The sequence below is a fragment of the Ambystoma mexicanum genome, chromosome 9 (genome assembly GCF_040938575.1).
Source record: "Ambystoma mexicanum isolate Mex_15411 chromosome 9, UKY_AmexF1_1, whole genome shotgun sequence".
Lineage (NCBI taxonomy): Eukaryota > Metazoa > Chordata > Amphibia > Caudata > Ambystomatidae > Ambystoma > Ambystoma mexicanum.
Window position 1 is genome coordinate 1,424,788,094 of NC_090931.1, and position 288,358 is coordinate 1,425,076,451.

The window sequence follows — 288,358 nt, forward strand, 5'->3', positions numbered from 1 at the left end:
TAGTTATCTGGAATTGGTTAGTAAAAAGCATAAAGTTGAGCAAGTGGAGCACTAAGCCATCGCGTGGCAAATGGTATTGGCATAGTTGACCTAAAAACATTTGACTTAAAACATTTGATCGAATAATTTTGACCCTTATTTTTGGTCAAATTGTATTAAAAATAAATATATATATATATATATATATATATATATATATATATATAGATAGATATAGTAATATAGATTAGGTTGAGGGGAAGTGGGTGGGGTCTTTGTGGGGGGTCTTCCCCCACATTTTAGACTGAAAGAAAGGTCAAATAAATTCTATAAAATGTGATTAGGTCAAATGTTTTAGGTCAAATAGACCCAAACCGCGGCAAACAGAAAATCCATAGCAAAAGGTGGCAGTAATTGCCAACTAGCGAAAAGTAGACTGACTTGATCATTCTTCAACTGATCCATTGACTCATCAATAAATGCAAAAGAGGATGTTTAAGGCAATGTCAAACTTTATTGGGAAGAAAAAAGGAAAACATTAAGTAGATAAGCAAAATTATTAAAAAGATAGTCCATAAGACTGTTCTGTTGATTCAGCAGAATAACGGCACACTCAATAAATCCAATGGCCCATAGAGTGGTGGCATCTTCAGTTGATAACCTCCTCCGTCCTGGATGAAATCACCTGACCATTCACAATCTCCTGAATGGTCACCACCTTCTTCCTAATCGTCCTTCGGCTCGGAACTAGAAGACACAAGGGCACTTATTAACACTTGAAGTGGGAAAGAACAGAGCGTCATTATATTTAACAGCTTTTCTTCAGCGTGGGCAACGTTTGCGGTTTCCAAGCCCAAGCGCGATGCAACAAAAGAGCACTGCGCTAATGCCGACACACTGGATGTGTCCAGCGGGGTAGAGACGGCAAGCGCCAACGGAGCAGGCCACAAGAAAGGTAAGTGGACAAGGGACCTCGTGCTTTGTTTTGAAAACCGGGGGTGGTGAACATTTGCATGTTTTTAACGTGATTTTATATGAATTGTTCCCTTGTATTTGCATAGTATAATGATGCTGTATCCTTATCTTATCCAGCACCACACTTGAGTTTCTCAAACAGCCACTTTTCACATTTCTGTTGAAAAAGAAATGGGGATTTCCTATCCAAATTAGTAAATGTTGGCCACACTGTGGTCCTATTTTATTTTAGGTTAAAACTCTAGAATGGAAGTTGCAGGTGAGATTCTAGATGGTTTATAGTCATCCCATCGACAGCCAAAGCATCTAATGCCATACCATCTAAAAATAAAAAGCATTAAAAAAAAAGCATCTAATGCATTTCTTTTTCTTTAATGGGGGGGTAGCCCCCAAATCCCCCTTTTTTTAACCTTGAAAAACCATTTTTATTCAACTAAAGCCTTTACCATCTAAAAAAAAATATATTTTTTAGATGTTATGGCTGTCAATGCAATGACCGGATACCGTTCTAGATCTATCTATATATAGAGCTTTTCTGACAATGAGTCTGACCACCTTTTGAGTCTCTTCTAGTAGGCATAAAAAGCTATTGCCAAGAACACTATATCGAGACAAAGGCGATGTAAAACCTTGGGGTGTCTTTATCGGATCTTATGAATATGAAGGGGAATCCATCTAAATTGGTGAATTTTGAAAAAAAGATCCTTTGCCTGTGCTGACCGGAGAATTCAGACTAAGGTTTACATCCCATATAATCTTTCCATTATTTACCCACTCTGCAAACCTAAGCAGATGACCCGTTCGACGGGAGGGGCAGGAAAACATGTTGGATTTCAGATAAGATTATGTGGACCCAGGAGAAGTAATTCTGTTTAAGAAGAAAGTCTGTCCCCTCACTCTCATCCAATCACTGACTTGTCCAAACCAGCAGAAAGTGATGAAAAATTTTGCAGGGGACAATTAACAGGATTTGTGTGAATAATACTTGAAACTCAGGTTGTTAAGGAGTTTCAGCAGGGGACCAAATGGATGTAAAAAAAAGAGGAAAGATGGGACCCTCAATGAATGCCAAAGTCTGTCAAAACCTTGGGAGTGAAAGGGCCCCTGGGAACTTGTTGCCCCGGCTTCTCAAACGTGAGTAGAACCATTCCAATGAAATTACCTAGACTTCAGCGACTTCCAATACCCATTTAAGAGTTGGTGATTCACATGGAACACTAGAGGGTCAAACCATCTGTTAGCCCCTGAAGGACTGTTGGCAACATTCAGCTTTATGTCCTGGTGGCCCTTCAAGACACGTGGATGATAGAGTTGTGTGAGATTGATGATAGAAGTACTGCTCAGGTACTGGCTACAAAGGTTCTGATAGGAAGACCCAAAGGAGGCCTATCAGTAACTGTTTGGCCCCCACAGTGTATAACCAAATCCATTGAAATAACAAATATGATCCAATTGGTCAAAATATCAAGTGATGTATCGGAGTGTTGGGAGATGGTACTAATTAACATCTATGATCCACCCAATCTAGTGTAAAAAAAAAAAAAAAACAATGGTGCATCCGTAAACCAACTTTTGACTAAATTGGATCATAATATACCAATATGTGTTGTTGGAGATTTCAATGCAAGGATGGGCGCTTTTCCTGAAGGCCTCCCTGCCTCACAACAGTCGGAAATCCACAATGATACTGAATTGAATAGCCAAGGAAAAAGATGTGCTGAAATGTTATACATGTCTTACTTTAAAATGCTTAATAGATACTGTGGAGGAGATGCCCAAAAAGCTTATACTAGGATAGGTGGCAAGTCAGTTTCTACATTAGATTATGTATTTGTTAACTTTGTGGCTATGAGATTAGTGGAAGATATGTCTGTACTCATAAAACAGGAAAGAAGAAATCATGTGCCACTTTGTGTCAGACTTACTAATACACCCAAACATGACCAATATGATACAAATGGAAACATCTACCTAAATGAAGGTCAAAATCTTATTCAGTGGAACAAAACCAACTTAGATAAAGCTAAGCTTGTTGCTGATAGTGAACTAGAATTCAATGGCTCTAAATGGGAATTAAAAGAGAACATCAGATCTGATCCACTGACTGACTTCATAGCATTGTTATCCAAGATTGAGGATATCACAAAAATAAGACGATGCTTTAAGAATCTGAACAAAAGATGGAATGTAAAAAACTATAACGGATAGGTATACGATAAGAGAATTCAGGCTACCAAAAGATGTCTTTGCTGGGATATTGCTGAACTCCTCGCAAATCCCGGGGTAGAAGGTGATGAGACTAATATAGCTAAATAAATTAAACCTCTAAAAATAGCCTACCGGAGATGGCTGGGATCTCTCAAGTTGAGATGTGAGCAGGAAGTTTGGATGCAGCTGGCACACCATGCCAGAAATAATAACAATGGCATATTGTGAGTTTTAATAGGGACTATTAAAAATGATTTAGCTATGAATGATGTACCTGAGCAGGACTGGCCGATCCACATAGGAAACACTCTGGGATGTACATCCCGCATGATATGGATATGTTAGAGATAAATGCAACCTGGATATGTAAATCCTCAGTGGGAGACATTAAGAAGATTATTGAGAAACTTCACTCCTCTCATGCAACAGGTGCCGATTGCACCTGCAATGGGTTGGTCAGAATGTTTCAGATTCTGTGCTAAAGCTCTGTATACTCTATATGTTCAGATTGGTAAATCTGGGGAAGTCCCCCTGTCATGGCAAGAAAGTAATATCCTCCCGGTCTATAAGAAAGGCAGTCGCACAGAGCCTGGCAATTATAGAATGCTAGCGATGCTAGATATCCCAGCAAAGAGATTTGCTAGAGTTTTGCTAGATGAACTAACTCTCTGGATCAATGAGAATAAAATCCTCCCACCCAACCAGTTGGGGTTTAGAGCTCTCTCAAGTACAGTCCATAACTTGACAACTTTATTTTCAGAAATCGAATATGCATGGCACAGATGCCAATTACCGGTATACAGATCATATATAGATTTTAGTGCTGCCTTTGACAGAGTCATGAGGAATCGACTATGGACCAAATTGGCTGCCTGGAAGATTCCTCATGGCTTGTTAACAATGCTTATGCAGTTAAACTGTGAGACATCTGTGAGAATCTACTTAAATGCAGGTGGTCGACTCTACGGACCAATTCAAACCACTAGAGGGGTAAAACAAGGCTGTATAGTGGCAGCGACTCTATTTAATCTCTCTCTAGCAGAAGCTCTACTAGCTTGTGTATCATGCCCGGTGAAGGTAGTATCTATGTGCATTGGTTGGCTTGCATATGCTGATGATCCGTTACTCGTGGACCACACACCTTGTGGCCTGCAACGTATGTTAGATGCTCTGTCAATTCGCAAAGACAAATGGCCTCCACATCAATATAAGTAAAACAAAAACTATGGTATTTTCTGGTAAGCTTAAAAACAATATTAAAGTTTGGCAAATTGATAATCAGCCTGTAAATATTGTACCAAGTTACAAGCACCTGGGTGTAGTGGTTGATAATAAGCTAACATGGGAAGCACATTGGAAAGAAACGCACGTAAAATGTATGAGAACTGCCCATGTCCTAAGTACATTTATTGGTAGACGGGTGTATGCTCTATTTGTATTAAAACAATGTTGCTGCTATATTCATCAGACATAGTGCCATGTATGTTGTATGGTGCCGAGGTGTGGGGTGAAAAGTACCGGAACGCCATGAAATCAATAGAAGGAAAAATACTGAGAATGTTATTTAGAATGCCTAGATCATTACCAATTGAATATATGCCTAGAAACTGGGCATATCGGTGTGGTGGCACGATTAGAAAAAAAAGTATATATGTACTATGTGAAATTGCTTCTATTGAACAATCACACCCCGATGGTTGAGTTTTCTGCAGCAGCCTCTAATATTGAAAATATTGAGCGACTAGGGTTGATGGTGGGAAATCTAGTGATTTACTATAGAAAGTGGGTATAGAGGTAGTTGAAAGAGGGGATGAGTCTACCACCCCGATAAAAAAGAAAAGAATCAGATGCCTCATTGAGTAATATAGTAAAGAGTCTGATATGGTTTAACTTCGAACTAACACCAAGAGTGGCCCTTTCCTATTTTATTGGATGGAACACACACCGGTCCCCTTATACATTAATGCTTACTGAAATAGCAACCTAATATGGCAATATCTGCTATTTAAATGTAATGTATCTAGAGTACTTGAAATTAAGGGAGCAGAAATTGGAATAGATTGGCATAATCGACTGTGCTGTCTATGTTGCGAGATGGAAATAGAATATTTGAAACATATTTTGCAATGTGAAAGCCTGCGGTCTCTAAGAAATAAAGCAATCAAATCTTATAACAACATGTTTCCCGCTGAGAATATAGCCCAATTATGGAATATCCTAATGGAAGGCAATGATATGAACAGTATTTTTTATCTGATCAAATTTTTTTGATAAATGTTTGGACATTTTAGAAGAATTGTATAAACTTGTGTATCTGTTTTTATTGCTCTAGTTTTGTATTTATAGTTTACATGAATTTTAGATAAAGCCTTAGGTTTTAAACTCTAATACCTGTTTTTAACCAAGCTCTAAATTGAAATTTTGAAATATCCTCTGGTTTATATGGTTTATTTTATCATATGATGTAATTAGATTTCTTGCTACAACAGAGCTCGTAGTTGTTTTTAAATGTGTATTTGATGAAGTGTGCTATATGTCAACATGTTTGTATACAAAGTCAATCATGGCTATATGTATATTAATAAACAAATGACAAAATTGACAAGCCGCCAATCGATCATGCATAAGCAAGGGTAGGTAGCATTTGTCACCTAGGATCACAATGTCATTCCAAACTGGCAAGAGTGCTGTCTCAGTCCTATGTCTGGGCTGAAAACTAGTTTTACAAGCAATCCTGAACCCATGTATTCAGTTTGAGTGCTGGCAGGGAGGGAGAGGAATAGGCAGAGATTATGAATTCATTGTGCTGTGGAGGAGACAGATGGGTGGCAAAAACCTCTAATGTGAACAAATGGGTCTTGAACTGCTTTAGAAATCTTGTGTAATTAGACACGTAGGGCATGTCCTGCAAGGCATTCCAGTCAAGTGCTGCTTGTGCAACAAAGGTTCAACCTCTCTTGTTGAGCATATGCACCACCCAGGGGTTGTATTGGAGAGTGGAGTGGGTGAGCCGGGATATAACGGTGGAATTCTTTCGGCAGGAATACAGACACAAGACCTTTTAATGCTCTATAGGTCATGCAGTTCACCTTTAAACTGATCGTCTTCTCAATTGGAAGCCAATGAATAGTTTCAAGTCAGGAGTCTCACCACAACTCCTGCTGGGGCCAGCAAATAATCTGTCAAATTTTGGATATTTCAAAGATGTTTGTCTTGTTTTAGGAGTCCTCAGTAAATCAAATTGCAATAGTCAACCCTGAAAGAAATAAAAGCATTGAACAATGCAATACAAGTGCAAATAAAAAAGGGGAAGAACCATGTTTTTAATGTACAGCAGTTGCATCAACATGATTTGACAACTGCAGTGATTTGTGGATGAAACGTCAAGTTGTTTTCTATTAAGGCCCCAAGATTTTTCATTTTCTGAACCAGCATTGGATAAGGGTTCCAGAGTGGGTGGCCAGAGGGAGCTTGTACAAAGATTCGGGTTCTTTATACACAGAAGGATCTCCGTTCTGGAGGGATTGAGTGCAAGTCTGTTAAGAGGCACCAAACTGCACACTTTGATTGTGGAGATATAAAACCACTACACTACTGTACTCTAGTCGCACTAGGAATGGAGGAGTACCATCATATGCATAGAAGTAATATTGCATGGTTTTGTGTCATCGTAGAAGAGCCAAAGAGCAAGATACTGATTGAAAAGGTGGGGCTACATTACCAATTCTTACATTTGTGGGTTCAGACTCAAATAAGGACTTGCCCACCAGTAGCTCACTTTTGGTCATGTAGGATCTCAGGCACCGATGGGTAAAACCTCAAACAATGTGTTTACTTAATCTATCATGAAGAATAGAATGATCTGTGGTTTTGAAGGCTGATGAGCTTTCCAAGGGATCTAACGCTCCAACCCCCTCATGTTCAAACCTCCTTTGAATATCACTAAACGTGGCCACAAGCACCACTTCTGTGCTGCAACTAGGGCTTTATCCAGTCTCACATGGGTCTGGACAGACACAGGTCTGCAATTAAGTTGTGACAAGTAGTTATGACTTTCTTGTGGAATAGATTCAAGATGATTGGTCTAAATGAACTGTATTATTTTGGTACAATGAAAGATTTTTGAGAAACCTTTTATAATGGCTATTTTCAGGGACTGTAGTGCTATGTTAATATGAAATGAATTGATTATCTTTTGATTATCTTCTTAATATACAGTTTTATGCTAATTTGTTTACTACGATGGGGGCAGGGATTAAGCAGAGATCCTGAAAGATGACTCATGCTCAATAATTTAAGCATGTTATCAGATGGATATCCCTAAAGACATAAATGCAAGTTAATTAGCAAAAATAATGATCAAAAGATAGCAGCTGGTCATCAACTAAAGCGGCCTCCACTGCCTCACTCTCTGATATGATCTTATCTTTGTTTGTGATAAAAATACATTGTGAGATCTGTGAGAGAGGTGGAATTGCACGACATTTTGACTTTCTCAATGGTCTGAGAGCACCTAAAGCAGTTCTCTGGTTGTGTTGGGTCGCTTCTAAGACACTGGGCCTCATTATGAGGCTGGCAGTAAGGGGTTAACGGCACCGGCAAGGATGCCGGTGCCGTTAACCCCTTCCCGCAGCATTACGAGGTTCCTTAACGGTCCCACTAAGGCCGGCTGGTAAAACCAGCCGTCCTTAGCGGGAGCCGCTAAGGGACCAGGGAGCTAATAACGCGCCCGTTATTACCTCCTTCCCCATTCCCATTGAGACCTATGGGGGCTGGAATGGGGATGGGTATTTTGAATGGGGATTTACCGGATCCTCCAAGGTTGGAATGACCCGGTAAGTCCCCATTCAAGGAACCCAGACCCGGACATGAGTTTGGAGGCAGCCATGGCACTAATAGCACCATGGCTGCCTCCAGACTCGTAATGACCCATACTGTCTTCTTCTGAAACTGTGGGCCGGCTTGCATCGGTCGGTATGCAGTAACCTAAGGCCAAGTTTCCAAAGTAACTGACTGTTAGTAATGAACCGGCCAGTTGATTGAAGGCATGTGGAATACCGCAGTATGCACCTAGAAGGTGACTGGGCCCAAACAGCTCGTAATATATGGACAGCAGTGTTTGGATTGCTTCCAAACATTGAATTAGGCACATATTTTGAGAAAGTAATGACTGCTTTTTTATTAATATTGAGACAAACATTTGAACTTTGGACAAAGAACTGCACCATTGTGTAGCAGTTGATGCCAGATTTTCATATAGAACAAATGCCCTGAAGAAGACCTTGTGTATGAGGTCGAAACACGTGTTAGCTGTCCAGAAAAGTGAAGTGCTAAAAACAAAATATTCTTTAAACTGATTGGTCTGTGTATTGGGTCAATGTGACTGTCAAAGCGTGTGGTTTTGAATCTAAAGGTGGTGTGGCGCTGTTGGCCAGTTCATTATTAACGGTCAATTAAATATATTTACTAGAATCTGCTTTTTGTATGTTTAACCTAAAACCATGCAGTCAAGAATTTTAACACTGAACCATTACTTGACGTTTGCTTGTGTTTGTCAGTTTTTATCTGTAGATTAGCCTTTTTAGGTGAATTGTACGACCGCAATAAGGGCTTTGTAAATAAACAAGCCTTGACTTTCCAGGGGTGATGAGTTTATTTCAGATCAGGGAATTCAGATGAAATGGAATGAGGTCAACACTGGAAGAAAGCGGGGAGTGCATTAGGGATGACTGAGTATTTACAACTAGGCAATTGTTTGAATCTGCCATGTTCATTAACTTTTGGTAAAACAAATGACTCACCCATGTTTTTGGCACATTCCCTGATGCCTGTTGGACTATAATAAGGTCAGTAAAAGGGCAGTACAAATAGTGACAAAGAGAGGCAGACTACTGTTGGACTATAATAAGGTCAGTAAAAGGGCAGTACAAATAGTGACAAAGAGAGGCAGACTAAGGAAAAGGGAAAAAAAAGGAAAGGTCTAGGGGCCGGGGATGAGGTAAGAAGAGGGGACACCGAATTTTTATTGAGCAAGTAAAACAAGGCATTTAAAAAAAGGTAGTAAATAAATGTACATTTTCTGATAATTTATCAAATGTATAAGCTAGCATTAGATCTTTCATAGATTCACATGCTTAAATGAGTCCCTGTGGTCAGTCTGGGATTACACATAACATACTATATATCATGGCAATACATTGTAGATACACACAGCACATTACGCCTTTAAACTTACAGCCTTTTCACCTCCTTTTGGTCATTTTCCCGTGAACCAATAGGGAAGTCCAGTGGCAGCGAATCCTATTCAGCTGTCCGAACTTTTCTAATATTGTTCACAGCGATTTGTGCTCGTCTTTGCCACGGACCTGGCCAGGTAATTTCCGTGCTTTCAGCTATACTTTTCTCTCCCTTATACACTCGTTGTGTTTCCTGTACCTCCCCCCACTGTTTTGGTACAGTGGGGGAAGGTACAGGAAGTATCCCAGTGCTTTTAGGCAGCTAAAAATGATTCAAGTGTAACCTCACTCCCTTTAGGAGTTGCATAAATGTTGGAGCAGGTTTTAATTGTTACTTGAGAACAGTTTGCAGCAAGAAAGAGATCCAGTGAAAAATGTTACAATTGTGATTGCCTGGGCCCTATTATGAGAGACCAGGTGGTCCATTATCACAAGTGTGGTGTATCCCTTTAAGAGACTGCATTTTGCAGTCACGTGTGTTCAGCCCAATAAAGACTGGTCCCCCGGTGCATGCGCCAGTTGGAGTGGGGGACCCGGTGAGAGAAGTGTCTGTGTCTTTGTTACTCTCTCCGGGGCCTGAGCTGGACCAGGCCCCACACCAAATTGGTGATGAGGCGTGTGAATCCGCTCGTGCAGGCGCACCGCAATTCCTGTCTGCAGCAGGCTTCCTATTTTTGCTAGACAACATGGAACTCCCCTGCCTCTGCTATACAGCCCGTGTAAGATGCCTGGCATGTGAAGGTACCGTGGCAAAGGGGCGCATCACCCCGCTTCATTCCACGGAGCAGGGACTTAAAGAGATTTGTTTTCTTTCTCTTCTTTCTTTCCTCACAGTGAGGAAGAATCTGGACAAGCACGTGCCCAGGCCCGGTCCTGCCCCTGTGACCCGGTGCAACATGCTCCACGCAGCACCCAGCATTTCCTCCCTGAGGGGAAACCCCTTGTTTGTGCATCTCAGGCAGCAGCTTCCGGTGCAGGCCGATACACCCCCAAATCCAGCGCCACGCGTTCACACCGCCATTGTGTTTTGCGGCTCCTCAGTGGAGTGCTTGTGCACCCTGGTAAATCACCCCCACCCAAGAGGGCAGGGTTGTAGCTCATGAGGTGAGTGCTTGTGCGCCCTGGCCCCATATTTGACTTCTTCACTGGTGCATCCCTCGCCAGGCAGCCGTGGGCCTATCCAGATTGCCTTATTTCTACGAAGGACCACCACAGCAAATAATCATGGGGGAGGAGAATGAGGCACTGCTAGCTGCTAGATTACCGCCCTCTTTGGCGCAAATCACCCCTTTACAAGAGTTTGATGTTTCGGGAGCCCCGTCATCACTGGGTCACAAATGGATTGCATGGGTAAAGAGGTTGGACATGTTTTTCAAGGCCACAGGAGAAGATGACAATGAAATAATTAAGTCTATTATGCTCTACTCGGCCGGCACTGGTGTACACAACACCTTTTAGACTCTACAGCCCTTGGACAATTCTTTATCTGCGGCCAAGGTGGCTCTGTTGGAATACTTTGCGTCCATGGCAAATGTGCACTATGAGGACCCTCATGAGGACTGCTGTGCAGAAAGAGGGGGAATCTTTCAACGCCTTTCACAGCAGGCTACGATGCATGTCAGTGGCATGTGCTTGTCCTGATGTGGAGCATGAGGTGCGCCAACAATCCAAACAGGGCTGCCTTATGGTCAAGAAAGAAGACAAAGGGGGGGATATGTCCCCATGACTCCACTGCGGTTATGACCTGTCCCACCCCAAAGACTGTCCGGCAAAGGGCCACATGTGTGGTCGCTGTGGCATAGTGAACCATTTTGCTCGTGTCTGCAGAGCACCTGCACCATCAACTCATTCAAGAGGCCAGGCGTCCATGAGACCGGTGACACATCGGTTGCAGTGCAAGGTATCCCATGTCGAGCAACCAACGGTGGAGGAGGATGAGCTTGAGGAGCAGGAAGAAGATGAAGATGGTTTCTTCATTTCGAGCATGTCTGTGCTGCAAAGGTCAAAACGGTGTCAGCCCAGGTAAGTAATTTGCATCTGCGACTCCCCGATTCCTGTGTAGATCGACATCGGCACCTCGGTGAGATGCATGGCAGAGGACCACTACCGACAGCTGGATAATGAGCCGCCCCTAAGCAAGAAAAACATCTGAATTTTCACGTTTGGTGGGAAACAATCTCTGCCCCTGGAGGGCACGTTCGTAGCCCCAGTCCGTAATGAAGACACATCCATCCAGGCCTGTTTTTTTGTCACCAAGGTGAGCGAGGTGAGTCTACTGGGGTGTGCCACTGCTGAGGCTTTACACATTGTAAACTCCACATTTGGAGTATACCTTGAGGACATCCAGGCGGTGCTCGCCAGATATGTGAGTATCTTCACCGGAATTGGGAAACTAGTGAGAGACCTGGTGCAGTTGCACATTGACAACACAGTCCAACCTGTCACCTTGAAGCATCGCAGGGTGCCATTTCACCTAAGGAATTGCGTGGAACAAGAGCTCGACAACCTGATCAGACTAGACATTATCGAGAAGGTGGAAGGTCTGACTCTGTGGGTTTCACCGATTGTAATTGCAAAAAAGCCCAAACAACCGAAGGCCATACGCATCTGCATGGACATGCGTCGGGAGTGACACATCACGTCCACCCTGGACAACATCCGGCAGACCTCCGGGGTGCCCATTATTTTTCCTTTCCTAGTTGGACCTCCGTTCTGGATACCACCAACTCGAGCTAGATCCGGAATCACGCTATGTCACTACCTTCAGCACACACGAAGGCCTTTACAGGTACAAGCTCCTGAGCTTTGGGATATCGTTGGTTGCAGAGGTCTTCCAAAACACCATCAGGGGGATACTTGCTGGCCTAAAAGGAGCAATTAACATCAGCGATGACATCGTGGTCTATGTGAAGTCTGAGCAGGAGCATCTGGAGAGACTGGATAGTGTCCTGCAGCGCATCCAACATCTAGGTCTCACCCTGCACCGGAAAAGTGCACATTTAAGCAGAGGAAGATAGAGTTCTTTGGATTTGTGTTCCAGGATGGTGGTATCTCCCCTGATCTGCCGAAAGTAAAGGACATAAGAGAAGCCTGTGCCCCGGTGAACATGTCGGAGGTGCGTAGCTTTCTGGGGTTGGCCATGTACTGTGGCAGGTTTATACAGAACCTAGCCACCTTTACTGAACCACTCCGGAGCCTAACGAAGAAAGAATGTATGTGGAGGTGGACAACATAAAGGGGGCCTTAACAGCAGAGGACACAATGGCGTTTTTCAATCTGGAAAAGAGTTCAGAGATCATAGTTGATGCCAGCCCGTTCGGCTTGGGGGCCGTGCTTCTGCAGCCGGGCAAAAACGGGTTGGACCGTCCAGTGGCTTTCGCCAGCTGGGCACTTTCAGCGACCGAGCAGAGATGCTCACAAATTGAAAGAGAAGCCCTGGCGGTGCTCTGGGGTTGCAGACATTACCATCTATATATTTATGGCAAACCCTTGCAAGTCGTCACGGACCATATGCACCTGATACCGAACATGACCGGCTCTTCCTCCAAGCCACTGGTGAGAATCGAAAAGTGGCTTCTTGCTCTACAGGAGTATGCCCGGGGAAGACCAACACTGCAGACTACTTTTCACGCCACCCTAGCCTGGAGATCGGGAGTACAGAAGAGGTGGAATTGGAGGAGTACCTGAGTAGTCTAGCAGATGCAATGACCCCAAACCTCATGCCAATCGATGAAATTAGAAAGGCTTCAGTCGACGGTGGGTGTTTCATAATTCCCCAGGCCGCTGGGACAAAAGGTGAATGGCAGAGAGTCCTCAAAGCATGAGGCACGGAGCACAGAAGCAAGAAAGGCGCTAGAGCAGATGTGGAGAGTAAGGGGAGAATTCACGTTCTGGAAGATGGCCCTGTGCTAAGGGGCTCAAAGATGGTGGTTCCTGCCAGCCTCGTAGGCAGAACCCTGGAACTGGCACACAAAGGTCACCAGGCTGTTGCGAAGACCAAGGCCCGGCTCTGCATGAAGGTGTAGTTTCTGGGACTAAAAGAGCGGGTAGAAGATTTTGTCTGCAACTGTGTGTGATGCCAGGCGGCGCTGCCACACCGACGAGAGCCCCGGATCAAGTCAATGGAGAGGAGCTGTGTGCCATGGGGCACGATACACATGGACTTTGGATCGTCCTGCAGGGACAACCACTTCTGGTCCTCGTTGATCAGTGGTCAAGATACACTGAGGTCGAGTTTGTTGATTCCACATCCCTGGAGGATGTAATACCGGCATTGGAGAGGGTCTTTGCCATGCATGGACTCCCAATGAAAATATGCTCTGACAATGGGCCTCCATTTCAAGGCAGAGGGTTTGCAAAATATCTGCACGACCACAGTGTCACCCACTGTAAGATCACGCCACTGTGGCCGAGAGCAAACTGGGAGGCTGAGTGACTGATCAGGACATTGAACAAGGTCTTCCGGATAGCCCACAGACAAGGGGAATGCGAGAAGCGTGCCCTATACCAATTCTTGGCCAAGTATTGTGCGACTCCCCACTGCTCCACTGGGGTGGCCCCCACTGAAGCACTATTTCAACAGTGCCCACAAGGCCTTCTCACAGACCACCCACCACAAACACCAGGAGTCATCGATGATGGCGAAATATCTGAAGGAAGGAGAAGAGCAAATGAGAGAGAGAATGACCAGAGGAATCTGCGGAATGACCACCTGAAGATAGTGGATCGGGTGCTGGTGTGAACAAGAAATGTGTGCAAGGGAAATTGTCTCTGCCCCACAAGCCAACTTCCATCAGGGTGATGGACACCAAAGGATCTATGGTGACTGCATCGGATGGCAACACAGCGGTGACCAGGAACTCCTGCTTCTTCAGAAAGATGGGACAGTCCCCAGAATCAAGCCCCAAGCGATGCAGAGGGACCGAGTCCATACAGAGGTGACCGAGCCTCGGCAGCGAAATAGAAGGGATGAGCCAGGAAGGCTCGGCATCCAGCGATAGGGAAGACAGCCGACCGACCAAGGAGGAGGCTTGACCTCGGATGAGGACGAACCTGGAGGAGAGAGGCACTATTCTGTACGAGAGCGCCGAAGGTAGCCGAGCTTCCTACGTGACTTTGAAGTAGACTTTGCCTGATGCCGGAGGGCACTTGCTGGTGCAGTTCATCAGTTGTTATCGTTGACCTTATAAATTTGTGTTTGAGTTTGAATTATTTGTGTAACAAGTGTTGATGTAATGCAATAAATTCCTACGTTGTTTGTTTATTTGAAAAATAATATGAAAAGGGAGGAGTGTGGTGTATCCCTTTTAAGAGACTGCATTCTACAGTCACGTGTGTTCAGCCCAATAAAGGTGGGTCCCTGCGGCACATGTGCCAGTTGGAGCGGGGAACCTGGTGAGAGAACGCTACCATGTCTGTGTCTTTGTTACTTGCTCAGGGGCCTGACCTGGCCCAGTCCCCACACCAAAACAAGGAATGGTCTGGTCTCTTCTAGAAAGCATGTGGCATGGCCCAGCCCACGGGGCAACGTAATCACGAGGCGATCCCACAGGCCCTTCCTCCCACAATCAAGGAAGGCAACGCTATGTCATCACGCAATGAAAGCTGCGTGATGACATCACCCCCCAGAGGTTCAAAGGATGTCGGAAGAGCTGCTCTGGTGCTTGTGCAACGGTTTCACACCCGTTGAACCCCAATGCTCCGTGACAGTCTTCTTAGACATTAACCAGGTGTTTATTTAGGATTCAGAGTTGAGACAAGAACACAATCTGTTCTTTACTACGTTTGAGTCCATTCATTCTGTTCATTCACTTGGGTGTTTGAGACCAGAACAACCCTCTATACGACACTTGCCCTTTGATTCCTCTTCATCTTACGGTGCAAGTGTCTCATCATTAGTTTTTTGGAAACCCAGGTACAACGCTGGGATACTGGATACACAGGTGAGCACGGCTCATTCCGCCCTGTTGCCCTTATATGGGTTAGTATGTACCGTGTATTTACTGTATCCTTATGGTTCACCCTTGCAGCTCGTGTACTCCCATTTGAAGCTACCTTTAAGAGGTGTGTCTAGTAGCACTTCCACTGATGAAAAAGAGGTGCGCTGCAATGTACTCTTTAGTCAGTGAGCCTAATTTCCATTGGTATGGAGCAAATATCTCCATGTTCCTGAGAGATCTACACAGCATACTTGTCAGAGCCAGGTGAGCGTAACACTAGGGACAAAGAGTTATTTCCATAGGCCAGATCGCTCCAACTCTGCCCCAGAAAATCACATGTGGCCAGGCCCTGTTCACTCTTGCCCCATGCCCCAAGAGAACTGACTATGGCAGGTCCTGTCCCCTTCCATAAGGCCTGTTCATCGGACCCGAGTTGTTGAGACTGCTTGTGTATAATAAGCTAGTGAGATCTCGCCCAGAGGTTAGTATGCATGTCTGACATTTTTCCATAAGCGAAGGGATATCTCAACCCGAGGAAGGAGGACCAACAGCTTGGAACCGTATCCTAGTGCGGGAGTAAAGAGATGTCCATGGAACCGTATCCAAGTGCAGGAGTAAAGAGATGTCCATGGAACCGTATCCTAGTGCGGGAGTAAAGAGATGTCCATGGAACCGTATCCTAGGGCAGGTGTAAAGAGATGTCCATGGAACCGTATCCTAGTGCAGGAGTAAAGAGATGTCCATGGAACCGTATCCTAGTGCGTGAGTAAAGAGATGTCCATGGAACCGTATCCTAGTGCGGGAGTAAAGAGATGTCCATGGAACCGTATCCTAGTGCAGGAGTAAAGAGATGTCCATGGAACCGTATCCTAGTGCAGGAGTAAAGAGATGTCCATGGAACCGTATCCTAGTGCGGGAGTAAAGAGATGTCCATGGAACCGTATCCTAGTGCGGGAGTAAAGAGATGTCCATGGAACCGTATCCTAGTGCGGGAGTAAAGAGATGTCCATAAGATCTTTCCTAAAGGTCTAAGCGAACGTATTGTTCACAAGTATCACAGTTCTGTACATTAGCACCCTGCAGTGGAGCGCCAGCTAATCGGGAGGCTCAGAACACGGGCTGTACTGTATGGCACAAGCCTGAGTTCCGAGCTGCCTTGGCAGCCGGTGCCGCCTTCCCTTCCCTGCATCCCCTCCCACTTCACCTCTTGGCATCCGCATAGTTTCCTATGTGGTTGCTGAGAGGGTGTGTTGTCTTTTTTGTTTTTTTATAAAAAATAAACTTACCTTAGACGCGCGGCCCGACGCTGTGCAGTCCTGTTGAACAGGAATCCCATATTCAATGTTGATGATGATGTTCAACATCGGCAACATTGAAAACAAGGTTCCTGTCCAACAGGACTGCATGGAGTCGAACCGCGCTTCTGAGTTAAGTTTCTTTTTTTATTTTAAATTAACAATGTTAGCACCCGTGTAGACAGCTACACAGGTGCTAATGACGATCTGCCCCTTGGTGGCAGGTCCACCCTGTAGGTAATGGCCCACCACCCTCATTAAGGGGCCCTTGCTGTGCTTAGACCCTTAACTTGGGCAGCGGGCCATTACCTACAGGCAGGGCCCACCTCCTCGGGGCATATTGCTTCAGTAGGACCTTACACAAAGGTCTACAATTATCTCTGTCTTTGCGTGACTTTAACAATAGAAACTCTCTTAAGAAAAAACTGACAATATTTAACTACAATTGTGTGATATTTTTTTCAGTGAACTACACAGTTGCTGCCTAATAGATGTATATATGCGTGAATGAGTTATCACACTTCTAATCTGCTGTTAAGGGTTTGTTGACAGAACAGCAAAGGTGGCGTCATCCTATCTTGGGCACCACAGAGCAAAAAACCCTGCACCGGGGGCATTGGGCTGGTGAATAACTTGAGAGTGCATAAGGTTGTACCCATCTACGCTATGATATGGCACGTTTCGAAGGGGATGGGAGCGATAGCCTGCAATAAAAACAACTGAATAAGATGACGAATGCCAACCACCCGCTACATATGGATGGAGTAGCCTTAGCTAGTCAATGAAGCGCACCGACTGGATTGGGAATGCTCTCTGGGCCAGATTGTAAGGGACGCACAAATGCCTGCCTGCCCCGCATACAGACAGGTGTCAAGTAGGTGTCCGAAGACGAACTTGCCTAAGGTTAAGAATGTGGGTGGATGTCATGTGTGAAAGGGACTGTGAATATTGGACAGCCCTTTATCAGGACAGAAGACGCAGAGATGCTCCCGCACCCCATCTGGAGAAAACACGGAAACTAAGTGCCTCAATTCTGGACCGCAATGCCAATTAACCAAACCACTAACAATTTCACCCCTCAAACTCTAACCAAACACAACCTCAAACCTACAACACAACAATCTGCACAAACTTCACTACAACAACAAAACAAATCACACAGAGACTCGCACAACAGCACACCGCGACTACCGACCGTAAAACACCCCGAGCCCAGCCAACGGACCCACCGGGCTGAGGCCGCCAACAGCACATCACTGCTCTCTTGCACTTTTCCAGCTTTTGCCCACTAAATCACCCCCCACCCCTTTTCCCTTTTTCAGAGCCGCCAGAGCGCCAGGGGACCACACCGGTGGTGATGGTACAAATATCCTTTAACATTAACATTTATTATAACGCGCCTGTACACAAGTGTTTCAAGGCGCGACGAGGCACAATGCAGAAGGTTTTTAACTTAATCCTTGCAGCCACTGGGAGCCAGTGCAGAGATTTCAGTGCTGGAGAGATACGATCCCTGAGATTGAGGCCAAGGACAAGTCTCACAGTCCTGTTTTGGAGGAGTTGCAGAGGGCGGAAAGTAGAAGCAGGTAGATTTAGAAAGTGGCTGTTGAAGTAGTCCAGCGTAGAGAGAACCAGAGCTCTGGAGACAGTGAGCTTCTGGGGGAAGGAGAGGAAAGGAAGAATAATTCTGAGAAGGTGCAGTTGGTAGAGTGACTTCTTGGAGATGTCATTGATGTGAGGAGAGAAGGAGAGTGTGAAGTCGAGGATGATCCTGAGGTTTTTAGCCTCACAGGTGGGAGCAGGAAGAGAGACAAGGGAGGTCGGCCAGAGAGGGACAGGAAAGGAGGGAGCAGGTGTGTCAATGAAGAAAATCTCCATCTTACTGGCATTAAGGCAGAGATAGTTCGGCAGCACACCACTCCTGGATAACAGAGAGACAGTCAGAAATGAGAGAAGGAAAAGAGGTGTTGGAAGGGAGCCTGAAAACTAGTTGAGTGTCATCCGCATAGCACTGAAAGTTAGTGCAGAGAGTGGCAACGTGGTGGGCAAGCAATTCCAGGTATTAGTTGAACAGCCAGGGAGAGAGGTTAGACCCCTGGGGAACACCACAGGTAGAGAGAGAGATAGAGGAGATGAAGGACCCTAGTTGGAACTCGGAGGGTCGATCGGAGAGGAAAGGGGTCACCCATGCCGGTGCCTGATCAGTGATACCCAGGTTATCACAGAGACGGTTGAGAAGGATGGCATGGTTGACCATGTCAAAGGCAGAAGAGAGATCAAGTAAGATAAGGACACAGGGGGTATTAGAATTGAGGTTGGAGAGCAGGTCCTCACGGATGTTCAGAAGGGCAGTTTCCATGCTTCTGGCTGCTCTGAAGCCAGACTGGTGGTCATGAGGACAACCCACCGATTCAGTGTGAAGATTAAGCTGGGAGATGGCCAGTTTTTCCAGGCGTTTGCCCAGGAAAGGAGTGATGGTGATCGGGCGATAGATAGGTGGGTAGGAGGGGTCTGCTGAGGGTCTCCTAAGAAGGGGGTGCACGAGAGAGTGCTTCAGGGAGGAAGGGAAGACTCCAGTGGTGGCAGAAGTCAGCCAGAGCAGGGGCAAGGTTGTCAATGTGGTCCTTGATGGTTTTGGAGGAACAGGGGAGAACCTGTTTTGACGAGACTTTCATAGATCGGACTTGTCTAGAAACCTCATCAGGGGAGAACAGGGGGAAGGCAGACAAGGAGGGAGGAGGGGTGGCCACAGGGAGGGCCAGAGGAAGAGTAGAGAGTAGAGGGAAGAGAGGGAGAGGAAGAGAGAGAGAACAGGATGTCTTGCATTTTAGAGATGAAATGAGAAGCCAGGGCGGTGCAGAGGGCCTGGCAGGGGACAGGAGAGGTAGAGACAGCAGCAGGAGTTAGACGGGCAGAAGGGGTCGGTTATCATTATCAGGTTGCACCACACACATCATCTTGCATTATTTAACCTAAATACCAGGGTAACACAGCAAACTAACCCTCATAGAAGACTATTGGAAAAGCATATTTTTGTAAATATTGAGACAGCCTATCCTATACCCCATCAATAATTCATGTTCAGTTTGTCTGTAGCTGCTCCTACTTTATTCCCCTCCCCCTCCCCTTCCTACTCCTCTCCTCCTCAGACTCCAGTTTGGAGACCTGTGGTGGTGCTGCAATTCTCCAGCCTGTGGACACGTTGAACTGGGCGACCACTTCAGTGGCAAATGGCCTAGTATAAAGGACTACTTGCATTACACATGGTCCAAAATGGAAGAAAGTCCCATAAAGCAAACAGAGCCATCACGTCCTTGGAATCTAGGAAGTCTCCTTTCATTTCAGAACAAAAGGGAACTACAGAGGTTGGCATGATTACTATCTATTATACTTTCTCCTTATCCAAGAACCTCTTACTGGCAAGGTGTTTACAGATCGATACAGGGTTGCAGAAACACTTGCTCCCCCCTGAAAAACATGGCACTTAGGATCCGCATTGAAAGAAGACGTGCGTCTGTGTACGCCCTATTGCCGAGGACGTATGCTCGTCCTCTTTGCATAGACATGCATAATAGCCCAGCAGTTAAGGGGCTAAAAGAAGGCTACCAGCAAAACGCTGGCCACACAGAAATGGGAAAGGGATTAAAGGGCGGCCAGCATCTAAAAAAGAAGAAAAGAAATGCCATGCATGCACACAAATGTGCATTCTATTTTATAAATACTGCAAAGGTCTAAGTTAAGAGATGCCCCAGCAAGTGGCTATACAAAAGAAATAAACTATACAGATGTGATTCATTCATTAAACTCGTCGCCGGAGGATAGCTCACGTGCTCGCCTTGGAAGCAAGACGATGCAGAGCAACACAGGTTCGATCCCTGGGTCCGCACTTGGAAACCTCTGGGTATTCAGCACGTTATAAATAACCAATTACGATTACAAAAAACTAGCCAGAGCAAACCTAATAGAAAATGTATTCAAAGGGATTCAAGAGGACGCACACTTTTTCAAAGCAATGTTCTTCGACAAAGTGGTGATTCAGATTTCGAGGGAAGTGGAGATTCGGCCAATAGAGTCTTGGATTGGTATAAAGTGCACTATCAATCACCCAACAGTCCTATTTTTTTTTTTTGGCAGCTATTAAAAGATTGTGCTGGGGATCTAGCGAGTATTGGACCTTTCAACTCTGTTAGTTGAAAGAAAAAGGCTTTCCTCTATGATATCGTGTGTGTTTCAGGTTGCTATATGGTTTATTGGACAACAAAATAGGTACAACGTTGTTGTCTCGTCATTAGCTTTTGATTAAGAAGCTCTAATTATTGTATGGGACATGTGTGATATGGGAAGCTTGAAATGCATTTTCTTGGATAAACACATGAGGTTCAGCATTTTGTTGTCTGTCTGAGACAATCTTTTCGTCCTAATGTGTAAGGCAGAAAAGGTTTGGCATTTGAATGTTTTTAAAATCTTCCTGCTGATGGCGGGTGATACTCAGAGCAGGTGATTTGGTGTCGGAGAAACACCAAGTCTACTCATTCGGGAAATTGCAAGTCTTTTTAAATACAAGACGACACGGAGCAACACAGGTTCGATCCCCGGGTCCGTGCTTAGAAACCTCTGGTATTAAGCGCGTTATAAATAACCAATCATATCATACTCACCAGTGAGCCAAGAAGGCATGAGAAAAATACACTATTGAGTAGTAGCGACACTCACCATCAGTATCTTGTTTAGCCAAAGACATACAATGCATAAGAAGGCAGAAGAGGAGAGTTAGTCGTGGGCATCTGAGGCCAGAAGCGAGATTGTGTTACGATTGGTTATGCTGTAATCACATGGCATGATTGAAACACTTTGATTGGACAAGACATACCATGCAGTGGACCACACTAAGCTACGACCTACACTAATCTACAATAACACATCAATACTTACCCGTTTGTTCCACAGTCTTTGACTCCTCCCTGAAACACAAAACATTGCAAAGCATTTGTGTTTTTTTAACCCTTTGCCTGTATCATGATTCTACAATGTATTTCACTACCTAGGGATTGGAGCGGGACACTTAGAGCTGTGCGTGATGGGTTTCGGGAAGAGTGGGAATTGACTAATGGAATTTCCAAAAGTGGAGGACATTTGGATAGCCACCTTCTCATAAAAGATTTTCCTCTGCTTTTTAGAAGATCGAAGGTTTTCATTGACTTGCCCTCACCCCCCACCCATTTGCTTGCTTCCAGCCAACAAGAGGACCACCTGCTTCTGGCTAACAAAGGGATTTGACTTAACTAATGGGATGGAATGCGGAACGCTGGGCGCTATCGATGCATAAGCAACCTTGGGTCATTCAGAGGGATGGGCTTGTTTACCCCACTGCTGTTCGTCATCAACGAATGCTAGATTTATACAGAGCCCTTGATACAGAATCATGAGTTCACAAATTGGCTGGATCCCAGACTGCCCCCACCAGGCTGGCTGCTGCTACAGCCACAGCTACATGATCAGGGTCCGTGCCCTCGGGGACATCCCAGGATAGATCAGGTGCATCCAAGTGGGTAGGCTACTCTAACTTTGGGTCCAGAAGAACAGAACCATTTTGGGGGCAGAGGGGTGGTTCAAGCAAGTTAAATATTTGCAATCCTGGAAAATCACCAATTTCTCGGGGCCGAGATCTCTAATCTGCAGAGTGCACAGACACAGAAACGTGGATACCAGGTGTTGTATCATTAGTGTATCATTACTGTGGCGCGGTTCGCAGAGCGCTGGCTGCTACCGAATAGTTGGTGGAGCCTGTGGTTATTGTTTAGGCTTTCAGGCAATGATTTGGTGTGAAGCTTGGTAGGCAACGTCTGGAAGTGCTCTGGGAAAGATGAGGGACACACCAAATTGGTATACAGTCTTCATCGAAAAATGTTTCAGTGAAAGATGTTTCATCGAAAAAAATCTTTCATTGAATGTACGTTTGGGTGGGGTAAAGGGTTACATTTGGATAACGGGGGTTTTGGGTGGGAGAACCCCCAAATAAAATAATAAATAAAACATTTTGGAATGTTTGGGGTGTTTTAAAGGGCAGAAAATTGAGGTTTGGTCGACCCTCCAATTACATTTTTTTTTTTAAATCGGTCCATTCGATGTACACATTTTCGATGAAAAGTCATTAATATACATTCAATGAAAAAATGTTCCATGAAACATTTTTCGATTAAACATTTTTCAATGAAAAGACATGTAACCCGGTGAATTGCCTGCCACTGCACTGGAGAAGCTGCCCGCATAACCAATTAAAAAATATAGACCAGATATTCCATTGTATACAATGCAGATAAATAGGTAAGCAACCTAGTTTCCTCGCCAGTCCGTTCCTCTGCTCCCCTGTTCCCGGGATAGGAAGTTTTGCTGCGGTAGAGTTTGTCGAATTCGATTTCATCGAAATTGTGTTAATGAATTTTGCTGCAAATATATGTGGGGGCATTTAGGTGAATACATAATGTAATGGGTTTATGGGGCTGTGGGGGGGTCTCCACCCCATAGATTTGTGGCAAAATCTACCACAAAAAAAATCGATGAAATAGAATTTGATTAAATCTTTTTGACAAAATCATATAGAAACGGTATCTCTTTCTGTTACTAATCACATACCCTACCTTGGGCGATCACATAATTTAAAATGCAAATCTGAAAATTGCTGATCCCTATTCTGTCTGCACTGAACGCAATGTGCAAAGGCACCCAGTAATTAACATGATGCACCCAGGCAAACGCAAACAAACTGCTCAAGACAGCAAAAAAGCACATAACCTGCATAAGAAACATGCAAAAAGCAAGCACACAAACACAAAATGAAGCCAGAAGCAATCTTCAAAAAGTTGAAGAAACATGCCAGGGTTACTGATCGAAAATTGCGGGATGATCATAAGCAACAGGAGATTGATCGCAAGAAATGCCACCTGACCCGATAGGACTTGGTGGAGAGTGATGGTAAAGCGAGGGGAGCAAAGAACCTTTCCCAGCTTCAGGTAAAAGGTTTGCGAGTGTCTCAGAGGTGGGTGCCTGAGCTGGAGTAAGGTGGAGAACAGGCAGGACACCTCCTGGGAAGGGCAAGGTTTTGCCGCTGATGGGTAGATCTTTCCACCTGAGCGGGTTAGACTGGGAAACACCTGTAGGAAATGTAATCTTCTTGGTTACCTGTCGATAGCCCCTTCCAGGAGCTGTCGGTAGTTATTTATCTCATTCTCCAGCTTAGTCTTCAGGTCGAGCAGGGCCTCGTATTCACGCACTTGGCGCTCGATGTCCGCGCGGCATGCTGCCAGCTCATCCTGGAGTCGGTGGAGGATCTGGTTGAGCTGTGCCATGCTGCGGCCGTACCGATCCTCTGTGTCCCGGAGTGTGTTCTCCAGAGAGTCCACCTAGGGTTGATTGGAAATTATAGACCGTATTGGTGCAGTGCATTGTGGTTTTTGCCTGTTTTTCATTGTTCATAATTGGGTAGAAAAGAGCCATTTACAGATGAAATTGATTTGCCTATGGCACCCACTTACTTAGTCAAGCCAGAAAATCTGGATAAGAGCTCAACATTCCTTTAGTCTGCAACCTATAACTTTATCTAACGGGCATCATTTCTGTGCGATAGTATAATTTGGTGTAGACAGAATGGTGCATCTATTGAGGTTTATCGTAAAGGCCTCTGGTTGCGTGCATTGTTGTGTTTTTTGTCAGAGACACCTAAATGGGAAACTAAGATACGCTTGTGTGTAAGAGATCATTTATACAACTCTCAGTGTAGCAGAGTTCTGTGGGAGTGGCATCGAGAAGAGGGGTGAGTGGCACAGCGAGGACAGGTTCTATTGGGTTTGAAGCCATTTCTCTCTTCCCTGCTAACTGGTTGGGTAGTCTACTGGAGATCATGCAAGACCTTTAAACCAATGACTCGGCCAACTCATTACCTGGATGCTTTACCTAACTTTTTAAAATCCTTGGAAGGAAAATAGTTATTGAGTCATCTGTGGTGAACACAGAAGTTGCTTCAAACTTTTATTTGCAGGAATGATCCCATTTCCCCAACTCACTTGAATGCAAAATTGGATGAGTATGTTGCGGGTGGTGGAGGAACTTAGAAGGATTAGGGAAAATGTCCAATGGAATGTTTTGAGTGTGGGCGGAGGGACCAGATTAACATTAAATAAGTTGCAAAGAATCTCTTCTAAAGCAGAGTCATTAACATGTCTTTAGTTTTGGATGCAGGGACCGGGCCTGGATCCGTCACACAAAGAACAACATGTTTGAAAACCGGATCTAGATTTGCTTAGAAGCCAATGGGTGAGTATAAACTTCCTACCTCCGTCACTTCCACCTCTTCTGCCCCCAGGCACTTGTGATCTATGGTCTTGTGGCATCTCTTACCGTCTTCTGGAGTGTCTGGCGCTCCAGCTGCAGGCCCTGCAGCTGCCGGCGCAGTTCGACCACCTCATTCTTGGCTTCTTCCAGGGCCTGGTTGTTCCTGTTCACATCCTTAGACATGCTGTCAAACTGAGTGGGGCAAGAACACGTCATTATCATTTCCCATCACGCTTTGTCAATAGCCCAGACCACATTCGAAGATCATAAATTGGAGCACTTTGCAACATCTGGTAAACAGCACACAGGTGATCTAGAGACATGGCGGTGGAAGGCATCATACCACAGAGAGGGCCTCTGCGCAACGTTTTAAACGCAGCACATCTATAACAAAAGACGGTGATAGAATTGCTACTTTTGATTGGTTGTTGAGCGGGCCAGTATCTGACAGGGAATGTAATTCGCTGACAGGGGGTAAAGGGAAGCCCCAGATGACAGTGGGATGCCTGTATGTGTGATGGAATGGTTATAACAATAAGCTGCCCGCCTGATGGTGAAATGAACTGAGCCACCTCTAGATGAATCAATATGTTGATACGTTTTCAAAATATTCAATCAATGTCATGTCAGCTCGTGCTGTCTTGTTAGAGAATCACAAATATTCAACGATGGTGGGGTGTGCGGGGTTCCGCTGCGCTTAGGGATTCTTGTATTGTATGCAGACTGCTGCTCTGGTAGGTGCCTATAGGTATCTCCACAACCTTTAACCTTTTAACATAGAACAGTGTGGCATAGGAGGTGCCACACTGATCTATAACAGAAATATTTACCCCCTTGTTTGCTGACTCTGACTTCTTCATTTTGAAAGTGTGCCTTGTGAGTGCATGAAAGTCCTGGTTGTTCCCCATGATGGAAGTCTGGCGTCTAGGGGAGTGGGGGATTTCGGCCACTCTCTAATACAGACAATTTTCTTTTAATGTTTTGATTTAGTGTATTTAGTTTATTACAAACTTTTCACTTTTCCTACCAAACTCTCCCTTTAGTTCGTTTGCCCCCACACTCCTCCCCCTTTTCACTTAATAACATTTTTCCTTTATGAACCAATAACTCATATCATTCTCGATTTAAAACTAGACTCCACCGCTCTACCTCCATTTTTTGAGAGCAGCTTCCAGGAATTTCCCCATTGCAAAGTGAACTCTTTGCACCATACACAAGCTTGCACCATTTCTCTGCATCTTAACCTGCTATTTCATAGATTCTTCCATAAGATGAATTGATCTTAGATCTTGCAGCTTCGGGCGAATCAGAGCCAGATGTTTTAGGGTTTCTCTCTGAGAGTCACGGAGATGACATTTGTCCGATCCCTGGTACCTGTCATATCTCGCAAGAGTGGTTTGGTTATGCAGTATATTCAGCCTAAATCTCAACGGCAAATCCCGCTGTTTGTTATTTGGAAATTCTTTCAAACACCCTCGGGTAACATTCAAGTGGCCATAGGTTTTTTTCCAATAGAGTATGTGTAACTGACGTTGCACTTCTCTCTTCTGTTAGTCTCCAATTATCTGCCCATAAGATCTTTTTCACCAACAATGGGTTTTTACATAGAGTTTCAGTGGATGTACCCAAGGTCTGAAGCATTAGTGTACACTCCTTCTTCCACTGATTTAAAGTCCAGTCCTTTACACCTGTTTCACATATCTTGATCAAAGTTGCGGGGGGCAATCTGTCAAAATGACATTCCTAAATAGCGCTAACACATTCCATACAGACACTAGACCATTCCTCATCTACTTCTTCAAGCTCTCGTACTCAATCCCATGGGCTGGCTGACATGGACCCCGGCGTGAGTCCGGGTGGCGGAAGGCGTCGATGTGATGACGCAAGCATAACGGGATCATTATATAATATAAAGAGAAGGGAAAATGCAGCATCAGACAGGAGCCTAAACCATCAACAGAACAGAAATAAACATAGGGCCTACAATAGTATCATTCATTTTTTGTTTACCATTCAAAATCATGCACTTGTGAATTGTGACTCCTGCATACTGCCATGCCGTCAGGACAGCCACTCAAGAAAAGTCTAACTAATGTAGGAAACAAGTTCCATGGGGTGGTGGGGGGGTGCCTTGACAAACCTTCAGACCAAGGTGTCATAGGCGTATGGGCACTCCTCGGTCATGCTGTTGAAGTGACGTGAATTTATTTCATTTAATTAAGGCTACATACACAGTAGCGAGACCTTGGGAGTGCATGGTCTTGTGTTGTGGTGGTTCATAGCCTTTGCCACAGTCAAGCCTGGCCAGCGCTTGGTGGACAACATCACGTGGGCATCTTTCTATTGCACTCATTTGCTTAATTCCCTTGCGAGGAATTTCATGATTCGCAAAAGGGGAATCTAGAATGTCTGGGGTGCTTCAAAGAAACATTTATAAGGAATCTTCCCATTGAGGTCCGATGCCTGGGTCCCATTCGTTCTGAAAATTAACCAGGCCTAGCCCCTGGCAGAGAAGTGTTTCTCTCCCCCATTGACAAATGACTACTTCCAGAACTTAGGTGTGATGCTTTCTAATGTTTCATATCAGAGTGATGAGCCACAGGGGGGTGTGGGAGGGTGTTCACTGGGATGTCACATGTCCGGTGTGCGCTTGGAAGGTTTTTCTGCAAGGATCCCGCGACAGCTAGAATTCAGTTTGCAATACTCGTGTTGAAATACATTTTCCTCCATCAAAAAGCCCTGATCTGTGGCCTAGGAATCAACGATACGCTCCGTCAAGATACCCAGGATCTGCCAGCAGAAGCACGCTTTGAGTACCTCGCGAAAGATGGTTCACTAGAGGTAACTAGTGCTTCAGTGCTGGGGGCCCTGTGTTGGGAAGTTGCCTGCCTTCAGTACTTCAACTAGAAGACAGCTTTTGCCTTTCAAGCAAAGATCAAAGATTTGTTTCTAACCAATATACATCCTGATCCTTTATAGGACAGGCCGCGGTGATGAACAGCTTTCTCTGTAGTGTATGTAATCTCACATCTCAGTCATTATACAGGAGGGGACCACTCCGCATGACTGAGAAAGGACCCTGCTCCACCTTGGGGCCACAGAGCAATGCTTCCGATTCTCTCCATGCCAAGCTTAACATGGAACAAACACTGGCAGGAGACGGAGGTATGTGCAAAGCATCTGAGCAGCACCAAAGAAAGAGGACTGCACGTTTATGCTCAGTCTCCTTCCTCTCCACAACCAGAAGCGCAAGTGTTCCAGAAGAGCAACATCGGCCACATGGGGAGAGCTGCAGTAGGTCTCCATGGAGGAAAGTACTGGACAGGACCCTTAGTTCCCACGCCGAATCAGAATGTACCCGGGACTGGGTTCTCCATTAGTTAAGCAATATAACCCAAGCGAGGCGGGGGGCACGCCGGCCCAGGTAATGCCCCCCCCCTATATTGCACTGGGGTACTAATAGTGGGGCTTTTTATTACGTTGAGAAACTGTGTGTTCGCGGTTTCTCAACCTAAAAAAATAGATGCCTGCCATGGGTCGGGGAGAAGGGAACTCCACGTAGTTCCTTCTACCTTTCCATGGCTGCCAGTCACATGTCGGGGATGCGCCAGGAACACTACTGGCCCCAGCGCCAGCGAGGAACATGCATTGGCAAGTAAGTGGGGCGGGGGTGGTTGGGACTAAACATGTGAGGGTTGGGAGGATGGGGTTGCGGGGGCACAGGGAAGCACTTCCCTGTGACACGGTGGGGAGAGATGGTTGCCTTAAGCTCTGAGGATGCTCTGAGGATGACATGTGGTAAAGCCCTGCTGGGAGGCTTAACCCACACCCCGCCAGTTACTAATCAATATTCCTTAATGCATCGATGCACACCATGTAGGTGATGTAGGACATGGAGATTTTAGTGTATCCAAGGTAGTCTGGGGGTGTCTGAGCAGAATTATTGCCCCTGCTGCCATGAACCATCTTCATTTGCTTTGCCCAGGGAAAGTGCCTAACCTATACACACACACACAGACACAGTTTTCGGAAAGTTTGTGACACCTGTCTGTGAGCAGTGACAGAGCACACAATTACATTGGCGTAATAGTTTTCACAATTCGCAAAAAGGAAGAAATTATCATTTCTATTCAATTACTTTGAGACAAGGCAAAGTTGTCTAAGACCATTGACTGATCTGAAAAAGGAATGTTGGGCAAATTCTTCTCCATAGCCAGAATGATTTGAGTAACTTCATTTCTCTGAAGACGTAGAGGCGAATGAGCATCGAGGACCAGTTTGACTAAATGTAATGTTGAAGGACAGTTAGTCTCGCCGTATCGACCCCTGTTGCATTTCAAATATTTTCTTGATTATCAATCATCACTAGGGTGACCAGACGTCCTAGTTTTGCTGGGACTGTCCTGTTATTTGTCCCTTGGTCCCGGCGTCGCAAGACTTTTTTTAGGTTTTGAAACCCTGTCTCAGAATTTGAGGGATGACTGGCTATTGTCATGGTTTTTGCGGGTAATCCTTGATCAAATCACAAAATCAGGCCGGGCTTGGCTCTTCCTACTTGCATTTTATTCCCTTCCCGTTCTTCCATCCATGGCTTCTCTCCTCCAATGGCTTGCAAAACACACTTGTACTTTGTGTGGATCAGGCTGCTGACATAGAAGTAGGACTACGGGTTCATTGGCGTCCTACTTGTTTTTTAGTCCTTCTTTTGTGTTTACGTCCACTGAAACTGCAGTCCTACTTTTATGTCGGTGGCCCGTCCCGTTTAAATAAATCTGGTCATTCTAATCATCACGCCTTCGCATTTAACATGATAACATTTCAATCGCAATGTTGAGAAGAAGCACTACACTTCCAAGTTTGTTTAGAGAAGGGTATCAACTGTGGAAGGTGTACATAAACGCTGCCTTCTGGACTCATCACAAACCATTTGAGATGTGTATACAGCATATGTACCCCATTTAATGGCATGTCAGGATCTTAATGTGATGAAATGGAGAAAGAGCAGCTCTGCATCACCACCCTTTTCTGGATTTGTGGTACACTGGTTTGGAATTGCTTGCATGCCTCTTCCCACTAAACGGCCCCTATTGTACAGTGCCCTTCTTTAATCACCGCTGCCCTTTACCTTGTCTTTGTAAATTTCCTCCGCCTTAGCTTTGTTCTCCGCTGCCATTTTCTCATATTGTGTACGGATTTCCGCGATCGCTACATTCAGGTCTGGCTTCTTGACAGCATCCACTACGGTCACGTTGCTCTTGCCAATCAAATCCTTCAGAGCATCCACTTCCTGCAGAAAAGGCGGGAAATCAAACACAATAAACACTTCAAACGTGTGCCTTTTACTCAGCCAAGCCAGCGCCTCATACTATGCACCAATAAGCCCTGGACACCCCACCAGTCGTTCAACAAATTGATATGATCACACGTTGATGCACACAATAGCGGGCGTCCTTTTGTAGGTTGAGATTTCCAGAAAGTTCTGCCAATCTGAACACCTGGGTAAGAATCAGTTTCCAGTATAAGTAGCCAGACACAAGCAAGCATGGTTTGGGCAAGCCCTACCGAAACCATACACATTTTAAGGGAGATACCAACCTGTGGTGTACACTCCTGACAGCCAATTGCAACAGTGGTTGGGATCAGCTTGCTTGTGTAGCATCAAAATGTTCAACCAATTTTAGCTAGAGAGGTAGGTGTGAATGGACACTTGTCCTTTCTACATACAAATTGGGAAAGGCTATTTCATTTGCATATCCAGTAAAAAAGCAAATGTGCACCTCTTTATTCCAGGGTCACCCTGCAACACTATTCATTCATATTTTATAATGCACATAATACCAGAGACCAGCCTTTAAGTGCGGGACTGGGATTCGAACCTGTGTTGTTCTGCGTTATGATATGATAAGGCATTAATAATGCGCCTATACACAAGTGTTTCAAGAGGCGACGAGGCAAGGGAGGGGAAACATAGAGAGGACAAAAACAACAATCTTACTAGGCCTAGTGAAATTGAGACCGCGCAAGTGCAGGGGAGAGGGGAGGGGAAAAGTGGTGGGGGGGTGGATTTGCAAGTGCAGTACATGGGATAAAACAAAAGGTAGTGCTGCCAACAGGTGGCAAGTGTGAGCGATAAAAGTGCAGATAACAAGTGTCTAATAAGTGCAGGAAGGGGACTGTAGGGTTATAGATACAGACCACGAGTGCAAGGGATGCCAAGAGGCAGTGCGGGTGTGCAACTGGGCAGGCAGGGGCCTGGGTTCAAAGGGAACCCATGTGATCAGTGCAGTATCAGACAGGAGATCAGCAGGGGAGAGGAAGGGAGAAGGCAGAAGCAAAGCAGAAGGTCTTGAGGTGCTTCCAGAACCGGAGATGGTTCTGCTCAAGCTGTGTTGCTTTTAAGAAGTTGCCCCTGAGCTATCCTACCAGCACTATTTTTTAGCATGGCAGAGGTTTGTGATATCCCTTGGTTTGGCCACCTGACAATGCCACCACCAAGGGCAAGTGCTGTGTTTCCCCATCTTGGTCCCCAAAATACACTACCAAAACAATTGCGCTTTGTGCTACGGAAACGTTGGCCTATATTTTGTACATTTATTTTTATTTATTTTTATTTTGTATCGCTTCAGCTGAACATAGTCAACTTTACAATATATTATTCACACATTTCAACAATATAAACGTAATTGCAGTCAATTTATAAAAATAAGATTAATAAAAGATATGACATTAGTCTTGCATTAAAATGGAAAGAGAAGAAAAAAAAGAAAGTTCATTTCTCTTTCCTTGTTCACACCACAACGAATGTTATTTCTAATTTTGCAATTTCAAAATGTATTAGCAATCATTGCATTATAAATTAACATTCTTCATCCAGCTCTAAAGTTTAGTAAACTTGATAGTTTCATTCAATTTCAACTCATGGAGAAACTCAATTGTAGCGATTCTCAGTTTAGTTAGAAATCCTGAGGGTATAATTTGCCACATAGTATCAGGGGTCAAGTCTTGATATTTTTCTAACAGGGGCTTTAAGTACTTGAGTCTGATCTTTATCAAAGCCTCACATTCCACTAATATATGTTGGAGTGTCTCTCTCTGCGATAGTTGTTTACAGTATCTATAGATGTTAGCTACGTGTTGAATCGCTCCGCGCTTGGCCAATACATCTCTGGTTGCCAAAGATTAAAACAAACTCGCAAAAAATCACCTCTATGCTTTATCGAGGATATCTGATTATATAACTTTCAGGACTGGAATAATTTTCATTGAAGTCTTTGTATAGTTGACATTTTATTTTGTACATTTAATTTCAACAACAATCAATTTACAAGGCCCACAAATGGTCACATCTTTTTTTTGTAAAAGTCCTGCTTCTCATACAATATCAGACAAATAATGGATTCCGCCACTTTTTGCACACACAAAAAACATCAAAATAAACATTTACAATTCCAAACTCAAACAAAATGTCATGTCAAAATTGTTTTTAAAATCTTCAGTCCAAAAATGACAACTAGAAGAGAAATAATTCTAAATAGGTTTGTTGACACTGTAATATGATATATATATATATATATACATACAAAAAAAGGAAAGGGAAACAAACCACACTCCAGGCAACACGTAGATCTCCACAGATAGTAATCAGTGTACTGAAGAAAATACACCTCAGCTCGTATTTAAATAACGTGCTGTTTATTGTTTTAAAAACAGAGACAAAAATTGTCACGCAGTAGGTCAGTGACAAGGGTTCAACAGAGGCAGGACGCCATCCTGCTAGAAAAGACGCATTTTGCGCACCACTCGGCGCTTGTTCACTCGTGAGGCAGCAATTCAGAGTGCAGTAATAAAGGACAAACATAAGTCCTACTGCTATGTCTACTACTGTCAGCTAGATGAGGAACTAGGTGTAAGCAGCTCGGCAGACATTTTAGAACATATAGCCACAGTGGGGTAACAGTTCAAATGAGGTAGCAATGGCAGAAAGGCATACACAAAATAATGATGCCACGAAAATCAATGAAAACAAAACAAAAGAAAGCATAATTGACTAATAAAAACTGCATTTGCTGACTGAAATCCCACATGTTTATGCTCCAATAGCCTCCTGTTTTAGAACACATAGTCCACAAATCTTCACAGCATCGAATTAGTCCCAAGATCAAATAATTGAAGAAGTGAAAAATGCATTAGTCACTTCATGAAGAATGGCAGCACATATGAATACAATGGAGCATATGTTGTAGGTTCATGCCACAATACAGTTTCTGAAAAACAGCCATGTGTTAACACAATTTAAAGCCTGGGGCAGTTAATGTCTTAGCCAACCGCAGATTGCTGTGCATGTATATGGAGCAGCCAATAAAGAGCATAGTGTAAGATGTTGCTGGCAGCATATAAAACAAAGAGCAACATAAATATATAAAAACATCCAGGGGAAAGTTGCTGGCCACTCGAGTGCAATCCAGCAGTATACTACTGTATTTATTGAGCACAGACCTAGCTTCGAGAAGCAACAGAGCACTTTACAGAGGCAACAACAAACCGATATACAGCGAGGGTAGGATACCGAGGGGCACAGAGAGGGGTACTGCTGTACAGGGTGGCGGGGAAGAGAGGGGTGGGCTGCGCCTCGCGAGTCAGGTGGCTCGGCAGGCGACGTGATGGCCTAGGTGTTGAGCTATTGCAAGAAATGCTCACCTAACATGGAAGCACTTACTAATTAAAGAAAGATAGAACGATCTGTTGGGTGAACTTCTGCTGCTGAAATGCAATCCTTCCCTAGATAAATATTATAACACACCAGTAACCACCTGTGTTCACTCTTGGCCTATGACACGTCTCCACCATTTCCCTCCACTCATCCACTGCCCTCAGCCCCAATTTACCTGATTTTGCTGACCCCGCCCCTGAATGTATCCACCCCCCTCTACCTGCCCCATTTATGTCTGTGACCTCTTGCCAGCCCTCTTACTCGTTGTTGCACCAGCTTGCGGGTAAAGCTGTGGAAATAGTAAAGGGACATTTAAACCGCCAATGTCACACTTGCCTTTTTATCCCACAAATGGGGATGGAAAAGCGTTTTCTTTCCTCAAGTATTACACTGCGATTGGCCCTTTAACGTCTTGGTGAAATGTGATCTCAGCAACCCAACTGTGCGGTTGCTGGTAGCCTGTTATACAGGGGCATTGCTAGGGGGGGCTAAGGGGGCTATAGCCCCTGATCTTTTGGTTGTAGCCCCGGACAGAATCTCAGGAGCAACAGCCAAAAGACTAGCTAGCCCCCAGTCCCGACAGTTCCGATATCAGCGTAGCCCCGGATCTTTTCCAGACCTAGCAACTCCCCTGCTGTTATACATTAGTGCAAAGGGACTGGAGAGCGCACCACTGCACTCCTGTCTAGCCCCTCCTGAAAAACCATGGCCACCTTTGCGAATGAGGTCACCTGAGCATTTCTGAAAGCAGAACAAATGGAGTTAGCGCATTTTATGCACTCCCTTCATGTGTGCTTGATGTCATATGCTTTTCAGATATACACCAGTGGCAGGCAACGCTCACCCTACCTCAGGAACAGGTTCAGGAAATTGTAAGGATAAGACCCTCCAGGTGGAACTTACACTTTAAAAAGGGCATCACAGTATTATTAAGATATCTACGTTTTGATTTTCAGAATTAACATCTACCATTGCCATCTGAATGACAAGTAGAAAAAGTAAGCAGAAAACACTCAACAAATGGAAGTTGGCTTTATTCACAGCTGTCTAGGGTGACCAGACATCCCAGTTTTGCCGGGACTGTCCCGGAATTCAGTGTTTTGTCCCCTTTAGTCAAGATTATTTGTCCATTGGAAAATAAAGTGAGCACAGTTCATAACTGGCAGGCAGGAAAGCACAATCTCACACAGAACAAATGCTGCATTTTACGAATTCAGATAGTGGTCGTTTGTGATAAATTAATGATATCTGTTTATTCCACCAGTAACACTTAAACCTCCTTCTCCCCCAACTGCTACTGAAGTGTAGTGCCTTGACAGCCACTTTCAAGATTGAGTCCTATCTGTCCCGGTTTTTAGTTTTGGCTATTAGGTGGTGTTGAACGCACTACCTATAAAGCCGTAACTATTGTGACTAAATTAAGAGATTTAACATGAGAGCTTGAAATAGGGGCTTTGGATGCAGGTTTGTAATGCCTTTCAATACAGGTTGACATATGAGGATGGATATCATGTAGTTTGGCCATGTGTCCCACCCATTCAATGCCCATCACCAAGTGAAATCTATAGGGGTTTCCTCCCATCTCCTCCCACCACACACCTTGTTTTGCACTCTTTGGCTTATTTTCTACTGTGTGGTGAATTTGTCAGCCATTTCTCCTTCCAAAATGGCAGCCGCCATGTTGTTATTAGAAAGTAATTTAACTTGATTGATGCTTTAAAAAACATTTACTGCAGATTTCAAACTATGTTACGCATTGTACTGTATTTTATATTTAAAATAAACAAGGTACTGTACTAAGGTTTTGGTTTAAAATGATTCTGAAAATGCCCATTTACTGATTTGTGGGGGTTGCTCTAGCGTTTTGAAATGTAAGCAGTAGCTGATTGGCTGTCCAGTTTGTTAGTGATGTCACTATTATGTGATTGGCTCTAGAGTATGTGCTTTTTTCCCACACAGCAACCATTTTCTTTCACCGAATACTAGCAGGGCTCTAGGGCTGTAGCTGCTGGTTTATTAGCAGCCTGGGGCTGAGTGGGAGTTTAAAAAGCACTACTCATCACTGTGCTCCTCCTGCAGAGCAGTATGTATTTCATCACAATAACGTTTAAACTCTGACCATTTTTTGTTGTTGGTTTGAAGAACATCCCTCGCTCACGTAGATAGTTAAAAGACCTTTAGGCATTTGTTGAGCGGATTCTTGCTCTGTTTTATTGATAGAAAGTGTTGGTGCAACCCCCCTCCCCCTGCGTACACATTTCACTGTTGTGCCCAACCCGGGTTCCTGTTCTTTGGTGGGAATCACAATGTGGAAAGGAAATACCTTGCCATTCAGAAATGATGTAGGCACTTTCTGGCGGCATAACCTGCAGCAGCGTGTAACAGATTTCGGAAGGAGGGAGTCCAAGTGCGGCTGGAAATATGGCTGTCATGGGGAGCTTCGGCGGCAGAGTCCGAACGTAAAGAGTTATAGTAAGAGTTGATGTGTTCCCTGCTAAACGGAAAACAAACTGGGCCAAGGTCAGTAAATGCATGCCCGCACACCAGGGGCAGACTGGGGCATAAATTGGCTCGGGCACCAATGAAAAAGTAGCCCACAGTTGAAAATCGCAATTCATTCCTTTTGTGAGGTATCACTACATATTTTCCCCACCAAAAATATCGCCATATAGGGTCACCTGGAACGGCCATATGCAATATTTTTGGGGGGATCATTTTGGTTTTTTTTGGGAGCGGGGGTTGCGGAGCAGTCCCCTGCTCCTTTAAAAATAATGCAGGGATGTTCCCCGCAGGTTCCATGCCATAATATGTATGGCAATATTTTTGCGGGGGGGTATTAACACATGGAACCTGTTGTAACAGACTGCGTTTGCTTGTTCCCTATATATACTGGAGTCCAGTTTAGTAACTGCATAAAGAAGGCATATTGCAAGCAGGTTTCTTGCTTGTTCAGTGCCAGGGCTGGTGTTAGGTCTGGAAAAGATCCGGGGCTACACTAATGTCTGGACTGTTGGGACTGGGGGCTAGCTAGCCTTTTGGGTGTAGCCCCTGAGCTTCTATCCGGGACTACAACCAAAAGACCCGGGGCTATAGCCCCCTCAGCCCCCCCCAGCAACACCTTGGGTCAATGCTTAAAGAATAACGTTAATTTTGCCGTGATAGCATAACACTGTGGTCTATGCGTGTACTCTCATACTTGTTTACCATACATTTCAAATGCATCATTTACCCCAAGGCTTTCTGCCGTCAAGAGGTATTCTAATGCTGCCACCCACCTCTTAGTATTGCATTTTAAAAGCAGGGGTCTCAGCCATGCTGTCCTTAAATAGTATTTTTGTACATACTAGTAAAAATACCCTCCATATCGCCAATGCCACCTTTACAACAGCTGTCATCACTTACATTCCTCGATCCTCTTGTTGCGGCACCCAAACGCAATGTGTTTAAACCGTTATTAATTTCCGGCAACTATACTGAGAAAATCTCTCAGATTCAGGGAGGATTTCGGTGGCTGGTCTATACGCTCACGGTTTGTGGCCAGCACATATAGAGCAGGGTGCATTGGTCTCTACACATTTCACACTGTACTTCGCTGACCAGCGAGAGCTACCCTCCGGCAGGTTTACCCTACAGTTATATCAAATGTGGGGCCGGGTGATGTGGGAACCACGCTACTGTCCTAGTTTGGAGTGTGGCAAGATGAGCACAGTGAGAGGTGCATTGGGGTGCCACAGGGAGCAAGTGGGTTCCTGTTCTAGGCAAGTTACATTGCTTTTATGCTATATCTGTGGCCATACTGGAAGTAATTTTCAGCAGTGGCGTCGCTAGGGTGGGGCCCGGGACCCTCCTCTGAAATCATGTACCCCCTCTTGGGTCCCCCCCTACAGTGGCGTACAAGGCAGGGTGGGTAAGCTGCCGCCCTTCTACTCCCCCACCGCAGAGGCTCTTTTGTCAGTGGGACACCTCTCCCGTTTGGCACCTCAGTGAGGGTGCCCAACAGGAAAGGTGCCCCGCTGGCAGGACAATATGTGCTGACAAATTCCTGCTCATTGTCCTGGCAGCAGAACACCTGCCCCTTTCTGAATGGGAGACCCAAGGGGGATTTGTTAGGCTCACATGAATCTACATGATGCTATTGTAACTTTGCATGCAGGATGGGGAGAATAAAACTCAAGGCATACTCTTATTGCTCAACATATTTCCATGACAATATATAGTGTATATTTAGTTTACTATGAAAGGATAGTTTATTGTGTAATGTATTTTGCTTCCAAGGCATTGCTATAAAGTATTATTTAAGCGCGTGAAATGCAAAGCTAAACCTGGGAAGATGTGCTCAGTTGCTCAAATTGTCCACTTCCCGGTTTCACCACTTAACCAAGGTGTGTGATCCTGGACAACCACAGTGTGTCTTATCTGCAGCTCTGTAAGTGATTCATTTTATAGCTTATGTTAATATATCATGCTGTTATTTTAAAAACAGCCTAATGACTATAGAGCTGTTCCATATATAATAATAGTGCAATTTAGGTATTTTGCACCACAAAGGTATTTGTCACTTGGCTTACTTATGGCAACTTATTCTAAAGTCACTGTCACGGTGCCTCCAAGTATCAAAGACTGATTATGCTCCTTGCAATGTCCTGTTCTGTGCAATCATTTCTGTTGGAGCAATCCATATGCAAATTAGGGAGTTTGCATGTATTTTGTCACAGAGCGCCTGGACAGACCTCTAATAGATGGGTTTCCTGCATCTCTAATATGTTTTCTTTTTTTTGTTGTGTTAAAATACCATCTGCCACTAATGTTACCAAAAAGGCAGATTGGGGAAGGGGTGGGTGGTTTGGGGGCACGAATGAGACTGCATGGAATTGCGCCCACTGCATTTGGGGGGGAAAAGTAGCAGGACTCTTTTCGTGGCTTGCCCCCCCCCCCCGAATCTTGCAATACTGGATACCCCCCTACCGGGGCTACTCCCTCTGCAGTGCTGCCTGGCGTCCACCCGCACGGCACACACATGGCCGCAAAACACTGGGTTGCAATGCTGCCACTGGGGCTGGCTACGGGCACAGCAAATGCAATGAAGACCACATCATAAAGGTGCACATAGAACAGCGGCACAGGGGTGAGGGTCGGCAGTCAGGGTCCAGGGCTTGCCATTGCTAGTGCATGCGTGCATGCACAGCCAGGTGAAAAGGCAAGCCCTGCCTGAGGGCGTGAGGGCACAGTGAAAAAAAGACCCCAATTTGAATTTCAACAATCGGGCCGGCCCAGGCCGTCAAATGTTGAAATTCAAATTGGGGTCTTGACGGGTAGCTCGCCCCTGACAAGGGTTTCCCGGCCGAGCACTCAGCTTCGCTGAGGGAAGCAGGGGGCTCAGTGATGTAATCTGCTGTCCTATTTTCGCCAGCCATCATTTGCGCGTTTGCCGATGTTTTGCTTAGCCCGTTTCCTTTCTTCTGGACTGAAAGGGACGCACTGCACTCGAAACATCAGTGTGTCTCCGTCTCTGCAGAAGACACTGCTTTAAAGGATCATATCTTAAGCGGTTGACCGCTGTTATAGCGCGCACACTGACACAAGCTGTGCTCCTCTAGTTCACATGCCTATTCATGGTGCTCTTGTTACATTTGCACTATAAAATGTCAACACAAAGACACTGCTGAGAAAGGAACCCACAGCCCCAATTGCGATCTGCACAGACCTGCCACAAAAGCCCCCGCAGCCAGATGCAAGGGCTTACTTTTGTCTGTGGCCCCCTCTATGCCCCCCCTAAATTTGCTTCCTGGAGACGCCACTGATTTCAGACCATCGTCACACCTGCAATTCGTTCTGTCTTCCTCGTGGCGATCACTGTGGCGTGCGTTGTATGGCGTAATCACGCCAGTGTTGTCAACCTTCAGGCTGCCCTCGCTGAGCTGCTGCAAACTTCATGCTGTCCACATCAGTGCCATGGGGGTTTTCATGCTGTACTCACACCAGTGTTGGGGTCGTCGTGCTATCCTCTCAGCCATGTTGTCGTCTTCTCCATGTTGGAACAGTCATGCAGTCCTCCTCGTCTTTTGGAGTTGTCATGCCCAGGGGTGGACTGGCCCACAGGGGGATCAGGAGATTTCCCGGTAGGCCTCTGCACTCTGGGCCTCTTTTGTGAGGTATTTGAAAATGTTCCCATAGGAAAAGAGTTAGTCTCACTGAAAATATGCAATATGGGGCCACTTTTGGTTCGCAGCCCACCCCTGGTCATGCCACCGTCCCACTCGTTTTCTCGGTCTTTATGCTGCCTATGCTTCCCTGTGACCGGCGCCATGTTGCCCTCGAGGATCGGTGTCATTGTTTTGCTGGTCATCATTCTGCAACTCTGTTTCCCAGTCCCTTATCCTCTCTCCCCCTTTACTGTTCTGGAGAGGTCGCTTCTCCCCCCTCCCACCCATTGAACGGGGGTCACCCCCTCGGTCCGTATTTTGTAATTGGGATGCAAACTCCTTTACTGCAGAACCATTTCTGCCGTGAAGTGACCCGCTGCAGTCCCCAGTCCCAAGGAAACGCATTGCCACGAGCCATACCCGGTTCCTGGACTTGCTTGGCAGACCACGCCCTTCCACATCCCCGCTTGTCAACACCAAGGATTATTAAACAAATTAAACTAGAACACACACTTCCCCATTTCCAAACATTAAACCCACAGAGGCTTCATGGTGCAGACAGACGAGTTCACTACAGCAGACACTAACCTTGGCATGACATGCACCACTTGTGCCAGGTGAGCAGCTGGGAGGGAGAGGGTGGCAACTACCGGGTTTCCTTTCAGCCAGAAGCCCGGGCATCAGGCCATTAGGAAAGGCGAATTCCTACAGAGGAGTAGGGTCCCTTTGCAGGAATGACAGATATCTCTCTCTCTCTCTCTCTCTCTCTCTCTCTCTGTCTCTCTGTCTCTCTCTTCATTAAATAGCAAAGAGTAATCGCAGTGCCTTAAGTGGCACTACAAATCGAGTCGGGGCTCATCGAGGGGGCGTGGCCTAACAACGGGGGTCTTCATGGCCCGTTAGGCCACGCCCCCTTGACGAGCCCTGGCTCAATGGGCTACTGGCACCCCTGCCAGGCAGCCTTTTGTAGAGATTAGCACCCTCTCCCCAATGGGGGAGAGGGTGCTGATCTCTGCATTTATTTTGTATAGGCTTGCCTGGCAGGGGACAGCGCCTCGCCTATTCAGCCTTAATGTTGATGCTGCCCCTCGCCAGCTGGGGAGGGCAGCGTCACCATTAAGGCTGAAAGGGTGAGGCCACTGGAAGCAGAGGCCTTTTTCCTAAAGACTGAAACTCCCGCGAATCTGCGGGAGCTTCAGTATTTAGAAAGCAAGGCCTCTGCTTCCAGCGGCCTCACGTTTTCTCTATAATGGTGGCGCCGGCCCACGTGCATCACTTGATTAAAGGGATGCCTCGCAGGTGCGGCGCCACCATTATAGCTAAAAGGCATTTTTTTCTGAAGCCTGAAGCTCTCGCTCATGAGCGAGAGCTTCAGGCTGTAGAAAAAAAAGCCTTTTCGTGTTGGGGCCGGGGCTGCCAGGGGAGATTAGTGGGCCCCGGCAGGGCCCTGCCGCAAAACGAAATTTCGGAGCCTGCCGGGGCCCAGCCCCCGGCAGGCCCTGGCCCACTTAAAGCCCTGAATAATCGAAAGCAAAAAGAAAATCCGATTCAGGTGCATTTTGGTGAAATGTGGGTGCGCTTCAGGCAATGCACCCTGATCCTTAGGCTGGGCCACTGTATGTTCCAATCACGTTTAAGAGCCACTGAGAATTCCCAGATCAGAGGCTCCACATATAGCCCTCAACACAGGCTGTACCTGTGTGTAACACTGTAGCAAACACACACACACACAGCCCACCCAACACAATTCAAAATACACACCATGCGTGTCCACATATAGCCCTCAACACAGGCTGAAACGTTGTGTAATCCGACTCTTGCACTAACACCATCGCAAACTTCTACTACTGTGCAGTACACACACACACACACACACACACACACACACACCCAACACAATTCAAAGGACCACCATGCGTTTCCACAAACAACCTTCAACACAGGCTGAAACTTTGGGCAATGCGACTCTTGCACAAATACCCTAGAAAACTCCTACTACTGTACAGCACACACCTAACACAATTCAAAAGGCACAGCATGCTTGTCCACATATAACCCTCAACAAAAGCTGAAACTGTGCGTAATGTGGCACCTCAACAAACACCCTAGTACACTTGATCTTCTGTACACCACATGCCTAACACCCTGGTTGTCTACACACATCCCTATCACACCTGCACCTACCTGCAGCACACGTCCTATCTACACACACTCCTTACATGCAGGGACCGCCTCTATACGCAGGACACACCCCCAAACACGTATGCGGATGCAGGTCTGCATAATAGGCCTAGCATAATAATACATTTCTTATATCGCGCCACACACCCCTGCCGCTGAAATGGGCCTCAATGTATCGACCTCAGAGGGATGAAAGGCTGAGTTGACCTTCCACACAGGTATCAGGGGCGAGCGCTTAGCTCACTGCGCTATCTGACCGGTTATCCTTATCCAGTGTAGCGTTAAGAGGAAACCTAGCCAGGAGCAGGCTGGGGTGCCACCCACTTCCCAGCCCAGTTTCCAGAGTGATGCCATATTCCCTCACACGCGCCACTGCAATTGCCACTCCGCCCAGGCGGTTGGACAAAGAAAAAATGTATGATCCCATACCTAAAAGTGATTGCTTCATCTAGAACACGTGTGTAGGCGCATTACAAATGAACCATTACATTCTAAGCAGTGGCAGTGGTTAGGATTGATCCCAAATCTTTCTTCCATCACTTTTTGGTTAAAGATTGGGATGTCACCATTCATGGTCATTGCTACTGCGTGCCCCGCAAAGTAAGGTTTGGGGTTGCTGGCACCAGTCACGACCGCTTTCGAATGGTTTCTGGGGTTCACAGCTGATTCCACTCCTGAGAGAAAGCCTGTGAAGGCAGCCACGAAAGTTGAATATGGGGCACTGCCGACTAGGTGGGCTGCCCTTATGCCCCACAACTGATGCCCTGGATCCTGCTTCCTGGTTCTCTGGCAGCCCCCTGCAGAGTACCTTGATGTGGTTGTTCATTAGGGCTGGGCCTGCCCCCTTAATGCTGCTTCTGAGGATTTGGCCCACCCCAGGTGCTGTCCTCGTTCATGGTGGCACCCTATACCCTCATTGCCATTCTCCAAGGTTCTATAACACATACACTTATACATTTTAAATACATTATTTTTTTCCCACCCCGGGTCTTTATCTATCTTCTTTCCCTCAGGGGGTGAGTAATATAACCCTCCCTAGCGAGCCCCAAATTGGGCCTTGGGTTTCAATAGCCCTCTCCATTCCACCATGTGGCAGATGTGGTACATGGGGCAGGTCAATGCCCTCTGCTGATACGCAGGGGCCTGAAGCCAAACATGAGAGTGAAGAAGCACGTGTCAATGTGTATGAGGATAGTATGAGGATAGTAATCTATTATCCAGGCGGCCAATGATGTTTGTGATGCGGTGTATATTGCTTTGTTATTGGCTGGTGTCGAAAATGTGTAGGGCAGTCCCGCATTTCAGAATCCGCTGCATGGAGGATCACCTCACCTTCCGAAAAGGCACTCAAGACCTTGCTCTTCCCCTTTGCATTTTGACTGACCTAATCCTCCTCTCGGGTGAATGTCACCCCCAGGCAAGTAGGCTGGGGGCCTCGATGAGTCACTCCAAGGAAGTACTGAGCACGCGCAGAAAAGACTCCCATGGACCCGCAGGACAGGACCTGCCCTCCGTCAACGAAACAAGTAATCAGCCTTGACTCACGGGTACATATCCCACTCCATCTCGATGGAAGATGGCCGTATCCCTCTGAAGGCATGGTCGCCCACCTGCACACACCTGCAATCATGCTTTTCTGGAAGAGACATCGCACAACACCTATGCCACTCGAATGCAGCTAAGTCCCATGATAAAAATGCGGTATAGCTGGGCATGTAATCGGTCTCCTTGACTCGCATACTCTCCCGACAGCCTTCTCAGCACCTATCCACAAATCAGCTCTCCCCCTGCCGATCTTCTTACAGGCTAAAATGCCCACTGCTTTCTAAATTCCTCTGACCAATCTCCAAACCTCTGACTTCGGTCCTCCAAGAGCATTCACCTACAGCGCGTTGAGGCCATGCCAATGGGAAAGAAGTGCTATACAAGTGCCATATTACATTACATGTATGGGGGAAGGGTATCCAGCTATATAATCACTGGAAAATAACATCGAGGGTGACTTGATATTTTTTTAAGGCACTATTCAACACTTTGCCCACATATTCTATTTGTTTCTATGATTGCACCAGTCCTAAAATAGGATGGGAAGCGTGTTTAGTGCCTTTAAAAGAAATATTGAGTCACCCTCGAGGTTTATATCAGCAATTATATCACATATAACCGGGGAAGAGGGTAAGTCTGACTATAAATTGATTTATTGCAGGAGTCGAATATGATATGATATAGACCCTCGTATCCCCCTGACCGCCTAGAGCAGGAATAAGTTGGTTTTACCATGTTGGAATGGTCATGCCATCTAACCTCTCTTTACATCCCTACTAGCTACGACGCCCTGTTTGGGAGTAACATGCATGTTTCCACCTGTACGAGTGGGGACCACTGTGGTCTGGGGAGATATTTGAGCAATACATGCAGCCAAGTGTTGTTGAGTTGCAGTCGCCCCTATGTGAATGCACAGCTGCTTTAATCCCATCCCCCACCCCCAACATGAGGGGATTAGAAAGGAGAGACAATGAGATCAGGGCCGCCAACCCATGCTCCCAATTGTTGTTAGGCCTCAGGAGTGGTTGGCAAATGGAAGCATGCAGCGAACACACCGGTTTCCAGGATGTGTCGTCTGACTACATACATACATAATTCAAGGATTACATTATATACTTGAAAACACATTTAACTGAACTATTTGTATATAGCAAGCACATAGTATGTACTTACACTGCTGTGTCATTTACTGTTCCCCTCTGCTGGGCCCTTCCCCAATAGCATGTCAGGCTGAAAAGCAATGACCAGGAAGGTGGCCCAGAGCATTGCACCCCAAGAGACAGGTCTGCCCAGATGTGAATTCCAAGTCAGATGTGCATAGTGACCCAAGGTACACCTCACTGACGATGCCTAATGAGCCCAAGACATGTCTGCAGTTGCTTGTGGTCTTACATGGAAAGGATATGACCGAGCAGTTTGGGCTGGACTTGCATATTGTTGTTCTACTTTAAAGCAATGCTGACTGAAATAGGGTGGGCATAGACAAATGTCAGAGGTTCGGATTAATTCAGAACTTTGCAGCCATCAACCCTCATTTATGCAAATGTCACCCATCTCTCTGAGCAGGGCACATCTTGCTGTACTTTAGTCACCTCCAAAGTCTTCATAATTGGTAGCCCAACGATGAGGGCATGTCTTTCTCTAAATCTGCTTGGGCCTCAATGGTAGCGGATGGTGTTATTAAGCTGGAAACCCGGATGTCCTGAACCAGAGAGGAAAGTAACTCGTAGCTGGCACACACAGGATCTGCCCCAACCACCACAAAAATTGCCACCTTGTCTAGCCTTTTTTTTAAATTCAGGAAGAATTAGTATACAGATTCCGTAGGATGGGGCTGAGGGTGGTTGTGGGGGGAGGGGTGAGGGTTCTCAGGATGTAAAATATGGCCAAACTGGTCTAGCGAGGTTCTTCCAGCTCACACAGAACTCCGCATTCTGTGCATGGCAAACCACGGCTGTGCGATCCCACGCCTGCTAAGCAAACATTGGCCAAGCTTCAATGGTGACTTAATCACCCTGGCATGTGGATTTCTTAGCAAATTCACTTCAGAACACATCCAGTACTTTTCCTGTTTTTGAGAAGAATGGTGGGATCCATTTCATGGATATTGAAGGTCCCTTGCGCAACACGCGAACCGGAGCATGACCAGCCTGAGAGAAAGCCCATCCCACACCATCAAGGATTTATTTTTTATGAATATTTGGTTATATTTAAACTTTTACACTGCATGTACAAATAAAATATAGAGTACATGATTAAAACATTATAATTTGCATTTATATAGCGCGACGAACTCTCAGCCATCTGAGCGCTGCTTATTATTCCCCACGGTGTGTGGTGCACATTTATCGACCCCAGAAGGATGAAAGGCTAATGAATCCCTGCCGGGATTCGAACCTGCGTTGGCAGGCTCTGCACGAATTTGAAAGTGAGCTATCTACTTGCTGTGCTATCTGAGGGCTGAGCCTTAAAAAATACATCATTACAAGAAATGACTGCATCATTAACCAGCTGAGCAATCGCTAAATTTCATTGATATCACTTTCGTGACCAAGAAAGCCGCATTTGTCATGACTCTTGAATGAGCGCCCACAATAGTGGACGAAAACTGATCCAATCTAATATCTTTACCTATAAAGCTGAATGTATGTATGTGTGTGTGTATGTTTGTCTGGCTATACAAATCCACACTGTTGAACCCACGTCTACCAAATTCTGCATGTGTTTCCTCTTTTGTCTGGGGCAAGATCATAGTCTATGTTTGGATGCAAATATCTTATATGCAAAACACATTTTGGATGTGTGTGTGTATGTTTGTCTGGCTATACAACCCCACACCGTTGAATCGACTGCTACCATATTTTTCATGGATTCCTCATTTGTCTAGGGCAAGATGGTAGTCTATGTGTGGATGCAAAAAATTAACCTCGTAGACACCCTGATTTACTGATGCTCACCCGATTCGCGACAGTAGGTACTAGAAGGAGGCAACATTTGGAAAAGTGTCTGAAGCAAAATGTTCGATGTGTTGGTTATTCCTTTGAAATGTATTACTACTGTATACAGTTTGAAAGTGTTTACTAAAGCATTTTTAAAGGGAATTAAAAAATGAAAATGTATCACACCACTCCAAAAATGGGAAATTGCAAGGTTACAGTTTGCTTAAGTTCATTCACGAGAAGAGAGCACAATCAATCAATCTTTCTTGGACAGTTTCTCAAATGTGCTGAAGCCATTGAGTGACTGAAACATGCCGCATAAAAAACAAACATCACTTGGAAAAGTGAAAAATCAATATCAAGAGCTTCTGAAACACAACAACAAACAGCAGCGCGACCTGCCGACCAGAGGACAAGAGCAACTTTCTCCTGGGCAAATGAGATGCCAGAGCAAACTGAAGCAAGACTTGCTGACATGAGGACAAGAACAACATCCTCCAGGGCACATGAGACACCAGAGCAAACTGAAGCAAGACTTGCTGACATGAGGACAAGAGCAACATCCTGCAGGGCACATGAACACCACTCGATCAGGACACGGGCACCGCCGGGTAGCCCAGCCATTAAGCAATAAAATGAAGATAGTCAGACTCATATAAATCACGCAAGCAGTTACATTGAGCCAATAAGTGTCTGCTCGTCTACAAGAAACAACGACATAGGCGGCGACTCCGTTCATCCTTAGGGATCTGCTTTCTTGCTCCAAGCACCATCAATGTGGGCAATAAGTTAAAAGGCAAAATCATAATAAAACGTCTTAAATCCTGATCAAGGAAATACGCCTGCAATCTACCCGGGAGAGGGTAGCGCGGGCAATTTCACAAAAGTGGATTGCAGCATCGAGAAGTGTTTCAGCCGAATCACAAATGGAGTGGATGTGACATCACAGGATCGTTGCCCGATCCCATCAAAGTAGAAGAAGTGACGTCGCATATTTAGATCCTGACGGCTGACGTTTGTTATATTTTTAAACAGTCTTTATTGAAAACTTGAGGCTGCAGCATGTCAATAAATATCGATTGATTGATATGCACCAACAACCTGCTATTACACCTAGCAAGAGCAAACCAGCCGAGAGCGACTACAGGGAATGACATAATGATAATGATAATGATGTGTTATTTATATAGCGCCTTAATCTAAAGCGCTTTACAGAGCACATATTTACATACGATATCACCCAACCAAAATTGGTACTCATTTATCGACCTAGGGTAGTGACTTATGTTGCTAGCTACCCTTCTATGGTGCCCATTGAGACCCGCCCACCTCTATCGCCTTACACGTTTAAGCTCTTCTGATTGGCCTCTTCCGTTGTGGGAGATCTGGTCTGCCTTTTTAAAGTGCCCATGCTTTCCTGCACTGTGCTGTGACCGCCAGTGTGGCGTCGAGTCAAGTTAAGAAAATGTCTCGGTTGAGATTTCTCACTCGCATGTTAAAAAAGAAATGTGCACGGATGCAATCTCGTGAATTAATTTCGCAATGAAACAAAATCACCTATGAATTGATGGCATCTGCCATATGAGAAGAACACCCAACACATTTGGTTGCCCATGAAGTCAGCCAGGGGATTAAGACTTGAGTCCTCAATGATAGAATTATAGAAGATTGACCAATATATCAAAGGAAATTAACGCATGTTTAAGTTGATTTAAATATGCTCTTTCACTTATTCTTTCGATGTTTCACGAAGCGTGAAGAATTATAAATCATCACAAAGATATTCTGCTCCTGATGAAGGGTTGATCGCGAAACGTGTAGAGCTCACATCACTATAATTATTGATTCATTTGTGTCAATTATGTTGCTGATTATAATATAAATTGAATTTTGTATACTGTCATTCACAAGTATTCTGAACAAATAATAACATATTATATTGAGTTCCGTAATGAATTGTTGACTGACTGGACTCAGTTTTGATGGTGTGCCCGGTACAGGAGTGTTCGTCACCTCAGGACATTACTTGGGTTTCTGTTCAAGTAGCAGCTTCTTCTGCCAGAGCTGTGATTTTCTCCCCCACACCCGTAGTCATACTAATAATTTCTATAACACCTTGAAAAGTCACAAAGAAGCTCTATAGAAACAGGTGTATGTATGCCCCGCCCATAGCCACTCCTAACTCTGCCCAATTGCACAAGGCTCCACCCACATGCCTCGCCCACGTACCCCCTTTATCACGACACACTTGTGAAATATAAAGGCATGTGGTCATTCTTATGTTCCCGAAATGCTCTTTGATTTTATGCACCATAACCAGGAACACTTCTATGTGTGCTATTTTTCCCTTTCTGGTAGGAGACCAACAGAACTCCCTTTTAGTCTCCTTCTGCCCCCTGGCTCCCTTTGCTGTCACTCATTGCAGCACTTGGATAGAGTAGACATTACTCACTATTTTGCGTGGCTCTTCCTAAGCACCACTGTCCGATCTAGTGAATCAGCAGAAAGTGGCATGCTTAGTAAGTTTACAGAGTATCGGCACTGAGTAGAGATAGAGCCGAAGTAGTGTTGACACGTGGGCGGCCTTTGGAGCATAAGAAAGAAACACTAAAAGGAGATCCCCTCTTATCATGTGATCATCAAAGTCATAAACTTTTCATGAACTGGAAACACAATGACCCTCATTATTGCTGCCGAAAACAAAAAAAGGAAGATTTTGGCCTGCATTATAGAAGAGCTGCGGCCTGTCTTGTGTGCTAAAGCTTGGTTGTCCATGAAATAACCGAAAATAAAAAACGAAAGGAGAAATGACCGAATTTCTTTGATCAAAAAACAAAAATAACTTTTTGCACTTTTATTTATTACCCCTGACCCCCATTACATTAACTAATACCCTTACCCCACCCGGCACCTATTATTTACTTACAATATACAAAAATCACTACCAAATTCGATCAAAAAAACTCGGTCATTTCTACCTCAGGTTTTTATTTTATTCGGTCATTTCTACGGATACACTAAAGCTCATATCCCCGGATCAGAGACTGAAGAAGCAGTGACAAGAGCGCTACAATAAAACCATCACCCAGTGGGGCTATCTTTTGAAACAGTTGTGCTCTAGAGCTTCAGATAGTGCATTAAGTATTTTTTCATGGTGCAAGTCGACTCAAGATAGACTGCATTTTACAGGATCACACTGCACGACACGCTGCACGCAGCAGATCAGCTACGGCCTGCGCCTAGGATGGGTGATGGTTCTCGGGAGCCTCAGCAGGGCCTGGGAGGGCCAGGCCGGCACACGGGCACACAAACAGGCAGGCCAGCAACTCCAACAAGAGTCTCAGCATGGCGTGTGCCGCTGCAGTTGTCAATCAAACAGAGGGCCTGATGCACAGGAGTCCGTGACTGATGCTGACGAACTTCACTGCGACCGGTCTTATGTAGCTGTATCTCAGCTCGGCCCGTCGCAGGAAACAGAATTTGCACCATTACTGGGCCCCGCCCACGCCTCCACCCGAACGGCTACTAGCAGTCTTTTGTAGCCAATCGGATGGAGACATGGGAAGAAGCCGCAGCAACTCTGGGCCTGCCTGCGGAAAACCCAGAGACTCCACACTCTTCCCCGTAGACCCAGAGAAGAGCGTAAAAACCCAGAGTCTCCCGGCTAAACCTGGAGACTAGCGAAGTCTGAGAACTTCACCGAGGGCTTTAGTTCTGCCCATACCCTGCCTACTGGAGAGCAAAGAGTCTCTATCAGTAATTACCTTCATCTTGCCCACCACCCCTCTGCTAGCAGGCTCCTATTCCGGTGTTTATGGTTCAGCCCTGCCTTTAGGAACCAGCTGCTCCACATGTGGGTGAGGTGCTACAATATCACTTGAGGCTAACAAAATGGTTTCCTGGGTGGAACTGAACCGTATGCTGGTCATCTGGGAGGCGAGGAATGCTTTCAGCAGATATACCCTTCATCTGATCAGTCAATGAGTGGTAGACAAGGTTTCTGGAACTTTAAAAAGGTCAAATAAGAATTGGATATATCTTTATTGTTATCCAATTCTTATTTTACCTTTTAAAAGTTCCAAAAACCTTGTCGACCACTCATTGACTGATAAGATGACATGAGTATGTGCTGAAAGCATTGCTCTCCTCCTCCGATCACAATAAACTCCTTTGGCAGGATATTGTGGCTTTCTGCCCCATTAGGGAGGGGCACATGGCTGGTAACAGCCCACCAGCCTGAGCCATGGTAGGTCCGAGCATAGCGAGAGCATCGGCGAGGGCTGTCGGATATTGCGGACAATATTGGCCCCCCCTTCTGGGGCGTGAAAGCCATTCACACCCCGGGGTTCATCCGTGGTGTGAAATGCTTTCCTTTTTCCCCCAGGAGATTTGTGCTGCTTGCGCAGCCAATCTCCAGACGGGGGGGAAAAAAAAAAAAAAGATGGCTGCTGCCACTGGGAAAAGGGACTAAGTACCTTTTCCATTTCTATGTCAGCAACAACATGAGTCTGAGGTTTAAGGGTCTTTATGAAATGAACAGCAAAGCTATGGGATTAAGTGAACTGAAATCACAAAGTGAGAAATCAAGAAACACAAAGAAATCAAGCTTTCTCCATAGGGTCACAGTCCTCGGGCCACCCCTCACTCCCTTAGATCTGCCACATGGCAGGGAACATGGCCACTCACCGGGCCTCATCATGAGTTGGGCGGTATCCTAATTTGCGTTATCACCCAACCCTCCGGCGGTATTACCGCTGGATCACGTATTGGGCGGTAACTGTAATTCCCCATTCCCCACTGGGTCCATGGGACCCAATGGGGTATTTTTGGTGCAATTAGCACGCGCTAATAGTGTGGCGCTACTTGCACCCGAAAATTGGCATTTTTCTGGCGCATTTACCCCCAGCTTGGAGTGGGGCGTAAATGCTGCCAGACTCATGTTTGGACGGACCCTTAAATGCAGCAGTTATAGTGTTACTGCCACATTTAAGGGCTGCCGCCCAACTCGTAATGAGGCCCACTGTCTTTTGGGATGTAAGTGCCCCAGCCTTTCTTTCTTGGTTCTGGGGATGGTTGCTTGGATTCATATTTTTAAAGTTGTCACTCGCCTCTTGAAGCAAAACCAGCATTGTCATCTGAGCATGGGCCAGGCATAGGATTTTGGGTCCCCTAAATGTGGGCCAGACATTAGACTCTTTAGGATATTAGCAAAGCGATTGTGGTGGGCCCTGGTGTTAAAGGACATAACCTCCTCTATGATAGTCACAGACCCAACCACAGTCCCTCCAGGTGCTTGGCTTTCAATGACCCATCTAGCATACTGCAATTTGTCTTGGACAACTCCTCCTTAACCTTCTCTTCTTCCTGTCAGTTCTTTTTCTCATCTCTTTCCTCTGGTCTATCTCTACTTTTATTCTTATCAACCAATCACCATACTGTGATTTTGGCTTCCAGCACACCTAGTTTACAAGCTCTTAAATGTTCATCTCTCGCCTGTTTGCTCCTTTTATTTCTACTGAGATTTCCCCCCTCCTCCTCGACACTCCTTGTCACAATCATCCACTTTTTCTATTTGGTGTACTTGCCTCCTCGTCCTTTTAGCTCTACTCAGCCCCCTTCACCTTCACTCCTTGCTTTTGCCTTGATGCATTTTCCACCTACACCTTACGCTCCCCTCCTTTGCCTCTGCTCTTTTCTTTCAAAGATGTTCTCTCCACCTCCTTATTGTTCCTCTTCCCCTCCTTTGCTTCTGCTCCTCCGTCTTTCCACCTCGTGGCCACCACCTCCCCACAGACCCCTCTCAACCTCTGCCACCTCCCCGTGGCTCCTCCTAATCTCAATCACCTCTTTTCCTCTTCCTCGCACCTCCACACACTCTCCTGCTCCTCACAGCTCCAACTTCTGACTCTCACACCTCTCCTTGTCATCTGCCACCATTTACACAGATCCACCTGCTGGCCTTGCAATGATGTAATTGACATCAGCTAGCGGCTTGTTGTGACTGAACACTGTGGTTGGAGCCCTCGCTGACGAACTATGAACTCCCCAGTTGTTTCCGGTTGCTGTGCATGTATGCTGCGGGGGTGGGGGGGGGGCTTTCTACGGAGGCTCAACCTCCCTCTTACATGTGAAGGGTCATGGTATGCTTTGTCATAGTACAGTCGTTTCTATGGACCCCAGCGGGCCATACCCAAGGGCACCTGTGCAAGCGAGTGCTGCTGCTGAACATTGTTTCCTTTTAAACCACTTTGCCAACTGTACATTGTTTGTCTTACAGAGAACCACTGTAGCAGTCCCATTGCACTTCAATAACAGTCTTCCATGAACAGGCAGTCTTTGTTACTTGATACATGTAACATTTTCTGCAGGAACTATAGCAACTTTTCTTCCTTCCTATAGCTGAAAGGAGGGGCTATTCCGGGGTTTGATCTAAACCGCCAAAAACATATATGTATAAGGGATGTCTACCAGGGTGACTACAGCCCAGGACCACCCGAACAAAGTCACTGCAAGGGGTTTGTCTATGTCAACCTGTGCCCAATCCTCTGGTGTATTATATATATTGAGGGCTTGTGGGGTTGTACTTAGAAGTCACTCCACATGTATCCCACATTGTCCTCATATATGCAGATATGAGGTTGGAACCACTGTCAGAGATAACCACTTTGCGAAATCCCACTCATGAGACAATCCCAATCAGAACCTTTGCCACAACAGCAGCCTTTATGCTCCACAATGGAAATGCTTCTGGGTCCCGGTTAGTACGGCTCATGACCACTAGGATGTATACGTTTCCTAAGGAATTTTCCGGATCCAATGTACCAAGGGTGCCCATCCTTAGTCTCTGAAATGCCTGCCCAACCACTGAAAATGAAATTAACGGGGACTTTGTTGCAACTGCTGTTTTACCAGATGCTTCAAGCGTGCCCACAAGCTCTTTTACTGTATGTGTTATGTCTGAGTCCTAACCCTGTTTGCGTGTCCTGGTGCGTGGTGATGTCAGTATGGAATGTTACCGTGGAACTCTGAGTGCCTGAGTAGAATGTTGTGTGGTTGGAGTTCTGACCCACCAATTTGATCAAGATGTCGCCTGGGTGGTGGGAGCCAGTGGGCTCTCCACACGATCTTCCTATCGCTCTTGATGATCACCTAATGTTGCCTGATTACCAAGATGTGGTCCTGAAGCAATAAACCTGTGAACTACACTACTGAGCAAGCGTATCCTTATGAAGACTGCATCAAAACAGCAACACCCTCCCGGGGCCTGTAAATACAATGGACCAACGGTATGTCATGATCAAGTCTATTTCCCTTAGCTGAGGAGATCCACCTTCCCATGACTGTACCACAGGCACTAACCAACATCATCGCTGGCCACAGCCCTGTTGGGCGCACAGCTCTTGAGCCTCACAGGAGCAGCCACCTAGGTGGCTGAACACCTTGTCTGGAGCTCTGCAATACAATGTCATACTAATTTAGGACGGGAGACAGCTAGGTCATGACCTTGAGCGCCCTAGTCAGTGCATTCTCTCTTTGTGGTGCCTCGCTGCTCCCAGAGGCCCCCAACTCAAGGGGGAAATGACGGTGAGCGTACACGATAATCCCAAACTACCCCACATTCCTTTTCATTCTTGAGTCCAGGGAACTGCGGGTAAACTGATTAACTGGGAGAGGTGAGGAGCAGGAAAGGTTTGCCTGCTGTGTGGGGGCTGTGTTGTGTGAGGGGCACGCCTGGGATCTCTCTGTGTTTGATCCATGTCTCCAGGATGTTGGGACATTCTCAGAACCTCAGAAAAAAAAGAATTTTGTTAGTGTCACTCACATATTTTCCACCAGGAATTTGTTCTGGGTGTGTCTTGCTGTGCCATATTTCCAATGCTAGAGAGCGTTTCACGGGAGCCACAGACATGCTATATGTAGTGTTCTACAATACACGTAAATCAATACTATTTAAACAATGGCCTCACAGGTGTAGCATATGTTCTGTAAAATGAAAAAGGGCCAGTTTACTGTATAGCGCTTCAAACAGTGGCGTAGCTAGGAGGGACCCGGGGGTTGGGGGGCGTGCTCCCCCTCTGAAATCCTGGGTCCCCCCTTGTGCCGGCGCTACCTAAGGCGAGTAGTGACTGTGTTTTCTGTTTGTGGTGTTATTTGTGACACTCACTAAGGCAAATGTCTGCATACCAGACGGCAAATTCTCTCCTTTTTTCTCAAAGCTAGCAGTGATCTTGGTATGCATTCTGGCACGGGTATGAACATGAGCACGAGCCACTTCTCAGGTGTTCCTGCTCGGCTTCTGCACAGCGACCTCCATAGCGCCCAGAGCAGCTTGCAGCCCCTCCCATCAGAATGTAGAGCAGGAAACTGCTAATGATGGGCCATTCGTCACTGAATGGTTTCGTGCCTGCATTCTGATGGGAGAGGGTGCGGTGAGGTGGGTTGTTGGTGTACACAAAAGCCTCACTGCAGGCAGGAGTGCTTGTGACGTCACACATAACCTTTCATATGCGCTGCCCCCCACTTTTGTCTGTGGCCCCCCCTACTTTCGTCTTTGGCCCCCTCTGGGCCCCTCCTAAATTTGATTCCTGGCGACGCCACTGCGCTTCATACTTGCATTTAGCCAGTTTGTAAACACTTCAAAATTGGGAAGATATGCAAACGGTGGCATAGGGCCAATACGTGATTTTCTTCCAGCACAATATCCATGGGAACCCGAAATTTGAGATAAGGCTCATGTTTCCATGTTGGGAAACATAGCCAACAGTTTGCCAAAGAGAACATCCTGAAAGACACACCACACCATAACCTCACAAGAACACTCCTCCAGAAAAATCACATAGCAGACATCACACACGCACACGCACACATACCGACTGAGCTAGAATTTAGATATGAACCATTCCTTAATGCACCTGCACAGTCGCCTGCATGCGGGAAGGTGGAAAGACTGAAGCCTTCTAAGCGCTCTACCTTTGGAAATCCCACACCTACACAGCACATGGCCCACCGTATACACATATAGGTTGTTGGGTGAGGGCACAATGAAGGCACACCCAACACAAGCAAACAACAATTCGGTAACACAAGACAGCTGTCAGCAAAGGAACAGGCAATGTACACGGAAGATGTGCTCCAAATAATGATGCATAACAACATAACCATCCCAGAGAAATGATCGTCTCCAGTTTTCCAATTGATCAATTCTCATAGTGCCCGAACATCTGTCTACAAAAAAGAACATTGTCCAAGTGGCGGAAATGGCCCCGGTCCTCTCGGACCCGGTTCTTTCAAATGCCAGAGTGATTTCCCACCTATCTCCGCCCTTAACATCTTGCTCACCACACTGGGAAAGCATGAAAAAGGGTGCCATGCTTCCATAGAAGTGGGGTGCCATCTTCTCCCTTTGGCCCTGCAAAGATGGTGAATTAGGGTGGCCAACTGTCCCGCTTTTCGTGGGATTGTTCTGCAATTAGGGACTCTGTCCCGCCGTTTGCAGAGTGGCTGTTGTCCGGACTTTCGTCAGGACACCTGCATCCATCACAGCCACTCTGCGAATTGAAGTGGCCATTTAAACAGCAGGCGCTGCCGCCTGCTACTTTCTTTCCCTGGCGGCTCTGCAGCCCTGGCTCCTTTAGAGCCTGCAGGTCGAGCTGTAATGCTCGACATCTGGCTTTATTCAAATGCTAATGCTTTGTTCCTGGGTCGTGATGGTCATGTTTGCAGTTAAACAACGTGACCATCACCTCCCAAGGACAAACCATTTGCATTTCAATTAAGCCAGGAATTAAGAGCCATTAACAAAATGTACATTAAAAAAGGGGCCGGCCAAATGTGCATGACATGACGTCATCACCGCCTTGTGGGCAAGTGTCCCGCGAAAGACTATCAAAGAGTTGGCCACCCTATGCTGAATGCTTCTAGCTTATGGGCATGTTCGCGTCTCAGCCTGTCTGTAGGGAAGGAGTTGTGCCGTTGCTTTGAAGCGACAATAAATGAAAACTGTTCTTACTTTAATGGAACAAAGAAATAAAAGAGATGTTGGTGTTGCCCAAAACACCTGGATCATTTGATTAAAACACAGCCAGGTTTCTTTGGGTTTCTCATATGCTTTGTTAATGTGAATGATCATTTGTACCGCGCACTCTCACCCTCGGAGCGGTCCCCTGGCGCTCTGGCGGATATGAAAGGTAAAAGTGCTTGGGGTGGGTTAGTTGGGTATAGTGGGACTAGGTATAGCGAGAGTTGACAGTTTCAGTTCGGTTTGCACCGGTCGCTGGGCTTTGGTGCGATTTACGGCTCGGTAGATTCCCATGTGCTGTCGTGCACGTCTATGTGTGGTTTGTTTGTTTTGTCATTGCAGTGTGTAAAGTGCGTCCGGGTTGCTGTGTAGAGAGGTGGTTGTGTTTGTTTTGTGTTTGAGAAGTGTATACAGACCTTGAGGTTGTAGGGTTGGGTTAGTGGGGCTTTCTTGCAAATTCTAGCTTTATTTTCAACTCAGGTCGGTTTTTGTTAAATCAGTTTATAGACTGCTCCGATATGACAAGTGGCCTCTCAGCATTAAAGCATCGACTGAAATCTGAAGAGCAAAATGGCCGAAATGCACACGGATCGCTGATGTGTTGATCTTTTTTGCGACAATGTAGTGGATCATGAATAAGACACTGCAGCAGAGAGAGTATTCCAGAGTCGTGGCAGCTAGAACCGAGAAGGCACAGCCACCAATTCTGGATTTTCCGAAGCAAAGAAAAACCAGCAGGTTTAGGAACGTTTATACCTAAATTACTGCAAGGGGTGTGGCTCTTAAACCGCTCATTAAGGAATGCTGAACCTGAGCAGCAGGTGTTTGTGCAAGAGGCTGAGAAGGGCTCCTCATGGGGTACTAGTTAATACCATTTCTTTGTATGTGGTGGGGGTGGGGAGGCATCAGGATCTGAACAGTGCCCTGAGCAGGGGCCATCTACTCCCTCAGCCCATCCCCCATCTCTACTCCCACTTTTCCAAGTCACTTATGAAGACACGCCTGTGTTTACTCGTTTACTTTTGCTTCAGGATTTTTTGTGCTCTTTGAGTGTGGAGTTGGCCACATAAGGGGGGTTATGTTTCTGCCTCCTTTTATGCCCTCCACCTCCAAAAACCACTTGCTCCTACTTCCACATGACATTTTCATGTTGGCGTAAACCCAATGGATTCCTTTGGGATCTGCCTTATTTTTACATCAGCAGAAAGCAGGTGGATTCCATGGGAATCCATTGTAAATCCTACTTGCCCTGCATATATGGGAGGCAGTGTTTCCTAACTGTGCACTGTGCAGTGCAAAAGGGAGAAGTTAAGGCGGTTTTGCCCTCAGGAAACCTGTTCGCCCTAAACTCATAAGTACGTGGTCCCCTCCAGGCAATTCACACCTGGGAGAGAAATGAGCTCTTCTGTTCATTAACCATCACTTTACGTAGTTTGGCAAAGATACGAGAATTGGATCACTCTATTTCCCTCTGGCAGCCAGATGCATAGTCCCATTCTGTGCACCTGGCAAGCTCTCCATTGGATACTCTGGCAATCCAAGGTTCAACTCGGCAAAGGCTGTTCCACAACCGGCCTGAGATTTACAGAAACAAATGGCAACATTGTTTTCAGGGGCTTCAACTGGAAGAAGCAGTCTTTAGGTACACCATTTATCTGGCAAATAAAGAAACATGTTTTGGCAAAGAAAAAGACATTTGGCTACTGGACAGGGCATGCCCCAATGGGTAGGGGCAGAAGAAGGAAGTCCAGAGAAGGGCAGCCATAGACCAATAGCACGGTCTCGACAAGCTCCAAGGGGTAGAGGCACTGGGGCAGTAGAAGGGAGTGCAGAGAAGGTCAGCCATTGACCAATAGCACGGTCTCGTCATGCTCCACGGGGTTGGGGCAGAAGAAGCGAGTTGAGAGAAGGGCAGCCATAGACCAATAGCTCGACATGCTCCAAGGGGTGGAGGCACTGGGGCAGTAGTAAAAATAGAAGTAGACGTTGAGGCAGAAAGACAGGGCCCATGAGGGCAAGGGCAATGAAATAGCAGGGCCATAGACCAGCGTGGCAAAAGGTAAGCAGGGCTCCAGTGTGGGGGACTCTGGCACACCAATTGGAAAGTGATGTCACAGAAAGTGAACATACCATAAAATGATATATGCAAATTTCATTCAACTTGCCTTTCACAATTGAAGAAAGTGCACTGGACAAATAAGCATTTGCAAACAGAACAGATTTTCCTATTCCATTTCAGGCTACGTATAAAAGGTGCACACCTTTTAAATAAAAAGAAAATCTGTAATAAACATTTACTGCATGGCAGAATGCCAATATGAGACAGTTACTGCTCCTTGATAAGCAGGGGTGGACTGGCCTATAGTGAACTCTGGAGATGTCCTGTTAGGCCTCTGCACCCTGGGCCTCTTTTGTGTGGTCTTTCCAAATGTTACCATAGGAAAAGGGTTGGACATGCTGAAAATGTGAAATATGGGGCCACTTTGAAAATTATTTCCAGGGCCTCTTTTGGTTCCCAGCCCACCCCTGTTGATAAGCGATTCATGTGAGCTTGTGGCCTAGTATCTTTTCTCACAACCACAGTACCTGGGTTCGACTCCCAGCCGACATACTGCCCCACTTCAAGTCGGTACAGAAAATTGTAATTTTCTTTAAAATTCCTTAAACTCACAGAAGGGATGGCATCTGCCCTCTCATAAAAGTGGGCGGACGCGGTCCACCTGCGTGGTCCATCAACTTGTGTCCTGGGTAAAGAGAGAGTCTGGGGGCAGGGGCTGGGACCTGTTCGAGAGTAGTGGAACAGGACTGGATTCCGTGGGAACTGAGAGAGACCGCAGGCTGTCCTGGTGGTGGACCAAGTCGGCCAAAGTGCATGGTCAAGGTGCCCAAAAAGAGAAACACCACCTGGGAAAAAAAAGTGTTTTTAAGGGATAAATGTAATTCCTGAAACTCGAGAATATTACACAAAGGAAATTAAGTTTTTCGAGGATGAAGTTCGAGAATAGATAAAATGAGACCTGGGGAGCATTCTTGGGCGGCAGCAAAGTAACTTTACTGAAAAGGTTGGGGGGGACATGACATCTAAATGAAAGTGGCCCCTGCCAAATTAGTGGGACATAATGGTGTGCCACTGAAGTTGGGGGACAAACACCCTCGTCCCGCCCTAATATTACAGCCATGTGCAACTCTGCAAGTCAGAGAACTCATGTCAGTTCACAGGGTTGGGTGAAACCAGGAAAATAAGGACATTCAGGAGACTAGGGCTAGGACCCAATCGTCTGTTTGAGTTTAATGTGTCTTTCTAGTCCCATTAACACTTCTAAGCAATACCCTTAAATTCTCTTCAAAGTTACATTTCATTTTGCCATGAATAAGTAACCTTACAAGGGGTGTGCTGCAGACACACCCTTTTTATTTGCCAACAGAAAATGCTGGCTTGAAGGCATGTCTGCTCAGCAAATTCCCTAATTTGCCAATCTCCCATGGAGGAGACTGGAGCCATCCACATCCGCAATGCATTCATGTATGTATGTGTGGGCTGTATATTGCATAGACCTAGCTCAAGAGCAATGGAGCGTTGTACGCTAGGGGCATAATAATGGCTACCACAAGAGGGCGGGGGCAGGAGAGGGATGCTTTATCTTACTGCTGTTGCCCTTACATCTTTGTGGTTTTGGCGCAGGTGAGCCAGCTCCTCCTTCAGTGAATCTAGCTCCGCCTCCAGCTTAATGCGCAGGTGGTTAGTGTCATCAATCATCTTGCGCAGTCCCTGGGTGTCCTTCTGCACCCCATCACAGATCGCTTGCTCCGTCTCCAGCCTGTAGGGAGAACATGAATAAGATTAACATAACCCTGACACTGGGTTTTTGCAACCACCCAACAACATGGCTGGTTTCCAAAGTCATCTAGTCTAAGCAACAATACAAGATTTTCAGTACTGATCAGACCAACACTTCACATTGATGCCAGCCGCCACTGCAAAAGAAATGAGGAAACATAGAAGCAGATGGCTCAGGAGGCCGACCAGCCAATCCATTCCTTACCATGGATAATCTTGACAAAATGGCCGCTCATGGTTTCCAGCATGACCTAGTTACTCTATAAAGATAACACCTGTGTATCGCCCAGGACCTTCTGAGTTCCTTTACTGTTTGTGTATGTATTTATGTATTTCTGCTTGGAGAGACTGATCTTTGACTTAATTTGCCCATTCCTGGAAAACTCTTCATCTAATGTTAATTCTGAGTCTGGAATGCTACTTAACTCCTCTTGTGTGGCATTTCGTATTCCCTTTGTGAAGTAGATGTTTCCATCGTTTTCTTGTGTCTGCTGGTATGTGGCCACCAGTCTATCTGCCCTAAGGGAGGACAGGGGCGCTACTGGGAGGATAGCTCAGGGGCAATGCGCTCGCCTTAGAAGCAAGATGACACGGAGCAACACAAGTGCGATCCCATGTTCCGCGCTTAGAAACTCATGGTATTAAGCATGTTATAAATAACCTATCAAATACCCTCTCTGTGACGAATCCCATGGAGGGGGTCTTTACTAGATTCCCCAGAGCTCTCCCACCTCTTAATGGAGGGAGCCCGTGATGTCAGGGGGGCATGACAAGACCTAGGCTGGAGGGATAGGGGTGGCCACGTTTGATAAAACCAAATGAGGTAACCGCTCAGGTTATTTTGGCATCAACACCAGACAAACCACCAGAGTGCTGCTATTCCTCCTCAGGATTGACAAACCAGGGTGCGTGAGATTTGAATTCCCATAACCCCCCCAGTGAAGCTGAGAGTTCAGAGGAATCCTGGGATGAGTGGACGCAGGAAAGTCCAGCAATGTCTGATATTCCTGATCAGGGGCTGCAAGAAGCTGTGGGCGCCTGCAATAGGCTCAGCAATGCAGACGCAGAGCAAGCTCACTGGTGGGGGTTTGGTAAGGCTCGTTGGTCGAATCTGTGGGCTGCCTAAACTCTGCCGCCTGAATTCAAAATGGCGGACGGAGTATTGCGCATCTCGTGCCGCAGGGGAAAGCGGCCACAACACCTGAGGAAACAGTAAGCACTAATGGGGTGGCTGGGGCAGAGGGGGGTGTTTCAACATGCGCTCTAACGACCAATCACGAGACACGCTATAAGAAGGGAAACGGAACCACAAATTGGAATGCGCACTGACAGAATATTTCATTTCAGCCACGCATAATGGGGACAGGGTTCTCCACACAGGTTAAAGGTGGTTGCATTGTGAGATTGACTGGCATAGTCGGGGTGGGAGGAAACAAAAGAGAGATTGCATAAAGAGGAGGGTGAAGCCGGACCCCTGCTGCAGCCAGCGGAGGGAGGTGCAGTGCAGGTGTCATGCCAAGAAGATCAGATTGAGAACCAGTGTGAGAGAAGGGAGAAAGAAGCTATACCAGTGGAGCCATAGCTGTAGGATAGCTAGGACTAGAGTGCAGTCAAGCTGGGGAAGCCGGTGGTGCAGCGCTAACGGACTGGTAGCTAAGTCACACTTATAGATACTGGGGTACAAGCTGAGGCTAGAATGGAAATAACAAGAGAAACCTAGCTGGAAGCTATAGACCAGACCCCGGTGGAAATAGCAGAGTCAGCAGCCCAAATATAAGGAATAGTTTCTGAATGGAGTTCAGACAAGGCCTAATATGCTCTACCCAAAATGATCCTGTTAGGTAATACCCACATGTGTTGCTAAACATACTCACCCTATGGGCAAGGGGGTGTATAGTCGTGTCCAGATTGCTGCATAAGGCTGTCCACTCCTCCATGTTAGAACACAGACTTTGCCGCCGGATATCACCAGCTCAAGGACAAGTGAGGACCATGGCCACAGACTGAAGAATGGCCTAGCCATGGCAAGACTCGAGGCATCAGAAGAAAAGCATTCAGGGCAGGCAACTGCTTGGCACTGTGAATTGGCAGAACACCGTCCCGGGCTGATGCCAGGGAACATTTGTTTTCTTTTGTAAGTGTATGGATAGACTTTACACACTTCGTCCTTGAAGAATATGGTTTAGAATAGAGAGGGACTTTGGACTTCTGGTGTTTTTGGGTTATGTACCTCAGTACAGATTTGATTTATTCCTCACACTTACTTTGCTTAGCAATCTCGCCTCTTAAAATGCTCTACCATGCAGCCGACCCCCAGCCCGTTCTTACAGAAACCAGACAGGGTTTTGCCCAAGGTGTGAAACCTTTGATCCAGCACAAAAGCTCCTAGACCAGAGAAAGGAGGGCTATATGGGTTCCACATACTGCGTTTGGGGCCCATTTATGATACATTATAGATGTCTTTACGCCTCCATTTAACTCGGTAGCCCGGCTCTTCACTGGTTACACTTTGGTCTCGATTCTGACGGAGATCAGGCCACACAAGCCAGCACAATGCTGCAGAGAAGACCTCCAAGTCCAGGCAGGGATTCACTGTTGACGTGTACAATGCAAACACAATCACCCTTTCAGAAATTGATAAGACCCTCATCCAAGTTTGTGACCACCAATGTCTTTTAGTGTAGGGGCGGAGATATGGTGTCTGGGACCTGGGGGAGATTGGAACAACAGAGCTTTCTAGTTTTCGGATGCTGCCAGTCCTGTTTTTGTACATTTTGGGACTTGTAATCTGACTATTCCCACTAAAAAGGTAGAACTACACATCCCAGGATGCAAAGACGCACAAGGCACAAAGAGTATGTGTGTATTGTAAATTCAAGTTTATTTAGAATGGCCACTAGTTTAAAATTCCAATACAAATATTCCCTCTTTTACCACGTTTTAAGTTGTCGAGGTGCACAGGTGGAGAAACCAAATAAGGAGTACAAGAGCACGATGGCCCCTCTCTAGGCCTTCAATGGCGAGGTCTCTGAGTTTAGCGGAAAGTGCATTCTGAGCTCCACAAGAGAATATCTGGTTTATATTATCCACAATCCAAGGTCCCTTCCCGGGGTTTATCAAGAATTTTTAGTCCTCAAAAGCCAAAGGTGTTAACGGGCCCTCACAATTCTTGCTCATCTCCTGGTTCAGTTGCTTCAGGTCTTATGCTTTTCTCCAGAGCTCGTGGGAAAGACCCCTTCACCTGCGTCTCGGCCCCGCCTGTAAGGATAGGCGGCAACAGAAGAGAAGGCAGGATACACCAGGAGAAGCCCCAAAGCTTTCACCAAGGGACTGGTCAGCTGAGCTTTACCTCCAGTTGGACAAGGAGAGTGTGGTATGATGCCACCCGGAGGCCGGCCAGCTAAGCTTTCCTGCAGGTTAGGTTGTGTGGCTCTCTCCTCCTCCTTGTTTTAGAATCCCGGCTTTAGTCCCTGGTCACGTGTCCTTGGCTACCTCCTTAATCAGTCCCAATGATCCCATACCTTGGTGACCCCTCTCATGCCTCTTCTTCTTCCTCTCCACTGTGCCCCATCTTCCACTTCACATGCACCTCCTCTGTGCTCCACCAAGTGTTTGTACCTCCACCTCTCCTTACCTCTCCTCCCTCAGGCTATTAGCTTGCTTGGTTCTCTTCCTCTTTATCTTGCCTCTCCTCCTCCTTCAAACTCTTCAACCCCCTTCCCAAGCTGTCTCTCTCCACCTCACACAAGCTATAGTCCTGTCCTTTCTCCTTGGAGTCACTTCCAACCTTCCTTCCCCTTTCACCTTCCCTCCTCCTTTGGTTACTCCCCTCTTTGCTTCCTTGAGTGCCCTTCATCTGCTTCTGCTCTCCCTTTGCTTCCTTTTTATTCTTTTCCACCTTCTGTATCGCTTTAACCACTTCGCTGTTCACTTCCTCCTTAAGCTTTTCACTCTTCTTGTTCCTTAAAGCCCCCTTTGCCTTTCTACTCCCATTGATCCTCACCACCCATTCTACTTTATCCACTCTCTTTACTCATAACCATCTCCTCCACCTCATTCATCACCACCTCCTTCCTCCCAATCTCTCCGTCCCAGCATCGTTCCTTCCATGTTCACGCTCTCTCCTGCTGTGCTTGCCTCCAGTCTGTTGAAACATGACTTCTCATCACACTCCATGCCACCTCCACCATCCCTAAAAGTGGATAGCTTAGATAGAGGGTTGGGGACTAGCTCCATCCACCAGGTATCTCCTGCTCCTAAGGAAATGTATGTGTCCCATAAGCACTTGTGTTCAAGCATCGACTATCTGTCCCATGTGGATGTGTATCCAATGGACCCCTCCACCCACACTGGCTACAAGGCACGGTGCAAGGCTTCATCAAGGCCAAGTATTATCTTGGAATGCTGGTCTGTGCATGCGTGGATCCATGTCGGCCACACTAGGCTTTGTTTCTCGCAGCTCTGCACTACAGTACCACACTGGCTACTCAACTGGCGAAAACACAGGTGTCATGAATCAACGTTTCAGTCCTTTCTGGACTAAGTGGTCCATAAGACATTGCTACATTCCTTCCAAGGTACACCCAACATGGCCGGCGCTAGTGCATGACTACCTCTCTAGCGTTTCCAGGAGTTCGCCAGTTCCTTGAAAAGAGACACGCCCCTGCGGCGCTTCGCGTCTCAACGCTAACTTCCCAAACTTCGGCAAGTGTGATCGTACTTTTCCTTGTGCTTAGTATCCTTCCTTTCCAGGTTATGTTTAGCCCCCTCCTATACCCTAGCTGTCTTATCAGGGCTCTCCTTTCCTGGGGCCTTGCTACCCTTAGCGCCTATTCCTTACCGCCCTTGTGCTTGGCCTGGTTCCTTCCTGGCTTCCTTCCTCCCGGGATTTGAACGCATACTCACCTCGGTCGGATTTCACCTGCATGCTGGCGACGGAGGATACGAGACCGTGTCTCTATAAGACCCGAGTTGTCCGGAAGAAGGAGAAACCCCAGTCCAAGACGTCAAAAGATAAACAGGTGAGACTTCAGGCAAAGTGTGACCGTTTGAGACGCCAAGGATTGAATATTGATTCTACCATGGAAGCAGCCATTCAAGACCTCATGAGAGGTATGCAAGAACTGACAACTGAAGTACAGAATTTAAAGGCCGAAAATGCAGCATTGAAACAACTCGTACTCTCCAGGGATTCGGCGTTCCAGGAAAGTGCCATAGTTGGGGGTATTGTGGACAAATATGATGGAACCACCAAGACACTGCGCTCCTTCCTCGACTCATGTTTAGTGCACTTTATCTCCGGTTCTGGAAACACCTCAAAACCTTCCTCTTTGCTTCTGCTTTCTCTCCTCCCCTCCCATGCTGATTTCCTGACTGAAATTGCACCAGTTACCTGGCCACCCTTTTCTGATCTCAACGCCCTTAGTAAAAGCAGGGGACCCACTCCTGGACAACTATGAAGGATTTGTAGATGCCTTTAAAACTATGTTTGATCGACCTGAACATGTATACAGTGCCCAAGAGAAATTACTGGAGTTCCAACAAGGTTCTCAGGATATGTTGTCATATGTCACCCGTTTCAAACAATTGGCCAAGGAGGCTGACTGGGCTCCAGAAGCCTGTTTCACACTGTTTCGCCGTGGATTGAACCACAAAATCAAGGACGAACTCTCCCGGGTCGCCCGTCCAAGCTCCTTCCAGGCTTTACTGGATCTGTCCTTGCAAATTGATTTCCGCCTCCAGGAAAGGAAGTCTGAAAAGAAAAAGACACCTTCCTTGCCAGCAAGAGCCCCCTTGGATTATACCAGTCATAAAGAGACAGTGTTTAATCCCCTGCTGGACCCTGAGCCAATGCAACTTGGCTCCTTACGGGGACCTATTTCTTCACAAGAAAGGACTCGTAGAATCGATACTGGACTTTGTATGTATTGTGCATCTGACAAACACCTTGGAAGAAATTGCCCTATAGCTCCTCCCAGGCGTTCGGGAAACTCCAGCTCCCGATCTTGAACAGAGCCCAGCTACGGGAGAAAGATTTGTGCTCCAGGTCTTCTCCAAGCAAACCCAGTCAACCCACAGACAGTCTGGTTGTTCTTCAAGTGTCTCTGTCAATCACCAAAATGAAATGTATTCCGTCCTGGCCCTGGTAGACTGTGGAGCAATGGGCATATTCCTTGACCATGATTGGGCTCTGATACACTATATTCCCTGGAAGGCCAAAGACATCATCCAGGCAGTCGAAGGTATTGATGGAAACCATTATCTTCAGGACCCATAACCCAACAAACCACAGAACTGTTACTAACTATAAACAATCACCAAGAGATGTTACAATTCGACAATATAAAGGCTGCTCATTACCCGATGGTGCTAGGCATACCTTGGCTTCAAAGACACAATCCATATATTAACTGGACTGCAGGTTCCTTGTTCTTAGGATCTGAATAGTGTCTTTCACATTGTCTGTTTCAAGGGACACAACCCTTTTCCTCGGAGTACCAGGAGACTAAGAAGTCACCCATTAGTGTGTCTAACGTCACCCAGATACCTGAGTCTTACCAACAATTCTCGGATGTGTTCTCATCAGATATTGTCCAAGCATTACCTCCCCACCGACCTGAAGACTGCGCTATTGAAACCGACGACTCTGCAGTCATACCATTTGGAAGGATGTTTATACTTTCGGAACCTGAGAAGACAGCCCTACGTGAATACCTGGACACTAATCTTTCCAACTGCACTATTCGCCCATCGAAATCCCCTTCAGGAGCGTCCTTATTCTTTGTACCTAAGAAAGGTACCAAGGAACTTCGACCCTGCCTGGACTACAGGGGGCTCAACCAATGTACACGAAAGGACCGTTACCCATTACCACTCATCTCAGACATCCTGGAAGCAGTCCGCGGAGCAGTGATTTTTACCAAACTTGACCTTCAGGGCGCCTACCATCTGATCCACATAAGAGAAGGTGATGAGTGGAAAACTGCCTTCAGGACACCCTTCAGGCATTTCAAGTACTTAGTAATGCCATTCGGGTTATCTAATGCCCCAGTAGTGTGTCAACGGTTCATGGACAGAGTATTCTCAGATATGCTGTTCTTCTTTGTCATCATTTATCTGGATGACATCCTGATCTATTCCAAGAATCTCGCAATACATCAAGAACATGTGTCTCTGGTCTTACAACGTTTACGAGAGAATAACCTACTCGCCAAACCAGAGAAATGTATTTTTCACGTTCCTACTGTTCGCTATCTGGGGTTTATCCTAGGTCCTCAAGGAATTGAAATGGATCCTGCCAAGGTCGACTCAATCCTCTCGTGGCCCAGGCCCACATCAGTAAAACAAATACAATCCTTCCTGGGACTTGCACATTTTTATCGGAAATTCATTCCTACCTTTTCTGCTATTGTACAGCCCATAGTTGCCTTACTAAAGAAAGATGTTCCTTTCGACTGGACAAAAGACCAAGAATCTGCCTTTCACGAGTTAAAACAAAGATTTACTCAAGGACCCATCCTGGCTCATCCTGACATTAACAAACCCTTTCTGGTGGAAACCGATGCTTCTGATTATGCCATAGGGGCTGTTTTAAAAACAAGAATCGGAAGATAAAAAAGAACACCCCACAGCCTATCTATCTCTTACTCTAAATTCCAGTGAAACACATTACTCTGTGTTGGAGAAGGAATTGCTTGCCATCCAACAGGCTTTTACCGAATGGCGTCATCTGCTTTTGGGTGCCAAATATCTGATTCAAGTTCGGACTGATCATCGGAATTTGCAAGTTCTTCAGTCATTGGAGTGCAGAAACAGTCGTCAGGCTCACTGGGCCTTTTTATTTGCTCAATATCAATTCCAGATAAACTATGTTCCAGGAGTAACTAACATTATTGCTGACGCCCTATCCAGACGGCCTGACTATGAACCTGAGGAAACCTGTGCCCTTCCACAGATTTTTCCCGATTCCGTCTTTATTGCCCAGGCAAATTCCTTATTGGACAATATCCGCTCAGAAACATCTCTTTTGGATCTCTGGAAGGAATACCTTAAGACAAACAAATGGGTACTCTCGGCTAAAGATGGTTACCTTTTTAAGGATAAGAACCTAGTGATACCTACACAAGAACTGAGGTCGAAGATAATAAACCTCTGCCATGATACCTTCCATTCAGGACATCGGGGCATATCAGCAACTCTCACACTCATTCAGAGGAACTTTTGGTGGCCCAGAATGGCCGAACATATACAAAAGTACATCCAAGCTTGCGCAGTCTGCAGTCAGAATAAGTATGACAATAAGAAACCAGCAGGACTTCTATACCAACCTGCCTTACCGGACCGACCTTGGGCGACTATTGCTACTGATTTAATCGTGGAACTACCTCCTTCCAAGGGCTGCACGACCATAATGGTGACCATCGACCTGTTTTCCCTTATGGCCCATTTCACTCCCTTGGAAAAGCTACCTTCAGCACAAGAAATGGCAGGAATTTTCGTAAGTCACATCTTTAGACTTCATGGCCTCCCTTCTAAAATCATTTCTGACCGGGGCCCTCAGTACATCTCCCAGTTCTGGAAATACCTATGCAAAATGTTTGGCATTCAACGCGCCTTGTCTTCAGGGTATCATCCTCAAACCAATGGGATTACAGAACGAGTCAACCAAACACTCGAACCATATCTACGATGTTCCGCCTCCAAGGTACAGGATGATTGGTCTGTCTTGATTCCTGTGGCTGAATTTGCTTACAATAACTTCAACCATGCAGCCATTAAGACCAGCCCATTCTTTTGCTCCCAAGGATTTCATCCATCTGTCTTACCTACTGTTCTGCCTCACTCCACCCCGGTTCCATCGGTCGATTCCTGGATAGAGCATTTGGTCACAGTACACAAGGATGTGAAAGGACATTTGGAAAAGGCCAGGAGGGATGTTAAACGATATGCTGATGCCAGGAGAAGACCAGGTCCAAAATATGCCATCAGTGATAAGGTCTGGCTTTCCTCCAAACTCTTACCTTGACACTTAAGGCCCAACAAGTTGGCTCCACGTTTCTATGGCCCCTTTTTGATAAAAGAAATCATCAACCCTGTAGCCTTCAGACTTCAATTACCCCACTCCTGGAAAAGGATTCACCCTGTTTTTCACACATCCTTACTGAAACCTTATTCACAAAACACTAGGACCTCTCCTCGACCTATCCCCGTGCTCAACAATGAACAAGTTGAATTTGAAGTTTCCAGGATCTGTGACTCCAGGTATAGAAGGGGTCGACTACAATATTTGGTGGAATGGAAAGTATATCCACCCAGTGAACGAACATGGGAACCTATGTCCAATATGAATGCCCCTCGCTTGCTACGATGGTTCCACTTGACCCATCCGGGCAAACCGGGAGGATCGCAGTTTAAGAGGGGGCATGCTGTCATGATTCAACGTTTCAGTCCTTTCTGGATTAAGTGGTCCATAAGACATTGCTGAATTCCTTCCAAGGTACACCCAACATGGCCGGCGCTAGTGCATGACTACCGCTCTAGCGTTTCCAGGAGTTTGCCAGTTCCTTGAAAAGAGACACGCCCCCCCGGCGCTTCGCGTCTCAACGCTAACTTCCCGAACTTCGGCAAGTGTGGTCGTACTTTTCCTTGAGCTTAGTACCCTTCCGTTCCAGGTTCTGTTTAGCCCCCTCCTCTACCCTAGCTGTCTTATCAGGGCTCTCCTTTCCTGGGGCCTTCCTGCCCTTAGCGCCTATTCCTTACCGCCCTTGTGCTTGTCCTGGTTCCTTCCTGGCTTCCTTCCTCCCAGGACTCTGCGAAATATTGCTCTTCCTCCCTGGATTTTTACGCATACTCACCTCGGTCGGATTTCACCTGCACGCTGGCGACAGAGGATACGAGACCATGTCTCTATAAGACTGAGATGTCCGGAAGAAGGAGAAACCCCAGTCCAAGATGTCGAAAGATAAACAGGTGAGATTTCAGGCAAAGTGTGACAAACGGTTTCTGTCCGCGAGGCCACTAACAGATGCAATGTTTTGATGAACATCAGTGTTTTCAAGAATAATACCACCGTCTCCATATACTGCTGAAGTGAACAGGGTTTGGCAGACGATGCTGGGGTTTTTGATGTCTGATCTACTGTTAAATGCACCTATTTTTTTAGAGATGCACCTTCTGCCTTCTTAGCATAATTGACATAAAAACATTTGATCTAAAACATTTGATCGAATTTTTGTTACCTTTTTTCGGTCAAATATAATTATATATATATATATATATATATATATATATATACACACACATGTGGGGGTAGGTAAGGGTATAGATTAGGTTGAGGAGAAGTGAGGAGGTTGCAGGGATCTCCCCCGCATTTTTGAACGAAAAAAGGTAAAATAAATTTGATCAAATGTGATTAGGTCAAATGTTTTAGGTCAAAAAGACTCAAACCTTCTTAAGTGGGGTGGGGGGCAAGTGTGGGCTTGTAAGGGTTTGGAACATTAGCTGGATTCGGTCCATGTATGCTGGGTTTAGCTGCCCAGGTTCTTTGGGAGCTTGAATCATTAGCAAGATTCCTGACGTTATGTGCCTGACAATGAGGTGCGGGTTCCTGAGGATTTTCCTGGTTTGTTGGAATTGGTTAATTTCCTAAATTGATGGGAGCTAAGGTTTTTTGTGGGTTGTGAACCAGATGGAGGTTCAAATTATCCTTGAGTAACCTGCTAAGTTAAGGTAGTCTGTCAACAAGCTCAATTAGTATTGGGTTTTTAGCCTGGAACATGCAATTTCTGTAATTGTACCTGTTTATGGTCAGTTTACCTTTTATTAAGGGGAATTTGTCGGATCCTATTGCCATCCAGTATTAATGGCACTCTCCTATTTGCCATCGAAAATGGTTTTAAAGGCCATTGGCCAGCGATGTAAGTTGCTAGTAAAAATGAGAATGTTTGTGCACCATACTTCATTCCTAGTGCCGAAACAACAGTCGGTGTAAGGAGTTCCACTGTTATAATGGAGGCAATTATTTGGGACGTTTTTCTAACAAATCTGGAGGTGATCATAGATGGGAAAGTTAATCAATTACAGTTCCTAAGAGTGTTGAAGTGATAGGTTGGAAAGTGTGACTTGGAATCAAATATGTTTAAGTGCCTGAGCAAAACACAGGGTCTAGGGCTCAGATTCAATTTGTAGATGCACAGGTATAGGGAGCAAATGCAAAATGTAGATGTGCAAATAAAGTAAAAGGCCTGGGGGGAAGAAGGGAGGGGATCAGAATCAGTATTTACATGCAGAAACAAAACAAAGGGCCTTTGGGGTCAGGATCAATGTTTACACGCAGAAACAAAATGAAGGGCCTTCGGAGTCAGAATCAGTGTTTACATGCAGAAACAAAATGAAGGGCCTTCGGAGTCAGAATCAGTGTTTACATGCAGAAGCAAAATAAAGGGCCTTGGGGATCAGAACCAGTGTTTACATGCAGAAACAAAATGAAGGGCCTTCGGAGTCAGAATCAGTGTTTACATGCAGAAACAAAATGAAGGGCCTTCAGAGTCAGAATCAGTGTTTACATGCAGAAGCAAAATAAAGGGCCTTGGGGATCAGAACCAGTGTTTACATGCAGAAACAAAATGAAGGGCCTTTGGAGTCAGAATCAATGTTTACATGTAAAAACAAAACAAAGAGCCTTGGGGGTCAGAATCAGTATTTACATGCAGAAAAAAAGGGCATTGGGGTCAGAATCAGCGTTTACATGCAAAAACAAAATAAAAAAAGGCCCGGGGAGAAGGGGGTGGGGGGTCGGAATCACTGTTTTCATGCAGAAGCAAACTAAAGGGCATTGGGGTTCAGAATCAGCGTTTACATGCAAAAACTAAATAAAGCGCTTGGGGGTCAGAATCAGCGTTTAAATGCAAAAATAAAATAAAGGGCACGGGGTCAGAATCGGTGTTTACATGCAGAAACAAAATGAAAGGGCCTCAGATACCAGATGCACCGGGGGTTTTGGCGGGAGCTCCGTCCAAACATGGCTTCTCGGATGGACCATGGTCGGGCGCAATGCTGGGGGTTAAACGCATAGATCATTGTCTGGCTGTGCGCCATCTCCACAGGTCGCACACAGGGGTTGCAGGTGCTGGCTGCAGCCTACTGGGCTGAAGGGTGCAATGAGGGGCTTGCTGCTTCACAGAACAATGCTAGTATACACCCTGCTGGCCTGCAATCACATCTATTTGTCCATTCATTGAACAACAACAACATACCATGCTCGCTCAAACGCGCACCCTTCAGTAAGGTAACAATTACACTTACATACTTATGTAAAAGCTATATCTATTTGATTTTCCAAGACTTGTTTACCAAACTGCTCCGGCGCCTCATGCCCCGCCCCTAGCAGTGCCTTTGATGAAGCCCTCCCCCCCCCCCCCGCAGTGACTGTGCACAGTCTCTCTTTCAGATCTCCTTTCATCATCCCTCCCTTCAAAGGAACCTATAACTGGAAACACAACACACACAGTGCCTGCATGGGATGGTTCTGCCTGCTTGGAAAAATATAGAACACCTACTTGACTTTGATGTCATCGGCGGCCAACCGGGCATTGTCAATGTGCAGCAGGAGTTTAGCATTGTCCATGTTGAGGCCTTCTGCCTGGGAGACCAAAGAGAAGAAAAGGACTTAGTAACAAGATAACCGAATTCCAATTAGAACAGATTATAACAACTACTAGTGATGGCTGCTGGACTTTCAACCAGCTGGGCAGAAACTGAATTACCAGGCCAATTACCAGGTCATGTTATCATTGGCCCCAGAAAATTGCTATGCCAGTTTCTCATTGTCCCTAGAAAACATCCTCATCATCCTCATGCAATTTTGCCACAAATCTCAGCCACATGCACCTCTGTCCGTGCTAAACACACATGCGCGCAAGCGCGCGCAGACACACACACCCCCTATTCAAATAGAGGATACGTGTTTGGGGGTCATTCTACTGAAAGTACTCCCAACAGTTTCCAGTACAGCGTAGAGTGTATTTATTTTCCTCTAGTAGAGTAAAAGTCCCTCTTTTAGCACTGGGGTTGTCTGATCTAGCTTCCAGTCAACACCCTGAGGATCTCCTGCTTACTCTAGGATCTCATTCTCCAGCCTGCCAAGACACAGACTGATGTGGCACTCTACTAAAGGGTCTCTATGATGTGCTGATAGAGTGGGTTGATTTGCGTAATGTTATTGCTGGGAAGTTGAGTAGCCCCCTGACTGCAGAAACGATGAAGATAAATACATTCAGTGGCTTTAGATCAGTCTAGTGCCGAAGAGCCCTATGAAATGTGTTTCTATACATGTGCCTTGTACTGCTGCTGGCCAAGCTGCCAGCAGACACTTCCATGCTGTGCACCCGCCATCGATATCCCCTTTCGTGGTGTGCCGTACCCCTTTCACCATCCCCTGGCGCTTAGTGTGCCGGTACTCAAACTGATATCCCCTTAACCGTGTCAAAATCCAGTAGAAGTGTGTGATTGCCAGTACCCAGACTCCGACAGGCCAGTTCTCGGGGTCAATCTTAGCTACTTTAATTGCTTTGTACACTGTGCAGCTGGTAGTTTTTAAAAAAAAAACATCACGGATTTATCTCCTTTGAAAAGCACTACATTCCCAAATGATCCGAAAAATGTGCCCCCGACGTGAAAAGTAATGGATTCGTGAATGTGGGCTACTTTTTGGTGCCAGGGATCATTTCTGGTCCCTGTCCAACCCTGCCAGCGCCCATCATCTCCTTCTAGAGTGCGTATGCCCTTGCAGTGTGTGCCCTGTCCCGTTTCAGGTGACCATGTGTTGACACACATGCAGGCACCCCTTTCGTGGTCTGGTTCTCCGGCACAAGCACAGGGAGGCAAATTAACATTTAAAAGGATTCGCAAGGTATAGCTGGGAAAGTACAGTTGTGCACACGGAGTGCACTAGAAGCGAGAGCAGATAATCCTGTGTAAATGGCACCACACATTTGCAGGCCCAGAGCACTTTCTCTTTGGTGTTGGTATGTGCCCAGTGGCTCGCCTCACTTTGACTGAGTCACAGGGAGGCCAGACAGTCCAAGAGGTAGGATTTCCTGTCTATGCAAACAGGCAGGTGCGATTCAGCATGCACCACAAGGGATGCCCAAATTTCATGCAAATCATGTTTGCGGGGAATGGATAAGGATTTTCCAAAAGCCTGCTAATGTTCCGAGTAAACATAGAATCCAGTCTAAAGCCCCCATGTAAATGCAAAAGTATCCAATGGCCAGTGATAGGCCACTGCGGATCCAAGGGCCAGCGAACGGCTACTGAGGATTCAATGGCCAGCGATAGGCCACTGAGGGCCCAATGGCCAGAAATAGGCGAGCGAGGATCCAGTGGCTGGCGATAGGCCACTGAGGATCCAATGGCCAGGAATAGGCCACCATGGATCCAATGGCCTGTGATAGGCCACCAAGGATCCAACAGCCATAAACAGGCCACAGAGGATCCAATGGCCAGCGATACGCCACCGAGGACACAATGGCCAGCGATACGGCACAGAGGACCCAATGGCCAGCGATACGGCACTGAGGATCCAATGGCCAGCAATAGGCCAAAGAGGATCCAATGGTCAGTGATAGGCGATAGACCACTGAGGAGTAAATGGCCAGCAATAGAGCACCGAGGATCCAATGGCCAGCAATAGGCCACCAAGGATCCAACGGCCAGCGATTGGCCACTGAGGATCCAATGGCCAGCAATAGGCCACCAAGGACCAAATGGCCAGTGATAGGCCACTGAGGATTCAATGGCCAGCAATAGGCCACCAAGGATCCAATGGCCAGCGATTGGCCTCTGAGGATCCAATGACCAGCAATAGGCCAACGAGGATCCAATGGCCAGCAATAGGCGATAGACCGCTGGGGAGTAAATGGCCAGCAATAGACCACAATGGATCCAATGTCCAGTGATAGACCACCAATGTTCCAACGGCCAGCAATAGGCCTCTGAGCAGCGTCACTGTCAGGGCCTGGTAATTTCTGGGACTTTTGGGTAGTAGAGTTTTAGGGGTCCTTACCGGAACTCTTTGGACACTGCAGATTGAATCGCTGCTAGGCCAGTGGTGTAGACAGAGCATGGCATAAGGGCCACCTTCTTTGCCACCAGGCCCACCTTCTTTTCCACCAGGTCCAACCAGCCCCCTGTCTACCAGAGCAGTTCCAGAAATCTGATTAGGGTGCATATTCATTTTATGCAAAACATGTATTTGGGGTTCAGAAAATGTCATGCATGTTATGCTTAAAACTAATAATCACAAGCAGGTGACTTCATCGCAGTGGTTCTGGGCTGTGCCTGTGTCTTGAAAATAGCACAGTTAATTGGGCAAAATCTCAATTTGTCCCACGCCAAGACTGAAATAATCAACCAGTTTTGGCTTTTAGGCCCACATCCTTCCACATTCGGGTCCTTGTAGTCTTCTATGAATGAACTCTATCGGAATATAAAATGACACGCGCTCACATTGTCAGAACCGGAGTTAAGAGGGCTGATTTAGCCTAATGTTTTCAAAACCTTTAGTTAAACAAGGATGTGATACCTACAGAGGCCTCAAGGGTCAGCAGCAGTTCTAACAGCCAGCATTACAAAGATACAGGAATAGTCCCCACCCCCATCAACACAAGGCAAATACAACAATACTATATTTATCCCACAGTATAGTTCGACAAGAGGGACTGTCTGAAGGTTAGGGGCAGAAAGTTCTGCCAATGAACGACAAACGGGAAACAAACATTCAGGCATTTGGTTAGTTGGTTATTTATGCAGGCCTTAACTTTCTCAGCAACTAAAATGTCCCACACCTTAATCCGTCACTGTCCAACCAATGTCCCCTCAAGGCCCTCCGATCCTTGTGTCATAGTGATCCTAGCGGCCAGTAAAGGTTGAGCAACCAGTTGCGCAATGGATCCTGATTTAGGATAAACATCTTCCACCGAGCATCCCAGTAGGACAGCTGGTGGCTCAGCTGGCAAGTCCTATCCAGAAATCGCCTTAAGGCCAGAATTGTTACCCAAAAGGTGTGAATCACTGGGCAAGACCACCACATCTGGAAGTAACTCCCTTGAAGATCGCATACTCGCCAGCAAGCCGATCCAGAGATGGAGTCATTTTGTGTAACGTCAGACGGGGCGAGTACTATCTATAGCACAGTTTGTAAATACATTCTCTGTTAGTAACACTTTTGGAAGAAGTATAATTTCTGGCCCAGATTTCCTCCCAGGTGTTATCTTTGGGATGGCCCACGTCATTTCTCCAACTAGCGACATATGATGATGTAGCCAATAATAAGCCAACACCGAGCAACTTGTAGATGGTTGAGATTCCACCACCATCGATACCTTCAATTAACAAAGCTCCAGACCCACTGGGTTTCTTATTGCTCTATTCTTCACCGATGGGTGGGTAGCCGAGTGCTGAATTTGAGTATCTCTGAAGCCTTCATTCTCACCCAGGGAATATTTAGCTTTACAATAAACAAATGAAAGCGACTGCTGAAGACCCACATTTCCAGAGAGTCCAGGTGAGAACTCCAGATTACCAAACACCGGGTCAAGGAGGAATAAGCCCAGACGCACCCCCATCTTCCTTAGTGCTCTGCGCCAGTAATGAAGTGACACTTGTGTAGAATTCAGAAGAGTGGAAGCGTGAGTGAGTTTTGTCTTGTCTATGAAGGGCATAGATGACAATTTACAATGAGGATTGGCCTGTTCACAGCAATCCATTTGCAGGTGGGGTGGGATCTCCCCAGGTAAGGATATGGGAGAACTGGGAAACTAAATTATGCCTAATGAGATCCAGGGCACCCATGCCTCCCCTTCTGATGTCATTCATCATGACTGCCCCGAGGGTCCTGGGTCTCTTGTCCGCCCAGATAAAGTGCTGGACCTTGCATTGTAGCATCTGTAGTGCGGAAGTGGGAACTGGAGTACTTGGCAGAGATTTCAGGAATCTTGGTAAGAGGTTAATTATTGTGGCAGTAATCCACCCCATCCGTGATATCTCCTGCTTACTCCAGCGTTGAAGGTCGTTGGCCAAGTCTCTGAACAAATAAATTAGCCTGGTACATCGCCTGGGGAAAGACCAGAATTTGCACTCCCAAGTAGTCAATCGAGCTAGTTTCCCAGTTCAATGGGCAGATGTTTCGTGACTCAGCTATGATATTGCAGGATTACTGGTCACCTAGAGTGGGTGATTTCTGGAAATTAACTGAGAATCCCAACACACCCTGAAGCAGCATCAGTTCAGCCATAGCAGCGCCAAGAGAAGATGGAAGTCTGTCGATATAAGCATCACATTGTCAGCATAGAGGGAGATTTTATATGGGACCCCAACGACCACCACCCCATGGATCTCTGGGTTGTCCCTTATCCTTTGAACAAAGGGTTTTATGATGAGCGTGAATATCAGGGGGATAGTGGCAGCCCTGTCTAGTCCCTCGGGTAATACCAATGGGAGCAGTGTAATCCCAATTAACGTTTACTCTAGTAGATGGAGAGCGATAGTTAGCCAGGACTATGAGCTGAACCACTGGCCCAAAGCAATATAGAACCTCACATAGGTAGGAGCAGTGTACTCTGTCAAAGGCCTTTGTGGCATCCAACGCAAGGACCCCTAGACTTGGGGTGTCCCTCTTTGCAATGTCAATTAGGTTCAGCATAGTGGCACCAACAAAGACATACGAAAGAAAAAAACAAAAAGGCAGATTCCCATCAAATCAGAGGTCAGGTCCCACATCAGAAGAATAGAAGGGTCTTCAGTCCAGCTTTGAAAACTCCCAAGGATTGGCACAATCTCAAATCTGGAGGAAGAACATTTTAGATTCTTGGTGCCGTAAAGCGAAAGGAGCCCTGGGCTACCATGTCAAGTTTAGCCCAGGGAGTTTGAAGAAGGCCCACATTGTTGGATCTCTGTGTTCTTTGGACCGGTAGCCAGGAGATGTGGTTAGTTAGATATACTGGGCTTACTCCAAACAAACATTTATGAGTATTACACCATAGTCGAAAAGGTATTGTACTGGCCATAGGAGCCAGTGCAATGCTTTCCTCACTATGGAGACATGGTGACTCATTTTCAGACCCATGATAGCCCTTACTGCATTATTTTGCATGATCTGGAGACGCATCGTGTCGCCTTTGCCTATTCCATGTAACAGGCTGGAGCCATAATCTAATTTAGCTCCAATTATTGCCCTTGCAATTGTTGCTTGATTGTCCTGCAACAAATACGGCCTCAGTTGTACCAACAGCTTCAACTAATAAGATGTAGAAGACACCAGGAAGCTAACATGAGCCTTCATGCTAAGCTCTTAGTCAAGTGCCATGCCCAAGGTCTTCACCTTCTGAAGTGTGGGAATAACACATCCAGCTAAGAGGAATTCACTGAACTCCGGCCCTAGTTTCTTCAGACGTGCCGCTGTGCCCACAATCATGATTTTGGTCTAACCATCATTCAAGGCTAACCCATTCTCCATCATCCAAGTCTGTATTATAGCATACACCCTGTTGATTGTCTCAGAGTCTTCATGGTTTCCTGACAGGGGAATTAGGCAGTGAGTATCATCAGTGTAGTTTGTAAAAAGTATCCACCTGTCACTGAGTAGATTAAAGAGTGGTGCTGTAAAGAGATTAAATAATGGAGGGGACAGACATGAACCCTGTGGGACTCCACAGTCAATTTCAAACTCATCTGCTATGTGGTCATTAATGAAAACTCTAACAGTACGTTGGGACAGAAAGGACTTGATCATATTTGCTGCAGCGGTGGAGAAGTGAGCAACATGTTTGAGTCTGGAAACTAGTATTCTCTGAAGCCACTAGATCGAAGGCTTCAGAGAGATCAATAAGCAGCAAGAGCACTGTCTCGCTTCCTTCTATAATTCCTAGCTTATTCGCCTTAAGATCTAGCAGAGCGGATTCTGTGCTATGGGCCCTCGGAAAACCTGACTGCCTTTTATTCAAGATCTGGAAATTCTCCAAATAAATCTGTACCTGTGCATAGGCAGCACAATCCAGAATTATAAGCAAAAAGGGCACATTTGAGATGGGCCTATAGTTAGTCAGTGTTCTAGGGTCCAAGGAAGGTTTCTTTTATAAAGGCGAGATCCATGTCTATGTCTGTTTAATGCAGCTTGGCACAAATTCAATCCAATCCAATTCAATTCAATCCAAGAAGGACAAATTCACAAATGTAGTTATGAGGGGAATCTTTCACCACTCTTGAGGGACACACATCACCCTTACAGAAAGTGGCCCAGAGTTGTTTTACCAAGGCCAACATTTCGTTTTCCATGACTTGTGCAAACTCAAAGGGGGGGGATTGAATTCACCCTCCTGAGGGGTATCTAAATGGATAGTTTGACCATGTAGATCCCGTTTCGCTTTCATATCATCCTGAATCTTTTTAATTTTCTGAATCAGTGCCTCTTGGATGGAGTCACACCATTCTCTGCCTTTATTGGCCACGAGTACAACTGGGGCTGGGATTTCCAATTCCCTCAAGATTTTAAACAGTTCTTTAGTGTCTGAATTGGCACTTTTTATCCTTTGATCGAAAGCTATTTTCTTGGCAGATGTAATAGCATCTTTATGAGCCTTAGCTTCCGCCAGATATTTGTTTCCATTGATTTCGCACCTCGCCATCTTCCAGCACTTAAACGCCTTGCGCTTCTCTGCTTTATATCATCCGAATACCAGAAGTTGGCTTCCCTTTTCAAAATATGGCATGTCTTTTCTGGTGCTTTAATATCAATGGCTTTCTTGAGCATGTTTTGGTAGCCCATCGCTATTCTGTTTGCAGAATCCAGTTGGGGCAGTGTGTTTAGCGTGTATACAAAAAGTGCAGCTACTATTGTGGCTGAAAGCCGACTTGTGTGTCTCGATGTCACCACCACCCTTTCTGGTTTGGGTTTCCTGGGGTGAGGTGGACAGACAATGTTAAAGTGGATAAGCATATGGTCTCACCAAGGGCATGGCCTTACTTCTACCTTGTCCGTGAGACATTTAAGCGGGCAATCCAATCCAGGATGCTCCCCTTGATAAGTGTTGCAGTCTGTACTTTGTGCTGAAAACCCATATTTGACAGTGTCTTTTCTGTGATAGTAGCCGCCGGATCTGACTCATCATAGAATCATAAAAGTCCTCCAACAGTATTACCCTAGAAGAGGGTTTGATAAACGGGGTGAGTATGTCTCCCAGAACGTCTGGAACTGCAGGCATGGCAATGGGTGGACGATAGTCAAAAACAAAGTCAATGGTCGTATTTGGATCAATTAGAACCTTGTCCCACAGTAGATCACATGGATTTTGTATCTCAAGGAATATTTTGATTTGTGAATCAATGACACCGCCATCTACCCATGGGTCGATCTACATGAATAATGGAGAACCCAACGGGAACCGCGAGAAATAAAGCAAGTCCTGCCGCCTCATGTAACCATGTCTCTGTGATGGCACATACATCGATTTGTTCAGCAGTGATATAGTCTGCAATATTCATTGCGTGCTTTATCAATCAGCGATAGTTTATAAGTGTGCACGCCAGTGGCATTCCCATGATTAAACTCCACAACCCCCCACTATGGTGATCTGGTACCTGTACTTGATGGAGCCTCCCAAGGGAGCAGCTGGCCATGCCACGGGCGGCGTCTAGCGTGTCCTTGCATCCTGGACGCGAACCCATGAAAACCGGCCTTGCAAACGTACCGGCACTAACACGCCACCTCAGAGATTTCAAGGACCGGGTAGTGCTGGGAAATGTAGTTCAGCAAAACTACACGAAGACCTTTACTAGCAAAGTGCGATTGGCACACTAAACTAGGGGAAAGTGTTTGTGGACAAGGGCATGGAATGTGCGTGACAGCCCCCAGGAGACACGGGCTCCAGCCACGGTAAAGGACAAGGCTAGGAAATTACAAAGCACAGTATGCAGTCCTTACTGCTTGGATTACAAATTATATATAATGCACTTCACAGTATAGTCTGGCAAAAAGAATGCACACAGCAAGCGTTATTTTACAAAGGAGCATTCTCACCACACACAGGCATACATGGATGCATGGGGCAGAGTAGGGTCCTTATAAGCCTGGCAAAAATGGCCTTGCAAACTTGCCTGAGGTCACGCACCCCGACGAGTTTTCAAGGAATGGGTAGTGCTGGGAAACGTAGTTCAGCAGAACTACACAAAAAGCTTTACTAGCAAGGTGTGATTGGCACACTAAACTAGGGGAAAGTGATTGTGGACAAGGGCGCGGAATGCGCGTGACATCCCGGAGGAGACACAGGCTCTAGCTAAGGTAAATGGCAAGGCTAGGAAATTAAAAAGCACAGTATGCAGTCCTTACTGCTTGAATTACAAATGATAGATAACGCCCTTCACAATACAGGATGGCAAAACGCATGCACACAGAAAGTGTTATTTGACAAAGGAGCATTCTCACCACACACAGCTATACATACATGATAGGTCTGAATGTCTGACATTCCCGTGGGGACTTTCCGGGCTTTAGCATTATGACAGTAGCTGACTCCTTCCATGGAGGGAGTAACTGTCCCAGGTGCCTGGACTGAGTTGAATAATGTGGTTAGAAGTTTGATCAATTGACGCTGAAATATTTTTTTTAAATAGGACGAGAATCCGTCAGGCGTGGGGCTACTGTTTTTGAGGGAGAAAATCTATTCTATTCTATGGAATGTTTATATTGCGCCAGCACGCCCCAAAGGCCTCAGGGCGCACACAAGACATACGCCGAAAACCATACATAGCATTCGGGGGAGAGAACCCTTGTCAGTTCCTATATCAAAAAGAAGAGTTTTCAAGCCTTTTTAAAATTGTGAGACCGATGGAATGGATCTAAGTGCACACAGTAAGGCATTCCATATACTCGGGGTGCATAAATCAAAATTGGACCCTCCAATCCTCTTTAATGAAAAGCGAGGTTGAGCCAGGAAATTAGCCTTATTTGAACGCAGAGTGCGCCCAATAGGGGCTCTCTTGATCCGAGAACAAAGATAGGGCGGGGCAACACTAGCCAAACATGTATAGACCATACTAGATGCATTCAATTGTATTCTCTGGGAAAACAGAAAGCCAATGCAATTTCCGACAGCTTATAAAAATCTGAGATCGTCGATCCAATCCACAGACTGTGTGGACTGCTCCATTTTGGATCACTTGAAGCCTTTTTAAATTTGCATGAGAAGTGCCAACCAAAAGACTTTTACAATAGTCAAGTTTGTTATTTAGTGTTATTGCTGCAATTAAGGGCCTATTTTTCTTCGACAAATAAGGGTGAATTTCCCATAGCAGGTGCGTCGTAGAAGCACCTGCGTCATGAAGAGCTCAAATGTGCAACATGCTTCTTAAAAGTTAATTGAGGGTCTAAAAAGACCCTGAGCATTTTGACATGGCAAAATCACGAAAGAAACTTCATCTTCAGTAATTGAAGAGTCCAGCGCCTCCTGGTTTTAAGATGAGAGCTTGGGATATTCAAGAGCTGAATTTTAGCTTGAGTTGGGAGAGCGCAGGGGCCCACTGCCATTTCTTTTAGTAAAATATCTCTCAATGATCTTTTGCTTCCCCTGTTCCGTGTAGTGAATTGTGCCATAAGCATCGGCCAGTAGAGCGATAGTATTTCTGGTGTGTATGGATTTCTGTTTTCGGCCAGAAATGTGTCTGCCTTATTGGCCTCGGCATAATAGGCCTACTTGGCATGGATAATTGGTGAGCTGTTCGCCAGGTCAGGTGGGCTTCACGTTTATTTCTGCACGAGGCGCTATTTCCTCCTGGCCTTTAAGGATCCTGATTGTTTATGTATCAATTCATCCCCACGCACATAGCCTATTTTTATTAAACAAGGGTCTGAATGATGTGGATGGGTAGAAAAAGTGGTCAGAGGTGTGTCTGCATTGCTAGCTTTAGAATGTTTACAGCCAGCAGTGATTGTGCCTGCAGATTAATGATGTGTAGCAGAAGAGAAATGTACATATGCATGTATGTATGGGATTTACATAGAGATATACAAAGAAGAGAAAACCATGTCGGGTCAGGAGGAACCAAGGAAGAGGAATCAAGGAAGAGGAATCCTCCCACGGGTACACCTTCACATGCAGGTAGATCTCCAGTGAAGAGGAATCCTCCCACGGGACACATTCACATGCAGGTAGATCTCCAGTGAAGAGGAATCCTCCCACGGGGACACATTCACATGCAGGTAGATCTCCAGTGAAGAGGAATCCTACCACGGAGACACCGTCACATGCATGTAGATCTCCAAGGAAGAGGAATCCTCCCACGGGGACGCCTTCACATGCAGGTAGATCTACATTGAAGAGGAATCCTCCCACGGGACACATTCACATGCAGGTAGATCTCCAGTGAAGAGGAATCCTCCCACGGGACACATTCACATGCAGGTAGATCTCCAGTGAAGAGGAATCCTCCCACGGGGACACATTCACATGCAGGTAGATCTCCATTGAAGAGGAATCCTCCCACGGGACACATTCACATGCAGGTAGATCACCAGTGAAGAGGAATCCTCCCACGGGGACACATTCACATGCAGGTAGATCTCCATTGAAGAGGAATCCTCCCACGGGACACATTCACATGCAGGTAGATCTCCAGTGAAGAGGCATCCTCCCACGGGGACACCTTCACATGCATGTAGATCTCCAAGGAAGAGGAATCCTCCCACGGGGACACCTTCACATGCAGGTAGATCTCCAAGGAAGAGGAATCCTCCGACGGGGACGCCGTCCATTGCAGGTAGATCTCCAGTGAAGAGGAATCCTCCGACGGGGACACCTTCACATGCAGGTAGATCTCCAGTGAAGAGGAATCCTCCCACGGGGACACCTTCACATTTATGTAGATCTCCAGTGAAGAGGAATCCTCCCACGGGGACACATTCACATGCAGGTAGATCTCCATTGAAGAGGAATCCTCCCACGAGGATGCCTTCACATGCAGGTAGATCTCCAGTGAAGAGGAATCCTCCCACGGGGACACATTCACATGCAGGTAGATCTCCAGTGAAGAGGAATCCTCCCACGGGGAAACATTCACATGCAGGTAGATCTCCAATGAAGAGGAATCCTCCCACGGAGACACCTTCACATGCAGGTAGATCTCCATTGAAGAGGAATCCTCCCACGGGACACATTCACATGCAGGTAGATCTCCAGTGAAGAGGCATCCTCCCACTGGGACACCTTCATATGCAGGTAGATCTCCAAGGAAGAGGAATCCTCCCACGGGGACGCCTTCACATGCAGGTAGATCTCCAGTGAAGAGGAATCCTCCCACGGAGACACCGTCACATGCATGTAGATCTCCAAGGAAGAGGAATCCTCCCACGGGGACACCTTCACATGCAGGTAGATCTCCAAGGAAGAGGAATCCTCCCACGGGGACGCCGTCCATTGCAGGTAGATCTCCAGTGAAGAGGAATCCTCTGACGGGGACACCTTCACATGCAGGTAGATCTCCAGTGAAGAGGAATCCTCCCACGGGGACACCTTCACATGCAGGTAGATCTCCAAGGAAGAGGAATCCTCCCACGGGGACACCTTCACATGCAGGTAGATCTCCAAGGAAGAGGAATCCTCCCACTGTGATGCCTTCCATTGCATGTAGATCTCCAGTGAAGAGGAATCCTCCCACGGGGACACCTTCACATTTATGTAGATCTCCAGTGAAGAGGAATCCTCCCACGGGGACACATTCACATGCAGGTAGATCTCCATTGAAGAGGAATCCTCCCACGGGGACGCCTTCACATGCAGGTAGATCTCCAGTGAAGAGGAATCATCCCACGGGGACGCCGTCACATGCAGGTAGATCTCCAGTGAAGAGGAATCCTCCCACGGGGACGCCTTCACATGTAGGTAGATCTCCATTGAAGAGGAATCCTCCCACGGGGACGCCTTCACATGCATGTAGATCTCCAAGGAAGAGGAATCCTCCCACGGGGACGCCTTCACATGCAGGTAGATCTCCAGTGAAGAGGAATCCTCCCACGGGGACGCCTTCACATGCAGGTAGATCTCCAGTGAAGAGGAATCCTCCCACGGGGACGCCTTCACATGCAGGTAGATCTCCAGTGAAGAGGAATCCTCCCACGGGGACGCCTTCACATGCAGGTAGATCTCCAAGGAAGAGGAATCCTCCCACGGGGACGCCTTCCATTGCAGGTAGATCTCCAGTGAAGAGGAATCCTCCCACGGGGACACCTTCACATGCAGGTAGATCTCCAGTGAAGAGGAATCCTCCCACGGGGACACTTTCACATGCATGTAGATCTCCAAGGAAGAGGAATCCTCCCACGGGGACACCTTCACATGCATGTAGATCTCCAAGGAAGAGGAATCCTCCCACGGGGACACCTTCACATGCATGTAGATCTCCAAGGAAGAGGAATCCTCCCACGGGGACACCTTCACATGCAGGTAGATCTCCAGTGAAGAGGAATCCTCCCACGGGAACACATTCACATGCAGGTAGATCTCCATTGAAGAGGAATCCTCCCACGGGACACATTCACATGCAGGTAGATCTCCAGTGAAGAGGAATCATCCCACGGGGACGCCGTCACATGCAGGTAGATCTCCAGTGAAGAGGAATCCTCCCACGGGGACGCCTTCACATGCAGGTAGATCTCCATTCCTTCACATGCAGGTAGATCTCCATTGAAGAGGAATCCTCCCACGGGGACGCCTTCACATGCAGGTAGATCTCCAGTGAAGAGGAATCCTCCCACGGGGACGCCTTCACATGCAGGTAGATCTCCAGTGAAGAGGAATCCTCCCACGGGGACGCCTTCACATGCAGGTAGATCTCCAAGGAAGAGGAATCCTCCCACGGGGACGCCTTCCATTGCAGGTAGATCTCCAGTGAAGAGGAATCCTCCCACGGGGACACCTTCACATGCAGGTAGATCTCCAGTGAAGAGGAATCCTCCCACGGGGACACCTTCACATGCATGTAGATCTCCAAGGAAGAGGAATCCTCCCACGGGGACACCTTCACATGCATGTAGATCTCCAAGGAAGAGGAATCCTCCCACGGGGACACCTTCACATGCATGTAGATCTCCAAGGAAGAGGAATCCTCCCACGGGGACACCTTCACATGCAGGTAGATCTCCAGTGAAGAGGAATCCTCCCACGGGAACACATTCACATGCAGGTAGATCTCCATTGAAGAGGAATCCTCCCACGGGACACATTCACATGCAGGTAGATCTCCAGTGAAGAGGAATCCTCCCATGGAGACACCGTCACATGCATGTAGATCTCCAAGGAAGAGGAATCCTCCCACGGGGACGCCTTCACATGCAGGTAGATCTCCAAGGAAGAGGAATCCTCCCACGGGGACGCCTTCCATTGCAGGTAGATCTCCAGTGAAGAGGAATCCTCCCACGGGGACACCTTCACATGCAGGTAGATCTCCAGTGAAGAGGAATCCTCCCACGGGGACACCTTCACATGCATGTAGATCTCCAAGGAAGAGGAATCCTCCCACGGGGACACCTTCACATGCATGTAGATCTCCAAGGAAGAGGAATCCTCCCACGGGGACACATTCACATGCAGGTAGATCTCCAAGGAAGAGGAATCCTCCCACGGGGACACATTCACATGCATGTAGATCTCCAGTGAAGAGGAATCCTCCAACGGGGACACATTCACATGCAGGTAGATCTCCATTGAAGAGGAATCCTCCCACGGGACACATTCACATGCAGGTAGATCTCCAGTGAAGAGGAATCCTCCCACGGAGACACCGTCACATGCATGTAGATCTCCAGTGAAGAGGAATCCTCCCACGGGGACACATTCACATGCAGGTAGATCTCCATTGAAGAGGAATCCTCCCACGGGACACATTCACATGCAGGTAGATCTCCAGTGAAGAGGAATCCTCCCACGGAGACACCGTCACATGCATGTAGATCTCCAAGGAAGAGGAATCCTCCCACGGGGATGCCTTCACATGCAGGTAGATCTCCAAGGAAGAGGAATCCTCCCACGGGGACGCCTTCCATTGCAGGTAGATCTCCAGTGAAGAGGAATCCTCCCACGGGGACACCTTCACATGCAGGTAGATCTCCAGTGAAGAGGAATCCTCCCACGGGGACACCTTCACATGCAGGTAGATCTCCAAGGAAGAGGAATCCTCCCACGGGGACACCTTCACATGCAGGTAGATCTCCAAGGAAGAGGAATCCTCCCACGGGGACGCCTTCCATTGCAGGTAGATCTCCACTGAAGAGGAATCCTCCCACGGGGACACCGTCACATGCAGGTAGATCTCCAGTGAAGAGGAATCCTCCCACGGGGACACCTTCACATTTATGTAGATCTCCAGTGAAGAGGAATCCTCCCACGGGGACGCCTTCACATGCAGGTAGATCTCCAGTGAAGAGGAATCCTCCCACGGGGACACCTTCACATGCATGTAGATCTCCATTGAAGAGGAATCCTCCCACGGGGACACCTTCACATGCATGTAGATCTCCAAGGAAGAGGAATCCTCCCACGGGGACACATTCACATGCAGGTAGATCTCCAAGGAAGAGGAATCCTCCCACGGGGACACATTCACATGCATGTAGATCTCCATTGAAGAGGACTGCTCCCATGGAACACATTCACATGCATGTAGATCTCCATTGAAGAGGAATCCTCCCACGGGGACGCCTTCACATGCATGTAGATCTCCAATGACGAGGAATCCTCCCACGGGGACGCCTTCACATGCAGGTAGATCTCCAAGGAAGAGGAATCCTCCCACGGGGACACATTCACATGCATGTAGATCTCCATTGAAGAGGACTGCTCCCATGGAACACATTCACATGCATGTAGATCTCCATTGAAAAGGAATCCTCCCACGGGGACGCCTTCACATGTATGTAGATCTCCATTGAAGAGGAATCTTCCCATGGGACACCTTCACATGCATGTAGATCTCGAGTGAAGAGGAATCCTCCCACGGGGACACCTTCACATGCATGTAGATCTCCACTGAAGAGGAATCCTCCCACAGGGAAACCTTCACATGTATGTAGATCTCCAACATGTGGATCTCCATTGAAGAGGAATCCTCCCACAGGGAAACCTTCACATTTATGTAGATCTCCTAGGAAGAGGAATTCTCCCACGGGGACACCTTCACATGCATGTAGATCTCCAAGGAAGAGGAATCCTCCCATGGAGACACCGTCACATGCATGTAGATCTCCAAGGAAGAGGAATCCTCCCACGGGGACACCTTCACATGCATGTAGATCTCCATTGAAGAGACATCCTCCCATGGGAACCCCTTCACATGCATGTAGATCTCCAACATGTGGATCTCCATTGAAGAGGAATCCTCCCACGGGGACACCTTCACATGCATTATAAATACAACTAGTGTATTGAACACACACCCACACACATTTCAGTGCAACAAATGCTTTAAAGGTGTTTCATTTAAACTTAACTCACACGTGACCACTCATTCACATAAGGTTTAATTTGCAGAGTAGTGGACGTTCTAGACTTGGGGTTTGTGCATTAACTTTAGCGCTCCCAAAGTTGGTAAACTCCGGCGTTTTATAAGTGGCAAACACAACTCTTTGAAATAAAGCTACACTGCGTTGCTGTTTTGAGTGTTTGAAAGGCGCGTGTGTTGCTCATTGTGTGTGTTCAGTGACTGTGTTGCTCATTGTATGTGGGTGATGCGTGGGTATTCCTAATATGTATAGGTAGTGTTTTCTTCAGTGTGTGTGTGTGTGTGTGTGCCTTTGTGGAGGGTATGTGGGCTTGTGTGGGTGGCGGAGTGGAGTGTTTCCTAATAGTTATAGGTAGTGTTTTTAGTGATTGTGTGTCAGAGCTGTGGATGTATGTGTGGGTGTGGGGAGGGGTCGCGGAGGATTCTAATATATATAGGTAGTATTTTCAGTTGCTGTGTGTGTTGCTCGTTGTATGTGGAGGTGACAGGGGTATTTCCTAATTTTTATATGTAGTTTTGGGGCCTGTGTGTGTGTGTGTGTGTGTGTCTCTTTGTGAAGGGTATGAGGATCTGTATGTGTGGGGGAAGGGTGGAGGGATGTTTCCTAATAGTTATATGTAGTGTTTTCAGTAACTGTATGCTGGGGCTGTGGGTTTGTGTGAGTGTGTATCTTTGTGGAAGGCATAATGGTTTTCTGTGTGTGTGTGTGTTTGTGTGTGTGTGTCTTTCTGACACGTGTTCTATATTGAACCATGTGGTTAGTCACAGGACTGATCTCTATTGGCTCCTTGGCCTTGCTGCGCGATTACTTGCGTGCTGTCGGGCGGGGGTTATCTTCGGGCGCGCCCAATACGCTTGGGCCGTGGAACGGGTAACGCTGGGCCGCCTGTACACCTTCAGGGGGCGTGGTTACATCCATTCGGCTCCCTTCCATTGCACGGTACGCGGCCCGATATTATCCGTGCCTTTCTGTGCCAATAGTCACGTGCACTAGAGACGTTGTAGACGTCAGTCCTGATACGCCCATGGATGTATTTAACCCCGGACAAATGCCAACACAGGAAGTTCGGTTACCGACTTCCTGGTTTGGTGTCTATGGCCTTTGCCGCTGAGGTAAGTAACTTTGAACGGGTAGCTAGGCGGAATCTCTCACGCTTTTGGCTTTGCTTCATTTCTCATTGTCAAACATCTATATAGATTTACCTATATGTTGGGACCTTGTAGTACTGCCACTTAGGCTATACCAAAGACACACAGATCCTGTTTGGACTGATGTAAGTTCAGTTTTTTCATGAACTTTCAGATTATGCTTCATTACTTGATTCCATACAGCGCAGTGTTGCATTCTATGTATGTGATACTTTGGGACATTACAGATGTCTTACTAGTTCGTTGTACTTTCTATTGCCCCACAGACTTCGCTTATCCTTTAATGACATTTGGAGATTCACCCTTCTGGGGAACCTTTCGACATCCGATTCTGTACATGTAGTTGAGGTCGTTCTACACATTAAGGAATCATCTGTTGATGGTTCTTGATTGACAGATCTGGGCTTGATCAATGGTGAGCATAATGACATCTATGATGTTGGTTCTATCCCTCTTCTTTGGGTGCAGGATCTTCCTTTATTTATTTTTATGGATACCACTGCATCACTCATTTGTTTCTTTCACTTTAATTCTTATTTCTTTCAATTTATCATTTACATATGGGCAGTCCCATACTTGGGCTCCTCTTTTCTATACATATGAATTGTTTTTTCTATGTTTATTTCATTAGAGTTACATTTATCTATTTTTCTATTTCTGGTTTTCTCTTTGGCGGCTTGTATCTTGCTCGAATCTGTTAACCAGAGAAATTCATGACCAATTTGTGGCCTTCTTTCCTCTCATTTTTTACAGATCTAATTCAATTGTGATTTGTTTTGGTGTGGCCGGATCGCTATTTCCTGGACTTTTTTGTCAGGCTTCTGGGCCCACCCCCAAAGGGTCTGAGATCATGGTAATTAGATTTTCTCCCCTACTAGCCACTATACACGTCCCAACCCAGTGTTGAGGACCGGGTCCTTCATCAGGATCCTCAGATCACTTGTTTTTATGGTCATTATGTATGAATGATTGTGTGGCCTATATGAAAGGCTGCTTTGATGTTAGCACTACTATTTTCTCGTTTCTTTTTCTTTATTTCACTGTTTGGAGAATTTACATTTTTAGTGTCTCTTTTTAATCTATAACATTTGTGTAAGTAATTTCAAGACACAGATGAATCTTCATGAATGTTTATACGGGAATGCTACGTCCTGACGAAGATGGACATCATCTGTAATCCAGCTAGATGTGTTTTCCATCGAAACTACCTGGTTTAAGGCGCCATGCTCACGATACTGTTTTACGTAATTGTGGTTTATTTCGCATGTCACCTTAGTAGTTTACGTATAGCATCCCATGTTAGACTTTTTAGAGTATGGGTTTATGAATATCATTTTTGTGAAGACCTTTCAGTTTCTTGTTTATTTCAATGTCTAAACTGCTATATTCGGAACTAACGACTTTTTTTGCTGCCACTATCAGGATTTAATCCATCTTCGAATTCATTTCGAAACCATCCTGACTATATTCGGTTGACTAGGATTTTTTCCACCCGAGGGATTCCCTTCTCTCGAGTGGACTTTATCCTTCGACATTGACTTGGACTTATTTTGGACGATGGTGATTATTACCCAGTTTGTAATTGGGCAGCAAGTTCCCAGCAGCTCTATCGTGATATTAGCATTTTTCTTCACATTTTGCACTTTATTCATGTTGTATAACTGTATGTCCTATATTTATACTTACTCTTATATGAGCTCTGATCTATTTAATACTCATTTTAATGTTTCTAATTAAATAAAGAAAAATAAATACATTTTTCAAAAAAACTTGCTTATGCATTACATGTAGTGATCTGAGGGGTTGATTGAGGGACCGCCCCTAATACTGGTGGGATTGTGTTGTTTATAGTGGACTTGTTTATATCCGCTGGCTTGATTTCTGTGCCTTGTGTCTTTGTGAAGGGCATGCGGGTCTGTATGTGTGGGGGAAGGGTAGAGGGATGTTTCCTAATATTATATGTAGTGTTTTCAGTGACTGTATGCTTGGGCTGTGGGTGTGTGTGTGAGTGTGTATCTTTGTGGAAGGCATAAGGGTTTTGTGTGTGTGTGTGTGTGTGTGTGGGGGTGGGGTTGTGTGTGTGGGTGAGGGGTGTAAATGCATATCATTTCAAAGTGTGTTCTTTGTGCGTGTTCGTATTCAGTGCATATTGTCTGTACCCAGGGACATGCTGAGTTTATTGTGTGCGTATGCACCTTCCAATGATACTGTTTGGGCTCACTTATATTGTGCGTGCGCATTGTGCGTTCTTATAATTCAAGTCTCTTGTATGTGAGTACGCTTATTCCAAGCATATTATTGATTATCATCGCATGTATTGTGTGTGCTGGTGTGCAGTGCATGTATGTTTGGTGGGTTTTGTGGGCTATGTATGCATGTTCACTCAGAGTGTATTGCATATGATTATATAGTTTCCAATTGTATACACCTTATTTTTTGTTCCATAACAAACTCAAGACCCCTGGACCGAATCACCATCTCTGCACCATTGAGCCATTGCTTGAGATAGAAAAGTTACAGGACTCGCTGCCACACTGCTGGAGCAAAACCTACCTGACACTAAAGACACTCCCACACTGCCAGAGCAAAGCCTACCTGACCCTAAAGACACTCCCACACTGCCGCAGCAAAGCCTAGCTGTCCTTAAACAGACTCCCACACTGCCGGAGCAAAGCCTAGCTGTCCTTAAACACACTCCTAGAGCAAAGTCTAGCTGTCCTTAAACACACTCCCACACTGCCGGAGCAACGCCTAGCTGTCCATAAAGACATTCCCACACTGCCGGAGCAAAGCCTAGATGCCCTTGGAAGACAATACCACCCTGCCTGTGCAAAGCCTAACTTTCCTTAAAGACACTACTGCCCTGTCAGAGAAAAGCCTAACTGTCCATAAAGACACCCCCACACTGCCTGAGCAAAGCCTAGCTGTCCATAACAACACTACTGCCCTGCTGAGCAAAGCCTAGCTGCCCTGGAAGACACTACCACCCTGCCTTAGCAAAGCCTAGTTGTCCTTAAACACACTCCCACACTGCTTGAACAAAGCCTAGCTGTCCATAAAGACACTACAACGCTGCCTGAGCAAAGCCCAGCTGTCCTTAAAGACACCCTCACGCTGCCTGAGCAAAGCCTAGCTGTCCATAAAGACACTCCCACAATGCCTGAGCAAAGCCTAGCTGTCCATAAAGACACTAACACACTGCTTGAGCAAAGCCTAGCTGTCATTCAAGACACTACCATGCTGCCTGGGCAAATCCCAGCTGTCCTTAAAGACACACTCACGCTGCCTAAGCAAAGCCTAGCTGTCCTTAAAGACACTCCCACACTGCCTGAGTAAATTCTAACTGTCCTTGAAGACACTACCGACCTGCCTGAGCAAAGAATAGCTGTCTTATCTGAGCAAAACATAGCTGTCCTTTAAGACACTGCCGCACTGCCTGAGCAGAGTCTAGCTGTCCTAAAAGATACTGCCACAATGCCTGAGCAAAGTTTAGCTGTCCGTAAAGACAGCACTGTACGGCCTGATCAAACTCTAGCTGTCCTTAACGACACTACTGCCCTGCCTGAGCAAAGTCTAGCAGTCTTTAAAGATACCACAACACTGCCTGAGCATAGCCTAGCTGTCCTTAAAGACACTACTCCCCTGCCTGAGCAAAGCCTAACTGTCCTTAAAGACACTACTGCCTTGCCGGAGAAAAGCCTAGCTGTCCTTAAACACACTCCCACACTGTCTGAGCAAAGCCGAGCTATCCATAAAGATAATCTCACACTGCTTGAGCAACGCCTAGCTGTCCATAAAGACACCACCCCACTGCCTGAGCAAACCTTAGCTGTCCTTAAAGACACTATCACACTGCCTGAGCAAAGTTTAGCTATCCTTAAAGATACTACCACACTGTCTGAGCAAGGCCTAGCTGTCCTTAAAGATACTGCCACACTGCCTGGGCAAAGCCTAGCTGTCTTTAAAGACACTACTGCCCTTCCTGAGCAAAGTCTAGCTGTCCATTTAGTACTGCACTGCCTGAGCAAAGCCTAGCTGTCTTTAAAGACACTACCGCCCTGCCTGAGCAAAGCTTAGCTGTCCGTAAAGACAGCACTGCAGGGACTGAGCAAATCCTAGCTGTCCATAAAGACAATACCACACTGCCTGAGCAAAGCCTAGCTGCCCTTAAAGACACTACCACACTGCCTGAGCAATGCCTAATTGCCCTTCAGCACACTAACGTCCTGCCTGAGCAAAGTCTAGCTGTCCATTTAGTACCCTACTGCCTGAGCAAAATCTACCTGTCCATAAAGACATTACCGCACTGCTTGAGCAAAGCCTACCTGTCCTTAAAGACACTACTGCCATGCCTGAGAAAGGTCTAGCTGTCTGTATAGACAGCACCACACCTCCTGAGCAAACCCTAGTTGTCCTTAAAGACACTACCATCCTGCCTGAGCACATTGTAGCTGCCCATTTAGTACTGCACTGCCTGAGCAAAGTCTACCTGTCCATAAAGACATCACTGCGCTGCTTGAGCAGAGCCTAGCTGTCCTTAAAGACATCACTGCAGAGCCTAAGCAAACCTTAGCTGTGCTTAAAGACACTACCAAACTGCCTGAGTAAAGTCTAGCTGTCTGCGAAGACAGCACCGCAAAACCTGAGCAAAGCCTAGCTGTCCTTAAAGACACTACCACCCTGCCTGAACAAAGTATAGCTGTCCATTTAATATTGCACTGCCTGGGCAAAGTCTAGCTGTCCTTAAAGATACTACCGCCCTGCCTGGGTAAAGTCTAGCTGTCCGATTAATACCGCTCTGCCTAAGCAGAATCTACCTGTCTGTGAAGACAGCACTGCACGCCCTGAGCAAAGCCTAGTTGTCCTTAAAGACACTACCACCCTGCCTGAACAAAGTCTAGCTATCCATTTAGTACTGCACTGCCTGAGCAAAGTCTAGCTGTCCTTAACGATACTACCACCCAGTCTGACTAAAGTCTAGCTGTCCGTTTAGTACAGCACTGCCTGAGCAAAGTCTAGCTATCCATAAAGACAGCATCCCAATCTTTGAGCAAAGTCTAGCTGTCCATAAAGACAGCATCCCACTCTTTGAGAAAAGCCTAGCTGTCTGTAAAGACACTTCCGCCCTGCCTGAGTAAAGTCTAGCTGTCAGTTTAGTACCGCTCTGCCTGAGCAAAGTCTAGCTGTCTGTAAAGACAGCAATACATGGCCTGACCAAAGCCTAGCTGTCCTTACAGAAACTACCACCCTGCCAGAGTAAAGTCTAGCTGTCTGTTTAGTACCGCCATGCCTGAGCAAAGCCTAGCTGTCTGTTTGAAGACACTGACACAGTGCATGAGCAAAGTACATCTGTTGACACAAAGACATTAATGCGGTAACCAGGTACCAATTATCCAACTAGAGACCTTCAAAACAGAACTCAAACCCAGGCAAAGCACCAAGAGAACCGACCCTGCTCGATCAAGCTACCAAAAAGAACTAGGGCAGAACCTTACCTTGGGCCCTGGAGGCTGGCTCAGTCCACTGTGTGGGGTATGTTAAGCCCCAGATACAAATTAACTGTCTATGGTTAAATTAAGCCCAGAAATGCTTTGATGGCTGCCAGATCACAAGGGCAGCATGTAACTTTGAACTGCCAAACATAATAGGGCTGATTTCAGGAAAGTAAAAATGCATTTTGGCCTGTATGCAAACGACTAGGCCAAAAAAGTCTGATGCCTAATTCCAACTACATGGGCCCGATAACTGAAAGTGCAGCTTTGCTACAACAGAGAGATGCCATGGAAATGTGTGAATTTTGCAACTTGGAGGGAAATTACTAGATTACAGATGAAACTCCCCTGGAGGAGTAAATTCAAAGGCACAAATTAAGGAAACTTTGAAGCAGGCATCACGTAATGGAAATGAATATGCATTTTAAAAGTACTCGTTTTGGTTCATCAGAGCACCTAAAACCTATGTTTAAGCCCGAAGAAGCCTTCCCCCACATCAGATTCAAATATCAAGAACTGCTCACCCCCCCTTACATATACCAGACATCTTGTCAACTCTTTGAAGGCAGGTCTCGAGCCTGGGAAGAGGTTTTATTTGGGTGAATGACAACACTGAATAAACAATGATGCTGCTAATGGACACAAAAATTGACAAAATTAAATTCAGTTTTGTGGTGAAGCCCTGAGCTGATGAAAATTGACATATTGCAGGGGACTGCCACATGAGTCAGGGGGCAGATTTATCCATTCTGCTCAAGGAAGATAAGAGCACAGATGGGCATCAACCCTGGAAGGAAAAATGTTAAGTGGTTTATTACAGGCTTGGGTCAACAAAAGCCAGATGCCAGGCCTACATACAGGTCATGGGACGAGAAATGTGCTGCCTGATTGAACTAACAATATGTATATAATTAATAGGATGCCATAGCTTTATATGGAGAATCATAGTTTGTCCATTAGCTTGAGGTCCGTGACACTTACAAAAATGATTCAAATATTCCTAAAAAGCTTATGAAAAGCCCCATCTGATAATACAACTCCTGCAAAATTTGATTTTAGCAACAACAGTTGACAACTACAATGTGATTGCAGCTCCACAGAATAAATTACACATTAAAAAGCCAGGTTCCTTGTAGCTAATGGAACCAGATACTTTTCTGCAAAATCTCAGAATTATAATTTTTATCATTTTTGTGGGAATCACAAAAATCTGCCATTCTCACCTGCAACTGCGTGCCTATATATGACACAGAGTGCATTATGACCGACATGATAATACCAATTCAGAAATATATAGTGTGTGACCCTTGCCTGTAAATTAAAGTATAATGTTGAAGATTCTTTTACTTCATATCTAAGGGTTCAGAAATGCCATTTGAAATGGGTGAAGCTATAACTCTCAGACATGGAGCCTAGTAAGTAAAGGAACCAATCATTGCAAAGGGATCAGGCCTAGTTCAGGCAGGAGGGCAATGGGGATCCAATACGAATCAGGAGCCGATTAGCTGGTAGATCATAGTTTAGATATTTTGGAGGTGAAACTGGGGTAGACACACAGTGGAAAAGGGGAATGCTGAAGGAGAACCAAAATTGAAAGGGAGACAGAAGAAGGTGGATAAGACAATGAGAAAAGTGCACTGAGATCTGGAGGGAACCAGGAGAGGGGCTGAGGCTGGGGGCCAGCCATAACCAGAAGAGAAGGTCTGGAGTGGCAGTCTAACCAGATCCATATGCTTTCCATGAGATGACCCAGGGGGCCTGATGACTTTCCTGAGCATACACCCAGAGAGATATTCAATGTAAGTACGTAATCTGAACAGTGCAAACCATTGGTGGGGGTCTTGTTGAATTGGTATCTTTCCCCATATAGATATTCATGGGGAGGGCATCCAGGGGTAGATCCCTAGCAATTGTGATTTATTAATCATTTAATGAATTCCCAAATAGCCAAATGACATAGGGTGATCTTGGAGAAATTTGAAAACTCCAATCTCTCTCCCAGTGTGAATAATGATATAGTCCTATAATGTCATTTTGGACCACCTATATCCCTTTTGCCTACCCCAAAACCCCCTGAATGGTTTAACAATCCCTGAACCCTGTAACAAAGCAGAGGGGGTGCTACACCAAAGCTGAATTTCTGGGTTTTTCCTGGGAAGAAAAGGGTCTTCCAGGATAAACAAAGTGAAATAACTGATTTAAAAGCACACTCTCTACTGAGAGTGAGAAAGGACTCCAAATTGAGAGATTCTTCACTGCATAGTGGCAAAGGAAAACGATTCAATATATTGAGAAAAGTATTTTGTTAAAGAATGGTTTTGAAAGTATATTGCTAGAAATGAAGAGTGCACAGGAAGGTCAGAGATGAAGAGCACTCTGCATGTACAATTTATTTTTAACCAATAGGTATTTAAATGAAGCCACTTACCAAATACATTGTCAAATAATATTGCCATGTTATGGGTTGTTGTATTGATTATGAGTTTATGAGGGTAATTTCATGAGTGACTCATCCATCTCAAGGATTCTCTAGACCTGTGTTTCTTTTCCATGTGACCAGGGGGAATTTGAGATCAGAAGTGAAAACGGTGCATGTTATTGTGTCCTGGGTGTTTTGTGAATCTTTATTATCAAAAGCGAATGGTGTTCAACGGGAAAGATGTTGTGCCATGAAGTGAGGTGGCGTGCATTGGATTGTTATTGAGTGATAAGAATTGTGTCTACTAAATAATAAATATATATTCTTTCTGAACACCGGCCTGATTCTTGGCTTGCCTATTGCAAATGAGTGAGGGATAATAGTGGTGTTATATGTATGAAAGTCAGTGTAAGTGAAGGGCCCACAAATATTTAGATATTGGTATGGTGCTTTTGATGGCTTGAGGGTGGGGGGGGGGTTATATTTACAAATTAAATGCTGCCTCATAAACATCTCCTACAGCTTTACCCACTTTAGCCAAAAAACTTCTTAAAGTCTTACATCAATTGCCTATTTTTAATACCTGTCCTGGAGTATAATTTCCAGTTCCCAATCTACCTACAAGTATATAGTCAGCCTGCTTCTCCTACGTTTTCCATGGCTGGTGGGGTGATTGGTGTTAATTGTATGTTCTGTGGTCTTGGGTAAACGTGATCCCTTTGTTTAATCTGCCTGTACATTTATTTTACTATTTACCATATTGTGGTTGCTTGAACACTGCCCTTGCTGACCATAGAGAAGAGTCTACCAAGGTATCCAGTCTTTATAACAAAATGTTTATGTAGACATGCACATGTAACGAAAAGGTCTACGACAAACCATAACGAAAATGTATGTGGGGCTGGGGTAAAGGGTTAAATATTGTTGGAAAATGGTTGGGGTGGGTTTTTAGTGGTGGGAAAAAAGGGTATGGAGGGACCTCCCCCAAAAATGTATAATTGTTATGTTTGTCTTTGCAAACTTTTCGGTATAAGTGCATTCGTTATAAAATATGTCGCTATAAAGACATGTAACCACAACCATCCATTTCTGGCTGCTTACCAGTATGATTGATTCACCTCTAACCGAAGTTGTGATGCAAATTTGGGCATAGTGCATAATACCCTATAACCGCATTCCCCATTCTTCTCTTGGCAGGAATGAGATTTACACCTCTCCGAAGAACACCTAACTGACCTTTGATAACTCTTTGCCTCAGTGCTCACAATCTCCACCCACACCGCCAGTGCTCCTGCTTTCCCCACTCGCACCCATAGCCTCATTCGTCCCTTCACACCCACTGCACGCAAGTATATCTGTAATGCCTCCCTTTAGTTCATTACACCACTACCCTTGACTTTCACTTTTCAAAACCCTAAACATACATACATGTGGTCGAAAAGTACTGTGAGAAGAAATATCATTCAACATGTTGCTACAACAAATGTCTAGACTCTGAAGCAGACATATCATTGAACATGCAGGCTTCAACAAATGTCTGGACTTTGAAGCAGACATACCATTGAACATGTATGCTTCAACATTTGTCTAGACGCAGGCATATCATTGAACATGCAGGCTTCAACAATTGTCTAGACTCTGAAGCTGACATATAATTGAACATGCAGGCTTCAACCATAGTCTAGACACTGAAGCAAACATGAACATGCAGGCTTCAACAAATATCTAGACTTTGAAGCAGACATACCATTGAACATGTATGCTTCAACATTTGTATAGACGCAGGCATATCATTAAATATGCAGGCTTCAACAATTGTCTAGACTCTGAAGCGAACATATCATTGAATATGCAGCCTTCAATAATTGTCTAGATACCGAAGCAGACATATCATTGAGCATGCAGGACTCAACATTTGTCTACACTCAGAAGCAGGAATATCATTGAACATGCAGGCTTCAACAAATGTCTAGACTCGCAAGCAGATATATCGTTGAACATGCAGGCTGCAACAATTGTCTAGACTCTGAAGCAGCCATATTGTTGAACATGCAGGCTTCAACAATTGTCTAGACTCTGAAAAAGCCATATCGTTTAACATTCAGGCTTCGACAATTGTCTAGACTCTGAAGCGGATATATCGTTGAACATGCAGGCTTCAACAATTGTCTAGACTCTGAAGCGGATATATCGTTGAACATGCAGGCTTCAACAATTGTCTAGACTCTGAAGCGGATATATTGTTGAACACGCAGGCTTCAACAATTGTCTAGACTCTGAATCAGCCATATTGTTGAACATGCAGGCTTCAACAATTGTCTAGACTCTGAAGCGGATATATTGTTGAACACGCAGGCTTCAACAATTGTCTAGACTCTGAAGCGGATATATCGTTGAACATGCAGGCTTCAACAATTGTCTAGACTCTGAAGCGGATATATCGTTGAACATGCAGCTTCAACAATTGTCTAGACTCTGAATCAGCCATATTGTTGAACATGCAGGCTTCAACAATTGTCTAGACTTTGAAGCGGATATATCGTTGAACATGCAGGCTTCAACAATTGTCTAGACTCTGAAGCGGATATATCGTTGAACATGCAGGCTTCAACAATTGTCTAGACTCTGAAGCGGATATATTGTTGAACACGCAGGCTTCAACAATTGTCTAGACTCTGAATCAGCCATATTGTTGAACATGCAGGCTTCAACAATTGTCTAGACTCTGAAGCGGATATATTGTTGAACACGCAGGCTTCAACATTTGTCTAGACTCTGAAGGAATTACTACTCTCCACAGGACCTGCCACCAACAATACCACTCTGGAACCAGCCCTCTCCCCTCACCCCCACCACAGCTCTGCCCCAAAGATGCACAATGGTGTTAAACCTTGTGAGAATGTATTTCTCAAGAATGCTCCAGAGTTCTTTAAAGTGTGAAATCTGGCAATGGCTGCTGCATCTGAAATGTAGTGGTATTGCCAGCCTTGCCCAAAACTCCCAGGGCCTGGTGCACAAAGATTTGCCTTAGAGCAAATAAGGGGGTGCCCTTCTGCATCTCTGATTTGCACCCGATGATTCTCAAAGCCTAAAACTGCAGAAATGCCTGGGGCACCTTTGAGAAAGTCTCATGCAAATGGGGTTCACAACGATTGGTCAGATAGCACAACAAGTAGAGTGCTCACTTTGACATCCATACAGAGACTGCTGACGCAGGTTCGAATCCCGGCAGGGCCACCCACAGCCTTTCATCCTTCCGAGGTCGATAAATGAGCACCACACACCACCGTGGAAAATAAAGCGCTCAGATGCCTGAGGTTTCGTAGCGCTATATAAATGCAAAAAGGGTGAGAGGTTCCAAGCAGCTCCAGTTTTCGGCTTTGTGAATCAGGTCTGAGGTAGCAGGAGAACACCTGAAACGCGGATGATTTCCTCAAGTGCAAATATGTGTGAATCAAGCCCACAAACGTCTTCCTTCAGCCACACAATGTAATAGGATCCTTTAAGTCTTACAATCCTCTCTCGGGGAGCAAGGGGTGTAGAGAATATTACACATAAGATTTTGCCAACTCTAAAATGGTTTTACAGCAATGCGTTTTTAATACCGTAAAAAGGTTACTCAAGTTGATATTTAAAACCGTGCATCTCCAGGTCTAAATAGATGGAACATTTCTGCCCGAAGTCTTCGCTGCCTTGAAGGTTGGGCAGCAAAGCAGAGCAGCAGAGCCACCTGCTGGGCAGTTTGAGCATTGCACCGAAAACACTTAAGTTTTTTTTATATAGAGCAAAGGCACACCCTGAGGGCAGCAGCCTCTGAGACACGAGGTGCTGAACGTAGAACAGTGTGGATTGTGGGATTCAATTGGGTCGACCATATCTCCATGTTTTTTTTGTTTTTTTTAGCAGACAGCCGAGCCATTCCCCTCTGGTGCGCTAGTGCAGAGGTCTGCAAGCTTTCGCTCTCCAGATGTTTTGGGCTAACGTTTTCCAGTGTAGGCAATGGAGAGGGATTGTGGCAGGTGTAGTCCCAAACATCCGGCAATTACCAGGTTACAGACCCATGTACTAGTGCATGTTTACGGCGGTATCGCGTTGTTTCCATGAAGTAAATTAATTTGCAGTAATTTACTTTGCGGTAATTACTTTGAATTACCTCAAATTAGTTAGATGTAGTTGTGGGTTAAGGGGTAAAAGAGGGGTGGGGAGAGGTTTGGGCCGGGATGGTAGAGAAGGGGAAGGGGGAATGGAGGGGGGACCTCCCAGTTCCCCAGTAAAAAAAAATATATAATTAAGTAACCATTTGAGGTACTTACCATGAAGTTAATTACCAAAATATAATTGTCATTGAATAAACACATGGTATGTTAAGAGTTTGTTTATACAGCAGATTGCTGGTTACCCCTGCGTCACCGGGCTCCTTCACCCTCAAAAGCTTGTTTGGAGGGGGAGCGTTCAAGGCCTCATCCATCGCCTGAAGCGCCCTTCCATTTTTTTACACTCTGAGTCATTATTTTTAATTTTGTTTATTTACATTTTTAAAGCGCTCACACAGCCTGGGGGCATCGAGGCGCTGTTACAGGAATATGACTTAGTTGCGTATTTATAACACGCTTAATACCCAGAGGTTTCTAAAGCCGGACCCGGGGATCGAACTTGTGCTGCTTTGTGTCGTCTTGCTTCCAAGGTGAGCGCGTTGCCGCTGAGCTATCCTCCCGGGACACCCATTGTTCCGTGCCTTAGCTCCAGACGCACATGTGGGTGAATCCGCCAGGAAGGAGTCTTTTGAAGGGCGGTGAGCCGTGCTGATATTGGGCCAGCTTTGGAAAATGACAAACATTGTCTCCACAGATTCCCTTTTCCACACTGCGCCTGGAGTCATCAGCTGTTCCCAGCGCTCAGAAGGCACGCCAAGCTCAAAAGAGCCTGGCTCCAGCTTGTCTTTTTTTGTTAACTTGGGCACTTGGGCAGGTAAGTTTAGATGGTTTCCGACAGAGCAGTGAGTGCAAGACCAGGGGCAGCTATTGTATATTAAGAGATGGGAAGGGTGGGTGATTCTAAATGAAAGGGATGCACACAGCATCAAGCGTTGTGACACACTGACTAAAATAAGTTGCATTTCCTTGCACTGTGCTTCTTTCTAAAGGCGATATTTTGGTTCTATGAACGTTTGCGACTTTTTTTTACCAATCTACACTTTCGCCTCATTTTTTTCACTGATTCTTTCATTTTTTACAGCAAAAAGCAGGAAGACGGGTGTGCCCCCTCTTACAACCGTCACCCCCATATACACCTTACTCCCAACTTAACATCTGCATTTTGCAGCCAAATAAAGTTGAAAGAATTTGGTAAAAAGTGATTTGGTGAAAGTGAAGGTCGGAAAAGTGGGGTACAGCGATTCTTTTTAGTTTTACATTAATCTGCGTGGTGGTAACTGCAGCCTTCCTTTGGGGGAGCTGGGGGGGGGTGGCGGTAAGTTAGAAACACTCTCGTTATGCTCACCTGTACTTTCAGGCTGTTGTCTCGTGTTTTTATGTTGTTTGTGCCCGTCTCAAGTCATTACTCTAAAACCTGGTGTTATTTTTGCCCTTTGTTTTCTTGGGCCTTTTTCACAAGCCTGTCCCTTGCCTGCCAAGATTCAACCCCCACCCGCCCTCGCCCCTTTGAAGCCCAGAAGATATTTTCCATTTCCAGCGCTGGTGGTGAGGGTACTTTATTGTGAGGTGCTGAGATCACAGGATTCTTTTTGGGGTGTCACTGTTGACGTTGTTTCGTAGATAGGAGGGGGCACGGCTTTGGTGTAGGGTGCAGGGTGCCTTAAACCTGATTCTTTGCTCTATTAGGAACCAAGCACCTGCTTCCGCATCTGCGTGATGGAACCCTGTGATTTTGGCACTAGGATGAGCGTTACAGTTTATTTTGGATTAAGTACAGTTGTTGTGAGGGGTATCATTGCAACCCGAATGTATGCCATTGCAGTAGTGACTTTGCACGACAGAAATACACTTTGCACAGCTCCATGAATCAGTGTGTGTGTCGGCAGTGTAAAGTCACTTTGAACCGTGCAAAAAATTCCATGAATCGGGGCCCGCAGTGTACAGGGAATTATAACATACGGCTGAGTGATAGATAGTGAGCGTTGGGATGCATGGGGAGTTCTTGGGGAGTTCTTGGTAGAATAAAATGTAATTCAAGAGAATGAAGAAGAGCATCCAGTATTGGCAAGCAAACCTCCTGCATGGTGGGCGTGCGATAACATGAAGTCATGCTGTGGATGTGTGATGGCCTTACGCTGGGCTCAAGAGTACCTCGGAGTTCTGTGGCCTTCTAAGCATCTAATCATATTTCATCCCTGTCTGCTAATAGCCGCAGGGGGGTCTGGTAAAGCCGGGCCTGATGACGGAAGTGTCAGAGCAGGAATCGGTTTTGTGCAGAGCGTTGCACTTGCAGGCCACGTACTGGCAGGACATTATTATGTGTTGCAAGAAGCTGGAGACATTAACCCAAAACCGCAAGGTTTGGTGGTGTTTGTAGGTACACTGAGGGCTCGATTCATGGAATTCTTTGCACAGTTGAAAGTGACTTTGCACTGCCGACACAAACCCTGATTCATGGAACTGTGCAAAGTGTATTTTTGCAGGGCAAAGTCAATGCAAAGTTCATTTTGTACTGAAACGATGACTATGCACTGACAAAATGACTTTGCGCTGCAAAAATACACTTTGCACGGTTCCATGAATCAGGGTTTCTGTCTGCATTGCAAAGTCACTTTTCAGCAGTGCAAAGTCACTTGGAATCAGGCAAATATTCCATGAATGGGGCCTTGAATGTACCAATGTTCTGGGGGTGAAATAAAGAGAAGGATTCAAAAGGCACGGGGAAGAAACAGGCAGGCGGTAGTGACTTGAACGCAATGACAGAGCTGGAGACCGAGCGTGGCTTGCTTGCCTTTAGACTAGGCAGAGTTCTAGACAGGTTGGCTAGACCTGGCAACACGTACTTGCTGCCAGGCTTGTTGCAAGTCAGATGATGGTGGCCAAACATGAAAGCCATGCTGCGACGAGCTGCACCATGAGTTTATGAATAAAATAAGAGATATTTGCATAGAAACTGAAAAAGACGAACCTGCCCCAGCAGTGTGAACTCAGAGGTCGCCAACCGACCTCACCCTGCCCACTTTTATGTTTCACCCGGTAACATCCATGATACATTCTTGATACCTTACTGGGAGTCCTGGCGACCTTTGCCCGGCTAATGTGATTAAAACGGTATCAGGCAATAATGTTGCCATGAAAAAAGCCATCAGATTAGCAACTTTTTTTTAAATGCATTAATGATGCACCCTCCAGTCTATCAAACACTTTCCCCAAATATTCTAGGACTGGAGGTAATAATATTTAATGATACCCCTCCTAGAATATTTGGGGAAATAATTTGGTAGCCAGGAAAAAAGTCACCAGAACCTGACGACGTTTTCACGGCGACATTATTACATGGGACCATTAAAACTCACATAGACATTTTGCACCTCTTTTCACCAACATCATAAAGGCCTCCTACTCGGATGGTGTGTTCCTATTTGACTCCAAAATTCCTGGCCTACTCTGCGTCTCAAGAACCCCACATTAGACCCTGTTATTCGCTGCAGTTTCAGGCCAATTTTCAATTGTTCATTTCCCCTAAAAATGATGGCGAAAGTGGCTTCTCCACAATTAAAGGACTACCTTGAGGAAGGACATTTGTTAACAAACTGATTTGCTTTTTTCTTTTTCTCCTGCCTTTTGGAGTCAGCCATTCTAGTCTTCACTTTACACCGGCGGTATTCAAACTTTTTCCTACCGAGTCCCCCTTGAGAAGAAATATTTGTTGTGGGAACACCCCCAAACCTAGGAGTTGGCCCTCCTAAGAGGCCCAAAGGATGTCCAGGGGAGCGCCAGGCTCTTCAAAACATAAACAGATTTCCTACTGCTTATATGTTCTACTAAAAGCAGTCACCTTAATCCTTTTTTTTATAGTAAAAACAGTTATCTTAATCCCTTTTGAAAGAGTCCGGGCCCACCCAGACATCCTCTGTGCCTTCTTGGGGACTGGGGGGTGGCCCCCCAGTTTGAAGACCACTACCTTACACTCTCTTCTGAACTCCCCTTCTACCCCAAGCTGATACTTGCCACCAGCTGGCTACACTTTTCTTTATTTTCTTTATTTATTTCACTGCAATCCTATGTACTGCACTGCCCCCTCCCGTTCCCCCCGCCCTTTTCCCCTTCCCCCATCCTCTGCACTTGCGTGATCTCAATGTCACCTGGCCTAGTAGGATCGTTGTCTCTGTCTTCCCTCTGTTCCCCCTCCCTTGCCTCGTCGCGCCTTGAAACACTTGTCTATAGGCTCGTTATAAATGCCATATCATATCGCTCCTTTTCATATCTTTTGGGCATCCGAGTGGTAATGGCTCTGAGATGCCAGCTTGCCACGTGCCTTGCCACGTGGTTAGCGCATTAGACATCCCTTCATTTCATGTCATTTCACTAAGCAGGGAAAAGACAACACAAACACAGCTGCAGGTAAACACGAAATATAAACACGAGGTCAGAGGTAAAATGCAGCAGGTGCGCGCGCCGCCGGGGCAGCAGGCAGCCAGACTCCACTGTGCATGCAAAGCGCCCGCCTGTGAACACCCCCCCGCCCCCCTGCAGAGCAAACACACCTCCCCAGGGCAGGTGCTATAGATGACTCATGCCCATCCTACAGCTGGGTGAAGGGAGGCTGCCCGCATAGCCCTGTGCTTTCAGGGGGGCCCGAAATATGAGCCGAGAGCCCAGGACGAGAGGGAGCAGAGGGAGGGAACAGACGCACGCGCTCACACTCACACGGTGGAGGTGAACAGCTGACTTTGAGGCACAAAGACATCATATTTCCAGTCCTGAAATTCCCCCGTACAAACCACTGAATAATGTGCTAAATTAAAATGCAAGACGGCTGCACTTCCGAGCAACCCTTGGAGGGCACAGACTTCTAGAAGCCCGATTTGAGGAAATCCGGCCTACCTCTAGCACCTGGGATTATAACGATTGAGTGATGTTGCAATCCGCACAGCTTGTCAAAACTTCATATTAAACCGTTTGCTAAATCCGTTTTCTTTGCAAGCGGTTGTCGTTTCTATGCAAGCTTTTGAAACGAGTTTCTTGCAGAGTCTGTGAGTTCCTTGGTGTGCTGACTCACAACTGGCTCCAGGGCTGGGCTCCTCGCTTCAATGAAGCGCTAGAGCCCGCTCCTGGGGGCTCTATTGTGTGGTAGGTGGCTGCCACCCAAGTTAGTGGCCCCGAGCCAGAGGCGAGGGCTTCTAAGGAGGGTGAAGGTCACCTGGCATATATTAGTGACTGATACTAAGGGCTCTAATGCTATTAGAGCTTGTGGAGGGGGGGGGGGGATAAAGGGTAGCCTGACCAGGGACTTCCTGCGACACAGCTTGTCCTTGTCATCTTGACCAGTGGCCAGTGTACGCACATCTCAAGGGAAGCTTGAAATGCAGCCTTTACGTGTGGTTAGAGCCCCCGTTCCAAGCATTCTGATTGGCCAAAGTGCTGGAAGCTGTGGAAAGAACAGAGGAGAAGCATGGCATGCCGGTTCGTACTATGGTTAAAGCCTGTATTACTCACTTTCTGACTGTGAAAACAGAGAAAAAATAATTCTCTAATAAATATTAGTACCCGATGAGAGGGGTGTGGTGGCCTCCCAGCCAATGAGGAGGCTCGGAACGGGGTGCTTAACACAAGAAAAAAACCTGCTCCCAGCGTCCTCAGTGCGGGAGGCTGCCATCTTCCCTCACCAGGAACAAAGGTAAGTGTGCGCCCCTTCCCTCAGCCCGTTCTGCTCCCCTCCTTACCCCGCTTATTCATGCTGCTCTGCCCCTCGCTGGCGCCAGAAAAAGTATTGTTCCTGACACATCTCTGCTGTGCGATTAGCCGCCATGGAAAGGGAGAAAGGGCTACTATGAAATCCTAAACCACAACTTCCAGAATGCAAAGTTAAAACCAGGACTGGACAAATATCTCCCAAATAGAATGGATAACGCTGGCATGAATGCCCGCTCCCTGGCTATTCTTATCTGCCATCTACGAAACTGTAGCTCAGTTCAGAGCAAGCGTAAAGACGGAGACAACATAGACATGTGAGGAAAGTACGGGTGTGATGAAAACCTTGTCAGTATCAAGTGATCACAACATCGGATATATCCTAATACTAAAAATAATGACATCAAATGTTTTATAGCGCTTCTGGACCGATTCCTTCAACTTTTAAGCGCTGTATCAACATGGGATTGCCCAATGAATGGTATTTTACTATTTATGAAAGCTGTGCAATTGCGTAGAGGTGCGATAGTGACAAAGGTTTAACTGTGATGTAATCCTCTGGTTGTGACGTCAGCATAGACTGACTGGCAGGAGGCAGAGGAAGTGTGAAAAAGTGCCAAGGATCAGTGACCTACACCCGTTCTGAAGGGGTGCATCAGTGCTTATAAGCTCTCAGACAGCGGCACTTTCCAAAAACAAAAGACAGTGGAGCCTGATTCACAGAATGCTTTCCAATGGGGTTGCACCATCATAAAATCAGGCCAATTGACTATCTGGGACATGAGAACTGCCATGATCAGGTGCAGCAGTGACTGGGCTTCAGCCCCCCCCCCCGGACCCCCTGACATTCTGGGCTATAGTGACTCGACCTGGCAGACCTACAGAGCTATGGCCGGACAGTGCAGGACACAGATGCTAAACGGGGCCTGGGCTTCACTGTTATCAGAGGCCCGGCAATTACCAACTTAAAGCATTTCACTGTTAGCACCTGCACTCATATGCATACATTTTTAGGCAATTGAAATCGTGATATGGGGTAAGTACTTGCGTGCCAGGGAAGTGATTGGAAGGGTAGAGAGGGCACAGCAGACAGCTCATTCTCACATCAGTCCTTAAGTGGGTGCATTCAGACGTAGGGGAGAGAGTTAACTGCTTGTAACATTGAAGCTGCACTAGAATAGATGCATTAGCATGCGAAAGGAAGTTAGATGCCCGCCCACAAATAAGCGTACCCCTCCCCCACCGTCTCTGCAGTTAGCGCCTCTCCCGATAAATGATTGGTTACCCCCCCCCCCCTCGACATGTAAGTTTTGTTGCGTCCCTGTGTTAGTATCATATACGCTTAGCATGCAGTGAGTAGATGCCAGACATACCCCCGGGCGCATGGAACGGCTCTTCTCCAGCTGTCTCTCCTCTTGGCGCTGCGCCCCATAGAACACAGTTGAGTCGCGTGATAAATTCTGTCCCATTGCACACATAGCTCCTCCACCTTTCCCTTCTCCTGCCTTCCTAAGCACCTTATCCATCCCTCGCCCTCATCCCAACGATCTACCTGAGGTTGCACCTCCCTCCCACTCCTACATTTTCTGTCATATGCCTCCTTTGCCTCTCTGACAGGAAAAAGGACTTCAGCGCCATGAACTATGGCAGCAGGCGCTATGCAAGATAACATAACATACACTATGATGTACCCCGACCATATACAGTTAAAGGATATGTTATGTCCCCCTCAGAGTTCTGCCCCTCAATAAAGCAGTCAGCTGAGATCCCTCCTGACGTATGTCTAACATACTTTTCATGTACAGTTGTGAGTACATTAATTTGTGTAAAGTAAAAAAATCATGAGGTGCTGTTGGCATAAATCACAGCACGCCCACACACACACCTCCCAATGTTAAGACTTGCACGAACAATATTTGTCAAATGTGGTAAGCGGCATGCAGAGAGATTGGGTATTTTCCCGTTAAAACAGAAAATCCCCTAAATATATCGGGGGGACTAGGCCAGGCAACCGCCCTCCCTAAGCTCGAAGCCTGCAGCAGGGCAGAACCAGCCGCTTATCCCGCCGAGGCAGATACAGTGATCACTGCCACCGGGTGCCCTTTAACTGGCTATACAGACACCTCTCGCGCATGTTAATCTGCACCCGACACTTTCACACACGGTTTCCTATGCAGGGCACACCGTGTATGCAACGCGTGCAACGTGTGAGCGTGTGCGACGGACACTATTCCTTTCTCTGCTGCTGACGCGGACCCCTTTGCGGCAGGGTTTGTGTTTAAGCTTGCCCAGTGATGGCAGTGTGAGCCGAGACACTGTGTAGCTGACGCCGTGTGTGATCTCGGGCAGAAATGAGAGTCTGAGAGGCGGTATAGTGGAGCTGACACCGCGTCCTAATGACTGTGATCCTGGACGCTGCAGCCGACACTGTTCCCCATGCAGTAATTAATTAGTGAACGGGCATACTGTGCGACCGACACTGTGTGTGTCAGTGTGTGAGAGATATATTGGTCGCCTTACATGTGACTTTGTCATCACCCTATCAACTTTTCTTTTTACAAAGCGGCCTGTGCTGTTTCCCTGTCACGGTAAACCGCTGTTATGGTAAATGTATTGGTATTTAATGTAGCGACTTCGGAAAGACGAAGGGCAGAGTCGACTCTGGTGGGATTCGAACAGTCACTGCAGGTTGAATACAGATATTCAGGGTGGGGGAGCGCGCCATTCACTGGGCTATCTTAGCCGAGCCATCTCAGGTCTCTTTCAATGGGTGATATTGACCTCTACAAATGTGACATCGTGTGCGATCTGGTGTCTGCAGCCGACACCGTACGATACCGGTCTCTCTGCCACTGACCATGTGGTGATCTTGGTAACATGACACTGAGTGATCTCGCCCTCTGCCAATCAGAGCCGGCCACCTGGGGAGCCGCATAAGCCTACCATTAGCCCCCCTGCCACGCCAGCTCAGTGGCTGGGTGGAGGAGCGGCAGGCGCCCCAGAGAAGTGAACTGCGCCCCGCTCTGGAGCTCCAGCATGGGAGCGCGGTGCTTTGCATTATAATAGGGCGCTGCTGCAGTGCCAGTGTCACACTGTTTGGTCATCGGGTCGTGCTATCGGTGCAGCTCACACAGTGTGATCTTGCTCTCTGTGGATGTGGCATGGCGTGCATGTGTGTGTCGTGTCTGCAGCTGGCACTGTGTGGGTTTGGTTTCTGTGCCGGTCTCATTGTGTGAAAGTGTGCCTCGGTGGCTGCAGCTGTCATTGTGTGGTGTTTTCGTGCACGAGTCTTGGTGACTGGTCACTGCGGCTGGCACTGTGTGATCTTGGCTACTGCCGGGCTGTCATTGTGCGTCTCTTGCTTCGCTCGCTGGCACAGCGCGATCTTAATTTCTGTGCACGTGTTTGGTGCCTGCAACCGGCTCAGAATGATGCTCGTTTCCGTGCATGTTGTTGCTGTCGGGAGCTGGCATTGTGTGATCTTGGTCTCGGTGCATGTGACATTATGCGTGGCCTTGGTGACTGCAGCTGGTATTTTGTAAGCTTTGCCTCCGCGGACCTATTCTCACCCAGTGTATACAGTGACCCCACGCCCCTCGCAGTGTAACGCTAGCGGAGCAGACCTGCTTACGAAGCTCCACCAGCGGGCTCTCGTAGGGCTCCCAGTCCCGCTCTACAGGCCCGGTCCGGCTGGCGTTGATCTCGGCGATCTCTTCCTCCAGCCGCTTGTTGGCCGCCTCCAGGCCCCGCACCCTCTCCACGTAGCCGGCCAGCCGCTCGTTCAGCCCCTGCATCGCCTCCTGGTGGTTGTTCTGGGAGAGCAGGGAGTCGAACCCGGCTCGGAACCCGGGCAGGGATTCCATCCCGGCGCGGAAGCCGGTCTGGGCGGCATCGAACCCGGAGCGCATGGAGCCCAGCCGGGAGGTGGAGATGCGTAGTTCCCCCGGGGCCCCATACAGGCTGGAGGAACTGGAGCGCGGCCCCCGTCGCATGGACACTTGATACGACATCCCGGGACCGTCTGCACTGCTAGCGAAGCAACGGTGGCAATGCCACCTGCGGCACCGCACCACTATAATAAGAGGGTGAAAAGAGGCAGCACCTGGGAGGGGCCCTGCTTTGCATGTGTGGGACTCACTGGCCAATGACGGACTGACGGCGCTGGAGCCACGCCTCTCTGAGCGCCTCCACCTGTACCTGGCAGCACCCAGAATAACCCAAATCTGCATACGGAGCGCCACCGGCCAACCAGAGTCTAGCGGGGCTGGAACCACGCCCTCTCGTCAATGCACCTGTAAAGGCATGGTAATGGCTCCTTTTTTCTGTAATAAAGCTCCAAGAGCAGATTGCGGTACTGCTTACAGGGGCGATAAACAATTCATTAATATATCTATTTATGTATGTATTCATCCATTTACTAGAACCGCCTTCTACAATCGTCTGATTTCTTTCAAGGCAAACACGTGTATTGCCGACTCAATAGATGCTTTGTGATGAACCCCAAGCGGACGAAAGCTCTGACAGGACGTCAACTCCGTGACCTGCGGGTTACAGCCATTTCCTGCAACCCACTGAGCTGCCATGCTAGAACACGCCCATGTGACCACCCTGCAGCTCACAAGTTTGAAACCCAGCAGGGTAGGCTCCACCTTTCGCCATTCTGGGTATGATAAAATGAGTACCACGGAGGTAGGCGATAAAAACCAGTGAATTAGCTGGCGCCGCCAAGCGTATCTGTGTTAGGCCCGTATCCCGCGGGTGGGGCCAGCATACACTTCGCAATTCTAGGCCAGGCCGGAGGGGACATCAGTCACGGAAGAACACTCTGGGAAAGAGGGCACACGAGGGGTGGCGGCGATGGCCCGCGGGCGATATCTCAATATAGGACACCTTCTGGGATCCAGTTTTCGGGCAGGTGCAGGAGCAGCCATTGTGCTGGAGAACAATCTACGTGTCATGCGTTAGAACCACCCTCCTGTCAAACTGGTTCCACAATGTCCGGACCCGCGGCGCAGCCTCTGCCCCTCTCCCCATCGGGGCAGAGGAGACGGGGCGTTGAAACCGTCAAATGATCCTACCTACCTTACTTCCCTCCTTACCTTCGTCTTTCCTTCCTTCTCCTTCCTCCCCCCTTTCTCCTTTCTTTTTCTCCCTCCCTTTCTCCTTCCTTTTCCTCCCTCCGGCCCTTTCTCCTTCCTTTCTTCCTTCCGTTTCCTCCATCCCTTTCTCCTCCCTTCCATCCCTTTTCTCCCTCTCTCCTTTCTGCTTCCTTGCTTTTCCCCCTGCCTTTTTCCTTCGTTGTCCTCCCTCCCTCCCTCCCTCCCTCCCTCCCTCCCTCCCTCCCTCCCTCCCTCCCTCCCTCCCTCCCTTCCTTCCTTCCTTCCTTCCTTCCTTCCTTCCTTCCTTCCTTCCTTCCTTCCTTCCTTCCTTCCTTCCTTCCTTCCTTCCTTCCTTCCTTCCTTCCTTCCTTCCTTCCTTCCTTCCTTCCTTCCTTCCTTCCTTCCTTCCTTCCTTCCTTCCTTCCTTCCTCCCTCGCTCCCTTCCTCCCCCCCCCCCCGCCCCCATTTGGAAGTTGCTGCAGGGAAGGGGTGTTACTGAACGTACCCCCATGCACACACGCGGACTCCTCCCACGTGTAAATTGACACTCAGGAGTGTAGGGGGTGGAGGTGAGGGGCATCCCAGAAGAGGGACATTTCATATGGAGCCCTACACGGGCGTGGCGTAAGCGGACCTGCCCGGGTGAAGCTGCTGTGCTGCTGTGTGATTGGACAGGTGCTGGCAGTGGGTGTAACCTGACGAGTACCTCTGTGGGCAGGGAGGGGTTAACCGCATGTATCTTATTACCGGATCGCAACCTGCAGCAGTCTTAGATTTGACACCAGCAGGGCAGGTGCCACCTCACCTGGGCAGGTATCATCCGCCCAGAGACGCTGCCAACACACCTCAGGGGCAGCATCCAGCCAGAGACGCTGTCAGCACACCGCAGGGGCAGCATCCAGCCAGAGGCGCTGCCAGCACACCGCAGGGGCAGCATCCAGCCAGAGACGCTGCCAACACACCTCAGGGGCAGCATCCAGCCAGAGACGCTGCCAGCACACCGCAGGGGCAGCATCCAGCCAGAGGCGCTGCCAGCACACCGCAGGGGCAGCATCCACCTAGAGACGCTGCCTGCTCTCGGAGTTTACGCGAGCTCGCCCGTGCAGTTATTAGCCGCCCGCTAGGTGCCGCCACATTCCCTGGCAGGGGCGCCCACCTCCAGCCCGACATGAGCCTGTACAACGGCCGCTATGGGGACGGGCGCAGCTTCAGCAGCGGCTCCCACGGGACCCTGTCCGGCCGCTCCTGGGCGCCCAGTGTGGGATACCAGCCCGGCATGCAGCGCTCCACCAGCGCCCTGAGCCTGGCCAGGAACGGGCCGGTTCTGGCTCGCCCCACCCCGGGCTTCCTGCTCTCCTCCCTGCCCACCCTGGAGATCGACCCGAAGCTGCACCAGATCCGCTCCAACGAGAAGGAGCAGATCAAAGGCCTCAACAACCAGTTCGTCTCCTTCATCAACAAGGTGGGTCCCGACCAGACAGGCGTACGGACCAGTTAGAGGTGGTGGGGCAGACTCCGCATTTCATCCCTGTGGCATTGATGCAATGAATGCGCTTCATAGTGTCTGATAATAACGGAATGGAAAGATGACATCTGCGCTGAGCCGCGGTCATGCTCAGCTGGGGCAGAGTCAGTCACAAGCACTCACTCAGCCGGCCATCACTTTGAGAGCGATACAATGAGTCTCCTTAAGTATAAGGGAGGTTAGCTGAAAGGCCGGTGGCTTTGTAAGGCGTGTAGGGCTGGGATAGAGACAGCCAAGCACCATACTCAGCCTTAATGAGCAATAGGAAACGGGGAGCACTCTTTGAGGGGTGGGGTTCCTCTGAATAGCTTGTAGGGCTGGGATAGAGTCAGCCACATGCCAGGCGACCCGGTAGAGGCATTGGTCCTCCTAACTTTTGGTTTCAATATAGACTGCCTCAGAAACATTTCGGACATATGTACAATATTAATAGCCTGTCTAAGTATTTGCAGGTGTAATCGTGTTTTTTTATTTTCTTAACTCACACCCGCTATTTTCTTTTTTCTGTCCCCTTAGTTGTTTTTGCTCCTAAATTATGTTATTGTCATGTCAATGTTAATGTGGTTTATTCCGCGCAGCGCTGCCTTTTTCATGGCCTCCAGGCTCTCGAGTTACACTCACATTTCACTCCTGATCCAACTCGTCCACATTTTCCGGACCGAGGGCCACGCTGACCGGCGCCCGGCAGCCCTGCGCGCCTGGCAAGGACACCAACAGGCCCGCAAGGCAGCCCAGTGGGTTTGTGCGCCTGTTGTGCTTATCACTGCAGAACATTTGGCGAGGTCGAATTGTCACGCAATTGTCATGCAATTTATTTGGGCAATAATGATACAATAACGTGTGTGTTTTATATAGCGCCTACTGGCGGACTTCTCCCACTCCTAAGCACAATAACAACAGTTGGTAATATTAGCAAATTTAATGGCGGTAATCAATCTGTCTTGAACTTTTGCAGCACGAACTGGCCCCACGTCTGAGAAGGCGAGCTCTTAACTCGTGAGCTATCCATCCATCTGATAGATGCAGCTATGTTGTCCTTACAGTGCTTAGAAGTCCAACTTTGGTATATTTTAGCAGGCACTTTTCATGCCCGGACACGGCCACTAAATGTTAGAGGTTGGATGGGGCTCTAAGAAATACTGTGTTTTCGGGGTCACAAATACCCCTGCTTTTTCAGGCGCAAGATGTACCCAGTCAGTGCGCCCAGAGGCCACGCAAGGGGTGGCGGTGCCGGATAAAACCCCAGAGACACTGCAGAATTCCAAGGGCTTTCAGCGACGGATTGTTTTTTCCCCATGCTCCCACCTTCCTTGAGCGCTTTAAAACACGGGTATAGGCGCTATATAAATAACAACACCATACCATACCAGCATGATCCTCTTTTTTCACTTGTAACCCCGTTGTGGAGGGGCTCGTTGTATGTGGGACTCTGTAGTTTACCGCCCCCAGCCCAATCCCTCCTCCTGATCACACTTCCTTCGTCTCTCTCGGCTTCTGGTGGTTTTGTGCTTTAAGATGTTGTATTTGACCAAATAGCTCAGTGGGTTCACCACCTGAGATTCGCATCACCGGGCAACCGCCAGACCGTAAGTACTCACCGTGGCAGTGCCGACCCAGGCACTGATTCGCCCAAGACTTGGGATCGTAATACGCACTGGTATTTACAGCGCTTCGAACCCGTACGCCCGTGGCAGAGAGTAGGCACTGTATCAATACAGCAGAGATAACTCGGTTGGTAAAATGCCCGTTGCGCGGATGTACGGATAGCCTACACGTCGGTCTGTTATAAGAATACCGGCATGCCCGACCCTGCCTTTTACCCTCCGGACTTTAATGTATACATGAATGTCGTTGGGTTGGGTAATTCCCATACCTGCTTTAAAGCGCCACGATAGGATTCAATTGGCTGTTTGCGCTATATACATCTTTATTTTAGTTGATCAACATACTATATTCTGTTTTCTTAGAATACCCCTAGTTGAAGGTTTGTTCGCTACTACACGTTAATTATTGTTATAACCCAGCGCCATGGTGTGGGCTTCCGGGCGTAAAATACTTACCATGGGCGATAACAACACTTTCTTATGCCGAAGGTAAAAACAACTTGTTCTTCCTGGGCAGGTTATGTAAACAAAAGACTACTGCTTGTGTAAGCATACAAAGAGACACGGCGTTTTGCAGAAAGCTCTGCTCAGTGTGCCAGGCGCCTGCTGCCGAGATCGGTGTATCGGTGCGAGGCCTGTAAGTCCCAGGCTCCGATGCCGCCTGGCCTACCACTGCCTCCCAGCTTTCCGGACTTGATCAAAATGAGTTTTGCAATTGGCTAACAATGACACCTGCTGTTTACAGCGCGTCAAAACGTCAAGCCACCAGGCGCCTGTTATATAACGACTATATACTTGTTTTTAATAGCCGATGATTTACAGCACGTGGCCATTCTATCCGCACTACAGGACTGCTTTAGCGTAGCTCAATAGCTGGCAAGATAGCTCAGTGGGTTGTGCAACACCTGCAGATCTCTGCGTGTAAGTTGCAGGCTGCGGGCTGGGAGCTTGGTAGGACCGGGGCAGTTTATACTTCTGATGCAAATGAATACGAAAGCTTTGGGTAAGTCATACACAGCAGCTGGGCCTGATTTACACACGCGTTTTACAGTGGCGCAATCCCATTGAAAAGCGCTTTGTAAATCAGGTCCAGCTTCGCTTTCTTGCGGTGCTCATTGCAAAATCATAGACACTTCAACAGCGCCATCCAGTGGAACAATCGAGCACTGCAATCCCATGCAACAAATAAACAAAAGAAGGACAGTACGATTACTTCCGGTTCCACGCAGCACAGTCGCAGTTGAGTTGCCCAAAAGGGTTCCGGGAAGCTCCAGCACAGTCGCTGGCGTTCTGTAGCTCCCTGGACTGTTTTTGTTTTTTTTTATTTCTGAAGCTACTCCACACGCAGGACGACACCATTGTGTTTACTAGTGTGTCGGTATTCTCTGGTTACCATGACAAGGTTTAGGTCCTGTTTAAAAGGCACCTTACTGATGATTCGGAGTCACAGTGAGAGGTGAGACGGGTTCAGCCCTGAAGATGGACTCAGTCCGAAATGCATTGGCTAGCTGTATCTGTTTCCCTCGCCTTTTATGCTTAGTTGCATTCAATGATTGAATCATTGTTTTATGAATGTGTTGATATTATTCAGACTTTTCTCAATCGGTTGGAAAAATAACCTGTTATCATTTGATGTATATCACTCTAAAGGGGTCTATTTGACTCAATAGGTGAGCACCCAGCACCTAGTGAGCTTCTCTGGGTATATCATTGCAAATGCCTTTCCCATGACTACACAAAAGCCACATTGTTGACATTGCAATGCTCGTTATTTCCTTAGCGTTAAGTTTCATCTGCCAGCCCAATGTGGGCATTTGAATCATTAAAGCCAGAAATTGACAAAACAGATGCAACAACCCGATATCAAATTGTAAAATGACCTTTAAAAAAGAAATTGTTTTATCCGGAAAGAAGCAACAAGGGCCTCGTTGTCAGCAGGCCAGTGGCTGGAGACTGCGGTCCAGCTTCCAGCTGCGACCCTACGCAACCGCCTTCTAATACACAGATGTTTATAAGCCTATATGGGACAGCACCCATTCGGGCCCCTGTTCTGCACCCCTCTGCGGCACGCACACCCTGCAGGCAGCAGACGCGAAAGACAAATACACAGTTGCAAATACAGGTTGAGGCGGGGAACGGTGTGCGCTTGAAGGCAAACAGGGAGCAAGCATACCCACAACATGGTTCTCAAAGCCATGTTTTCTTGCTTGCGGTCCGACCTCAACATATTTCTGCCAGTATGCATTTTTAGAAGAAAGCTTTAAAAGTAAAGGATGAATAAACTGTGATCTGTGTAAAGAGGGGCCACCATCACGTTTTTATTAAGGATTCTGCACTCTAGTGGTAGTCCTGCTTGGGGTTTATTCAGAGGCCTAGCCAGGATTGTCTAACAAGTGGGGCGTGAAGCTAATGTAGTTGGGCCCAGCGCACTGACATTAACATCTGTAAATACCCACACAGCGCTGCCGAGTGCGACTTTTCAGAGTTTGGAGGCTATGGTATGGTGGTATGGCATTTATTACGCGCCTATACACAAGTGTTTCAAGGCGCGACGAGGCAAGGGAGGGGGAACAAAGGGAGGACAACGATCCTACTAGGCCAGGTGATATTCAGATCGCGCAAGTGCATGGGAAAGGGGAAGGGGGAAGGGACAGTGCAGTACATGGGAATAAAATAACAATAAGTAAAGCAACGGCCAGCAGGTGGCAAGTGCAAAGGCGAGTGCAGACATCAGGTGTCAAGTGCTGGTAGGGGGACTGAAGGGATACAGAACAGTCTCAAAGTGCGGGGGATGCCAGGCAGGAAGTGCAGGAGTGTGTGACAGGTGGGGGAGGGACATGGGCCTGGGATCAGAGGGTGGCCAGGTCACCAGTGCAGATTCCGAATCCGCCAGGAGGTCAGCAGGGGAGAGGAGGAGAAAAGGCAGACACAAAGAGAAAGATTTTGAGGTGCTTCCGGGACCAGAGATGGTTCTCCTCAAGTTTCAGGGAAGCAGGGAGCGGTTCCAGAGGGAGGCCCCGACGGAGGAAAGAGATCTACCACCAACTTGTTGCTTGGAGAAGCGACTGACCCTGAGGGAGTTGGAGGCAGATGAGCGAAGAACTCGTGAAGGAAGGTATTTAGGAAGAGAGAATTGAAGGTATTTTGGGCCAAGGCCCTAGAAGGCCTTTTGGACAGTGCAGTGGGTTTTGAACTTGATCCTCGCAGCCACTGGGAGCCAGTGCAGAGATTTCAGTCCTGGAGGGATACAATCCCAGGACTTGAGGCCAAGGACAAGTCTTACAGTCCTGTTCTGGATGAGTTGCAGAGGGTGGAGAGTAGAAGCAGGCAGATTTAGATACAGGCTGTTGCAGGAGTCCAGCCTAGAGAGAACCAGAACTCTGGAGACAGTGAGCTTCTGGGGCCCTACCCTGTCTACATCTCTGGGTTTATTTTGAGCGCCCGTAGACTCTCCTATATGGGAGACGATAACAGAGATTTTGAATTTCCCACTTTTTCCTAAAGATTTTCCACAATGATCCCATCATTTTATTGCCCATGGATGTCGACATTTAATCGCAGCAATTAGGGCGTTGGTCCATTTTTTCCACCTTAAAGAGGCCTGATGATTACTTTTTGGGTTCTGATATATAGCGCCTAGATGCCTCCAGGTTATGTGTGCTTTATAGATGACAAAATAAATAAATAAATATATTGTGAGTAAGTGGGACGGGCCCTCGGAAACTACCTACTGCATTCAGTGGCGGAACAATGCAGACTCACACCGTAGACTTTGCTTATGACATGATTGTAATGAACATTTAATTTAAAAAATCATTAACAGGCAAAAACAATAAATGTACAACGGCAGAGGACAAAGGCTTGCCTTTCCCATATCAACATACACCCCCCCACCCATTATGAAGCCAACGGCTTAACTTATCCCCTCAGATTTTAGATGGGCCACGACTCCAATGCGTCTAACTAAATATCTTCTTAACTGGTGTGAAAGATGGCTCTCAATGGCCAGAGGAAGACTTTCTAAATGGTCAGAACTCCTGCTTTCAGAGGTGGGAGATTTGAACGGCCCTGGCTGTAGCACTCTGGGCTGAGAGTCACAGCAAGGGGCTGCCTTCTGCCTTCAACCTCCTTAGTTTTGGAGACCCTAAGCCCACCCGAGGCAGTGTCTGGCTCAGCAACTGCATACAGAGATCCTCAGGCGTGCCCCATTTATGCCGTTCAACCCAAACGCTCACTGGCATCTCCTGTGAGGAGGGTCAGGCTCCTGAAATACTTTCCCTTCTAAGGCGTGATCTGAGACACTTTTACGGACCCCAGACCTGAACACCACAAACGTTTGAAACCGACGGCAGCTGAGGTTATAGCATTGAAGAGGCCCATGGAAGTCAATGGCACCATCTTTGAATGACCCTCGCAAGGTGGAATTACTTCGAGGAAAAGCTCAATTCCAGGCCATACGCACACACAGGTTGGTCGCGGTCAGGGGAGAGGGGTTTGCTTGTCAGGGTGCTTTGAAGCACAATTTACCTGTTGTATAAGCGCCTTAAAATATGCAAACTAATTAATTAAATGAAAGTGCGTCTATGAAGTGTCTAGGTGGTGGCAAGTCCAGTGGAAGTGTTGGAGAGACAGTGTCATGCTGGAAGACAATGCTGCAAAGCTGGTACTGCTGGATTTATGCTGGATTACTTGGAATCAGTCTGATCCTCTATCTGACTCTGTGGGTGCTTTATAGTGCTGTGAGGAGTTCATGGCACTGCAGGACACTGGCAAACATTGGAGCTGTCTGGACAAATCCCACCAGTCCTTAGGAATGCAAGAGCACAGACCAGACATCCTTTATTCAGGAAGTGCTGCTACTTAGCACTCTAAATGCACCAGTCTTCTTCTTAGCCCTCAGTGGCTGGGGATCAGGAGTGCCCTGGCAGCCAGACGCCCGTTCATTGTATATCTAGGTTGGCGCACAGCTTCGTCTGTCAAGAACTATTTATAGTGCACAGGAAACAACTCAACTATCACACGAATCTATACAGGTCACCCACCCACTTAAAAAAGCTGGTCCTTTAGGTGTCAGGGAGTAGTGTATACATTGCTTGTAGTGATTGCAATATTTGATTAGATTTTCCTGGACCAGTAGACTAGAGAAACCCTGAAATAGAATAGCTGTTCCATTTCGCACAGTAAACTACAGCATTCTAGGCAGCATCTGGGGCCAGAAACTGAGCTTGACGGTCAAAAACAAAAAAATGCACGCTTTCTTCCCTGCGGTTCTTGCTGACGGAGAGGGTCCAGGTCCATATGTGAATCACACCCGCTTCTGGGGCCTGCCCGGCACACACCATGTGTCAAAATGAATTCCAGATGCTGGAGGCCTAACTCTACTGGGCTCCCATTATTGCATGTCTATATCTCCTCGAAAATGGCATCACCGAAAGCTCAAAAGCGCACCCTGTCCTCTTGACCTTTAACCGGATTGAGGGATTAGGGAATCTTGTGAGTGTGCCTCTAAATGGCACCCCACCCCCACTGCCATGCACTTTCATGTTGTTGTTCTCAGGCTATATCAATACAGTGTACCCAGGATTTAGCCAGGGTTAACGAGTCCTTCCTATACCTGGGGCACAATTACCATGGCAAAATATTAAAGGAAAGACGCGTCCCAAGTCTCTAGACCTAGAGACTACCTCTGTTGCGAATCATAGAGCACAGTCCTGAAATTTTTTTATCGTTCAGCAAACATCAAAATGATACAAAAATACTTTAATGTGCCGAATATACAACATTAAAATCTAATACACGATGACATTCTGTATGTTAAAATCTAATTATGCGTAGCCCAAGAAAATAACTAAATTCAGATATTCTTTGGACTGGACACACAGTTAAATATGAATACACCAATCTGTGTTCAAACATCGGCCAACATGTTTCTGGCCTTCTGATGTAACCAAATACAGGACATTCATCAGGGTCTGAGAAGTAAAGAATGTGTATGCTCCTTAAGAAACAATAGAAGTGCCACAAACTCCTTTAACTAAAAACAAAACAGAGAGACACTGTCTTAGTCCAATTGCTACATGGATCACCCAAACATTTCACCTTAGACTTGGGGCTTACCCCATTTTAGGACATAAATGTGCAGGTACCTGGTAAGCAATCCATGGTACAATTCAGGCAATAATTATTCACCAGAATCTTCACTTTAAATGTGTAAATCTTCAAAAAATACGAACAAATTGACTATTCTGCAACTCAATAATAATACAGTGTGCGTTTCAGTATATTGTTTCATGTGAATTAACCAACAATCTGCATGTTTTTCAGCAAAAACAATGTTAAGCCTATTAAGGGCTGCAGACAAACACCAGGATGTGTGACCTGGTATATGAAAGACGGTCCTCAGAATCTTAGTAATACTGCCAGCAGTATAAATATAAAAGATGAAGAAAGTGGGAGGGGGCAAATGGAGAGGGATAAGAAAAGGGGGGGGGGGCTAGAAAGGCCATTCCTACTAATGCTGTTCGATGAATAAATGAATTAATGGTCCACCTTAAGGCTCCACAGCTCTATACTTGCCAGCTGATAGGCATCAAGAGACACGGTTGTCTCCCAAGGAAGATTCTACAGAACATCAGTGAGCGGCTCCCAAAATGGACGCTCCTTTGAGAGAAAACGTGGCGCGACGTGATGACATCATCGCATAGTAGCGTGATGACGTGATACACAGGGGAACCGGCAAATTCAAACTCAAGTCCATAAAAGGGCACTTGAATGAACGCCATATGCACATTTTAGCGCTGCCTCCATATGAGGCCCGTACTAGGCACCACGTATACTGAGACAGTGAAAACAATTATTGATACCACCTGTTCACCAAAATGGCAGATGGCCGTATTACATCAACAGGTGTGGAACGTGGGTTGGTGTGCAGCAGCAGCAATTGCTGCATGAACTAATATTATTCTGAGGCTGGCCTTTGCTCAGGCATGTAGTGCAAGGAAAGCAGTTAGCTCCAGGGAAGTGTTTGCGCTGGTACCAGCTCACAAGAGAACAGTCTAGTTGATAACATCTGCACTCAGCAAGGGCTTATGGCAGCAGTTCTCCAGCTGAGGAATAAACACTCATTCCGCGCTCCCGGAGTTCAAAATAAGGCTTGGTTCACTTTAGAAATTACCCTGGAATGGAAGAACACCCTCGTTAAAAGCCCCCGCTCAATCCCAGGCCGTCCCAAATGCCATTGCTTTCACATGTCATGGTGTGATAAATTGATTTGTACCGTGCATCACTACCCTTTGCATGTTCTCCAGGCACTCCCGTGGCTCTGTAAAAGAAGAGGACAGGGTGGGTTGGTGTGGGAAGAGGGACAGGATAGAGGTTGTGCTCTTCTGTTGGAGAGGCGTAGCCAGGATTGTCTAATAAGTGGGGCCTGAAGCTAATGTAGTTGGGCCCGCCGCAGTGACATTAACATCTGTAAATGCCCACAGAGCGCTGCTGAGTGGGCATTTACAGATTGTGGGTGGGCCTTGCCCACTCAGGCCCCACCCTGTCTGCGGCTCTGTTCTGTTGAAGGGTGCAGAACCGGGAGAAACTGGCGCCTGTGCACGTCGACTTTCTGAGTATGCTTTCTTGTGTGCACTGGGCTGGTTGTCTATGGAGCAGTAACGTCCAGTGTGGTTGTCTATGGAGCGGTACCGTCCAGTGTCTGGGTCGGTTCTCGTAAGTGGCTGTTTGTTCTTGTGGTGGATGTGTGGCTTGTGCGTTTTTGAGTTTAGTATGGCTAGCCCTTAGGTCCTGTGTGCTAGGTGGGAGGTGTGCGGCAGAGGAGCAGGAGCAGGGGGCTGGATAGTAGGTTTAAAGAAATAACACATTTAATTTGACTGCCTATAAAACTCAATGGCGAGGGAAGAAAAACACCTTGTAGACTTCCTAGCATAAAAAAACACTACTCTCTCAATGTAAACAATAGCTACTATTGAGTCCTGTTTTTAGAATTCGGCACAGTAGTCCCAAAGTAAAAAAGAATAGTAATGAACAAATGATTTCCCTATTCAATAATCACTATTAGACCTGCAGTGGATCCATGTAATAATGTCGCTGTGAAAAGGTCGCCAGGTTCTGGTGACATTTTCCTGGCCACCAAAATTCTTTCCCCAAATATTCTAGGAGTGGTATAATTATATATTATTCAAAGTTTCAAAGTTTATTGGATATATTTATAGCCATAAGGGTTGCATAACACAAGACTTACATATATGACATAAAATTCATTACCTCCAGTCCTGGAATATTTGGGGAAAGTGCTTCATAGCCTGGACGGTGCATCATTAGTGCATTTTATTTTTAAAGTCGCCAACCTGACGACTATTTTCATGGCGACATTTTTACCGGATACCCCTGCAGTTACATAGAAGGTCCAGCAGAGGTCTGCCATGTCAATCCCAAACCTGTTACATTTCTAAATCAGCCTCCAGGCTGCTTAAACTGGGGCCACACACATACTCACACACATCCACTGGTCCCAAGAATCAGGCAGGGTTATTGCAGTTTCCAGAAGGTCTGGGTTGAAATCTCAGGAGCCACTGTACGACACCACCCCAAGCATATTGGGCAATGCCAGCACAGACCTAAAACCAAAGCATTTATTTATTTATTTAGAAAGGGAGAAACAATGCTCTTGTGATCACAAAAGAACGTACAATAGATAAGAAATCATATTTGACGGGATGCAGGGGGCTTCTTACAATAGGGTGAGTTGGAGTGACATTCTGACCAGGTTGTGGAAGGATAGGGGGGAGTAAATGGAGCAATCACCCAGGATAATACATGGGTCGACATACTTAGATTAAGGACATCCAAAATTAGACATTTTTAAGTGCAGGTGGGCGGTACGGCCAGCTGTGTTAGGGATGCGACCACGATGGATGAAGTTCTAAAGAAGAGGCAGTAGAAAGTGAGCGACAGAGCAGGGTAGAAGTGATGGAAAACGTTAGCTAGAAGGCAGATGAGAGGTAGGTTAACAGGCTATTTCGGAGGCGAGGAGGTAGGCTTTTAGTTTGGGTTTCAACAAATCGCTGTGGACTGTTTCCCGGTAGTCCGGGGGGAAGAGAATTCCATGCAAGTGGAGCAAGAAGAGAGAAGGAGCGGAAGCACAGGGAGCATGAGGAGCCACAAGCAGGGTCGGACTGGGACAAGAAATAGGCCAGACACCTAAGAAAAAGGGGCCCACCCCTCGCAACCCTTGACCTCTGATGACATCACTAGAAGTGATGTCATTTGACCCCACCCGATAGTGACAACTCGGGAAGCGATGAAACACAACCTTTCACCCCTTGACAAAACAGCCAGTGGGATCAAATAGCATTGTCCCTAAGTACACTACGAATAATAGGGTTATGATTTCAGTAATGTGATATACATTTCATACAATAATGTATCACTAATATCTGTGCGTATATAACCATATTGTCAAATTACTGTGAATGTAAGCAGACGTTCAAGGCCAAATGATAATATGCTATTGTATAGCACTTACGCTTATTTATAGAACAAATATGCACACGATATCACCCATCCTGTGTTGGCACTCATTTATCAACCTCAGAAGGATGAAAGGGTGAGATGGCCTTGCTGAGATTCAAACCCGCAACCTGCAGATCACACATACCTCACAGCAGTGAGCGCTCAACCCACTGAGCTATCATATCGGCTATAGTAAAATAAGAAATGATTCTGTAGTGGATACCATTAAGCTACTAACTGAGATTTAACAGCAGACCAGTTAATTTCATCTGCAGGTCTGGTGCAAAGTTGGCCGCATGGTACTGCAGCATGTGAATGATGCATGCATCATAGTTTATGATGCACACATCATGCATGTAAATCAATCATCAAAGCATGGTAACATTTGTTCCCTGGTTTTGATGAATTATGCCATTGTGGGTGCTTTTTTTTGTTTCAAATGTTTTTTTTTCTCCAAACTTAAATAAAAAAAAAATGTTCAAACCGGCCCAGACATGGGCAGTAACCGGCCACCAGGGACTACACAAGATTTCGGCCCGGCCACCGGCCGAGTGGCAGATGGGCCAATCCGACCCCGGCCACAAGGGTAGTCAAGGAGGCAGAGCAGAGATTACGACAAGGCTTGTAGAGTTGGATAGAGGAGGATAGGTGCAGTGGTGCTTTACCGGGAAAGATTTGTGAACCAGGAGAAGAAATGTAAATCTGGCCCTGTTTTCCATCATCAGCCATCGAGACTGGTGATGGTACAAGGAAGTAGGTGTGAAGTGAGGGAGTTCAGAGAGCGTCCTGACAAAGATAGTATACTGAGAAACATATTTGATAATACATACAGTGGTCCAAATGAGGGGCTTCAGAACCATGCCCATGGATCACAGGTTCAATTAAGGAGGTTGTTTTAAGGAGCATAAAACCAACTGGAAAATGTTATAGTAAAGCTGAGTTGGTGCTCACAAACACACACACATTGTACAATGGACCCTGCATACACAACGAGGCTGCTTGTCACTAATCAACCGCAACAACATTTCAATGACAGCCTCATACTAGATATTGCAGTGCGCTAAAATAAGGAGTAAAAGTGTGGCGCACCGCTTTTCTGCCTCTTTGCGAAGCGTTGCCCAATTTTGGAGCAGTGACAAGGCAGAGAAGGACACAGAGCTGAGGTGAGGTCTCTGCCGTGCTGACCTTCTCCATTTCCTTAGTGGGTCCCGTTGAACACCCGCATGAGATTTTTATGCACCTGTATAACGAATGTATTCCTGCGGAATCCACCTCGGTTTTGCACCTGGTCAAAACCAGACAGAATCCATGAGAATCTGAAGACCGCCTGCAAAGCTTATTGGCTGGCAGCATTTACTTTTTCATGAGACAGACTTGAATGTGAAAGAGTAAACACGAGTTCACTTCGCTGTTTATTTATTTATTTTATTTCTTTCTAACACGTCAACAGCCTGCAGGCATCAGGACGCACACCGAGAATTCAGACAAAATGGCTAGCATGGGACATGTTCTCTTTACCTCTCCCCTCCTGCTCGTGAAGTCTAGAGGTGCACGCAGGATACCACACAACACATAAGTGCATGTTCCATACAGAATGAGACTGACAGTATAATTTCCAAGAAGCACACGCACAGTGATCAGGGGTTTTCCTCCTGCCACCAGGTTAAAAAGCAGAAAGTGCGTGCAATGGAAATGAATCTGAGTAAACTTGCAGGCGTCGGACAAATTAAGATAACATGGTCTGCTCTCTTAAAAGAATGAACTCGCTAATGTGACATGACTTATAATCCTGCCATCTTGCCACCCAACTTGTACTCTAAGTGCTGTGACCACTGTAGCGAGCTTGACTTTTCAACACTCAGGGCCTCATTATAAGGGTGTCGCTCCCGTGAAGGGACCGGCCCCCTTCTTTACGGGAGCACCGATTACGAGCTTCCCTTTGCAGGACCCAGATCAGATGCCTGGTAAAACCAGGCGTCCTTTCCGTAATAACGGGCCTGATGTAATCTGCCCGTTATTACCTCCCTCCCCATCCCCATTGAGCCCTATGGGGGCTCCAATGGGAATGGGGAATGGTTCCTGCAAGGAGGAATTACTGGGTCCTCCTATGTCGGAAGGACCTGGTTATCCCTCATTGCAGGAACCCGGTAAAGGAGCCCGGTTTGGAGGCAGCCATGAAGCTAATAGCTCGTAGTGTCCAGTGTTTTGCTGTGGTGCTTAACATTGGTGCCGGGCCTGTTTCTAAGCACTTCCACTTCTAGTTTTACAATGGTAGCGGGCGCCCCTCTCTCGCAAGAACAGACTTGATAACCTGTTCAGTGGTTATTAACCACTTGAGAGTTCGCAGCCACTGCTTTTACTCACTGTGCCTTTCACAGATGGGAAATATCCATTTGCATATCAGTCTTTGTCCTGCCCAGGGGCAGTCCAGCACCGAAATGCAATGGCACTTCCACTTCTAGCATACAATGTTACACCCCTCTTCTCTAAATCCAGTTATTTAACTCCCATACTACATCCAGACAGCAATGGGTCTCTTTACGGTGCTATAATCGCAGCAGTGAAAAACAGACTATTTGTATAACGAATATGTTCAGTTAATTTATTCGTTTGTTACGTGCCATAGCCCACAGGCATCAGGGCGCACATAAGCACACAAGACACAGCATCAAAGACAGCATAAGAATTAGGATCCTCTTTGATTCTCAGAAGTGTTTTATAATGGTACAATCCCATTGGAAAAGGCTCTGTGAGTCAAGGCCTCTGTATCTCTACAGTAATCCGGTCCTTTTTGTAACAGGTGGCTGGAGTAATCGTCATAGCGCCCAGAAGCGTGGACCCCTCTGTGAATTCTTAAGCGTTTTCTTGCTGTAGCATTCCGGCCTCTTTGGAGTTTCTTCGCTAGAAATATGGGTATTCTGGGGTTTGCTGCATGGCTTAATTCCGTTCTGGAGGATATAAAAGTATTGGGTAATTGGACTTCATGACATATTGCTTGAGGGGAAAGCTGTGAACATCTTTCACCTGATTATCTAATGACATTTCATGAGGCACGTTGGAGATTGTGAGCCTAACTCATGGGCCTCATTACGACCTTGGCGGTAGCCATGCCGCTATTGGCGGCATGGCTGCCGCCGAAATCGCCTCCGGGTCCGGGTTCCCAGAATGAGGAATTACCGGGCCATTCCGAGTTCGGAGGGCCCGGTAACTCCTCCCTCCAAGGACCCAGACACGGACCTTCCCCATTCCCATTTCAGCCCCCATAGGGCTGAATGGGAATGGGAGAGGGAGCAAACAACGGGCCGATTACGAGTTGGCCCGTTGTTTGCTCCCTCTTCCCCTCGCGCGACCCTGAAAGCACGCCTGGTTTTACCAGGCATGCTTGCCGTGTCCCGTGAGGGCACCTCGTAATGTGGCGGAATGGGTTTAACGGGTCCGCATCCTTTTGCAGCACCCGTTAACCCGTTAACCCATTCCGCCAGGGTCGTAATGAGGCCCATGGAATTTTTAGCGTGGTGCAAAATTATTTTTCACTCGTGCAAAGTGACATTGTACTGCCAACACAAACCCTGATTCACAGTGGTGCAAAGTGTAGTTTTGCAAAGAACTGCAAAAGTACTCTTGTCACCATGAAGTAGGCCCTTTAGAGGGGTGCAAAGAGTACTTTGGCAGTGCAAAGTGAATTTGCAATGCAAAAATACACTTTGCACCACTCTGTGAATCAGGGCGTTTGTTGGCAGTGCAAAGTGATTATGCACCACACTAAAAATTCCATGAATCAGTCCCTTCATTTTCTTAAAATCAGGTTCAACCTTTTACCTACCAATGAAATTATGGGAGTCAGAAATGAAGTTGTGAGATATCTAAGATTGCGCCGCTTCTGCCAGGATCCTTGAAAGGTCTAAACACTAAGGTCTGATTCACAGAACTGTTTTAGAATGGCGCAATCCCATAGGAAAGCGTTCTGCGAATCAGGCCCTCATTATCCTGTGCTTGAATGCTTGTGATTGAAAGATACGAGACAGACACATCTGGGTCGTTTTTTCTCCGTGTTTAGGGTCTTTAGCATAAGTTGTTAGAGGACCCCCAGATCTCTTGGAAGCTTCTTCCAGAATTTTGTTCTAGTACCTACATTAAGAAATGCCTGATTTTATACTTTGTTTATATGTATTTTGGTTATATGAACGTAGGTGATGGAAACATTTTAATATGTTTTCAATCTTTTTTTCCAAATTCACGTTAATAGCGGATTGTATTATATTATAAAGATGTTGGGCCTCATTAATAAGGACATGGCTGCCTCCATACCGGGCTCCAATATCGGGTTCTGTGAATGAGGAATTACCGGGTCATTTCGACCTTGGAGGGCCCGGTAATTTCACACAAAACCATTCCCCATTCCCATTGGAGCCCCCATAGGACTCAATGGGAATGGGGATGGAGCTAATAACGGGGCCGTTAATAACGGGCCCGTTATTAGCTCCTTGGTCCCCTTGCGGGACCCGGAAAGGATGCCTGGTTTTACCAGACGTCTGTTCTGGGTCCCGCTAGGGGACCTCGTAATCAGACATCCCGTAATGGACGGTGCCGGGCCCGCACATGCACCGTTCATTACGGGACCGCCAGGGTCGTAATGAGGCCCGTTGTCTTGTTTATGTGAAATGTTCACGGGTTGATTCCAAGATGGCTGCCGGCGCCCTGTAGATGTACTGACAGTCGCTCCGTAGGCCCCAAGTAGTTTTGGCGCTTTCCACCATCCCGAAAGACGCCTCCTCACTCCTGCAAGTCGCAGTACTCATACATCCAACATCAGGCGGGCCTTTGGGGAGCGGCACGCCCCCAGCAGTGGCAGCGAGATCGGGCTGAAGGAAGCAGGCTCGCCTTAGCGGTCTGGGCCGGCGCGTGCCCCGACTCGAGGACGGAAGGTGGCTCAGCAGCGGGGAACCATCGTCCTGCCATCGGAGGATGGATTAGGGGTCGGAGACCTGCAGGCTCCTGACTCCTCCTCTCCTCCTCCTCCCCAGCCGGATGGGAGAGCAGCCAGGGCCTGGAGCAAACCGGAGCATACTGAAGACATTGGCGAGGCTAGTTGGAGCAGACCCGGCGTGAGGCAGTAGAAAGCCCGGCGTCTGCCCATAATCATCGACCCGGGACCGAGACACTGCTACCTGAGGAGCATGGTAGAGCGGGGTGTGTGTGTGCAGAGGAGAGCGCCTCTGGAGAGGCTCTGTTTGGGGCCTTGGAGTGGACAATCCCACACCCTTAAATACAGGCCTGCTGGGACCGGCAGGGGAAGCGTGAGGCGGCGAAGCGTGGTGATCATGATCAGAGTGCCCCCTGTGGTGGAAGCCGGGGACTGACTGGTGAGGAGGAGGCTCGGGGAGGAGGTAGAACGTCGTGTGGTGCCCCATGCCCCGGGGCACTTCAGTGGCGCCATTCAGTGGAGCAATGAAAGGGAAGACAGTGAGGTCAAGAGCTTTTTGGGCCCTGAGCAGCCTGGGTTGAACCGGGGGAATGCCCCTGGGATACAGATGTACTGTCCCTGCAGAGACACCATCGGGCTGGGGCCTCCACTCAAGTGTCAGCAACTCAGAGTCTAACAGGGGGCCATCGGTGACCTGGAGGAGCACTGGCATCGGGTAAGTGATGGAGGCAGGAGAAACTAACTCACTATGTTATAGTCCGGCTCAAGCCTATTGTGGGAACTGAGACAAGTCCCTGGGGAAGGAGGGACCCCCGGGGCACACAAGGGAAGCGCTCCCTACAGCAACTACCTGGGACCCCCCCAGGGAACAGTCAAAGAAACTGGGGGCTGCAAGCATACCCAGAACTATGACAGCTACCCCCAACAGGTAGGCACGTATGACGGTGCCCAGGCAAAACACAGGGCGAATGTCGAAGGCTAAGGCAAAGGCAGCAAGGCAGGCTCCGGCGGGGTACCCGCTGGGCAAACACCTGTTACGTGCGGTGAGACCCAAGGAGCCCTATCATATAAGGGCTGCCCCATCCAGCTGTATCAGGACTTGGCGGGGTCCACGCTTCTCAAAAGGAGACAGATGGGCCCGGCGGTCAGGGAGCTAGCCCGCAGGGGAATCCGCTGCGAATGGACCTTCCCATTTGGTTTGGATTTTGACTGGGAAGGTGTGTAGAAGCGGATAACCAACTTGCAGGAAGGGGCCGACATGTTGCAATTGGACCTAGATCAGAACAGGCAGGAGGACCGCCGCTCACAATCTGAGATCAGACTGAGGCCTAGACCCTGGGAGTGGACAGCGACAGGAGAACGACGAAACAGGAGACCCCTCTGAGTGGGCCCCAATCTAGACCGAGGGGAGCAGATGGAGAGGGGGTCACTAGCGGATTAAGGTGAGGTTTGAAGGGGAAGGAGGAAGCGCCCGCATTATAACGGGGTGGTGGAAAAGAAAGGGCGTGAATCTGGGCATGAGGAGCGGAGGAGATCGCTCCGTTTTGGACTTGAAGAGGGCGACGACACCCGGTGGGTTGCTTGGTGGGGGTGGGGGGAGAAGGTAAAATACAGGGGGTGATACAAGGAGGGGTGAGTCCAGGGGTTGGGGTATGGGACAGGGGGAAGGAGGGAGGGGAGTTGGGGATTGGGGGAGGTACCAGAGGTTTGGGAAAGGTTCCGGGGAGAAGAAGGGTGGGGACATGCAGGAAAAAGGAAGAGACATTGGGGGGGGAGCAGGCAGGAGTCGGGGCACAATGGCCCGAGCAGAGAGGAACAGCATGAGTGACACCGGGGGGCAGTGCCGAAGGGCATTGCAACATTCCAGTGGACTACACATAATGTAAGGGGCCTAAAGGGGCCTAAACTCCCCCTTCAAGAGGAAGAAATTGTAACTCTTCACGAGGAAGTCACAACCAGATTTACTGTCACTTCAGGAGACACGTCTCCTGCGAAGGGAGCAGGCGCGGCTCCGATTGAGGGGCTTTGCCTGATTATATTATGAGTCTGGGTGAATAAAATAGTCGGAGTGGCCCTGGCATTCCCAAATGGAGTCGACCTCTGGATAACAGACTCTGTGGCAGACTATGGGGGCAGGTACACTATCATAGTGGGCGAGTACGAGGGGAAGGCATACACAGTGGTATCGGTATATGCACTCAAAGTGGGTCAGGAAGCCTTCCTCAAGGAGGGGTTTGCGAGGGTTCACATTATAATGTTGGGGGACTTTAATTTGGCCTGGTCCGGGGAACTGGATAGAACGGCAGGAGGGGCACGCACAAAGGAGGAGATGGCATCTAAGTCACTGCAGGAACGCTTTGAGGCATTAGGTCTTAGATACGTGTGGAAGGGAGTGCATGGGGACAGGGAGGGGTTCACCTTCTTTTCAAATGTACATAGTTCATATTCCCAGATCGATTGCATCTGGATATTGGCGCCATTCCTGGGGGAAGTCAGAAAAATAAAGGTGGGAGCATTGGGAATAGCGGATCACGCTGTTATTACAATTGCCCTACATTTCTCTGGGAACAGGCGGGGGGATCTGGGGTTGGAGACTGCCGGGGGAGCTACTAAGGGACCTAGTCCTTAGAGGGGAGCTGGAGGACAAGACGATGTCCTTTTTTGAGCTGAACAAGGCACAGGACATGGGGGAGTCAATATGCTGGGACGTGTTTAGGGGAGACTTGATAGCAGCTAAGGCAAAAAAAGGATACATTGATGAAATTGCCGGAGACCCATTTGGAATTGAAAGTAGAGTACGGGAAGAAAAAGCTAGTGAGAGCCCCGACCAGGGGAAACAAGAGGGAATATAGGAAGGCCATAGGTCAGCTTAACGTGTTAAGGCCAAAAAAAGCAGAGAGGGCCATGCTGTCGATCCGTCAGCACTACTACGCCAAGGCAAATAAAGCAGACAAGCTCTTGGCTCGGGCTGTTGAGGGGAGAGACCACTAAGAAAATGGTGACAGCTGTGGTAGATGAGCTAGGCCGCCTCCAGACCCTAACAGAAGACATCCAAGACTGTTTTGCGCGGTACTCTGCTGACTTATACATGACACAAATCCCCGGAGCCCAAAGTCAGGAGGATTTCTTGGGAAAGATTGAGTGAAAAGGAGAGGGCAGAGTTAGGGAAGGATATCACCGAAGAAGAGGTGCATAGAGTCATAATCACACTGCCCCGCAACCACGCCCCATCCCCGGATGACTTCACAGAAGCCTTCTACAAGGCCATCGCGAGAACTTTAGCCCCTCAGTGGGCTGGGCTCTATTACCATTAGTGAGAGTGGGAGCATCTCGGCGTCAATGGAGGAGGCTAAAATTACCCTTATTCCTAAACCCAACAAAGACCCCACTAGGTGTAGCTCATATCGACATGTAGCATTAATCAATTTCGATGCAAAATGTATTCAAATGTTTTGGCTAATCGGCTGGAGGGTTTCCACCAGGTCCTGATTCACCCTGATCAGGCAGGGTTTGTACTAGGCCGGCAAATGTTTGACAATGTGAGATGCATATCACACCTGGTGAAAAAGGTCCATAAGACCTTGACGCCTGCAATTCTTTTCCCCCTTGACGCTGAGAAGGCATTCGACAGAGTTGAATGGCCGTTTCTCTCTAGAGTGATGGCAAAATGGGCCTGGGGTCAGACTTTATTAAGAAGGTTCAGGCAAATTATAGCACCCCACAGGCGAGACTATTTATTAATGGGACTCTTTCCCGCAGCTTTAAACTTGCAAGGGGCACCAAACAAGGGTGCCCCCTCTCCCCTTGGCTCTGCGATATACCTAGATCCATTACATTACGGTCTGAGGGACTCCGTAGAAGTCAAGGGAATACCATTTGGGGGTAGTCAGCATAAGGTAGCTGTGTATGGGAATGACATGCACCTTTCTCGCACACATCATGAAGGGTGAGCCGAAAGATCCTATTGGTGCTTGGGGAGGCCTCAGGCTTGAAGATCAATGAAGCAAAATCCGAGATCTTAAACCTGACGGCTGGAGGGAGGGAAGCGGTGGCTTTGAAGTTGGCAGCACCCTTCGCATGGAGCCCGTAGGGGATCATATATTTGGGAATATTCATAACTCCACAGCTGGTACACAGTAAACTGTCCCCCCATGTTCGCCTCCATCAAAGCTGACTTACATAGGTGGAAATTACTTAGAATTTCCTGGCTGGGCTGTTTAGTGGCGGTGAAGATGGTGACCATCTCCTGATTACTTTACCTCCTCCAGGCTATGCCGCTGCCCGTCCCGAGTAAGTTCTTCCGGGAACTGGGTAAACTGACAGGTGGCTTCACCGGGCAGAGCAAGAGACCACACATCAATCGTACCCTGTTAATGTCCCTGAGAAGGGAGGGGGGTTGGCACTTCCCAACTTCCAACTGTACTATGATGTGGCCCAGATTAGGATAAAAAGGGAATGGTTTTCGGGTAAAGGGGGTAAACAATGGGTATCAATGGACCGGGTGGTAGTGGGGCATGATTTAAGCAAAGTTCTTTGGTTGACGAGCCAGGACAGGCCTTGACGCATGCACTCCAGTGCCATAACAAAATGAGTGGCTGATACCTGGGATGCATTAGCCCAAAAATATGTCATCACAACATTGTCCTCTCTGTTTACGTCTATCTTTCATAACCCAGGCTTTACACTGGGGACCAGAATATGGGGCATTTATCAGATGGCAGGTGGCGGGTAGGGGGGTGCTGGAGGATTCTGGACATGTTCCAGGATTAGACAATTAGGAACATAAACAAAGCTTTGGGGTGAACGATCACAAAGGGCTATGGTACTGCCGGATTAGAAACTGGGTCATGAACCCAGATATTAAAGCAGCAGCGACCCAACTGTTTTTGATGTTTGAAAAATTCCTCACACCACATCATGGGGCAAAGGGCCTTATCTCTGGAATCTATAAGATCCTAGATGATGCCATTCCCAGGATCTCGTGGCCATATATGAAAGAGTGGGAGAAAACAATAGGGAAGGAGATTCCCAGGGAGTACTGGGAGAAACTATTGTGGCTTGTGCCGAGGCAAGCAAGGGCATCCCAACTTCAGGAATCCTGGTACCAGTTGATTTTCCGGTGGCACTATACTCCTGTACTCCGAGACCCCCGTCCAGCCCATAGAGCCGAGGCTTGCTCAGAAGTACTTTAAGACGAGATAGCTGCACCCTTGAGATGGATGGGGGTGCAGATTCATTACTCCACCACCAATCAATAAGGACAACTCAATGGTTTGGCAAAGGGAGTCCGTTTAATGACAAGTACAGAAAACGGGGAGTCATGGATATCAGCAGTGATGCAATCGTCCTTCTCCCTTCAAACTCCAACGAACCTCATACAAGTTGTAACATTTATACTCAAAACTCGTCATCACTGACATATAACACTCAAAAGTTAACGTGCAATTCTATTGGTTAGGAAAAGGTAACTTTACTGTAGGTTCTTTGTCTGTATATGGTAACGGAGTAAGGAGATTGGGTAAACTCTGTCAGGTGGGCATCTAAGCCCTTCCTTCAAAAAGGACTACTGTAGACGTCACTAAAAGTACGACATCTCATTGGTTCTAATAACTATAGGACCCTATAGGACCCTATAGAACTATAGATTATTTGGTCCACTGTGATTGGGTTAGCAGCAACCCCATGCATACTTTTCCACTTTGCTTAGCAGCACGCAGAATGGTCGGCCAGGTGCGGGGTGCCCCTTAGTTGCCCGGCCTTCCTCCGATTAAGGTTATAATCAATCATCACTTTAGTGTCCATGGGCCTCATTACGACCCTGGCGGAAAGGGGTTTGCGGCAGCGTTAGCTGCGCCAACCCCTTTCCGCCAATTCCGAGTTCCCTTTCCGCCATGGCGGATTTTACACCTGCTTTTAGCGGGTGTAAAAAACCATGGCGGAAAGGGACCTTGGTGTTAATTACGCCACCGTAATTTACGGTGGCGTAATTAACGCCTTCCCCACTCCCATTATGCCCTATGGGGCAAAAATGGGAATGGGGAAGGGTAAATGGGGATTGGGGATTTACCGCCCCGCCAAAGTCGGAATGGGGCGGTAAATCCCCTTACCGCCATGGCGTAAACGTAGTTTACGCCATGGCGGTAAAGTCACGGCCCTGGCGGTAACTTACCGCCAGGGTCGTAATGAGGCCCCATGTGTCAATTAGTTCACTGTGGTTGGCCTTTAGACTGCATCCTCTGTCTGGAAAAGTTCTGATATCGCCTCCTGGTCTGGTGTCAAGCGTAGGTGTGAACCCTTGCTTCTTCTTGCTCGGCTGGTCACGTGATTCCCACACCGTGAATTTGTCTCTTTTCTCTCAATTTATGTATTTGATTCTTATTTAGCCCACCACCTGCCTACGTCTTCTTATCTCGACCTTTCAAAGGCAGGATATTCTATTCTCAGTTTCAATCAGATGTAGCTACTGTTCGCTTCTTTTATTAGTATGACCTTGGCTTTCCTGGCACGAGTTGCCTCTGCTGAGTTTCGATTCAGCCGTCTCTTCTCGTTTTGCTAAATATGAATCTGTTCTCGTTTGGCCTTTAGTAACCTGGGTTGATTTTGCTTCTTGTGCAAAGTAGAAATACACTTCTAATACTGTGCTTTATTTTGAGGTAGATTGTGGATAATGGCGCTTGCCACACTACTCTTCTACTAATCATAGCAAGCCGCACTGTTTTCTTGGCTTTCTTGCGGTTCCAAGCATATTTACAGGTGTAAACTGGTCATTATCTTCATCTTGCTTACAGCTTAACCTTCTTTGCGTTATGACATCGTCCTTTCACTTTAGGTTCACGATATCCTTTTTCATGGCGTTTCATCTCTTTGTGTCATTCTCTGGTTGTCATTTCTTCTATATTTGAGTCAGTCCGGGTTCTTGTGATCTCACCATTCGTCTTCCATTAAGACCTTTTTGGTTTCTTCCGGGACTGTACTTAGGCAATCTTCATTTCGTCTCATTTGTTGGTAGGGTTTTCTTAATGGATACCTCACTGTCCATGGTTGTCTGGGTATCTGTACTTCAATAGGTATTGCTCTTCTGATAGACACGGGGCAGAGCCCTACAGCGGCTCTCTGCTGGTTTATTTGCTCATCATACATCACATATCTCGGTGTGAATGTTCCTGGTACTTCAAAATGGACGATTGGAGTACAGGCTTTATTTGGGACCTCCTCTACACTCCAGTTAGGCTGCACAAAATATATCCAGAATCCACACAGGCCTGCTGGAGAGGGTGCAGGGGCTTTGGTACAAAGCCGCATATGTGGTGGAAGTGACCCATTTTTGTGTCTTTTTGGAGAGAGGGTTAGGTGGCACAAATGCTGGCCTTCGGGGAAATGGCTAGGACCCCCACCTGGAGCAGGTTATATTGGGCTTGGATAAGGAGAAAGGGTGGGGACACAGAGGCAGCAGGAAAGCCTGACTGGTGTCAACGCTGGCAGCAATGTTGCTCATTGCGCAAAAATGGGAGGGGGCAGAAACCCTAACTTTGCAGGACTGGTTCTGCAATGTGTGGGACTTTGTGGCACTGGATTGGGCTACCTATGCGATGGATAACAGATTACCACCATTTGCTAAAGACTGGGTGATGTTCTGTCCTTAATGAGAGAAGACTACAGAATACAATGGTGCCCCCAGCGCCTGAAACTCTTGGACCTCAATTAACTCATAGGCCCTCTATAGGGCCACCCCCGACAAGAACTGAACGTTCATTTCTGGGAGGGGGAAACAGGGGTAGGGAAGGGGTGGGAATGTTATATTTATGTTCATTGTTCACTTGAAAAGAATAAAAGTAAATTAAAAAAAAAGTTCACTTGTTGAACTATAAAACTTCATTAAAAAAAAATTAAAAGAGAGAAGTAGCGCAAAAGTGAACTCGGTTGACCGAAACAGATAAAAGTGGGTAGTATGTGTGGTGGTGCGGGATTTGCTCCGATGAGGGTGCTGCGGGTGTGTTGTGGCTGGATCTGCATCCAAGAGCGTTTGAGGGCATCCTGATGTGATCTTAAGTCCTTATTGAGATTGTTTGTGCTTGACACTTTGTGGTCGATTTCACAGCACCTAATTCCTTACTCCAGAAGCTGGGCATGATCTCTCCGTTCTAATGATTTGATTTTTTAAATTGGTTTTCAGGTGCGTGATTTGGAGCGGCAGAATAAGATCCTCGAAGCCCAGCTCAGCCTGCTGAAGGACAGGAACTCGTACAAGTCCAACGCCAACCAGATCATGCAGGTCTCCAGCAACAACCTGAAGCAGCAGATCGACAACCTGCTCCGCGAGAAGGAGAAGCTGGAAACAGAGCTCGCCAACATGGAGGCCCTGCTGAAAGATCTAAAAAACAGGTGTGTGGCCGCTGTCGGACTGACGAGTCAGATCAGTGTAAGACAGATGCAGACAAGTGGAAAGAGAAAACGTTAGAAGGCATTGAATGGCGACATACCGAAATCAGCAAAAAAGGCCTTGGCACTGGGGGGAAAACCCATGGCAGTTAAAAGATCCAGGCTTTTGGGAGATTGCTGCAAATATTAGTTCAACATAGGCAAATGTAACACAACAAAAGGATGGTTTCTTGGGTTTCCAACAACGAAGTCTCTTTCTGAGGTAATATGGCCAACCTCAATAGTACTCCACGCAAAATCCCTTCACAGGATGTATCATTACTCCTCTGTCACTCACTTCTTTCTTGGCTCTTCATTCTGTACTCTTCACACCTCTGCTTCTCATCCTGGACTACTGGGAGATCCCTTTTTCTAGGCCTCAGGGCCCTATGCTTGCTTGAACTTGTGGCTGTGAAGATGGTAACAGCTAGGACAGGTTGAACATGAGGTAATCCCCAAAGCTTGTACCAGCAGCCTCGCTACTTGAGCCCCTCTATGGGCTTCATCTTTCAGCCTTCTCCCCCACCCTGCCATAGGGACCTGGTTCTAGTCACCAAGTCCTCACTCCCGAAAACATTCATTTCCAGTAGAAACCGAAAAAAATTGAATAAAGAAGCATTATATCCCTGGGCACAATCCCTGAATGCCGATATGGTTAAATTAGAGGATCTAGATGATATGTCAGATATGCTCATAAAGTCACTGAAAACAGTGACGGATAAGCTCGCTCCTGTTAAAAACAAAATGAAGCAAACTGTTCATAATAATAATTGGTTCTCCAAGGAATTGGCAGAATTAAAATCTAAGAAAAACAAACTTTTTCATGTGTGGAGAAATGATAAATCAGCCAGTAATCTTAAATCATATAAAAACAGCGCAGTTAACTTTAAAAAAGAGGTTATACTAGCCAAAAGGGAGGCATTGAATGAGAGGATCACCAATGCCAGATCAGATTGCAAGGAGCTGTTTAAAATATCAAAAGAACAAACTCACACATCAGGTCCCACTCCTGTTCCGATCATTAAAAATAAAGCTTGGTGTACAGAAATTCAGCAAGCTATGTCTAATAAACTAGACAAGATTAAAGAAACTATAGAGACCAAAAAACTTTCATTGAATACTTCGGATCTGCAGGAGAAGATGGCACATGCCAAAATTAAAGCAACAAATCAACCCACATTTAGTTTCTCGCCCATATCGGAAGAAGAATTAGCTAAAACTATTAGTCAGCTGAAGAACACAAGTTGTAAAGGTGATCTATGTTCTGCCATCATAATGAAGGAATGCCTACCTACCTTAATACCAGCCCTCACCAAATTTGTTAATGCCTCATTTGAGTCAAAGGTAGTGCCTATCAATCTGAAAAATGCATGGATTACACCTTTACTGAAAAAGCCCAATCTATGTCCGCTCACCCCTGCTAGTTAAAGGCCTATTACGAACACTGCCTTTCTTCTTAAGATACTAGATCGGGTGGCGTACAACCAGATCTAGTTATTTATGGAACAGAATCAAATTCTACATAATTATCAATCTGGGTTCCGTGCCAATCATGGCACGGAAACAGCGCTCCTCGCACTTAAATCCCATCTCATTCAGGGTATGGATAAGGGTCAGATTGCCTTATTGATGATTCTGGACCTCTCAGCAGCCTTTGACCTGGTGGACCATTTGATTCTGTCCACCAGGTTAAAAGAGAATGCATTTTTTTCTGAAGAGGCCATCCAATGGGTATCATCCTTCCTAAAGGATAGGCATATCAGAGTTGCCAGTGAAGTAGCAGAAGCCGATCCCGTGCTCCTACTATATGGAGTTCCACAGGGAGCATGCGTGTCTCCGTGCTTTTATAACATCTTCATGATCCCCTTCTTCCAGATGCTGGAAGAGGAAGGGATCGTGTTTGCAAATTACGCGGATGACACGCAATGCATCCTTCCTATTTCAGGAATACATCAAAAGGACGAAGCCTCCATTAATAGAATCTATGCGAAGATCCAAATCTGGATGGTAGCTAACGGATTGGCCCTGAATAGTGCCAAAACGGAGCTCCTTTTGGTAGGTTCGCCGAGCAAACTGGACAAATTAGGAGAGGAATATAAGAATATTAACCTGGACAATTGTGTCATTAATACACTGTCCAAGGTTAAGACGCTGGGCGTATGTCTGGATAGACATCTAAACATGAAGGCGCAGGTGAATAGTCTTGTCTCGTCAGCCTCCTACTTCCTCAAACTTTTTCGCCATCTTCGCCCATTTATTTCTGAAAAAAACTCAGAAACTTTGGCTAGAGCCATTATTGGCTCGAAATTAGACTATGGCTGTAGTCTCTTGGTGGGCATTCCGCAGTCGGAGATTCATCGCCTTCAGGTCATCCAAAATGGGGCAGTAAGAGTAGTAAAGGGCCTGAGAAAAAGAGATCACGTCTCGGAGGCCAGAAGGAGTCTCCACTGGCTACCAGTTGGAGCAAGAATTCAGTTCAGGCTCCTTCTGATAACCCAAAAATGCATTGTAGGCCCAATGCCATTGTATCTGAAGGAAGCTATTATCGTGAAAGACAAGGGAAAGTCACTGAGATCAGACAACTCAAATTTACTTGTTGTTCCTCGGCACAAGACCAATAAGACAAGGGTCTTTTGAAGTTGCGGCTCCTACAGCTTGGAACGCCCTCCCCACTCACATGAGAACCCTGGTTTCAACAGAACTCTTTAAAAAAAAGCTGAAAACACTGCTCTTCGTTTAGAGCCGTGTCAGTATTAACCATGGACTGCTTTTAGCTCTGATGTATATGTAGTTCTGTTCTGTGTTTGTTAGTCTGCGCCCATCAGCCTCCGGGTACCAGGTGCGCACTATAAATTCCTTAACATAACATAACAACACCCCACCCTCGCCTGCCTCCTCGGGTTCCAATGGTCTCTTGTCTAAGGAGTCCTTTCTTGCACCTCCTGCTCTTTTCCCTCCTCCATGTCTTTCATCTGCTCGAAGCCTCTCCACATTCTTGTACCCCCACCCTGACTACTTCACAACCCTAAGTCTTAGGTAGGGCCTGTTTCGCTTCCACCCCTCTCCTTTTCTCCTCTGACCTTGTCAGTGGTTGTCCTTCTCTCCTCCTCCATAAATCATTCTCCAACCTCAAACTCTTCTTTGTTAAACTCCTTCTCTGCCAACCTCCTCTTAAATGTATGTCTCCACCTCTCCCTTGATGTCTCTCCCAACTTCCTTTAGTCTCCTCCTCACTTCCTCTCCTTTAATGTCTCCTCCAACCTGTGGTTTATATCATAGCCAGGCTTATCTGTGTTCAGATTTGTATTAGTTTCAGGTGGGGAACTGGGTTGTTTGAATGCTGGATGTTTGTGGAATTCCTGCCAGGTAGCCTCTCCCCCGATTTGAGGAGAGGCAGCCCAAGCCTTGATGAGGGCCAGCCGCCATCTTGGGATACCATTTCATGAACGTTGGGAGTGGGGCTGCAGCAGCGGAATACAGTGTTTTGCAGTCACCTATGGTATCGCTCAGCCGCCTTCACACAGCAGTAAGATAGACGGTTCTTTCAGCGGGGTTGCTCGTGCACACGGGTTGACCACAAGGCCTGGTATTACTGCAGTGGTCCATGTGCTTCTCAAATACTTCTAACCTCGTTCTAGATTTGTGGGTAGGCCTAGTCCATTACTTCCAAAAGCTTCAATTTTATCTTGTCAGAAATTGTGAACATCTTACAAGCACTCTCATTGGGAGATAAAGGCCCCATGATTCATATGTGGGACATTTTTGGTATAGACTTGCCCCACAATATTGTTTGTGTTTGACATTCTACCTACACTGGGAGCACTTTTCAAATGGGTAGTGGGCAAGTTTTCTCTACATGCGATCATCATCGGCCAAAAGACCCAGGCACGGTGAGGTAAGCCAGGGGACCCTCCAAGCTCTCCCCAATACCCAACACCAAGCATTGTGTAGCAACAACCAGCCCTCGTTGTTAAGCATCCTCTGCAGCAGGAGTCTTTGTTACACCACTCATCCCATACCCAACCCAATTTATCAAGTGTTCTCTCCAAAATTGGAGTGTTGAGGACCTTGTGGTCTGACAGCCGCCATTGCATGTACAAACATGGCAGCGTTCTCAACATCCAACCTCCCGCTGCGCCGCTTCATAGTTAACAAGTACCCCACCCACAGCCACAGCTTTAACATAAATGATTTGAGGGACAGCAGTTGCAATAATCCTCCATTGACTTCTACAGGTACGAAGACGAAATCAACAGACGCAACCAGCTGGAGAATGACTTCGTTCTAACAAAAAAGGTACTTTATTCTGGCAAATTGCAACAATATGACTACCGGATTCCTTTAGTTTCATAGCGCTACGAAGAACAGGCGTTTGAGCTTAATGGTCTGTACACAAGGGTAAGTACTGCATTTTTGAAGATTTCCTGTTTGACTCCGAAGGTTTGCATGCAGGGTTTGAGGAAGCAGCTTGAGTGGGCGAAAGACAAAAACAAATAAGCATTAAAACATAAAGAAAGGAAAAAGGCTTTTTTATCTCGGGAGGATAGCTTAGGTGCAACGTGCTCGCCTTGGAAGCAAGACGACACGTAGCAACACAGGTTCGATCCATGGGTCAGCCCTTAGAAACCTCTGGGTATTAAGCGTGTTAAAAATAATCTATCATATCATATCAAAAAAGGAGATAAGCCTGTAAAGTAAAAAATTAAGTGAAAAAGAAAAACGCAATGGGAAAGAAAGTAAACAAAGGAATGTAAAAATAAAAGAACGTTAGAGTTTGAAATAAATGGAGACAAAGCATAAGAGGAAAGAAAGAAATGCAGAGTGAAGAAAGAAAGAGAATACAAAATATGTTGTTCAGATTACAGAAATAAATAAATCACCATTGCATAATACGTGTAAATCACGACTGCTGATGATGATAGGTTATTTATAATGTGCTTAATACCCAGAGGTTTCTAAGCACAGACCCGGGGATCCAACCCATGTTGCTCCGTTTCGTCTTGCTTCTAAGGCGAGCAACTCCCGAGATGTTGTTATGTTGTTATTCACATATTGTGCCTCACAGACTTAGAGGGTCACATCCATCCTTGAGAGCTGTCGATCTTGGTTTGATAAAGCTGTGTATAAAATAGCGCTGCCTAAGAAGACAAAGGCAATTACCTGGAACAAAAAGCATGCTTTGAGCTCATTTGCATATCCACAATGAATTGCCCAGTGACTCTGAACTGGTGGTGAACTTCCAGGAAAGGCTACTGGGTGACGGTGTGGCATGTGTGGTGTACCTGAAATGGCCTCTGCTTCTGCCATCTTATGACCTTGTAGTACACCCGAGGCATTGCTAGGGGTTGGGTGGCTCAGAGAGCTATAGCCCCAGGTCTTTTGGTTGTAGCCCCGGATAGAAGCTGAGGGGTTAAAACCAAAAAGTCTAGCTAGCCCCCAGTCCCAAAATGAGCGTAGCCCCAGATCTTTTCCAGACCTAGCAACACCCCTGTAGTACACACGTGGGTGTGCCTGGAAAATGCCTACAGCAATGCCAAAGCGATTGGCTTTGCCAATGCCTGTTTTTAATGGACAGAAACTGTACGAAGAACGGAAAAGGTGATGTACAGGTATCCCACTTTTCTTTCATTCTGCCCTCAAAGTTATCCTTATCTACAATATATGTCAGAAAGTATTACTGTAAGGTTTGGGAACTCGGGAGGATAGCTCAGGGGCTACATGCTTGCCTTGGAAGCAACACGACGGTCCGCACTTAGAAACCTCTGGGTATTAAGCGCATTATAAATAACCTATCATGTCATATCATATCATAACTGGTTGGGCTGACTTATTAGGTTCATCAAAACCGGAAAAGAAAGAAACAAAGGAAAGCAAAAAAGGAAAACCACAAAAACGACATAGGGTACATACAGGAATATTGAGCAAGTCAATAAAAAAGGCTTGTAAGAGCCATCATCTGAAAAACCTTTAACCTACAGTAACTTAATATCATAGCAAGTGAAAAAGTCATATCAGGCAAATGGAAGGGTGATGACTTCTTGTGTTATTGTCCATGCTTAGGACCTTGACGACACTTACCTCCAGAAGGTGGACACCGAGTCGAAGCTTGACAGCACCAGCGACGAGATCAATTACCTGCGGCAGCTCTTCGACGAGGTACGTGGGACAGGCCATTGTGGGGGGTTTAAATTGAAATAAGCCAGTGAAGCTCTAGGGTTTGACCCATAAATAATCCACCGGAACCCCAAATCTCATTCATATTCACTACCATCGGTTGTGTGATGCCTCCCCTAGGATTGACACACCTGTCTTCTGATCTTTACCCACTTTGCCTCATTCCGTTGTGCCTCCATAGGAGATCCGGGAGCTGGAGTCTCAGGTCCATAACGCTGAGATCACCGTCGAGTTGGACAACACCCGGGAGCTGGAGATGAAGCAGGTGATGGAGGAGGTGAAGCAGCAGTACCAGGCCATGGCCGAGAAGGGCCAGCAGGAGGCCGAGCACTGGTACAAGAGCAAGGTAAGTCCCATGTGGGCCAGGCAAGTAGAGACAGGCCCATTCTCCATCTATCATGGACAACTTGACACATTTTAACCTTTTTTGTTGGTTAAATTGGCTTCCATGGCTATCAGTCCCCAATGTATTTTTGGCATCAACCTGAAATAGATCCTGTTTGACTACGTATACAAAAGGGACATTAGCAGCCCGGTTGTTAACACTTTTATGTTTAATATTATTCTGTACCCCTGTCCTTCTTTCTCTATTCTCTTCTTATCTTTCCATTTTTCTCTTACATTCTCTCCTTCACTCCCTTGTGCATCACACTCTTCCCTTTCTGTCTCAACTTTTCTTTTCCCTCTCTGCTTCATTTATTTATTTATTATTTTTTCATTTGTTAAGCCAGAGGCATCAAGACGCTGGTTACATACAGTAAAAACACATATGTGACCAGTTACAGGGCGACGTCATTAGGTTCAGAGAGAGGGCATGTTCATAGAGAAGAGTAGCGTCTTAAGATGTTTCCGGAAAGCCCAATAGGATTGGTCAGATCTCAGAGTCAAGGGAAAGGAATTCCAAGTCTTGGGACTATGACCGGAAAGCTGGTTGCCCCCGCTCTCTTACGCCTGAATTGGGGGATGGGGAGTTGGTGAGAATAAGAGGAACGGGTGGGTCTTGAAGATTGGGCTGCATGGCAGTCCATTAAGTGGTGTCTGAGGGATGAATGGCTGGACTAGGCAAGCCTCACCCGAAGGGTACCCCTGCTTCCCCCCTTCTGTGCCTTCAGGGGTACATCTCGGATAGTAACTCTATCACATATGTGTCAGTCTCAGTGGCACATATGTGAGGGTCCCAGGATTATGAAAGGCTGCATCATGCATGCTTACAATGTAACTCTTTCCCTGCCCTGGTGAATGACTGCCATAAAGCCTCCCTATTGACATATACTGCACTTCTCAGAGGTTCTAATTTTATCGGCCTCTTATGTACGTTAAGCGGACATCTGATTGACCTGCCCCAGACCCACAGAAGTGTAAATGGCCACAAGCTCTCACAGTTATCTCCTTGTGTTATCTACTTCCGGGTTGAAAGGTAGGGTCGCCTCTACCCAGAAACAAACATAATAACTGCATTTTGCACCTACACATTCACAGGACCCTCTGTGTTAATATGCTTTTATACTGTGGCAAATTACCACAGTAGTAGTTTCAGAGACCCTAGGCTTGTTCGTAGAGTGACATACTGTGGCCCTGCCAAGATTATCCAGACCATAGTCTGCTGGAGGCAAGAAACCGAGTGAGAAAAAGAGAATAGATGGGAAAGCTGGAAACAGATGCCACAAAAACAGGGAGGGAGCGATGCAGAGGGAGAAGAATGTATTGTGATCGCATGGCTGCGTGTCTGTCCTGCGGAGTGGATCATAGATTTGCATAATTTATTATATCGTTAAGCCAGAGAGAAGTACAGCCATGCCTGGTGAAACAGAATTGAATCGACACTAGACCAAGAGGTTCCTGGAGAACTAAAGCATCAAAACTCTATAATAGGGAGCAAACCTTAATTCGGCAGGTGCTGGAAGGTAATCCGTATCAGGGGACCTCTTCCAACTGCACAGATACTTGCACATACATACCATTAGTACCTGGCACGCACGGCTGAACAGGAATACTGTGTGATGATTGGCTCATTTGCGAGCCATACCACACGGTATTCCCATCCACGCCGTGCGTGCCGGCTACTCTGTTCCCCTCGCGAGGGGCGTGGCAGCCCCTCAGCCAATGAGGAGGCTCGAAACGGGGAAATCCCCGCTCCGAGCCTCCCCATGGCTGGAGGCTTCCTTCGTCCCCCGCCGGGGACGCAGGTAATATTATTTTTTTTTCCCAGCCTTTCCTCCCTCCTCCCTCCCCATCCCACTTACCTTCTATCCCGCGATCTCCGGTGGGGGACGATTGAAACCTCCAGCCGTGTCGAGACTCGGAGCGGGGCCATCCCCGCTCCAAGCCTCCACACGGGCTGGAGTCTTCCATCGTCCCACGCCGGAGACCGCGGTACATTATTTATTTTTTTTCTTCCTCCCCATCCCCTCCCTTCCGCCCTCCCGACCCCACTTACCTTCTTTTTTCTTCTGGTCTCAGAAGCGAACGCGCTCGGAACACTTATGTTCCCAGCGCGTCCGCTCCTGATGCCCGCCATGGAAAGGGAAAACAGACTACGTTTTCCCTTTCCATGAAAAAAGCAATTAGTACCCCGGACTAATGGGCCGGGGTACTAATGGCAATATGCTGACTCCTCTGCACCATAAAGCAATAGAATTCAGCTATTAGTCAGGTTTAATTTCAGCCTGGCTACACACATAATTATACATCATGATGCACAACTCAACAATCTTTAGAACGCAGTTATCCACCACGAACAAATAGTCCTAACTGCACACATAATCTCATATACAAGCACCACCTCTGCTAGAATGCAGCTACCCAAAACAATTTGGCCTAGCTGCACACATACCACTGGTCTCACACAACCTCCACACTACTCCTAGAATGCAGCTACCCACCACAAAATTTGGTCTAACTGCACACATACTGAGTGCACACCCACACTACTTACCATCCTACTTTCTGCACTGACCTGGACTACGGTCCCCGAGGGCGTTCAACCCACAGCGTGTTGAGATCATACCAATGTAATGGTGAAAGGCACTATACAAATACCCCATAACATAACATAACATAAGGGAGAAGACGGATATGCCTGAAAGCATTGTGATAATTGGGTTGTGTCTCCAAGGCAGGTTTGGAGAATTGTAAGTTAGTACACAATTTAATGTTGGCTGCATAAGTGGCTTGAGAGTGTGCTCGGGCAACCATGTACATTGTATCCCAGGTCACACTCCAGGATGTTAATTCCTATGTCAGTGAAGAGTTTGATGGCCTACCTAGCTGGATAACATACCATGATGCATGTTACCTTCTTTTCCTGTTGCTAACCACTCTAACCAGCCTCATCCCACCCAACCCTCTACCTCAGCATTTCACTCACTCCTCACATTTCCTCACTTCAAAGTTATCCTCGAAATTTCCTTCTTCACCTCAACCTCTATGACATTCCCAGAAAATCCCTAGAAAAGTCAGATGTAAGAAAAGTGAACGTTTGTGAAGACTCAGACCTTTCAAGCCAACTTTAAAATGTCCTCCCAGGCTTCCTCATGGCAGAGACTAAGGAACTGATCACCCATTTGCCAGTAGCCTGCCGGTAGAACTGGCTGGTTACCAGCAAATCCGTCCTTACCATTACTGGTGCTCGATATCCTGGTGTTACTGGGATATTACGGGTGCCGACATCAGCTGTAAGTTCCCATTCTATGGATTGGGGCAATTCTTTGCCGGTAGGGGACTGAACTCCCAGCAGGTCAGGCCTGCCAGTAGTTCACTGCCCCTACCGGCAAACAAAGAGTGTGCTGGTCCAGAGAAAAAACCCGGATCCAATATTACTGGTCGTTTTATGGGCATTTTTACCAGACCAGCACACTCATAATGAGCTCCTAAGGCAAAGCAAATGAAAGCATGCAAAAGCTTAGCAGACTCCATTTTGAATCTGGAATGCTCTAAAAACTGGTCTGCATTGCACTCAATCACCTCTAACAAGAGGGGCGCCCTACTCCCCAACTTGTCTAGAAGCTGAAGTGTAGTAGAAAATCATGTCTTAGGAAATTCACCAGCACCCTTTTTAGCTGCTGTCTTTTCATTCCCTTCAGGACTTACAATCAAGGTTTGTAAAATATCTTTTTTTGTGTGTATTATTTTATTTGATACATTTCATAAAGTGGGGATCTTTCCCGAAGCAGAAGGTGCCCTCAACAACCAAGGCGTGAATAACGAGATTAAAAATGAAAGTTAAAAACATACACAAACAAAACGTAATGAAACTACATGCTATGGAAAGTGTGCAGAAATGGTTTGCCACAAAAAAATGATCCTCTTGTCACCAAAATACATATTGAATAGTCCATATTTGGAAGCTGTGATCTTTGTAGGACAGAGAGAGATGCTTAATTCATTATGAAAGGTTAGGGTCTTGGGAGGATAGCTCAGGGGCAACACACTCTCCTTGGACGCAAGACTACGCAGAGCAACACAGGTTTGATCCCCGACTCCGAATTTAGAAAATAAATCATTATTATTATTAAGGTAGGCAGGCAGCCACAGAGAAACCAAAAAGGATTTAATAAACTAGGGCTGCCACGTGCCAATGTAAGATTAACAGTACGGGCGTTTATAAGTCTCTGAATACCAAGCTGTGCCAAGCCAAAGACTTTCATCTGGTATCCGGTTCCCTCCAGCCATGTGTCATTTTATAAGCTATAGTTTATTTGCAAAAAAGAAAAATACAAGAAAATGTCATCTTTATGGCAAAAGAGCCAGTCGTTGTCCTGCAGTCACAGCCTACATTATTTTTAACCTCATCCACTTGAATTATACATCTAGTCACCTGCACCAGACCACCTGATCAAACAGAAATGGTGCTATATGCCAGCCCTTGCTAGAAGGCCAATTTACAAGTCCTCAGAATTCACCCCAAAATACCAAGAAGAACTTAGATGTAGCCCCCCCACCCCCACTATCCATGTGTGGGTAACCATTGGAGCATCACAGGGGGTGCTTCATGAGTAGTCCTTACTTGTCCCCTTGGCAGGGGCAGGCTTCATATCTGTTGCCATCGCTTACCCTTATGTCTCCGGCCGGGGTATGTGGCTCCTTTTGGGAGATAGTACATGCGACTCGCCCCTTTGCATACAATACGCAGCTGAGCAACTCATAAAGTGTCAATGACCAAAAACAATAACAATGTAGCTCACTGAGGTTTTAGTCATCTTTTACAGCTGCTAGGTTTAAGTAAGTCATTTCGTTCTTTTCATTCTACACCACTCCAGGGAATAGTTAATCTGGACGATTCTTGTTGGGAGTCAATTTCATGATCAGCGTGTCGGAATTTGCCAGACAAAGAGATAGACACTCGCCCCCTCTCATTACTCTAATCCCTTACTTCTTCCCCAACCCATTTGGGGACATTGGCAAAGCCGGTGCACTTGGCACAATTGCCCGATTGAGAAGGTGCATTTGATGCATGCCACAAAAGGCCCTACTAATAGACTGGGCAGTAAAGTGAGTGATCCTTCTCATGGTGCATAGAGGATACTTTACAGATGTGGACCGAATTTACTCTTACTTCTACCACTCATGTGTCCAGGTCTTTATTTCCATTAGCACCCTTGGCAGGTACAGGAGCCAATCAAGTTACTCCAAACCCGGGCTGTATCTACCTATGCAAGCCTGGGTTCAGATCAACTTGAGTGCTCTCCGCACCCGCCCTCCACCCGGTGCTGCTCTTTTCCCCCAAACCCTGCCTCCCGCTCCCAAATGCAGCCCCTGAACAGGTCCCTTCCTCTCCTTACCTCAAACAGCTCCAACGCCCAGGCGGAACATCATCTTCGTATCCTGGCGAAAGCCATGGAAATGAAAGAGGGGCTTAGAGCGGAGCCCCGCCTTCCTTTTCCATGTCAACCCTGATTGCAACACTGCGCGGGCATGTCAGGGCCGCTCAGGAAAGGTATGTTTTTTTTAATTTTTTTTACTTAAAATCAAACCATTAGCACTTGTGTAGGGAACTACACAGGTGCTAGTGGCGATATGCCCCAAGGTGGTAGGTAGGTAATGGCCCGCCACCCTCATTATGGGACCCATGCGATTCCTTACTCCTGTGACCAATGGGGAGATATGCGGACAGCTATGATGTGATCTGCTCCAGTCCTTCTCTCAGTCACCGTCCGCGGTCTTTCTCTCAGTCACCGTCCGCGGTCTTTCTCTCAGTCACTGTTCGCGGTCCTTCTCAGTCACTGTCCCCTGTCCTTCTCCTTCTCTGGCTCCCTCTCCAATGACGGGGATTGCTCCCACCTGGGGTTCAGAGTCAACTGGAGCAGCTCCGTTTCCGCTCCTGCGACACAGGGAGTTGGGCCCCATGTCAGTGGCACATGGGGGGGGGGGTTCCTTCCCCTCTAGAGGAGAGGGGAGCCCCAGAGGGCTCTGCAAGGGGGGAATCTCTCAAGTCGGCTATTGTAAGAACCACCATTTTACCTGAATATGTTGAGCAGCGTGGCCTGAAGTGTCCCCAGTATGGGACAATAATAACCAAAAGTCGATTTCTTTGCTCCCGGGTTACTTTTCTTTTATTGTGCCATGCTGGGGAACCATACCGTGACAATCCAGTGTCGCATTGCACTGTGCTATTTCATAGGTGCTAATTTTCTTCGATTTCCTTCAATAGATGGGCTTTACGTGTCAAGCATTTGCTTGAATGAAACAAAAAAAATACAACAACTTAGAAATAGCACAGATTGATGTTTCTCTGCCTTGTCACCTGCAGTGCCGGGGTTCGAATCCCCAACACGGAAATAAAATAAAAGTGTCTGTCGAGGTAATGTGACCTGTCTCCCATCTCCATAGAGGTTTTGGGAGACTAACATACATACAACTGGATATAAAACATGTACACCATGCATGTAAACAGGTGGCTTCGGTGGGGATTGAACAGCTTTCCCCATGCAGTTGTCTGGCTATTGGAACTTGCCCCAAGGATAACATGAAGACCACCCCCCTCACAGGAACCTGTCTCATATTGAAAACCTGGCACAGTTTGAGAGCGGAATCTATTTAGTACCCACATCTGCCAATCGATCTATCAAACGGGCAACATTATCTCACTAATATTTCAAATCACATACGAGACCATGTCTGAGTCTTCCCAATCCTTCTCTCTCATTGCAGGGATTAGGATTGGCATTTGTCAGACATAAGCTCCATTCATCAAGACCATACTCATCTCTAAATCCCAACCCTCCACTCAGACCCTCAAACACATCCTCTCCAGCCCTACCTCACTCCCCGTGTACTCACAGAGTAAAGGAGGTCCTTTACTGCGGCCGGCCAAGACAATAAGGTGCACATGAGGGATCCTCTGATGGCTATTTCTGCTCCACTGTCTCTCTATCAGAAGAGGTCGGGCACTCGAGATGTAGTGCTTGGACAAAAAGCTGACAATACACTTCTCATCTCAAAAGATGGCTGGTGCGTTTTCTTTGAACTGAGTAAAATGAGGTCACTTACAGCCGAGGATACCACTAAACATTAGGGACCTGGTGTTTGGGACTGTGGTTCGCTCAGGTTTGTTCTAAGGTGGTTGGGTATTGGGGTGTTCAAAGTTTTTCAGACATGTCATTTGAAATTGTTTGGACATGGCATCTACAGTCTCGTCCAGGACACTCCACCTCTCGCTCCCTTGGTTTACTCAATACTTGGTCTGTCTGTAATAACACCTACTCTATGCTTGATCTATTTCTCTGTCTCAATCTCCACTTTCTTTGTATGACGGAAACTTGGATCTCCTCAACTGACACTGTTGTCCATGCTTCCTTTTCCCACTCTCCTAGGCTTAATATGGCTGGCATTCTCTTTTACTCCCATCCCTTCTTCTGCTCCCCCACCTTTTCCCTCCTTTGAATATCACGTCTTCCTTTTCTAGGAGGCCATGTCCTCTCACCTTTCTTATCATTTACCACTCGCCTGACATCTTATCCTCATTCTGTTCTCCCTTCCCCCTACCCATTCTGCCTCTTAGGTGATTTTAATATTCATCTTTCTTCTACTCATGCTTCCTGCTCTCTTCTTCCTCTGATTGCTTTCCTTTCACACTTCTCACATCCCATATCTCTGGGTCTACTCTCGATCTAGTATTCCCTTCCTCTGCTTCTACTTCCGTCTTCTATCTCCCTGATCATGCTCTGCTCTCATTTGTTCCCCCACTCTAACCCTTCTTTTCCCACCAATCACACTTAACTTTCTCCTCGAAACATTAAGAACTTTGATCCTCTCTCTTTTATTTCTTATTTTACTTCTTTGCTATCACCATTGACTACTTTCTCTTCATATGCTACGGACAAAGCCATAGCCCATCCTTCTACTTTATTTCTATCCCTTCCTAGAAACCATCTCACCCCTGGCTCTCTACCCAACTTTTTTCTCCCTGGACTTCCTTGCATTGAGCTGAACATCGCCGGTGGAAACCCCAATCGCCACCTGATCTTTCCTCACTCTCCTCTCTTCACTATTCCTGAGTCATATCTTCTTCTGGCTAAAAGTGCTTCTTGTCTGATCTTGTTCACCTTTGCTCTCCTGCTCATACCATCTTTTCCAGTTCATTGATTGTTTCTTCTCTCCTGCATCCCTCTGAAGTGCTCCAGCTACGTTCCTCCCTTCCCCCATCCTCCTACATCTCCTCCTTCACCCGCCCCTATCCCCATCCTCCACTCCTCTTATTTCCCACTCTGATTCTATAAGAGCGCCCTCTAGAGTTCATCCCACTGCTTTGCCTGATGGTCACTTACCTTCTTCCCTCATTCCTTAAGTCTTCCCTTTTCTTATCCTGCATCACACCTCTTTCATTAACTCTTCTCTTTCATTGCCTATTTTTCCACCTAATTTCAGGCATGCTATCATACTTCCTATTCTGGGAAAACTCCTCTCTGGATCCCTCTCTCCCTTCCAACTCCCGCCCCAGCTCTCTTCCCCCTTTTCGATGTAAACGTCTTGAGCTATTTGTACACTCAAACATTTCTGACTGCCTCCATCTTCACTCCCTCCTTGGCCTTCACCAGTACTATTTTATTCCCATGCATTTGACCGAGACAGCTTTTCTCCATGTCACCAACTCTCTCCTCACTGCCAGGCACGCCAATCCCTCTTCGATAATAATTCTACTCTACCTGCCTGATGCTTTTGACACGGTTGATCACTTCACACTTCTTTCCTCTCTTTCATCATTGGGTTTCTCGGACTGTGTCCTTCTGTGGATTTCGCCCTACCTCCCTAACTTTACATTCTCTGTTTTATGGTCAGGCTCCCATTCCCTTCTGTCCCATTGCAATATGGTGTCCCCCAAGGCTCTGTCCTTGAATGACTTATTTTCTCTCGTTACACATTATCCATCTCCGACACTATCTCTACATTTGTTTTTTTATTTTCCCTTCTATGCTGACGACACTCAAATCTTCATGTCCTTCTCAAACTATTCACACATCACTTTCCTCATGCCTGCTTGCTATCCAACAATGGATGCATGTTCATCTTAATCCTTCAAAGGCTGAAGTGCTTTGCTTCCCTTCCTCCTCTTCTGTCTCTTCCCTTCCTGTTTCTGCTCTTTCATCCCCCCTGTTCAGCTAGTTTTCTCTGATTCCGCACAGAGTCTAGGTGTGCTCTTCCATTCTACCCTTTCCTTTTCCCATCATGTTAGTCTTATGACCTGAAACTGCCCTTTTCACTTATACAATATCCACAAGATCCGTCATCTACTGTATTTTGCTGCTGCTAAAACCCTAATCTCTGCATCGGTCTCACCTTTTCTATTGCCCCTCCTTACTCTTGGGTCTTCCATCATATCAGTGCTCTCCTCTACGTCCAAATGATCATCTCTCCATCTGCACTCTTCTCTCTCTCTCCCTTCTCGCTCTCTCTCTCTTGGCTATTGTTTGAAGTTTAAACTCACCATCTCTTCTCTTCAATTTTCTCTGCATTGTTTTCAAGTACCTTCATGGCCTCTCCTGCTTATCTCACATTTCTTGCATCTTTTTACTCCCCTCCTCATTCTCGCTACTCTTAATCTCTCTTTCTCTTAGACCTGCCATTACCTCCCTGTGCCCCATCCCATTTCCCAGCTTTTTAACCTCTTGGCTGCAAAGTATTGATACTCTCTGCCCCTTTAATTCGTTTTTCCTCTCTGTGCCTGTTTTCCGTATCAGGCTAAAGACTGCCCTTCTTTAATAACCTTCTTAATGCTTTGCTGTACTTCATTATTCTTCATGTTCACATTACGGGGCCGTTCATGTTTTCTCCAACGCTTAAGCGTAAATGCTATATAAATAAATTAATACATTTCCATTCTCAGACATCCATAACTTATGTTCTTCTGTGACCTTTTTTCTCCTCTTTCTGCGTTATACCCTCTTCTATTTTGCTGTGGACCTGTTTGGGGTATACTGATATGACAGATAAATTAAAGAAAGCATCCACAATCGTAGCACATTCATTCTTCAGCTCTTCTTCTGTGTTTTCTAGCTGGACGATATTGCTAATCAGGCGCAAAGGCACAACGAGGACCTTAAAAACGTAAAGAATGAGATCTCAGAGCTCACACGGCAAATTCAACGAGGCAATGGAGAAATTGACGCCCTGAAGAACCAGGTAAAAAATCAAAACACTAATATGGTGGGACGGGGTGATGGACGCTTTGATGGGGTAGACATGCCTTTGAGATATCCAGCATGAGGAGGGGAAGGGGTGCATAGGGGGCGAGAGTAGAGGAGGAATGGAGACATTAATTGTTGATGAAAGGTTAAAGGGGTAGATCTGCATTGTCGATGTGAGAGTAGAGGAGGGCTAGAGATGCATTGTCGATGGAAGAATATAGGGCTAGCGATGCATAGTCGTGGGAAGAGTGGAGGAGGGGTAGAGATCTATTGTCGAAGGAAAAGTAGAGCAGAGGTAGATCTGCATTTTTGGAAGAGTAGAGGAGGGGTAGAGATGCACTGTTGAGGGAAGAATAGTGGAGGGCTAGTGATGCATTGTTGTAGGAAGAGTAGAGGAAGTGTAGAGCTGCATTGTTGATGGAAGAGTATAAGAGGGGTATATATTTGTTGTCGGGGGAAGAGTAGAGATGGGGTAGAGATGTATTATCGAGGGAAGAGTAGAGGGATAGAGGTACTTTGTCGAGGGAAGAGCAGAAGAGAAGTAGAGCTCCATTGTCGATGGCTGAGTAGAGGTGGGGTAGACATGCATTGTTGAGGGAAGAATAGAGATGGGGTGGATATGCATTTGCGAGGAAAGAATAGAGGAGAGGTAGAGAGATTAATTGTTGATTAAAGTCTAAAGGGGTAGATCTTTATTGTTGATGGAAGAGTAGAGGAAGGTAGAGATGCATTGTCAAGTGAAGAATCGAGGAGGGGTAGAGATGCATTGTCAAGGGAAGAGTAGAGGAGGGGTAGAGATGCATGGTCGATGGAAGAGTAGAGGAAGTGTAGAGATCAGTGGTCGAAGTGGGTGGGAGCGGTTGGGAGCGGGGCTCCTCTATTTTTTTGTTTTATTTTTTACTGGTCCTATACTTTTATTTTAAATAGAAACCATACCAGATTGGTTTAGTTTTAAAATAAAGTGTAGGAAGAAGTTGAAACGAGCACTTAAATGCACTGCACGGAACATTCCTTTAAACAGCATGTTTGTTTGTTTCGTGGTTTGGATTGCGCATGCTAGCGGGCATGGCGATGGTTTGTGGAGAGCGGGGCAGGTCAGCAGGGAATATAGTTCCACAGCTCTTTTTCCTACACTTCGACCACTGGTAGAGATGCATTGTCAAGGGAAGAGTAGAGGAGGCGCAGAGATCCATTCTCGAGGAAAGAATAAAGGGGTATAGATGCATTGTCGAGGAAAGAGTAGAAGTGGGGTAGAGCTGCATTTTCGATAGAAGAGTAGAGGAGGGGTAGAGCTGCATTGTCAATGGAAGAGCAGAGGGGGGTCTAGAGATGAATTCTCGAGGGAAGAGTAGAGGAGGGGCAGAGATCCATTGTTTAATTATGATTATGATATGACATTTATAACACGCCTGTTCACAAGTGTTTCTAGGCGCCACAAGACAAGGTAGGGAAGAGAGAGAGAAGGGAAGACATGCAATCCTAATAGGCCTTGTGTCATTCGGATTGGGCAAGTGTGACAACGAGAAGTTCAGCAGGAAGGGAGAGGGGGAAAGTGCAGAAGAGAGGGTAGGGGGAAGTGCAATCAGGGCTGCATGGATCTGAGTAAGTTCAGCCAGGGAAGCTCGGCTCTGGGAAGTGCAAGGAGGGAGTGGGGTTCTGGGGGTTACAGTTACAGCCCTTTAGTGCGTGGTAGGCCAGGAGGCAGTGCAAGGAAGACTGGTCAAGGAAGAGCCTGGTACCCAGTGAGACTCACAGGGCACCAAGCAACCAGTTAGTGCAGCAGACAGGTAAGTTAGCACGGAAGTGAGACAGAGAAATCAGAGGAGAAAAGGAGGGTCTTGAGCTACTTCAGGAACTTCAGGTGGTCCGGTTTGAGTCTAAGAGTGGCAGGGGGCCATCCCAGAGGGAGGCACCTGCTGCGGAGAGAGATCTACCCCCCACTCTCTGCCTGGAGAAGCATCTGACCCTCAGAGAGCTGCAGGTAGCTGAGGGAAGGTATTTCGGAAGAGAGAGTTGGATGTAGTATGGGCCCCAGCTCCTGAAAGCCTTGTTAGCGATACAGAGGGTCTTGAACTTGATCCTTGCAGCCACCGGGAGCCAGTGAAGATATTTTAGGGCTGGAGAGATACAGTCCCTTGGCTTGAGGCCAAGGATACGTCTTGCAGTCCTGTTCTGAATTATTTGCAGGGGGCAGAGGGTATAGGTAGGCATATCGAGAAAGAGGTTGTAGCAGTAGGCAATTTTGGAGAGAACCAGGGCTATGGAGACAGTGAGCTTCTGGGGAAAAGTGAGAAAAGGTAGAATACCTCTGAGGAGGTGAAGCTTGAAGTTTGCCTTTTTTGGCAAGGTCTGTGATGTGAGGAGAGAAGGAGAGAGTGGAGTCAAAGATGACACCAAGGTTTTTTGCAAACGTGAATAGCTGAAAAAGAGTCTACCAGTTGATGGAGGGTAATGTAACGAGATGGGCTCATTACAAGGTTGCTGGTATCCTGCCGGTATTACTGGGGATACCGGCAAAATGTAATACCTTTTCCACCACTTGGTCTGACGGAATTTCCAGCAGATTCCAAGTGGCGGAAACACTGGTAAATCCCCATTCCATGGAGTCCTATCTGACTCCATGGGGGGATTTGCTGGTATTTCCAGCACCGGTATGTCCAGGCCAGTAATCCATGCAGTTTTTTCTCAGTAGTGTGGCGGATATACATCCAGCTCTGAGCTGGAGGTATATATGCCACCCTACCGGCAAACTTGATTGTAATGTGCCGGTATGCGGTAAAACCGGCACATTATTACCGCACCAGCACATGCGTAATGAGGCCCATAGTCCTGGGGTAGTCACTAAGCAACAAATGCAAATATATCTGTTTACTTATTTTATTTTGCATTTATGTAGCGAGCTACGCCCTTGGGCATAGAGGCACTGTTACATAAAACCAGTAACACAAGTGATCAGTATCGAGGAACAGAAACATGGTATGAGTTAAGAATTGACGGACATTCTTTGTTGACGTACCTCAGGAGGAGGGAGCAATGTAAATCAGAGTTAGGTGAACAGCAATGTTTTTAGTGCTTTCCTGAAGGTCCAGTAAGACTGTTCAGCCTGGAGAGAGGGCAGGTGTAGGTTCCACTGCTTGGCATCAAATGTTGGGAAGCCAGATCCTCCAGCTTTAGTCCACTTGAATTTAGGCTGGGTGATGCGGTGGGCGTACGCTGCTCTGGCGGAAGATGCTTTGGTGATTTTTTAGGATAAGTTTGGAGGGGCAACTTTGGATAGGCATCTTTGTGTGATAGGGTTTTAAAAATGATCTGTTAACGAATCGGGAGCCAGCTGGCACATTTTCTCACTGCAGTGATACGATCGGCTTTGTGGATGTGGAACGCAGCTCTAAGGGCGTTATTCTGAATAACCTACATTTGGGAATATTGAAGTCAGTGGTACCTGCAAAGAGGGCATTGCAGTAGTCGAGTCTAGATCCTATGGTGACTCGGGCTATCGTCATGCAACTGTATGAGGAGAGGAAAGGCCTTGATTAGCTTGGTCGTATAGGCAGTACTGGAGTGGCGCTCACTTGTCGTAATGGCGATAGTGACCTATCCAGATATACACCAAGTGTGTTCTCTTTGGGGGAGACCAGGATTACTAACTTATCAATGTTGAAGGATGAGTATTGGGGACATTGTTTTTTGATCACCAAAGGGGTCCCGACTATGAGAAGCTATGTCTTCTCATCGTTTAGGCATAATCGGTCCTTGACCATCCAGTTTGGATGGTCGTGTAGACCAAATTGAGAGCTGCGTAACTTAACAGAGAGGGGGAGTAAGATCTGCATGTCATCTGCATAGTTTGTATACGATATGCCCATGGAGTCCAAGAGTGTGAATAATGGTTTTGTGAATATGTTATACAAAGTTGGTGACACACAAGATCCTTGAGGGACGCTGTAGGAGATGGCTGCTGGTGATGCGCTGGCATTCTCTGCAAATAATCTCATAGATCTGTCCCCTAGGAAGGAAGCAATCCAGGCTGAGGCATCTGGAGAGAAGTTGGCCGTGGTGGATAGCTGCTGACCTAGGATTTTGTGGTCAACCAGGTCGAAGGCAGCTGAGAGATCTAGGAGAAGTAGCAGGGCAGGCTTGCTTTCATCCCTAATTTCATCAATCTGGATTTTTAGGTCAACGAGAGCCGATTCGGTCCCATGACCTGGGTGTAAACCTGATTGGTGCATGCCCAAGATTTGGTTGACTTTAAGGTATTGCTGAATTTGAAGATAGGCTGCTCTGTCGAGGATTTGAAGTAGTAAGGGAGCAGTTGTGATTGGGTAGTAGTTGGTAGGTAGCAGGGTTGAGTGTGGGTTTTTTTGATAAGAGGGAGACCCATGCTTCTTTGAGGCTAGTGGGGACTATGCCGATGGAGAAGGATGCGTTGATAAAGGCGGCAATAAGGGAGTCTAGGAGGTCTGAACAATCTTTTATGAGGCTCGCAAAACAGATGTCACCATTGCAGCAAGAAGGTTTCAGGGCTTTAAGGATGGCTCTGACTTCTTCTTCTGATACTTTGGAGAAGTGAAACATAGGAGGGTCGTAACGGATGTCAGTGGAAGGGGAAGGGATGGTCCAGAACTTAATGAGGGTTGGATGATGTCTTATTTGGTGTCAATTTTCTTTTGAAGGGTTTCAATGTTGGTCAGCATGATGTTCTGCACCATGTAGAATCTTTGGTTACGGTGGTGCGAGGGATGGTGGGAGTTTCTATTTCCCTAAGAATGATGAAAATGTCACAGGTGTTAGATTTGGCATTTGCAATATGGGCATTGTAGGTGGAGGATTTTGCAGCAATGATGGCTTTTTTGTAGAAATTAGTGGCTGTTGTGTACAGCAACTTACTGGCCTCAGAAGGCATTTTGTTCCAGGTGGCTTCAGCTACCCACATGTTGGTGCGGAGTGTTTGAAATTCTGGGGTAAACCATGCATTTCTATGGGAAGATGATTTAAGTTTTCAGGGCGTTAGTGGAGCTATGGTGTTGATGGCTTCAGTTAGTATTTCTTTGTATTGGTTGATGAGAGTGTTAGGGTCTTTGGAAAAGGGGGGCTTGGGTAGGAGTGAGCTCAGCAGGGGAGCTAGGTGTTCTTTTGTGAGGTTTTTGGAGCTGTGGGACAGGGTAGGTGGCATTGGGACGGGGATGGGCGAGGAATAGATGACAGGCGAGATGGAAAATTGCACAATGTTGTGGTCTGACCACGGACAGGCGTTGCTGGAAAGGAGAGATACCTGAGAGTTGAGGTCAGCTACCTAGTCATGGGTTCGACTTTTGTTGTGGGTGGGTGTGCTGACACATTGGGCCTGATTCATGGAAGTGTTTTATAATGGTACAATCCCACAGGAAAAGTTCCATGAATCAGGCCCATTGTTGGAAGCCAAGGATGCTAAGCAAATTAGACAGTGAAGGGGCTCTTGGATCATTAGGATCATTAAGGCCTAGGTTGAAGTCTCCCAGGAGGAATGTTTTGAATGTCAGCGTGATGTGGGCACCCATAGACTGAAGGAGGTTCTCTTCATAGGTCATGGATGGACCTGGAGGGCTGTAGATAGTGTGGAGAGTGATGGAGTCAGATTCAGACAGCTTCAATTTCACAGACAGGAAGTCACTGTTATTAGACAGGGAGGAATCCAGTTGTCTAATGGAGAGGATGTCCTTTGCGATGAGTGCCACTCCTCCACCTCTGACATTTACTCTATCTGTGCGGTAGATGTTTTATCTGGGTGCGAGGGCAATGTATAGTGCAGGGCCAGATGCTGCATGTAACTAGGTTTCTGTGATTGCTAAAATATCGAGATTACAGGTGGGGATGAGATTGTGGATGTCAGCGGCATGTGCAGGAATGGACCTGGCATTGATTAGTGCACATTGTAGTGGGAGGGTGCGAGTGGGTTTATTTTGAAGGCTGGATACATCTTGTTCATGTCTTTCTGTCTTTTGGGTGGTGGTGGTGGTACTACGGTCCCTTAGGCAAGAGTTCCTTAGGGAGGTGTTTGGTGGGCTAGTGGTAGTACCGAGATTGGTGGGTGTTTGACTAGCAGAACAACGATCGCCTATGCGAATATTCCTTGTGGTGGTCTTTTGCGGGCATGAGCTACTGCAGAATCGGCTGGCACTTTGATTAGTGGTATGGTAAGGTGGGGTCCGGTCAGGGGGAGTTTGTGAGGGCATGTAATGGCCAGTACTGGGTGAGGTCATGCTACTGCTGAGGCTGCAGGTGGTCTTGGTCAGGTTGAGGGGGGAGAAGGTTTTAGCCTCTGGGCGTGACAGGTAGCTCAGGCACTTCAAGGATGGTAGGAACCAGGTGGGTTTAGGGAGCATCAAAGGTGTCTTTGGGGGGTCAGTGTTGCTTTGCCCTAATGATTGTGGACTTTATAGGGGTGGTGTGGCAGCTGCAAGAATCTGTGAGTGTGGAGGAGGCACGCTGCTCGTATATAAAATGTATATTTAGAGCCTAGCGCCAGATCATGCAAGCAATATACATATTTATATTCTGTACATATGAGTTATATTTTCAAGAGAGGAAAGTGGGTCAATTTGTGAAGGTTGGGTCAAGTTGTGATGATAGCGAGGGGTAGGAGATGTTCCTTCCGGGTTAGCCAGTGGAGTCTTAAACAATTCCACTGATGGCCTGGCTTTAATATCCAGGAGGAGGGTATTTCAGTCAAGTGGAGTGTGGGGTGCAGAAGGTTGTGGAGGGAGCAGTTTCACAGAGTTGTAGAAGGAATGTAGAGAGAGTGTGATACAGTCGGCAAGGTAACGGGGACAACACAATGGATTGATTTGAAAATTCAAACTTTTAAAAAGTGTGATTTGGCATGGAGAGCCATCCGGCATGGTGACACTGTGTAGAGATGTGTGAGGCATTAGGTAAGTTGTAGTGACACTAAGAACTTTGCTTAATGGAGTAAAGGGGAAGACCAAAGAGTAGGCTGCAGCAGTAGCTCAGTTTGCGGAGCACTAGGGAGCGATAAGAGTTTCGACTGGGTAGGGAGTGAGGTGGTGACGGCTCTTTCTAAGATTCAGAAGGTTAATCCTGGCAGCTGAAGCAGTCACCACGATGAATCGCTGCAAAAGGAGGCCCCATGGTTGCGGGTCTTGATGGGTGATGGAGTGTGGAGGCCCAGAGGGAAGTAGAAGGGAGAGAGGTGTTTGCATTTGAGGGAGGGGGCAAGGAGATTTGCATCTTGGAAAAGCTTTGCATTGGTTTGTTTATTGATTGATAGATGAGAACTTGATTGTACGGGACATTGAGAAGCATAGTGAAGGTGTGTGTTCATTGGTTATGACACCACCAGATGCGGGTTAACTGGATATGGCCAAAGCTCATACACTGATGTTAGTCAAACATTCCATCCTATTAAATTTGGGGCTTCAGGACTGGATAATGTATTTTCCCATCTCCATATCTGAAAACAACAGCTTGATATACTGAGACGGGAACATCAGTGTGGTGACCCCTGGTCATTACGTTCCTGTTAGGGCAGAATTTCTTTTTTGGGGGTTGTGCTGTCCCATTGTAAGGGAACCCTAAACATTTGGGGTTTCCCCTTAAAATATGTAGGATCTCAGACTTATTTTCATGGTAATCGGCCATTGCAATTTGTTTGACCATAATGTCCTATGGTAGTCCATTTGGCTCAGAAGACAACAGTGCCTTTTAAGCACTTTGTTTTGACACTGAGGTGATTCTATCACCGGCCACTGGTATTGTTAGTAGCATGGTGGCAGCTGTCATTTAGTTTTGGCTTCATCTGGAGTGCAGCCAAATGTATTGCATTAGTAGCCCACTGTAATAGTATGCACTAGGGTACTAATCTATTTTCCAACCTTTTTTTGTTTTGAGCCTGTATTTTGTTCGGTGAAACCATGAGGCAGACCTAAAATGGCTGTTGCGCACTTAGTGGTTCACTCGGAGCCCAGCCCTGCACCTTCTGTAATGGTTTAGACTGTTTTTACAACCGTTTTACAACCGTAACAAGCCGATTCACTGACCCTTCAATTATGCTGGGAATCCTGCTGCTGAAGGATTTTTGCCACAAAACCGTGCTGCTGCTTTTAAGAACCAGGCATGGCCACATAAGTTGAGATCGGTGTCCTTTCCCCTGGCATTAGTTTTCATTCTTGGCTGCTGGAAAGTATCCATGGGCTTTCCTTCATCGCCCCTTGGTCCTCCGGATCGACTAGATGTTCTGCACGGATTGGGGTTGAAAGACCGAGTTAAAAATGTTCGAGGGAGAAAAGACCGAAGATACTTTATTCGAAATAACCTCTCCCCTGAACATTTCTGACTTGGCCAAACTCCTGCCAACACCCCCAACACACCCCCACATCCCACCCACACCCCCTACTTACCTTGCCCCGACTTTCTGGTCCATGTGACACCTGTTCCCTTTCACTTCCATGATCGTGAACTGGCGCCGCAGGGTCCTTTCCTTTTTTTAAAATGTATTTATTTATAATTATTTTTCAGGGTTTTGGGACAGCTGCGGGAGACATCGCTGCAGCCCTTTTTTGTTTTGTTGGGGGTGGGGGTGGCTGCGGGGTACACCCCTGCAGCCCCCACACCCCTTTTTATTTTTTAAAGAAGTAAGTCGAACATTTGGAGGGTAGGACTTTCGGTGGTACCTTTTTTAGAACATTTGGTTGGGTAGGTCAATTAAACTTGGTCTTTTCGGATGAAACCGTTCTGCACTGGGGCTGTTTCTGGGGAATTCTTCTGCCGTCTTTCTGTTTTGTCCTCCAGGTTGCAGCACCGTGAGGTAGTCGGCCCATGTCATTGTTCAGTGTGGTGAGACAGCATTACACCATCTTTTGTGTTTGTCTGGGCCTTCTTGGGTCACACACACCGTTGGCCCCCATCGTTGGACTGTTCACTGCTTTCTTCACTGCCCCGGTTTGGCCTCCAAGTTGTACAGATTCACTTTGTTGGGTTCCTCCACCATCCTGGCTGGGGCCTTCTACTCCACTGATTTCACTCCTGGCTGATGGGGCACCCTCGTGGGCGGGCCATTCAGTCTTTGTCTTGATCACCACGTTTGTTGCTGGTCTGGGGTGCAAGTCCCTGGGTACCGGATCCTGTAAGTCGCCCTGCAAATGAAGCAGGTTCTTTCCCCTTTCCTGTGCCAGGCCTTCCTAAACTGGCACCGCAGGTACATCTTGTTGAAGGTATTTTTCAAATGCACTCCCAGGTGACTCCTGTATCCATTATTGTGGATTTCTGCAACCCCCTTTTACCACTGTTCCCCAATCGTGGTTTGCTTAATTTCTTCCCAGTGCTTCTGGGTCTTGAAGCTGGAATGTAAACATTTTGAGATGGTCTCCTCTGGAACCCTCTGAGGTTGGTTGCTACCTTTCCAACACATGTGAGGTAGAACTCAGGCTTTCCAGACTTTTTGCCTTAACTGTGGCTGTGCCCACAGACCTTGCCCCATTATGTCCCAGGGGGAACCTTTGACTCACTTGGAATGCGCCCGTAAATTGATTTTGAAGGGACTTACCTGCACATTGACATTTTTCCCTGGGTTCTCTCTGCGTCCCTGAAGTTCTAGGTGAAGAGATTGGAATTTTAGCTTCTACTCATGGTTGTATGCGTACTTGTAAAACCATAGCATTGCAGGCCTGCCCAGGGATATGTGTTGTTACTGTATGTAACTGTTAGTTATCCTTGTATGCCCTTTCTAGTCGTGTAATGAGACCGCATGCTCTGGTACTGCAAGCCTAATTGTGTCTTAACGTTTGCTGGCCCTCTGGGGTTGTTTGGTAAAGTGTTAGTCCCTTTTCATCCCCCAAGGTGATATATGCAATGCACAGTGTAAATGTGTAACATTAATGCTGCTATGCACTAGAGGAGAGATACATAATTGTGGATGTCTATGTGTGGCATTTTTGGTCCTGGTCATGCCTTTGTAAATGTATGTTTATTATTGCCTAGGGTCCTCTTTTCTTCCCACCCCATAGCCTTATATGTAATGTGCCTATTACTAGGTAGTCAGCAACATATTTAGCTGAGTAGTGGGTAGGATCCATGCATTGCAACTATTTTAACTATAATAAGATCAAATACGTGTTGTAGTACGTTTTTGAACTTGTAGGTACTCTGTGTGTGATTTTTTACTAAGGTGTACATTTTCTGTATACCAGTGCGCTGTATTCTGTCGAATTACCCAAATTGATTGAATAAAAACGGTCGTATAGATCATATGACCTAATTTGGGCAGTGCCATTTAACTGTAACCCAAAATACCGAATATGAGGAGCAGGGGTGGCGGGGGTGTACCCCGCTTCCTTGACAATGGAAGCAGGAGACCCAAAAAAAAAGAGCAAAATAAAGAAAAAGGGACGCTGCGGTGTCAGATCCGACCACGTTAGAGGGACAAAACTGATGCCGCAGGGGTATAGAGAAGCGGCTTTGGGGGCCAGTGAAAGGGTAAGTAGGGTGGTTTGCTGGGGGTTTGATTTAGGGGTAAATTTAGGGTTGTTTTGCAGAAGTACAAACAGCATTGTGGCAAAATCGACTACAGTTAATTCCACTGCGATTCTTTTGACTACCCTGAACTAATCCGTATTCTATCAGGGTAGTCATAGGGATTAACTGTACTTCACTGCCAGACTCCCTCCTACCTAGAGTTTATCCTGACTGATCAGCCATTGCTACCACTGCAGAGAGTCTGGTCCTTCTCCTGTGTGAAATCCCTGCCTTACCTTTAGTTTAGCTGCTTTTACAACCTTCACCAGAGGGTTGTGGAAAATCTTCCTGACACTTACCATTCTATGCACCTTTATATGTCCTGAAATACCAACTGTCTCCATGATTCTCCCTCACCACCATAAGGACTTCACCCATTGCCCCGCAGCTAGAATAAGAACAGTTGTTCTGGCTTTACAGCAATCCGCGGATTCTAGGTAATCAGGCACTGTGCATGGTATGGTAGTCTGGATGGGTATAAAGTATTCATGCCTCTAGCAGATCCTGCCCATTGAATTTGCGCCCACTGGGTCATGTCGGATTGATTCAGGACCAGCTACATAACCCATTGATCTCATTGTGGTTGCTCTTGAATTTGTCTCAATGAGGAGCGTGAAAACCGACTTCCCAACAATCCTATCTGCAATCAAAGATGTCAGACTCTGCCAGTAATCCCAGAATGGATTCAAGCATTGTTGTATATGGGTTCCTTTGAACTCATTTAGCGACTGTGGATAACTCTAAAAGTCATAACTCCCTGCTTTGATGTCACCGCAGTGAAATATGAAGGTCATATTTCGCGGCAGTGATATTACACCCCTGCACACTGAACTTGCACCACAACAAACTCTTGTGAGAGTTCTCCACACGGATTACAACACAGTCCAGACCCTGCATCCAGCCCGCCCGCATTACCCACTCAAGCCGCCTAGCAAAACAGGAAATGATGGCCCCTTTGAGGAAAGGACCCTATTTTTTCCCAAGAGGCTGAAATGGTTGAAAGACACCCATATGTAACATAAAACTGTACATGGGTGACTATCGCCATGGAGATATATTGCACCAAGCGGTACAGAGTGAAATCATAGACTATTCAAGTTTCGCAGTTGTAGTCTATCAGATTCCCTTTGTGGAATAGTTCCCCAATGATGATAGTCACCCACGTACAATTCCATATATTGTTCTGCAGGCAGACCAACCTGTGGGTTGAGATGTAGGTCTCTGGCACTCTTCTGACTGGTGTTCCTGAACTGAGGCTGAGGGGTCGATCTCATCTACTGACTTTATTTGCAAAGTCGTGATTCAGTTTTTCTTTTTTCATTCCACGAAACCAAAGATATGAGAACCATCAAAGTCCCCTTCCTCAGATGAATAAAAATAATAATTGAGTAATTACAAAAGGGCAGAGAAGCGTTGTTTAAAATCAAGGGTCTTGAGCCTTTACGTTGAGGAGGTAACCATTGGCATTAACCTGTTGGTAGATCATAATTCCCACATTTGTGGATTTTGATCCCCATGTAACTGTTCATGTTCATAGGGCCAAACAAATGCCATATTCCTTACTGTAACCAACCAGCAGTAACTTGTCCTTGTTCACTAATGCCCCCTTTTATCCAATCCTAGCGAACTAACCTGGAGAACGCCATTGGGATGGCCGAAGATAAAGGCGAGCAGGCGATGCGGAATACCAAGGACAACATCCAGGAGCTGGAGGAGGCTCTTAAGAGAGCCAAGCAGGACATGGCGGGCAAAGTGCGGGAGTACCAGGACCTGATGAACACCAAGCTTGCCTTGGACATCGAGATTGCCACCTACCGGAAACTGCTGGAAGGGGAGGAGACCCGGTAAGTCCGTTTCCCAGTGGAAGGACCTACAGTTTCTATAATAATAGCCTTCCTGTCCACAACAGGTGTGAGCCATATCATTGTTACAACTCACCATTCATTCAGATTAAGCACCCCTGCTCACACGCATCTGGAACCTAATGCCTTTGCCCTCACCCCTCCTTCTACGTATATATACCAAAGCGAGAGGAGCCCCTGCTGCCACTTGAATATATCCCACAAAAGGGTGTCCCATGCCATGTACCCCTTGGATCTGTACCAGAAGGCTCCTCTGCTGCCTCCCACTGTTGGGCCGGGAGGATAGCTCCAGGGCAACACGTTTGTCTTGGAAGCAAGACAACGCAGAGCAACACAGGTTTGAATCCTGATCCCGCGCTTAGAAACTGGTCTCCGGCATTAAGCATTAAAAGGCTTCAGCGGCCCCCAACATCTGAAAGGGCCACAGGGGCATCTACCATATCCTGTTGAAGGGGCAGTAGGTGGGTCTTGGGGGGCCTGCTGTAAAGGGAGAGGGGCACATTTAGTTTTATTCTTCCGGATTTCCTACAGGGAATTCCGTCAGCAATAGAAATGGGCAAATGTATGCCTAACTTTCTCGGTGTAGTAGAACCGTTCCATTCTTCCCGCCCATTCTTTTCTGCTACAAATCCCAATCTTTAAATACAAAATGATTGTGTTTGATTTAAAAATAGAAATCCATATTACTCTTACACTGAAGTTTTGTGTTAATCCTATTTAGTTCCACCATCTATAATATTGTTACGACAATTTTATTTTCTTTAATTTAACTATATTGTAGTACCAAATATTGGTTATTACATTACATTTTCAATAGAAAATACATGTTTTTCCTGCCAATCCATTAGCACTCAAGGGCGTTTTCTTATAAGCTTTATATTTACGGTTGGCAAAGAGAAATTATTGCTTTAAATGAGACAATAGTGATGGGTGTCATTATACGTTTGCCAGTCTGGTAAAAATGCTGGTAAAAGTGGTGGTAATTCCGTGAACGGCACTTTTCCCGAACTGGCAAACCGCAAGTTTACCTCAGGCCCTCACCAGCAAAAAACAGCCGATATTTCCGGCACCGGTATTACTGGTGCCAGTCCTGTGGCACTCCATGGACGGGGGGATTTACCGCCCTTTCTGCCATTTGTAATGTCCTGGAAATTCCGTGATATCAGGCGGTGAAAACGATAGGTCAGTTTTCCAGTATCGCCTCCAAAATTACCAGCGGGATACCGGCAAACTTGTAATGGCCCCCAATTATCAGAATGATCTTACTTTGCATTTGAAAGTTCATTCCACTGGTTACAAACTCTTGAAAAGTCTCAAGGTATCCACATAATGTCACATGGTCACTTCTGTACAGTGAAGTAGAGGACACAGTAAATATTGCCGTAGCGTTCGGACTGTTCTAATCATCAGAATCCAAGCAATATCCGTGGGTTGCTCTATAGTAACTCCCCAGAGGTTTTGTACAACAGCATGATCACCCACCAATAACTATGCTGGCTAGGGCTGATGGGAGTTGTAGTGCAAAACATCTACAGAGCCAAAGGATGCAGACCCCTGATTAAGAGAATAATATGATAATGATACAAAGGGAGAATCATATCACAAAGGAGGCAAGGTCCTTTATAGTGGGTTAAAGCCCATAGAACAACATAGTTTAGCTTGAGCCTGCTCTCGGTAGAGGATTGATCATATTGTTTTCTTATCAAAAGATGGTACTAGTGTGTTATAAATCACATATATAATAAATGTTCAGGCGTAGACCTGGGCCGGTTTAAGCCTACCAGCTTTCACAATAGTCCATGTTCTGGGAACCAACAAATTTCAATGCTGGCCATTTGATTGCCACTTTTTGATTAGTTAAATAAAGCCATTAGCATCTTGTAGGAGCCCCGGTCTTCCTGGACTTCAAGAAGACCTACTAATTTACTAACAATCTCTCTGATCCTGATAACATATAAAACAGGCAAATTAGGAACCTCTCTGTCAAGATCACCATGAAATACACCACAATCACCAGTTAATCTATTGACTCATGTTGATCTATTCATGCATTTAATTTCCCCCAAATCACCCTATACATGCATGCTCACCTGTGCCATGGTCTATGATGAAAGCCCTGCTCAGTGATTTAAGTGGTAGGAAGGAGGAAGGGGGAGAGGGGTCTGCAGCTAGGGGCCATGGCCTATGCACAGGTGGGTGGGGTTGGGATTGTAGGGTGGCTAGCAATTGATTGGCTGTAAAAAAGAATCAGCGTATAGGTGCACTCCAAAATTTGGGGGAATTAAGTGAATGTAATTTTACAGGCATAAAATGGAACAGGGGAGAGATTAGCAACCCTGGCACTGGCCTGTAGATTCACAAGGAGAAAGAAACCGGTGTCCACTGGCTGTGGAACACTTGCGTCCCCTGCACACCTGCTGTCAGCGCCTGAGCCTGACCGGTGATACCCAGGTTATCAAGGAGACAGTTGAGCAGGATGGCATGGTTGACAGTGTCAAAGGCAGAAGAGAGATCAAGCAAGATGAGAATGCACGGGGTATTGGAGTCAAGGTTGGAGAGCAGGTCTTCACAGATGTTCAGGAGAGCAGTTTCCGTGCTTCTGGCGGCTCAGAAGCCAGACTGATGGTCATGGAGGCAACCAACACATTCAGTGTGGAGATTAAGCTGGGAGATGCCAAGTTTCTCCAGGAGCTTGCCCAGGAAGGGAATGATGGAAATTGGGCGGTAGTTAGCCAGGCAAGAGGGGTCGGAAGAGGGTTTCTTAAGAAATGTTGGCTATTAAATATCTCAGATCAAGGGATCAGTCGGTCCTCTTACCTTCCTATAGGTGTCTCGGGATGAAGCTTTGTGTGATCTTATTCTTCCTGCTTCCTATGGATCATGATACTTAGGCAAAAAAGAGTTGCGCAGATTCAGTGATTCTAATAGCTAAAAAATGCTAAGGCATGATGCTGCATTCTTGTACCTTAGTTCCCAAAGGTGCAGGAATTGAACTGTAGAGACGACTTCCTCTAGGGCTCAGTGACAAAGATCGTGGCTGCTGGATGTCGATCTGGTTCTCTGAGACAAAGGACGAGGGGCTATTAATAGACTGCTCAGCCTACTTAATCATACATGTGATGCAGGTGTCGCTATCGGAGCTTTCCTTCGTGGAGCCTACTGCCGCAGTGTAATAGTTAAGGGTTTCCTAGTGACTTGTAACTCAGGTCCCGGCCCAGCCGCGGGAGGACCCGAGTTATAAGTGCGGTACACTGCGAAGTCACTCGGTAACCCCTATTACACCGCAACGGTAGACTGGTAGGCTTAAACCTGCCCAGTTTTTGAAATATAGATCACAGTAAAGGTTGATTAAAGAAACACAGTGGAACTTGTGTTCCTGAAGAAGGGACGGTAGTCCCGAAACATGTATAGCAGTAATATGTCTATGTAAAATATATGGACTTGATGAATATTGATGAATTCATTGTAATGTGATTCAAAGATACATGTGCTACATTTGATGTTATGTCTATCTTCATAATAACATTCCTTTGTATAAAAACACTACGATTGAACTTATTTCCTAAACTTGATGATATAAATACATCACAACTATTGTTAGCATTCACAAACACACTAGGTGTGCAGGGGACATAAGTGTTCCACAGCCAGTGGACACCGGTTTCTTTCTCCTAGCAATTGATAGGCTCCCAACTTGAGCAGGCAGTGGTAGCCAAGCAGGAAAGGTGGGGCGCACTGTTATGATTCCTTTTGATGCACCCTGCTTCTCCTTTTGTTTCTCAATCACAGGCTAGGCTGCCGGTGGGGAGTCAGAGCCATGATTAAGGAATAAAAGGAGAATTGAGGGCCCCAAAAAAGCGTGATATCAGTGCACCCAGCCTCTCCATTTGTTTCTTCATGTGATGTGCCAATCCCCTCAGCAGCCCTTTTACTCAAAATAGCTGTGTGGTTAAAGGGCTGCCCGATGGCTCTGCACCTCTGATTAACAAACAAAAGGAGAGTTGGAGTCACTGTTTTCATACTTTTTGGTGCCCCTGACTCGTGTTTATTTCTAATCAGAACAGCTGACCGGGCAGGCAGCCCTTTAACCATGCAGCAGCGAAACGGCTGCCTGAGGGTATTGGTGCATCTAGGGCAAGTCGGGGTGAGCCCAATCACAGCCCTGACTTGAGATCACTTTATGGAGGCTTCCGGGGAAGTACAGGCCCTGTTGTCCAGATACACAGCATGTTTAATTTGGCAAAGTTTGATTTTGATATGGTTGTCTTGAAGCACCTGGAAGCTCATTTGTTGTGTGCTCTCTTTCTTCATCCTGGCTGGTGACCTTGGAACACGAACTGACGTTATCTCTGCTTGTCTCCCACATTCTAAAGTCTAATCGGCCCTGCAGTCCAGACGCAGATGTACAGCGCCGTTGACAGGCTGGGTGAGTCGCTGTCTTCTATTTTGTTCTGTCCCTCAAACTTTCTTTTTAAATATTCTTTCTATCAGTGGCTTTTGTCCTTTTTCTCAGTGCAGTGCCTTCTTTCTAACACTCTCCCTATCTGTGGTGTCCCTTACTCTTTGTTTTCTAAGGTTTTCAGTATGCAGGGGTGTCTATTCCCCTCCGTTTGTAAATGTTTGCCCGTCTGTGCAGACTCTTCCAATTCCTGGACTATGTGTCTCCATGAAAGCGCTGTCTGTTTCCACTCTCTCTGCCAGGCTTCTCCATCCATGGTGACTCATTATGTGGCCCTCCAGATGTTACAACTCCCATGATCCTTTGCCATTGACTATGCTGATAAGGGAAGTCCAAATCTTCTGCAGGACCACATAATGAGTAACCATGAGTCAGTCGCCATGGCCAGTGCTGTATCAGCTCCCGTCCTTTAATAGGGTGATTCATGTAAGTGTTTTCTCTGCCCATTATCGTGATATGTTTCTCCATGGCTGTGTTATTTCTCCTCCTCCTCTTTGCTATATTTCTCCTCTTTCTTTGTGGCAATGCTCTTTCTACCCTCACTCTTTTATGTTTCCTCCTCACGGACCGTGCTTTTTCACCTCCCCCTCTTTGCTATGTTTTTGCATGGTCCTGTCATTTTTCATCCTCCTCTTTGCCATGTTTGCCCGTGGCTATGTTGTTTCTCCTGAACCCTCCTCTTTGCTATGTTTCTCCATGACTGTGTTATTTCTTCTCCCTCTCCTCCTTCATGTTTCTCCATGACCATGTTATTTCTCGTCCCCACTCCACTTTGCCCGTTCATTAGCTATGCTTGTTCAAGTCGGTGCTGTCTGCACCCATTTCTATGCTATTAGTACAATAGTCATTTGAAGAAGAATTTCACCTCCAAGAATGAGGGCAAATGTGAAAAAAGTTAAAATGGGTGCAGGTGCAACACAGCCTAGTGGCGGTCACGATGCCAGCTCCTGAACACTGCTCCATATCGTCTGGCTGGCCCACCGGGCAATCGACCCTCTAACCAGGGCGCAGAGCCGTGGCTCAGAAGTGGGAGGAGATAGAGTGATGGGGGATCAGCAGTGCTAGTGGAGGCCTGGCGGGTCTTGCATTCATGTCTTAGATGGACCCCGCAGTCCTCCGTGAATTGTGAGCAGGTGACCGAGCCTGAAGAGAGCCGGCGTTCAAGCTGTCAGTGAGGCTGGCGCGAGCCTCCACGGAGGGTGGACAGCAAGCAGGACATTTGGAGGGGTCACAGCCTCGACCAGTCTACCCCAGTACTTGGTCTCCTCTGGCAGCCTCCCCACCTGCACTAGCCTGGCTGGCTCTGCACCCCTATTGAGCCCTTCTAGCCCGTTCCTTCAGACTTAGCACGTTGACCTTCTCTCCGCTGCACTCTGTGCATTCCCCTGGCACTTGGCCACCTGGGCTCCCCTTGCACTCCCCCTCCTCCCCTTTGCCCTGCACTTCCTGTTACTGCACTTGCACCATCCGAATTTCACAAGGCCTAGTAGGACCGTGTTACACTATTGCTGTATAGGCGCATTATAAATACCCAATAAATAAATAAATAAACAAACAAATACATAAATAAAGTTTGCACTTCTGGGGAAACATGGACCTTGGTGAAGGCTTAACTGCTTCTGTCATAGCTATTGCAGTGGGGGAATGGCGAAGCCTGGAGATCGCCAGAGGTCAGATGGCTGCCAAAGGGAGATTAGGATGCTGGCGTAGCATTCCGCAGACCTAGACTCTGCCTAAAAGTGCTCGCTGTCTGAACCGTGTCATAGCTGCTGAGAATCAGAGGAAAGATCGGGCTGACGTTTTATACACAGCAACTGTCTTTGCCCCCTGATCTTATCACACCTGCTCCTAAAGCTCGCCACTTTGCGTAGGGCGTTTCTTTGACAGTGACCTGAAATTCCAGAAAATCATTACCTCCACTGCTTCAGCAGCCTGGCTATAACTAGCCAATATTGGTGAAATTTGTTGCCGTTTCACTGACCACACTAGTAAAACCTTAGTCTCCACTCTGGTCCTCAGTTGTCTCCACTACGGTTGAAGCCCCCTCCTGGGTCTTCCTCTCAACTTATTTCTCCCACTTGAAAACATTCTCCGCTTCACGACCCACGCTCCTTTCCTACACCCTGTCATGCACCCACGTAGACTGGTCTGACATGCAACGCAGATCCCTCTTCTAACTCCTCCCCCAGGTTTCCAAGACTGTTTATGGAGTGCCCCCATGTCCCAGCTAGCAAACCCTGACTCTCTCTTTACTCATCCTTGCACACTGCGATATCAAGACCAACCTAATTTAACTGTTCCTCTGCACCTACGATGCCTCCTGCTTTAGTGGTAGAAGTGTACCGAAAAAAGTAGTGGAACTGTGGTAGGTGGAAGCATAGTGCAACATGTGACAAGTGTGGCAGCCGGGGCATTCCAGTAGTCTAAGTGACTAGTAACTAAGGCTCCTATTACAACTATACACTTACACAAGGACATGAACGTACAAATCCTCTGTATAGAATGGTGAATATGGTAGTGAAAAGCAGAGGAATGGTAAACAGAAAACAATAAACGAAATGGAACACCACTCCCAACCGTTCCCACTCACTTCGATCACTATAACCTGTTTCGCTCCTTCCACCTCCTCATGCCCCAGCTCTAAAACTCCCTCCCTCAGGGAAAAAGAACACAACCCTTCTAGCTGCCCTTAAAGCTCTGTGCAAGAAACAGACTCTGGGCCTTATCACGAGTTGGGCGGTATCCTGACTGGGATACTGCACAATTTTATTTATGTTAGTGCCCACCCATCCGCTGGTATTACCGCCGGATTGCTGTTTAGGTGCTAAATGTTACTCCCCATTCCCCATTGGGTCCATTTCACCCAATGTGGAATTTTTGCCACAATTACTGCCCGGTTATACCACCAGCGGTAATTGCACCAAAATTTTGTATTTTTCCGGCGTGTGTACCCCCAGCTCTGAGCTGGTGGTAAACAGGCTGGACTCGAGATTGGGCAGAGCTGTAAATGCAACGGTAAGGCTCCCTCCCGACTCGTAATGAGGCCCTCTGACAGCTAGCAGGAGAGCCAAACCCCGCCCCCTCACCCCGGAACACCCACTCCTATCCTGCATTGCACTCAGGTGGAGCACTGCAATGCACCTCATGATACCCATCGTGCATATTATCTGTATCCGCACTTAATGCACATTGTTGATGTTGGTCTGTGATGTTGCACGTCAGTGTTCCCACTTGTGCTTCACTCTACGTCATCAGGTATTCAGGCCTCTTAACTTCTCTTCACCTATTTTTGATTTTGGCTATTAGGTGGCACTACAGTGCCACATATAACCAAAACTATTTATTTTGAGTATATCTAGGCGGAGGATGACAAGTGAGGAGGGACACACAGCGTGTGGGTGTTGTGTGGTCATTGACCCACACACACAGAGTTTTTACAGACTCAGGAAACAAAAATTGGTGCCTTTTATTATCATTAGTCCTTTATATTGCACATAAAGCCAGACTTCTCCAACTTCTAAGGGAGGAAAGCTCTGGGGAAACGTGCTAGCCTTGGAAGTTAGACGACACCGAGCACCACAGGTTCGATCCCCGGGTCCGCGCTTAGAAACCTCTTGGTGTTAAGTGCGTTATGAATAACCAATCATATCATAAGGTCCCCACTGGAAAATGAACCCATGTTGCACAGCATTGTGTTGTTCCATGTAGAGTCTGCTGCATTGCCCCTGCACTTTCTTCCGGGCCCTATGTATTTTCTATTTCTTACCCCCTTTTATAGTCCACTGTTCTGCCTTCTGATTGGTGTTTTAGACAGATTTGAGTGTTATTATTTTGATTCAACCCAGTTCCTCGTTGAACATACCATACCTCGATTTGGCTGTAATCTTGGTCCTTATTAACGTTAGCCTGGGCCATTTGTCTGCAACCTGTGGCTCTGGGGATGTTTTAGACTGCTGCTCCCAGGGCTCCTCACCATTAGCTATGCTTGCTACGGCTAATGGGAGTTGTAGTCCAACTCATCTGGAGATCCAAAGTTTGAAGACCCCGGCTTTGGAGTTTTCTGTCTTCCTTTTGTTTCACGGCACAATACAGCAGTGATATTATACTATTGACATATTTATGAAGGGTAACATAAAGAAACATTGGGCCTCATTACAAGTTAGCCGGTCCAGATTTAACGGTGCCATTCCCGGACCGGCTAACTAGGAGTTCTGCGGCCGGTGGTGTTACACCCGCCAGGTCTGACTTGGCTGGCGTAACGCCACCAGCCGCAGACGGACGTGGAAACACTGGCACCATTACCGCATGGTGCTGGTGTTTCCACGGCCCACATTCCGCATTCCCCATGGGGAGTAACGGAATGCCGGCTCTGGAATTATCGGACCACTGGAGCTGTAATGCCCCGGTAATTCTGGCAATTCCGGTGCCTGTAATTCATTCCAAGTCCGGCGGCGACCTGCCATTTTTTCCGGCGCGGTTAATGCCGGACTTGGAATGAGGCCCATCATCTTCAGGTGCTTAGAAGAGAGGCAGTGTCAGGATTTACCACTCTGCTTTTGCCTCTTCCACTCTCATCTAAACACTGGCCGCCTTTTTTCCTGAAGCCTCTCTGCCGGCTCCAGACCACACAGAGGGTAGAGCAAGATGCAGAGTGAAAAGGGTCAATCATGTAAAAGAAATTCATACAAAAAGGAAAGGTACTAGAGTCCATTAGCACCCTGGGTGAGGGAGCCAGCCAATCAGATGGCTAGGAACACGGGCTGACACTACCAGTGAAAGCCTTCGTTCTATGCCACCTGACGCCAGCTCCCCCACCCACCATCTTCACCCCACCGACCGCGCTTGTTGTTTTGAATCCCTCCCCCCAATTTCACTTACCTGTTAGCTGCAGTGGCGAGTCCCACCGCTGAAGCTGCTGCTGCTCCTGCCCCTGCTCTGGCCAGCATGGAAATGGAAGAGGGGCTCCATACGGAGCCCCGCCTTCCTATTCCATGCGGCCTTGTTGGTACAGTATTTTCTCTCTGTGGCGTCTCGTTCACAGGAAAGAAAAAACTTTCCATTTAAAAAACATTTGCACCCACGTAGCATGCTACACGGGTGCTAATGGCGATATGCCCCTTTGTGGCTGGGCCCACCCTGAGGATAACGGTCCGCCAGCCTCATTAAGGGACCCTTGTTTTGCTATGGCCCTTGACTTGGTTGGCAGGCCGCTACCCACCGGTTGGACCTGCCGTCTCGTGGCATATCGCCTCAATAAGAGTTCCCATTGCAGAGAGCAGGGAACCACTTCTAAGGAACGGGTAACAAGTGGAGGAGCAGAAAAGATGCGACACACGTCCATTCCGTCTACTGAGCGGTAATGCTATATAAGTGCTGGCCGAAGATGGGAGGAGGGTGCATGCAATAAACCAGCCACGATGGAACAGGAGAGCGCCACAGCTTGCAGAAATTTGGCCATCGTCACATGAAAAAGCGTGAAGACGTCAGACTAAGCAGTCTGGTTTCCTTTTACTGGGTGCCTTGCTCATAACCTCTCATGGGACCAAGATATTGTTTTTGCTCTCTTCCGGGTGGGACTTACCAACCCAAAATCTGTTACATTTTACATCATTTGGTTAATGCATATTTTATTTTCTGGCTTGAATATGCTTCAGCTTATTTCAATCTTTGCATTGCTTTCTCCAGAAAATTGACTTTTGAACAGGCAATGTAGAATGCCATTGGTTGCATTCATGTACTGGCCCTGGATTGCTTCTCATCTTACATGGGAGCTTGTCCAGAGTTTCTCTTTCTGTTTTGCATAATTAATGCATACTTTTAAGTGTTTGGTTGCCAGAACCTTTATTACTGCACATTTGACCTGTTTTTGAACCATGCTCAAAAGTTCTAACATATTATACTGAGAAAAGTAGTAAGACAGTAGCCCTCCAGGCACCCATGTTGGTGGTGGGCGCGATCACACCAGTGGCCGAATGAGCTCCAAAGCATGAAACAGAAACTGCTGCCAAAGGCAGCTACTTAAGCCATCCTGCAAAAACAGAGGGTTGAACAGGGAAGAAAGGTTTCCTGAACAACTATACATAATTGAAAAGCCCGGCAGGGTCTAAAGACCACCGTCATGGTAACTATACTTAAGTTTGGAGTCTCATTGAAGGTAGAATGCATTATTGATAAAGGTTTGGCCCATCCGGTAATGAGAGAACAAGCTCCTTGGGCTGTTAAGTGGTTGCTGTCAATGTCAGAGTACCGACATCTGAAACCCTCTGAAAGGAAGTCCAAGACAAAAGCATGAAGATGTTACTAAGGAAGGTCCACATTATATTAAAACAAGATTAAGGTGTCTTAAAACTGAACCTATGGGTCAAGGAGTGTGTTTCGCCTTGATTTCTGGAATAGCCTGACCACAGAAATGTGTCCACCCGCAGGAACTCCATTCAGCAGCGCATGACCCTTTTAAAAAGTATACCGCTGCAACGCGATAGGTCGAAACAGCTTCAGTTTCATTCAATAGATCAGATATGATATGATATTTTATTTGTATTGCGCTGATACACACGTGTTTCAAGCGCGATGAGGCAAGGGAGGGGAACAAGGGAGGACAAAGCAACGATCTTACTAGGCCCAGGGACATTGAGAACACGCAAGTGCAAGGGAGAGGGAAGGGGGAAAGTGCAAGGGAGAGGGAAGGGGGAAAGTGCTGAGCAAGGGATAGAAACAGCAACAACAGGTAGTGCAGCCAGCAAGGTGGCAAGTGCGAGGTATAAGGCGCAGACAAGGGGTGTCTGATAAGTGCAGGTAGGGGGACTGCAGGGTTACAGATACAGACCCAAGTCCAGGGAGAGTTGAAGGTATTTTGGACCCATGCCCCAGAAAACCTTGTGGACAATGCAGAGGGTCTTGAATTTTACCCTTGCAGCCACCGGGAGCCAATGTATAGATTTCGGGGCTGGAGAGATACGATCCCAGGGCTTGAGGCCAAGGACAAGTCCCGCAGTCCTGTTCTGGATGAGTTACAGAGGACGGAGAGTAGAAGCAGGATGATTTAGAAAGAGGTTGTTCTCTGGGGAGAGAAGGAGAGGGTGGAGCCGAAGATGACCCTGAGGTTCTTAGCCTCACAGGTGGAAGCAGGAAGAGGGTCAAGGGAGGCCAGCCAGAAAGTGACAGGAAAGGAGGGTGCAGGTGTGCTGATGAGGAAAATCTCCATCTTACTGGCATTAAGGCAGAGATCATTGGCGGCACACCACTCCTGGATGGCAGCCAGACAATCAGAGATGAGGGAGGGAGAAGAGGTGGTGGAAAGAAGCCTGAAAACGAGCTGAGTGTCATCCGCATAGCACTGAAAGTTGGAGCAGAGAGCGGCAATGCGGTGGGCAAGGGGTGCCAGGTATTGGTTGAACAGCAAGGGTAAGAAGTTAGACCCCTGGGGAACACCACAAGTAGAGAGTGAGATGGATGAAAGGAAGCACCCAAGTTGGACCTAGGAGGGTCGATCAGAGAGGAAAGAGGTCAGCCAGGCCAGGGCACATGGTTTGAAAGAAACCGTACACATTTTATCTAACAATACAATTTTAAATAACATTTTCAAAATAACATTAAAACGCAATCCCATTAAAACATCAAAAATGCACTTTATAGGACAAAGAATCGTCTGGAATTTCTTAAAATGTCATCATCTTTATATTAACTTTATCCTCATTAAGATTTGAAGTAACGCCTTTCTGAAGATGAGTGAAGGAGAATTCTTCACGCTATCCCCAAGGTATTCGCTCAGGAAAATGAAACGATCAGCAAAGCAATTTTCAAAACAAATCCTACGAAGATTTGCTAAGATCTTGTACGAGATGGCCAGATGTTATAATGTTTCGACCTCTCTATCACAATGGCGGCACAGATTGCTCTTGCACTCTGGAAGTTTCCACAAATATCCAATTTCTCTGGTGGGCAAAACGGAAACACCAAATTGCCTTCCCAAATTTCCAATTAGGAAATCTAATAAGATTGGGAGCAACCTCCCCTAATTTCTTATGGCTACCCACCAAATGAGTTAGATGCTTATATTGAACTTATTCATAACAGGTAATAACAATTGTTTATTTATAACACGCTTAATAGCAACAAGTGGTTTCAAAGTGCGAGATCGGGAATTCAAAACTGTGTTGCTCCTCGTCGCCTTGTTTCCAAGGTGAGCGTGTTGCCCCTGAGCTATCCTCCCGAGAGTATGCTGCAGGCATTCTTATACATGGTTGAAATGGCAGTAATTAGGACACAGAGTGTGGCCCCCTGAAAAGATGCACAAGGCACTTTTGATGAGTGGATTGGAGGACAACGCCAAATGTAAGGGTTTCTAGGAGAGGACCCTGACAAGAGAACCTCTGAAGGAAATATGAGATGAAACATACGCTATGTAGCCGGCCCGACTGCACAGCGAGTAGAGCGCTTGCTTTGACACAGTGCAGAGCCTGTGCAGGTTCGAATCCCGGCAGGGCCAAACTCAGCCTTTCATCCTTCTGAGGACAATAAATGAGCACCACACATCGTGGGTAATAATAAGCAGCACTCAGATACCTGAGGTTTCGTAGCGCTATATAAATGCTAAATTATTATTATCATTATGATATTTTCTGGTAAACACCCTACGCACGCTGTGAAGTATAATCTAAGCATTCTTCACAGTTGGCATCTAGAGCTTTCAAAGATGTTTCCATGGGTGTCTCCCAAGTGTGCGAGGGGTTGTGGTCAAGTGGGGACATTCCTAAACATGTGGTGGAACGTTCCAGTTATCCAAAGATATTGGGCGGAAGTTCTTAGTTGGATTAAAGAGATCGTGGGGATCCCCAGACGATGTTATTTGGGCTTCCCCCAAAAGATTTGGAGAGCCATAGACTGCCGAGAATGTGGGAGGTGCTGTCTGGCGCATGAAGGCACGCAGCGGCATTGAAGTGGTAATCCCACTCGGCTGCGGATAAAATGGAAGGCGCGCGATGGTTTTGATGGACACAGTGGCATATATGGCCAATGATGAAGTGTTCTCTAGATACCCAAACATGTTTCCAAAGCCGAAGGGGAGGGCCTCTTTCCCAATGCGCTGAACATCCGGTGGTCTTTAAGCGTGAGTAGTAGGAGGTTCTGCTTCCTCTGGATCCCGTGGGGGTGAATGGGAAAAAGGGGGGACAGCTGCGTTTTGGAGACGTCTTGGCAAAGTGAGACGAAATAAAGTGGGCCAAGGCATGAGGTGGGAGACACACTTGATTAAACGCGCTTTGGTGTCGCCTCTTTGTTGTTCCCTAGTCTGTATGGATGTATGTATGTATTTCATCTTATATAGCGCCGGTAGCTGGAAGTTCTGCTCACGTGAACATTTAAACAACAGAGGTTTCAGTTAACACAGCATGTGTGCACCTTGAGGGACCCTAAGCACCCCATGGACCGGGGGCATAAAGTGCATGGGATTTGTAGCATGAGTCCCTACCTCCTGCCCCGTCGCACGGCTGGCTCTGCGGCTCCCCTGCTTGTTGAAAACCCGTTTATGATTCTGCAATTTGGATTCTGCAGGGATGTGTGGTGCTACCTGCAGTACTCTTGGGATGTGTGGTGCTGCCTGCTGTACTCTAGGGATGTGTGGTGGTGCCTGCTGTACTCCAGGGATGTGTGGTGCTGCCTGCTTTACTCTAGGGATGTGTGGTGGCGCCTGCTGTACTCCAGGGATGTGTGGTGCTGCCTGCTGTATTCCAGGAATGAGTGGTAGCACCTGCTGTACTTCAGGAATGTGTGGTGCTGCATGCTGTACTCCAGGAATGTGTGGTGCTGCATGCTGCACTCGAGGGATGTGTGGTACCGCCTGCTGTACTCTAGTGATGTGTGATGGCACCTGCTGTACTCCAGGGATGTGTGGTGCTGCCTGCAGCACTCCAGGGATGTGTGGTGCTGCCTGCAGCACTCCAGGGATGTGTGGTGCTGCCTGCAGTACTCTAGGAATGTGTGGTCTTTGCTGTTGTACTCCAGGGGTGAGCGATGCTGCCTGCTGTACTCCAGGGATGAGTGGTAGCATCTGCTGTACTCCAGGGATGTGTGGTGCTACCTGCTGTACTCCAGGGATGTGTGATACTGCCTGCTGTACTTCATGGATGCGTGGTACTACCTGTTGTACTCAAGGGGTGTGTGGTGCTGCCTGTTGTACTCCAGGGATGTGCTGTGCTGCCTGATGTAGTCCAGGGATGTGCAATGTTGCCTGCTGTTGTACTCCAGGGATGTGTGGTGCTGCCTGCTGTACTCTAGGAATGTGTGCTCTCTGCTGTACTGCAGGGATGTGTGGTACTGCCTGCAGTACTCTAGGGATGCGTAGTACCGCCTGCTGTACTTCAGAGATGTGTGGTGCAGCATGCTGCACTCGACGGATGTGTGGTGCAGCATGCTGCGCTCGACGGATGTGTGGTGCAGCATGCTGCACTCGACGGATGTGTGGTGCAGCATGCTGCACTCGACGGATGTGTGGTACCGCCTGCTGTACTCTAGTGATGTGTGGCGGCACCTGCTGTACTCCAGGGATGTGTGGTGCTGCCTGCAGCACTCCAGGGATGTGTGGTACTGCCCGCAGTACTCCCGGGATTTGTGGTGCTCCCTGCAGTACTCTAGGAATGTGTGGTGCTTGCTGTTGTACTCCAGGGGTGAGCGATGCTGCCTGCTGTACTCCAGGGATGAGTGGTAGCATCTGCTGTACTCCGGGGATGTGTGGTGCTACCTGCTGTACTCCAGGGATGTGTGATACTGCCTGCTGTACTTCATGGATGCGTGGTACTGCCTGTTGTACTCAAGGGGTGTGTGGTGCTGTCTGTTGTACTCCAGGGATGTGCTGTGCTGCCTGATGTAGTCAAGGGATGTGCAGTGTTGCCTGCTGTTGTACTCCAGGGATGTGTGGTGCTGCCTGCTGTACTCTAGGGATGTGTGCTGTCTGCTGTACTGCAGGGATGTGTGGTACTGCCTGCAGTACTCTAGGGATGCGTAGTACCGCCTGCTGTACTTCAGAGATGTGTGATGCTGCCTGCTGTACTCCAGGAATGTGTGGTGCTGCATGCTGCACTCGACGGATGTGTGGTACCACCTGCTGTACTTCATGGATGTGTGGTGCCGCCTGCTGTACTCAAGGGTTGTGTGGTGCTGCCTGCTATACTCCAGGGATGTGAGGTGCTGCCTGCTATAGTCCAGGGATGTGCAGTGCTGTCTGCCATACCCCAGGGATGTGTGGTGCTGCCTGTTGTACTCCAGGGATGTGTGGTGCTGCCTGCTGTACCCCAGGGATGTGTGGTGCTGCCTGCAGTACTCCAGGGATGTGCGGTGCTGTCTGCTGTACCCCAGAGATGTGTGGTGCTGCCTGATGTAGTCCAGGGATGTGCAGTGTTGCCTGCTGTTGTACTCCAGGGATGTGTGGTACTGCCTGCTGTACTTCATGGATGCGTGGTACTGCCTGTTGTACTCAAGGGGTGTGTGGTGCTGCCTGTTGTACTCCAGGGATGTGCTGTGCTGCCTGATGTAGTCCAGGGATGTGCAGTGTTGCCTGCTGTTGTACTCCAGGGATGTGTGGTGCTGCCTGCTGTACTCTAGGGATGTGTGCTGTCTGCTGTACTGCAGGGATGTGTGGTACTGCCTGCAGTACTCTAGGGATGCGTAGTACCGCCTGCTGTACTTCAGAGATGTGTGATGCTGCCTGCTGTACTCCAGGAATGTGTGGTGCTGCATGCTGCACTTGATGGATGTGTGGTACCACCTGCTGTACTTTATGGATGTGTGGTGCTGCCTGCTGTACTCAAGGGGTGTGTGGTGCTGCCTTCTATACTCCAGGGATGTGTGGTGCTGCCTGCTATAGTCCAGGGATGTGCAGTGCTGTCTGCCGTACCCCAGGGATGTGTGGTGCTGCCTGCCGTATTCCAGGGTTGTGTGGTGCTGCCTGCAGTACTCTAGGAATGTGTGGCGCTGCCTGTTGTACTCCAGGGATATGTGGTGCTGCCTGCTGTACCCCAGGGATGTGTGGTGCTGCCTGCAGTACTCCAGGGATGTGCGGTGCTGCCTGCTGTACCCCAGGGATGTGTGGTGCTGCCTGCTGTATTCCAGGGATTTGTGGTATGGCCTGCTTTACTAGATGGACATGTGGTGCCACCTGCTGTGCCCCAGGGATGTGTGGTGCTGCCTGCAGTACTCCAGGGATGTGCGGTGCTGTCTGCTGTACCCCAGGGATGTGTGGTGCTGCCTGCTGTACCCCAGAGATGTGTGGTGCTGCCTGAAGTACTCCAGGGATGTGTGGTGCTGTCTGCTGTACCCCAGGGATGTGTGGTGCTGCCTGCAGTACTCCAGTGATGTGTGGTGCTGCCTGCTGTACCCCAGGGATGTGTGGTGCTGCCTGCCATATTCCAGGGATGTGTGGTGCTGCCTGCAGTACTCTAGGAATATGTGGTGCTGCCTGTTGTACTCCAGGGATGTGTGGTGCTGCCTGCTGTACCCCAGGGATGTGTGGTGCTGCATGCAGTACTCCAGGGATGTGCGGTGCTGTCTGCTGTACCCCAGGGATGTGCGGTGCTGCCTGCTGTATTCCAGGGATGTGTGGTACGGCCTGCTGTACTAGATGGACATGTAATGCCACCTGCTGTACCCCAGGGATGTGTGGTGCTGCCTGCAGTACTCCAGGGATGTGCAGTGCTGTCTGCTGTACCCCAGGGATGTGTGGTGCTGCCTGCTGTACCCCAGGGATGTGTGGTGCTGCCTGCAGTACTCCAGGGATGTGCGGTGCTGTCTGCTGTACCCCAGGGATGTGTGGTGCTGCCTGCAGTACTCCAGGGATGTGTGGTGCTGCCTGCTGTACCCCAAGGATGTGTGGTGCTGCCTGCTGTATTCCAGGGATGTGTGGTACGGCCTGCTGTACTAGATAGACATGTGGTGCCACCTGCTGTGCCCCAGGGATGTGTGGTGCTGCCTGCAGTACTCCAGGGATGTGCGGTGCTGTCTGCTGTACCCCAGGGATGTGTGGTGCTGCCTGCTGTACCCCAGAGATGTGTGGTGCTGCCTGAAGTACTCCAGGGATGTGTGGTGCTGTCTGCTGTACCCCAGGGATGTGTGGTGCTGCCTGCAGTACTCCAGTGATGTGTGGTGCTGCCTGCTGTACCCCAGGGATGTGTGGTGCTGCCTGCCGTATTCCAGGGATGTGTGGTGCTGCCTGCAGTACTCTAGGAATATGTGGTGCTGCCTGTTGTACTCCAGGGATGTGTGGTGCTGCCTGCTGTACCCCAGGGATGTGTGGTGCTGCATGCAGTACTCCAGGGATGTGCGGTGCTGTCTGCTGTACCCCAGGGATGTGCGGTGCTGCCTGCTGTATTCCAGGGATGTGTGGTACGGCCTGCTGTACTAGATGGACATGTAATGCCACCTGCTGTACCCCAGGGATGTGTGGTGCTGCCTGCAGTACTACAGGGATGTGCAGTGCTGTCTGCTGTACCCCAGGGATGTGTGGTGCTGCCTGCTGTACCCCAGGGATGTGTGGTGCTGCCTGCAGTACTCCAGGGATGTGCGGTGCTGTCTGCTGTACCCCAGGGATGTGTGGTGCTGCCTGCAGTACTCCAGGGATGTGTGGTGCTGCCTGCTGTACCCCAAGGATGTGTGGTGCTGCCTGCTGTATTCCAGGGATGTGTGGTACGGCCTGCTGTACTAGATAGACATGTGGTGCCACCTGCTGTACTCCAGTGATGTGTGGTGCTGCCTGCTGTACTCTGGGAATGACTGGTGCCGCCTACTGTACTCCAGGGATGCTCCTACTAAGAGCTTCATGTATAATCCTGTATAGAGAGCAATGGCCGGACAGCAGTTCTAAGGTTCACCAATGAAGTCTATTGTCTGCCTTGGAGACCGGAGGTCACAGTTGCCAGAACTAGTAGCGCCCACTTTTTGAATGGTCTCTGGTACTCAAACCTGTACCCATACCTGATAAAAGAAGCGTGGAGACATTACATTCTGTGGGCCGCAGCTGATTGGATGGTCACCAGAATGCTTGAATGCAATGAGACCTGTCATCTTCTATTCAAAGTCGAACATGTTGAAACTCCAATTGCGTTCTTGTAGGAGCAGCTACACTCTTCCCTACATTTTAAAAGATATAACGTATGTTGTTATGGATGGCTCACTGTTGCAATTCCCTTATTTAAATGAATGGTGTGTTACCATACATGTTTGCCTATGCCCTTGCCCTCCCGAGAGCTGAGCTTAATCGTTTGAACACAACCACCGCTAGTTGAGCCCAGGAAGCCAGCCTGTCTGCATTTGAGATGGCAACAGTGGCCTTTAACTAAGAGACTAAGGCATTCTTCCCAACGATAGAAGCATACTTGGTTGAAAAAGATTTGACCTTTTACTTTTGACCCAATATTTTTGATCGGTTTTTGGGTCGAAATTCGGTCAAATTTAATTAAATACATATATGGTGTGGGCAAAGGGTATAGAGAGGGATGGGTGGACCCCCCCGCAGTTTCAAGCCAAAGCAATTCGGTCAAATGTGAATAGGTCAAATATTTTCAACCAAGTAGACCCAAACCCTCCCAACAACTAAGACATGTAAAGTTTATGAACAGGAATTTTCTTCTCAATGGATTCCTTCCGTATTAACTGTTTTGGAAGCTTTTCTGGCACAAATTGAGCAGATCTATCAATTTGATCAATAAAAAGCAATCACAAAAGAGCATTTCCTTAACCCACGGCCTTCTGAGTTTTGGCCTTCACTGCATATGGTTCAGTATTGTATGGGCACCACTCAATGTTTCCTACCTACGAGTAACCCTGAATGCCGGTTCCATGTGGTAATGTCGCAGTGAAAAAGTCACTGGTAGGCGACTCTTTTTTCCTGACCCCTAAATTTCTTTCCACAAATATTCTAGGAGGGGTATAATTGTATATTATTACCTCCAATCCTAGAATATTTGGGGAAAGTGTTTGATTGTCTGGAGGGTGCATTTTTAGGGAAATGTCGCCACCTATTGGCCATTTCCCCAGCGATATTTTCGATGGATACCTGCCTGTCCTGGTGCTAAGGTTCAATTTTGCTGTATGGCGCTCACATTTGCTAATTTTCAAAAACACACTTGTCAAAATCCATTTGTTGTCTTTTCTTGTGTCTCAAGTATTAGTCAGAACTTTCTCAAGTCAGAAGCTTTAACCCCCATACGCCTTTATCTGCTGCATTTGCGTTCACGAAAAGCCCACTTTGCTTATAGAAAGGAACTTAAGAAGTCCTTGTTTCTTGAGTCACCCTAAAAGAGCAACACAAGACATCATTTCGTGGGGTCTCCTGCACAGAGAGGTCTAGATTAGAGCTTGTGTATCAAGAGCCCAGCCTCCACTGCTGTGCAGGATTTCTCTCAATATTCCTACCTCTGGACCACCTTAAGGCTGCCCCTGATTACATGGTTCAGGGGTTTGTGTTGAGCTGGATAGGTTCTGGGTCAGTACAAAGACACATGTAGGTGTGCCTGTGGTGGGAATTATATATGTACATGAAACATGTATAGGAATGGCTGTTTTACTTTGACTTTTGCAACCCTTTGAATACCAGTACTGATTTGCTCCAACATCTGGAACTCTTATTATCACCTTTCCGTACTATACTTTCATTCTAACTTAACGTTGATAAGTGAGATTTGCTCTAACATCTGAAACTCTTCCCGCCAACTTCCTTGCTTGCTACACTTTCATGTTAACTTAACGCTAAGTGAGATTTGCTCCAACATCTCAAACTCATCTTATCAGCTTTCCATACTATACTTTCATGCTAACTTAACGTTGATAAGTGAGATTTGCTCTAACATCTAGAACTCTTCCCACCAGCGTCCTTGCTTGCTACAGTTTCATGCCAATTTAACGTTGATAAGTGAGATTTGCTCTAACATCTAAAACTCTTGCCACCAGCTTCCTTGCTTGCTACACTTTCATGCCAATTTAATCTTGATATTTGAGATTTGCTCTAACATCTGAAACTCTTCCCACCAGCTTCCTTGCTTGCTACACTTTCATGCTAACTTAACGTTGATAAGTGAGATTTTCTCTAACATCTAAAACTCTTCCCACCAGCGTCTTTGCTTGCTACACTTTCATGGCAATTTAATGTTGATAAGTGAGATTTGCTCCAACATCTGAAACTCTTCCCACCAGCTTCCTTGCTTGCTACACTTTCATGTTAACTTAACGCTAAGTGAGATTTGCTCCAACATCTCAAACTCATCTTATCAGCTTTCCATACTATACTTTCATGCCAACGTAACACTGATAAGTGAGATTTGCACCAACATCTCATAATGTTGCTGCTTTCTGTAATATACTTTCATGCTAACATAACGCTAAATCAGATTTGCTGAACATCTGAAATTCATTTATTTTTGTAAAATTATTTATTGCTTTCATAATGAGATAAACAACAGGAGACTTTATACAATAGACAGTTACATAAGGACACATCGAAAACCTAATGTCATCAGACCTGCCAATCTGTAAATCAAGACAAAAAGAAAAAAGGAGAAGGAAAGAAAATAGAAAAAAGGACAATGCGGCGAGGGGGCTTAAACATACAAATCATTGAACACTTTCCAAATGGCTCATCATGTTGCTGCTTAAACTGGAAGAACACTTTCTCCCTGCTGGAGAGGAGTGACAGGCTGTGCAGCCAGTCATCAACAGTGGGCCTAACATCACTCTTCCAGTGCAACAGAATATGCTTCTTAGCCATCACCAACTTAACGTTGATAAGTAAGATTTGCTCTAACATCTGAAACTCTTCCCACCAGCTTCCTTGCTTGCTACACTTTCATGCCAATTTAACCTTGATATTTGAGATTTGCTCTAACATCTGAAACTCTTCCCACCAGCTTCCTTGCTTGCTACACTTTCATGCTAACTTAACATTGATAAGTAAGATTTGCTCTAACATCTGAAACTCTTCCCACTAGCTTCCTTGCTTGCTACACTTTCATACTAACTTAACATTGATAAGTGAGATTTGCTCTAACATCTGAAACTCTTCCCACAAGCTTCCTTGCCTGCTACACTTTCATACTAACTTAACATTGATAAGTGAGATTTGCTCTAACATCTGAAACTCTTCCCACCAACTTCCTTGCTTGCTACACTTTCATGCTATCTTAATGTTGATCAGTGAGATTTGCTGTAACATCTGAAACTCTTCCCACCAGCTTCCTTGCTTGCTACACTTTCATGCCAATTTAACCTTGATATTTGAGATTTGCTCTAACATCTAAAACTCTTCCCACCAGCTTCCTTGCTTGCTACACTTTCATGCTAATTTAACATTGATAAGTGAGATTTGCTCTAACATCTGAAACTCTTCCCACCAACTTCCTTGCTTGCTACACTTTCATGCCAATTTAACCTTGATATTTGAGATTTGCTCTAACATCTGAAACTCTTCCCACCAGCTTCCTTGCTTGCTACACTTTCATGCCACTTTAACGCTGATAAGTGAGATTTGCTCCAACATCTAAAACTCTTATTATCACCTTTACGTACTATACTTTCATTCTAACTTAACGTTGATAAGTGAAATTTGCTCCAACATCGTACTACACTTTCATATTAACTTAACGTTGATAAGTGAAATTTGCTTTAACATCTGAAACTCTTCCCACCAGCTTCCTTGCTTGCTCCACTTTCATGCTAACTTAACATTGATAAGTGAGATTTGCTCTAACATCTAAAACTCTTCCCACCAGCATCCTTGCTTGCTACAGTTTCATGCCAATTTAACGTTGATAAGTGAGATTTGCTCTAACATCTAAAACTCTTGCCACCAGCTTCCTTGCTTGCTACACTTTCATGCTAACTTAACATTGATATGTGAGATTTGCTCTAACATCTGAAACTCTTCCCACCAGCTTCCTTGCTTGCTACACTTTCATGCTAACTTAACGTTGATAAGTGGGATTTGCTCTAACATCTAAAACTCTTCCCACCAGCGTCTTTGCTTGCTACACTTTCATGGCAATTTAACGTTGATAAGATTTGCTCCAACATCTGAAACTCTTCCCACCAGCTTCCTTGCTTGCTACACTTTCATGCTAACTTAACATTGATATGTGAGATTTGCTCTAACATCTGAAACTCTTCCCACCAGCTCCCTTGCTTGCTACACTTTCATGCCAATTTAACCTTGATATTTGAGATTTCCTCTAACATCTGAAACTCTTCCCACCAGTTTCCTTGCTTGCTACACTTTCATGCTAACTTAACATTGATAAGTGATATTTGCTCTAACATCTAAAACTCTTCCCACCAGCGTCCTTGCTTGCTACACTTTCATGCCAATTTAACGTTGATAAGTGAGATTTTCTCTAACATCTGAAACTCTCCTCACCAGCTTCCTTGCTTGCTATACTTTCATGCTAACTTAACTTTGGTAAGTGAGCTTTGCTCCAACATCTGAAACTCTTCCCACCAGCTTCCTTGCTTGCTACACTTTCATGCTAACTTAACGTTGATAAGTGAGATTTGCTCTAACATCTAAAACTCTTCCCACCAGCGTCCTTGCTTGCTACAGTTTCATGCCAATTTAACATTGATAAGTGAGATTTGCTCTAACATCTAAAACTCTTGCCACCAGCTTCCTTGCTTGCTACACTTTCATGCCAATTTAATCTTGATATTTGAGATTTGCTCTAACATCTGAAACTCTTCCCACCAGCTTCCTTGCTTGCTACACTTTCATGCTAACTTAACGTTGATAAGTGAGATTTGCTCTAACATCTAAAACTCTTCCCACCAGCGTCTTTGCTTGCTACACTTTCATGGCAATTTAACGTTGATAAGTGAGATTTGCTCCAACATCTGAAACTCTTCCCACCAGCTTCCTTGCTTGCTACACTTTCATGCTAACTTAACGTTGATAAGTGAGATTTGCTCTAACATCTAAAACTCTTCCCACCAGCGTCTTTGCTTGCTACACTTTCATGGCAATTTAACGTTGATAAGTGAGATTTGCTCCAACATCTGAAACTCTTCCCACCAGCTTCCTTGCTTGCTACACTTTCATGTTAACTTAACGCTAAGTGAGATTTGCTCCAACATCTCAAACTCATTTTATCAGCTTTCCATACTATACTTTCATGCCAACGTAACACTGATAAGTGAGATTTGCACCAACATCTCATAATGTTCCTGCTTTCTGTAATATACTTTCATGCTAACATAACGCTAAATCAGATTTGCTGAACATCTGAAATTCATTTATTTTTGTAAAATGATTTATTGCTTTCATAATGAGATAAACAACAGGAGACTTTAAACAATAGACAGTTACATAAGGACACATCGAAAACCTAATGTCATCAGACCTGCCAATCTGTAAATCAAGACAAAAAGAAAAAAGGAGAAGGAAAGAAAAGAGAAAAAAGGACAATGCGGCGAGGGGGCTTAAACATACAAATCATCGAACACTTTCCAAATGGCTCATCATGTTGCTGCTTAAACTGGAAGAACACTTTCTCCCTGCTGGAGAGGAGTGACAGGCTGTGCAGCCAGTCATCAACAGTGGGCCTAACATCACTCTTCCAGTGCAACAGAATATGCTTCTTAGCCATCAGAAGAGCTCTATTGACCCAGGAGAGCTTCCCAACAGGCAAGTTGATGTCAGCCGGGAATAAACCCAGTACCCATATCAAAGGTGTGTGGGGAAGGTAGAGACCCAACACAAGGTCTATACTTTGGAGGAGATCTCCCCAGAACAACAGGACTTTCTGACATGACCAAAACATGTGTAAAGTGGTACCCACTATGCTTTTGCAATTGCAACACAGACCATCCAGACTTAACTTACAGGACCACAACTTCCCTGGGGACCAATAAATATAATGATTGATCCTTTGCTGCGTGAATTGCAAATCCAAGTCGATCTTAAAGAGATCTGCTGGGACCAGCACATATATGAGAGCACTCAATAGCAAAAAGTTTACAACCTAGATCCCAGATCCCATCGATCCCTGCCATACGAAGAAGCCAAGTTAAATTCACAGAGAGTACGAATTTTACAGAGCAATGAGGCAGAGAGATGCAAACTTCCAGCTAAATGTAGGATCGTGAGTAAGCCGTGCAAACTAGCACCAGGAGCGAGTATAGCACATCAAATAGATTCTGCAGAGCCAAATAGCGACGAGTCTTAGACATACGCTGTTTGTATTTAAAATGTAAAATCTCAAAATCCAGAAGAGTTTGGCCATCATTGACTTGGCCTATTTTCTAAATACCCGTCCTCTGCCAGGAAACCCTAGAGAGGGTGCGCTTGTCAATTTGCACAGCTGAGTTCTTCCATAAACAAGAATCTGCACTAAGCTAAAACGTATCACCACGGACCACATTAATTTATTTCCACATTTTCACGAAATGCTTGATAAACGGCACAGTCGGGCCATTCGGTAGCCTAATAGCCATGCAAACTAAGCTGGCAAGAGAGGTAGGAGAGACAGAATCTCTCTTGATGAAAGTCCAGGTGGGACAATCAACATGATCCCACAAGAACCAACTATGAAGAGTACGCAACGTGAAGGGGGACAGCCTAACATTAAGAAAGCCAAAGCCACCTAAATGCACCGGTCTGAGAAGGACATCCCATAGAATCATAGAGCTCCCACCTTCCAGCGGAGGAATCTATTAAGCAGCTTATTTACATCCTTCACCAGCTTACTGTGCTATACTTTTCTGCTAACTTAACGTTAATAAGTGAGATTTGCTCCAACATCTGAAACCTTTCCTATCAGCTTTCCGTACTATACTTTCATGGGGCCCATGTCTGCTCCCCCACCAGTTACACACCTGCATTGCCTCCCTGGCATCCCCCGCACTGGGGGACTGTTTTCTGTATCCCTACAGTCCCCCACCAGCACTTGACACCTGATGTCTGCACTTACCCTTGCCACCAGCTGGCTCTGCTTCTCTTATGGTTTTTATTTATTCTATTACCCCATATACTGCACTATCCCCACACCCCCTCCGACTCCACACTTTTCCTCTTCCCCCTTCCCCTGTACTTGCGCAATCTGAATGGAACTTGGCCTAGTAGGTTGGCTGTCTCTGTCTTCCCTCTTTTCCCCCTCCCTTACCATGTCGCAACTTGAAACACTTGTTTAAAGGCGCGTCATAAATGCCATATCATATCTTAACTTAACTTTGATAAGTGAGATTTCCTCCAACATCTGAAGCTTCTTAACTGCTATACTTTAATGCGAACTTACTGTTGACAAGCGAGAATTTAACCAATATCTGAAACGTTTCCTATCTGCTTTCTGGGCTATACTTTCATGGTAACTTTACATTGATATGTGAATGCCTTACATTGTTTGGAAAAAGTCTGTCCTTACCTTTTCCAGCAGGATCACTGATGCAAGACTTACCCATCTCCTCCATGGCGAGCACTAACGTCTCCTCTGGATTTTCTGCCCCAGCGAATACCAACGTTTCCTTCAACTATTCAGCGCCGGTGAGCGCCAACCCAGCCCCGACGAAGAAGCCAGTCATGATAAAGACCATTGAGACTGTTAATGGGCAAAGAATCTCTGAATCTAGCCAATACTCCAAAGATTAGTCCCAGTGGAATTGACCGCTCCAGTGGGCCACCACATCAGGGGAACCATTGGAGGGTCCTCAGCAGCAGTTACACCTCCAGTTGAACCCTTTTCAGAGAACAACTCCTTTTCTATTTTCTTTTTCTGACCATATGGAGATTTAAAGTTCCATATATTATGTGCAGTATGATAAAACGATGGAACTGAAAATCAAAGTCCTCTGCACCATTCCCAAATCTATTTATAAAATAGGGACACCCCTTCTCTGCAATACATTCCACAGACACCTTCCAAGATGTTCCTCTGGATCCTTCTGTTTCAGTCAATCGTTTTTATAAAACCAACAAAGACGAGGTCTGTGTCTCGGTGCTCGAGTTCTCCCTCTGGAACTATGTCCCAACCCCGCCTCCCCCATTCTAAAGTCAGAACAACGACCAATTCCGCAAAAGCAATCACACATTGGCTTTTCACTCAATTACTCTTTGTAACATGTTTCATTTTGTAAACCTATTTGTGTCATACTAATGATCTTGGCATCTTAAGGCAACTTTGAAGGCATGTGTGTGCCTTGAAAGAAACAAAACCTATATGTTTCCCACCATGGTGTAACTCAGACCAGGCATAGAAGTAATTGATAACATTTTCCCAAGAACCTGGATATACTAAACCTCTTATTACAGACCTTCTTCAGGGATTTCAGCGATTCCCTGTTCTTGTTAACTTATTGGCCTGTAGTTTACCTTTCTGAGTCCTCTAAGCTGTCTGATACCTCTCTTGAATGCAGATCATTGCCACTGATCTATCCTTCATAGTTTGGATTCCTGTGTTGCTCCTTGTTTGCTATCAAGGGTGCCAATATAAAGTCACAAACTGGCTTTTGGTGTTTCACCATCAGTTTGATGGATTCTTTGGCTGGCATAAGCTTACATCTACTGTGTTGTGCCAGAAGTGTTAAGCAATAACATCTGAGCAGGCATGCCTTATTGGGTGGTAATGGCCCGGGGACCAGGCAATAGACCTGTGTGAAGCGAGAGCCTTAACGATGGGGCCCAGTGTCATTACCACCCAATCCAGCAGTCAGCTCGGCTTCTAGTGCTATCAGCACCACAGGCTTTTAATACAGGGCGCTCAAAGTAATGTATTTGTTTGAGTGAACAGTATCTAAGATGGCCACCATGGCAAGAATCCCCTTCCATTTGCATGGCGGCTGGGGTGGCCGAAGCGGCGGCAGCAGGAATCAGGTGGGGGGGAGGAGTGTAGTCTGGAGGGAGGGCGCGAGAAGGGGCAGAAAATGGCAGGGCGGGCTCTTGAATCTCCGAGCTGGCTTGGACACAGTCTTGGATCGTGGGATTTAGCCTGTGATCCGAGCAAGCTGATTGCCTGTGGTGCCCACTCCGGGGGCTAATGAGGCATTTTAGCCCTGGTGGAGAAGCTTGTAACATGTGTTATTGGCCCAAACTTGAGTTATGTGCCAGAGATGAAGCCAAGGATGCATCATGATGGTAAAGGCTAATAACACATGTTACAGCCCTCTCCCTCAGGGCTGTAATGCATCTATAATATGGCAAAATCACAAACACAGGAGGATAGCTCAGCGGCAGCGTGCGCATCCCCGGGTCCGCGACCCCACAATTACGCAACTAAGAAAAACAAACAATTCCTGTAACAGCGCCTCGATGCCTGCGGGCTGTATGAGCGCTTTATAAATGTAAAATAAATAAAATAGGATAGAAATAAAAGGGATCAGGTGGAGAAGGTGATTGGATCCTTGTAGTGAGCATTGTCCTGGTGGAATGTTGGCTAAGAGAGAAACTGAGCATTAATACAGAACGTTGGGAGAGAAACACCAAGCTTTGCAACATTGGTGAGCGCCCTCTGCTGGCCCATTCTTTACAATGGCCTGCCAAAATCCCAATGTTATGAGACTTGAGGTGTATATCAATGCACTTTTTACCCTACCTTTAGCATAGCCATGCACCCATTTCCCTCCTAAAAAGCAGACAGGCCAGAAATGAATATGGTTATCAAATCACATATTCTGCAGCTGTCCAGGGGTTAAAGGGTCTGTGTTATTTATGATCAGACATACGATATCTGTAAAATCAGCAGTAGAATCATTGTACAATGTAATTATCTTGAAATAAACATACAATTTAAAGTTACTGTGTGGAATTTCTGTACAACCAGAATTTTCTGTTGCAGGTTTTTATCAGAAAAGTTCCCGTACTACTAAGTCTAAAAGCACCTTATAGAAATGTATCAGAAACTCTACCCAAACACAAACAAAAATACAGGATGAACCCCAGAGAAAATAACATAGACCATTGAAAATCAATAAATATGACAGAATGTGTTAAGGAAGAAAGAAATGTGCAGAAGTAATAACAGTATCCTGCTTGTTTTCTCTGAAAGGTGGATACGATATTTTGGCAGCCGAAATAACACTGCACTGTAAGGAGGATAGAGCTCTTTTGCTTGCTGTGTCCTTTTGTTACACACCTTGATTGGATGAATACTCAACACGTGACCAGTGAAGTACTCATTCAGTCAGGCTTTGATATTGACATGGCATTGCCAGGCAAATCCTGATTGGATAGAAACTCACGTCATTCTATTCCTAACAACACCAGTGCCAGGTACTCCTATATAATGAAGGTCCCGACTTATATATATATTGAATCAACAGCTGAATGAAGTGGAGCCCCCCGCCCCCACTTAAACCTAAACAGAGAAATTCAAAGGGACTTATGTGGTGTAGCAATAATGCAAAAATTGTATTTATAATGTTACAAAATACTAGTATTCAAAGGCATTGTGTTTATAAAGTCGAAAATGGCATTACCGTGATGTAATATGGTGGCGAGGCACAGAATGAACAATAAAATAATCTGTAACACAGACAGAAAATCGTCTGGCTAAAATGCCTTTAATGAAAATACATGTAACCAAATTGTGACTAAAATAAGAAGAAACTGAGTAGTGGGGAAAGTGTGTAAGGATGAGATAATTTTAAAGTTGAGACGTTCGAGGACACCATGCTTTCAGAAACTTGACTAATGGACAGAAACCAGACATTAAATCGGGCCTGGTCGAAACTCTAATCTGAAGAATCCAGCTGTACAAAATTATAATTGAACAGTGCACCGAAAGAAGAGTCAAGAATGCATGCTAGAGCGTATTTCATTTTGAAGGTTTTAGTCCAATTAAAATTAATTGCCCAATGAGCTAATGCTAACAATGAGGTTGTCTAAGACTGAGCAGGAGCGGTGGGGGCAGATTGCCTCCTCATATTTGACTATAAAATTGAGCTCTGGGTAATGCTGAGGGGGTTCTTTTGAGGCAGGGAACTTGACCAGAGCAGATAGGGCTGCTCGGTGTCAGTAGGGAAATGAAATAATCCTTTATGAACTTAACAGTCTCTTTGCACATTTTAGCTGTCCTTATTGAATTGTGTTGGAGTATGTGAATCCTGCACCCCAACCTCCTCAAGGTGCAGCTATCATGTTTTACAAGTACTAGAGGGTGTGCTCTAACCTATGGGCCCGTCAGATGACTGTGCGCCCTCCTGTACACATGGCAGCAGAGGATGGTTTTTGACCATCAATTATTGATTAAAACAAGTCACATAATGGCCGTTGACACAAAGTAACTCTAGGTCTTCGGCAATATCACGAGTCCTTCACCATTTCGGGCTGAGTAGACTGTGAAGCACCCCGTAGACAATGGTAGTAATTCAGACCGCAGTCTGGGCCTGAAGGTACCCGGCATATCTCCTCCCATCTCTATGGGCGGCGGACCAGACGAAAACCTGAAGAAGGCAGTGATCGAGAGGGTTGGGAGAACAAAAAAGGTGAGTGAAAACTGCCCTAGCCGATAGAGACAGGGACACGGGGAAAAAGAATAATGGCAGTCCAGATTTGGGAACAAACCAAAACCATTAACTGCATTCAAAAATCAATAACAAGAGTAAAATATTAATGAGGGACATGCATGCATGTGGTCAGGGTTTGTGTCTGACTTGTTACATGTCACGCTATGTATGTGTCTAAATTTGTATGTTGTGGGAGTTCATGTGGCTCGCTTAGTGGCATAACTGTCTGCGTGCGCAGTTAAAACATTGGAACTAGTATAAAAATTATATTTTAAGCTGAATAAAAAATTGGCATGAAGCCCAGGTTTTGAAATTGAAAAAATTGCATTAAAATAAGTGGTCAGATATTATAGTTTAAAGCACACAAATTCGTGGTGATTGCAGCCCAAAAAGAGTTAGACAACCTGTCAAAAGTGCAAAAATGCTGGTACACTTTAAGTAAACATATTGGGGCCGATTCATGGAACAAACGTGCGCCGAAAATCCATGCGCAAGCAGGCGCAAGGTAGCGCAAGCGCGAGAAACGAAGTGCACGCGCACGTGTGCGATTCAAGGAAGACGCTGCGCGTCTTTCCCGCTGTCCGTGCGCCCAATCCAGCCATGGCGCACGCAGGCATACACGGCGTGCGCTACGCGCACAGCAAAAGCGCACATAGCGCGGCGCACACAACCAAAGTGGGCGGAACAGTGGGCGTAACACGTGGAATGGGGAATAACGTGTGAAAAAGAAGGCGTAACTGGGGAAGTACTGCAGGGAACTACACGGAACGCCCACACGCATGCGAACAACCCGTATTCATGGATCTGAATACGGGAAACCCGCGCACGGCAAAAGACGCACACAGGCGTCAACACGTCCGCCACACGAAGGCAGGTGGAAGCGTCCCCGCGCACAGTATAAAAGTGCGCGCAAACAGCAAACACGTATATACAGCTACGATGAATGCCCCATTTGTTGCAGCACTGATCGTGGGACACCGCAGGAGGAGGAGAGTAGCCAGGGCACGCATTTTCGCACCACGGACAAGCCTTTTTGGGATGCCTGACGACCAGGTCTATGGCAGGTATAGGTTTCCACCCCACATCATCCTAGACCTGGTCAGGGAGTGGGAAGATGACCTTATATCCCCCACCCTTTGCTCCCAAGCATTGAGCCCCTTGGAGAAGCTGCTCAATGTCCTGCATTTTTTGGCCACTGGGTCATTTCAGCGGACTACTGCCATAGTGGGGGGGGTCTCACAGGCCACGCAGTCACGCTGCCTACACCAGGTACTGGCAATCATGACAGCGCGCCCCTCAGCCCGCAGGCACATATACATGCCCAGAACACCCGCAGAAAGGCAGGCCGTTGTCCTGGATTTTTTCAGGGTGGCACACTTCCCCAAAGTGCTCGGTGCCATAGATTGCACCCATGTGGCCCTACGTCCACCTAGGGCCACTGAGCACATCTACCGAAACCGAAAGCACTTGCATTCCATCAATGTACAGGTGGTATGCGATGCAAAGGGAATCATCACCTCTCTCTATGCAAACTACCCTGGCTCCACCCATGACAGTTTCATATACAGAATGTCCGCCCTGAGCCGGGCCCTGGCAGCTGGGCAGCATGGCAACACATGGCTCCTAGGTGAGTACAAATGCCCTTGCACATGCATGCATGTCACACACACACACACAAATAAACAAACCACAATAATCACAACCATTTACACCTCCCCAGGGGACAGTGCCTACCCTCTGAGCAACCACATGATGACGCCAATCCGGAACCCCACCACACCACCCCAGGTAAGATACAACGCTGCCCATATTGCAACCAGGGCCATAGTGGAGCGCACATTCGGAGTGCTCAAGTCACGTTTCCGTTCCCTTGACCGCTCTGGCGGGCAGCTACTCTATGCACCACCAGTAGTGTGCAGGATCATTGTGGCAGCATGTGTCCTGCACAATGTTGCAACACGGCAGGGCGTCCTGGCGGACATGGTGGTGCCCCCACATGCCCAGCCACAGGCACAGGCGCTGCCCATGGGAGGGGACAGGGCACGTGGCGAGGAAGCCCGGACCCAGCTTGTGGCCACATTTTTCACCTAAACTCCCACCCCTGCGGAGTGCACACAGGCCTGGCACATACCAGGTGACAATCGATGATGACAAAGAGACAGTCAACTGTCACAACCCTACCACCCTGAGATAGTTGCCATGGAAGTGCCACATCGTCTGCATCCCCAGGCTATTTAAACACAAGCTCTCCTGTGTGACCAAACGGCACACATATGAGATGACATGATATGGCCTATACACAAGTATTTCAAGGTGCGATGAGGCAGGGAGGGGGGAACAAGGGAAGACAGACAACGGTACTACTAGGCCAGGTGTCATTTAGATTGTGCAAGTGCAGGGGTAGGGGGAAGGGAAAAGTGCAAGGGGAAGGGGAGGGGGGGAGTGCAGTACAGGGGAATTAGACCAAAAAACAAATACATAGGCCAGCTGGTGGCAACTGCAAAGGTAAGTGCAGACAAGTGCTGGGAAGGGGGGGCTGTAGGGATAGAGAGACAGTTCAGCAGTGCAGGGGTTGCCAGGGAGGCAGTGCGAGTGGAGAGTGGCTGGGCCAGGGACCGAGGTCGGTGAGAGTGGCCCAGTTGCAGATCCAGTGCAGTTCCAGTGAAGAATTTTGCAAGGGAGAGGCAGAGAGAAAGCAGAAGCAAAGTGGAAGGTCTTGAGGTGCTTCCCGAACCGGAGATGGTTCCCCTCAAGTTCCAGTGAGGCAGGAAGGCTGTTCCAGAGGGAGGGCCCTGCCGCGGAGAGAGATCTACCCCCAGCTAGTTGCTCTGAGAAGCGGATGACCCTGACATGCAAGGTGTGCATCACACACACCTGCAAAACAGGCCATGGCCATCGCTGTTATGTCACTCAAACCCTCCCAAACCACAACATGACATGGCAAGCAATACCCATACACCAACACAGTAACAATAAGGTACACATTGCCATGTCCAAAATGTACAGCGGCATCAGACAATGATGCCTGACCTGGAATCAGATGAAATGACAGACCAACAACCTCCCACCCAAAATAAGTCATTTCCAAATGCATTACAAGAGTTGTAGACGTAACATGTCCTACTCCTGCAACACACTGCTCAGCGCACAGCACAGTGAACAGCCATTGTGTGTGATGCACACCCTGAGCATCACATCTAAGTGACAGACCACATCAAAAAGCAAATTAGGCATGTACAGGATCCATAATTGGTCACAGAACATGTGCTGCAGGGACACAGTGGGCACCAGAAGGCAAACAGTGTACACGTGGATATGCAAGGGTGGGAGTACATGTAGTGCATCAGAGTGCAAGTGTGTGGGTCAGCAAGGACATGCACTCAACATATGCATGTGCAATCAAGTGACCATCAGTGTTCTCTACACCTCACATGTGAACATTCACCATGTGTACACCCCAGCATGTCAAACCATAACTATCCCCTTGCACCTGAAAGGTAAAGACAACACATGAACAGGCATTGATCAGCAGAACACAACATGTACATAGGATACCACCATTACAATGTCAGGGTTCCCATCACACTGCAGGGCAAGGCAACTATCAACAACAACCCCCCCCTCCCTCACAAATGACCATGACCCACTGAACAATTGCACCTGGGTCATGGAGCCTTCAACCCTCAATTCCACCTGGCCACAGGATCCCCTTTACCCTTCGTCACCATCTCCCACCTTGCGTGTAAAAAGGTGCCTGCACCCTCAGAGTCCATCCTCATTTCCAAAATCACAAAATCCAAGGCATAAAAACGAACTAGAACACCCTCCAGTAGATGACTTGACGTAGCAGTACCTCACAAAGGCCAAGTACTACCACAATGATGCAACAACCAAGGTAGCACAGTAAAACAATGTCACAACAGGATGTGAACCATGTGTGGTACATAACATAGGATGATGCACCATGAACGGATATGTACTGTCACAGGTCCCGTGTACAGGCGCGGGAGTGTCACGAAACAACCACCAAGGTCAAACTCACACAGGCCCCTGAGACCCTGGTGGGGAAGGAGGTTCAGGGATATGCAGTCGGGACAGGTGTTGGCACACTGGATAACTGCAATGAGTGGCAGGAGAGGGGAGGAGGAATGACACATGAAAGTAGGGAATGCACGAAAATGTACTACCTGCATGAACACATACACAATCCAAACAAACTTGGACATCATTGTCATGGCCTTCTGTAGTCCAGGCTTAGGAGTGGTACGAACCAACCACCCCCTCTAGGGTTTTGGCGCCTGCAAGTTCGGGGCTTACACAGGCATCCGCAACTCCAGCGGGGAAAGAGGGTTAGGGAACGTTGCTTGGATAGGTACGGGAAGCAGTAACACCGGGTAGAGGGCACAGGGTTCAAAATTGCATAGGATTCCGGGTGATTAGGTGGAAAAAAACATACCAAATTGAATCACACATACATCCATGCATTAGTGCACCCCCCAGCAAGCCTATGCAGAGCAGTTTGAAAGAAAAACAACAAGACACTTAGCTCTGGTTTTGAGTGCTGGCCTCCTGCCTGCGCACTCTCAGGTCCGGTTACAGGAGAACTGCAATGTTGCAAAGAGAGCCACAGTCAACAACCTGTACGTGCCAATTACACAAAAACACACCACCAAACATGCCCCATAGCAACAAACTACTCTACAAACAGACAATCTGGTGTAGATGCTTCGTACCCATATATAACATTACCCCTGTGACGGGTCATACACAGTCAATGCAGTAAGTCAGCCGCCGGTGGGTGTGTGGCAAATGGAACACCAATGTGTCACATTTCACACAACATGCAATGTTCCCTGGGTAAGCAGACAGACCCATATAGCAAGCCATGACTTCAGAGCAAGTTGCGTACCACCATGACCGAAACAAAGTTGGCAGTGCATTCATCATAAAGTACATAGAAATGAAATGCACTGCACCCGAGTATGTCCCTTGCTGTATGTCCCTGTGAGCTGCCCCTTTCCATGTCTCTGCAGGCTACATGGTTGATACAAGTGCCTCGATGGACCTTGGTGTACCGGAGGGTATGTGCCACTGCCCCTGCAGGTGTCCCAGACAACCTTACAATCAACAGCCATCAGTCCACCAACACATCTGAGCTGCATTGTGTGCTTCAACACCAATATTCGTCCAAGCTCACCCTCAGTGCTGTGACTAAGCCTGCATGTGCAACTCGCCTGGTGCAAGCTTTGCTGTGTTGTGGCCCCCCTGTGCTGCTCACCTTGCCTGGAGTTCCTTGGAACACGTCAGCAGTTCTAGGATGTAGGTCTGAAATCCCTGTGCCTCTGCTTGTGCACACATGTGCATGTGGGCACCAACAAACGTGTCCAGAATTCCGTCAACCAATGGGCCATGTCTGCTGGCAAAGCTGCTCTGGAGGCTCATCCCCCTGCAGAAAGGGCATGAAACACATGATTAATGCTTCAAAGTCATCTGTGTGTGTCTGTTCAGGCATCCCATTACTTGACCATGTCAGAGAGTCACATCATAAATCACACCATCAGTCCGTCTTTCACATCCAAAGTGTGGAACACTATCTACAGCATGAATTGCAACAAGCACGTGTACAGTAAAGATAAGAAACATACTACACAATGCATAGCAATTAATGTACACATTAATCATGAAACACCCCATCTAGCAAAAGCTGAACAGCGGACAATAACACCAAAATCATCCCCACTAGGGGTGTAAACACAAGTCACACAGCACCAGACATGCCACAGATATGACAGTCCAAAGCCCTCGTGTAAAAGTTTGTGACACCGAACCATCCTTGCGAGCCCATGGATAAGGGAGGCAGGAGTGGCATATGTGAGTCAAGGACCCCAAGCAGCAAACACATACACAAGACAAGCCTGAAGGGCCCAGCTGGAACAGACAGTGGATGCCTTCAAAAGCCACAAAGCACCACACCATCACATGAAAGCACAATAGACAAGCAATTTTAAACTATATTAACTAATTACACTAACTATGGAAAACCTACATTACCTAATTAAACTAACTATCAAACAGAAACTTAACTAAAAGAAAAATCAAAAATGGCCACATACGACCCGGGGGGGAGGGGATTCACCCAGGAGGGGGGAGTTACAGGGTGCTGCTCAACATCCACATGCGATGATGCTGAGCCAAAAAAAAAAACTCTGGCTCATCCTGTAAAGGAGGACGTGGCACAGTAGCCTGGCCACGCCTAGCAGCAGCTTGCCCCTAGTCGGCAGCAAGTCTGCCGGACAGGTGAGCCTGGTTCTGTGTGGCGATGTGACGTAGGTCTGCATGCAGAACCTCACGTGATACACGTGCTTCCTCTTGCAAGGTAGCACGTGTAAAACGGAGTTCCTCCTGCAAGGCCTGGCTGGACAACCGCTGCACCTCCCGGCAAGCCTGTAGCTCAGCCGAGATGGTACGCTCAAGCTGTGCAAACCTCTCCTCTGCCTGCTGCCTCTGGGACATCATAAGGACACCCAGAGTGGATCCGAGGGAAGCATACTCCTCCCTCAGGGCATCCATGTGCGCCTCTGCGTGAGCAGCAATTGCTTGACGCAGAGACGACATTACAGCCTGGCGTGCCCTGTCTGAGGCCGCCATGCCCAGCCTGAGCGAGCGGGCCGTGGACCATGCCGCCTGCTGCTGGAGAAGCACCTGCCTAGCAGGGGGAGCACAGATCGGGCCACACGCTCCATGCTCTCAGCGATGTTCTCCATTGCTGCCCCCTGCCGTTCTGAATTGGCAGTCATGTTTTGCTCCCACTCAGTATATTGCGGTTGCGCACGGCTACCGCGTTGCCGGGCTTGACCCCTGCGGGACCCATGGACCGGGGGTCCTCGCTGTGTTGGTACCGCCCGCGGCTGCACGACTACATGCCCCCGTTGACGTGATGTCCCAGGCACATCAGTGACTGGTGTGGAGGGTGACCCTGCGTCCCGATCCACCACGGGCAGAGGAACCAAGACTGTCTGATCCCTCAGTGCAGGTGTCGCAGACAGAGGAGTGTCCACATCAGAATCACTCACCCCTGACACATGGACTTGATGCTCATCCAACTCAACATGGACGTCAGAGTCGTCATCAAGGCTGGACTCATAGGCAGCCAGAGACAAGATGGACTGTAGCACTTGGGGGTTTTCGTGGCCTACCACCCCACGACCCCCACTAGTGCCGGGTTGATGTAGTGGTAACAACCCTGTGTCTGGCATGACAACACCATCCTCCGCCTCCATTGCGTCATCACCTGAGAAATAGAGAGAAAAAAGGTCACTACACATGTCAGAAGCACACAACACACACACACACCGACAGCAAATGCATCAGGCAGACATGTGACACACAACATATAACCTGGCATGCATGCTGGGTCAACTTTGAATTGCTTCTGTGATCAGACCTGTTGAAAGGTGGCAGTTTACATGGAAGTGGGTCTATGCAGTGCAGAAAATGTGTACGCCACTCACTACCTACATGTACAAGGACTCCATGGTGTGTGCCAGGAAATGTGAAGGCAGTGCAATGTCAAATTCAGACATCACATGCATTGTGCATTCAATGTGTACCATATCTAGAAGCCAAGCACCCCTCCACCCCAGTACCAAAGCAGGGATGCCTAGCATGGTATCAAAAGGCTGACCATACACCTGTGTATTGACAGGCAGTGTTGACTGGCATCAACAGCTTAATGTGATTCAAGTGACAACACTGCAAATGATGCTGGGACAGTAAGCAGGACACATGATGAAAACTCTGGATTCCGCCCATGTGTGAAGAAGACACAACAACAGTTGGACAGAGTCATTGGCCATTGAACAGGCTGAGGCCTGTGAGCCACACAGATTGTCAGACCCTAAACATGTGTGCAACGCAGGACTGAGCCACAGTTGACATGGGAAGGCTGATGAGATGGCAGGCAATGTATGTAACCAAAGACTTGTATTACAGTGATCATCCAGTCAAGGACACATAGGGGCATGCGTGCAATGCACATGGAGCATGAATGGGCACTCATGTCCCTGCGGGACATCTGACCTATGCACAGTACAAGTGAGATACCCTGCATCAAGTACTAAGGCTGTACCACACGGCATATGTTTGGCAGATTCTACGCTGGAAGTTAGCATCTACACAGAACGCATGAACAAGAAAGTACACATTGGCAAGATTGAAGAACACCAGTGCAAAGGTAGAACTGGGGTGTAGAGTGGCAGAGGAGGGGCAAGGGAGCATGCCTACATGGAGTCCCTGCATGCAGGCAGAGGAGACATGCATGTCGGAAGCATTGCATTACTTACACATCAGAACCATGTACACGTCACATGTAGCGGCAATCATGCACAACACATCCCACAAGTGAAACACACACGTCCTCAACAAACACGCATCAACACTCACTGGACTGGGCATCAAAGTCCAGCATCTCTCCCACTCCTTCGACCAATTCAGGTGGTATAAACTCAGCAAAGAGTGCCTCATGCGGAGTGAGCTCTTCCTCCTCTGGTGCAGGCCCACCGCCAGTCACCAGAGTCAAGTTGTAATTAGAGGCACGCTTAGCCTTAGTGCTGCGTTTGATGTCATTCCAACGCTTTTTACACTCTTGCGCCGTGCGCACCTCATGGCCAAATTAACTGACATGTTCCGCAACATGCTTCCAGTGGGTGTCACGTTGGGCAGCCGTAGTCTGACTATTGGCACCCACTAGCATGTCACGGCTGTGGCCCCGCACGTAGTCCACGAGGAAGTCCAGTTCCTGCTTACAGAAAGGCTTCTTCCTCGACGTGCAGGAGGTCGTGGCTGTGTGTGGGGTCCCAGCCTGTGCTGCAGGTGCAACCTTCCTCCTCTTGGACTGTGGCGCAGACCCTGGCTGGCTAATGCCGCCCTGACCAGTATGGCCAGTGGGTTCGGTGGATTGAGCCAAGGGAGTGGCAGGTGGAGGGATGACCAAAGGCCTGACTTGTGTCAGTGGCAGCTGGGTGCCCACTAATGGACCCTGCGCAGCAACATCAGCTGTGGCAGGGTCATTGACCGCAACAGTCCTGGTTGGCAGACTCACAACCGGGGTGCTGTTGGGTGCATCTGCCCCTGCACTTGCCAACACCCGGCTGTTCGGGGTAGCAGATGACATGACTGCCCCAGGGACACGTATCTTGGTCTGAGCAGCCCGGCCTGCCCCTATGGTTTCCCTCCTGGCCTGTTGGAGATCTACCAAGGGCTCCTCAAGTGCCAACGCAGCCTGCGCTGGCAGACCCCGAGCCTGGGTGAGCGGTGTCCACAGCTGCACCTGCAGCTACCACTACCCTTGGGCCCGTGGCAGTCGATGGAACGGACTGCCGGGTCACACGGGCGCCAGTGCCAGATGCAGAAGCTGCATCCCCCAGAACCACAGGGGGTGGTGGCATGACTGCACCGACACATGGCACAACATTGTGCTCAAGTGGCGCACCCCTGCCTCTTCCCCCTCTGTGGCCGCCCTGGACACCCTGGAGTCCCCCTACTCCCTGGTCACCACAGCCACGTCCCTGACCACGCCCGCCACGAGGAGGACGCCCAGCTGAGGCCCCCTCACCTTTGGTGGCCTCCCAACCATGGCACTGATGTAGTAGTTCCGGCACAGATGGAGTGGTGCCAATGGGAGGTGTACACCACAATTGACCTGGGCAATTGGGGTGAAGGGGGTGGGAAGCAAGATGTTAACAGCCCCCCTGCACCTGCAAGGCTGTATGTGACCCCGGTGATGTAGTGACGGGTCACGCAACGCTCAGGCACCCCAAAACTGCAGTAAAACCGTGCACGCAACCCTGCAGCCTACGTGCGTGGATTCAACCTCCCGCAGTACGCGGTGGCACCCAGTAACACGAATAACGCGTACGCGTGGGACATGCAGGCTACTATGACATCGAAAATGGGTGCGATACACAGGGGCACCCGCAGTGGGAAAAAGAGCGTGTGCGACTCACCGTCTGACTAGCGCGATGCAGAAAAACACGCGTAGCCAATACCCCCGCCAAAAGAAGAGATACGTCCTTGATAGCTGTGAAGTTGTGATGGCGCGCGAAACAACAGGAAGCAGCAACACACGTCGGTCTCCACGAAAGGCACGTACAGCGAACTGCTGGGCCCGCTCACCTTTAACCCGTGCTGAGGGAAACGCACGCGCGCGTCACGTCACTTACGCGCATGGGCCCTTTCCTCGTATTACACGCGGACGTGCAGTTTTTCACGCGCGCTGAAATGCCCATGCACGCCTGTGCGCGTCACGTCACAGGGGCGCTTGCGCTTGAGGGGCCTTCTGTCCAATGAAATTGCGTATGCGTGCAGAGGCGCTTACGCGCTAAGGGCCTTTCCTCGAATTACACGCTGACGTGCAGAATTTTCACGTGCCAAATCACTCCATATCAAGCTGGCCACGCATAAGCACACGGAAGACCACGCGCCTGCCCAGAAGGCCGAATTACTGCCCCCCAGAGCCCCGAGCACGCTCCCACCTGCCATCTGCTGCTGCCTGACTGCCTGCTGCCCACGTGCCCTGCCATTTGCTGCCTGCACATCAGCCAGGGGTGCTGTTTATGTGACCACCCCTGCTGGAACCGAAGACTCCCGACTGGGATTCCATCGCTCCACAGCCCAGCCCCAGGACCCAGTTGCCCACCCACTCCTGCCTCTGGGGTTGTCATGTCGGGCACTGCAACATCTGGCACCACTGACAACTCCGGCCAGAGAGGCAGAGGGGCACCAGCTTCAGTGCCAGGGAAGTTGGTGTCCTGGTGGAGCAAGTCCTGGGGCAGTATGATGCCCTCTTCGGAGGTTCCCGCGCCGACAAGGAAGGACGGACTCGGATCTGGACTGACATCGTGACTGCCATCAACGCGGAGGGGGTGGCAGTCCGCGACTTACAACATGTCAAGAAGCGCTGGGAGGACTTCAGGTCCAGGACCCTGAACAAGGCCCGGCGCCTCTTGAAGGCAGCGGATGCTAAGGGGCGCCGGGGCCACTTGTCGGAAGATCAGATGAGGGTCCTGGAACGCATATCCCCAGCGCTCCACGTCTAGGTCCTTGAGAGGCAGACCCGTCTGGAGTCGAGCGGTAAGTGTACATGCATCATGATTGTGAGCTGTGCGTGTGGTGATGTTTCAGTAGTGTGCAGGTTGCACATCTGTTTGTATGGGGTCGAGTATGGGTGGGGGTGTACAGGGCCGTGAGGCTAACACATGCGAGGGCTGTAATGTGTGAGACATGGATGGTGCTTGTGTGTGTAGGCTTGCATGCCAAATGCAGTTGTGTGGGCACACATGTTTGGATGAATGTGTATGTAAGTAGACATGTTCGTGCTGTCACGCATGTATGTTGTTTTCAGCTGCATCTATCAGCACTGTGTACATGTGCATTTGTGTTTATTTGACAAGGGTGCAACAGTGATGCAACATGGATGCATGTGACAGTGGGATGTGGAAGCCTGATTGGCAGATGTGACATGGATGCCCATCTGAACACTGCGACACTTGTCAGAGGTGTACACATGCATGCAAGTGTGGTGGTGTGTGTACATGTGTAGTGCACTTCCTGTGTTGCATGTGATGTCTGGCTCAGCTTTGCCTGCTCATGCTGTTGTATGTGTATGGATGGTGCTGGCAGTTGCGATATGGCTGTGGTATGGCTCATGTGTGCGAGTTGAAATGACATGTGTGTTGGGGATTGTGATGGTATGTCTGAGGTTTGCCAATGCCACTCATGTACAACTGTCATGTGTGTATGTGTCCATTGTACAGTGCCCTGATGCCTGTGTTTTATTTCTCCCTGTCTGCAGTGTCAACTGATGAAGAGGGCGGAGAAGGTGCTGTGGAGCACAGCGGCGGGGATCCCACCGCCAGCTGGAGACGCAAGGCCCGGCTCCCCTCCCATGTTGTGATCTCGTCGGGGAGTGAGGAGGCCGGTGCCGCGTCCCAGGCCGCAGCTGCCGGGGGGAGGTCCAAGAGGCGGAGGTTGGAGTTGGACTCCTCGGCAGCAGAAGGGGCAGCTGGGACCCCACAGGGCCCAACGGGGGAAGATGGCACGGAGTCATCCAGGTTGGTGGGGGGTTTGGTGGAGGAGGAGGCCGTGCAAGCAACAGAGACGGGGTCTGGAGGTGGGGATCCCACTGGTGCTAGTGGTGCAGTGCAGGACCAGGGACAGGAGGCAGCACAGGCCGCCGCGGAGATGCCTGTATGCAATCCTGTCCCTGATCCTGTCCCTGCATCATCTTGCACCAGCAGGGATGCCTACATCCAGACCCGTTTTCAGGCAGGGGATGAGCTAACGACAACTGGCCTTCCTCTGCCTGCGGACGTGGCTATCCGGGTCCGGGTTGAGCCTGTCCTGACTGGTGTGGCGTTGCGTCAACGGGCCATGTGAGGTGACCTGCAGTCTTTTCATGAGGAGACTGCACGTCATCTCGAATGGCTCGTTGACCACGTCGGCCTACTGGGACAGGTCACCCAGGCCGGATTCCTCCGTTTGATGGGGCTTCCTACAACCCCCTCCTCAACTGAACCCCCTATGTGCCAGTCGTCCTCCGTGCCATCTTCCCACCCATCAGTCACCTGGGTGCCCTGTGGAGCTGCCTCTGACGGTGCGGCCAGGCTGGTGGAGGAGGTATCCCTGCCACAGTCGGGAGTCGGACGTCCAGCAGGGGTGGCCACATCAACGAATGCACCCCAGCCGGCGGAGGATGTGCAGGCAGCAGGAGGCAGTGCACGGGCAGAGGCACAGCAGCAGCAGCAACGTGGTGGGAGCCATGAAGGCTCGGGGCCTTCAACATCGGAGGGGCAGGCATCGGCCGCAGGGCAGGAGGACCCAGGACAGAGAGTGTCTTCCGTGTGGCAGCGGTTGGGCCGCGCCATAGATGCGGAGCGGCAGCGGGCGGAAGAGGCACGGCTCACAATGGTCAGGGCGGAGAACTCCATGCGCAGGGCCCTGAGGCGGGCCGAGTGCCTCGAGGCAATCCGCAGGGGGTTGGAGGTGGACACGTCGACGGCCCTGCAGACCCTCGGGGCCATGAAGGAGGACTGCCTCCGGGACATTGAGCAGGAGTTTGATGATGCCCTGGCCCGGTGAGCCGTCAGACTAGCCCGCTGCCCTTGTACATAGTTATGTAGTTAGTGTTAGGTTTCCTTTGTTTTTGAATTTATTTTGGACCTTTTGGACAATGGGCCACATTTTTGTATATAGTTTTTTTTTATTAGTTAGTGTTGTTAGATAGGTTTCATTTCTTTTGTTGGGATAATGGACCCTGGCTTGTTCGTCTGTACATAGTTCACTGTTGGATTTTCTTTTTCTTTCACAAATTACCCATGGAGCAATGGCTTTCAATTATAATTTTCCATTGGATTTTCTTTTGTGGACTGTGACTTTGGACACCATTCCTTTGGATTATGATTTTTGGTTTTGCTTTTTTTCACGGACATGCTTCTTTTCATTTTTGTACATTCCCATTTCTGTTTCTTTATTTTTGATTCAATTTATGTTTCCTTTAATACATATTTTTTGATCGAACTTCAATGTGTAGTATCATCTCATTGGTTTAATGCATATCATGATATGGGTTTTGAGATTCACTGACAACCATTGGGTGTATGTGAGGGACATGTGTTTGTTTCCAAACTTGCAATTGGTGTTCTGTCATGTTATTGCCATTTCTGAGTGGGATGCAATACTCGGGTGGGTGTTTTGCATTTGGAGGCTGACCATAGGGACCAGGGATCTAGATTGTGATGACATGTTGGCTGGGGAACATGAGTTGGGGCCTGCTGGCAGGTGCCCCACAGTGCTGGGGGGTGGAGGTGCAGGGGAACATGAGTTGGACATGAGTGGGGGGCTGCTGGCAGGTGCCCCACAGTGCTGGGGGGGTGGGGGTGCAGGGGAACATGAGTTGGACATGGGTGGGGGCCTGCTGGCAGGTGCCCTACAGTGCTGGGGGGTGGGGGTGATGGGGGATAGGAGTGGGGGCCTGGTGGAGGCTGCCCCAGCACTGCTGGGGGGTGGGGGTGCAGGGGAACATGAGTTGGACATGGGTGGGGGCCTGCTGGCAGGTGCCCCTGCACTGCTGGGGGGTGGGGGTGCAGGGGAACATGAGTTGGACATGGGTGTGGGCCTGCTGGCAGGTGCCCCACAGTGCTGGGGGGTGGGGGTGCAGGGGAACATGAGTTGGACATGGGTGGGGGCCTGGTGGAGGCTGCCCCTGGTGCTGGGGGGTGGGGGTGATAGGGGACATGAGTGGGGGCCTGGTGGAGGCTGCCCCAGCACTGCTGGGGGGTGGGGGTGCAGGGGAACATGAGTTGGACATGGGTGGGGGCCTGCTGGCAGGTGCCCCTGCACTGCTGGGGGGTGGGGGTGCAGGGGAACATGAGTTGGACATTTGTGGGGGCCTGCTGGCGGGTGCCCCACAGTGCTGGGGGTTGGGGGTGCAGGGGAACATGAGTTGGACATGGGTGGGGGCCTGGTGGAGGCTGCCCCTGCACTGCTGGGGGGTGGGGGTGCAGGGGAACATGAGTTGGACATTTGTGGGGGCCTGCTGGCGGGTGCCCCACAGTGCTGGGGGTTGGGGGTGCAGGGGAACATGAGTTGGACATGGGTGGGGGCCTGGTGGAGGCTGCCCCTGGTGGCTGGGGGTGGGTGTGATAGGGGACAGGAGTGGGGGCCTGCTGGCAGGTGCCCCCACAGTGCTGGGGGGTGGGGGTGCAGGGGAACATGAGTTGGACATGGGTGGGGGCCTGCTGGCAGGTGCCCCACAGTGCTGGGGAGTGGGGGTGCAGGGGAAAATGAGTTGGACATGAGTGGGGGCCTGCTGGCAGGTGCCCCACAGTGCTGGGGGGTGGGGGTGCAGGGGAACATGAGTTGGACATGGATGGGGGCCTGGTGGAGGCTGCCCCTGGTGGCTGGGGGGTGGTGGTGATAGGGGACAGGAGTGGGGGCCTGCTGGCAGGTGCCCCACAGTGCTGGGGGGTGGGGGTGCAGGGGAACATGAGTTGGACATGGGCGGGGGCCTGCTGACAGGTGCCCCACAGTGCTGGGGGTTGGGGGTGCAGGGGAACATGAGTTGGACATGAGTGGGGGCCTGCTGGCAGGTGCCCCACAGTGCGGGGGGGTGGGGGTGCAGGGGAACATGAGTTGGACATGGGTGGGGGCCTGCTGGCAGGTGCCCCACAGTGCTGGGGGGTGGGGGTGCAGGGGAACATGAGTTGGACATGGGTGGGGGCCTGCTGGCAGGTGCCCCACAGTGCTGGGGGGTGGGGGTGATAGGGGACAGGAGTGGGGGCCTGCTGGCAGGTGCCCCACAGTGCTGGGGGTGGGGGTGCAGGGGAACATGAGTTGGACATGGGTGGGGGCCTGCTGGCAGGTGCCCCACAGTGCTGGGGGGGGTGGGGGTGCAGGGGAACATGAGTTGAACATGGGTGGGGGCCTGGTGGAGGCTGCCCCTGGTGGCTGGGAGGTGGGGGTGATAGGGGACAGGAGTGGGGCCTGCTGGCAGGTGCCCCACAGTGCTGGGGGGTGGGGGTGCAGGGGAACATGAGTTGGACATGGGTGGGGGCCTGCTGGCAGGTGCCCCACAGTGCTGGGAGGTGGGGGTGCAGGGGAACATGAGTTGGACATGGGTGGGGGCCTGGTGGAGGCTGCCCCTGGTGGCTGGGGGGTGGGGGTGATAGGGGACAGGAGTGGGGGGCATGCTGGCAGGTGCCCCACAGTGCTGGGGGGTGGGGGTGCAGGGGAACATGAGTTGGACATGGGTGGGGGCCTGGTGGAGGCTGCCCCTGGTGGCTGGGGGGTGGGGGTGATAGGGGACATGAGTGGGGGCCTGGTGGAGGCTGCCCCTGCAATGCTGGGGGGTGGGGGTGCAGGGGAACATGAGTTGGACATGGGTGGGGGCCTGCTGGCATGTGCCCCACAGTGCTGGGGGGTGGGGGTGCAGGGAAACATGAGTTGGACATGGGTGGGGGCCTGGTGGCGGGTGCCCCACAGTGCTGGGGGGTGGGGGTGCAGGGGAACATGAGTTGGACATGGGTGGGGGCCTGGTGGAGGCTGCCCCTGGAGGCTGGGGGGTGGGGGTGATAGGGGACATGAGTGGGGGCCTGGTGGAGGCTGCCCCTGCACTGCTGGGGGTTGGGGGTGCAGGGGAACATGAGTTGGACATGGGTGGGGGCCTGCTGGCAGGTGCCCCACAGTGCTGGGGGGTGGGGGTGCAGGGGAACATGAGTTGGACATGGTTGGGGGCCTGCTGGCAGGTGCCCCACAGTGCTGGGGGGTGGGGGTGCAGGGAAACATGAGTTGGACATGGGTGGGGGCCTGCTGGCGGGTGCCCCACAGTGCTGGGGGGTAGGGGTGCAGGGGAACATGAGTTGGACATGGGTGGGGGCCTGGTGGCAGGTGCCCCACAGTGCTGGGGGGTGGGGTGCAGGGGAAAATGAGTTGGACATGAGTGGGGGCCTGCTGGCAGGTGCCCCACAGTGCTGGGGGTGGGGGTGCAGGGGAACATGAGTTGGACATGGGTGGGGGCCTGGTGGAGGCTGCCCCTGGTGGCTGGGGGGTGGGGGTGATAGGGGACAGGAGTGGGGGCCTGCTGGCAGGTGCCCCCACAGTGCTGGGGGGTGGGGGTGCAGGGGAACATGAGTTGGACATGGGTGGGGGCCTGCTGGCAGGTGCCCCACAGTGCTGGGGGGTGGGGGTGCAGGGGAAAATGAGTTGGACATGAGTGGGGGCCTGCTGGCAGGTGCCCCACAGTGCTGGGGGGTGGGGGTACAGGGGAACATGAGTTGGACATGGGTGGGGGCCTGGTGGAGGCTGCCCCTGGTGGCTGGGGGGTGGGGGTGATAGGGGACAGGAGTGGGGGCCTGCTGGCAGGTGCCCCACAGTGCTGGGGGGTGGGGGTGCAGGGGAACATGAGTTGGACATGGGTGGGGGCCTGCTGACAGGTGCCCCACAGTGCTGGGGGGTGGGGGTGCAGGGGAACATGAGTTGGACATGAGTGGGGGCCTGCTGGCAGGTGCCCCACAATGCTGGGGGGTGGGGGTGCAGGGGAACATGAGTTGGACATGGGTGGGGGCCTGCTGGCAGGTGCCCCACAGTGCTGGGGGGTGGGGGTGCAGGGGAACATGAGTTGGACATGGGTGGGGGCCTGCTGGCAGGTGCCCCACAGTGCTGGGGGGTGGGGGTGATAGGGGACAGGAGTGGGGGCCTGCTGGCAGGTGCCCCACAGTGCTGGGGGGTGGGGGTGCAGGGGAACATGAGTTGGACATGGGTGGGGGCCTGGTGGCAGGTGCCCCACAGTGCTGGGGGGTGGGGTGCAGGGGAAAATGAGTTGGACATGAGTGGGGGCCTGCTGGCAGGTGCCCCACAGTGCTGGGGGGTGGGGGTGCAGGGGAACATGAGTTGGACATGGGTGGGGGCCTGGTGGAGGCTGCCCCTGGTGGCTGGGGGGTGGGGTGATAGGGGACAGGAGTGGGGGCCTGCTGGCAGGTGCCCCCACAGTGCTGGGGGGTGGGGGTGCAGGGGAACATGAGTTGGACATGGGTGGGGGCCTGCTGGCAGGTGCCCCACAGTGCTGGGGGGTGGGGGTGCAGGGGAAAATGAGCTGGACATGAGTGGGGGCCTGCTGGCAGGTGCCCCACAGTGCTGGGGGGTGGGGGTACAGGGGAACATGAGTTGGACATGGGTGGGGGCCTGGTGGAGGCTGCCCCTGGTGGCTGGGGGGTGGGGGTGATAGGGGACAGGAGTGGGGGCCTGCTGGCAGGTGCCCCGCAGTGCTGGGGGGTGGGGGTGCAGGGGAACATGAGTTGGACATGGGTGGGGGCCTGCTGACAGGTGCCCCACAGTGCTGGGGGGTGGGGGTGCAGGGGAACATGAGTTGGACATGAGTGGGGGCCTGCTGGCAGGTGCCCCACAGTGCTGGGGGGTGGGGGTGCAGGGGAACATGAGTTGGACATGGGTGGGGGCCTGCTGGCAGGTGCCCCACAGTGCTGGGGGGTGGGGGTGCAGGGGAACATGAGTTGGACATGGGTGGGGGCCTGCTGGCAGGTGCCCCACAGTGCTGGGGGGTGGGGGTGATAGGGGACAGGAGTGGGGGCCTGCTGGCAGGTGCCCCACAGTGCTGGGGCGTGGGGGTGCAGGGGAACATGAGTTGGACATGGGTGGGGGCCTGCTGGCAGGTGCCCCACAGTGCTGGGGGGGTGGGGGTGCAGGGGAACATGAGTTGGACATGGGTGGGGGCCTGGTGGAGGCTGCCCCTGGTGGCTGGGGGGTGGGGGTGATAGGGGACAGGAGTGGGGGCCTGCTGGCAGGTGCCCCACAGTGCTGGGGGGTGGGGGTGCAGGGGAACATGAGTTGGACATGGGTGGGGGCCTGGTGGAGGCTGCCCCTGGTGGCTGGGGGGTGGGGGTGATAGGGGACAGGAGTGGGGGCCTGGTGGAGGCTGCCCCTGCACTGCTGGGGGGTGGGGGTGCAGGGGAACATGAGTTGGACATGGGTGGGGGCCTGCTGGCAGGTGCCCCACAGTGCTGGGGGGTGGGGGTGCAGGGGAACATGAGTTGGACATGGGTGGGGGCCTGCTGGCAGGTGCCCCACAGTGCTGGGCGGTGGGGGTGCAGGGAAACATGAGTTGGACATGGGTGGGGGCCTGGTGGAGGCTGCCCCTGGTGGCTGGGGGGTGGGGGTGATAGGGGACAGGAGTGGGGGCCTGGTGGAGGCTGCCCCTGCACTGCTGGGGGGTGGGGGTGGTGGGAGACATGGGTGGGGGCCTAGTGGAGGCTGCCCTTGGTGGCTGGGGGTGCAGGGGGACATGTGTTGGTGGACAGTAGTGCAAGGTGACATGTGGGTTGGCTGGGGGGCATGGCCATGGTGGATGGGGTGCCTGCAGGACATGTGCAGGGTAGGCCCCTGTGGTGTGGGCCACCTGCAGGGGCCTTGGAGGGTGTAGAGGGAACACCTGGGAGGACCCACACGTGCAATTCACGTGTGGTGCTCCCCGCGCACCCCTGTAATACACGTACCCTGATGGAATCACGTCTGATACTTTCTGCGCACGCCTGAAATACACGTACCCTGCTGATATCGCGTGTGAAACTTCCCGCGCACCCCAAGATACACGTACCCAGGACATTCGCGTGTGAAACTTCCCACGCACCCCGAAATACACGTAGCCAGGACATTCGCGTGTGGAACTTCCCACGCACCCCTGATATACATGTACCCTGCTGATATCGCGTGTGAAACTTCCCGCGCACCCCAAGATACACGTAGCCAGGACATTCGCGTGTGGAATTTCCAGCGCACCCCTGGAATACACGTACCCTGCTGATATCGCGTGTGGAACTTCCTGCGCACCCCGAAATACACGTAGCCAGGACATTCGCCTGTGTAACGTCCCGCGTACCCCTGATATACACGTACCCTGCGGAATTCACGTGTGAAAATTCCTGCGCACCCCTGATGTACACGTACCCTGATGGAATCGCGTGTGATACTTTCCGCGCACCCCTGATATACATGTACCCTGCTGATTTCGCGTGTGAAACTTCCCGCGCACCCAAGATACACGTACCCAGGACATTCGCGTGTGGAACTTCCAGCGCACCCCTGGAATACACATACCCTGCTGATATCGCGTGTGGAACTTCCCGCGCACCCCGAAATACACGTAGCCAGGACATTCGCGTGTGGAACTTCCCGCGCACCCCTTATATACATGTACCCTGCTGATATCGCGTGTGAAACTTCCCGCGCACCCCAAGATACACGTAGCCAGGACATTCGCGTGTGGAACTTCCAGCGCACCCCTGGAATACACATACCCTGCTGATATCGCGTGTGGAACTTCCCGCGCACCCCGAAATACACGTAGCCAGGACATTCGCGTGTGGAACTTCCCGCGCACCCCTGATATACACGTACCCTGCTGAATTCACGTGTGAAAATTCCCGCGCACCCCTGATGTACACGTACCCTGATGGAATTGCGTGTGGAACTTCAAGCGCACCCCTGAAATACACGTACCCAGCTGAAATGACGTGAGGTACTTCCCGCGCACCCCAATGATACACGTAGCCCGCTTGCCGTGCTGGTACAGGGTTAGCGAGGCCCTTTGTGCTGGATTGGGAATTTTGATGGCTTTTCCCTGCGCGAGAGGCGTTCTTGGGGGCGTAACTGGCGCTGCTGCAGGGTCGCTGCGCCACTGTGCGCCACGGCTGGTTTTGGTAGCTGGAATCCATGAATACGCTGTGCGCGGAAATGGGTTTTGGCGCACGCGGCTGGCGCAGAGATTCGCACGCGCACACTGTGCGCCAGCCGCGTGCGCCACTTGTGCACTAAATTCTATGAATTACCCCCATTGTGTTTCAAACTAGCAGCTATGGAGTTAAAGTTGTATTTCCTTGTAGAAGCAAAATAACTGATAGCGTTGACGAAAAGACCTCTTTTGCGTGGTGCCAATGAGTTTTGGCAAAGAAATGCATTCGTTTTCTGATAGCCTGTGACTATGCGGCCTTGCAGCATTTAAGACAAGCATTTAAAATGTATAAAAGATTAAATGAGATGCCCAGGATCACACAGCGTTTAAGGGGTGAAGCTGGGATTTGTGCCAATAGTGCAATTTCAAGCAGTTGAGCACTTTCTCTTCCAGCTCTCAACATGAACTAAAACAATGTTATAAAACTGACTTGCAAGAGTACACAACCCGTATTTCCAAACCTGACAATTCTAAAACCCAAAATATTACAGACGGGTGCTGCACAACATAGGAATGATTTTTAGTGTCAGTTCTCAATTATCAAGGGAAGTTCCTGCATGCAAGTAGGTAAAACCTCACAGAAAACAGCACAGTAATTCAAGGGATCACTGTGCCGTCTGCTGGCAGAGCCAGGATATAAGCATAAACACTTTTGCTGCACAGTCTCGAATTTGCATACTTCTTTGCCACTTGGACAGATATTCTATGCATATCTTTTAAGGGATTGCTTAGGTTTTAAGAATGCCCAGCTGAGAAAACTAATTTGAACCCCTATCTGGTGCGGGAACAGTGCTGCTAATCGCGCCGCTTGTGCTGCAAACCCAAGTAATTGTGCAGGTATATTTGTGAACTTCAGCTTTAAAAATGGTTCAGCCAGCCTCACTGGGATGTGCCCTTCTGATCCCTCACATGAACACATATCCCTACAATAAGTGCTTAACACACTGAGACAACTTCTGAACCTCCGTGGATGAATATGGATTTCAACTTTGGCTAATGCACACGATCAGCAACATTCCCACAGAGGGGAAGTAACGCTACAAAGGTCGTGTTACACAAACTATGTATTCCACAATGAAAACGAAAGGCATTGCATGTTTTAATTGAACAAGGCAGAATGTACTTGTCAAAATTGACAGGCAATGGGTTTGGAGACTCAGCAGCATGCAATCAAATTTTCCTGGCATGTGCTATTTACGCCTAATGTAAACTGGAATCTTGCTGTAGACCAGGCAGCATTGTAGGGGGCCCTAGGCAGCCACCCCATGGGCCCTCTAATAAAAACGTCTCTGGGGTCTAGTGACATCTGGCAAGGAATGAGCGATTCCTAGTAGCATGGAGCACGCAGAAGCCCGTAGGCATTGTGGTGCTATTACAAGGAAGGGGCTTGCAGATTACAATAAGAAGGCATACACTAGGGACTGCGGGATGAAGCATGCATCGCCTGTGGTTATAGGACAAATAGATATATTGTAGTTACTATGAATGAGCTCCATGTTAAGCTCACACTGGATAGAGTACCTTAAGTAAAACACAGCGTAGTGGTTAAATTAGCAAAAGGGGGATAAGTACAGACACTGCTGGGAGAACTGACAGAGGCAGGTAACCAAACCAGGGTTGAGAATTTTGCAAGAAATGAGGAGGGTTGGTTCTGTGCCAAGTTCACTGGAAAAAGCATTCCATGATTTGGGGACAAGACGGGGGAGTTTAGCCCTAAGGCATTAGCTCCTTTGGTTAATAGGGACAGCAGCTCGTGACACAGAGTCCATGAGCATGAGCACTGGGGGATAGCTCAGGATTTAAATAGTGCTTGCCCCTCGTATTGCATGCCGAAAAAGCTTCTAACCTAGGTAGGCCCTGCTGCGATGCGTATGCATGTGTTTATGTATTGTTAAGTGCTGTATGGAAACAGGATGCTAGCAATAGTGGTGAATTTTATCACTAAAGTTGCAGGGTGGGCGCGCCTAATCGACTTGTTAAACTGGGATTTTAATCCGTGCATGGGGAGGGGAATTCAAGGCAGTGCATGACCATCCTGCGCACCCATAGGGAAACAGTGATGACAATGAAACAGGTCTTAGCCCCATTTCAATGTTTTTTATATTGTGGGGTGGCAAGCAGCCTGGTGCAGGTAGGCAACCTGACCCTGGCTGAGCATCACAGAAGATATTGGCTGGGTCAGTGCGCCAGCAGTCCCAGTGGCACATACATGCAGGACTGCCAGCAATTTAGGCAAATGGAATATGGCAGTCAGTGTATGAATATCGCTTTCTATAGCATGTGTGGCTCTGAAGGAGCCAGAGAATGGAGTTCGCAGCCTAATTTAGCTGTCTCCTTGCTCTCAACCCCTTTCTGGGCTAGCAGAGATCCTTTAAAGGGCAGAGTCTGTGTCTGTGCATATCTGTGAATGCCACCAGCCTCATACATGTCACTCATTGGGGTGCTGTTTGGACACGTGGCTTTCATAACCTTTGGTTGCAGACACCTTGGCTCAGATATTGCTTTGTATTTCTAAGATGTGGACTTTTAGTTAAGTTTATTATGTATGTGCGTTGTATGGCAGAGGCACAGTGTTCCCAGTTTTGCGAACTGCCTTTGGGGGTATTAATAGGTGCTTTATTTTAGGAAATTGTATTTGTATGCATTATTTGTTAATGCCTTCACATTAGTCCAGTCCAGGTGTCCGTGAGCTGGGAAAAAACCATTGCAGACATTTCAGTGGATTCCCGGCTGTTTAGACTCATAATTAGGCCAGGATTTGTGATGTCATATGCCTATGGGCTTGGACAGTAAATTGCACATCTTGGAAGCCATTTTTTCCAAAATGCCTTGCAGAGGGAGAAGCCATCGGCACACTGAGTGGTGTGAGGTGGCCTCAGTGCTTTAAGTGGGCCGGGGCCTGCCGGGGCCGGCCCCGTCAGTCTCCAAAAAGTGGGGCTGAGCCGGGGCCCTGCCGGGGCCTCCCCGCCCCACCTTAACATTGGCGGGATGCATTATCCCATCACGGCCGCAGCCGCGACGGGAGAAGTGCCTGCCATGAAGTCAGGCAGCTGACAGAAGTGCCAGCCAGCCACAGCGACGCTGAGGCTGGCTGCCACTTGCGTCAGTCATAGTAACTGCATCTGGTGACCCCTCGCGTGAGAGGTCACCAGAGGCAGTTACTGTCCCTTTGTTTCCCCAGGTCGCTGAGAACCCTCGGCGAACCTGGGGATTCCTTGACATTTTTCGAGGTTTATAAAAGACGGCTTGAAAAGTACACAATTCAAGCCATCTTTTTTAAAGCTTTGCCGACGGACAATTTTGTCTGTAGTCAAAGCTTTATAAAAGATGGCTTGAATTGTGTACTTTCAAATCCATCTTTTATAAACCTGAAATGTTTAAAAAGATGGCCTGAAAACTAGGAAAACCGTAAGGTATGCACACAAATATATATGAAATGAATGAGCAGGTGGTCTAAGTATGGTGGGGAAAGGAAAGGGCTGGAGGCATTCGCAAATGAGATAGTGAAAGGGAAGTAATGGCACAGGACGTCACTCCAACAAAATGATAGAGGTAGCGAAAGTGACATCTCAATGACCCTTGACCTCTGATGATACCACTATAGGAAAAGTTTTAAACATTTTTTAATTCTTAGGGTAGCAAAGGGGACCGTGGGGCAACAAGGGATACCTCCGGGGGTGCAGCCACGACCCCTGGCGACCCCAAATGACGTCCCTGCATTGGCACTCTAACGATAAAGCGCAACAAACAGAGTGTAGCATGTAACCCGGCATGGTATGAGGAAGGGTTATTTTACAGCTACAAAAGTAGTGTTAGAGTTAAAAGAGGTAGTGATGAACTTCATGAGATGAGGAGCAAGTGATTTTACATGGGGTTTTAAATCAACGTGCAGGCAGGAGCAGGTACTGCCCTGTAGCTGAATGGTCCATTGCCATTCGTGCGTTCTATCATTTTTGACTAAGAATGCCCCCTGAAATTAAAGGAGGTCACTGGATCATCTGTGACCTGCTTTTGGGGAATTTCGGGGATAGCACACATGTAGTGAAGGGGGTTTTTGGGTGCTCCTAAAGGCTTTTTCTAGGAGCTCCACCGTGGCTTGTAGGACAGTCTGCATGGAGTCATACCTGGGGTGGGAGGTTACAATTTTGAGGCCTTGTCAACTGGAGTGGAGAACATTTTTATTAAATGGGGAAAAACTTTTGGTTTGAGACGGGCAGTTGAGATTCTGGTATTGTAGGAATTAGATGAATGAAGAAAGACTTGAATGACAAAGCGTGAAAGCATGAAAGCGTGAAAGCATGATGACGGTGTTGAGGTTACCAAGGAAAGCATGATTATTTAGGGCATACCCTAGTTAAACACAAGCAATTTTGAAGGCATGAAAGCGGCAGAAGGCCAATGAGATTGGGTGAGTGAGAAGTAAATAATTTAGTATGTGTGCAGCGTGATGAATGTAGCCAGCTGTACAACCTGGTGAAGAAAAAAAAGGGAGATGAAGGATTTTAGAAATTCAGGTGCAGGCTGCGAATTATGAACATTTGCAAACACGAGGTGCAGCGGATGACCTCCAGGAAAATGAAGGCAGCCATAAAATAGGGAAATATGGCAGTTGATAAAAGAGCAAGCAGAATGAAATAAGTATCATGAAGGACAGTAGTGGTTCAAGTAAGAATTCCGGGGGAGAGGGGCACCCGAGAGAAAAACGTAAGAATTTCCGGGGGTGGGGGGGCACCCGAGAGAAAAATGTAGGAATACCGGGGGGACACCTGAGATAAAATGTAAGGAATACCAGGGGGGCACCTGAGATAAAATGTAAGGATTACCAGGGGGGCACCTAAGAAAAAACGTAAGGATTCACCTTGTTCCTGCGCTTTAAAGAGTGGTCAGAAGAAACGTGAACCCAGAGCCCACATAATAGGGGATGACTAGGCTACGGTGACGATTAAAGACGGCACAAATGGGGTTCGTTTACACCCCATGTCGGGGTATTGATTAGAAGGCAGGTAGGTATATGTGTGTCCAGCTGGTGTTTGTCTATTCTGTCATACATGTCCTGTTGTATGTCAAATGTAAGGAATTGTGTCTCCTTGTTGATTGAAATCAAGTAAAAGTTTAATGAGATTCTACAGTTGAGAAGGAATCGCACATAGATTGATGTTCTTGAGTAAATTGGCGGCATAAATAATTTGGCGGGAAGGGACTGTATTGGAGCTCGCTGCATTTGCTGCTCGCTCATTGTAATGGGAGTTTTGGACTCACATAAGGATATCATTAGAAACAGAGTTAAGCCCGGGAAACATTGCTCCAATTAAAGGAGTGGGTTAAAGGTACCGCCCACAAGATGTTTATGCCGCGGCCACAAATTGAGTCTTCATCTAAAGCCATTTTACAACGCATGGTAATTTACTTGCATGCCCTATAAAGAAAAAATAAAGAGAGGTTAGAAAACGCTATGCTGTTCTCAAATTGTAAAAATATAAGAGCAAGGAAAGGAGGAAGAGCCTCCAGCAACTTGGTTGGAAAAAAATATGCATTGAGGGGGTGAGACACCGGCAGCAACGCCTGCCCCGGCTGAAACAGGAACCGAGGGAAGTAAGCCTGATGGACTTTGCCCATTAAAGAGAGCTAAAAGCAGCCACAGGTTATAGCAACCCCGCTTATGAGCTGCCTTCATACAGTAGTAGCAAAAATCAAGGGAAGGTTAAGGACAAGCATCTCACATCCCTAGCCAAGGGACAAGGGGAGATGCGATGATGCGTTAATAAAGGAGGGGATCAGGCACAGACAAGTGCATCTCTCGACAAGGGGATAGAGGGAAAGAAGAGGAAAGAAAGTGAAGACAGAACTGATGAGATAGCATTTACAAAGGACGAATGGATGGGAGGACAAATCTCATTGAAACCCAATGGGAAAGGCAGTTATGATGGGAGGCCTAAAGAGAAGTTAGATGAGGCACAGAGGAGGAAGAAACAGAAGGATTTAAGGGACAGAAGGATAAGAAGGAAAGTTAGGCTAAGGCAAGAACAGCTTTATCGCGAACAGCAAGAAAAGCAGCTCGATCGCAAACCAGAGAGCAGCCTATGAATGTGACAGACAGAAACAGCAAAGGTTAGAAGAAAAGCAAAAGGTACGTGAAAGAAGGGATGAGGAAGTTCAAAGGAAAAATGAACATAGAGATAAAGAGAAAAGGAAGAAGATAGGGTCAGAGAAGAGGCGAGGAAACGCAAAAGGATTGGTCACAGAAATAAATAAACAAATAAATAAATCAGGAAATACTGAAAATGAGTGGTTATCTTGAATAAAAAATGAATAAAAGGATAAGGGATACACTCAAAAGCATAATAAAAAAGAGAAAAAGGTGGAAAACAAATATCACTTATGAGGTTTCCTGGCTAACAGAAAAAAGGAGAATTGGGCAATAAAAAACATCAGGAGACCATGAAGACCAAGAAAAGGAGTATGGCTGATACATTTGGGTCAATTAAACGAAGGAAACTTGACCAGCCATTTTAAGTAAATATGGTGAAGTAAGCAAAAGAACTTGTGAACGCCAGTAACAATTTTGATTTTTTTTACAGACAAGCTATGGACCTCTTGCGTGGAAGCACAAGAAATTTTCTGCATGGCCTTAAATTAGGGAGAAAAGAGAAAAAGGTAAGTACTAATTCATGTCAAAAGGGTGTGAACATGCAATTGATCAACACTAAACGTAAGAGGATCCAGGTGAGTAACAGGAAAAGGTAGCAAGAGACACAAGGTCTTCACAAGATAGCTGTTTTTCCCAACATAGGTATAATCAGGTGCGGAAAGAGTAGAGAAATAGATAAACAGCATGGCCATTCCAGACAACCACAGAAAACAGAAGTAAAATTGAATGTGAGTAATTATTTTTATGTACATAATGTCAAATGGATTGTTATGATAGAGGTATGCAAGCATTAGAATAGGCGAAACATTAATGGGAACAATAAAGGTGGAGGCACGTAGTAAGAACTGGTGCCATTGTCTTAGAAGACAGGGGTAGGCTAGATCAAGTTAGACAGGGAAGCTGTGTAGCGAAATGCCTCTGTTTTATCTCCCTAGGATGAATACAAAGCACAAACATAGACCATGGTCCAACTAGAAAAAAAAAGAATAGGAAGAATGGCTGCTAAGCTGAAGAAGTATGTGCAGCTAACCAGGAAGAATGTACTGCTAAAATGAAGAAGTATGTGCAGCTAACCAGCAAGAATGTACTGCTAACCTGGAAGAATACAGTTAAGCTGAGCAAAGAACCCAGCCGAAACTAAGTATCCCCGCTGGGTGGTTGGGAATGAGCTGTTTATGTGCACCAACGAATAGGGGAGAATGACCCACAGAGTATTTTTTGATAGCAGAAAGGGAGGAAGGGGGTTAAAGTCGGGAAGAAAACCTGACCCTTGCAAATGCCCGAATTACTTTTGGCTTAATTTTGACTTTCTACAGACGACGGGGATCCCCAAGGACGTTTCCGCCATCTACTACGGACGTGCCTAGAAGACCAGGAAAGAAGAAGACATCTTTCTTCACTTGTTTTGTCTCCTTATGGTTGCATGTGGCACCCGGAAGGGAAAATGTGTCCCATGAAGGACGTGATGTATCGAGTGGTATTGAAAACAAAAATCATTTTCTAAGCCAGCTGACACAGAGCTAGGAATGGGGGGTATTTTAGTTATGGTGTGAAAATGACCCACAAAGGGAAATGTTTAAAAGGAAATGTTTTGTAGCTTGTCTAGGAGACAGGGGTGTCAAATAAGAGGGAATGTCTCAAGTTCTAGGAAATAAGGTATGAGGTATCAATGCGAAAAGAGGTTTTAAGGAAATGGGTTGGTAGGAAATGTGTTAAATAGCAGAGATCTGTTTATTTTACAAAAGAAACTCATTCTGTTTATATTACAGATATACCTCAAGGGACCTGTATGCCTTGGGAAATTGACGTTGAACTGCGTGAGGAGAGAGGAAGGTTGCAGAGGAACCCAGTGAAAGCCCGAGGCTGAACTGCATCTGCAAAAAAAGACTCCCCCAACCCTGCATCCCCATGCTGAACCGTCCCCCTTGTAGACCCATTGAACAATAAACCCTTTTGAAAGAGAAACACTCTGGAAAAAAAGGTAAACTTCTTGTGAAAAGAAAGAAAAAAAACAATGGACTTCTGGTCTAAGCATCAAAAGAACCTGGGAGACCGTCTGTGAAAACAGCACAATGGAAAGGAAACGGCGACAAGACACAGACGGTCCACTAACGCCAAACTCATGACAACTAAAATGGAAGATACAGAAAAGGAAAGAGTGTGGACAAAAGGGAAGGACGAAGTGAAATGATATTCATGGGCAGGAGAAGATGCTCAAGGAGAGATGATTGTACTTTGTTGGGGTGGGAGTTGCAGACAAGGTGTGACATACGAAGAGACAATGGGATAATGGGTTACCTCAAAGCTTGACCAAACCTCTTGAGTCTCACAATGGCTGTGAATCGTCCGAGGCATACAGTTAGATTAAAGGCACACAATAACAGGAAGTAGGGCTTACATGGAAGGAGATGACACACGCATGTTTGTTTTAAGTATGACAATACGTTAGTATATGCCAAATTATGAGATTGTGTTAAGAAATGTTTAGATAAATGTTAAGGAGAATGGAAATAGAATATGGTTTAAAGTTGTTGTTTTACAAACAACTGAACTTTCAAGACGGGGGAGTGTAATGAAGGTCCCGATTTATATGTATATATTGAATCAACAGCTGAATGAAGTGGAGCCCCCCCACTTAAACCTAAACAGAGAAATTCAAAGGGACTTCTGTGGTGTTGCAATTATGCAAACATTGTATTTATAATGTTCCAACATACTAGTAAGGCATTGTGTTTATAAAGTCGAAAATGGCATTACCGTGATGTAATATGGTGGAGAGGCACAGAATGAACAATAAGATAATCTGTAAAACAGACAGAACATCGTCTGGCTAAAATGCCTTTAATGAAAATACATTTAACCAAATTGTGACTAAAATAAGAAGAAACTTAGTAGTGCTCAAAGTGTGTAATGATGAGATCATTTTAAAGTTGAGACGTTCGAGGACACCATGCTTTCAGAAACTTGACTAATGGACAGAAACCAGACATTAAATCAGGCCTGGTCGAAACCCTTATCTGAAGAATCCAGCTGTACAAAATTATAATTGAACAGTGCACCGACTGAAGAGTCAGGAATGCATGCTAGAGCGTATTTCATTTTGAAGGTTTTAGTTCAATTAAAATGAATTGCCCAATGAGCTAATGCTAACGATGAGGTTGTCTAAAACTGAGCAGGAGCGGTGGGGGCAGATTGCCTCCTCATATTTGGCTATAAAAATGAGCTCTGGGTAATGCTGCGGGGGGTTCTTTTGAGGCAGGGAACTTGACCACAGCAGATAGGGCTGCTCGGTGTCAGTAGGGAAATGAAATAAACCTTTATGAACTTAACAGTCTCTTTGCCACATTTTTGAGCTGTTCTTATTGAATTGTGTTGGAGTATGTGAATCCTGCACCCCAACCGCCTCAAGGTGCAGCTATCTTGTTTTACAGGTACTAGAGGTTGTGCTCTGACCTATGGGCCCGTCAGAAGACTGTGCGCCCTCCTGTAGACCTCCCTACCTCGTGCCTGATAATGTCTAAATGTACAAGTAATTGCAACGTGAAACTGACTTTAAAAACACACATACCCAGACTGTTATGTTATGTTATGTGATCTTATAAAGCGCACATACACCCCGCGGCATCTTGGCGCTAAGAGGAGCAGGTGAGGCAGACTGAAATTAAAAAAGAAGGGTCTTCAGGGCACAGCTGAAAGCCAGATGGTTAGAGGTTGCACGAAAGTCCCAAGGCAATTGGTTCCATGCATAGGCAGCCGCCACAGAAAAGGCACGACTGCCAGTTTGAGCTCATTTAAAATGGGGAACCGTGAGTAGTAGAACAGCCTGTGAGTGAAGGGAACAACCAGGGATATGATGCACAAATTTCTCCTGAAGATACTCCGCTCCCACCTTACAGAAGGCTCGGTGTACCAGGCACATAGATTTAAACAGAATCCATTGTTCGATCGGAAGCCAGTGCAGTTGTTTCAGGAGTGGGGCCATATGAGTGCTTGCCGGGGGGCGCAGTACTGCTTGAGCTGCTGCATTTTGGAGCATTTTAATGCGATTAAGCAAATAGCGTGGTTGGCTGTAGTACAGCAAGTTGCAGTAATCTACTGTACTAAGAACCAGTGCTCCTACCATCGGGGTATGAAGATGACCAGGGATGAAGGGAAGAACCTTCCTCAGAGTACGCAGTTTGAAATGGCCAGTTTTAAAGACTGCATCAACATGCTCAGTCATTGTCAGCGAACATGAGAACTTGACCCCCAGATTTCTCACTGTAAGGGAAGGCGAGGGAAACGGGCTGAGAGTGATAGGCAAGAGGTCAGGGGTCCAGTAGTTAAGGGGGCTGGTTGTCCCGAACGCAAGTACCTCTGATTTACTGCCATTAAGCTTAAGGGAGTTGGTTGCCATCCAGGCACGCAAGTCCTCGAGACAGCTCCTGAGCCGGACCGCAGTTTCGGGGCGTGAGAGATCCAGACGTACCAGGGTCTGCATGTCATCTGCATATGAATAGAAGCGGAACCTATGTGACAAGATACGTAAGAGTAGAGGACGGATTTACATTTTGAAAAGGATAGGAGACAACGCAGATCCCTGCGGAACTCCACAGAACAGTGCGATAGACTCTGAGCAAAAAGGGGGTAAGAAGACAGATTGGGACCAGTCAGTCAGAAAGTCTGCAAACCAGTTCAATACCTGGCCTCCCAGGCCCGCACTGGAGAAACGGGAGATCAGCGTAGGATGATCAACCGTGTCGAACGCGGCTGACAGGTCAAGTAAGAGCAAGGCTCCCACACCACCCTGATCGACTAGGCGGGTTAGATCATCAAATACATAATTTGACTGAGCAATTTAGCAGCTTGTGGGCAAAGGCACACTTTTTTTGCAAAGATGAATAGTGCCTCATGGGATGTTGATAACAAAACCTGACGCTGATGTGAGTACATGGGCGTTTTACCTGGTATATGATAGCAATGTATAGCAGGCATATGATGTGTGTCATGGACCAGCAGGCTAGTACCTAACAAATGATGGCACTCCGTAAGTGTGTCTACATGGAACTATGCACACACACACGTCAGGATGCTCCTGATTCAGCGCTGTTGAGAAGTCAAGAGCACTCTCAGTAATGCCAATGTCACAATAATATGAGGGCTCCGACAGTGACATCTGTGTGCAGGGAAAGAACCACAGTCTCGGGAGGATAGCTCAGAGGCAACATGCTCGCCTTGGAAGCAAGTTGACGCAGAGCAACACAGGTTCGATCACCGGGTCCACGGTTAGAAACCTCTGGGTATAAAGCGCGTTATAAATATCCTATCATATATCACATATGCTTCAGATCACCACTGAAAGCGTCATGGACTGGCTTGGCTTCATATAAGTCCAAACAGGCCACCAACTGTTATCTTCTCTCTGCGCCCCCTCCCTGCAGCCCCCAAAGCAGCATTGCAGCACAGTGGCGTTGTGGAATCAGAAAATACAATATGAAGGCTTTTATACCATGCAAAGAGAAATACACCGACACGGGCTTGTAAGGATTCCCAGAATATTTATTGCAATTCTGTACAGTTTACAAAACAAAGTACACAAATAGCTATTTGGCCGTCAATACATCACAGAGACCACCAGCAGGGTTCAATGTGAGCAGTGAACAGAATTTGCTAGCTGGACATCAGTGTATTTATACAGTTTCGTTATAACGATGTCCAGCCTCTTACAAGTTAATCATGTACTGGGCTAGGCTCGCGCCAGGTTCCTTCCTAATTTACATATCTCGTGCATGTGGTTTACTTTTAATACATTCACTAACAAACACTATTATTCTCTAGGTTTAACTTTACACTCTTTACACATTGCTTTAATACAGGTCAAACAGATGTTTCACATGTCGTGTTTAGATAGCGTTATTGTTCTTGTATACTTGTAGGTTAACATCACCGATTCAAGTAATCCCCTGATCCCGAGGTCAACAAAGGACAAGGTCTACATAACCCTAACATGTAGCCTGCAGGCAGGTTGGACATTAACTCTCCTACAGAGGTTGAAGAGGTTAAAGCAAGAACAAGAGAACACAGGTTGGCCATTTTAGGGCACAGAGTGACTTTGCACGATAAACTAAAATGGCGGCTTTAACCTAAAATGGAGGCTTGATTCACTTAAGGTCACAACCTTGCAATACAGATTTCCTCGCAAAGCGACTGGGCATAGGCCAACATATACAATGAGGACGAAACAATATTATATCAGTTCTAACAGTGTGTTACAAAAACGTTGTCTTCTGTTGTTGTGCCACAGAACGTCTCCGCATCAGACCCCGTGCGTCACATAGTAGAAGTAAAGTGGCATCTCTCATCCCATAAGGACCATGCTCCCATTAGCTACATCAGTGTTAAGGTCTACAATCCTACTGGATCTTCCGCAAAGCACTAAAAACGCAACTATTCACCTAAATCTGATTTCCCCCCCAGCACCCCTATGCCCAGGAACTTCCTTGTCCCAACTCCCGACTGCATGCCTTGAGGATAATTGCTACCTGATTTTACTCCTATGTAATGCACGCTTCTTTATGTTTTCTACGATAGATGCCATTTGGTTATACCTCTTCACCATGTGCTTCCATGAAACTATGCCTGTATTTCAATAAGCCTGACAAATACTATGTACTTGTAACAGCGCCTCAATGCCTACTGGTGGTATGCACGCTTTATAAATGAAATAAATAAATACAAAGCCCATCATTCCAGGGTAACATTGGCAAAACTCCCATGGACTGTTGGCTCAAGCTCCACTAGTGTCCAACAGTGCCCAGGCTCTGGGCATTCATTGAGACCAAGGACCCATATGCCGTCAGATTTGTGGGTGCAAACCATTTTGTGGATCAGTGCCAGCTCTGCTATTTATGATCAGTGGCACCACTCCTAGTTCTCATCTGTGCCAGAGTCCCATGCGCTCATCAATGCCAGGTTTACTAGTCCAATCAACACCAGTGTCTGTTGTGCCAACCATTGCTGAGTGACCAGTGCCAATCAGTACCATAGTCTTTACCACCCTGTAAACACACATTCAGACTACCATCGTTAGATTGTGGGAGCCCTGATAAATTATGTCACCCATAGCCCCAGTAATTATTTGTCTGTATGCAGTAATAGTTTAGTTTAGTTTAGTTTAGTTTATTATTTATAATGCGCCGAAAAGCCCAAGGGTAACAAGGCGCAGCAGATACAAGAATTTGCAAGACTTAGTTACAGACAGTAATATATGTACAGGTATGAATACAGTAATAATATCAATCAGCGGTAAATATAAGCATATGTACAGTTAGCAGTTGTGTATCCAGAATGTGGGCCAGGAGGTCCTAGATGATGGCTGTCTTCAGCCAGGATTTCAGCTTTGAGCGAAAGTTTTGGTAGGGTAGGTCCATTCTAAGAGTGGGTGGTAGGGAGTTCCATAGCTTGGCTGCTTTCACTGGGAAGCTATTCCCACCTATAGTTGCACGTTTGTAAGAAGGGACGGATAGGCAGTCTCTGTAAGCTGTCCTCGTCGGTCTCATGGATGTTAGTCTGTGAAATCTGTTGATCAGATAGGTAGGGGCTGCATTGTTAATGGACTTATGGGTGAGTGAGGCAGTTTTTAAGGAGATTTTATCTATGATGGGGATCCAGTTTTGTTGTTTGCTATATGTTGTAATGTGGTCTCTTCTTGAGATGCCCAGGGCCGCTCTAAGTGCGTTGTTCTGGAGAGTTTGTAGCTTGCCAGTGACGGCTTTGGATGACCCAAGATAGAGGGCGTTACAATAGTCCAAGCGGGAGAGTATAAGGGCTCTGGCCAGGGTCAGACAACTGGCCTCGGATAAAAAAGGTTTAGCTGTCCGGATCAATTTACAAGTATAGGACGTGGAGGAGGCTAGTGAGTTCACTTGCCTGCTAAAATTGAAATTAGAGTCCAAGTAAAAACCCAGTGTTTTGACTTCATGTCCAACCCTGATGGTATTACCATCAATTATAAATGATGAGTATGCCGGGCTCAGGTTCTTTAGGCTAGCTTTAGTACCCAGTGTGATGAGTTCCGTTTTATCATCATTCAGGCATAGACCGTGAGTGGCCATCCATGCCTGGATGATGATGTAGACCCTATTCACCAAGGCCAAATCCTTTGCATAATCTCCAGAAAGCGGAAGGAGGATCTGGGTATCATCTGCATAGTTAGTGTAGGTGATACCGAGATGATCCAGATCATCGAAAAGGGGCTTGGTAAATATGTTGTACAGTGTCGGGGAGACACAGGAACCCTGAGGCACACCGCAGGTGATGGGTATAGGGTCTGCCGCGTCTGTCGGCGAGAAGACCCTCATGGTTCTGCCATCAAGGAAGGATCTGATCCAAGTAATAGCCTCAGGGGAAAAATGGGCAGCCGAGTGGAGGTGGGTACAGAGGACAGCGTGGTCGACTAGGTCGAATGCTGCGGATAGGTCAAGGAGGAGGAGTAGAGCTGCTTGACCATTGTCTTTGAGCAGATCAATCTGTGTTTTAAGGTCGATGAGAGCTGTTTCGGTCCCGTGTTGGGGTCGGAAGCCTGATTGTCTGGCTCCTAGCAAGTGGTGATCCTCCAGGTGCTTCTGTATTTGTACGTAGGCGACCTTATCCAGAATTTTCAGAAGGAATGGTACCGTTGTTATAGGCCTATAGTTAGTCTGTATTGCTGGGTCGAGGGTGTTTTTTTTTAGTAGGGGTAGTACCCAGGATTGTTTTAAATTAGTTGGGATGGAACCGGTGGAGAAGGAAGCATTGATTAATTTAGTGATAAAAGGGGAGAGGTCACGGGCAGCGTCTTTTATGAGCTGTGCTGGGCATAAGTCTCCTTGGCAGTTAGATGGCTTTAATGACATGATGATTTTTTCCACTTCAAGTATGGTCACTTTAGTGAAGTTAAATCGTAAATGTTCAGTTGTGGACCGTTTCTCAGGCTTAGGCAGGGCAGGATTGTTCAAAGAGGCTTTTTTACAGGATATTTTCTTTTGTAGCGTGGCGATTTTGTTAGCTAGGGCAAGTTGGATGTCGGTACACCAGTTCTTGTCTTTTATACAGGTGTCTATGGGTGCTATGGGGGTTTCTACTTCTTTTAGAATCGAGAATAGTTCCTTTGTATTTGAACTGGCTTGGGAGATGCGAGAGTCAAAGGAGGTACGTTTAGCAAGGAAGATTTCTTTTTTGTACAGGGCCGCTAATTTGGTGAATTTAAGTTTGTTGGCTACTGATGGGTCTTTTTTCCAGATAGATTCGCAGTGTCTTTTTTGTTGTCTTAAGTTTTTGAGGAGAGGTGTGTACCAATTGTTAAGGTGGGTTTTGGACTTGCTTGGCCTGAGTTTGAGAGGGGCAATTAAGTCCAGGGAGGAAGACATGATTTTGTTATATTCCTCAACCAAGGTTTCAGGATCCAAGTTGTCATGCAGTGAGTTCAGTGTAGGAAGTAGGTTGGGGATAAGTCTCTCCACTGTGATACTCTTTTTGTTTCTGGTAAGAGTAGGGGGTGCCCTACACGGTAATATGGGTGGAGGTCTAGTAGTGGACAATACAAATGATACCAGGTGGTGGTCAGTCCAGGCTAAGGGTGAGATGTCAGTAACGCTGGCTAGGCAATTATAGTCAGCTATCCAGTCTAGTATTCTGCCTTTGTCATGGGTTGGTTTTAGGCTTCTTTGAGTAAATCCTAGTTCGGTGAGGGTGTTCAATGTGGTGATGGCGGCTTGGTCTTCAGGGTCATTAAAGCCCATATTGAAGTCGCCGAGGGTGAGCATTTGAGTGGCGTTTTTTAAGTTGGTGGATAGGATGGTGTTAAGATCCTCATCGAAGGTGCCTAGAGGACCTGGGGGGCGATAGATCAAATGGACATTGAGGGTTTGAGTATTTGTGATGGGGATTTTAGCTGAGAGTAGTTCGCAGGATGGGGCATTAGTGGGGGTAGCTAATCTTATTGGAAGGCTGCATTTGTGAATGATGGCAACACCGCCTCCTCTGGAATTGGGTCGGTCTTGTCTCAAGATGGTGTAATTCTCTGGGATAGCTAGCATCAACATAGGTCCTGCTGCCGGGTGGAGCCAGGTCTCTGTGATGGCGAGGAGGTCCAGCTCTTCATTGATCAGTAGGTCTGCGATTTCAGTTGCGTGGGCTACTAGTGATCTGGCGTTAATTAGAGCTCCCTTAATTTGGGGGCTTACTATAGGTGCAGTAGGGGCCGACAGTTTCTGAGGGGGTTTAGTGTTTTTCTGGATGATGGGCGAGTTAAGGTCTTTAGTGGGATAGCTCAGAGATCTTTTGGGTCTGTAGTTGTCAAGGCTAGTGAGGGTGGATTTAGATCTTTTATTAGTAGGCATGGAGCGGGCAAGAGGCTCGTGAATTTTGGCTAGTCTAGCTCTGAGTTTTATGTTCCTGACTACAGTGGGGCACGGGAGACTGACCATAGTTGCTAGAGGAGCCTCAGTTGTTGTGGGCATTAACTTGCTTGAGGTCGTGTACATGGTGGTGGGGGGTTGGGGTGGCATGTTGGATAGTGTAAAGGTAATTAAGAGGAATATGGGGCTGGCAAGGTAGTTGCTAGGCAGGGGAGGCATACTGGTTAGTGGCAGGAGTACGTGAGAGGGACCTTAGGCACAACACAGTATTGAATGTCTGAGAGCAACCTAAGGCACAACACGATGTAAATGGTCTGAAAGCGACCTTAAGGCACAACACAATTTAAATGGTCTGAAAGCGACCTTAAATGCACAACATGATTCAAATGGTCTGAAAGCGACCTTAAGGCACAACACAATTTAGATGGTCTGAAAGCGACCTTAAATGCACAACATGGTTCAAATGGTATGAAAGCGACCTTAAGGCACAACACAATTTAGATGGTCTGAAAGCGACCTTAAGGCACAACACAATGTAAATGGTCTGAAAGCGACCTTAAATGCACAACACGATTCAAATGGTCTGAGAGCGACCTTAAGGCACAACCCAATGTGAATGGTCTGAAAGCGACCTTAAATGCACAACATGATTCAAATGGTCTGAAAGCGACCTTAAGGCACAACACAATTTAGATGGTCTGAAAGCGACCTTAAGGCACAACACAATGTAAATGGTCTGAAAGCGACCTTAAATGCACAACATGATTCAAATGGTCTGAAAGCGACCTTAAGGCACAACACAATTTAGATGGTCTGATAGCGACCTTAAGGCACAACACAATGTAAATGGTCTGAAAGCGACCTTAAATGCACAACACGATTCAAATGGTCTGAAAGCGACCTTAAGGCACAACACGATTCAAATGGTCTGAAAGCGACCTTAAAAGCACAACACAGTTTTAAAATGGTCTGAAAGCGATTTTAGATACAACACACTATTGGATGTCTGACAGTGATCTTAAGGCGCAGCATGGTTCTGGAATGGTCAGAGAACGACCCTACGGGCACAACATGCTGGTATACACAAGGCTGTATCTAGGATTGGCCAGCCAGGCAGGCTGTAGTGTGATGATGAGTTAGTGCAGGGGACATCACAGTAGCTTACTAGTGCAGTCTGCAGGGGACATCACAGTAGTTTACTAGTGCAGTAAACTGTATTACAGAGTTACCTTGGTGGTCAGGTGTGGGAGAGGCAGGGTTTCTGGCAGACGGCAGAGTAGGCAGGTAACAGGCATGGAAACAGGAGATGGCCTTGGTAGCTGTGGGCCTTGATAGCTGTGGGCCTTGGTAGCTGTGGGCCTTGGGTGAAGTGGGCCGGCTTATAGGGCACAATACAATTCTAGACTGGTCTGTGGGCGACCATGGAACACAGTATATTTGTGGTTTACCGTGAGGTACAGCACCAGGCATAGCATGGATCATATAACAATGAAAAAGCACAACATAGGACAATGGGTGTCTGAGCCAGGGCAAGGGGCATAATGGATTGTGTGCACACTTTTGTCAGCCATTTGCCCAACTTAAGCAATGAGCCAATAAGGCGTGAGTCTATGTGGGGGCGCAACTCCGGAAGAGGGATGTTCAGGGTACTCCCTCTCAAAAAATGTGTTTTACCCAATTAGCACAAAATGCAAAATGTAGAGCAAATGTTCCCACATATATTTGTTAAAAATGTAATATAGACTTATAGACCCAGGGAGGGGTCATTATCACAGGATAATGACACTGAGGACCATAAGATGGGAAATGGTCATTAGCCCAAGCAATAACCCCTAGTTTTATAAGGCTATTAGCCCATAGCGGAAGGGGCAACACCAGTTTGGAGTTTTGGTGGTGAAGTAAAATGTTACTTTATTAGTGAGTAAAGTAAATAGACAAACGGATTTAGTACATTAAGTGTGGTTTTATTTTGTAGTGTTTAAATTACAAGGTTGTCTTCATAAGTTAAGTATTTTATTTACAAACTTACTTAAACTGGAGTGGGTTTCGCAGGAGCATGCTTTAGGCGTCATGTAAAAGAGAATGGTAAAGAGTTTATGTATAAGAAAATGAAAGCATATTCCCATGTTTTAGCTTTCACCCTGGTGTGTTAAATATGATTTTGCTGGGGAAAAAAGTCCTTCCAGAAAGGAAGTGTCTTGTTTAAAGAAAACATGCCTGGAAATTGCATCGTGGTTTCCCTGTCTACTTCTGGAGTCAAAATGTTCATAATGCAGTCAATGCCAGTAGTAATTGACTTTGCACTAAACATCCTGGTTGAGAGGTGGTCAATGACGATCTCTGTGTGCTAATAAAGCAATATGCCCTGAGCAGAGGGGCCATTACTGACTGAGAATGCACTTTGTCTTTTTATGCAAAGCAGCTAGGATCATATATTCAGGCTACATTATTCAACACTTAGCTCTGCCCCGAGTCCCGCCACACCACCGACATTGCACCCCCCATCTAGTACCCCCCTTGTGTTCGTAGAGGGAAAGTTCCCCCTGGAAATTGTGTCCATTTACAGCACTGCATGGGGGTCAACGGTTATCTCAACATAGCATCTGAACTTGACATAAATGTGTTGAACATGTAGGTTTGAGGGGCTGCCATCATGCTGATTTATGCAGCTCATATGCAAATGCATTCCTCAATCAGTACAGGAGCCATATATGGGGCTTTGCAGTCGCCAGTTTGATGGGAATTTGCTAAGGGACCAGTCATTGCGTACATATCGAAAAGGAGGAAAGGGGTATCATGTGATGTAAACAAAAGGATAGCCAGCAGGCTACAACACAATTCAAGTTTCTGAAGAAGATATACCGATGGGTTTGGCGCGCTCTACAATTCTTAATTAAGCAATATGCCCCGAGCGGCCCCGGGGCATTACCAGAGTCGGTAATGCTCCCGCCGTAAGGCGCATATAGCTATTAGTACCCCGGCCTGCAAGATCTGCAACAGAAGAAAAAAAAAACTACAAAGAAAATGGCCGCCTGGAAAGAGAAAACGGAGTCCATTTTCCCTTTCCATGGCGGCCATCGGGAACAGACGCGCTGGGAACAGTTCTCAGCGCGTCTGTTCCCGAAGGACGACAGAGAAGAAGGTAAGTGGGGTTGGGAGGGCGGGAGAGAAAAAAAAAAAACATACCTGGGTCTCCGCCGTGGGACGATGGAAGCCTCGAGCCGTGTGGAGGCTCAGACCGGGGATGTCCCCGCTTCGAGTCTCCACATGGCTTGAGGTTGCCATCGTCCCCCACCAGGGACAAGGCAGGCAGAAGGTAAGGGGGGGATGGGAGGGGTTGAAGGGTGGGGCGACGGAGGACATATAAAAAAAAAACATACCTGAATCCCCGGTGTGGGGCGAAGGCGGCCTCCAGCCGTGTGGATGCTCGGAGTGGGGATGGCCCCACTTTGAGCCTCCTCATTGGCTGAGGGGCCGCCACACCCCCCACCGGGGACAAAGGCATGGAATCCAGAGATTCCCGGCCGGGTAATGCCCCAGTGAGGGCCAATCAGAATGGTTCTTTCATTCTAATTGCGCCCTCGCTGGGTACTAATAGGTTTTAGAGACTGTTCTGAATGGGAGCCCTTACAACAACCAAAGATTTCAAGATATGTGACAGGGCCTAACTCGGTTACTTGGGTGCAAAGACACAGACATGTATCTACCCACTATACAGAATATGACAGAGAAAATACTGGGCATCTAATAATTTGTCAATGGAGCTGGAGAAAATATACAAATCGGAGTTTGTGTTGCAGGAGAGCACGGCCATCAGAAACCCTGTGCCAGGCAACAGCTGCACCTAAATTGCAGCAATGCAGACTGCACTGATTAAACTACTGTTTACAGGGAACAGCAAGGAGGCATAACTTACTAATATATGCCAACATTATCCATTTCATTCAGGTGGCACTTGTCCACTCTTGCTTTTAACTTTGCATTCTGGGACTGGAAGTCCTTGGTTTAAAATTGGGAAATCTTAAACTATAAATCCCAAAATGCAAAGTTATTTTCGATAGGTGAACAATTAGTAAATTTCCAGATTAATGACCCAGCTGCTAAGAGGATGGTAGTCAAAATATGTACGTGACTCACTTGTGTTCAAAGGGGGTATATGAGAAAAGTTCATCAGGGAACGGCTGCATAGTTTTCACAGGACTAACAAGATCGTCAACTCTACCCAAGCAAACCTGCTCTTCAGGACACGTGGCTTCTGAGCTGAGATGCTGTGATGGGCCTGCAGCTTCAACCACAGCCATGAGGGCTTAGAGCTTAAAATATACACCAGCAGGCTTTTCTCAGATTGGAGAGTCAGAGGTATGCATTGTGAGAAGGAGCCCTGTTACTAGGGCAGTCACGCCCCTCCATGAAAGGTAATAATAAAAGCAAAGCAGGAGCAAGATGGCTGCATAACCACAATGCATTGCAGACAACTTGATTGTAAGGCTCACATTTATATTACATGACGTGGACATTTGAAGTGCATGCACTTCATCTGTCACTTTGCAAGGCACTTCAGGCAAACCTAACACCCCTTTTCAGTCTCTACAGGCCTGGTTTCATTGACATGTGGTCTCACTGTTCGGCAAAATAATCTTGCCTGTTAATGACTCAGCTATGCATCGTAAGACGTCTAACCTTTTATCCAGTATAGAACTATATGCAGAATCCATTTTAGCTCAATGTGTGAGAGATTGAAAAGTGATCTTAAAGACAAACCATTGTGGGTGAAAACATTTCTTAAAGAAATGGACAGGATTGATACAGTGAATAAAACAAGAAACTACGGTTTGCATTCTCCATTCTCAAGAGTAGATAGAACTTTGGGGATTTTACTGAAATACCTGGAACAATATCCATGTTTTTATTTTCATTAACAGTTTTTAAGGTTTTGCTTAAATCTTTTACCCACTGGGGACATTTTATCTGCTCTATCTAAATTTCGTGATTCAAGTAATGGAGTATGTTGTTACTGTAAAGACTTTGGGCCTCATTACGAGTCCGGCGGCAGCCATGCCGGTAAAACCGGCAAGGCTGCAGCTGGAGTCATTGGTAATTGTCCATTCCCGGGCGCCGGAAAATATTACTCCCCATTCCCATTGAGTCCTATTGGACTCAATGGGAATGGGGAGGTCGGACGCACCGGCACCATTCGTGAACATGGTCTGTGAGCGGGTGCCGTACCGCCCACCCGGTCAGACCTGGCAGGCGGAAAGGTACCCGCTCTCAGACCTCGTAGTTTGCCGGTCCGGTAACAACAGTGCTAGTAGCTTACCGGCGCCGCTGTTACCGGACCGGCAAACTTGTAATGAGGCACTTAGAATCAGTCCAAACTCTTAAGCACATTGTAGTAGAATCGCCGGCCTTATCAAGTGTAAGGACTAAATACCTGGGACGTTTCTACGCAATAACATATGTAGTATATATTGAAGATACGTGGGAAAGTCTGAATGCCGGCAATTACATTTTTCTAACTACAGAACTGATTACACTGTTGAAAGAAATAGACCTACTGAATAATATGTATGGATCGTTTTAATGATGACAATAATTTATGAATTAATTTGGTAATTGGCTAGTAATGACTATGAAATGAAGATTTTATATTTTAATACTAATATGGTGAATTGTATAATTGTGTGGGTTTATATAGTTTTGTATTCTTTGTGAAAGATCATAGTTTGATCATAATAAATACAAAACAAAAAGAAAATCACGTTTAGACCGTGCTAGATATGGAAAACATCTACTCTGTGAACCCTCTCCTCTTTGGGTGGTGAGGGGCATGGCCCCCAGCCAGGTCATATCTCTTCATGGAACCTGGCCAAGCCTGGCGAACTTGCATAAAAACAACGAGCATTTTGGGAGCATGAGAACCTCCACAATTTTAAATGTGAAACATGTCTGTGATGTCTGTAAATTGCAGGACATATAGACCAATTCTGACAGGCTCTGAACAGTATGGGAGGCTTTGTTTGGCTGTTACGGCATCCAGCCCGGGCCAAGCTTTCGGAAGCGCAGGATTGTTCCCGCCAGATGCTTGGCTTAGGAACAGATATGGGAATTTCCTGGGCTGGCCTCTGGCTCCTGGGATGCCCAGGAGGATAGCTTAACGGTAACGTGCGCGCCTTGGAAGCAAGACGACACGAAGCAACACAGGTTCGATCCCTGGGTCCGCGCTTAGCAACCTCTGGGTGTTTAAGCGCATTATAAATACGCAACTAAGATTAACAAAAAAAGAATTATGCAACTAAAAAAAAAAAACAATCCCTGTAACAGCGCCTCGATGGCCGCGGGCTTTGTGAGCGCTTTAAAAATGCTAAATAAATCAATAAATAAAAATGCAGTAGAGATCCAGCAAGACACACTTTGCAGGAGCTTTGCTCCGGGCCGTATCCTATGCTGCCTTTAGTACAGGCACCTTAATAGTGATTGGTCGAATAATACGATCCCCACTTTCTATCCTCAGTAGCGACTGTGGCCGTCATGTTCACTCCCGGCTGCTACCCTAACTCTCTCCACTTGCTTTCTGCTTTCTATCTTCATCCAGCAATGTGCCTCTCTGCTTCTGGCACTGCTCTTCCCCCATTCTTTTCTCTTCAATCTGCTGGCCTTCTCCGCCGTTCTCCCTGTCGTGGTCATCTTCTTTTCCCCACCCCTCCTCTCTGGTCGTCATCATAACCTGGGCATTTGTCCATCAGTTATGCCATATATATCAACCATTACTCATTCTTGCCAGCCCCTTTTCTTTCCCCTCCAATAAGGTGCTGAATGAGACATTTTTCTTTTGTTTTGGCATAACAAGGCCGCAGATTTATTTTCACATGTATATAACCACAGCAAACAGATATTGCAAAAGTTCCAAAGATGTAGCGACTGCTCCTCGTCTTGCTTCCCCCTTTTTATCCATGTCCATTGCAGGCCCAACTCTCCCAAGCCCTTCGAGTCTGAGAACCACCTGCCTGCAGGTATTTGCGGACTGGGGGAGCGCTGTTTGTTGGGGGGAAGCTGAGCCCCAATTGCTACCTCCAGACACCCCTGCCGTTCAGGCTCCCAGGAGGCGCTGTCCAGAATGGGCGAAGCCCCTTCTGGTTTAGCAATGGCTCCTTCTGAGTCTTTGTCTTATGATTGGTCGCCACAACACCACCTGAACATCCTGCGACAATGACGTCCAGGCTCTGCCCTAGCTGTAGGGTGGGAGGGTGGGAAAACGAAGTCCTCTCTCGACTGGCAGGCACCCGGCTGCTGGAAGAACTGCAAGTGTTCCTGTGCCGGGCGCCCGCCGTTTATGTAGCCCAAGCCCCTCCCCTTTCCTTTGTTGCCCTTCGCGGGCTTTTGCAGCGTTTTGGCGCTCTTTCTCCCCTTTTGCCGCCCTCTCCCCTGCCCCCTCGAGGGGGGAGAAGATGAGAGAGTGGACATGAGGAAGGCCCCTGCCCCGGTTATTAGGGTGCCTCCTCCATTTCTCGTCGGGTGTCGTCCGTCACCTTCATAACCTGGGCATTTGTCCATCAGTTATGCCATATACATCAACCATTACTCATTCTTGCCAGCCCCTTTTCTTTCCCCTCCAATAAGGTGCTGAATGAGACATTTTTCTTTTGTTTTGGCATAACAAGGACGCAGATTTATTTTCACATGTATATAACCACAGCAAACAGATATTGCAAAAGTTCCATAGATGTAGCAACTGCTCCTCGTCCTGCTTCCCCCTTTTTATCCATGTCCATTGCAGGCCCAACTCCCCCAAGCCCTTCGAGTCTGAGAACCACCTCCCTGCAGGTATTTGCGGACTGGGGGAGCGCTGTTTGTTGGGGGGAAGCTGAGCCCCAATTGCTACCTCCAGACACCCCTGCCGTTCAGGCTCCCAGGAGGCGCTGTCCAGAATGGGCGAAGCCCCTTCTGGCTTAGCAATGGCTCCTTCGGAGTCTTTGTCTTATGATTGGTCGCCACAACACCGCCACGCCATAGGTGGGTTACTGCCCACCGTGGCTCCCCCCTTTCCTTGCTTACAGTTCCAATAACTTCGTACACACATTCCAGAAAAACAATTCCATTCCGAGTGCCGACAGATGCACCCCATCTCTCAAGTAATACTCTGGATTTCTGAGGTTGATCAATCCATGTCTGATGTGCTGAAAGCCCCTTCCTTTGCAGTATTTAGCCATTGCACAATTCAACTTTCTCCTTGAATTCTCTACCGCTGAATGGCTCTCTGCACCCCTCCATACCTGTCTCAGGATGATTTCGGACCATACAATTTCTGTTTCCCCCATTTCCATCGAAAGTTCCTGCAAGGAAGACATCATTTCTCTCATCAGGACCCCCCTCGCCAGACTAGCCAGGTCGTTGCCCCCCAGGTGCACCAGCAACACGTCGGGCCTCCGATGCTTGGTCAGGAGCCTACCCACGTGCCCCCTTAACTGTGCCCACTTCATCCCTGGCACCCTGTGCCATTGCACCGGGTATTCCCCAGCAGTCAACTCCTCCTGTTTGGCCGTCCAGCTTGCCCCTTGCCCCTTGACACAAAGGAATGGCCCACCACCCAGACGGACCGTCGTCTTCTTTTCGTCGCTGCTACTGAAGGGGGATGGGGAGGGTAACTGTTATTTTTACATTTTTTTAGGCCTAATGTACCTTTTAAAACAACCGGACTTCCACCCCCCAATCTGCTTGATTGCTTCTGCTCCCAGCCCCATCCCTGCTGCCGACGTGGCCGCCCCTATCCTGAAAGAATGCGTCCCGTAAACCCCAGTTGCGAACCCTGCCTTTAGCAATGCCATGTCCATCACCCGTTTAAAGTGAAACAGGCTTAGCGCAGACCCATCACTGTGGACTAAAAAAGGGCCCCCCCTCAGTGCTGATCCTTAACTTCAAATACGTGCTAACACAGTCCACTGAGCAAACCGGGCTGCTCGGGATGCCACCCAAAATGATGGTCCTGCCCTTCCCCATTTGATCGGTCTTGGATTTCCTCACAAATATGGACACTTGACCGCCCTTAACCCCTATATCGCAACTCCTCAGAAAACTCCTGCCTTTACCCTTTTTATTAGCCGGGACCAATTCACTTACCCTTAGCGCCCCAAAGAATGCCAGTGAGAAGGCCGTAGAAAACAATGCTTTCTCATACTCATCTCTACACACCCCTGCCAGGCTCCCGATCATATCGCGTAACTTTCCCACAGCTATGGGTCTCCTCTCGTCCGGTTTGGTATGTACCTGTTTACCCCAACCTCTCATTGCCATGATAATGTAATGTTCCTTAGTGGGATCGGGCATGCCATTTAATTTGTTGAAATGTGCAATTGCTGCCAAGTGATAAACCACCCAAGCTGTGGACCTTCCTTGTTGCCAACACCATCCCACAAAGGCCCGCATTGGCCTATCCCTTTCAACTGTAGGCAAGATGTTCCCTTGGAAAGCCAAAAAACTGTCCCAGCACCCTCTATATCTTCGCACTGTGCCTGGCGCCAGCGCAGTGTCAATCAATGCGCTCAGATCTCCCCAACCAGGCCCCACCACTGCGTCTGGAAGGGTTTCATCCTCGTGCTTGCCTCTGGGTGATTTTCCCGGAATTTCTCCCACTGCAAACGTGAAAGAGAGTCAGCAGCTACATTTTTCACCCCTGGTAAATGCCGTGCCCTGACCTCTGCGTTCAGCTGCAGTAAGCACCTTGTGAGTTCTCTGAGAAGCCCCAGTGCCTTACCATTCCTGCTTGTTCCCTGATTGATAATCTGAACTACTGCTAGGTTGTCCAACCAAATCATCACCTTCTTGTCCTGCAGTAGCTCTGGCCATAGCTTGAATGCCACCACTATCGGGAACAGTTCTAACACTGTAATATCCCTGGTGACCCCCTCTGCTTGCCATCGCGCCGGCCATGTTTGACCGCACCATTCCCTCCCCAGGATAGCACCGAACCGGAGTGCCCCTGAAGAGTCGGTAACCAGTTTTCTGGTACCCCCCTGGCTCAAATTCTCCCTCCAAAGAAACACTCCATTAAAATCGCCCAAAAACACCTCCCACATCTTTAGATCCTCCTTAACCTCGTTCCCCAGACGCACATGCTGCCCTGCATGCCGCAGGCCAACAGTCTTTAGCTCAACCCGTCTTGCAAACACTCTACCCGCTGGAATTACTTTGCCTGCAAAGTTTAGATTGCCTGCTAAGGACTGGAGTTCCCTCAGCGTGGCCTTTTCCTTGCCCAATAATGCCGCAATTGTTTCCTTCAGTTTTGCCACTTTGTCAGCAGGCAGCCTGCATTCCCCGGCCACCGAGTCAATCTCGATCCCCAAAAACACCAATGTCGTGACCGGGCCCACGGTCTTCCCCTTAGCCAAAGTAACCCCAAACTCTTACATCAGCCCATGAAAGGTCCCCATGAGCTTTTCACAGTCCCTTGTTCCCTTTTTTCCAATGAACAGAAAGTCGTCGAGGTAGTGAAGCATCCCCCCCGCCTTGGACCTTTGCCTCACTGAAAATTCAAGAAACCGTCTGAACATTTCAAAATAGGCACATGAAATTGCACAACCCATTGGTAGACATTTGTCGTAAAAGTACCCTTGCAAAACTTTGAACCCAAGCAAATGATAACTGTCCTTATGTATTGCCAATAGGTGAAAAGCTGATTCTATGTTCGCTTTCCCCATGAGAGTCCCTCTACCCAAGGCTTTCACCAATTCCACTGCATCATCAAATGATGCGTACTGCACCCTGCATCGCTCCTCTGTGATACCATCATTAACTGACTCCCCTTCAGGAAAAGACAAGTGCTGTATCAGTCTGTACTGCCCCACCTGTCTTTTCGGTACCAAACCCAACGGGGACACAACCAAATTCTCCAGCGGGGGTGAAATGAACGGGCCAGCCACCCTTCCCAATTGCACCTCCTTCCCCACCTTTAGTGCCAAAACCTCAGGCATGGCCAAGGCGGACTTCAAATTGCAGGCCTCCCTCGGCCCAATGCGCCCGTTGAAAGGAATCTTGAACCCCCACCTGAAACCTTCCCACAACATTTTTGCATCCCCCTTATCCTGGTAAGCATTCAAAAAAGGAATCATAGCCTGCAGACAAATTGGCGTAGGTAGTTGTGCTTTAATCGCGCTTGCCTTTCTCTTTCGACTTTGAGCTGCCATGTGACTTTTTGTCCCTGCCTGATGAGCTGTGCCCCTTTGAGCTTGCACCTTTTGAGTGCTTGAACCTGCATGCATTTCCATAGCTGCACTTCCCCTCAGCGAACAACCAACATTCAGGCAACTCCCCCTGGTAGCTGGAACGGTTATTCCAGGAGGAGTTCCCATGAAAGGACCCCGTCCCTCTGGAGTAGGACCCCCTGCTCCGTGCTGAACGTACGCTTGGACCACTCTCGCCCACCGGCCTGGCTGGTACCATCTTATCAATGTACCCGCCCACATCAACCTCATCCCAGGTCATTGCTGGCCACACCTGCATTTTAAGTCTGAAACCCCTGTAATAACTGCTCCATGCATCACCCCCATGCTTTAAATACTGCTCATGAATATACTACTCGTATGCCATCATAGCTATCCCGTCCTGGGGGAATTTCTCCAACATGATGGTGGCATAAACCCGAAATGCCCTCAACCAATTATGGATGGTGAGCTCCACCTTAGGCCTCTCTCTTTCCTTCTTTTCCTTTTCCCTTTCAGTTGGCCCACTGAACCCCTGGCCCAAGGCTTCCATGCTTACCAACTCCAAAATATCCAAAATCTCTTTCCTCCATACCCGCTCTTTGTATGCCAGAGCATTAATGGCCACCCTGGCTGGTGCAAAGCCTGGCATGGGCCTCCCATACACTGTGGCATAGCTAGCCGCATCTTGACCCTGAATTGATTCGGGAGGCCCTCCTGCCATGCCTGACTGACCGTCTCCTACCCCTGGCATATTGACATTAGTAACCCCTGGAACACCAGCCCCTTGTGACGCTGCCTGGGCCCCCCACCACGGAGTTCCCCCTAACTGAGGTGCCCAAGCGGCAGCAGACCCTTGCTTGGCCTGTCCCATTCCCATATTCAGGCCGGGTGTGCTCGCCACCCCCGGACTACTCTCACCCTGCCTCCCTTGTTCTAGGACCATAGTTCCCTTTTGCTGATGAATTGCTTCAGCATCCATCCCCACTTGGTTAAAGGCATTATTATTGTTACATAGCATTTGACCGTTCACACCCGTACCCCATGCTTTCATGCATTCCATGAACATACCTTTAACCATATCCAAGGTGGTCGGACCCTCCGCTGCTACCGCCGGTTTGGCTACAGGTGCGCCGCGAGGACCTCCCATCGTCCTTGGAGGCTCAGCAGGTAAAGGTGCCGGTGTGGCTGCAACCTCTTGCGCCCTCCCCTTTCCCTTAGGGACAGCTTTCCGCTTTTTCCCAGCCACCGCCTGTTGCTGGCTGTCCTGGGCTCTCTTGGTCATCACCCTCTTCCTTTTGTTGACCGGTTCGACTTCTTCCTCGATTTCCACAATGTCCTGCCCCTCTCCCTCCTCCGAGTGTACTTCCACCCATGCCTCCTCCACTGGAGTCGGTGGAAACAGCAGCGGTGAAATGGGCCTCAGACTGCGTCCAGCAACCTCCGCTCCCATCTTTGAAGCCATTTGCTGCATCCAACTCGTGCCGTATTTGTCCCCAGCAACCCGGGCCATTGTCAGGAATGCTTCCAGATTGTCTCTCTGCTGATCCGCTTGCTGAACTGCTCTTGGACAGCTGACCACCGCGCCAACCGTCGAGCGAAAACAACCCGCCCAGCTTCTTCTTCTTCCTCTTCAAAAGTCCTCTAGAAACGAAGTCGAAAACGAAGTCCTCTCTCGACTGGCGGGCGCCCGGCTGCTGCAAGAGCTGCAAGTGTTCCTGTGCCGGGCGCCCGCTGTTTATGTAGCCCAAGCCCCTCCCCTTTCCTTTGTTGCCCTTTGCGGGCTTTTGCAGCGCTTTGGCGCTCTTTCTCCCCTTTTGCCGCCCTCTCCCCTGCCCCCTCGAGGGGGGAGGTGATGAGAGAGCAGGCATGAGGAAGGCCCCTGCCCCGGTTATCGGGGTGCCTCCTCCATTTCCCATCGGGTGTCGTCCGTCACCTTCAATCCCAGCTGGCATGCATGCCGTAGTACATGGGCACATGCGTTTTGGCTACCTCAACATTTTATATTTTATTGTTGAATTCCTTTTGCTCCTAGCTATTGCGTCAGCACCTTACAGACACTAAAGGCATTAATGGCCTCTGGGATGGGCTGTACTGTCTTGTAATGGCCCGGTGCGCCCAGTAATGTTGCTGCTTCACTTTGGCCATTACCTCCATGTCCTTCTTCCTCGTCCCAGTACTTACTCTTTGAGGGCCCTGCCTCCATCACCAGGACCCTTTTTCTATTTCATTTTCATTTTACGTTCTCCCCCTCCTTGCTTATGCCACCTATATCTCTGTGACTCTTCCAGCCTCCTCTAGTTCTTTTTTTCCTGCACATGATGGCAATACCTGGCTTGTGTCTCACATGCCATATTTCTCCCGCTCGGGCAGAGCTGAGGGGGCACTGTGTGGGACTGTGCCGCTTGCATGGTGTGAAAACGCAAACTCCATGCCTTCAGGCTCAAAGCTCCCAGAAACCTTCTGCGTAGCAAAGAGGGTCGGTTGAGGGTTGGAGCAGTCACGCAGTGCAGAACGACCATGCCAGACACTAGTGGAAGACCTACTGGGCTTCTCCTCCGGAGCAGAGCAGCCCGGGGAGGGTGTACAGATACTGCAGCAGACCAGCCACATGTGGTGGACCTCCCTCAAGAGGAAATGGAGGGATGCAATGGGAGTGTGGACGGCACCCAGAGCAGTGGCGTACCGAGCAGGGGGCAATGGAGGCAGCTTCCCCCATCCCTCTTTGGCCTGTTCAATAGCCAGACTGGGACATTTGGCAGCGGACACCACTCCCATTTGGCACCCTCAGGGTACTGAACGGAAAGGTGTCCCGCTGGCAGAACAATGAGGGTGGCGTGTAGAATGGTGGTCCTGCTCAGCGCTCATTGTCCTGGCAGCGGGACACCTCTCCTGTTTGGGACCCTCAGGCTACTGAATGGGAAAGATGTCCCGCTAGCAGGACAATGAGGGTGTCGAGCAGCACGGTGTTCCTGCTCAGCACTCATTGCCCTGGCAGCAGGACACTGTTCCTGTGCGGCACCTTCATTGTCAAGAGCGGCTCTCCTGAGAACCTGGCATATTGCTCTCTGTCAATTACAATGTGAGACATTATGCACTGATGTGAGTGAGGGGGTCAATTAGCAGGGACTTTTGTCCCTTAACAAAAGTGAATGGGGGTGATCAAAAATGAGAAGGGTGCAAAATGCGACATGTTTCAGGAAATAATGACTATGGCTTTAAAACCCATGGGGGATTTCTTAGGCTCACATTAATCTACATGATGCTATTGTGACTTTGCATGCAGGATGGGGAAAATAAAACTAAAGTCATACACTTATTCCTCAATATATTTCTATGATGATGTATGTAGTGTAAAGCATATGCAAATTAGGAGGTTTGCATATATTTTGCCGCACAGAGCCTGGACAGAGCTGTAATATATGAGTTTCCTGCATCTCTTAAAGGTCCTGCAGTTAGATTTATTTTGTCATGTGTATGTATTTAAACAGCCTTCTGCCACTAATGTTACCAAAAAAGTTGATTGGCAGGTGTTTTTGGAACACGAATGGGACATATGGAATCGCACGCACTGCATATGGGGGGAATAGTAGCAGGAAATGTTTCGTGGCTCGTCCCCCCACTCTTGCAATGCTGGATACTCCTCTGACCCAGCGGTTGGTGGGAGCAGGCGTCTGCAGTGTTGCTCACAGGGGGTGGCGAAGCCGGGCCTTGGGCCTTCAAGCCACATGCTCCCAGACTCCCTCTGCATAGCAAAGAGTCCCGGTTAAGGGAAGTACCAGCTGCATGGGGCAGGGCTAGATGCAGAGAAGGACAGTGCCATGCCTCAAGCCTTCAGGTGCACAGTGCCCAGGCCCCTCCCAAGAAGTGGTGAGACCTGGTCAGATTAAAGGGCGATAGTGCGCCAGTTGCATGAAGGAAAAGTGTCAATGCTCTCTGGCCACGAATGTGGTGTTATGCACCCGTTCCACTTGTAACACGAGGGGGGTAATGGTCCGGGAGCCAGAGTTAACAGCCCAAGCAAAGCGAGGGTGGTTAACAGAGGCCAGGGCAATTAACCTCCGGCATTGCCCATGCAACAGGTGCATAATGCCATTAGCACTCCAGGTTACCAAATCGATGAGAAAGGACTACCTACGACGAACTTGTGGCTGCTTTAAACAAAAAGTTAATAATTCAACCAAACAGGGACTATGAAAGGTAAGTGTACAGCCAATGCCAGCAGTCCACACATGAGACTGTGGAGGAGTTAATTACTCGACTCTGTCAAAAGCTAGTACACTGTCAATATTCGGCTTTTTTTCGGATGACGAAACAGTTCGGCTTTGCATGATTGAAGGGTGCGTATTGTCTGTGTTGAGGAAACAACTCTTAAAGAAGCCCCTCACCATTGATGAAGTCCTTGAAATGGAGAGAGTCGACCAGAGAGTCGAAATACAAGCCTTTGCCATGGAAACACCAAAAAAGAGAGCTGAGAAAGACAAAGCAATAGTGTCCACACACAACTGCCAAAGACACAGGAAGAGGACTGAATGACAGCCCAACCCCACTGTGAGGTCTACTGAGAGAAGGATACACGCAGGCACAGCCAGGCCCCCATCCGCAGAGACTCTGCTACCAATGTGGCCAGATCTTCCCGCACTCAGAGCCTTGCCCAGAGGTAAGCAAACGATTTGCAAGATGTGGCTGAGAAGGACGCTTTTGCACAGTCTGTCAAGAAAGGACCCCATTCCCAACTGGCAGACTGCAGCAGATGATGCCCACTAACTGGTGCCCGTCACCCAGACCAAGCACACCACTAAAGCAGTAGAAACAGCTTACTATTCTACCCCCAACAGTCAAGAAGAATGATCAGAGCCATGGACAAGAGCCTAAACTATGATGAGCCTCCAAGTTTCAATTGACCACCACAAACAGAATAGACCAACACGACTACCCATGTGACGCTCACAACATATATGACAACTACTATCAAGAACAAGTCCCTGAATACAGGAATTAGTTTGTTAACTTAATGCATGGGGAACAAGATGGTAGCGAAGCCCCAAAAGTCATGGTTTGAATGGCGAAGCGACGCAATGCTTCCTGATAGACACAGGGGCCACTGTCAACATTATGGGGAAGGGGAATTCCTACAAGCAGGAAACAAGGGGAATCCAATGTCATCCAGAGCACGAATATTCCAATAGGTAGCCAGTACGCTGTTGCCCTAAACTGTACCGCACTGCAAAGGAGCTTGGTACGATAGATGTCCACTTCCAAGACAACGACATGGTCTGGTGTAGTGAAGGACGAGCAAAGCACCACAACATCTGCCACATGCATGGTATGCCGATCGAGAAGGAGGTGATTAAAAACATGGTTCCAGAATTGTTTCAAGGGCTAGGGAAGCTAAAGGACACGATCATCAAGCTACACATCAATAAGAATGTCAAGCCAGTCCCACAGCACCTGAGAAGGGCAGGTTTCCACCTGCAGGAAGCAGTAACGCGAGAACTACAACAATTGAGGTTGAATAACATCATTGAAAGAGCAGCCAGTCCTACACCCTGGATCTCACCCCTTGTCGTTGTGCTGAAAGAAGGAAACAAAATAAGGCTGTGCATTGACATGAGGGTGACCAATACAGCCATAGAGAGAGATAAGGGCACCCGGGTCTCAAAATAGAGGACATGATTGTGCAGCTAAACTGTGCCACAAGGTTTTCCAAACTGGACCTTAACCAGGGGTACCACCAGTTGGAACTACATCCAGAATCCAGAGAATTCACCACATTTGCCACCCATGAAGCCTTGTTTCAAAACAAAATAAGGCTGTGCATTGACATGAGGGTGGCCAATATAGCCATAGAGAGAGAGGCACCCGGCATCCAAAATAAAGAACATGATTGTGCAGCTAAACTGTGACACAAGGGTTTCCAAACTGGACCTCAACAGGGGTACCACCACTTGGAATTGCATCTGGAGTCCAGAGGAATCACAACGTTTGCCACCCTGGAAGGCTTGTTTCATTACAAATGTTTACATTTCAGAATATCCTCAGCAGCAGAGATTTTCCAGGAAACTGTAAGGCAAATACTGGCCCCTGTAAAAGAAGCATTTCAGTACTCTGATGACATCCTAATATACAGCACCTCCCAGGAAGAACATAACCAGGCCCTCATGGACGTGTGCAACATTCTAAGAGATGCTGGTCTCACACTTATATATGTCAAATGCAATATCAGCAAGGACAAGCTGAGGTTCTATGGACACATATTTTCCATCCAGAGAATGCAACCGGACCCCGAGAAGGTGGACACCATCAGCGAACTACAGGAACCTACCCAGGTAGCCGAGGTTAGGTCATTTTTAGGGATGGCTGGGTACTGTGCCCGTTACGTCTCGAGATATGCCATCACTACGGAACCATTGAGGAAACTACTAGAGATGGATGAGCCATTCTACCAGTCCCAGGACTGTCAGAGAGCACTTGACACCATAAAAACAGAACTTGCAAGTGCAACGCACCTAACTCAATTCAATCTGCCATGGCACACAGAGATTCTTGTGGATGCCAGCCCAGTCGGACTAGGGGGCATTTTGGCACAACGTGAATAGCCTGAAGCACCAGTGAGTTCTGTTGTGGCCTACGCCAGCAGATCCTTATCTCAAATGGAAAGCGCATACTCACAAGTGGAGAAAGAGAGTTTGACTGCAGTGTGGGTCTGCAAATGCTTGCACCATTTTGTTATAGGTAAAGGATTGACCCTCGTAACCGACCACCAGACCCTCCTCTCGCTGTTTGGCAATCCGAAGATGAAGATGCCGCCCCGGTATCAAGAAATGGGGCATCCGCCTTCAGGAGTATGACTATGAGATCATACACAGACCCGGTGGAGACAACAACCCAGTGGATTGAATATCACGACACCCAACAGGAAATCAACAGCCACTGAGAGAGGGTGATGCAGAGTACCTCTGCTACGTTAATGAACAAGCCATGCCACAGGCCCTCATCATAGATGACCTAGCTCAAGTACTGCAGCCTGACCCGTTCTGGCTGGGCCAAAGAACTAACCATCACCAATAGGTGAAGAGACTACAGAAGATCGCTGCCCTGACACAACAGCGTGAACAGTAAGGAGATGGAGTGACTATCGAAAATACACACAAAACACGCTGTGTCAGAGCAAGGGATACTGTTGAGGGGATGCCACATTGTCATACCAGGATCACTGCGGAGGGGGTTGGTGATGCTGGCACATGAAGGTCACTGAAATGTGGAGGCAACAAAGAACATTCTCAGGCGAACAGTGTAGTTCCCGCTCATGGACTTCATGGTAGAAGAGGTGGTCAGGACATGTCTTCCATGTCAATGTGCAACTAACAGTGACCCACCACTTCCGATGCAAGAAACACAAATTCCTGAGAAGGCATGGCAAAATGTTGTGATGGACTTTTAAGGACCTTTAGAGACAGGGGACCACCTATTAGTAATTGCAGATGAATTCTTGAGGTTCCCAGTTGTGAAGAAGACTCCATCCACGGTGTTCACCCAGGTGGTAGGAATCATCAATTACGTTTTTAGAGAATGGGGCATTCCTGGCACGATGAAGGCGGACAATGGGCCACCATTCAATGGCCATGAGTTCCACAGATTTGCGAGGCACCTGAGGTTCACACACCAGAAGATAACCCCACTGTGGCCCCAGGCAAACGGCATGGCGGAACAATTCATGTAATCCATAAAGAGGACAATACTGAAAGCTGCAATCAAGGGCATGTCAATCCAGCAGGCCCTGTGCTGGATGCTGCGGCACTACAGGAACACGCCACACACCATAACGGGAGTGCCCCCCGGTGATTTGATGAGAGCAGAGCACGCCAAGACACGACTCCCTCAGGGGGAAGGGATGCCTAGTATTCAGTCACAAGAAAGGGACGCGCTAGAGGTCAAAGTGAGAGAGATGCCAGAGCAAAAAGAGATAACCAAGGAAAGGACCAACTGGACCCGGAAAGCAAAAACCAAGGAATTCGGAGAAGGAGATGTAGTACTGGTGAAATAGCAAATACAAAGGACGAGAGGCGCCAGATAAGAGAGCACACCATGGAGAGTGACAGGAGTGGAAGGGATGATGCTCACTGCCAACAACCTACAGAAGGAAGTGACCCGAAACGCATCTTTTTCAAACACCTGATACCTGACAAGAAGCCAGTTGCGGACAACACCCAAGTTAGGGAACAGAGAGTGCAGGAAGTGGAAGAGGGAGAAGGAGAAGAAATACTGCAAGAACAGACGGAAAAGGGAGACGGCACAGGGTCTGGATGTCGACCTCCGAGAATCGTCAAGAGCCCGAACCGGCTCATTGAAGAAATGTGACATGGACATAAGCAGATATGTTAGGGGGAGGTTTTGTAAGGGAAATATGACTGTACCCCTTTAAGAAGCATGTGTGGAGAGAAGGAAGAGGAGGAGTCTCAGGGACGAAGAGGCAGAGTAGAAAAAGCATTGTTGAGTTAACAGGATCTCGTATCTCCTCCAGTTATTTGCGTCCCAGGTATTTCCATATCACATGGCTGTCAGATACCGTTGTGCACTGGGGGTGGCTGAAAATATTACCACAGGCATTAGAAGCAGCACTCTCTCTCCCACTGTGCGCACTGAGGACTTCATGGTGTGATGCGCATGACAAGAAATTACGTTAAAAAAATATAAAAAATAATAGTGGCACGAGAAGCGCCCCTAAGGTAAGATAGGAGCGTGGTAGTGTGAACATAGTTAATGCGACAGCTCCAGGAGAAGAGTTGGGTTTGATAAAGGAATTGCCATGGCACTCTCAGGAGACTACTTTTCCCTGTGACAACTGGTAATGAACCCAGTGGGTAGTATGAGGAAGGCTATACACGAGACATTTGGATGGTGACTCATCCATTGTTTCATCCTCCTCCTCCGGGAAATGAAGAACGGTGCATGCTTTGACACGGGAGAAAAGGAGATTTACCACCTCCTCTTCCTCCTCCTCCTTCTCCTCCTTCTCCTCCTCCTCCTCCTTCTCCTCCTCCTCCTCCTCAATCCTGCAACTTCTCCATTCCCCAGTGAAGCGAGGAAAGAATGAGGGAAACAGGAAATAAAGTGGCTGCAAGAGTAGTGACTAATATTCTTCCCTATGTGGTGTTCCTAGTAGAAGCAGTGGGTACTACCATAAGTAGCATCTAAGGGTCTTCTCTGTATACCAGACTAGACAGAGCGGACAGGAAAGCCGATTCCTGTAGCGGGGAGGCATAGTCCAGGTTGGACTGCGCCCCCATTGACCTATAGAAACTCTGTTGCCCAGATTGAAATATTGCCAAACAGCCCTGAATAGTAGGGATACAGGAGTTGCTCGGAAGGGAAGACACCTACATGACTCAACGCGCAGGACAAGGGAGCAGATTCTGGCCAATGCTTCTTCTTTGCGGCCCAAGTCTAACGGAAGGTTTCGCTGTGTATGATTTCGCAAGCGGTAGAACATGTGTCATCAGTTCTGCAGAATGGAAACCTTTCCAAGGTCTTATCCGCAAATCAAGGAGCGTGATTGTGGCATCTCTAGAATTGTAGATTGATTACTACCATGCCCCGATGGTTCCACGTCATCAAGTCAGCGTGAAAATGGGAGTTTAAAAAAAGAATCACAGCAAAAAGGCTGTGGTGTGGCCCTCGCAATCCATGTAATGGATGCAGGTGATTCACCCACAACCCTGGACCCATTATACTGCACAGGGGAGCGGGGGACTCCCCCAGAACCCTCACTCCCCTTGTGTGGTATAATGGAAACACTTTTACCAGGTTACACCACAGCATTTTTGCCACAATTTTTTGTTAAAGCGCCCCTTTTTCAGCAACCATATTACTGGATACCAGCCCGATTTGGTAGAGTTATCAACGATTTCTGAGGTTCTTGGGGGCATGGTTTCAGTTTCAAGACCAGCTCTTCGGACTGGAAACAGCACTGAGTAGGTGAACAGAGGTGACGAGTTCAGCAGTTGGCCTCCTGCTTAAGCAGATAACGTGTTTATTCCCATTCCTGGAGTACTGGGGATGGAGAGTTAATACAAAGGGTCTGCTTAGGGGGTAGATGTGGACATGGGCACATACTACAGAGCTTGGCACTCTTGATCATCTGATGCTAGGGGCAATGAAGATTACTGATAAGTAACTATGCATGCACTGTGTTACACCTTGCTTAGAAGGGTCTTCAAATCCTAAATCAGGTAAGAAGTGTTTGAACTCACGGGGGCAGGGAACGAATTGGTCAAGCTGCAATAGGTGACTTTCCCGACTGCAACTGAAAGGCGTCCTATGCTCACCAGCACTTCCCAAACTCAACCAATGAGTTCCCAAGCTGTTTATATGTCTCATGCTTTGCACACATTTTACTGTCAGGGTGACCAGTCTGAGAGATGAAATGAGCGCCATACCCAGTGTGCATTGCATGCTCCCTAGGAATGCACGCTTGAATTACTATCACAGACATGTTGGATACATTGGTGGTCATTCTTATGTTCCCAAAATGCACTTTGTTTTTTTTTATGCAACGCAGCCAGCATCCTATCTTCAGGCTACCCACATTATTCAACACTTAGCTCTGCCCCCGAATCCCGCCCACACCACTGACATTGCACCCGCCATCTAGTACCCCCATGCGTGCAAAGGGGGGAAGTTCCACCAGTACATTTTGTCAATTTCCAGCAGTGCACAGAGGTCAATGGTTATCTCAATGAAGCATCTGAACCTGACTTAAATGTGTTGAACATGTAGGTTTGAGGGGCTGCCATCATGCTGATTTATGCAGCTCATATGCAAATGCATTCCTCAATCAGTACAGGAGCCATGTATGTGGCTTTGCAGTCGACAGTTGGATGGGAATTTGCTAAGGGACCAGTCATTTCGTACATATCGAAAACGAGGAAAGGGGTTTCATGTGATGTAAACAAAAGGATAGCCAGCAGCCTACAACACAATTCAAGTTTCTGAAGAAGATATACCCATGGGTTTGGCGCGCTCTACAAATGTCAAATATATAAATTAAATAAATAAGAGGTGGATATAACCCAGTTCATAACCATAAGTGACGTTACTGGTAATTATAGGTACTGAAGAATCTTGCAAACCACCACTTACAAGAACTGTGTTTTTGTACCCCTGTAGATATCAATATAAGGACCTGCTAACATTGTGAGATTCTGCATGGAGAGTGCTTGTAACTCTCTCCCCAGGGCCATTACGCAACCGGTAATGCCCTCGTGTTCTATTGCTTTATTAAATGAAATTTGGTAGCATCGCTGAGATCTTTTTGGACACTAATCCCAGAAGTCAGAGCAGTCAGGTTGCAGACTCGTTGGCTTCCCTGCCAACGGAAGAGTGGGCATCAGTGTGACAAAACCTTGTGGCTGTAGGGTTATAGGGCAGCCCGGGTCCCTGTGGCGGCATGGGCTAGACCCCATCGGCATGCCCTGATCTCCTGGATGTTGAAATACTGGGGTTCAAGAAGCAGGTGGCTTTGAAAGGGAGATTGGATGCCTGCCACCAGAAGGTCAAACCCAGTGCCGGTCTTACACCAGATTGCACCCCAGGCGGGAAGCATCGTTGGCGCTCCCCCCACCTGACCCCTAAAAATGACAACCAGAAAAATATATTTATGTCGTAGAGTCAGAGGTGGCTAATGTGCAGTTTTTGTTAAGTTGCGCTGCCATAAAAACACTTTCTGTGACACACTCTAGGCCAAGACTAACCAGACATTGAACATCGAGGTGAGGGTTTTAGGGCTGGTTTGAAGAGTTTTGTTGTAAATAAAACCGTATTAGGACCATATCCTGGTGTACTCTTCCTGTGTGCCCACCACTCAGCTGTATGGCAATACTTGCTTGCACATTTCAATGTTATACATGCACATTCAAAGCAACATCATGACAAACAGCATACTCCGGCAGAAACACGTTAAATACAATTAAGCACAGTTCTGAGTGGTGCAGGTGAACAACACACACATGGGCTGAATACAACTCACCACAATGGGCCAAGGCAACACAATGTTCAATTTACACCCGCAGAAGGCCATTACTGCAGAAGCCCCACAGAAAATTGGCACCCAAAACATGCAAGGATCATAGACTTAATGGAGAAAAGCTCTAGGAACACATGGATACACATTTAGTATAATAACCAACCCCAACTGGCACCAAAAACATGCAAGGTCTGTACTGTATTCATAATGGCAGAAGAAAATGAACCATAATGGGCGTAGACAAAACATGCAGCGCAGGGCCTTTCTTAACTCAACAATGCTTTCAGGACTGGTAGCAGAGGGTGCCGTAGGTGAACACACCACCAGTACACGCACTTGCCCAAACCTGAGCACAGATTGCTGTGAGCGCCAGCGATGGCCGATACTGAGCCCGGTGCCCGCGACAATGCGCACCTTTCTCCACGTGCAGGCGGGAGAATAAAACTGGTGCCATACTCGTATTGCTCCACATATTTCTATGACGAAGTATATATTGTAAAGTTAGTTTATTATGAAAGGCTAGTTTATTATGTAATGTGCTTTGCTTCCAAGACATTGCTATAAATAAAGTATTATTTAAGCACATGAAATGCAAAGCAACATCTTAATAAATATCTATATCAACTAAACATGTGAAGATGTGTTCAGTTGCTCAAATTGTCCACATCCCGATTCCACCATTTAACCACCGTGTGTGATCCTGGGCAAATCATTTAATAGCACTGTGTCTTACCTGCATCTCCATAAGTGATTCACTTCATAGCTTATGTTAATATATCATGCTATTATAAAAAATTGAATAATGACTATAGAGTTGCTCCATATATAGTAATGGTGCAATTTAGGTATTTTGCACCACCAAGTTATTTGCCACTTGGCTTGCCTATGGCAACTTATTCTAAAGTCACGTCCATGGTGCCTCCAAGTATCAAAGACTGATGATGCTCCTTGCAATATCCTTTTCTGTAAAGTCAGTTTTGTTGGTGCAATCCATATGCAAATTAGGAGGTTTGCATGTATGTTGTCCCACACAGCTATAATGGATGAGTTTCCTGCTTCTGTAACGATCTTGCAGTTTTATGTGTATGTGTTAAAATGCCATCTACCATTAATGTTACCATAAATGTTGTTTGGTTGTGTGAATGATATTGTATGGTGTCGGGCGCATTGCATTTTGGAGTGGGTCAAGCAGCAGGACTTCTTTCGTGGCTCGCCTCCCCTACATACAGTATACTACTGTAAAAGGTGAATATGATAGAGAGGTAATGTAATTTTGATAGTACAAGGTGGGACAATGCACTGCTATTTTTTGTTACATCGCACATATTTACAAATTAAGGCACTGAGAGATAAAGCGATATAGTTGGCCAGAATTAGGATAGAGTTCATTCGACACCATATCAACCGGAGTGCACCACGGTTTTGACCAGAGAGTAGAACTCTGCCATACTTCCGCACATTCCATTGTGGCACTGTGATTCAGTGGAACATCAGAAGGCTTCGTCACTATAGCGCAGTGTCACACTAGAAAGCAGCTGCAGCCTCACATGTGCCATCTATTGAGCATAACTTACAAGAAGAGGAAACCCGGTATACTACTGTTCTAAAAAGAATTAGTAGTGTATACTCTGTCTATGTCCGGGAGGATAATGATAAGGGTATCAGGAGACAGAGTTATCTAGCAGGTACTAGAGGTAAGTGGTGTAAACATTTTAGTAAAAACATTAACAAGGACCAAAAGATGGTTAAAAAAAGACAGTATCAAATTTTAATAATAAACATCTCATTAAGATTAAAACCTCAATTAAATAAATAGGTTAAGTAATACAGACATTGTCAAATCCCATGTGCAGAGGCAAAAATAGGGAATACATAACAGGCTCAGGGGCTAGTTAAAAAGATGTTGTGACAATCATACGACCACTGGGGGTACTTTCCCAAGTAACAAGGTACCCTATCCAGATATGGATAAATGTGTCATCAGTTATACTCTCTTGTCTAAAGTTCAGAGAAATGTCTCGACATGTTTCTGTTCCTAAAGAGCGAGGTGTGGAACATTCATCAGGAGGAAATGAATAACAGTATCGCCTATTTAACAATTGGGATGGAGAGCATTAATGTCGCTACAGTATCATAGCACCTGCAAGAAAATAAAAACAACAATCATCAAAGATAAACTAGTAGATAGTTATATACTTTGGAAAGTTCAGAGTATGAACTAGGCAACTAATAAAGGGACATAGTTACCTTATAGTGTGCCTGTGGGGGCTCTCTACTATAAATAGTAGGAATTGGGTAGTCAAAGTCACGACCCTAAAGATATAAAGGGATAATAGCCAATGTATCAGTTATAACAAGCACCTAGTAGTACTCAGTAACACACAACAGCTACCAGAATGGGAAAGGACACTAAATCACCTCATGAGCGTGAGAAGTCTCAGCGTTAATAGGGAAAAACTCCCCTCGTAGTGCCCACATGTCAGCAGGGAGCTGTATATAAGACACCAAACCACCGGGGCATAAACCCGTGAGGGATAGCTAGGTCGCAACCGAACACCCGTGTATAGCACATACAAAGAGAATATAACACTATATGCTAATGCCTCGGGGAGACTAGAATGAGACCGAGTTTAATGACAGGAGGAGATGCCGGGATGGGCGCAGGATAGGTAAGCCGCCGGTAGGTGCCGGGGTCGCCAGAAAGAACGAGAGAGAAAAGAAGCTGTTGAAAATGGAACAAAAGATGATTTTTACACTACATAGTGATGTTAATGGACTCAACGAGTCGATTGAGTGGCATAAAATATAACGGCCTTGCTATCTATCTATGCATCTTTTTTTCAATCTTTCTGATGCCAATGTTGGCACCCCTACCCCACACCCTATAACCTGTAGGTCTTGATTCTTGGTCCCTCGAGTGAGTCCTCCTTACCCTCCCCCAGATTTCTACAAATCTCTTTTAGTCAGAGTTGTTCCACTTTTGTATATGGACACTCTGTACACTTGGTATCTCGGGTGCATGTCCCCTGCTAGCACTTTCTGTTTATTTTCACTACTGTGTAAGATGGCCGCCGAGTTCTACATACTTTCTACACTCGTTTCTAGATACATGAACACTAGAGAAGGACTAACCCGTGGTTTCCTTGACTACGTACTTGCATCGGCACCTTCGCGCTGCTAGTGGACACTGTGTTTAGGTACTCGCGAGCGAGCTGTTTGCCGTGTCCCCTCTCCCGCATGGGGTAAGTCACCTTACTATGTACGACTCCACATTTTGTGGCTCCATCTGTGTCGCCACCTAGGAACGGAGTTGCGGAGGTTTCGTGTCTCCATTGATCTCTTCGCACTTTCTTGTTATTTATTTATCTACAGTGCGGACAGTAATGTATCTCCCTCGTTGACACACTGTTGGCCGACTCAAGGTATGTTACCTTTGGACACTCTTGGTGCTGGGTATTGGGCACTCGTTCTTTCTGGCGACCCCGGCACCTACCGGCGGCTTACCTATCCTGCGCCCATCCCGGCATCTCCTCCTGTCATTAAACTCGGTCTCATTCTAGTCTCCCCGAGGCATTAGCATATAGTGTTATATTCTCTTTGTATGTGCTATACACGGGTGTTCGGTTGCGACCTAGCTATCCCTCACGGGTTTATGCCCCGGTGGTTTGGTGTCTTATATACAGCTCCCTGCTGACATGTGGGCACTACGAGGGGAGTTTTTCCCTATTAACGCTGAGACTTCTCACGCTCATGAGGTGATTTAGTGTCCTTTCCCATTCTGGTAGCTGTTGTGTGTTACTGAGTACTACTAGGTGCTTGTTATAACTGATACATTGGCTATTATCCCTTTATATCTTTAGGGTCGTGACTTTGACTACCCAATTCCTACTATTTATAGTAGAGAGCCCCCACAGGCACACTATAAGGTAACTATGTCCCTTTATTAGTTGCCTAGTTCATACTCTGAACTTTCCAAAGTATATAACTATCTACTAGTTTATCTTTGATGATTGTTGTTTTTATTTTCTTGCAGGTGCTATGATACTGTAGCGACATTAATGCTCTCCATCCCAATTGTTAAATAGGCGATACTGTTATTCATTTCCTCCTGATGAATGTTCCACACCTCGCTCTTTAGGAACAGAAACATGTCGAGACATTTCTCTGAACTTTAGACAAGAGAGTATAACTGATGACACATTTATCCATATCTGGATAGGGTACCTTGTTACTTGGGAAAGTACCCCCAGTGGTCGTATGATTGTCACAACATCTTTTTAACTAGCCCCTGAGCCTGTTATGTATTCCCTATTTTTGCCTCTGCACATGGGATTTGACAATGTCTGTATTACTTAACCTATTTATTTAATTGAGGTTTTAATCTTAATGAGATGTTTATTATTAAAATTTGATACTGTCTTTTTTTAACCATCTTTTGGTCCTTGTTAATGTTTTTACTAAAATGTTTACACCACTTACCTCTAGTACCTGCTAGATAACTCTGTCTCCTGATACCCTTATCTATTGAGCATATCACACTTTGGAAGACAGTGTCTATAGTGAGTACCGCACCGAAAAGGCAGAGTGGCAATGAGGGTTTGGGGACATTGGAGGTAAATGTCCAACTGGAAGGCTTTGTCGCCGGTCCCGAGAGGTGCGAAAGCTGTGTGTCAAGTGAGTATTGTAAGGCATATCGCGGTCACAGGTAATATTATGGATTATAAAGCCCTGGAAGCCAGTGCCATGGGGGTATCATACTGGCACGCACAGTGCAGGGAATACATCGGCTATTCCTGCTTGCCTGGCAGTGCCACGGTTTGTGGTACAGCACAGTTGCGGCTCTATATTCTGACACATACTTGCCAATATGTGAGGACCGCACTCGGGGGAGATCCTACCATCCAGGCAACGATACACTGCAGACAAGTAAGCATACTGATAAACATCAAATACTTACCTGCTTCGCTCCTCTTTTCCGTAATGTCGGGGGCCCGACAATGGCAGCCAGCCCAAATAAATCCTGCTGTGCCACTGTCAGTGCGCGCGCATAGCCTGGAGGAGGGCACGCCGCACGTGCGCTCATGGGCCTGGCTGGCGCCAGCGGTCCTGGCCCGCCCTGGGGGAAGTGAATAAAGCAACAAATGTTGCTAATTTGCCAATTTCTGCTCTGCCCGAGGGCTGAGGCTGTAGTGCCACTAATATACGTTTGTAACATTATAAATATGAATGTGGCTGGCCTGGCTGGTGCATGCGGCCTTGCCTTGCAGGAGCACCGGCTCGAGGTGAGCTAATACAAATGCAGGAGTCAGACCAGCGCCGAGGACTACTGGTGTGGTGCCCCCTAGAGGCTGACAGACGTCAGGCAGCCGCCTGAGCTGCCTTACACAAAGACCAGCCCTGGGCAAACCACAGTGGTGGACGGAGAAACAGCACTTGACAATGCATCAGTGAGCTATACGCATCAAAGGCTGACTTCTCAACTCGCCACAGGGATACAGAGTGGCAAGAGACGTGGCACCAGAAAAGATTACGATAGCCACTAGCGCTTCTTCTCGTCATGGTACGCAAAGTCAAATGCTGGTCATTAGGTTGTCTGATTCCAACACTTTGCACTTTTGGAAAGAAGCTTTCTTGTGCGGTTTTCAGTATCATCCCTCGTCGTCCTGCTGTCAATTTCGCTGCACACTAGACTGTGGCTATGTCTTAGCCATATGGCCCATATATTTGCATAAATAGCCTGTACATAACTGAACATACACATGCCGATGCCTAACAGCCTTGTACATGCCTGATCAGCCTATGACTATGCCAGAATAGCCACTGTATTCGCCGGATTAACCCTGGTATATGCCCACACCTATGCCTATTTAGCCACTGTATTGGCCTGATTAGCCCATGGCCATGCTGGATTAGCCACTGTATCTGCCCGAATAGCTCTGGTATATGCCTGAACAGCCCAGGTCTGGACAGCCTATGCATATGCTTGAATAACCTTTGCCTCCGCCGGAATAAACTACTATTGATTAACCTCCACCTACGCAGTACCAGCCTACATCCCAAGCCTACACCATCCCACGCCTATACCATGTCCAATTACATATGATACAGTATCACACTTGCCAACTTAGAATTATGCTCTGTAGCATGTCCTTGATGCTACTCTTGCTGCTAATCCTACCACTCATCCACGTGTTGTTTACAGACACAACAATGTCCTGCACTAGGTATCTACCCTGCCCACTACATGACAGAAACCATAGACTCCGAGCCAGACTACCTCGACTCCACGAGCCTAGATCTAGTATAAACCACCGCCTCAGTGATAACAAAAATACCCTGCGCCTTGAATCAGCCTTGAGGCTCGACCCTGAGACCTCACCAAAAACCTTGAACCAAGCTTCTCACATACCCTTTAAACCTAAAACAACCAAACAACCAAAACCCCCTACAGCCACACCTCAAGAGATAAAAAATAAAACCACTATCTCAGGAGCATTCATTCATGCGAGATCACTAAAGGTTCATGCCAGAGAAGTAGCAGACCTGTTATCCCTTTATAACATTGACTTCCTAGCTGTCACCGAATCTTGGTTGAATGACGCAGCAGGCCCAGCCCTTACGCTAGCAATGCCGGACAACTACCAAATACTTAGAGCAGATAGACCTAATGCCAGAGGAGATGGCCTAGCCATCATAGCCAAAACCAACCTTGTCCTAAGACTCCTGCCTACTCCACCTCTCAAATCATGTGAACTGCTTATTGCCAAAATGCCTATATCTAACTGCCATACCCTAACCATTTTCCTTCTTTACAGACCTCCAGGGTCCATCTATAGCTTTGAAGAAGACCGATCTAGCCTCCTAACTAACAACTCAAAAGACTGGTTGCAAATTCTAAAACTGGGAGATTTTAACATTGGATTTTATGATCCAGAGGACAAATATGCACAGATAATAGCCACCACTCTCGTAGAACATGGACTTACCCAAAAGGTTCTTGTACCGACTCACACCAAAGGCAGGACCCTTGACTGGGTGGCTGACTTAAACTGCCAAACCACCATTACTAAAGTAACTTCACAACTATGGACTGACCATCACTTGATTGAATTCTCACTAGTACTAGACAGACTAGCAGCCAAAGATATAAGCATGGCATCACCGCTCCCAACTAGAAGTAAAACAAATATCACACCAGATAAGCTACTACCCCAAGTCCTCCCATCCCTCAAATCTCTACCTAGCAACTCCGATCCTAACCTAGTGGTTGAAGTGTATACCAACACGATGACTAAAGCACTAGACTCTATTGCACCAGTTAAATTGCGTAAAAGTAAACAACGAGCACACCTCAATAACTTCTTTACACCACACCTCAAAGACCTCAGACTACAGAAAAGGAAATTAGAATCCAGATGGTGCCACACACCATCGAATGAAAACAAGACACTATGGTCCAATTTTGCTAATAACTACAAAAAATAAATAATTTGCACCAAAAAAGACATCTATAATGTCAGAATCTCCAATGCCAGTTCCAATACCAAGGAACTCTTCTTGATCCTCCGTGAACTGGAAACCCCCAGTCCCTCCGTGACAATGCACCCAAGGATAAATTATGGTGCACCAGCATCCAGAATGCCTTAACAAACAAAATAATCACACTACAAACTAAGATTGCAAATAAAAACGCCTCTCTGCACCCCTCTGAACCACAAGTCACTAGCCTCATAGCACCTACCAGTGCACCTGAACCATTTAGCTTTACCAAAGTCTCTATCCTGGAAACAGAAAAAATAATTCTCTCGTTAAAGCCCTCCAACTGCCAAGGCGACAAGTGCCCTGCCCAAATAATTAAAGGTGCAGCCAGAGACCTAGCACCGTTCATTACAAAACTTATCAATGCCTCATTTATAACTAACACTGTCCCAAGCAACCTAAAAGAGTCCTCGGTACTACCCATGTTAAAAAAACAAACCCTGGATCCTTCTATCCTAACTAATTACAGGCCCATTACCACAGTCCATTTCCTTCTAAAAATCCTCGACAGAGTAGCGTACTTGCAAATTCAGAACTACTTGGAAACAAACCATCTCCTAGGATCTCGCCAATCTGGCTTCAGGCCACAACATGGCACGGAAACGGTGCTAATTGACCTAAAAACACAAATTGATGAGCTTAGGGATCAAGGGAAAAGAGCCGTGCTACTCCTCCTGGACCTGTCGGCAGCCTTTGACTTGGTGAACCATGCAGTCCTATGCAAACACCTAGCCTCTGCGGCCCACTTTTCGAAGGAATGCAGTGGCTTGGGTTCAGTCCTTCCTTGACAATAGAACGATGCAAGTTTTCTCCCTATCAGCAGCGGCCGACCCGATCCAGACTACATGTGTCGTTCCACAAGGTTCTTGTGTATCTCCAACCATGTATAACATATTCACCAAGCCCCTATTTGACAAATTGGACAGACTGGATGTCACCTACATGAATTACGCAGATGACACCCAGATCCTCATTCCCCTTTCAGGCAATTTCGACAACGGTACAGACTTTGTGAATAAAATATACCTCCTCATTCAGGCATGGATGGCTTCCCATGGCCTCTGCCTGAATGATGACAAAACAGAAATCCTGATCCTTGGGTCAGAGTCTAGCTTAATAATGTTGAATCCCAACTACTCTGCCTTCAACATAGAAAGAAATGCCAGTAAAGTAGCTAAGGAAGTAAAAATACTAGGATTTTACCTCAACTCCACCCTCAAACTAAGGAAACAGTTAAACTCTATGGTGTCATCCACTGCCTACACCTGCAAACTCATCAGAGCCTGCAGACCATTTTTGTCTAAGGCTAGTTGCATTATCCTTGCTAATGCCCTAATAATATAAAAAGGGGATTACTGTAACACCCTATACTTAAGAGCCAACAAATATATTCTAGACAAAATTCAAATCCTACAAAATAACGCCCTCAGAACGGCCCTGAATATCCCCAACAGAAAACACATCTCCAAAATTAGAAGGGAACAACACTGGCTCAAGATTAACGCCCCATACCTCACGGAGATAATCGTCGGGAGAACATCTACCCGCCCTACGAGAATTGCCAACGCTAGCTTCCTGGAGATTCCTAGATTTAAGCTAATGAAAGCTGGAGGAAGCAGCTTTCCGGGGAAAGCTGCCCAGTCCTGGAACGCACTAACTCCAGCACTCAGAGCTGACCAATCCTACCTCAGCTTCAGACGCAACACCTTGAATTGGTTGCGTTCTAATGACATATGATCTACACTGGACATAATGTAAATGTACACATGTGCTCTCTTATTATGTATGTAACTTGCTGCTTATTTCCTTATATTGCCTGTCTGTGTTCTGTAACCATGTCTTGTATAGCCGAAGTCTTTAAGTATTCTTGTACCATGTTGCGCCCAGTTACCTACAGGTTCGGTGCACCCTACAAATAAATAAACAAACCAGCAGTGCAATCGTCGGCCGCTAAGGCTGAAGGGGAACCTTTGGGTTGGAGACTAGAGGGGAGATGTTGGTGTCTAAAGGCTAATTAATAGCCACACCATTGGCAGAGCACATGCACGTGAACGAGTACCAGCTTGGGATCTACCTGTCTTTCATAGGCATTGCAGGGTTTGCCATTTGAGCCTCTGGAATTGAGGGGATGTGGAGTATTCGCACCAGGAGGCTAGTCTTTTGGTGGCAAATACCATCAGCCAGTAGACTGAAAACTCAGGTTTTATTCTACAGGCCTTCTGTCTTACACTTTTATTTTTTTTTATTTTTTTTTTTGGTTGGCTGATTATATCAACCTTTCAAAAGGATAACTCTTGAATTACATAACAGTTCTTAACATATAACAGATATGTGATAATAATTAAATATATAACATTTACAATTGTTAACTTGCAAATATTTACATCAGAAAGAGAGGAAGAATAAAAATTTCATTCAATGTTTACGTGACCAGTTAACACACATAGATTGACAAAAGGTCGTCATAATCATAATAATAAAAAAAAATAAAAAAAATAAAAACAAGCAAAACAAAACCCAATCCACATTTAGCATCTGACAACAGACTGCCTAGTTGTTTGGCAAGATTGTTTTTATAAACTGTGTGAGTGCAATGTGGATTGCAGTTCGATTTCTCGTGACTAAAATAGTCCAAATTTCAGATTCAAGATGATTACAAGTCAATTGCAATACATTACTAAAGTAACATTCACGCAATCTGTTTAAAGCCGGACAACTTACCACTAAATGCATCAAGGTTTCTATTTGTTTTTGGTTTAGGCAAAATCGACAATATCGATGTTCTTTAGCGATTATGCCTCGTCTAGCAAGGATTTGATTTGTTAGATGCAAATTTAGACGTGTTCGTAGCATTTCAACGCGAACGATGTTTGATGGACACTTCAAAAGATAACAAGCCATTTGCTTATACTTTTTTGGTGGAAAAAGGCTCGCATCATAGTCCATATATTTAGAGCATAATTGGTGAGTTGTAATCCAGTCATGCCAGTAGATTTTTTTCTTCGCTTTGTCAGGGTTATTTAGCAACAGCTCGATAGAAATGTCAGCTTCTACCAACCAACCCAGGATGCTCTTTACCCACTCCTTCGGAAAAACATCATGCGATAAGCGCATATACAGTGCTAGCGTACACAAGATATTTGTGTTGTCAAAACCAAGAAGACATTTGCGATAAAAGTTACACATTTTCCACGCCACCACTGCAGACAATGAAATTAAGCCCAGCTCGTACCTTAAAAGGCACATCGGAGTGCACTTGGGTAAGGAAAATATAGCTTTCCAGAATTTGCCCTCAAGTAAATCCCAAACGTCCCTACGCCGTGGCTGGAAAGTTTCAGCTCCATAGGAAACAATCGGAAGAACTTTCTGATTATAAAATGTAACTATGTGAGTTGTGGTAAATTTGCCGTATCTGTGCAAAATTATTCTTGCCTGTGATGTTAGCGTCAGAATTTTTGTTCTTAATGTGTCAAGATAAATTTGATTTTTCACGGTGCCGGAGAAGGGTAATCCCAGATATTTGTAACTGTGGACAAGTTTTAAGGGCGAATTCTTCAAAAGCCATTTGTACTTGCCCATTTTTTTATCTTTACTTTTTTGGCAAATCACTATTTGTGTTTTGCTGACATTAATTGTGAGATTGTTCTTGTCAACATACGTCTCCAGTTTAATTAGCAAATTCTGAAGCCCTCGCGGTGTTTGCGATATTAAAACCAGATCGTCGGCATAAAGCAGCCATGTGATTTTTTGCGTGCCTAGTTTAGGAGCGTCAGAGACTGTTTCTTCAAAAGCACCACCGATATCTAGCAAGAAAAGATTAAATAAAGTAGATGCTAAAATGCACCCTTGCTTAAGGCCCCTTAAGGTGTCGATGTTTGCAGACAGGATACCTTCAATTGACAGCCTCACTTGCATGGATGTATTTGAATGTAACATCTTGATTACTGTTAACACTGATGAGGGACAGCCATAGTTTTGCAGCTTTTGGAATAATAGTGCTCTGTCTACCGAGTAAAAAGCAGACCGGAAGTCCACGAAGGCCATATATAATGGTTGATTTAAGTGGGCATATTTAGATTTGATCATATTCAGCATTATCAAATTTACCGAGGTCCCTAGGCCTGCCACAAATCCAGTTTGAAAAGGATCTCTTTTGAGGGAAATCGCTGACCACCTGTTTAATTCTTGCAGAATGATGCGGCTGTATAATTTACCAGGCGCATCTAACAATGCAATTGGTCTATAATTCTCAAGTAGTGAGCGGTCGCCTTTCTTATGGATTGGTACAATGAGAGAATGTTTCCATGACAGAGGGATTTTCTGAGTAACATTAATGTTCACAAATATCTGATATAAAATCGATGTCCACAAAACTGGATGTTGTTTGAATGTTTTGTTTGACAACCCATCAGGTCCTGGAGCTCTAGATTGACTAATTTTGTTGATAAAGTAGAGTATATCAGCTTTGGAAATGTTAATGTGAAAAGATTGATGAGGCAGTGTGTCTAATTGCACGGAGTTAGGCGGTAATGCATACATTTTGGAAAAATAGCTAAGCCAAGTTACTTCCGGTACACACTGAGTTTGTGAAAATGTTTGGATCGGAAATAAGGAGTTGGCTATTACTTTCCAAATTTCCGTCACATTGCTGTTGCGAGTCAGCATTAGCATTTGCTCGCCATCACGCTGATATAGTTTACTACAATGCTGTCGCCGCCAATTTCTGTATGTAATCTTTACTTTGTTAAGTGCTTCAAACCTCCTGTGCAAGGGTAATTTTAGTGCCTCTCTTATTTGACGGCGATATTCAGTTTTTTTGTTTCTGATTTCCATATCAAACATATGTATGTGCTTAGATACTCTTGGCTTGCACACTTTAGAGTTGGTGTAATGTTGCATAAGGTCATAATAAGGGACACAATTAACTTGGGAGCTATTACGCGAGTGACACAGGGATGTACGCAAGGCGTCATCAAATTTCCCAAGACTGGTTTCATTCCAATTTAGGCGGTTTAAGGAATTGGATACCGTTAAGTGCCCCTGATCGATTTTAGAAGGAGTTCTTAAAGGGGTGCCATCAACTGCCCATTCAATAGAGAGAATGCAGTGATCGCTATCCAAGTTCTGCTGAATTTTGAAAACCTCAATTTTGGAAAACAACCTATCGTCAACATAGATATAATCAATAGTGGCTTTTTTCCAGCCCTGTTGCCACGTATAGGTTATTTCACCAGTGTCAAATTTGCTTCCATTTAGCATACAAAACCCTCTAGAACGCATTAAGTTCTCCCACAGTCTTTGCCTGCTATTTTCTTGCAAATTATCATCATGTAAACAATGCAAATTTAGATCTCCAGCAACAATAGTGTGCTTGATGTTAGGTACCAGTATGATGAAATCTAACATGGTGGATAAATCAAGTAAGAAGTTTTGCATCTCAATACCTTTGGGGTTCCAGTACAAGTTAATAATCGCATACAAGGTCTTTGCAACGGATATGATAGTCAGTTGTGAGAAGGAATTTGGAGCAAATGAGAAAATAATTCCAATTTGTGAAGATATTTTGGCGGCAGTCACAAGGCCAGACATCGGCCGGCCCTTCACACCTTTAATTGCCGGTAAAAAATGTAAACCATGGTTATCCCATAAAGGGGCAGATAAAAACCAGGTTTCTTGCAAAAGAATTACATCAAACTTTGAAAGAGGGTCTTGTGTATTATTAATCAGATGACGATGGCCGCGAGTATTCCAAGACCCTAAGGTTATAGTTCGTGCTTTATTGACCTTGCAAGGAAGTTAGCTTCTGGAATCGCAATTACAACGGCATTGATTTGAGGTGACAGCAGCAGTATTAGTCTCAGTAAAACTTTGTGCCTTGTTAATTTCATTTGACGCCGTCTTTACCCAGGATTCCGCACACAAGGAGCCATTAGTGGGCGTCACAGGACCTAGTAGTAATAAGAATCCAAGTTCGAGTAATTGGGCTTTGGCATCCCATATCAGATTCCTGATAACACGGGACGTCAGCCAGATGCAGGCTGTGCTCACTACATTGTCATTGAAGAACTCCACCTGTGCAATGTCGGCCGATCCAATATCCTGCAATATGGGAATATCAGAAAAGACCTGTAAGATGCTATGTCTATTTAGTACATATTGCGGAAAAGGAGCTGGCCGACAGCCCAACACTAAAGCAATATTAGATTCTTTATCTCTTTTTGTTTTCAGTATAGATTTTATCTGAGGTTTGTTGGGGACAGGAATTAAGTTGGTGGGACCAGACTGTTTTGTTTTAGACCGTAGAGAATTTATTAGTGAAGCAATTTCCGCTTCCTGACTTGGAAATGATGGCTCAGCTGGGAGAGTTGTTTCATCATCAACACATTGAAATGTGACCGTGCGTTCAGATACCTGAGGGATGGAGGTGGTTGATTTTGCAGATTTAAGTAAGGGAGCTTTAAAAGTTGTTGACGTTGAAAAAGCACTCATATAGGCATCCACTTCGTTTCTAATTTCTAAACGTCTTCTTGCTAGCATCTGTTGCTCGCAGCCAGCCAAGGAGGACAGTGAGAATGTAGGAGACTGAGTCGAGGAGCAGCTATTAATAATTTCTCTGGACGTACCTTGAGGTATCGCCGCTTTAGAATTAGTTATATTAGAGGAAGACTCGTATATGGACCCAGCTGGCTGCTTGGATTGTGATGGTTGGGCTTGAGGGTGAGCTTGCTGATTTCCTGCTAGTTCGTAATTTTCAACAGCTTGCACAAAATGATCTAGTGGCGCATAAGGTTCAGCTGCAATCAGATTTTTGTTGGCACAATCAAGCTTGAGTTTACGCAGCTGATTCAAATGCGCATATTTTTTTGTAATGACACTAGAGGTTTTCTGAACCTGTTTTTTTGGTAATGTGAGCGTATTAAAAAAAGATTTAGAGCTTGCTGAGTTGGGTATTTCTGTGTTTTTGATGTTCTTAGCTTTTTTAGAAAGTGCAGATTTCGTTTTTTTAGATGGTTCCTTGTTTGACAAACAAGTCTTTGAACTCGAGATAGAAGATTTTTTGGTAAATATTTTAAATTGAGCTTGAGGAGCTTCAATTGACGTCATGTCTTCAACGTCATCAGTAGCCTCTGTAGTAGCCTCTCTAATAATCTGACCAATATAAGGGAGCGAACACAAGATTCCAGAGTTGTCCACGGTGATTGGGGACAAAAGATCAGCTCCTTGTTGGTCCATGCTCACATTTGCCACTGAATTTTGTGACAAGATTGGCGGTACAGAGTAAGGAGCAGAGGTTAAATCAACTATAAGGTTGGGGGCCGAAGTTAAGTCTACCAACGGCGGATCAGCCGCAATCGTAGGAGCTGAAGTTAGGTCCACCACCAGTGGGAGCATAAAGGGCGATGAACACTGGTCGACTGTCGTCCTAGGATTCCCAGGGTTTGTCTTTGGATTCACACCTTGATTAGCCCAGATTATTTCTTGTTTGGCTTGCCAAGCCAGCACTGAGAGTAATTGCGTGCTTTGTACGTCCAGTTTGGAGTTCAATGTGTTAAATAGAGTTGTCAAAGTTTGCATTGTCAAATTCATAGCACCCAAAGTTAGTTCCAGCACTTTAGAAATATTTGAACAAGGAGGAACTTGATTCACTGGAGAAAATTTCCGTGGAGTGGGATGAATAAAAGAAGAGGTTAAATTTGATCTGGTGCAACCCCCATCAGAGAATAGTTTTGGTGAAAAGGACAAACCTCCCAATGATTGATTTAACAAAAAGTCAGAGTCAGGGGGAGACAGATCGATAAGCACCATTTCCTCTGGACATTTCGTAACCTCAAGATTATGTTTCGGGGGTGGATAGTGAGCTACAGATTCACTTCTTAACACTGTGCTGTCAGAGAGTGAGACATGCACAGTAGAACCACACACTTCTTGTATTTGATTGGAAGTATTGGGGCCCACTTGCTTAGCACTTATAGAGGGATGTAAAAGAGATTTAGGATTAACACAGTCCGCATAAAAGGATCTAATATCTTTTGAACTTGTAACATTTTTTAGTCTTGATGCCGATGTGTCACGAGCAATTTCTCGTTTTGTACTTTTGGCTGCTAGGTTGGCCACAGGCCCGGCCCCTGTAGCTCGTGGAGTCGAGACACAGGGGACGGCCTGGACGTGTAATTTGTTCACAAGCAATGGTCCAGACGCCATTTGAGGCAAGGCTTTTTTTAAACTCGATTCATTCACACACATGGTAATAGTACCAGTGGTGGGATTAGAAGGCGGGTTTACACCGCTTTTTTTGACAAACAATTTCGGCAAAGGCAATGGCGGCATTCCAGTACGTAAGGTATAAATATTACGGCTCATGATGTTACTTCAAAGCTTCACTGCCGAAATGCTAACGAACCACTAGAGATAAATATTTGTGGTTCTGTGAAGTGTATATTGCCTGGCAAAAGAGAAGAGAAATCACAATAAACTCACTCACTCCTCTGAGAGGCCCCTCGCTTTGCTCGCGCCGCAGCGGCAAAGCGGGACTTCACGGGACTTCGCCGGTGCGCGCGCGCGGTGCGCGCGCGAGTCCTATTTTATAGGCACGCCCACAATGGTACCCAGACAAAGTGCCTAAAAGTAAATAAAGACCACAATTAGCACACGTATAATGTTAAATATATATATATAAATATATATAAAGCCCCAAGTCCATATATAGCAGGTCAAAGCAAAAGCAGCAAAAGCAGTCTTCACCTTGTGGTCAAGGTAGTTCAAGGTAGTCCAAAATCAAATGGAGAGCAGAGCAGAGCAGCGGGCAAAGCGGGACTTCACGGGACTTCGCCGGTGCACGCGCGCGGTGCGCGCGCGAGTCCTATTTTATAGGCACGCCCACAATGGTACCCAGACAAAGTGCCTAAAAGTAAATAAAGACCACAATTAGCACACGTATAATGTTAAATATATATATATAAATATATATAAAGCCCCAAGTCCATATATAGCAGGTCAAAGCAAAAGCAGCAAAAGCAGTCTTCACCTTGTGGTCAAGGTAGTTCAAGGTAGTCCAAAATCAAATGGAGAGCAGAGCAGAGCAGCGGGCAAAGCGGGACTTCACGGGACTTCGCCGGTGCACGCGCGCGGTGCGCGCGCGAGTCCTATTTTATAGGCACGCCCACAATGGTACCCAGACAAAGTGCCTAAAAGTAAATAAAGACCACAATTAGCACACGTATAATGTTAAATATATATATATAAATATATATAAAGCCCCAAGTCCATATATAGCAGGTCAAAGCAAAAGCAGCAAAAGCAGTCTTCACCTTGTGGTCAAGGTAGTTCAAGGTAGTCCAAAATCAAATGGAGAGCAGAGCAGAGCAGCGGGCAAAGCGGGACTTCACGGGACTTCGCCGGTGCACGCGCGCGGTGCGCGCGCGAGTCCTATTTTATAGGCACGCCCACAATGGTACCCAGACAAAGTGCCTAAAAGTAAATAAAGACCACAATTAGCACACGTATAATGTTAAATATATATATATAAATATATATAAAGCCCCAAGTCCATATATAGCAGGTCAAAGCAAAAGCAGCAAAAGCAGTCTTCACCTTGTGGTCAAGGTAGTTCACGGTAGTCCAAAATCAAATGGAGAGCAGAGCAGAGCAGCGGGCAAAGCGGGACTTCACGGGACTTCGCCGGTGCGCGCGCGAGTCCTATTTTATAGGCACGCCCACAATGGTACCCAGACAAAGTGCCTTGTGGTCAAGGTAGTTCAAGGTAGTCCAAAATCAAATGGAGAGCAGAGCAGAGCAGCGGGCAAAGCGGGACTTCACGGGACTTCGCTTTCTCCCAGGAACATTGGTGCTACAGGGTTACCCAGGCAATTCACCTCCAAGGTAGTCTTGCGATGCATCCATACCAGAAGGTGGGAGTGCCACAGTTTGGCCACGTCTGGCATCTCTGAAGAATGAGTCGTGGCAGTTCTTTTCTATCTAGAAAGGATTCAGGGTTTGCACGTCTTTCAGCCTACTTGTTACCTTGGAGGCAGTTCTCAGGGCAGATAGGCTCTGATTAGCGGATGGATTAAGGAAGCCATTGCCGAGGCTTATAAAGTGTTGGGGGTTCCTTTACCTGGCGGGGTCAGGAAGATAGCTTCATGGGTAGAGGCCAGCAGTGTGTCTAGACTCAGCATTTGTTGCACAGCTGGTTGAACTACCCGTCCACATTTGTGTGATGATCGCCTACATATCCATGCAGTCGTTGCTATGAAGTTGCAAGCTGTGATTTTGGGTACGGTTACTGAACACTAGGAAAAAATGGGATGAGAATGACTGCACGCCTTAAGGATGCGTGTTGTTATTGCCGCAGCCATCTCTATGCTTGGATATGCCTCAGAGAATAAGTACTGGGATGAAAAAGGAGGACGTGGAGCTAATCGGGAGATTACTTACCGATATTCGTCATTACTCCTAGTCCTGTACTTCCTCGTCACAGTACTTACCACCCACCGTACCCACCCTTATGTTGATGTCTGGGTCCACAATGGAGATGGGGATGGAACTAGAGGGCGGAGGAAGAGTCATAGAGATATAGGTGGCGTAAGCAGAGGGGAGGAGCAAGAAAATGAAAAAGAAATAGAAAAAGGCTCCTTGTCATGAATGCATGGGCCTCAGAGAATAAGTACTGTGACAAGGAAGTACAGGACGAGGAGTAATGAAAACTACCGGTGAGTAATCCCCTCGGGCCATTACCAGATGGTACAGCCCGCCCCCAATGGCAGTATCGCCATAGTAGAAAAGAATAACGTTCAAAGATTCACACCAATAGTATGGCATGGAAGGGGCCATGTTGCAGGGTCAGAATATGAATCTGGACACTCCCACACATTAGAGATCAGGTTTAACTCATTTAAATACTCACCCAGATATACTACTGGGTAGAGGTGCTGGATGGAACGCTAGCCTTTCTTTATCCCTTCCGTGTGCCCGAGCAATAGAATCTTCAGTTTGCCTGCAATGCACAGCTGCTGAAGGCTTTCCTTGTCCAATGACAGCAGGTATAAGTAGAGCCTGGGCAAGATATCACCATACCCATGAGGCTTTACATTGCGATGCCTTCTAACCCTTGCTTTGTTGAGTAACAGAAGTGCTGGAGCAAGTGACAGAAATGCTCCCTTCTACCCTGTAGAATCACATGTCCCTTTCACAGATACTTCTGGAATGCTAGTGCTATTCATGGCAATTAAAGAGGCCGGGGCGGCGGGTCACGTGTGGGTCCTAGAGGGAGGATACAACCAGAACACGGTGTCCCATTTTGAGACACCCCAGGAATAAACCAGCTTCCATGCACTTAACCTCTGAAATGCTCTGGGGTACATACACAGTTTCTAAAAAAAAGTGATCTTGTTTTTCAGCAAGGAAAACCCATGCCCCGCTCCCCAGTCATTATGGTAGGGACACCCAGGCACAGGTTTAACCAACTTTAGCTGTGGGGGATCAAATTATCGTAGTTCGTCCTGTGCCAAGGAACTGTACTACCCCAAAATGCTACCGTGCCAAGGAACTGTACTACCCCAAAATCCTCAGCTAGCACTGACATATTGCTTGCTCAGCAAACTATAGGCCATTATATAAATGCAATGCCTGAAAACAAACCATTATGAAGGTCACAGAGTACATTATATAACCAATGGAAAGAACATAGTGTGACCTATTTCAGATAAAAGGAACGGGGCCTTCAGAAATAATGGAAGCATCATATACGGTCACTCTGTCACACCATAGGTTCAGATTCTCTGGCACAGACTGAGGACATGCGACTGGCATGAAAGTCTGCATTCATTCCCCAGATGAGCCTAATGTTCTGCCTATTTATTAATGTATTGGTTTTTTATAGCACGCCTAATACCACACCTGAGTTTGGTTTCTAAGTGTGGATCCGGGATTCGAACCTCTGTTGCTCTGTGTGGTTTTGCTTCCAAGACCAGCGCGTTGCCCCTGTGTGATCCGCCGCCCCTGTGTTATGCCACCTGCACCTCCTGGAGATGCCAGGGCTCCGCAAGGCCTAATCTCTCAAGTGATTGGGCAAACCACAAAGGTCACAGGGTGTAAACCAAAGAAACCTGCAGGAGCCCAACCACTGCACAGCCCATCACACGTGACTGCGTTTTTATTTTTTTTAAAAACAAGAGAAAAAAAGTAAAAGGAGAGGGGAATATCTAGGTGCATGCAGCGGCAAACGGGGCACCTAGGGGACAAGACAGGAATATGTGCCCTCAGAGAAAGGAACTGTGCAGAATGTTGAGTTCATGTGGCAGCTCCTTGTACAGTCGTTGTCATTGAAATGTGTATTATCGGCCAACATGCAATGCACCCTGTGCTGGGATACGATACCTTGCATCCCGGCAAGCCACCAACTATACATTATTTTTAATTTTCTCCCATGATCGATTTATCTAAAAGGAAACTGGCTGATCCTTGGCACTCTCTCCACAGGGTCTAATTCACAGGAGTGTTTTATAATGGCAAAACCCCATTGGAAAAGGTTCTGTGAATAGGGGCTATAGTGGGTTGCAAAATTCATGCCGTAATGCCCTTATTCAAGGTGTTAGCCATGCCACACGTATCCCCTTATCTATGCTCTGCGGTATGGGTACCATTCTAAAAGATGGAGCCAGGCACATAGTGGCATAATGCGCTGTATTGAAGCTCATTGTTTTATGTATTTCCCCAAAGAGAGCACTGGCTGTGTAGAAGTTCAGACACTAGTATCTGAAAAAAGAAGAAGCCTGAGAGCTCTTACCTTTTCATTTTAAACGTATGTTATGACCAAAAACAACTGCAATTAAAAGGCAATCTAATTGATGTGCTCTATTTTTTAATTAATCATTTGGCATAGCACAACATTACAAAAGGTCTATAAAGAAAGCAGTCCATTACAGTTAAACACTGAAGGGAGAAGCCATGGGAGCTGGGTTTGGTCCTCTCTGCCAACGCTCTCCTTTTTTGTCTGGTTTTTAGTTTCATGAATGCAAAGCGGCTTCAAATTTGCAAATCCGCGGGGGACACTAAAACAACCAATTTGCTGCTTTTGCAACGCCCCTCCCACTGCCTGCATTGGTTTGTTCAAAATACTCCTCTTAAGCCCAACCTGACAACATTTTTATGAATAGGTGGAATACAAAAGAATAGGAAAATGTGTACAAAGTAACATTTTGCATCTTAACTGAGAAACAACCAACCACTTAAGAAGCCTGCCTTTTTAGTTAGATGGTGCAGTCCAGGCTGAATCCACTTATCACTTGAGTTGTGGAGAAGATATTAAGAATTTATGAAATTGGAGTCAGGGATGGAATGGTACTTTTAGACTGTTGTAAGTGTCTTTAAGCTTCACCAGCAGAGCATTGTAAGTCTAGACGAACTGGCAGCAACTTTGCAGACAAAGGGACCACCCCTATGAATTGGGTTTAAACCTCTCCACCAGTGCTCTACTGCTTCAATATAAACGGCTATGGTCTAAAATAGCCTAAACATGTCCTACAGAACATCAGATTGGTTGTTTAATTGAAGCTCTGTGTAAGTAAGTCATTCCTTTGTACTTGGGATGCAATTCATCTGCAAAGGGCCCAGTTGGTGTGAGGGGGGCAGAAGGCGCGTGCAAGGTGAGGGCCAACTTTGTAACTATCTATATTCTTAAAGCCGGCGGTGTTTCGCATATAAGAGTAGGCGTGGAGCTCATGGTGAGCGCTGACTTTAAGAGAAGGCAGTGGCTATGCATGAATCCTGCCTCCTTCCATGAATATGTTTAAACATCAAAGGCCAGTGTTTAGATTAATAAATAAGGATTTCACCTGTAGCGCTTTATTGTGAAAGAGCATGTATTTGATATCGCGTTGAATGGCTGGACTACAATTTTTCTTTTTGCAGCAAGGGCGTGGTGTGGAGAGTTTCCCTTGAAGATATGAATTACCACCATGATCAGCAGTCGTGTATGTGTGCTTGTGATGTAACGCAAGCACAAAGCTCCCGTGACGGTGGCTGTGGGTGGGAGCCTCAAACGAGTAGTCTCTGGGCACACTACTGCTGGGTGGGTTGATTGATTGATTACATTAATTGAACAGCATTGCACCACACATTGAACTGCTTCTAGAGGCTTCTAGAGGCTTTTGCAGTCGAGCTATAGAATGAAAAAATGACAAATAAGCAAACAAGGTTTTGGTACCTTCTGAATGCCATCATAATTAGGATTGGCTCAAATTTCCAAGGACCGGTATTCCACAGTGTTGTGGCCTGAATTGAGAATCTTCTGCCTCCTAAACCTTTGGTGGTAAAAGATGGCATAGTCAGCAAAAGACGATTTGATGATGAAAGAGAACTACTCGGAAGGTAAGGCTTGATTTTAGCCATGAGATGGGGAGGAGGGGGTGGTGGGTGACAGTCCATGCATGCATTTAAAGCAGGTAACGGGGTAAAGAAAAAGTAAAGTCAAGAGATCAGTGGAGTGACTATCTTGTACTGAGAATCTAGTTACATTATCTCAAGGGGCCAGGTGCAGCTCCATTTGCTGAAAGGAGCTGGCTATGCCTTGCCGTGACTTTTTAGCCTCAGACCTCGCCTTTGGTTGTGTCATACCTTATGCATTCTAATTAGCCCCCACATGTTTTTAGGAGTTGTCACTGGTCAGAGTTTAGTCAGGCTTTCAGATGTGACCAGAAGGAGGTGCATCACAACTCTCCCATCTTCTTTGTGATGCCATTGCTCTGCCAGTGGAGGCAGGCTATTTTAAGGTGAACTTCTGCCTCCATGATTACCTAATTAAAGGATGCTTTTTCTCCAGGCCGGCACTTTGACTTATGGTAATTCTCTAGACGGCTCTGGTTTTTGTAAGCAGCACATTTGTCATTCGCACCCGGGGAAGGGCACTCAGCCAATCAGGTAGCTGAAACAGCAGGCATAAATACAGTGTTCTGCCCACTGTTTCCAGCCACCAGAGGCCCTTCTCCGGGTGGTGCCATCTTGGCTGTGGGGAGGCAACGGAAAAGCAACAGGGAACCTCTCCCTGTTGCCTCCCCACGTCCCCTCCCCACTCCCAAAATACAAACCATACCCTTCCCCACTCCCATCCTTCCCCCCCAGCCACTTGCCTGCTGGACCAGAGTTTTATGCTCTGGTTCCGGCGCTCCTCCTGTGGCCACCATGGAAATGAAAAAGGGACTAAGTCCCTTTTCCTGTGTGGCTGTGGCCATATTTTCTTTCTCGGGATATTGGGCTACCGTAATACACACAGAGCACATCTCCTAAGAATTTGCTTTTTAACTATCTGCACCCTGGGAAAACCCCAGAGTGCAAGTAGCTATCATGCCCCAATCGGAGGGGGTGGGGGGAGGAGGCTGTACATGGCCATAATGGGCCTCAGCCCTCACCTAGACCCCTCGTGCAGGCGGGCCATTACCGGCTATGTATGGCCCCCCACACACCTGACTGGAGAGTGTTTGCTACATTCTTCTCTTACCAGTCTGGGGCAGGTCTGGCAAGTCAAAGATCACTGGGAAGGGGGCATTAGCATCCCAAAGCCCCTCAGTCTGTGCATACTCCTGCACCACGAAAAGATTTTAGTTTTTTAACTTAGCAACGCTGACTAGTCTGCGGTGTGTTTAATGAACCTGGGTGGTTGCGGATCTCATCACCTACGCCAAAAAAGGGTCCCACCCAATCCACAATGACTATCTGAATGTGTGCACTTCCTGTGCACAAATAAGGGAGGATTTCTGCGCATTTCAATGCACATCCCAAATCCACAAATGGGATGTTCTTTGCAATGCACAGAAAACTATCACATTCACCAGCGCCTGATAGTTACAGGGGCATTGGTATGCGCGGAACATGACAGGGTCATTTTCTGACCCTGCCATGTATTTATAATGAAGTGTGACAGCAGCAGCTTGAACTGCTGCTGTCAAACCTGTATTTCTATCTCTCAAACAGGGATAGAAACACTTCTTATGTTTACATTTCATTGGAACTCCCTAGCACCCTCTCTAAGGACACCCCAAACCTACACACACTTTAGACGCAACTATATACATTGGATAAAGAACAATGACCGCTAATACCACCCAACCCACCTCACCGCTATAAACTATGTAAATATTTATACTTGTAAATCTGCAAACTCTTACCTTTATTGTGACTGCTTCAACCATCCATTGTCCCATTGTAATTATTGTTATGCATTGTAACTTGTAACCAAGCTGTGAATAACTTTGTTGCTCCTGCGCCCTCATACCCTCGTGTCTGGTGCGCAATACAAATGAATAAACTAAACTAAACTAAACATTTCACTTTGTGCGGCCCTTTAAGCGTTCACAGCCTTTACTGTCTCTTCATGGTAAAATGCTCCCCTTTAGAACATGTGGGTGCCGGGAGCCTGTCATATGTTACTGTCAGGAGTGGGCTCCCGACACTAATGTATGCAAAGGGGCTGGCCAATGCATCTTTTGCGCTGCTGTCCAGTCCCGCTAAATTGCACAGGTCATCTTAGGAAATAAGGTGACCTGCTCATTTCTCAAAGAAGTGCAAATACGAATGGTGCACCCTCTGCACAGTTTTTTTTATTTGTGCTTGTTTTTGAGAATCTGGCTAATGTATTAAAAATGTATGCATGTTTGCACATTTTATTGGTCATTTATAGCGCACTAAATGCCGGACTCCTCCAGCTCCTCATGTTGCACGGCATCATCTTGTGACCAAGCTAAGTGTGTTGCCTCAGAACTTTCCTCCTAGCCAGTGTTTTTATACACAAGTTGCATGCTTGTGTTAAACAATGACTACTGAGATGTGAAGACCTTAGGGCAGGATACAGAGATGGCTGGCTGTCTCATCTGAGGTATGAAATAGTCATCCAGTCCTGGCTTTTAGGCTCATTGAATGTTGCATTATGGGACTTGTGGTCCTAGACTTATATTGGAGTTTTACAATTGGCAATGAAAGCAATCACTGAATGGACCATGTATTCCTTTTCCTAAAACCAAACATTCATGAGGAAGGAGTCTTGGAGACAAAGTGGTGGCCATCTGCATTTTCAAGCGTAAGAGTGGTGTAATTGTTTTACCGATTCTTTGGTTTCAGGGAAAAGGGGTGGGAATTAAAGGTGGGTTTTAAAAAAATATGGTCAAGCATGGGCACCAGTTTAGATTGAGAGGGCCACCACTGGGACTCTTTGACTCATTTTTATTTTGCTAACATTGCATGCTCCAGACCTTATAGGGAAGGGCGTACCCCCTGTGAAGAGCCCAGCTGGACCTTTTCGACCTTTTTGGTTGAAATGTGCCCTGATCCTTGTTGCAGGTGAAGCAACAGGGAACGACCTTAAGCGAGGAACGGCCTTAAGGACAGAGACAGGAAGGGGACGGCACAGGAGGAAGAGGAGGGGCTAGTAGAGCCCAGGAATCAGCAGTAAGATGTAGAGGGAAATAAAGAATGGTTATGCCCTCTGACAACTCCGTGTGGTTTGTGGCCTAAGGGCTGAGCTGCCCACTCCATGCAATGCCACCTAGTTAGAGAGAGGATGGTAAAAACTGGTGGTTAGGAGAAACGCACCCATATGGCCCCACATGAGTGCGAGGGCATCCTACCGTCGGAGAAATTAGCATTTTACCCCGCTGCCGATCCTGGCATCCTGATTCACAAATGAAGGGCACTCCGCCAATCCCGGCATCCTGGCTGTTCTATGCCGATCCCAGCAGCCAGTAAAAATCCTGCCGATCCCAGCTTCCAGTGAATATCCCGCTGATCCCAGCGTCCAGGAGAGATCCTGCCGATCCTGGCCTCATCCCGCTGATCCCAGCATCCAGGGGAGATCCTGCCGATCCTGGCCTCATCCCGCTGATCCCAGCATCCAGGGGAGATCCTGCCGATCCCAGCTTCACCCTGCTGATCCCAGCATCCAGGGGAGATCCTGCCGATCCTGGCCTCATCCCGCTGATCCCAGCATCCAGGGGAGATCCTGCTGATCCCAGCTTCACCCTGCTGATCCCAGCATCCAGGGGAGATCCTGCCGATCCCAGCTTCACCCCGCTGATCCCAGTGTCTGGGGAGATCCTGCCGGTCCCAGCATTCAGTGTTGATTGTGGCGATCCTGGCAAGGAGAGATTGGAGGCATTCCGCCTCCCGCCGATCCCAGAAAGAAGAGAGAAGAAACTATGTCCTCTGCTGATCCCAGCTAGAGGAATAGTGGTATCCTGCTTTCCGCTGATCCCAGCAAGGGACAAAAGGCATTCCGCCTCCCGCCAAGCACAGCGTCCGCCGTTCCCGGCACTAATACAGGCAACATGTGATCCGCCAATCCAGTGAATCACGGCAACAAGCCATCCCACAACTATCCGCTGCGCTGAGGTATACTCAGCAACCAGCTGCTGCACAGCAGACTGCCGCTCCAGGAAGATCTCCACAATACACCAGTCAAAAGGGCTATATGCGGCCTGCTGCCCCCAGGCAGTGCGTGTAACTCCACGGAGGCAGCGTCACTTAGAAGGCCACCCTCCTGGCCAGCAACGGCCTCCCACCACCTTTCGACCGGCGCCCGACGCAGGCTGGTACTGCGTCGTTGCTGAGCCTCTACACAGGCAAGCTATTCCAGCCGAGGCCCATGACAGACCACTGCATGAGGCGCAGCCTGAGACAAGGAGCCCGGGGCCGCAAGCCGGCCCTGCATTACCACCACTACCAAGTTATCCCTCCCCATCATACCCCAACGCCAATCCGGCAATCCAGGAAACGTGGGGGGAATGGGGTCATCCACCCCACATTACTCATCCGGTGGGGCATACAACATTCCACCGTGAGGCCAACAACCCGAAGGGGACAGCTGCCGCTGGATTGACCCACACCAGACTGTTTCAAGCTTCATCATTCAGCGCCCCGGAGGGCACCTTCTTCGCAAAGTGGCCCTGATCAGCCTAACGACCATCCAGCAACCCGCCACATACAGCACCTATGCATAGGAGGGCAGTGGTGACCTCACATGCTTGGCTCTTGCCAGAAGCACCGCAGAGAACACATGAACACACAGCCGTTCGCCACCAGCACAGGTTTTCTGATAGCGCAGCACTGCCATCTTGTCAGAACAGCAGACCAACTGGTAAGAAAGAAAGAAAGAACCAGCAGCAGTGCATCGCACACTCTCCATCAAGACAGGGCCAGCACCCCCAGATGCCAACAAACTTTACAGACGCACAAGTCTCCGGCACACCACTGCCACAGCGCTTCGGCAGCGCCCGTGACACTGCTCCAGGATCCTACAACAGGAAGAGCGTCAAAGGGCCCACAGACTGCAAGTCCCCAGAGAAACAGGTGTCCAAGTGATGGACAGGACACAATAATAGACAGGCCCACCATCAGTTCGAGAAGGACACAACAGAGAGGGACGCTGCTGCTGGTGACACCCAGTTGTTCCAATAAGACCACACAGAGCGACAACCCAGTGACCACCACAGAGGGCCCTTGTCCCTGCTACCAGCACAGCTGCTTGCTGTCTCCGCCCAGCACACGGGAAAAGTGTGCCAAGGAAAAGAACAGAGTCAACACAAGAAACTGCCAAGGGAGGACAGTGATCATCTGCCGAAGAAAAGGAAAATGGCCAACACGGAGGATCAAACACATCCAACCAAAGAAGGGCTTTCCACTTTCGTCATGCTGAAGGGCACCGAGCAGTCAAACGATATCCAAGAACAAAAGATAAAAACAAAAGGGAAGACAACTAAACAATTCCTGGCAAAGCAATGGGCACGGCAGAATGAACTCTCTCGAAAAGGACGGGGTAATGATTCTCGTGCCATGATTCCCATCGACAAGCAGATTGTAAGGAAGGTGACTGGAAAACTAAACAACCCACGGAAGAGCAAAGCCACCACACCAGATAGCACACTTTCAGGCCTGGAACATCAGAAGTGTACGGTGACTCTGAAGGAGGTTGATGACAATGGAACAATGATGTTAAACACCCCAGACTGCATGAAGGGGACCAGGAAAAGGAGACCCAAGGCACAGGACATGGGAGCGTCTGTGGGTGGCGAAGATGATGCGGCTGACCCCCCAAACAGGGAAGTGGAAACTACAGAGGTAGCGAAGGGAGACGAGAGCACAAGGGTCAGGAAGAAAATTGACAGCTCACAGAGTGCCCCAACGAGCCCAGGCTGGGCGAAGAGTACCAAACAAATGCCCAAAAGAACTCCCTCGAGGGACAACAGCAAGGTGAAAGGACGAACCCCCAGGACTGGCATGGGAAGTGCCAAAAGGAAAACCCCAAACAAAAGTGATACACAAGCATGCAATGAGTCTCCCATGCTCCCGCCAACGGGAAAAGCCTTCTATCTGGCACAAACACCAGACACATCAAAATGTCGTCAGAAGTAACCAGATCCAAACAAGGCCACCAAGCGCCCTTTGCCGGATCGCAAAATCAGCAAGTGGATTGGGACAAAACAATAAGGGGAGACAAGCTCATCACAACAGAGCGGTTGAGAATAATATGGGCTTGAGAAAGGGGTCAAACAGGTCGCACCTGCCGAGAGCGCCTCACGCAACGAGGTTAACCAGACATGCTCTAACATTGGAGAGTGAGAAATGGGGTTTTGAAACCTACCCCTCGAAGGGCACGTCAGAGTAAAACACCCTCAGCACACTGCGAAGAAACGGAAGGCTGCTGAAGACAAATGCACCATACAAGGGTGCAGCAGCGGAGTATGACCGCATCGAACAGTGGAAAGCTGGTACGCTACATTTGGTAGGAGAGACACCACAGCGCTCCCCGGGAGACTCAAGCTCCAAAGAAAGGCCAGCGTCCGGAGGTGGGCAAAGTCATGGAAATCAAACCACAAAGAACCATGGCACATCTGAGATCTCAAGTGATGCAACATATCCACGTGGGCAGTGGCTCACAGACAGGACTTCAAAGACCCCCATCAACAATGCTGAGAAAGACGAAGTGTCTCAAGATGACATGACAGGACAAGCAGGAACCACAGCACACAGGGGTGACTGGGACACAGATCTGCTGCATATCCACAGAAACCACTGTAAATCACAGGAGGAGATCAACAGCAGAAGGGACGGACAAAACACGTGCAGACGTAAAACTGCCCGCACCCCCACGGCATACCCAAAGTCGCAAAGGTGGAAAGAGTGCAGGACGGTGACTAGCAGAGAAGCAGTCGGACAACAGAAGGAGCAGGCAAAAGTAAAACAAGTGGAAAGAAGAGAGGACGCCAAGGACAGCAAAGTGAAAGTATTTGAAGTGGCGTTACGAGTAGAAGGTACATGCGTCACAAACATTATAGACAAGTACGGAGCCCAACAAACCACGAAGGCGAGAAAGTAGGAGGAAAGCCCAAAAGTGGAAGGAGAAAGGGGGCGAAGAGAAAATGTGCAAAGACAAAGCCAAAAAGAACGAAACCCTGTCCCCTAGGGAGAGAAATGACATTGAACAACTGAGGAAGCCCAACACGCTAAAGATGAATTGGGGCTGCAAGCATACCAGTGAGAATGAAACCAAGGATAAAGAAGTGGCATCGGTCAACACCACCATGTTTTCCAGTCCAGGACTAAGCGACAGGTCACGAGAAGTTAGGAAGATGGCAGAAGACCGCTTGAGTGAATATCACAGTTTAAACAGGGTTCAGGAATGGATACAAAGGCCTGAAAGGGGAACACGTGATGGAGAAGGACTATCTAAGGGACATTCCAGAAGAATACTACGGACACCCTCAGAAATCATCTACAGAGGGCTCACCTCCATGAAGGATGTTAAGCAGGGGGAGATGTTGCAGGTGAAACAACATGGAACGACCTTAAGTGAGGAACGGCCTTAAGGACAGAGACAGGAAGGGGACGGCATGAGAGGAAGAGGAGGGGCTAGTAGAGCCCAGAATCGGCAGTAAGATGTAGAGGGAAATAAAGAATGGTTATGCCCTCTGACGACTCTGTGTGGTTTGTGACCTTAGGGCTGAGCTGCCCACTCCATGCAATGCCACCTAGTTAGAGAGGGGATGGTAACAATCCTCAGGGGGCACCCCAGTTGCTACCTCCAATGTGTATTATAACTAATATTTCCTTAACACTGTACATCAAACAGCTTTTATTAGTGTGCCTGGTCCAGCTGCCTTTGCTGGTGCCATCACTGACTTCAGCCTCGTGGCAGGGTGCTGCCTAGGCCTGGGATATATAACGACTAGCGCCCAGCAGTCCCCTGTGCTATGTTCACAGTGTGTCGACAGATCACCTGGACGACAAGTGACTGGAACTTTGCAGCTAGAATTCTCTTTTGACTCCGGCTACAGGCACGGATTCCTGGCCTTAGTGTAGGACAAACAGATTTAAAAAGTAATAAACCGGGACAGGTAAACCAACGTTAAGCTAGGACTAACTCTTGAAACTGGCTGTCAAGCAGGGCCATCTTAAGCACTTTTGGGGCCCTGGGCACAGACATCTTTGGGGGGCCCCTCCACCAAACCAAAGGAATTAGGTGATCAAGAATATCTGCCCCATCCCCCCGCCGCGATCACAACCTATAGGTTGATATACTGCCTCACAACATTAAAAATAAGGATGTTTACTCCCTTTTAGTCCCCTTACCCTCTTCATTCTTGCACTAATGAGAATGATAAACATACTTGAAGGCCAACATTATCAGTCTACGAAGAGGTTTCTTCTATTCTAGCATAGATTCAGGAGACTTTTTATCAATAGAATCCAGGAAGCTATGCGGCCTGTTGTATTAATGCAGGACTGTATGTAAAAGCTTCATATAACCCAGAATAGACAGAGAACGCACATCTGCTGCCTC

General features: G+C 47.3%; 2 protein-coding genes across 3 annotated transcripts; one reads left to right on the forward strand and one right to left on the reverse strand.

Moving 5' to 3' along the window:
- Positions 1–471: 471 nt before the first annotated feature.
- LOC138489166 (keratin, type I cytoskeletal 18-B-like) lies at positions 472–111,858 on the reverse strand. Of its 2 annotated transcripts, XM_069616823.1 has the most exons (8): positions 111,408–111,846; positions 72,892–72,974; positions 60,158–60,314; positions 30,086–30,247; positions 25,027–25,152; positions 23,812–24,032; positions 21,565–21,593; positions 472–726 (listed from the first exon to the last, which is right to left on the reverse strand). In XM_069616823.1, the coding sequence occupies exons 1-8, from the start codon at positions 111,792–111,794 to the stop codon at positions 629–631; spliced, it is 1,263 nt and encodes a 420-aa protein (XP_069472924.1). In that variant the 5' UTR covers positions 111,795–111,846; the 3' UTR covers positions 472–628. The 2 variants fall into 2 exon arrangements, with proteins under 2 accessions (XP_069472924.1, XP_069472925.1); XM_069616824.1 differs by lacking the exon at positions 21,565–21,593 and having other exon boundaries at positions 111,408–111,858.
- A 1,783-nt stretch (positions 111,859–113,641) lies between these two features.
- On the forward strand, positions 113,642–196,251 carry LOC138489167 (keratin, type II cytoskeletal 8-like). Its single transcript, XM_069616825.1, has 9 exons — positions 113,642–114,345; positions 138,629–138,837; positions 143,109–143,169; positions 144,934–145,029; positions 145,229–145,393; positions 155,539–155,664; positions 167,802–168,022; positions 172,414–172,466; positions 193,895–196,251. The coding sequence occupies exons 1-9, from the start codon at positions 114,052–114,054 to the stop codon at positions 194,107–194,109; spliced, it is 1,440 nt and encodes a 479-aa protein (XP_069472926.1). The 5' UTR covers positions 113,642–114,051; the 3' UTR covers positions 194,110–196,251.
- Positions 196,252–288,358: the final 92,107 nt, after the last annotated feature.

What these genes read in the sequence shown, in the direction of transcription:
- LOC138489166 (XM_069616823.1), bottom strand. Translation starts at nt 111,794, where the DNA reads ATGTCGTATCAAGTGTCCATGCGACGGGGGCCGCGCTCCAGTTCCTCC. An exon ending in CTGGAAGGGGCTATCGACAG is followed by an intron (nt 21,594 to 23,811) that starts GTAACCAAGAAG and finishes TTTGTGTTTCAG; the next exon opens with GGAGGAGTCAAAGACTGTGG. An exon ending in AAAGACTGTGGAACAAACGG is followed by an intron (nt 727 to 21,564) that starts GTAAGTATTGAT and finishes TGTGTCTTCTAG; the next exon opens with TTCCGAGCCGAAGGACGATT.
- LOC138489167 (XM_069616825.1), top strand. Translation starts at nt 114,052, where the DNA reads ATGAGCCTGTACAACGGCCGCTATGGGGACGGGCGCAGCTTCAGCAGC. An exon ending in TGCGGCAGCTCTTCGACGAG is followed by an intron (nt 145,030 to 145,228) that starts GTACGTGGGACA and finishes GTGCCTCCATAG; the next exon opens with GAGATCCGGGAGCTGGAGTC. An exon ending in CTGGAAGGGGAGGAGACCCG is followed by an intron (nt 168,023 to 172,413) that starts GTAAGTCCGTTT and finishes CACATTCTAAAG; the next exon opens with TCTAATCGGCCCTGCAGTCC.